A 262,028-nucleotide genomic window follows, 5' to 3' on the forward strand; every position below is an offset into this window, starting at 1 on the left:
AAAAAGAGATTCACGTTTAAAGTTTGAGTTCATCCTTCCTTTCAGAACTCAAACCCAGGTTTGTGGGGGGGGGGGGGGGGGGGGGGGGGGGGGGGGTGATGATGTTGTTGAAGAGACAAAGACATTAATGCGTCTGTGGACAAAACACACATCAGCCTTCAGATTATGACTCCTGACAGATGAGGTGAAGAAGACAGACAGGCAGCTGTGTTCCTGATGTCTGGGTCTGTTCCATTCTGACTCATATTTCATGTTGTGCTGGGCTGACTTCCTTTGACACTCTCCTCAGGTGAGTGTTTTGACCGCGCCCTCACGTCCGAACACGTGAGGCACCTGCTGGGTGCTGCTCCATGAATTGTTCTCAGACGTTTAATCCGGCATTTCTCACTTGTCTCTGGATTCCCCCGGTTGGACTTCCGGACAAGTTACTGCAGCTCAGTCTGTGGCCGACATTTAAACTGGTTCTACTGGTAAGGCGTCTGAATACACAGTGCATTGCAATTTGTTTAAACAGCAAAAACCCACAACCACTTCTTAATTTCTTAATCTATAATGAAGTGTGAAATCTGTGTGGGTAGTGTGGGTAGAGTTCCACATACTGTTATCACAGAGTGTAGTAGGACGCTCCTACAAAACACAAGCAATTAATCTCCTTAAACTGCTTTAAGTGTTAACAATTTGCTTTTCTCTTGTGTTGAATTAGGATTATTGTCAATCCCTGCTCAAACAGTCACAACAGAGGCAGTTTAAAATAAGATCAACTAAATCACACAATGACAAATTGCTTCTGGATTTAAGTCTTTATTGGCCTCAAGCTCTGACCTGCAGTAACCTTCATCATTCCAGAGAAACAGCAAAGATAAACAAATACAACGCCGGTTCAATCAAAGCACGCTGGAAAAGGTTTGAGTCAAAGTACGAGGGACACGTTCTTGGATTAATGACATGAGCACAGTAGGTCTTTAAACTCTAAATTTATATGAAGCAATTAGTCTTTTCTCTTTTCTATCTTATCCTCAGAGTCAGATTGAGCTCATATGAGATAAGAAGTATAATAACAATGTGTGGTTCCCTCTTCAACTAAAGTAAACCTTCAGCTACAGAACTCAAGCCTCCGGGGGAAATCCCAGATTACGTAATCACTCGTGCTTTTGTCACAGAGCTGCAGCCAGTTAAAATACTAAACATACTGTGTTAAAAGTGGCACGATGTAGTTGTGTCTTTACTGGCTGAAAGGGTTCGAACCACCTACTACAATATTTCATGTCACACTGCAGACAAACCAGATCTGTTCTCATGCGACGCGATGGGAAACTCCAGCGTCAACTTGTTGAACTTTGATAACCTTCCAGCACTGACCACAGATATTCTGAAGATATAATCTGACTCGGTTATCGTCTCGATCCCAAACTCCATGTTGTTTGAATATGTTTTTATGTCATAACTTTGTCTTAAACATATTTACATATGTACAACTCCATACAAATATGAATGCAGTTCGAGTATCTCCATCCGTGATGTGAAACAAAACCTCATTTCTATTCGTATTCTATACTTACAAGATATAAACTTACATGCACACCTTCACCCGGCTCAGATTACAGCCGGACAGGTCGGTGTTGCAGGGACGTTTTTGTTTTGGCCCGTGCTTCTGCACCACCGGAAATGTGTGTGACTCACTTCCTGTTGTGCTGCCATCACCTGATCTCCCCCTCCTTTACTGGCTCAGAAGAATCAGCAGATAGAAGAAGCCCTCCCTCGACATTCCCTCAAATCAACAACTCGTTTTCAAGCAGAATCATTTTAATGCTGATTAGAAAGGAAAAGTAATACAGAGTTTAAAACAAGCAGTTCCTAGGCGATATAGACATGATCTGCATGATTGCTCTGAAGTTGTCATTTCATAAGGCAGACATGTCATATTACATCATTCAAACCCCACATCCCAAATATATATCCAAGCAATATATACAGTATGTACATATAACATAAGTGCATAAAGAGGCATGTTGCCAGTATGTTCGTCATGTTGAGAACTTTAACTGATCACCAAAGGCCCTTTTAGACATCTTTACATTCAAAGATCATCCCAACCAGTTGAATTGAACCAATAAAGCAAACCTGTTTGGTTTATTGACTTGAGTTGGTCTCTTTTTTTTTTTTCTATCATGATTTCACATCAAGTTATTTATAATAGATTTATCATTCTATACATTACATGAGGCCGTAAAGGCAGCAGGTCACTGAAAGGTCCTGTTGAGCTCCACTGCGCACAGCTTCCACAGCTCTGATTCGCTTAAATGGTCCTTAAAGTGCTCCTGCTGGTATATTCTATTAGGTATCAATACATCTATTTTATTCTACAATACAGTGCATTCACACGGTCATTGGTGCGTTGCATAAATCCACAAAGGAGGGTAATAAACTATATAGTGATTCATCAAGCAGAATAGACTTAAGAAATGAATAATCATTATTGCAAATAATGGGTAAAAACAACATGTTTAGTGGAGGGTGGGGTGTACTGCGAGTTGTACTAACGTCTTTATAAAGTGGCTCGCGATGGTAACAGTTATTTCAAGAAGTGGACTCATGTTTTCTTCAGCAAACAAAATATAAAGTGTGACAGTAACGCACTGAATGATCCAGATAAAAAGCCGAATAGCTCCAAGTTAGGTCAAACATTAATGGAAGTTTGTGTTTAAAGCCAGAATGTTGTGATGGGAAGCACGCCACACTGAAGACGGATAGGTCGAGAGATCAAATCCCCTTGGTGGCTGGAATGTGTAATAAAATGAAATCAGTGCGGCGTGCCTGGCGTGGACTCTAGACCATGTTTGAGTTGCTGTTGACAGGCTTCCCAGGAGAGTAAATCCCTCCCATTTGGCAGCAGGATCCATTTCTAGAGAGAGTATTAATTAGAGCCGGACGGTTAGGAAGTGTGTGCGTGACTATTTTACATTTCCAGGAAAGTTAAAGAAGAAAATACCTGAACAAGTTCTTTTTCTTCACGGAAACAATCCCAGCGATGACGAGGACGATCAGGACGATCAGGACGACACCGACAGCGACGGGGACGGCGACATGGTTTGGATCAATGGCATAAATGGAGTTGCTGGGATTGTCTGAAAGAAGAGTTTCGGGAGAGTCAGACTACATTTCACTTTGGTTTTCATCGGGATTATTAGGAATATTTGTATTTCTGCTGAAAGTTTTCCTCTTGGTTTCCCCCTCATCCTGCACCCTGACTTTGGCAGCGACTCAGAAATAAACCAATTCTTATTGTTCAATGAGGCTGCGGGTGTGGTTCCGGAAAACGTGGAGTTGTAGTAGCAGTAGCAGTAGCAGTAGCAGTAGCAGTAGTAGTAGTAGTAGCAGTAGCAGTAGTAGTAGTAGTAGTAGTAGTAGTAGTAGTAGTAGTAGTGTACTACTGTAGTGCAGAGATTATGTGGGGCTCACTTGTAATTCATTCTTACCGTCGTCTGTGGGGAGTTTAGGATAATCACCGCAGGAGGCTGTAGAGAAAAGGAAGATGTGAGTTCAGCAACGTATATTTAAGCAGTTTAAAGAGTTATACCGCTTCAACTGTGTTAGAGTTCTTAAGACTTTATATAAAAATTACTCTCTATTGAGTAAATGTAGATTTAAAACAGGAATTTTCTCAGTTAAAATAATAATAAGTCTGCAAACGATCAAATGTTTGAATATTCAGTATCTATTAAAAATAGATACTGAATAATAATATAAGGTTTGAATATTAATTGAAACTTGTTGATGCGCTCGTGATTTTAAACAGAGATTCATGTTACGGGGTGAAAAATGGACTTAAGCATGAGTAATGTTCCACACCTGAACGTAAACTAAAAGTACCCAAGTACTGTGAGTATTAGTAATTACTGAGTGCAAATTACAAAATACTAACATTACTGTTATTTTACAGATACTTAAGTATAACTTCAGGTAATGAAACTTTTAAAAACTTAAGGCGATAGTTATTTATCAGAGTGTAACTTTCTAAATATTGTATGTATGTAAGTAACTGATACCTCAAGTAGTTTTTGAGAAAAGTAAGAACAATTCTAGTACTATGAATACAAATATTTTAGTCGTCTTTGACTTCAGAGTGAAGGAAATGAGAAAAAGATCATCGGAGTCAAAAGAGTCTGAGAGGAAAAGAAACTCACCGCTACAGTTTGCAGTGAACTCCTCTCCCTGAGGACAGAGTGAGACAGAATCAAACAAAGTGATTTTAAAGGTTCTTGTACGTCTAAAAACCTTGTTTCAGATTTTCTTAATGACTCACACCTCGTGGTTTCACAAGATATATATCAAAAGTGTCAACGTGCGGACCGTGTAATACCTCAGAGATGCAGTTGCGTTTCAAGAAAATGGCAGGATGGCATCCCTCAGTGGTCAGACTGTTGATGCTCCAGCTCTTCACCAAGGGCAATTTGGATTCCTGGTTCGCAAACACGGTGTCCTAAAATCAAAATGCAAACGTCAAAGGTCAGTCACATCAATGGGATTTTTTTTTTTTAAATGTCATTACACCAGTAAAGTATAAATTTTTTTATTTTTTGTGGGACGTTGAACTTACACTGATGTTATACCAGGAAAAGTCGCAGTCGTCCTCCGTGTCACTTGAATATATGTAATCCTCCTGGATTATGTACTTTGTAGTGGTTCCACTGGAAAGTGTGGAGCATTTCGGTTTCTCGGCACAGCAGAACTTCAGGATTCCAACTGCGATTTGAACAAAGAAACTTTGGTTATGTATCATGTAGCACCGCTGCTTTATTGCTCAAATCAGCACAAAGTAGGAAGATTTTTTGACCAACATGGCTGTCATGTTGATTAAACTTCCCCACATCTCCTGGGGGAAGCCCCACATTTACCCACCTTCTGATGTAATGTTTCTACTGCAAAGAAGGACTGTTTCCGGCTCCCAGTTGGTATCAAGATAACACCCTTTTATTAATCTGCCATTTTTATGAATGATTTTCTTCTTTTGTATTTATCAAGGGCTTTAATTTTAAATTGGTACTAAACAAGACAAGGTGCTTAAATCATACAGCAATGTAAAACTTTTCTTTATTTCTGGTCATTTCTAAGGATCCCATAGAGGTTATTTACAGGTGTCAAGTTGCTTTAACTCAGACAGAGTAAGCCTAATATGGTCAAACCTGGCCGAGGACTTCCTGCACTACTGTCTATTGCTGTGACTCACTTGTGATGCGTGTGTTATTGTGCAACAAGCAGCTTTCTCTAGCCAAGGGAAAACATTACATGGAGCAATATACAGTAGTTCTCTAAAGGGCTGCACGAATTACTGTTGTATCAAATGTTTCATGTATCTTCTTTATTCTTTTAATCTTTTAGAAAATATATGTAAATGTTGTGAAAATAAAATGATGGGTCGTAAGTGTGATGTCTTCTACTGGCAATAAATCTGCAAATGCTTCAAGAGCACAAAAAATAATACTGACTGTGACTTTATAGTCACGTGATTCTCCGAGAAGCGGAGTGAGCAGTCCGCTCACACGCGCGGGTGTTTGTGTAGGTGCGCGTGTCGTCTTTCATCAGAGGTATGCCCAGGGATCATCAGAAACCAGAAACCAACTCGCCCATTTTCGGTCGACTCCCTCGAAGTCATTCGACACTTTTTTTTTTTTTTTAATCAGATCCAGTTCATTCATTCATAGAAAGTCTTTCTTGGGTTTGCGTGACGCAACACAAACTTTGACTCACAACTTCTGCGGTGAGAAACAATCACACCGTGCACTCCTCTCTATTTCCGATGAAGCCCGTCCAGCTTCCAGATCAATCAGAGAGAAGAAAAGAAGAAGAGAAAAAAAAAAAAACCGCACTCACCTAAGAGGAGAAGCCGGCGGTACGTCCTTCCAGCAGCCATCCTTCTCGAGAATGAATGATGTGTAGGTGTAGGTACCAGATCTGTCCGGGCGGGGTTTGCGCATGCGCTCAGCCTACCAGATTGTCAGCGGCGGAGTTCGTCCGTGCGCCTCTCAATGACGTCACACACAATATGATCTACAGCAGTGGTTCTCAAACTTTTTACACCAAGTACCACCCAGAAAATACTTGGCTCTCCAAGTACCACCATAATGACCAACACTACACAGTAGCCTAGTAAGCCGAAGCATTCATCATAAACAAGGCAGAGGTTTTACTCCTAAAGAAGTATATTTAATATTGTCGGCCATTGTAACATTTTACACAGTTAGATTAGTAACACTACGCTTAAATATAGGAAAATAAAAGACTGTACTTAAATAATGATTCAATTAAAATATATTGCACAGAAAAGTTAAATAAACGTTGTATTTAAATAAATGAAAAACAAACGAACAAAAAACTGTTCTTAAAGATTAAATAGAACTGTACTGTACTTAAAAGTTAAGTAAAGAATGTACTGTACTTGATTAAAAAAAATCAAAACACGCTGCTGTATGGCTGCTTTCTGAAACAGAAACAGAAACACACACACACTGAATTTCTGCTCCTTTCACTTTATTTCTGGGTGTGTCTGAATCAAATGCTTCAACATTGGAGGTGTACAATGATGGAACGAAGCTCGAAAAACTGTTTCCAATAGCAACCTACGTAAACACGAAGAGAAAAGTTCTTTCACGTGAAGCGCCGTTAAAATGCTCATTTTATGCCCATAAAATCCACGCGTTCATTTACAGTGGTATGTAGTTGGTTTTTTAGTTGCTGATGAACCAAAAGTATTCATTATAAAGACGTTATGTGGTTATAAAATAATAGCGGAGCGGAGCAGCCTCATACTGCCTTGCTCAGCGGCTGCAGCGCCTCAGCCGGCGGTCAGGACGCGAAACAAGACCTGGACGTGACGTTAGTTATAATAATGTCACCATGAAAAGCGTGAACAATAAACGACAATGGAAAACTTGCTTCTAAATTATAGCCGACGTAGCTGGCTGACAGGTGGAGCTCTGCAGCATCTCGAGATTAAATAATCCCGTTCCCTCGTATTATTAACTTCTGGAAGCGATTTATTATATCGTTCCCAGGCGTATTTTGTATTTTTTTTTTCTCTATAACCACTCTGGGGCTCCGTGTTCGCTGTAGTTTTCAGAAAGCCGGTTCAGCCTCGCTTCCGCCTTGTAGGCAGCGATACCTCCAGAGATAACTCCGCCCCCAGCTGATGACGCGTCGGGTCCAAGTCGAGCTCCGCTCTGGCCCAGGGGCTTTCCCAACGGAAAGAACCAGGTGCCAAACAGGGGCTAAACTGCTGCTATGCTGGCCCCAGAAATGTGTTCAACAGATTTTTGTGCTTTTCTTTTCATAAAACGGGATTTGAACAGAATCGAGTTCAAAGTGAAGCTTGAACTGAAAAGTGGGTTGAGAAGCAGTAAAAACATCCCATCGCGTCACAGGAGGGAGCCAGTCTATCATTCAGTGTTTTAACCACAAGGGGGCAGCAGGGTTCAGGTGTCTTCTGGCTTGGAATTTTAAGAATGAGAAAAATATAAATAAAAACATACGCAAATTAGATTTTTTTGAAACTGAAATTTATGTAAATAATGCATTAAATTACTCATATATATATATATATATATATAAACAAATGCCGAAAATAACACTGGGATCCATCCCTGGAAAAAAATAAAGGTAAACTAGGAGTCAATGGTACATAATTTAACATATAGGGGTAGAGTGTTGATCCAACGCCTCTGTCCTCTTGTACCTTCTTGTGTTTGTATGAGTGAATCTAATAGTTAATGTGATCTGGGGACAAAAGGAGAAAAAAAACCTGTGACGATGAAGTCAAACGTTCTTGTTTGGTTAAAATATGTTGCTTCGTGCAGGTCTTTGCTGGTAAATCTTTGTCATCAGTGCATCAGTCAAGCTCAAATCAGTGGAACAGTTTGAGGACACAAGTGGACAGAGGCACCGTATACAAGTTTGAGGCTTATTGACATGAAATTCCCTTCTATGAAATGTGTGCTTTAAAAGACGAATGAATGCTGAGTGCAAAAATAGATTTTTGCATTTAAAAGGAGAGGGGGCAAAAAAAAAAATTTAAAAATAAGATTGTCACTTTGTCGTCATCCATATTTGTGTACACAAACACTCCTTTGACCAACACACATACACACTCATTTTAAAGCTTTTGCTGCCTCATGAAGAGGCTGGAGTCTTGAAGCTCTTAGGTAGTAACGTTTACCCCGGAGGAGATCTGGTACATCGCTTTCCCTCCAATCCAGTCGCATCTCTGTCGCTAAGAAAAGGATCAACAGCACCCTTATCGACCTTTGGCCTCACTATGAAGTGTTCTACTCGCATCAGACTCCTCGCATCCCTCCGACTACGTTTAGATACTGTACATCCACACACAGACATATTAAAAACGCAATGTACACAAGCACAAAGACCACCGACAGTCAACGGGTAAACAGACACAAAGAAAGGAGAAATACACCGACTGTAACAAACATTAAGAGACTGCATGTTCTCCGTAGAAAAAGGGATCCGTTGGTTTGTATTGCTTTGGCCTGTTCAGTGAGCATCCTGCTCGTGCGCTCCTCCCCCGGTCGGGTGGATGCGGGAGCATCCGAGAACCGCGCCGCCGTGCCGGCGAGAGGGCTCGGCGGCAGGAAGACGGTGGGGAAACCCTTACTGATGCCTCCGGCCGCTCATCATTCCCTGGTTTTCCCTTCTTGGCAGAGGCTTCACGTTAGAACCCAAAAGTGTCTTTTTGTGCAGTGAAGTCCATCTCCTCTTGGTCCCATTTGCCTGGGGACAGGCACTCGTCAGCGTTGAAGTCCTGAGGGTTTACCCCAATGTCCAGGACCTGGGGGTTAGTGCGAGACTCAGCGAGTCTGAAAAGGAGAAAACATCCTTATCAGTGACGGTGACGACGTCACGAGAGGCGACAGGAATATATATATATATATATGAGAATGAACAATGGCGTGTACAAACTTTAAGGACGTCTAAAAACAGTGACAAGGTCGTGACATTTTTTCCCAGAGTGATTTTTATCAGGACTATCTGAAATGAAACCTCCCTGTCGTACAGACACTATGTTAGACCTACATGTGCACACACAGCGACTTGTCTCAAAGCGAGAGGCCCCAACAACAGACAGACATGACGGCGACGTGGACACGGTGGAGGAAACGGCAGGTTTTGTGGCGAAGGCAATTTTCTTATGAATGTTAAGACAAAGAAATGGCGGAGAAAAGACCGTCTACCTTCTACGTGACCTTAAAGTGAATTAAATAAAAAGCCGTGGAGCTATGTTGATGGCGTGTGTCATTCAAACATAACGTAAAAACCACGTGTCTTCATTCCAGAGTGTGGCTGAACACGGATATCCACACAGATGAGCAGGTTTGAACAGTGGGTGGACTCGGGGGAGGGGGGGGGGGGGGGTGAGATGGACGTCACAACATCCAGTGAATGATGTCGTTACCTGAGTAGGATTCAAAGCTATCCAGACTGCGGCTGAGGGTTCAAAGGAAAGTTCACAAGTCAGGCAACATTGCAACTCGCAGCTCTTCTCAACTCCCTCGTCACAAAGTCAAAACTTCCCACAGATTTGTCATGGGAAGATTGAACCCCCCCCCCCCCCGTTTCATTTCCACAAGTATTCACACGTACAGCAAGCATCCAGCATCCTTCACTTGTGAGGTCCTGTTTACACGACGACCCTCAACTGGAAGTGACTTTGAGAATTTTCATCCTCACACAGCAACATCTTGAAAATCGGTTGTGAACACAGGAACCCCAGAAATGCTAAAACAAAAAAACCTGCTGTAGTTTACGTGTCAGGCCACTTGAGGGCGCTGTGAGGTTTGTGTCGTCGAGCCACACAGAATACCATGTTGTAAGCCATGGTCGGCGACATGGGAAATTAGCACGACTATTGAGGGCCAACTTGAATTTGACTCAATAAAAATGATCTTGATTAAAAAGTATTTCCATGTATATTTAGGAACTACTGCTGCTGTGCCACTTTGTCTTCAGTCTGTCTGGAAATTCTCGAAATTTCAAGTTCAGAAAATAAATTAAAACAATGCTTTCTCATTATCCATCCATTTCTTTTCCCACTGGGACACATAAAGTTGTCCAGTAACACAACCAATAATGTAATATTAACGTGAAAGATGTGAGCCTTTTAGAAAATAGTCAAGCCAATAACAATTTCCGTTTGATTGGGGATTTCCTTTAAAAAGTCTTTGTTCGTCTTCCAAGCCGAGTGGTGTAGTAAATGTACAAATGTTCAAAACACATTTTGTTCAGCAAACCGATAAAACTACTGAAACTAAGTTTGGACATTTAAATTATTCACTGTACTTGCACGGCTTTTCACGCTACATGAATAAATAATCCTTCATGTATTTGAATAATTTCAGGCACTTCCATAAGACGACAGCCTTGAATGTAAAACCAGTCTACAGTCAGAACCAGAGTTAACATTTATCCATTATGGATTGAATAATCAGAGTTTGAGATTCTCTTCAATGTCTTTTACTTCATCTAGAAGAACTGCTCTCTTGCTTCTGGATTTTGCCGTGTGCCCCTGTATTGAACCAAAACATAGAACTATTCGTAGTAGAGACGCCTACAACTTTGCATAATACAAACCACTAAGACTAAACCCAGGTGACAGTTTCACTTCTTTCACAACTTTTCAGCCTGACAAATTGAATTTCTAGTGAGAGTTTACACTTCATGGGTTGGATGCAATCAAAATGAACTTTGGTGTAATTTCTGTGTGTGTGTGTGTCATCCTTCATATGGAGTGTAAAAGCTGCCATATAAGTTCTGGTGCACAGTAAAAAAAATAAATAAATAAAAAGGAAACCGACTGAGTCATTAATAATTGTAGGGTTTCAGTAGACATTCAAATATACTCTTCAAATGATAATTGAACATCAGTTGAATCACAGCACAGCATGAAGTCTAAACAGACATAAGGCAGGAAGCGACAGCCTCCAGAGGCTCTTTGCAGCACATCGGAATTAATGTTCAAAAGAAAAAAAAACTAAAAAACTTTCTACCCACATTTTGACATTTATACATTTTTCATGAGTTCCTAGTTGGTAAAAAATAAATTCATAGTAAACACGCGAGGTCTTGGATATGGTATGTTAAAAAATATATGTACAGCAGCAGCAGTGATTCAACATGTGATCAGTTCATAATCAACTGTTCTGAGGATCAATGTTTTAATGCTCCCTAAAAAAAACAGGACTTTTATAGGTTTTATTATTCTACTTGGAACAATATATTGAAAATGGAGGTGTTTTTCTGGCTTTCCACCTTAAAAATGAACTTCAGAAAGCTTTAAGCTTTATTCTCAATTCAAACTTATAAATGAACACAACCAAACGCAGCCAGCAGATGGCAGTAAAGACTCAATAGTAGTGGAGATCTGCGACAATATGCTGGAGATAAATATTTAACTTTTTCTCTGGAGAGCAAAGTGAAGACACCAAAGCAATCTTGTCTATCTAAATAAAACATCAGAGTAGGAGTTGATGGCTTCAGTCTATTCATTACGTTTTGTATGATCTCCCCTCGCTCGCTGATCTACAGCATGTTTACAGCGATACGAGTCTCTGGTGCCTGTTAACTGTTTACGTATGCAGGATCATTTTAATTATGCATAATGTGTCATCGGAGATGCACAGAGAATCGTGGAGGAAGGCTTTCTCGGTCTTGCCGTGAAGAGCTGGTGTGTTAGTTCTTCCTCCCTCAGAAAAGTGCAGAAATAAAAATGCACATTAATCTGGCTCTTATTTGCACTCGCACATAAAACTGAATCCAAACATCAATATTTACTGATATCCCAATTCCTACTCTCACAAAGTCTGTCTAATTGTCTCGTCGGCCGCTCGCTTCCTCCTGACAGATACAGGCGTCCAGCAGGCTCCCACATCCTAGATTCTTCTTCATTTGCTGAAACGCTACAGACGGACACGTCCCTGCTCCGGCTGGTAGCGTCCTCATTAATCACAGAGCGGGAGACTAACGGCGTTGGGGTGTAATTACAGCGTGTGCAGACAAATAATCATCTGATAACAGGGCTAAAATGGCCTCTTGGTGCTTGATTATAGAGACTGTGGAGCCTGTTCTCACTCCGCTAAACGAGAGCCAGAGAATAAGTCCACTGTACGATTAGTGGAGGAAATGAAAAGCTGAACCAAAATGGAATAAATGCAGCCATTAAAGTTCTGGATGAGTTTTTGTGGCGGCTTAAAACAAAAAGCTGTAAATATTTGTCGCTGTGCATCCAGTTGTGCGACCACCACTGCTCCACTGAGCGTGCTGAGGACACGGGGAGTTAAAACATTCATCATGGTGGCCTCCCGCTACATACTGATTAGTTTGCTGATGGCACAGAGAGACATTCCCGGACCTCCAATCAGCACAGACGGTGAACTCTCAGACCTCATGTATGTACTGAATCTTTCTCCTGACACATTTATTCTGCCGGTGTGATAACACTGGGAAAAGTTTGAGATATAAATCCTGAGCAGCGTGTCCTCTCAGCAGCAGCCATTTGTAATCACAGGCTTCCTGACCTCGGATGAAATCAGCGTGTGGGCCTGAGATGATGGTAAACGGAGCCTACAAAAAGGCGGGCGTCGCCAGCGCCGCTGCCTGTAAACCTAGTCCCCTGACGGCGGGGAGTGCGCCGGGTGGAGTCGAGCACTGCGAGGCTGAGCTGTAGAAAAAATACTGCAGGAAGCTTTTCTCAAAGAGACGGCAAACTGTGGCCGTTTTAAGAGTTTTTCATAAAAACACAAATTCACATTTGGCCTCACCTGGAGAAAGCCTCGTCCAAACCGTCTTCCAATTCCTGCAAGAACACAGAGAGAAGTGAGCACTGCTGATTCAGGAGATGATAATACACTCATGTCACCTTTACACACAGTCGCGACCTCTGCTCTGGAGCTGTGGTAGTTCTGCTCAGCTATTTCCAGCCCCGCACCCTCTCAGTCTACGTGGCTTTTTGATAAGGCCAGTTGCTCAATGGGCCATTGTCTACCTCAACAGCGGCAGCAGCGCTGTGGACTCCACTTCTCTGAATACAGCAGGTACAGTCCATCAGCGGGTCAAATAATCAGTATTTCCTTCATGGCATTCTCCTCTTCCCATCTCATCAAGAATAAACACCTGAAACTGACTGACCAGCCTGCCTCTCCTCTTACCCATACAGTATTGTTGTTCTCTGTAGCGCCATTATGCACCGTAAAGGGATCCGATTCGGTCTGTTTGGTTCCTGAGTGGACCAGCGCCGCGTTGGCTCCCTCGGCCAAATCCAGGAGTTTCCCCGTGGCTACTTCTAAAAGTGAGAGGAAGACAAACACGAGCAGAGGTTCAGGCAAAAGTCATCAAAAAGCAGAATGACCAAACTCTGCTTAGTGTTACATGAGAACACGACAGCAACTTTCTACAAAGCCATGCATGCAGAAAAACCCAGAGGCGACCGAATTTGTTCATGTCCACTTGTCATCATTAGGCCTTAATGTAAGTCATCAGTTCAGCCGTCTGTGGATCGTCACTCTGCGATAAGTGAGCATGCAGCAATTTCCCCGACTCGCACGTCTAAACTCCAGTGACACCGCTGATCTGTAAAAGGACCGGCTTGTAATGGCCCGGCCTGATGATGAATGCATGTCAATAATGTGTGCCGACGCTTAATTTTTATCTCGTCTGCGGGCTAATGGCGCTCTCAGAGAGCAGTGAAACCCCAAAGACTCTTAACAACAGCTCGACTCGCCTAATGCTGCAGCGCTCCACTGTCCTCAAGTGATCTTTCTGACAGTTCGTATTCCTCAAAACGGAAGTGCACGTTCCTCTGAGTCAGCACGCAATAACATTTTCATTCTGCCTCTCCTCTCTGTCATCACTGCCTCAGAGGCATTTAGATGGTTCTGCTCTCATGAAGGAGACAATATCGTGGGACTCCAGGGGAGAAAAGAGAAGCGATGTCACCCCGAGCTTCGGGAAATGTTTTTGCTATTTTTATCGGAAGCAAAAAAAATTCCACACCCGAGTGACCAGAGTAACACTACTAAAACATCCTGTGGTTGACTGATAAAAGTACTGCTGATGGCTCCTCCTTAAAAAGGCTAACAACTGATGATTGTACTGTAACTGACTTTTAGGTCTTTTGTGAGTCTTTGACTGCCGTCATGTTCCAACCGATCATAATTAGTGTCTGTACTGCAGGACTTTATTAGATCCATTTAAAGAGACTCGGGCTAAAACGATTGTGAGGGCTGGTTGGGAGGGTCAAGGCGGGCGCTAAGAACTCGCTGTGATGCTTCAGCTGGTGCACAGGCGACACTCGTTGGGGCCGCAGTGGCCGAAGACAGACGTTACACATGAGCAGCCAGCATGTAGACCGACGTTATTGGGTTTTCTGATCATTTACTAGCAATTTTTTTAATTACTGCTGAGAAAATCTCAATGCTACTATAAATCAGTATGACCTGACAGTCTCTGACTCAATGAAGGAATTGGTCATATTTGTCATGTTTCACTGCACAAAATCCTCAATTATTTTTCAATAAATCTGAATATTCTCAAAAGGTTTTCAAAACAGATTTTAAAGTCAGCTTTGTTTAATGTTTGACAGTCTTATTAGAACAATTGTTATGTGACACTTCAGCCATCACCCAGGGACACAGTTTAAGTCAGACACATTGGTTTGGTTCCTTTACTCTTCTTTAAAATCTATTTTTTTTTTAATTTAGTCATTGTTGTTGTTGGAGACCAGCAGATTAAACCATCAACGTTAAAAACGCTCATCAGTTAAATGTCTGTTGGCATCAGTGAAAAGTTAAAGTCGGTGAAACAAAAGAGCAGCCAGACGTCCCCACACAATTAGGTTAACACGGGAAGTGGCGCTTCTATTTTGGAGTCGCCGTAAGAGGCCTGGCGCTGGGAGAGAGCTGAAGGTATCATGTCTCATGAATAAAGCTGACTCACCTCAGACAACGCCACTGATCCCCAGAGCGTCTCTGACACAGCGGCGTGTCATTTGATCAGCCAAAGAGCAGGGTACATAAACGTAACCTTCAGATGGCTCTAAAGCTCTGCCGTCCCCAATCACAGCTTTCGGGTCAGCGGTGGAAAACCTCTGGCAGGAGAGCGTTCGCTCGGCCCTTTTCAAAAAGGCACTCAGAAGCTTCCAGGGGACCAGATTTCACTCCGCTGTGCAATTACGCCAATTTGCCTCACAGAGATCCAGCTCACTGGCAGCTAAATGACCCACCAAATGGTCAGCGGGATAAAGTGGGTCCCAAAAAACTGCACGGCAAGCCTCAGAGGGTCCAAGCCCAGCTTTGCAGAGTCTTCCGACAGGACGGGGATCATCCTTAAAGCTGTGGCCGCCGTGAAATGCTACACATTCAGAGCCACAGACCCAAAAAGCAAAGTGTCAGAACAGATTTACAGAGCGATCGCTCTCTGGCTGAGGGCCATTCAACTGAGCAGGAGGGGGGGTGGGAGGAGCTGGGGAGTAAGCTGATGTTTTCACGTGTTCTCACTGAAATCTCTAAAAAAAAAATCTTTTTTTTTCTGATGCTTTTGGTATCAAACACAGCATGACAGGGAAGAAGGAATACACAAACACAAAGTGAAAAGAAAGCATTGTGAGCATGAGCAAAGCTTTTGTGCCACTGACAACAAAATGCTCCTCATTTCAATTTCTTCTTTGACAATACGTGGAAGTAAAAATGCCTTCGGGCTGCGTCGACGTCAACAACATGTTAAGGAGGCATGAGCCCCGTCTGAAACACTAGAATCTGACTGAACAATGGGGTCAAAGAAAACGTAGGCCTCTTTCTCAACACAAACAAGGATGCGATTGTGCTTCCACAGTCAGACAGAATACTGAAGACCGTTTGTCCATGGTATGATAACAGCTCTCTGTTATCATAAAATGTCATGGGAATTACAGAACAAAGCATTGTTTCACTGGACTCACAGAGCAGCTCGGAGTCTTCAATGTATTCACATTAAAAAGACCGTCATTACCATGATAGCTAATATAATTTGCTCTACGCTGCACTGCCGTCAGCTGACCTGTAGCCTCAATATAGGTCAGATTTGACAAGTGGCTGAGTATTCTTCCCTCCCCCGAGGCTACGGACGCTGCTCCGGAGACGGAGACAGGAAAAGACGTGATGATGGGTGACATGACTCACCTCCTCCCTTCAGGCTGCCCAGGCTGGCCGAGCTGTCCGACTGCGAGTTGCTGGCTCCTTCGCCATCGGAGCCCGACTTCGCTCGCTTCTCTTTCTCTGTGCACGACAAGCAATAGAAAACAAAACAAAAAGAACAGTCAGTAAAGACGAGCAACGTTTGAGTCAGGACACTGTGAGCACAGGGTCGGTGCCCCCGTCAAGCGGAGCAATACTAACTTTATTTTTCTTCCAAATAGACGGTTTCTCAAACCAAGCAGATGGTATGCGTAAACAAATTAGTGGAAGTGAAATGGCAGATAAGGTTAAGCCATATGCCAGCTACAACCTGCAGTGGAGGGCACGCCGGGGCTGTAAAGATTTTAACACTTCATAGAGCGTTTAAACAGAGGAGGCATGGCGTCTGGATCAGGTGGACCGGAGGCTCTGCTCTCTCCCGGTGAGAGGTGTTTTGCTCAAAGAGCAGGTCGGCAAGTGCAACTGAAAACAGCTTTCATTCGACGGTGCACAACAGAGCTCAGCAGAGCAGTGGCACAATCTGTATTTATTAGGCTTTTGAGTGCAGCTTCGAGAAGTGCACTCAGCATGAAGCTAAGCAATAAAGCTCCTCATTGAGAGAAGACCTAATTTAATAACATTAGATCCCCTTTGTAGCTCTCACAGTTACCTGGAAGTAGATTTGGGAAAAAAAGGAGTTTTGTTCCTTTTTCTGAGTTAAATATTCAGCTTATGCAGTTATGGAAGTGAGGATGATGCATTGTGGGAGCGTGAGAGAGGAATAGGACTAAGAATCGCCTCCAGAGATTATAGAGTATATATGATACTGCATGCAACATGTAAAGATCTGTGAACGTGGAGGCTGGTAGGAATTTAACGAGAAAAAATTTGTTTTTAATACTGAACATCTCAAAGAATTGGAAAAATCGAATAGGATTTTTTTTAACATATGCACAATGCTCTCAAAATGTCATATTTAGGCTCCCTTTTGGAAAATGACACATCATAGATCGAGCATTAATAGTCAGTATTGTATCAAATCTGGAAAAAGGAATGTAGGAACTTTGAAGAGATCTTCGGGGATTTTACTTTACATTTTTTTCCTGACATTCAAGAGCCACCAAAGTTTTGAGATGGACAATAACAGGGTTACATTTTCCAATTCCGTAGTATTTGGATAATTGCCCTATAAAAGGGTTAAAGAGCAGCATACACTATTCTTGACCTGAACTAAATCTCCTCCTCAGCCTTGACACACACATCAAGGATTCACAGAGACAAAACACAAGACGTTATGTGTTCCTGTAATAAATCCCTGAGGGGTCATGGGGCTGACCCACTGTTACTCCGGCTTTCAGTCCCGCTGCTGGAAAAGAAATGTGCTTTTCTGATGCTCCCACAGCAAGGAGACCGTTATATTTCATCAGCATCCTTGGTTCAAAAAAAGAAAGGAAAAAAAAATCCCATTTCCCATGAGCCTGGTAGCTTAGCAATGGCAGTGTTACAAAAATCCCCCGGGCACCTGTTCTCTCTCCTTGTGGACCTTTCCAGTGGGGAGCTTTCAGCGTGAAAACAGTATCAAGCTCTCACTAAGCACTCGGTGGACATACAGAAAAGACAGTTCACAGCTTGCTGTAGTATGCAGTGATTATTCTCTAAACACGGATGTATAGAGAGACATGGGAAGATGTAATGTAGGGAAAAATGTGGGTCAGGGATGTGTGGTGCACTGTGGATAGCCTCTGTAGGTGGCGGAGGAGAGTTTGAACATCAAAAATAAAGCAGACAGACCTACATTGGACCCCAGACCCCCACCATCCACCCCCCCCCCCCACACACACACTTCCTGCCATGATCCTCTGGGTCTTGTAACTTTAATGAAACAGACTCGAAACAATTTTTCCTCCTGATATCACCTTCTTCTTCATTGTCACAAGAGAACTCTTTTTCTTTTTCTTTTTTTTTTTTAACACTTGATCACCCCCTTCCAGAAAGAGGGGAAAACAGCTCATTAAATTAAAACGGGGCACTACGCCCACCCAGAAGATTTGAGAATGAGCAGAGGCGAGGACTTGTGAGAGACGGAAGGAGAGCTGGGTGGTGTGTACGGGAAATGAAAATGAAAATCCAAAGGATGTCTGCACTTAAGAGTTTTTAAATATTCAACTTTGGAATGCGGAGCGAAAACAAATGAAGAGGCGTGGGTAAAGAGTGCGGGGCCTTGATCTAGTGCAGGAGAAAAAAAAAAAAAAACCATAATCCCCAGAATGGAAATGTGCCCACATGCAAACGTTCCAAAGCAGAACGGAGAGAAGGACTGGGAGGGAATGTGGCATGAGAGAAAGAGGCGGGAGCAATTTTTATACAGTGTGCCAGTGTGCGTCTCTAAAGGACTGAATAAATAAGTGTGCCTTCACATGAGACAGATCAATGACAGTGACACTGAATCTATCAGAGGGGGCTGAGCCCCAACTGACACATGCACACAATCATTTTCCTTTCTCTCTCACACTTGCCATCCCTGAACCCCACCTCGCCCCGCCCTTCATGCTTTCTTGCCCACTATCTCTCTTCATCCCCCATCCCCCCTTCTGTTACTTTCCTCTTCACCGCTCTGTACAGTAAGCAGAAGCAAGTGGTGGGGTGAGGGTGAGGAGGGGAGCGAAAACAAGCCAACAGCATGCACTGGGGAGTGTGTGCGTGATTCAAGGTGGCAGGTGCACAACATCAGGCAGCAAAACATGAAAATTCAACACACCACCAACAACAGAGCACATGTAGCACATGCGTAGAGATGCTGGGTGGCGCTGTGGCAGAAACGGCTATTGAGTGGTGAGAATCACTCATTTACACTGGATTCATACATGCAGTATAAATCACATGCGTGTTCTGCTGAGCTGTACGAAAGAATGAGCTGCCCGTGTGCGACGGCGTCCTTACGCAGCACTTTTGATTGCCTGCTGTGTCCACGGTTGTGCCTGAATGGGCGCATTTCTTATCTCCTCGGTGCTCCCCCTATTAAAAATGCTCACATATTCATGGAGGATGAACAGTGAACTAGTCTTGCATGAAAGAGAACAAAACCTGACAGTGAAATTCCTGGAGAAACTCTCGTTACTTTCAACATTTTACATCTGTCTTTCGGAGCTGATATTTTAAATCTGCAGCAGCAGTGTGGCAGAGCAGAAATGTCTGTCAAAAAGCACAAAGGCTGGAGAAACCTGACTGAAGGCTATGATGATGGCAATGATGATGATGGGAGTCATCATTGCAGCCTCGAGTCTTTAGCTGAGGCAGAATGAATTGACTTGTGGCTGCAAAGTCTTCTTTTACAAAGTTGTGAGGACTCGCAGTCTGACAAACACCGATGCACAAATCTGTGCAATTTTCATGTTAATGCTTAAGAATCCGCCACAAAAAAAAGTCGGCATTCTGCAAAATGGTGATCTGAAAAACAGTCTGGACAGTGACACCACAAACGCCAAAGAAATGACTCTGAAACGTGAAACGGACTTCGCTTTCATCAAATCCACGCATTTGCAAACACACAAATGGTGACGGCTGCCGTACAAGGTGCTCAACTTCTACCGGGTTCCATCAGGTGAAGACGACTCAGCAGAGACTGTACTTCCACGGGAAGCTTGATCCAGCTTGTGTCCCCTATTGCATACTTATTAGATTCGCTGTCAACTTAATACCCGTTTTAATCGTTAAGAGTCCTAATCAAGCTTTTTACTGCAGTCAATTGCAAGTTTGATGCTACTTCTGGAGATAATGACAAGCACAACTGTTCATCACAACGAGGCCTTTAGAGCCTTCACTCACTCAGAGGCAGAATTCCCCAAGGATTGGACTGTGACCAACCAGCAGAGAACGTGAGCTGTGTTTCAGACGACTGTGCGACAGGTTAGTTTTATCCTGATGATGCGTTGATGCAACAGTAATCCTGCTCAGTACGAGAAGAGCCGCAGGTTCAGAAATTTGGCGTCTTTCTGCTGCCCTGCCGTCTGTGTGACGGTGCAGAGATAAAACAGCGGAACACCTTGTTATTCCTCTGCTACGCCTCCATGCCAGCTCTGAGGTACTATCAGAGGTGCAACAGGGGCTGGAGGGTTTCAGTGTGAACAGGCAAGCAAACGGCACGGCGAGTGCCATAGACACAAAGGAGCTGTGTGTGTTGGGGCGTCTGTCATATCCCCCCCCCCCCCCCCCCCCACACACACACACACACAAACGCGTCAACCAAACTATAGTTCCTGTGAATACCTTAACCCAGCAGAGCGATTGTAATTTGCCACGGTGCAGTTATAGTACTGTGGCAGGATTTCTGTTTGAAAAGGAAAAATGTGAGAAACCAAACAGAAATACACTCAATTTAGTTAGAAATCTGTGTATGTGTGTGTGTGTGTGTGTGTATGTGTGTGTGTGTGTGTATGTGTGTTAGCAGATATCGATTTAGTTTCACATTCAAAGACCATGACAAACCAAATAATGGAAAAAAAAAAAGACAAAAAAAAACAACAAATTTTGGCTTTTATTACTTTTCAAGTAATGATGTGAATTCCCCAAAAACGAACAGTGCAATTTTGAAAATATTTGCGTAAGCAAATGATTTATTGTCATTGAGTGAAGATCATTTCTTCTTTTTACTTGCCAGAAAAAAAGAGATTAAGGGAATGTTTCTTTTTCAAAATAAATAAAAGAATAGTTCGTCTTTTCATCAGGTTTAGGAAAAAATTAAAAGGTTTTCAAGGTCTGTAGACGGCTGATGCACATTACCCCAGTGCTGGCCTCTCTGCAGTGGCTACCTGTTCCAGAAAGTTCAGCCCACATAATATCAAGTTGCAGAGCACCATCGTCTCTATCCTTTCAACCATTTATGTGCCCACTCTTGCTTTGTGATTTCTCACTAAGTGTATGGACTTCACTTGTAGAGTACATTTTCACAGCTCCAGAAATCTCAAAGCTCTTCACGCCGTTAGTCTCATTCACCCAGTCACACACCGACAGCGGCTGCTACATTGCAAGATGCTCAGCCTCCATTGGGAACTATGTGGAGTGATTTGCTTTAAAGGGCAAGATGGGAGAGGCAACCATCAACCTTGGCGGACAAGCCACTTTGCTCTACAATCACAGGGTATAAATATTAAGTACAAAGAAGCAACAATTAGGAGAAATCCTCTGCTCTCAAAAAGGCAAGTCTGAAGGTCACTGTAAAGGCGTCCCACCTCTGCCTCAGGCTACTCTTTATTCCTCCATATGTCAACACATAGATGAGTCTTTAACTATGACCAAGTTGTCTTTAATGAAGAGGCGTCACTAAGCTGAAACAGGCCTCCCTGCTGTCAAGGTGATGATTTAACTACTGAGGAGGAATTAAGAGGGACATTCCTTTATGTGTTTGAGCACTTCATACAACCTCTGTAGAGCATGTCAAGGCCAAGATCAAGTGGACAGGGAAATTGATGTTATATTGGAAAGATGAGAGGAAAATTCACTGCAACAAGGAGGATGAAGAGTGTGTAGAGTAGAGAAATACTAAAGATGTAGAGGTAGGAGGAATCGGAGTCTGGCTGCAGTTGTGCTTACCTTCCTTGGCGGCCTGCCAGAATTCAAACGCCACTCTGAAGGCCTGAGCCACTGTTAGGGTTACTGCCTGAGCCTGGAGTAAAGAGAGAGAGATGGGTGGGGGTGGGGGTGAACAATACTCACAAGCATCTCATCAGGAAGGAAACTAGCAGGAAGCCGATGACTCCGACACAAACAGGAACTGACTCTAACAACAAGAAGACCTTTACTTCATAGATACTTGAAGGGAAAAAGGAAGAGAAACTCGTGGACTTGATGTCAAGTTGTTTACGTAACTGGGAGGATATCTGGCCTTTTGACCACAACTAAATTAGTGAGGGGAAGGAAGAGGAGGGAGTGGCTCACTCCTTCAGCGAACCTCCAGGGATGCAGAGAATGCCAAAAGAGGGATGACAGTCTCTGCACCCTTCATGCTCTCACTCATTTCTTTCTCCTGACTTCATATTTGGGCCTTTAGAAAAAGATTTTGGTTCTCAGGGCTCGGAAATATACAGCACGTTTCAAAGTGCTACCTTAAGCGAAGATCTGTTGCATAAAGGATCTGTAGCAACGGTCTCTGGCAAGACTTCATGATGCATTTATTTTCATATTATGAAATTAAAGGAATAGAACCCTTTTGGAGACATATTCTCGTTACCCAATTCCCCTGTAAAGCGTGCTCCTGGCTTTGTCTCTCCGAACACATTGTATGTTTACAATGATGCCATTTCCTGTCACACTGCTTTTCGTGACGACACTCAGCTCCTTCTCGCTACACTCTGACTAAGTCATTGAATCAATCAAGTGGAGTAAACAAATAAAGGTAGGGGGTGAAAAATATAATACAGTTTACTGAAAACCAATGGTTTATTTCATATTTATTTCATTTTGCATGATCTACTTGGTGTAGGAGGATTAAACCCCCTCAGCTTGTATTTTAAATCCTCTTCATTTCACTCAAGTTATATAGAAAATCTGAAAAGGCACCAGCCTGATGCTTTTGGTGTCCCTGATGTAAGATCCAGGAGCTGAAAATTAAGGTGGAAGACTGTGACATCTTCATTACAAGCATCGAGAGCTACCTTTTAGACATTGAGAGACCCACATTTTTGCCATTGTAAACCAAAGTAACTCCACCGCACTACCACTAAAATTACACATTGCCCCACATCTACTAGAGCTACAGATTACTGTTTAACAGTAAAAAAAAAAAGTGGTGGAAGTTGAGTCTTCTGCTGCTGAAAAGTCACAGTAGTCGGGAAGAGCCGCGACCATTTAACATTCATCTCGTGTCCAACAGTCATCGTGATGCTTCAGCTGACAGAGTCAGTTGATATTACATCCATAACACCGTTCCTGTAAATTCTTGTTACAGCTTGCAGGGATCTTTTTGAGGGGAAATCTGTGAGAAACATGGACACTGCCGTGTCCTGCCTTCAATTTAAAAGTGAGAAATAGAAAAGGCAGTAAATAATGTTTTGGGTTATTTAGATCCAGTTGGTATTAAACTGTTCTAGAGGCAGGAGTATCTTTAACAGATTTATGGGATTGCTGTGTATAAAACAATCTACTTATGCACAGTGGGGGGTCTCAGCTTGTGTCATGATGTTTCTTCATTTACTCACCATTTTTCTCTTGGAGCAGAGGAAGGCGTGACACTCTAAAGTCTCGTTATGTTGGCTCTGGACAATGTAGGCAAACACTTTATCGTGCATCTTGTCCGCAGTGCAATATGATATTCTGAAACACACAAACAAACGTTCATTTGTACAGAGTATAAACACTCTTTGTAGAATCATTGCAGATCGAGTGAGAGCCATTGGGAAACTTTATCTGCACTAAGCCTTTAAGCTAGTGCAGCAATCTGATTTAAACTGTTCAATCTAGCAATTCTGTTGCAGGAAAAAAAATCCCTTTCTTAAGGCCAGCTGTGTTTACAATCTCAGCCCTGTGCACATGATCACGTACATACCCCAGCTGTGTGCAGGTACACAGCTGAACAATGTCATGAATTTGAACAGAACACGTGTTTAGTGGACATCTGTGCTGTTTCGCGAAAGGCAGTTCTTTTTTGATTACCGCATCGCTCACGCACTGCGCCTGCATGAGACACACATGGTTTTAAATTGCAGCCTTTTAGACCGGGCCGTGCCCGTAAAGCACACGACAGGACCCGCTCAGGCAGAGGTGATTGTGTCTGTGTTTTTGTAGGGAAGACGGTCGTGCTGATGTGAGATTCCTTTGTCCTGCGTGTGACAGAGATATCAGTCTTGCTTGTCAGCATCAGGTGCAGGAAAGACTTTTAAATTGGGCCACAATGCTCCACAAATAGCTTCTTTACACCATTTGGTCATTATGCTATTACTTGAATACCAATACAATGGGCACATTGGATAGTCGAGGAGGGATACCCGAGAGGGCCACGGAAATCTAGAATGAACGAGTGTCATCTGTCCTTCTCTTCTCCTTCACAGATCAGCGCTCTGCACTTTACAGAGGGACAGTCACACGCTCAGTTTGATAACGGGGTGTGGATGGAGTAAACACACAATTACAAGTGAGGGAGCAAAAGTTTGAAGAAGAGAGGAAATCTTGGGAGGGGTCAGCCCAAAACCACTGACATTTACGGGACATTTTTGGGGCGGGTGTTGAGGAAATTTCATGTTTATAGACTGTTCAGCTTCTCAGCACCACAGCAGGTTACAAGACAACCAGCTGCATTACGTCGCCACGCCATCGCAAGGTCACAGCGAGCCTCGCCTCACACTGTCAGCGGTTTAACTGCTCCTCAGACTTTTTACTTCCTTAAAGCAGAGCATTTGTAATGACCGCAACATTTAACTGGTGATGCACTATGGAAACACACAGAAGTTTGGGTATTTTTTGCAAAGAGTAGACACAAAAGTCACTGGAGCTGAAACAAAAGGAAGAATCATGTTAGAGCTCCAGGAGAGAGTAGGAGCGAAGATGTGGGGAAAAGATACGGAGTGAGGAGGGGAAAAAAAAAAAGTGCTGGTGTTCGAGAAGCAACAGGAAATTAGCTTCTTGTGGTTTGCCCTTTCGATTGATTTGAATTTCTCCATCATCAGTCACTAATAGCAGACACACAGCCTATAGAAGCAGAGAAAAGTGGTACATGAGGAAAACCTTTTCTCTCAGATATCCTTCGAGTAAACATTCGAGATAAATAAAATCAGAGGAAAAGCCAGAGAATCGTGATGATTTTAATATTTTCTCAGGAAACAAGTAAGCCTTTGTTTACTGTGTATATGTATCAATGGATGCCATACAAACAGGAACTACTATTAGGGCCATCCGTATCGCTTTAATGCTGCCAATTTCTTAAAAGGAAAAAAAAACGGTCCCAAAAGAACAACAAACTTCAATAACTGTGGTTGTATGCCTTCCCCAACCAGCAAAACAATTGAGATTAATGCCTTTCTAGACTCACAATATATGTATGAGAGTCCAGGAAAGTAATAAAATATATTAAATCTAGGATTTCCTGAGGTAGAGAATGTACAGAAATGAGACAAAAGTAAGGGAAGAGGGAACTTGTTTCAAACTTTAGCCATCGAAACATAATTGCGGCATTCATGAGTAAGCCTTAAGATGTGGAGTTTAGCTGATATTCCATTAGAAAGACTGACAACATAATGCAACGAGCACCCGTTGTTGGGTGGAGGCATGAAAGCAGGGCTCAAGTCGTAGACCAGAGCATAATCCAATCAAACCAAAGTAATGTTATATTTCCTGTAAATATTGTTCAAATATTTTTTAGATTTGCTGCTCAGAAAAGAAACACATAAAGGTTTAGGGAGGAAGTATTTGGTCTGATGCTGATTGTAAAACGACCTCGCCCTTTCAAACAAACTGAAAATTAATTACAAAGCTGTTGATAACTTATAAATACCAAGAACAGCTGAGCAGTGTTACTCTGCTGACCTTCTCAATGTTTCCTGGTTACATAGAGCTTTCTATACAGTCCCACAGTCTCAAGAGTCCTCTGTGTTTCCTCACACGGATCTCTTGCCTCACTGGTTTGGCTCCAGCTATCATTGCTTCCATGCTTCGGTTCTGCCTGCCCCTCCTATATAATACGTCAGTCTCACAGCCATTCACAGCATTTGAGACGCAGAATTTTAAAGCCTTTGAACCAAATGTTAACAATCCCAAACACCTGTTGTGAGCACCACATGTTTCACTCAGTCAAGTGTCTACAAATTGTTTCTAGCATTGTATCTCAGGGCCCCCTGCTGTTTAGATGTTCGTCTACGCAAAAGTGGGAGCCGACGTCTGTGCCCCAAATATATAACAAACTCACTTTTTCATGCATATTCTCAAAGAAAAAAACTGCTACATCATTGAGTACTGTTATCCGACTGTCTGAAGATGAACTACTGAAAAGCTCTTACCGTGTTACAACAGCAATATCCGACTGAAATCAATTCAGTTTTATCATAATCTGGAACTGAGGTCTCTCACAGGTTTAGTCCAACAAAGAAACAACAGCCCAAAGGTGCAGTGACTAGATTTTTAATATAGATAAACTGTGTTTCGTGGAGAAATTAAAACCATCAGGTGGCAGCAATTGTGGGACAAGTGAAGGGATATTGCAAAGGTAGGAGGACTGAACCCTTCCTCTGAAATGACAGGAGGCCAACCTGGTCTTATCACTCAGTATCAGAGTGTGCAACTTGAAAAAAGTGTCAATAATTGAAACTTTGTTCTGAATCTGCCCGATTTTAGAGGGAATTTTTCCAACATAGGCTAGGTCATGCTTGGAGGAAGGAAATGATGGAAAATCCCATCTCTCCTTGATATGAAGAGTCATAAATGTGGAATTTTAGAGAAATGATTCAAGCTCAGCTCTTAAGCTCCAGGCCAATGGAGGCGAGGCCGCTTTGAGAGTGCAGGCTGTGGCAGGCATGCGAGATCTGAAGGCATTTACTGAAGACAAGCCTGTGGTGTGTGTGTGTGTGTGTGTGTGTGTGTGTGTGTGTGTGTGTGTGTGTGTGTGTGTGTGTGTGTGTATGTGTGTGTGTGTGTGTGTGTCTGTCAGTCAATGACACCTAAGGTAAAACCTTAGACATACAGATGTTGAAGTGCTCCTCAGAGAGCCAAGATTGATGAGACATGCTGCTGATAGACTGACTATCCTCCCTCCCTTCCTCTCACACATGCACACAAACTGGAACTCCACCGCGACCCTTCAGTGACAGATGATAGCAGGAAACACATGAATTTCTCTGCGAGTGACATCAACCAGCTTAGTGTAAAACTGTTTCCACATCTGGACAGCAACGGTTGGGAAATGCCAACGCCTGTTCTGAGGAGTTGCGTGAGGTAGACTTACCTGTAAATTGAGATATTTTCTATCATCTGCTTTGAGGCACTGTCGTAAAGGATGATCCCACGAGGGGACACTGTTAACGTGACTTTCTGGAGCTTTTTTCCACTGGCTTTGGCCTGGGGAGGAAAAAAAGAGGTGGAGGCCAGAGAGAGAAAAGAGGGCGTGTGAGAACAGAAGAAACAATATAAATACCTGACAATGAAAATCCACCGATGCCAGTGAACGATGTCGGCCAAAAATAGTTGTGTTCGCAAAGCCCGATTCCCTGTTGACAGGCTTAATCTGAGAGCGAGTCAAAGAATACTTTCTAAATACAGTGCAGAGCTGCTAGCAATGTGCAAAGTGGATTTCATAAAACTTGGATTGCAATGTTGCAATGCAGTGTCAGACATGCAGCAAGTGGGTCCAATCCAGTAGAGTGATTGTCTGACAACAATTTTTGACTCCAACCCCGATCCAATATCCTCAGATCCTGACACTTTCCCAATCCAATACATTTTCTCACATATGTACATAATCCAAGTACCTTTAGGAAATAAATACACAGAGCAATCCAAGAATTGAGCTGATGTTTTACTAGCATTTATCTATAAGGAGCTCGCTCAGAATGAACATAGAATGTCGACGTGGACCAACATTTTAACTCCCTAGGAAGCTGCAAACCAGAGTAGATCCTGTGTCACTTTGACCATCATGTCGTTTTCTGCTGCATTTCTATTGGTTGTTAGTAGCAATTGTAGCAATACTCACAAGATACACTGCAATTTCTGGTACTGTTAGACAATAATCTCAGGTTATCCGATGTCAAAAGTCTGACAACAGTTTGCGAATCGCTCTCGTTGTATGACATAAAACCAGATTTTCAGCCATTACCAAAAACATTGTTCATCTTTCTTCCTAGAGTCAAATCCAAAGTCTTTGTTTTGACAACCTATCAGAAAGCCATATATGAGAACAAACTAGATGACACTCAATCTTAATTTACCAAGTCTACAGAAAAAGACAGACCTTGAAAAAAAATCCCATTCATGAGCCCAGCTTCCCCCTTTCAGAGGGGCACTAACAGATTAGCCCAAATCAGAGCGCGGGCCTCCCTCGCCATACATCACGGTGTCGCGAGTCCCACCATTCTGCCACAGCTAACTTCATTATCCACTGAGCTGCCAGATCCAATAACATTAAGCCTTTTCTACCATGATAAAGCTGGCTCAGCCATACACTTAGCAACACTGTCCACTCTAATTGCATCCTCCTCTAAATGTCACCCGGGGCCTCGGGGAAGGGAGCAGGCAGCCAACCACTCACTTTTCACTGAGGTGTCAGTCTGATCGTTAAAAAAAAAGTGAAAACTACCGAATGATTTCGAAGTGGCAGAGGTGATGGTGTGGAGAAATTGTTATTTATGCTTGAGGGAAGCTCATTTTCTGGGAAGAGTTTTTGGAATTGAGGTGTATTAAAAAGAGATTTTGGGTGCCCCGCGTTTAAGCTACTTCAATTAGTGTGTGTTCTTGCTTACCGTGGCCACTATCCTCTTGACAGCTGCTGCAGACAGCTCCTCTCCTTTGGGCTGCTCAACCATCGTGACCCCCAGGTACTTGAGCTGGAACACCATGCCCTCCAGCAGGGTCTCTCTTGTGTCTGTCCAGTTCTCTGGAAGCTCTGGAAAGAGACACACACACACACACACACAGAAATTAGTGACACTGCAGTTCACTAACAACCCTGCTGTTGGTACTGTAAGGCAGGCCTCAAAATCCTCCGTCAGACACGTCAGGACATTGCAGTATTCCCTTCAGTCCACTGTTGGATGTCAGACTTGGTTACATTAGCGGTGATGGCAGCCAAACTCTGCCCTCATTATGGGCGTGTGGAACAAGTGCATGCTTTTTCCTAATTCTCCCCACACACAGGAATGTGCTCTACACAGAGTCATGTTTTACCTTCACACTTAAATCACAAAGTTAAGCACTCCTGTATTGAAAAACAGATATTCTTGTTGCTCTTTCAGCTGTTCCCTTCAGAGACCCAGCTGCAGACCATTGAGGAGGTGGGTGAAAGGAGGATACTGGCAAAGCTGGAATCCATCATGGACAACGCTTCTCATCCCCTCCACGACACTATGAGAGCATTAACCAGCTCCTTCAGTGGCAGACTGCTGCAGCCACCATCCAGGAAGGAGCTACCAGGTCATTCATACCTGCTCCCGTGAGTCAGTTTATTACTCACTTCCTGGTGTTGAACAATGTAAATACCACTGTCCTGGCACTGTTGCACTGTGAATATTAATACGAAGAGTATTTTTCCCCCTGTATTTCCATGTGTATATGCATATATATTTATGTAATTATCTATTTATATATACATAGTGTATTTTCTTGTGTGCGACTATACGGACTGTCTTTAAATACTTGTGCAATGTTGAGCTGCTGTATTGACTGAATTTCCCCATGTGGGATTAATAAAGTCTGATCTTATCTGATCATCTGCCTCCTATCCATCACATTCTATCTTGTAACATTCTCTTTAAAACACCCAGAAGAAACTGCTGTTTTGTGGGCTGTAAAACCTTCTAAATACTGCCTTTACTGCACGTGAGAGAAAGAGTTTTAACTTCCACTGAAAGCTGGGATTGCCCAGCAACGACAACAGCACAACCAAAACAAACATACCCGTATCTGCGTGTCTGATTTGTATATAGAAACTAATTTAATTTTCCCAAGTCACACAATTATTCCTTTGTTTTGTTTTATGACTAAAATGGGCTTTTCTGTGTAGAGTTTACATGTTTGCCTGAACGTACATGTTTTTATCTGGGTTTCCTTCTACAGTCTGAAAATATAATTTAGAAGGAAAAAAACCTTTGTGTGTAATCCAGGTAATCCCATGGTATTTGAGGTAGATTCTCAGTAGGGTCTCAGAAAATTAATTTTCAGTTCATTTGGTTTGGTTGGTGTAAAAGCAGTGTTCACTGCACCCTAATCAATAAATAGTGTGTTAATTATACATACTGTAAACCCATAGCTTCTTCTCATTCATCACAATTACATAGTCAACACACACTAACCCAATGACTTAGATACTATGCAAGCAAAGGCAATGAGCAAAGAATCCTCTGGAGTGATGTGTACGCCAACAATTACAAAATATGCACTGCAGGAAAGAAATTAAGCCCCTGGTTTCTTTTACACAACTCATAATTTATTGTAAATGTAAGCTGCTACTACAGTTGTTACACAGACAGACACTGCTGTTTTATTATAGATGTGAGCACAACAAATCACTGAGAACAATGTTGTTACTGAATTATGTGTGCCTAAGTTCAACATTCAGAAGCCTTCAAACAAACGCGAGTGGTTGGTGAATGTGGAAATTCACATTGTCGCTTCATCACTATTGAGCCATTTACTCCAATAATAAACAAGCCAACTTCTCCTTGAAACTCATAAAAGCTTTATGGAGTTGCTGCAAGTGTGTGTGTGTGTGTGTGTGTGTGTGTGTGTGTGTGTGTGTGTGTGTGTGTGTGTGTGTGTGTGTGTGTGTGTGTGTGTGTGTGTGTGTGTGTGTGTGTGTGTGTGTGTGTGTGTGTGACTAAGCGAAGAGCCGACCGAATTAATTTACCTCCTCAAAAAAACCATTTAAAACGTTACTACTGATAATACCATCCATCTTCCTGTGTGGTCTCCAACACATCCGTAATGTTAAAGGTGATCGAAATGGGACCCGTTGTTACTGGCGCCACGTTATTAGCTGATGTGCAGTCCTGCATAAACAGTACTAACTCTGTGTTGTCTGACCCTTTCATTAGTTTCAATAGCCGTGTTCGATTTCATCAAAAATACGAGCTTCCCCCCCGATAAACAGCCACGTATTCTTGTACACACTTTATACCACAGTCAGCAGGAGCCATGAAAAACTGATTACACTTGTCAGGAATTTGGGTTTTCCAATATGAAAAGGTAATATTTACTTATTTGTTTGTCAATGGGAACCTGAAGTGGTGGTGGCAGTGCTGCTCCAGTTGCTTTGTGATGTGGTGCGAGTGTAGTGTAAAAGCTGTCGCACCACAGTGCGTACCAATCACCTTGAATACACAAGTTCGAGGTAAAAATGTTCCCGTTGTCTTTTTGCTAAATGCCCACAGACATAATTTAATGACTTGTTTGTCCATATCTCTGTTTGATTAAGACTTAATGGTTGAGGAAGAACAATCTGCACTTCTGCCTGAATTCTGCTGATATCAGCATTTAGTGCCTGCAGTGCGTCAGCATATTTGTCTTGAACAACTTCCAGGTCATATTGTAAAAGTCCATCTTTTGTACTGACGTAAACATTGTGATCAGCATCATTACAACCTAGTGTAGTCTGTCTTCTTTGTCAACTTCTCTCAGTTCTTAGATAGGTGGCGAGAAATAGGAAGTTTATGGTGGCTAATGTCGCTCAAATAAACATTTTAAATTCACTTCAACATGATTTTTTTTTTTTTTTTTAAGTATATATTGGGTAAAAGTCCAAATTTAGCTCTGTGTGTAAAGGTCTCAGTGCACATAGGGTAGTGCATAGAGTCTATATGCAGTCCTTTCACCCCTAGAAGGCTGTATTTACCGTGACGTACGTAGTTCACTGCCATAACACTGGAGGCGTAGAAGGATCAATTGCAAAACCACATGAAACTAGTTGGGAAGTGATGCTGCGAATTCTAGCTTAGGGTGGAAGGCAACAGACTGTAGCGGCGAGCCACATGCTCGCTTCCTGCACGTGGTCGTCCATAATGTCTGAGGTGTACGAAGCGTTCTAGACGGCACTGCAACCACTATTTTTTGCCCGGCCTCTGGCCAGTGTGTGCTATTCACGCCCGAATTTAACAGTGATTCTCCAATAAAATGCATATTTACTCTACAATCATTTGGATCACGAGTTCCTTTACATGCTCTATGACGTAGTAGAGCGGATGAGTCACATCCTTCATGATCTGCATACTTCCAAAATTTAAAGGAATTCTTTGAAGGCGCTGCATGTATATGATGTTATAGGAAAGCAACTAAGAGGTCGCAGAACAAGTCGAGTCGGAAGCATAGTGCTAAGATTATGAAATATCATTTCCGGTAAAATCAAAATAAGGTAAAGATTACATGTTCCAGATTTGGCTCACATGTTCAGTAGCCAATTGTCCATAATGGGCATTTTACATTGCCATCAGTCTAACCTCCTGATCAAACCCAGCACAGACCACACACGCACGCACGCACGCACGCACTTCAGAAGCAGAATGCAAATGTTAAATTTATATATTTGCCACAGATTGAAAGATTCCTTTCATGGGGACTTGAGTGGATTAAGAGAACACACAGGCATATAATGTCTCTGATTTATGACTATCACAGCCCTTAATCTATAAACAGATTAAATGGTGAGGAAATCCTCTGAACAACAATTATTTTAATCTGTTGTAGAAAAAGTAACTAAATTTATTGACCCCATTATAGTTTGATCGGTTTAATTTCATTTCTGACTCCAGAGCTGCTACATATCTTTTTCACGTTAGTGCTTTCAGTTTTAATTGAGTAAATTCATTTAGTGCTTAACGAGTACAAATTATATAGTCATCGACCATTTTAATTGATTGGGGTTGAATAAGGAAAGGCATTTAGTCATTTAACAATTTAAAGAATATGCATCTAAATCCAATACTGTCTTTCCCATCACGAGACTATCAATGTCCACAGCTTTGCATGTGAACACCATTATTCAGTTTGAGGAACCATATCATTAGGGGAACACAATCCATCTGGAAATGGCAGCAAAGGCAAACCTATAATAATCCTTTCTTCTCCAGCCAAAAGGAGTCGACCGTGAGTGGTTACAGAGAATGGTTTTTAATGGTCTAAATACAGCCCCAGTCAAAGCTATACTTAAGTAATGGGTGAGTCCTGACAGTGAACACCCAGAGTAAGGTCAAGGTCTTTGAGCTCCTAAGTGTGGGGAACAGACTGGGCTGTCCTCTACTGCTGATCCTGCAGTTACATTAGTGCCTGGATAAGTAACACCTCGACTGTAATACAATCTGGTGGGAGGAATCACGAGCTGCTCGTGACCTGAATCAACTTGCCAAGTGGCCCAAGTGGATTATAAATGTCCATTACTGGGTGAAGCCACTTACACAAATATGATGGGGATAGTGCAAGCTCAACCTTGGCTCGTGTGACACCCCCAACATTTAGTGTTTGCTTGCATTTGGGAACCTCTGGACTGAAGGTTCACTGCCGCTTTTGCAATGTTTACAAAAGAAACACTGCTGACAGGTCTGCTTCGGGGCCAAAGTGACAGATGTGCTCAGAAAAACACAGTGATACAAGGCTTTGGGGAGATACCGGTCACATAATACAACAACCCGAAGCAGACTTCTTGATCTGGTCCAGCAGAGATTTCAAAAGCAAGCCCCTTTTTTTCAACTGCCCATACTAATGACTCCATGTGGGACGTCTCTGGGGACGATCAGCACAGACTTGGAAACACCCCGTCCCTAGAGAAATGGAGGATGGTATTGTGGGACCAGATTACACAGATCACAGGAGATCTGACACATTCTGCGTTTGTCCAGGCTGCTAAAAGAGCAATAAAACAACAGCTTTCTTGTATTAAAGAAAGAAAAAAATACACAAGGGTAGTTTATAAGCATGAACCACAGCTATTTTTAGACTGGTGCACAAATCCAGAGTGCCGCTTTGTATCCAATAATAATCCATTTTCAGACTGGTCACATTTGCATTCACACAACCAACCTCCCCCACCTACTATAACCACCGGCAGCGAGCAGCCCCCTCTGCGGCAGCTCGCTGCAGCTGTGCTGCTGATTAGAGCAAACTTCAAAGGCTTCTTGGCCACGCTGGAGCTGCGGATGGTCAGTGAGAGCTGCTCGTCTGGGCGACACTTGCCTGTAAATAAGCCGGAGAGAGCAAGCCCCAGTGTGTGATGACGGTTGATCAGGGGAAGGGGTTTGAACGGGTGGGGAAAAGATGTAGCGAGCCACATCTCCTCCCAGAGTCGGAAGGTTTGATCTTCAGAAGGGTGGTGCAGACAATAAACCTGGGCGGTAGGTTTGGACTCGTTCTGGCTCCTGCTTTGCAAGTCTGAACAGACCCTGATGTCTGCCACCAAACACCAGTTATCACACAAAGACTAACCAGTGAAATGTAACCATACAAGCGATATAACAGATATATGGCATTCCTGAACATGTAAAACATTCAAACGAAGGGGACTGAAAGGTATTAAATCGAAGATTGAAGGCTTGTTCTCATCACTGCACTTGTTCGTGAAGCCTCCTCTTTGTCAGATGTGTGGAAAGCAGAAGCTGATTTTTTTTTACAGCACCTAAGCTGCATGAAAACACACATACATTAGTGTTCCAACCAGGTTTTGGTCTCATTTCAGACAGGGTGAGCAGCAAGTTTAGCAGAGCAGCAAGTTTACGGCTTTAATAGTTTGCCTACACAAGAGACGTTCAGGTGCGGGGTTATGTGTACCCAACGATATTTTTAATTACATGACAATAACAAATTGCTGTCTTGCTGATTGTGGATGAAGAAACAAACTAAGTACTAAACTGATTACTAAGGTTCAACAATTTGAACAGTTAATACAAGTGCATTCACACAACCAACCAGCAGATACACATGTAATTTGCAATAATGTTAAGTATTCCAATCAGAAACCTTGAAGCTAATATCTATTGCTTTGGTCACTTATTTTTCTTAATCATATGTACTTGTGCAGTTCCCACCAGCATGATGTCAGAGATAAAAACAGTTGAGTAGGGTTGAGTTTTGCTCAAATGATGTGACAAGAACAATTTGCGAGAACTCCCAAACCAGTGCCAAAGGGAAAAGATTTTTTCTGAGCCCTCAGAAAAAAAAAGAAAACATATTTCTTTGTTCTTCCATGCATAGATTTTGAGCCCAAACTCATGAAACTGAGAAGCCTTGTAAAGCTCGACATAAAAAAAAACCCTCCAGAATGCAAATTATGCATCAATTGGTGTTTTATAAACAATGAAATAGAACAGGAAGTCAGAAAAAGTATTTGGTTTTTTGGTTTTCACAAGCCTGTGAAACAAAGCCTTCAGCCATCTATATCCACAACATGCAGGTTTGTTGAAATAAGTCCTGCAGTGGTATGTTATGCTCATAGGGAGACATTCACCATTCACTGCAGTAATCTCACACAGCCAACAGTAAAGTCCACTCTGCCTGCTCCTGCTCCTGCTCCTGCTCCAGGCAAGTCTCAACACTCCGCTGGCAACACGAGGAAAGACGTGAGGAGAGGAAGAAAACACATCCAGTTGCCTCCTCGCTGTGCTCGCTCCCTTATCTGGACTGAAGCCACAAGCTTTTAAAATTCTGAAATCAGACCTGAGATGAATTTGAAAAGCAGGAAGGTGTAACAGTGTAGAAAGGTCAAACTTTCGGGATCAAACGTACTTCTAAACGACTCTGATAACAGGTCATTACAGCAATTGTATTTCAGCACGCAGGCCGTCTCTGATGGCAGTTTCTGTTGCACAAGAATGTCAGATTGTGTTCTCCGCACGTTTCAAGTTCCTAAAAACTGATATTGCACAATATTTCAGTTTTGTCGTCACTCCTGTAAAGCAGTCTGCACTTTAAACAACTTCTCAAGTACTAAAGGAATTATTTAGGACCAGGCACATAGTACTAGCAATACCAGTAATATCATCGGCCGCAGGTACGCCTGTCTACTACCTACAATAAAATAAGGCAGGTTATTATACCCGGAGGGTTCAATGAAACGGTGAGCTCAAATCCAGACAGGCTTTCTGTGAGCTCTGACTGTCAGGCCAAGCTGCAACGTCTGATTACGCAAGAGTGTAGTAGAGGAGGAGGAGGATATACTGGAGATGTCATAGCTTCTCCGTGGAGATCCACACATTTGAGTCCATGCATGAGCTGGGACTTTCATGAAGTTTTAATGAAGCAAATGCTACAGAGAGAGCTGGGGTCTTTTGATGCAACCAGAGATTTGGAGAAGCAAGACAGCACAGAGGTCTCTTGGAATTATAATCAAAGGGATTTGCGCACCGAGCCTGTGCGGTGTTGGAGAAGGAAACGCTGGTGGATGTAATAGTGATGATGGGTGCTTCGGTCAACCCAACAAATAGGAAATGAAGCAGGCGGTTTGTACAAGGGAGGGTCAGAGAGGATCAGTATCGCTGTCATAGTCACCAGACGGCAACAGAGACGGTAATTAGGAAAGAATATCCGCTCTTCCTGGCCTCGCCTCCGCTTCAAGACGGGAAGAGAGCAGACGGACAGAGAGAGAAGGACCGTGCAGAAAAGAAAGACAGACGGAGGCACACAGACGAGCAGAAATAGCAAACTGAACTGCTGAAGAGAAAAAAAGAAATAACCGTGACACGCAGTCAAATGCCAGATAAAATATGCAAATGATGGCCACAAGTGAAGAATTCCCACCATAAATCCACACAAACACACACACCCTCTGCTCGACAAAAGTAATGGACAATTAGGGAGCTGCAACAGTTTAATCACCGTGGAAACAGCAGGAGCACTCCACCATGCAGCGAGCGCAGGCTAAATAATGTAGTTAACGCTCTGGCGCTGCGAGATACAGGCACAAAAACACAAATCACCAAGGCCATACAGACGGCTCGGGAGCTTTATCATTGCAATCTCCCTCGCTCCCAGCCAAGATTAATAGTATTTCTTTGCTTGTAAATGAATGGAAATGCTCCTATAAACACAAGACATGATTGGCCAACTGTTGAGAGGCGACAGGAGATAAATAGGACTAAATTACGCACGCTTCCTCAGTTAGTGACTCAGTTTTATCAGACTGAAACCGATTCAGAGGTGACAAAAGTAGAGCAAGTGCCACTCCTACTGAGAGTTTACACAATGATTCATCATCGCATTAGGCAGGAAAAGACAATGATCCAAGATTTAGAGGAAGAAAATAAAAACTGCAATAAACTTCTTATTGGCATTGTCTTGCAACATTTTCCTTCTTTTAAGGTCAGAAAAGAACGTCGTTGCTGCCACATTCTTGAAAATCATTTGTTTTTGTCTGCCTTGAGGTCTTATAATTTATAGTGGACTTCTTTATCCACCTGCAAACTCTACAACTGGCATACCGTTGTTCTGAAGGCCATTTTGGCTGTACTTCCTTTTATCATACATGGTTAAGGAATCCACAGGAGGTTATTATCTGCACACTGAAGATTTCCTCTAGACAGAACTCAGCCCCCAAAAAAGTGTTGGTATTTTTTCATGCTATTAAGGCCATTTAAAAAGACATGCATGTACAAGAGGTATCCGGATGTAAATTTTAAAAGTTCCAAGCCATTTCAGTTGTTTTGACTCTCTATGCTGTTTCCCTCCTTAGATTTCTATTTACAATCATACCATTAGTTATATTGTATGTTTTGAAACTGTCTGCTGTGCTGCTACTATTCCTTAGTAGAGGACTCTTCTTGAAACAAACTTACCTCAAGGCGATTTTACTGGGTAAAATGACAGTTCATAGCATTAATAAATTCTTAAAAGGTTGTACCATGTCAAAGGTGGCCCATACAGTGATTGCATAGTGGCCTCGTAATCTGATTGATGTACAGAATGCCGTCCTGTGCGTAACTCAAATTTAATCAATGACGATTGATGGAATTTGCTTGAGTAAATGTGTAATGTAAGAGAAAGCAAACATTTACAAAGTCTGTTGTAAATAAGATGTTATACAGGAGCTAAAAACTCTGTAAATCTGTTTCAATAAATAATTAAGCCCGTTGGGCGGATGGATCATTAAGGACTGGTATTTTCTGAAAAAAGCTTGCAAGCCAAAAAGCCACATGTGCCCCTGAAGTAAGTAATGTCAGTAAAGCTACAAGCACCTTGGTAAGAGCCATTAAACATTTAACCGAGTCCATCATTTTTGGGGATTGCAGTGACAGTTAAAGTCGCAGCAATCTGACACACAAACACAAAAGATTTTGAGGTCAACAGTCAAAGTGTCGACGATGTTTCAGAGCCCCGGTTGGCTCAACAAGTGAAGACTGCTGCATTAAGAGTTTCTCCCAAAATAAAGACCTGAGAGCAGCTTCAGGACAAGGAGAACTCTTTGCAGTAGAAAAACGGAAGAAAAAAGAATCCCAGTGCGTCGATCTGAGCGCTCTGGATCTCAAACTGTAAATAACACATTGTTTTTGCTGGACACACTCCTGCCCACCTGCATACTTTTTTTCTTCTTGTTGAGGATATGGAAATGAGAAAACTCTTGACCTGTGATTCTACTGGCTTAATACACATCTGCACAAACACCGACATCTGGCAAATAATAAGGTTGCACTCAATTCCTGATCTGGTTGGAGACATGCATCAGCAAGGGATATTGGGAAAAGCTGTGTTGACTAGAGATCTGGAGATCTGTGTTCAGTCAAAGGCAACACAACCTGCTCTGCGTGCAACCACTCTATGTGGCCAGCGGGTGCAACCTGAAGTTGGTCATCAACACAAAGTTGAATTTCAGGAAACATGCCGATGCCTCTCACATTCCAGCACAAGTAGTAGAGCAACAAGTTTTTTGAATCTGATGCAATTTATCTTTTTGTCAGCAACTTCAAAGAATAAATCAGCCATTGTAGGTCTGTTAGGCTGCGTCTTAGAAAAAAAGAAAAGAACAAAAATATTGCCATGAGAGGATTGTCAATCCAATATTTTCAAGAAATAATCTTAATATAAATAATAATCTAAATATTTCTTCACATTTCCTGTGTTTCAGCACAAATGCAGAAAGAAACACACCCCATACGTGAACTCTGTGTGTAAATTTCACCTTGGCTGTATGATGTACAATCACTGGCACCATCAAACAAATTTAAACATCCTCTGATGACAAAAAGATGGGCCTAAAAATCTTTTTTTAATCAATATTCCCAGCTACAATCATTCAGCTGTGGTTGTGTGTCCTCAGCTATTCAAGGCCTCGGCTGACCCTTGCCTGTGGTGATGCGACTTCCACTCGTCTCACAACAACAACGCAAGTACAAAAAAAAAAAAAAAAGAAAGGACCTATCCAAGCATTATTAGATTCCAATCAGGACACTTGGAGCTACTTTAGAAACTGCAGACTCAGATGAGGAAAGATGCCTGAAGGGCTTCACAGAGCACAAAGCTTGTTGAGAGAGATCCACACAACTTCCAGCGATGCCTCCAAAAAGTTAACTTCTGCATTTCTACTGCAGGACTGCGGCTGTAACCAGGTTATATGAAGAGTGTCTGTCTGCCTGTATGTTTTGTTCGCCCTAGTGATTTGAGCGCAAGTTGGAGTTGAGCACCATCATCACTAATTCCTAACAAAAGCCATTGTGGGGAAAGGCTGAGACAGAGCATTGTTAAACAGAGAAAGACTGAGCTTCAACTGAAAAGGGAAAAAGTGTGTTAGTCCACATGGGACAATTGTCACGGTCTGTTCCTGCCTGGTACAAAGAAAGATCCCGGACCAAAGCGCCAGCCCGCTCTTGACATCGCCTTCTGTAAAAAATGTTTTACATATTATTGGGAAAAACCGAGTCAAAGTCTCTCTGTGTGACATAGTATACAATTAAAGCAGTAGACACCAATGTCCACTGAGATACAACGTAGATTCTAGTTCACTAAAGAGACGATCGATACAAAGGGAGTCAAATGAACAGTCAGTAGTGATCAATCCACTGTGACATCTTTTTTTACTCGTTGAGCACCAGCATGCTTCTGTGCTTCAGTCTTCTTCACAAACTGGCATATGACATTTTTAAATATCAATGTTTCAGCATTCCAAACGACGCAGAGGATGGAGCCCTCCACTCTTCATTCAAGAACCATTAAAAACAATTTCACTTGGGAAGAGGAAAGGATTTGTTCAGGCTGAATGTCTTATAAGTTAAGTCCTGATATTGAGACGTGTCTGTCAGTGTTGTCGAAAAATCCACTCAAAGAAGGAAACTGACGAGAGGGAAGAGAAACGAGTGGCCATGCCAGTGAGGGATTACAGCTGATGACCTGCTGAGGCCAGAATGTACTCTCGACAACAATCTGGGTTATGAAACTGATCCGTAAAGCACCCTGCTCTCAGCTACATTAATAACAGCAACTGGATTTTAATGCAACTAATGACAGTCAGAAATAGTCAAAAAAAAAAAAAAATATATATATATATATATATCTCAGGAATAAATACATTTCAGCTTCTAAAATATGAATCACTCCTTTTTGGTTGAGGAATGCTGCTGGTACATGTAGTGAATCGGTGTTCTAGAGGACGATAGTGACACACCACCTTTCAGCCGCGAGGGAGGCATAACAACACACTGATCCAAGACCTTCAGCAACAGAATGGCAGCCTTTTTCAGACCCAATTAAAAGGAAAGAATATGGACGTCACTCTAGGCTAGAGTAACTCAGAACAGAAATGACCTACAGGGATCGAAACACAACGACAGTACCATTGGACAGCAGGAGTGGAAAATATAAATAAATAAACCTGGGCTTGTTTGAATCTCTGATGTCACATACTGCCTGAAGGACTGACACTGTTTGCCTGATTTAACCAGTCGTCAAAATATTGCAGAAATGCACCGTGTTTTTGTTTTTTTTACCCTCTTATAACTATTTTCAGCCCATACCGATTATATTTTATGACTAAAATTAGCAACGAAATCGTGACAACTTCGACCTCCTTGTCCGAAATAAGTGCAATTTTCATTATCTGACAGTTCGTTGCTTTTGATAAAGCGTCACAAAATAAACAGCCATTACAGAACACATTACTTTTCAGGTCATGACATAGTTTTATAAGATACTAGTACCATCTTTTCTCCTACATAGGGTTAGCATGCTCACTGGTATTGGATGAGGCTGGCGAGTGTAAGATATTTCATAATTTCTGCCTTGTGGTCAAACACCATTACAACTAGACAGACAGGTTATAGCAGAGATGTTTAAACCAGATGCACAATAATGCATCACCCGTGCTAAAAGGGCCTAAACAGTTCGGTCGACCAGCTTGTATTACTTAAACTAACAGAGGGAGAGCTAATTCCTGGGAACAGTCTGACTGCCTCTATCCACAGACTATATAAATATACTGTGTGTAATTAGTATTTATAGGTCTTCCTCTTAGTAGTGGTGTTTATTTAGTCAGCGAGCTGCCCTTGCGACAATGCCTTGTGACAAATGAACTGTGGACTACCACACTGACCATATGTCTAGACATATGGCTGGAGCAGATTACATCAATTATTTCTTACTTGGAAGGCAAACTGGTTAGACATTGAAGATCTTTTCAGCTTCACAGAAAGGCTTCTTCCCCTTTTAAAAACGAATTTTCCACTTTGAAAAACTCCTGTCTATTTATTTAAAAACATACCATTAATTTAAAAGAGAATCTCAGCGGGAGCTTGGTTTTTGCATTTCAACTAGATGTGTGTTTTTCTTTTTATCAATCTGTATAATTTCTTCTGGACTGAACTTATAGCACAAAAAAAGCAAATACAGTGTTTACTCTGAAAAAACACTTGGAAATAGATAACATAACAAAATACAATATAATATAATATGCAACTGTGTATAAATGGTACCGACAGATCAACCCTTTCTTCACCTCTGCATTTTGCTGTGACTAGACGCTCATGTGAGTGAGACAACACCAAAATAACAATTACCATATTTAAAGTGATCATATGTTTCCAGCCCAGTCAGCTGGAGCCAGAGAACACTAAACATCCATTTCTCCACAGAGGATTAAAATTGCCCTTCAGGAAAAACAGTGACAAAGCATGATTGCACAGCTCAGTCCACACATGACACTGCTCACTGAGTCTGCACAGAGAAGCAGCTTAAAGATATAGAAGATCTAACAGTGCTGTAAATCAGCAAGGACTTTACAACTGCATAAAGGTTTCCTGCAGGAAGCAATCTCCATTACAGCCTTGCAGCTGACTTTGTGCAGGGGACACTTAAACTGACCGGCCCAGAGCAAGACCGTAGATGTTGTGGTACCTGGCCGAAGCAGATAACGCCGTCGAGAGGGTGACTGATACTTAGTGGCAGGTTCAAAGTGCCAATAATAATAATATATAACACACTCTTACTGACAATCTGTTTAGTTTCACCAATTAAACTCAAATGAATGTGTTTGGACTGCGAGAGGAAACCCGACGACATGCAAACTCCACACTGAAATGCCCGGCCCGAACTGACACCACATTCTCTGAGATGAGACTGCCAACTACTAAACCCACAGCTCGTGTGGGTCGAGTGAACACTTCTTCTGATATCTAGCTGCTTCAATATTGACAACCTCACAGAAGACATTGTTTTGACCAGGAACGTGAGAGGGAGCTGTCTCTCTTCAGTGCAGACAGGGATTTTCTGCCTCTCACACTTTTGATATTTGGGGGGGGGGGGGGGGGGGGACACTATAACTTTCTTGACCTAAAAAGACATTTGACACTGCATATCACATACTATTTGAGTATTTAGTAACTGATCTGTTCAAAACCATGATGGAACAATGGACAGAGTCGGGGAAACGCTATGGTGCCAGAGTCGGTCTTCTTCAAACATTGACACACAGGGATCAGGAGAAAAGACCATAGTTTTATTAAAACAATAATGGAACCTGTTACGATCCAATGCTGACAAGGGGGGGAAGGAATGCAGTGGTGAGAGATGCCAAAGGCGTGAATAGGCTGCTTTGGCAAGGCAAGCCCACACACAGGCAGGGGAGACAATCTTGCTACAGACTTGTGGCGAAACCTTGCCTCTAATTATGGACCTGTCTAACCCTGGAAAGGTCTTATTTTAACACTGATAAAATCCAAGTGAGAAGGTACACTTTAAGTAATGGGTATATTTTTATTTTTCAACCTTGCGCAAAATACTGTATAGAGTTCACTGTGAAGCAGAAGCCAAATCAAGCAAGTTCCTTTTGACTCTGAAACTACATTTAGATTTGTGCAAAGAAAAAAAAAGGAAGGAAGAGAGTCCTTGATCATGAACAAAAAAGCAGGAACCTGCGATGAATAAGCAACGTAGGGGGAGAAATGTCACCACGTTACATGACTGACAGTATCTGTTTCTCCACTCTGCTCAATTGCTAAAGCAGCAGGGGTATAGAGGGGGGGATGTGACTTCTGCCACAATATGGAGTCATGGGTGAAGCTCAACATCAGTGGCAGCAGTTGATTGATTAGTAGCAGCAGTGGGGGTCACGGAGCCTGTGACCACTGCCTGGTCAGGTTGTGGAGGGACCCTGCTGATTGTGCACCATTAGAGAGAGGCGGGGACCAAAACAAAGCATTGATTGCACTGTCTGGCACGTGTATCAATGCATTGCCAACGGCCCCATTGTCCATGGAAGAAAAAAAAAACCAGCACAAGAGCAGGGGACATCCCTCCTCTTCTTTGTGTAAGCAAGCATAAAACATTGGGAAGCCATGCCTGCATGTGACAGCGGTGTGATGAAAATCAGCCATATAACAGAGGACATTGGGAGGATGATGAAGACAAATCACGTCCAAACAAAACCTGGTTGTCTGGCTGAGGTGATGAACCTCTTAATTCAAGCGAAGGGTTGGACGAGACACCACAGAGGGATTAAAAGTATCCGCAACCACTCCTTAAATACAGCCTCCCTCTCTTTTTGTTTCACTGTGTATCGCCTAGCAACAGAGCGTTGCTAGGCTCGTGCAGCCTCGCCTGGAAGACGACCGCTCGCCTCCCCGGTGTTATGCCGACTTCTGCACGACTCCCGAGAATTGCTTCACGTCGTTCCCACAGAGTCACAACCCTATAAAGTCAATGACGCACTCTAACTGGGTTCTGTTAAGAGTTAATGAGTTGCCATTAAAGTCTCGTATTTTAACTACACGCGCTCAACCGGAGTCGCTAAAGGAGTGGGGTGAGGGGGTGTCCTCGGCAGTCATGCAGAACTCTGCGTAACACCGGTGGCTTCTCCACTCCCGTGCCCGATCTCCGGTGCACACTCCGCCGGGTTTCAACCTCCGGCAAAGACGCTGCTGGTGTGAGTGAGTGACGTGGCAGACAAAGACAGCAGCATCTCACAGGGACTCCTCAATTAAAAAGAAAAAAATAACTTTCGTCGGCAGTGACATGTCTTTGCAGGAAGCGAGCACGAAGGAATCTGCGGGGAACCGGTTTGAGAGCTGAACTTGTTCCTCCCAGAAAGGCTTCAGTCGGGGTCAGTTTACGACCTGCTGCTACTTTGAGGATCAACTTCAAAAAGCACAACGGAGCATTTACTCGACACACCTGAATCCATCTAACACCCCGTCACTGTCAGCTATCCTGACCCCAGCAACTGTCGCCTGCGTCCGCGGAGCGACTTGTAAAGTGCCGCTTGTCATGGCAGCTACTTACCGAGACTAGCTTGTTGAGTTAGCCGTGCCCGAGGTAAATTATCTCGCCAATGTCTGCGCCTTAACAGCGTTTCTGCGCGACCGTGTTACTTACTTTTGTGTCTGCCCGAACCCCAGGACTGTTTGGCGATACTGGGGCTGCGTATAATTGCCCGTCCAGCGGATTTCAAAGCGTCCATATCGTAATCCGAAAGTGGGGCAAAAGAGCCCGACGAGCGCTCGCTTCCTCTCCGTCGAAACACTCCGCTCGGTTTTAAAACAGCCCTCTCACGTTTAAACTTTTTCTCGGTGGGTTTTTATTTTTTTTTTCCCCCTCTCTCCTCCTCGCGGCTGCTCCCCGACCGAGGCTGGATTATCATGCTCGTCCCCCTGGGCGGTGTTATGTATGTAAATGAAGCGGATAACGCTCGTGACGCCCGCTCGTGGAGCGAGAGAGGCGCGAGGTGGTTGCAGCTGCAGAGGTAGTCGCGCTGACAGCCCGGGCGGGCGGTGCTGCCGCTCTTCCTCTTTTACTACACGCTCGCAACGCGTATTCACTCCCCTCTGGCTGCGCCGTGTCATTTGGTAGTCACGTCACGGGCAGACCTGTTAAAGCCACCGTGTTTAATTGAGCCACCATACTTCTTCTTTCTGACCGTCAGTTAGTCACTGGAGACGCAACAAACGCCTCCTACTGTTGAGTGACGCCAAGCCTCAGCATGTGGACGTCAATCAGATCGTCTACTGAACACGTGCTGTCAGTGACGTGACGCTGTTTACTATTGTGACAGGCTGAGACCTTCATAAAGGATGTCACATATGACCTGATTTTATATGGAATGGACCAGACCTGTAAGAAGATATTAATCCTATCAATAATGACAACTCACAAGTTTTATATCGAAGTATGAGCCTGAAAATCCTCACATTCTACTTTGACAGAACCTGTATATTAATATTATTATTATCCACCCCTTCATCCCCTATGCCACTTGTTTCAGTTGGCACCAATCAGCTAACAAGAGGAGGAGGCAGGGCGTCACAAACACTCACCTTCAAACCTACAGGCACTCAGGGTCATCCATTTGGAGTAGGAGGAAATCAAACTTTCCAGAGAAAACCAACACATACACAGGGACAACATGCAAACTCTGCAAAGACCGGCCCCTAGTCTGGATTTGAGCCCACATCAACACAGCATGGAGGCGCTGGCGTAATCCTGTTTATGTTCTGGTCAGACTCCACGTAGACGTCACATCAGATTGCATCCCATTGTCAGAATGTCTGTTAACTAATGTCACAGTGCTTTCAGAGAAACGACAGAGGCAACTGATGGATGGAGGACACAACTCTGCCTCATCACACACAGAAAAGCTCTCCATGTTCGCCCTAATTGAATCCTAAATGAGGAGAACATTTGTTTGGTGTTATATTTGGTTACTATTTTGTCAATTTGATTTAATTCTTCAAGAGTGAGAAATCAGATTTCCCTGTTTAGATGAACCACGCGATCAGATTGATTACATTTTCTGAGAATATCATCTGATTGCTTTAATAGAGCTTTACATGATGATGTCGTCGCATATGATCCCACGTCCAGTTTGACCTGGACGTCCAACAGCATTAAAGACGAATCTGTTAGAAGTCAATCAATCGAATTTGTGTTTCTTTTGAAACTGCAACACTCAAAAACTTCCCGCTTGCTCAGAGTCTGAGCAGGGGGGGAAAAACAATGTATATTTAGTGTAGTAGGTCATCCTCGTAGGCCAGACTCAACCCTCATGCTGGAAAGTTTTGTCCCATGGCCCTTATGCTGGACATCTCTAATTTTTAACTCCTCAGGTGACTTGGTTACACCATTTTGAAGACTTTTTCCAAATCAATCTCAATTTAAAAAAAACTCTTAATAGAAGCCATGTATACAAAGGGATAATAAAGTCTGTTAGAACAATTAAAACATAGAGAGCCACTCTCCATCTAATATATTGTGCAATTGGCAACATAACCTTCCATAAACATGACGAGACACATTGTTTAAAACTGCATGCTCTGACTTGTAGTGCATATGATTTTCTTTCTATATGCTTCCCATTTCTGGATTAAAAGAGTCTATCAGACGAAAGCACAGGCTTTCGATGTTGAGAACAAGTGTTTAATCATGTTTTTTTGCGACTGTCATCAATTGACCGTTGTTAGTTTGGAAGAAACAAAAAAAGACAAGCTGAAGCAGCAGACGTGCAGGAAAAATAAATGCAATTCCTTATCTTTAATTAAACAATCCACAGGGGGGGGAAACATGGGTTTAAATTCTTCTTTCATTAAAATAACATTTACTGGTTCTAAATGTGATTTGAATGTCAAATTAATGTCTGGAAGTTAAAGGAATCCAGATAAGTGTTTCACCTTTTGAAGAAGGAGGAGAAGAAGAAATGTTTTTTTTTATGTGAACTATAAATCTGTGAAGTGGCTACTCGTTACTCATGCGTCATAATTCCCACAAAGTACAGTATGTTGAGAAGTTATATTTATCTCATCTATTTGCTGCCTGAACAGCCTCCAATCAATGCCTTCCCTTTCGAACATAAAGCTCCCTGACTGTGTTGATCGTACGTAACATGAAGGGCTTCCTGTGCACTCCTTGTAACCCTCGTCCCAGATTCAAGCCGAGCACCACGATCATAACAACAGCTGCAGGGCAGGAAGGATGGAGAGATTATTTCTTAGAAAAAAAAAAGACATGTATCAGTGAGTCGTTGTTCAGAATTAAAAGCCACCAAGATTCTTCCGGAAAGATTTTAGACTTAAAGATAGAAACTACATCACTATTAGGTAATTCACTATTGTCAAATTAAAGTAATGCGATTTCACACCTTATTGCATTGGATTGTTTATGTCTGAGCAGAGTTTTACAGAGTTTACATCAGTCTTTGAACACATGCCTCAGATGAATGGCTTGTTAAAAAAAAAAAAAAACTCTAGTAGTTCCAGCTTTCATTGAAAATGACAAGTGCAACAGGTTCGCACATCCCAGTGGACATATTAGGCAACACCACCGTTATCTTCAATCTCAGCTCCGTTTTTCAGGCTTTTCTCTGCTCAGAGAAAAAAAAACAACCCAAAAAAACAAATCCGAGAGAGAATTATCAGTGGATCAGTGGTGAAGCACCGGGAACCAAGCAATCCCTCTGTGGCCTGGCATTGCTTTTAAATCACTGCTGGCACCCATACCCACGTGTCGGAGGAAGAGGTGTGAGACAAGAGAGTGCACTTGGATGTAGATCTGACAGTTACTGAAGCATGGAGGACATTCCTGCACTGTCTGAGCGTGGGGAATACATTCAGAAAGGATTTGTGTGAGAGAAATATATATATATATATAGATTATTGTAGATGATCCAAACCACCCAAATACAGTTGACTTTCGGAGCAGAACCTAAACGCAGCGCCACGAATCCTGCACTCACATGGCATTTAAGACAAGAGATGGACAACTGGCAGCCTGAATCCTTATTCTCTCCAAAAATCAATAGACTATTGGTTTTCCTGGTGAATAAAGGAGGAAGCTCGTTTGAACTGGGTAACAATTGTTAATACTTTGTTAGTACTGTTTAAATAAGTTAACCTCGAGTGGGAAAATTACTCAAGTGATTAGAGTTTGACAGACGTTACACCCACACTGTACAGGACTTTGTCTCCAGAGGTGGACTGGGATTAATCATCCCAGGTCAGTGATGCTGGCAGGAGGAAGTTTACTAACAAAGTCAAGATTTCATCAGGAACTGTTGATTTGATTACTATTAAACCTATAATTTCGGTTTTTCACACATTACTTGTTTGTCTCACATCCATTTGCCCCGTGGTAGTGAGAATACATTTTTTTTGTGGCCAATACAATAATTTACAATCTGAGTCGTCATCCCTTCTTCCCCTACATCGCCCCTTCAAACCCCAGGAGCGTCCAACCTGATCCAGTGCTGAAAGCTCCTTTGAGTTACTCAACCGTCTGAGTAACTACGGTTATCAATGTGATCCATGTGGAAAAGGAGGAGAAAAATTCTTTTGGGCAGTGCGGAGAATCAGCCGAATTCACCTGGAAATCCTCACCAATTCCCCCTCAAACAAGAGGATGGTCTGCTGGCTGTGTGAGTCAACCCTCGCCAAAAAGAAAGGCGACCGCTGGAGGCGACCTATTATAATCTGCCAATTTCCACGTGCTTCTCGCTGCCAAAGAGCAAGCAGCCAAATTGGAACTGGGAGAGCAACATAATACGGAGGGCGGAGTGTAAAACAAAATTTATGCCTAACCGAGGCACCGCTTAATGCAGAGAAAATTGAGCAAGGAGCCGTTGCCCACACTTGTCTCTCTGCACAGGTTCATCAAGCGTGTTTCGGGAGGACAGAGTGCCAAGCAGAGGGCGTCGTTCATTCAGCAAAATTCAATGTCCTTGGCAGATGCACGTTGTTTTGTTTTTTTCTTTCCATTTTAATCTCCCTCACTCAATAGAAAACACCCCGACGGCATTAGAGGAATGATCACTCTAATCAGGAGGTGCTCGTCCCTCAGGCCTGGAGGTCAGCAGAGACTGAGTGGGACCATGCCCGGCTTTCAAATGCAGAGGACGTCTTGGAGGTAATCTGAAAGCTACCAAGGGAAAATCTTCTTGCTTTGTTCAACTGTGTTTGGACTGATCATGAAAATTGATGGGGATGTGATCACAGCTCATGAAATAGAATTCCAGTTCATGAGTTATGTGTTCTTTTAAATAGCATTAGGCTGATGGACACTGCCCCCTACTGGCCACAGCAAGGTGATACATTTTAGGAATCTCCCAAGCAAAATAGTGCAAAGTTTATTTTTTTTTACTTGAATGAGGGATAACCTTTTTTTTTTTTTTTTTTTACAAGAATAAAGTGGAAATGTGAAAAATCAAGTTAAAAATGGGAGATTTACAAAGTCAGGTAATCCTACCGATTTACTTTCAAATCATTTCCAGTATGAAGTCAAGATATTCTTTGTATTTTTGATATCTCAGCTTTATTTTTAGTGCCATGTCTGGACAATAGGATTTAGAGGAAACACTTTGATCAAGACATTTGGATTTCTTTCTACTCACAATGTAAACTCGGTCTCACAATAGTGGAACAATATTCCAATCTGGAGTTTTAAATGCTGCAAGAGAAAATGGGTCTCCTAAAAAGACAGTGATTATCACATCTGGATAGAAACAAAACATGTTGTGAACAACAGATGTGAGCATCATGACATCCCCAAAAATCTTGTCTGCGGCAATAAATGTTTTAAGAACTCACTAACGTTAAAGTGAAATATGTGGAGACGTGTTCAAGTCAAGTGTAACAGGGTGAATCATACAGGAATCTGTTGACTCGTCTTTACCTTTCATGTTTTTGCCTTAAGTTGATCAGGAACTGAACGATTGATGTTACATTTTGGGAGAAATGAGCACAAAGAGGCAGATCGTCTATTAACAATTTAGAATAATCAATTAGAATTTTTTATTTTTTTTTTAAAAAGGAGGGGTTTTGCTTTGTAAAAGAAACTGGAGGGCCTGGGAAACAACAACTCATGCACGCTCCGGAAGAACATGCAAGCAGACAGACATCCAGGCCGATCAGTGAAAATGTCTACCTGTAAAACACACCGGAGGAAAACCTGGTTATGCAAGTTAAAAAAAAAAGAAAAAAGAAAAAAGCAGAGGATAAGTCGGGGTGCAAGAAAAAAAAAAGTTTATTCCTTGTAAACCTCACAGAGCGAGAACGCAGCCAAGGTCAGACCGGGGTGGGGGGGTTGGGCAGAACAGTGACTGCGGGCATAGAAAACAAAACAAAACACTTCTCTACACTTCCAACAATCGGCTGACTGACCAACTGATTAAACTGTAAATTTTCACAACATTGTCCAGAAGCCAATGACAGCAAACTGAGCGAGAAAGAAGAAGAAAGAAAGAAAGAAGAAAAAAAAAAAGCTTCTGTTTACAGTGGGTGGAAACCACACGCCAATGATGATGGTGAATCCACATCAGACTCAAGCAAAGTTTCTCCTTGCAGAAAAAAGAACATTAAGAGCCAGAAAGAGGAGGAAGGAGAACCGATTTAAAAACGGAAGAAATAAAAAAAAAAAACAGCCATTTTGCCCGACTGTGCAAATACTGAAACATTCACGAAAAGAGATTTGACTTTCTACTCCATTACTTAGAAACTACAGTCTACTACAAACAGGTGAGCGCCCCCTCGACCTGCTGCACACAAGCTCCCACCAGGGGACCCTCCACCCTCCGCGGACATGTCGGCTAATGTATTCGCGGTACATTCGTTTGAACTCGTCCCCGTAGAGAAGCGGGTGCTCCTGCCTTGGCACACAAACTGAGCTGGAAGATTCCTTAAATAATTATTTTCTTTACTTTTTAAACTGCAACATTGAAAGTTGGCATTTTCCAAAGTCTGCGTTTACATTGCACTTTCCATCTTTTGCAGTTTTCTTCCCTTTTAAACAACATGTGTTTTTCCTACAGTGCAACTTCAGACTGGGGGGGGGGGGGGGGGTGTGATTTAAAGGATTTGGGCAGCTTCAGCAGCGATGAGCTTCTGACGTGTGATGAGCTGTGAACTTAAGTGACTGCTTCCTCAACGTGGTTAAATTAAAAGTGTGGACTTAGTTGCCGTCTTACGTATCAGGGATTTGGGTGTCGTGTCCAGGCTGACCTGAAGCACACGTCACCATCAGCTTCATAACAGGAAGTCCGGAAGAAATCAGAAAACACCCACCAGAACAAAGTCACGGGTGCAAATTTGCCTCATTTCTGACTCCCTTCAAACTGAACCACGTACATCACAACCGATTCAGATGGATTAGGTGGCATCTCATGTCAAAACTTCTGTCCTAAACTCAAGGCACTGAGATCATGAGTGAGGGATTCCAGAGTGCTGCTGGGAAGCTTCTTCAGGTTTGGACAAACTGAACTGTGTCTATTTACGCTCTGAGCTGCCTCCCGCTAGTTCTTGTGATTCACACTTCCAATTTGTTGAAATCGTGAACGGAAACTGTTGATGGAAACGGGTCAATCAGGTGTTTCAGTGTGGATTAAAAACAAATCCAACACGCTTCTCCGGGAGTCTAACCATCTGTCAAAACAAATTGGGGTGTCAGTTGGAGGAGTCTTCATTTCAAAAAGGAAAAAAGAAAGGCAGCAGCTCCTCCCCGGTACTGAGGACAAGAGACTGGTTGCAGGTGTTCGCAGTGGTGAAGGGGGAAACACCCTCCAGATGAACACACATACCCGATTCTGTGAGGTTTCACTAGACATTTAAGAGAAGAGAGAAAAATAAACAACTGTGGGGGCGGGGCTTCCTAGTGGATTTGAGATGTCCGCTTTAAATTATTCTTTTTTTTTTTGTCTTTTAACTACAACAGATACAGTCACACAATACAACATCCTTCTGACCTGGCAAGGAGAAAGAATAAAAAAAAAAAAAAAAAACTGAAAATAAAATCCAAGAAAGAATCCATCGTGCTCAGCTGCATCGTGGTGGGCCTGCATGAACGAAAGAATGATGGGAGGATGTGAGAGAGAGAGAGCGAGAGAGAGGGAGATGGGGCGATGTGTTCACTTTTTGAGTGGCTGGTAAACGGAGGCGTTGGGGTCCAGGCCGGAGGAATTGGTGTCCATGAACTTTGAGGAGTAGTGGGGGGCCACGGGGGTCATGCTGCTGGTGTCGGCTGTGTAGGAGATGCTGGGCATGACCGCCATCACCTCTGCTATCTTCTGCTTCAGATCTTTGATCTCCTGGTCCTTCTGCAGGATCTGACCTGAGAAAGGAGGTTAGGAGGGTGAGCACGGTACAGCACTGGAACAAGGAGAGCCAATGCCACATGCAGGAGGTGTAGTGGCGCTGCAGAAACACACACAGACCTTGTGCAATCTCCAGCTGTCTCTTGGCGTCTCCCAGAGCGGAGAAGAGGTCCAGTTTGATCCGGGTCTCTGCACTCAGGCTGTTCTCCAGGTGCTGGGTCTTGTCCTGCATGGCTGACAGCGCTGACATCAGCACCTCTGTGTCTTTTTCATTTTCCTTATATTTATGAATCTCCTGAAAGGTGGAGAAGAGATCACAGAGTTAGTCTGAAGTGACTAAATATTTTGAATCGATGAGGCGAGCACTGCAAGGGAAAGGCACTGTGTCATCCAGACCTGGATTAGAAGATGGAATTTGGAATAGCCAAAAAATTGAATGACACTACCAGTCAAAGCTTTTGACACACCTTTTTGTTCAATAGTTTATTTTTCTTACTGAATATTTACATTGTAGATTCTCACTGAAGGCATCAAAACATATTTTAGATTCCTAAAAATACCCCCCCCCTCTGCTTGGATTACTGCTTTACACACTCTTGGCCTCATCTGGATGAGCTTCATCAACACAGTAACACTTACCCCAACAATAATGTCAATAAATAAATAAAGTCATACCTGTACTTTTATTTCGAGCTCTCGGATCTGATCCTCTTTGAGCTTGATATCCATTGTTAATTTCTTGCATTCTGTTTCTAATTCCGTTATGCGCCGCCGCAGCGTGTCTGTGCACTCTCCTCTGGAAAAAATTAAAAATAAGAGGAGAAATGAATGACTGACAGATAGAAACCTCACCCACTACAATGGAAAAAAGCAGGGAGTAAATGAAGATTGCAGTCAGTACTCGGAGGTGCACCTACCTGGATGCTGCTGCTATTGCTACTGCTCTGGCTGCTGTGGCCTCCTCTAACTTCTTTCGCTTCTTTTCGTCTGCAAGCTGCTTCTCGGCAGTCGCTCGAGCCTCCTGTTCTGCTTTCAGCCTTTTCTCCAGCTGACCGACTGCCTGTTTGTCCTTTTGCTTTGCCTGCACGGCATTATGGAGCCTGGTACACACACACAAGCACACAAATATGACTTGGTATCTCATGAGTGTAACTCTACACTGAACATTTCATTCATAATTCACAATATGAAAATAACATAATTCAATATCTCCGGGTAGTAACGATCTGACAGCAGAGCGATGTCCACCAGCACCACTCACTTGTTCTGCAGCAGCTCGTTCTCCTGGCGCAGCTGGCCCAGCTCGGTGCGTAGGGAGCGCTCGGAGCTGCCCAGCGAGCTGATCTGGCTGCGTAGGTCCTGCTCCACCTGCCTGCTGGCCTGCAGGTCTGCCTTCAGCTTCTTAACATCCTGCTCCAATCTATCCCAGGTGGGAAAGTGAATAGAGAACAAATCAACATGCTGCCGAACAGATCCAGCCTTGCAGTCGAGGGCAGCGACGGAAACAGGACTTGTGAACTTTTCGCAATACCAGTGTGAGACACAATTCCCATGATATTCATTAAACTGTGGAGGCGTATAAACATGAGGTAGACTTGTTAACGGAACCTGGAACAGACACACAGACATCACTACGGATGATGTAGAAGCACACATCAGAGTTTAAAGGTCGAAAGTAGATCGAGCTACAGATCCGGATCCAGATGAAGATATGAATCAGAATTAGAATGTGAATATATCTGGATAGAGATCAGGTATAGATCCAGATTATAGATTAGGAATATATCCAGGTCGAGATTGACAGATCGGTTATTCAAGCAGGTCAAATCTGTTTTTTCCTTCTTCGGTTTATGTACATCAAACAAACAGCAGCCAGGAAAACAGTCCGAACTTGTTTTGCAGCATGAAATGCAAAAACCCAAATATGTTGGACTCTTGTTGGAAGAACAATTTCTACTGAGCTTTCAAAGTGAGAGATGAAAGGATTTTGAACATCAGTATGCTGCCACTGCAACAAATGAGGCAGTTTGAATCCCATCCAAACTTTACTGTTGCATCAAATCTTCCAGAGCTTACTAGTTCAGCTGGACTGAGTTATGATCAATTCAATGCTGATCTATTTTAAATATGCTCTATTAAGCCTCAGAAGTGCAGCTGAAGTTTGCATGGGCAAAACAAATTGACAATTTTCAGCTGAAAGAAGAAAACGATGACTGAATTGGTTGGATGACAAAAATATCACAGGATCTGCCATGGCTACACGCATAAATAGAGAAACGCTTCAATTTGTCCTCAAAGTTCACAGGATATGTTAACAGAATATTTGTCGTGAGTATGGTGTACCCCACCAGGTATGAAACGTATAACCTCGGCTGCTTTCAGGTTTCAGCATCATGAGTTTCTTCCGTCGTTAACGCAGCTCTTAGCAGAACTGAATCATAATGAAATCATTCTGACTGGTGATTTAATTGGATTTGCTCGTATCCTGTGTCTGATGGTTTGAAGGCCCAATGTGACTCTTTAAATCTACAGCAGATTGTGGACAAGCCAACTCTCCATCCAATCTCAAGTGTCCTGACAAGTCAAACTCTCCCATGTCTCCATACATATTCCTGTTTCCAGTATTGTAAATGATAAAAGTGTTAACTGTACTACTGACACAGTTAAATAGCACAAACTAAGACACATACTATCATCAAATGTTATATTCATATTTTGTGGATCAGGGTTTGATCTCTTTGCCCTAAACAAAAAAAATGCAGTTTGTTGATAAATCTTCTGATCCGTCCAGATTATTGCACAAGTACAATCTGGTTTGGGTGTCTGGACTGACCCTCAATCTGGTTGTATTTTAGACAACTGCAAAATACCTGCACAGATGCAATCAAGGAAAAGAGAAAGCTGAGCATTTTCTTGGAAAGAAAAAAATAATATCCGAGGACTCTACACACACACCATCACCTAAAAGTCCTCAATGTTCAACTGGTTGTTAATGAGCACTTTATTACCGCTGAGCTGCTGCTCAATAAACAAAACTAATTCCTCCATTTTCCTCGATGCCAGGTTATCGTCAGCCAATTATTCGGTTTGAAACACTCAATGAGACAGTCAGTAATGTCTTAGAAATAAATAACTCATTGTTTTAATCCATTTGTCTCATATTCCTCAATTTGTGAAGAAGTTGCAAGTGGACCTTTATATTCAGAAATACGTCACACATTTCTTTTACTGAAGAAGAAAAACTGCTACATACATGAGCCTGACTAACTGCGGTGATGTTTTATGTCCTCATCATCTCTGTAGTCATTGGATTCTGTTTACCATAAAGCTCTGAGCTTTATTAGAAACCTCAAGTTTCTAACTCCCCATTGTATGCCTGAATTAGTTGGCCTGCATTGTTTATCAGGAAAAATCTTATTCATATGAAAAATGGAAGCTTCAGTTCTCACTCTGTGATCCAATCTGAAGACCGACTGTTGCTTTTTGTCCCAAAAGTGCATCTTGATATGAGGAAAAAGTGTTTAGGCTACAGTGTTCCTGAAGGCTGGGCTCTGCTACGGGAATATTTAGGTCTGAGTGAGCTGAAGGAAGACGAACCCGTATGTGGATGTAAAAATCTGTCCAAAACGTTTGGTGTAATGCATCGATATTAAGGTTTTCCTTGCAGAGTTAAAAAGAAATATAAATGAATAAATAAAAGGGAGAAACCTTTTCAATTGTCTTTTTGTCCGACCGTGTGTTTCTTACCTAACAAGTGCTTCAGGTTTGCTCAGCTGGTTGTTGGGGATACAGTTGTCTGTTGGATCCCTGTGGGAGCCGCCAGACGTCCCCTTCCCCACCGAGAGCTTGTGCTTCTTCTCATTCTTCCCCGTGGAAGAGGAGGACGAGGATGTGGAGGATGGCACGCTGCCGTTTGTGGCGCTGTGGCCGCGGGGTGAGGAGTTGAGCATCGCAGCATTGCTGCTTGCGTTTTTGTAATTTTTGGAGGAGGATGAGGATGAGGAGGAACAGGAGGAATTGTTGTCCTCTTTAAGCAACAGGTTCTCTGTGCTGCCCAGCTCTGTGGTCAGTCTCTTGTTGTTCATATGGTTCTCCATGTACTCCATCTCCTGGAGTTTAGAGTCCACTGATGATGGCAGAATGCTGTTGCTGTTGTGTTGCTTTTTAGAATCCCCGCCACCTCGGCTCTCCTTCCCTTTTTCTCTATACTCTAGCTCCGGCAGTGGTGCCGATGTCTTTTTATTGGCTGGACCGCCATTCTGTGAAACTGGAGGTGTGTCCACTTCAGATATTCCTTTAGCTGCTGCTGCACAAATAAACAATTCCATTAGAGGGAGGCATGAAATAAATGACAGCATTTCAAGTGAGGTATAACGTGATGTTTAATTCTGTATATCTGCTATCAGCAACATGACTTAAGTGTTTTTTCTATAAAACATGGTTGCACATGTAACTCTACACAAGACTGCATCAGCAAGTACACTTTGTCTCATTCATACTGCCTGGCTCGTGTCGAAGCAAATAAATTTTTGCCTAATCAAATCCAAAGACTAGAGCCTTGCGAGATCATTGCGTTCATAGTGTTTGCTTAAACTGCTCAGCAGGTGCACCTTCAACCACATGCTTTGTGCAGAAATGGAAAAACATAAGCATGTGGGCGTCACGATGGCTTGTTTGACAAAGACTCGCAACAAGTGATCATGTAGTTGGTGGCAGCCTGGCTGCGATTGAAAAATAGTTTGGTCTTTAAGAAAATTACCCTGCATTGAATCAAGTATCTTGAAAAGATTAACAATATTTAGACAAAGATATAAATTACAATTTCAGAAAATTTGAGACCAACAGCTCTGTGTGTGTGTGTGTGTGTGTGTGTGTGTGTGTGTGTGTGTGTGTGTGTGTGTGTGTGTGTGTGTGTGTGTGTGTGTGTGAGGTTCAAAACACTGAGTTTGATTCTAATGTCTTGTTCTATAAGAAGCTGATGGTGCCGTTTCATGAGTGTATATATAATGGCGTGTGCTAAAATCGTACCTTCTTCTGCTTCTCGCTCTTGCCTCTGAAGCATCTGTTGTTCTGGAGGCAGAGCCTGCTGTAGAAGCTGCATGTAAAACTCGTTCTCCTTCTGCACCTCCTTCTGCTTTCGGAGGCGCATTCTATAGCTCACGTAGCTCTTGAAGCCAAAGCCCAACGTGACCACGGGGTACCCGATGCTACGAACGCACGGAAAATGTGTATTCATCAGTTCATTGATAGGTACTCATTCAAACGAAGGAACATTATGTCAAAACGCACTTAAGCTCTCAATAATTTATGATTTACTCGACAAGTTGCCACAAATGTCTTCAAACTGGATCGCAGCCTCTTAGAGAAAACGTGATTTCATTTTATTCATGATGAGATTACCATGTCACAGGGAGAAGATAACCAATTAAAATAATGGCCTGGCCTTTCCGTGTGACGTTTGCATGTTCTCTACATGTGTGCGCAGGTTTCCTCCCACGGTGCAAAAACATGCATGTGAGGTTAATTAGTGACTCTATAATTGCCTATAGGCATGAATGTGAGAGTGTGTGGAAGTCTGTCTGTGTGTTTGCCCTGTGACGGACTGGTGATCTGTCCAGGGTGTATCCTGCACTCGTTAACTTGTAATAGATTATTTTCCTAGACAGGATACAAACAGTATAGAAGATGAATAACATTCCAACAAAGACAAAACCATATACTCATGTGCTCATCCAGCTTCTCTAACTTAGCTCAGTGCAATTCAGGACATACTACGGATGCAGTACCAACTGTTGGTCAGAGGCCAGAGGATGGAACTGTGAGCGTTTGAATGTTGTGCATTTCATTTCCTCCACACTGCCAGTGTAAGGAAAGATTCTTTCAGTTAATTAAGTGTTGTGAAACCATAAAGAAAAGCTTTCAATGCATAATTCTCATTCCTTATTGCACAATGTAGAAAATACAAACATTCAATAAAAGGAAGAAAACCCAAGAAAAGCACAGTTTAAGCAGTAAAGTGACTTGGTGCAAACATAATGTGTGAACATTGAGGATTAGCAGTTAATAGGATATATGGTGCCTGTGCACCAAGACAGGGACGATGTTTCATTTCTCCTGGTTCAAAGAGAAGCTGCTCACCAGTGTGCTGCAAAGGGACGACACAAGTCCACGTGGAAGTTCTTCAGGTCTTTGAATCTGATGGCTGCCTCTATGTATACAAAGAGGATCCACAGAGATACGGTGGGTAGACAAACCCCTCTCTCTGGAAAAACAAAACAAGAAGATAGAAGCACCTCAGATGTTACAACTGGCCATTATCTGGAAAATCCAGAATTTCATCAAATACTTTTGTGGTTTGAGTGCAAATGGGAAAAAATCATCCACCAACATGTGTAATGAAAAGGATATTCTGACTTGTGTGACTCTCACAGCCTCGGTAAACCCTTGAGAGGCTGAACACAGGGGAGGAGGGGGACACCAGCCATTGTCTCAAGGCTGTAAATGGCTCAGACATTCACCACCAGGCTGCAGAGTGGTAGGAGATATTAATACTCCTGTGACACCCGCTGGTTCTGAATGTTGCCGCTGAGTAAAGTTGGGAGAGCTCCGAAAGCAACTGGGGGCCACTCCGCTTCTCCCTCCCCCAACGGAGCACTAGGATTTCAATCTGACACCTGGCTTTTGGTCAAGGCCAGGGGATGCCACTAAATCAGACTGACAACTAATCTGGAGAGCGCAGCTCACTTACACGCATCGTGCAAATTTCTAAGAAACAGGCCAACTATTTGTAAATAAGACTACACAATGTGCATGAGCTCTGCACAACTCTATTTACACCTGCTTTTCCCTGAAGCACAAAGTGGAAGTTGTTCTGAGAATTAGTAACATCTCATCAAAATAAAATAAAACAGTTGTAATTCAGGGGCTTCAAACCAATACAACCAGAACTGGGCCAGGATAGTAAAATGATTTCATAATAGCTTATAAAGCCACACAACTCAGAATCGTTTTAGTACAACACAAACGTCTACAGATATGAATATCTTTTCACTAATCTGTACAACTTGATTTCTTTTGAGAAAATGACTTGTAATTTGTTCTGCAGCAGAACATTTAGACTTCTTTTTGACACTACTTTGGTTGATCACGACAGAAAATAGAAGGATTCTTCCTTTGTTTTCTCTTTGCGCTACAAAACAATTTACCTGTTAAGACAAACTAAGAATATCTAAACAAAATAGGATGAACTCCAGTTAACCAAATGTAAAATGTAGGTTCACTACCATACACGCCAGCAAATGTAAAGGGTGGCAATTGCACACACAAAAAAAGCATTGGAAGTGGGGAATATCGAAACTTACAAAACAAAAGGACGGTCTTACCTGTGTGCCAAACATACTGCACCCACACATAGGTACTGGCAGCAAAGAATAGCCATTGCACTGGGATGAAGAGGAGGCAAATGATGTCCGAGGTAAACGCCACACACACAAAGAATACTGAAAAGGCCTGAGGAATAGAGGAAAGGTGGTGATGATCCACTGTGAGAAGCAGGTGGATGTTTGCCTTTCTGACAAATGACACCAAGCAAAAATTAACCTGGACTCCATCGGGAAAAACGGCTTACATGTTACAAGCCAGCTTAAGCTGTCTGAAAGCAGTTGACAGAGAAGTTATCTTAATTTCAAGGACTAAATAAACTCCACGGTTCCCTAATGAAAAATGATGCCTTGAAAACCATGTGAATATGACAACTCTGTTCCTCTTTTCTCTGAGCGACTCGCACACTGACACACACCTACACACGACATTCGAGAACAGGCTGTAAAGCAGCAATAATGAAATGATAATAAAGCATTGGTGAAGATGGGCATACTAATGAGCTGTAGGTTTTATCAAATCTGAAATCTGGATGTGAGATGTGTACTGTGATCAAGGCAAACAGGATCACATGCAATTTAGCCGAGTGCTTTAAAAAAAAACCAAAAAAACAACTTCCATTATGTGAACTTACATTCTCAAGATTTCTTAAGGATTGCACTGTATTTCTAACGTGAAATTTGTTGGCCATTGCACACCTGCTGCAGCACTCTGTCAGTTATATTTTTAGCTGCTCTTCCTATCCATCAGCTCTGCTTCGCCTCTCAGGTTCTCATGAAGTTTCTATTCTCTTGTCAGCATTGAATCAATGATTTAAATGTCATGGCTTACATTGTTTGACTCTACTCAACATCCTCAACACAGTCTGTTCATACACAAGAAATGAGACTGCTGGGATGAATCAGGTAAAGCACGATCACATTTTCTCATCAACCCTGACGTATTATAGAATTATTACTTTTACAAACAGATGAAGTATTTGGTATTACTGATAAAACAGGTTGGAAAATGTAATTTTTCGACTGTTCAATTGTGCAAACTTGTCAAGTATTCCCACATTTGATTTACTTTTTATGTTTAATACGAATTTAAAATTGGTAACTGTAATAGTTGGTATTTTGTTTTGTTTTTACATGTTGATGTAATACTTTCCTATGATGAAACCAGTACACAAGGAGTGCTGAGGATTCATTATCTGAATGTAAAATTCAAAAAAAAAAAAAAGCAGCATTCCAATAATGCAACATATTTATATCACTTTGAAATATTAAGTTATTGTTTAAGAGATCTACAAAGGAAATGTTATGCTTTATATAAGCAGCGTGCATAAACTTTTTTCCACTATGTGAATGGCTGTTTTACGCTTTCTATTAAAACATTTGCTGATGTTAATACCTACTTATGACCAAGCTTATAATCTACCTACAGACTAAAGGTTTAACTAACCAATCAGCCTGCTGCTAGACACACACCGTTTTACACGTAAAATGTAGTGGATCTGTGTGACTTCTGAGTAAACCTTTTGGTTCAGTTTCTCAAAAACTACACATTTCCTCAGAAAGACAGAGTCCGCTCTGTTGTCACCTTCAAGCAGGAATGATAAATGAATAAAGCTGTAAGTACTCACCAGCCCCTGGTATCTAAAGGAGTCGTACACACTCCGGATGAAGAGCCAGAAAGGCCAGAGGTACTCAAACCTGAACTCAAGTACAAAGTCTGCCAATAGCACCAAAGCCCACACCACAAGGAACTTCAGATAAAGGAAGGTACTAAAAGAAAAATAAGAAGAACAAATAAGAAAATATAATATTAACACTTCAACACAAAAACCCTGACTGGTGTATTTTCAATGTCTTAACAAGTACACTTGTTTAATTTAGTTGCATGACATATTGCTATTTACTGTGACTACGTGAGGAGAAAGTCTCCTGATAGTACCTGAAGTCTATAGATGCTGTTTGACTGATAAGATGCATGCATTGAACACATGTTGCCTGAGCCCCTTATATAATAAACCACATAATGAGATGTCTGAAGAGCTCTAAAATCAAGCAAGTTGTATTTTCTTGCTGGTTGTTTCATGGGATGGATCTACTTGACCAGAGCTGGTTTGCTTTTTTAGCAGCAGCACTGAGACCCAGAAAGTGACTTAGTGGGGGGTCTTCTCTGATCTCAAAGCATGGCTGTTTGGTGATAGAGGGGCACCTGTTCAATAATTCAATGACTGCCCCACATCCCCGGCTCTTCGTGTCACGTGTGTAACTGGTGGCCTTTACAGTTACTCTTGTCTGATATGAAAATAAGGGAGACAAGCGGTGCAACTTGTCAAGAGTACGATCACAGAAGTTAACTTTGTGTTTGAGCGCTCCAGGACTCATCCAGCTGCCCCTGACTGTGACGCTGTAAAAAGGATGTCTAACTGTGATCGTTAGTTAAGGCAATTAACACGGCTGTAGTATTAGTGAGTCTGACTCATGTGATGATGTTGGCAATGAGTTGCCATACTACTGACCTGGGTTACATTTGCTAACAGGGGAGCTGGCTACGCTTGACACAGCCAGCGGATGACAACTGAGACATGGTCGAGTCAATTCAATTCCTATCAGAAACAACGCGAGTGGACCGGCGGTGCTGTCACAAATGACACATTGTGATTAGGTGATCAAACCCCGCTGTTTTGGGGCCTAGCGCTCCAGTTAGCTCCACGGTTAGCGTTACCTGCTAGTGTCCAACGAAAACACACAGCTCGCCCGGAGGGAGCTCCCGCTAGCCGCGAGGCTAACTGGGTCAATGTGAGTGATATTGAAGCGCGGACGTTTCTGCTCCGTGCCGCGAGGAAGACCCCGCCGTCGGGCTCCATGAGAAGTTACCTGCCATATATACCCTCGGTGATTCGGTTCCGTTTTAACGGCCGTCGGAGTTTGCTGCAGTCCGCATTGCGCCGCTTCATCCTCCTCCCCTTGGCTTTGGCCTTCGAGCACCCACTGTAATCTTATCCAGTTTTCCAGTGTATCCGGACAAAGACAATAAATGAAGTACCTGCGGTATATGTCGCTGTTATTATTTTCCCCCCACTAGAAACAAAGAAATAAATAAAGGAGTCTATTCGGGAACCTCCTCTTTTTCTCTCAGCGCAGCCTCAATAAGCTCACACCGCGCTGGAGTTTACGTACGTTTGGTTGTCAAAAGGCAGTTGCGTCCAATCAATCTAACCGCGGCGGCCTCTCCTTATGACTGACACATAAATGAACCAATCACAGAGCAGTGTGGCCTTCTGGCGCACGCCTCCTCTGGTGAAGATAGCGAAGCGGGTCTGTGTGGAACATGTCTCCGCTCAGCCAATCACATCTTTGTGGACAAATCGAGCATCCGCCATTGACCAATCAGCTGATAACAGAGGCGGGACTTTTTCTAAGAGCCACCCCCCCTTTCGTTTATTATGAGAAGAAAATGTGCAGTCTTTGGGACAAAATTCTCTTTGTGCCTAATACAAAAACACCCATTCCAGCACACGGTAGTTATTTATATCGGGGCTTTTGTGTGTAGACAAACTTGCCCCAAGGCACGGAATGCCGTCTATGTTTTGTTAAAATTAGTGTACGGTGTACGCGCACGTGCGTGTATGACTAATAAATAGGAATGCGTGCGGGGTTTCTTTTTCTATCCTTAGAAAATAACTAGCTTCGTGTCATTATCCATTATGCTCAATGACGCTTATTATTCTGTTTACTAATCAGGTCTTTGTTTAGAAAGAAGTCACATTGAAGGGATCTATATATATATTCGAAATATATGCATCTGCATATTGCAATGGAATTTAAATCACCCGAATTAACCTTTAAATGATTGCTCGCGCAATCAACACGATCAAAAGTCTTGTCTGACATTTGTCTGCCCAGGAGCTGATTAAAAAAAACCGTCATCATGGGTTTGGGGTTGCGCCCATTTTCAAAGCTCAGAGGCAACTGTGCGTCTGTTTGCAGAGTGCGCAGCCAACATCTCCAATGGCTCCAAAATACGCACCAGGTCTACGCTCCCGTCTGGCACCGCTGTTGCTTTTTCTGCAGGCAGGATTTATTGTCATTTTTGCGTTATACACTGAAATTGATAGCAATGTTAAGGTAGATGGGAAAAACTTCAGGGACTTCTATCCAGGTGAGCATTTTGTAAGAGCTTGGGAGAGAGTTCGAAGATATGGACTTATGATGAGTTTCCTATGAAGCTGATTGAGTAAACATAGTTACAACATGTAATTGTATTCTGGAAAGTGTAATGGCATTTTCTATTCGTCAGTAAGTGTAGAGGACTGGTTTGAATCTGATCTTTTGCTTTTCCTCTTTTTGCAGAGTTCCAGGATGTAAATGTGATGGTGACTCTTGGTTTTGGCTTCCTATGCACTTTTCTTGTGAGGCATGGCTTCAGTGGCTCTGGGTTCAACCTCCTTGTGGCTGCCATGGCCACACAGTGGGCTGTCATACTCAATGGAATCGAGTCCTGGTATTACAGAGGAAAGATCAGAATAAACTTGAGAAGGTAGGTAGTCACATTTCATTTGACATTTGTCGGGGTAAAAAGACTTCAGATTAGGATATTGGTAAAGTTGGTAAATCCTGTTGCAATACAGAGGTTTAAGAGAAAACTCTTTTGGCGTTAAGTAAAAACAAATATCTGAAATAACTGGCAAATTATCCACATTCCATATCCATGAAGAATTACAGCTCATTCTTAGGCTTCACTGCACGTCAGGTTTTTTTAAGTTCTATTTTAAAATTGTGTTGGAGTTTTTTTCTACTCTATATTCAGTACTTTCTTCTTTTTATTCTATTTTGGCTGATATATGTCAACACCAATTCCACTGTGTGTCTTGTATATACAACAGAATTTACTTCAGAACACTTTGACTTCCATGCTGAAACAATGAGGCTCATTTCACATTTGGAAGCATCTCTATAACTCTTTCTCTTCGCTTGATTTTGTCATGATTTCCTTTCAAAAATTAGAAGAAAAAATATCTTGAAGTTCTGGGAAATCCTGACTCATATTTTTCCTGTTGCTGGGCCACTTTGAAACTCTTTGGCATCGCGAAAGCAAGCCTGTCCTCCATCTTGAAAACCACTGTCCTCATGCAAATGTTTGTTTTAAGAGAAGGTTTTCACCAGCAGTGTAGCTGAAAACAGTTGATCTGTTTATAACTGTTTGATACAGTTTGGTTGTTGCTGAGATGTGCACAGCTTCGGCTCTCATCTCAATTGGAACTGTGCTGGGGAAGACCAATCCTGTCCACCTCGTCCTTATCGCCCTGTTGGAGGTGACGGGCTTCGTCTTGAATGAATGGCTCCTCCAGACTCTCCTGGCAGTAAGCAGCGAATCCTGTGTTTCACATTAACATCACAGCAGTAAAACAAGTTTATTCACTTCACACACAAACTTGCACGCTTGATACTCAACACTGCCTTGCCGCTGCTTGTAATTTGTTGATCTTCACATTTCCTCTCTATAGGTGCGGATGCAGAACAGCATCATGCTGCTCCACGTCTTCGGCACCCTCTTCGGGCTCATGCTTACACGGCTCCTTTACAGGAAAGGCTCGGAGCAGCGCTTTGAAAAAGAGAAATTTGATCGCAAATCGGGATTGTTCTCCATGCTAGGTGACGAGTAGGCTGTACAATTTCAGATGTTTCTTATGACAAACATTTCAAGATATTCAATGTCAAACTCTACATCGGCGCAAATAGCTTTTCTTTCATCTGTCGTCTGTGTATCCAGGGACCCTGTTTTTGTGGATGTTTTGGCCCTCTTTTAACTCGGTCCTGGTGGACAGTCGTGCTCCCACGAGGAAGCTTGGAGCTGTATGTGGTACCTACCTGGCCCTGGCAGTTAGTGCTGTGACTGCAGCCGCTGTGTCGGTGCTCTCCAATCCCAAAGGAAAACTCAACCCAGTATGATTTGACATCTGATATGTGACCACAGTATCAAAACTCAGATTATTTAACAGATGATTCAAGTTGATTCTATGTCTTCTCCCCACCATTCAGATCCTCATGCAGTCCTGTATCCTGGCTGGTGGCGTTGCTGTGGGGGTGTCCATGTCAGTAATTCAGCAGCCCTGGGAGGCCATGATAATCGGTTTCTCTGCGGCCGCCATATCAACCATCGGATTCCAGTATCTTAAGGTTGTCACACCACTGCATGAACATTTTAGCCCTCCGTCAGATAATCTGTACAGCTACTAAACTCATGATTGCCTCTCATTTTCCAGATCCACATGCTACTTACGTTTCAGTGCCATGACACTTGTGCTATTTTAAGCACGCATGGACTCCCCGGCCTACTGGGATGGCTTGTGCATCTCCTCCTGCAGATCAAAGACTGTGATGACCACACAACGTAACATTACAACAAGCACACAGCATCAATTAAGGCACAGAAAAGGCTTGACAGCCTGTATAACCGGCTCTCTATCTTGTGGGGCTATCCGTTTTGCAGTATTTCACATTTGCACTCTCCTGATGACGATCACTGTCAGTTTGGTCACGGGATTCCTCACAGGTATGTCATACAGCTTGGTTTGACCACGAGAGTGGACAAACGACAACAATCTCTTAATTTACCATGTTTTAGTTATCTGTACGGCTATGTAGGAGTGGAGTGGTTCGCCCTCTTGCCTCACGGAGATTATGTCCCTGGTTCAACTCCGTTTGGTGGGTTTTCTATGTGGAGTTTGTATGTTCTCCCAAAGCATATTTTCTCCCATAGTCTAAAAGACATTGACTTAAGATTAATTGGCCACTACGAATTACACATAAGCTGTAAATGTGAGTGTCCTTGACGGACTGACAACTTGTCTAGAGTTCACCCTGCTTTCACTCGTCGTCAGCGCTGCTCCAGCATCATCCAACATTTTGTTACATAACGTCGTAGAGAAAAAGGATAGTTAAGTGTAATTCAAGAGTAACATTCAATTCTACTGTGCATAGCAAAGTGCAGCATGACAGCTATAGCTATAGATCAATACCAACAAACAAATATATAACAAACGGCAACAATACAGCACTGCAATTAGGTAGTATTTTTGGGGTACTTGTACTTTTGTCTGTATTTTGTCAAGTAGGTAATTCAACTCCTATGTACCTGCATTTTGCACTACTCTCAAAGATCATAATTCCCAATATTATTGACTTTTATTACATTTAGTATTTATCTTAGGATTTTTTATTTGTTTAGTCTTTAAACAGAGAAACTATCTGCTTTATATCTACGTGTGAGTACAAAAGTGTCATTTAAGAAATTGATTATTTGAGAGAGAAATTGGCTTTGGAAATGTTTGAACATGAAATGCAGTTAAAAAAAGATCAAAGATACTTTCAGTAATTAAGATTTTTAAGTGTTCAAGGAACTTATAATATAAGTGTAATCTAAGCAAAGAGCAGTATTATTTCTGTACAGTATATTCAGTGCTCTTTCCAACTATGATGTTTTTAGGATTGATAGTCAAGATGAAGTTCTGGAGACCACCTCAAAGCAGGAAATGCTTCGACGATCAAGCTTTCTGGGAGGTAAACCAACATCAACATGATTATCTGTCAACACTTACTGAGACTGTTGGTGAGCGTAATGGAAGCTGTTTATGGGTGTTTCCTGAGGGGGCTTCACATAAATGGGACAAAGATGAAACATTAATAACCATGACTTTCTGGCCACCAAGAATCTAATTGGGTGAATGCGTGGGCCAACGATGAATCAGTTCCAACAAGGCAAGTGGGAGTTATCGCAGCACCACATCACAAGCGATGCCTCATAACTGCAGCTGTCAGTGTGTGGACACATTAAAAAAAAAAAAAAAAAAAGCCTGTATGGGATCAAGCAATAATTCTATGCTGTTACGTACCAATCAGCTAAAACTGGATGACCACTGACGTGGAAGGTTAACAACGATTATCTCTGCTTGATGGTACCTGTCAGTGGGAGTGACATATTAGGTAACAAGTGCACTTTATGTGCTCGAAGTTGATGCACCGAAGCAGAAAAATAGGAACGATGAGTATGTGTGGTGTTCAGTCAGTATTTGTCAATAGTGATCCAATAAATTAAAAGTGATGAAATACTGACATAATAATAAAAAGCCAAGGAACACTGATGTATAGGGGGACTGACATTTGGCCCATGTGGTCCGATTCTGACAGAAAGGTGTCAGAATACACAATTTCAGTCATAACATTCTGTGTATATTCAAAACATTTAAATTTCACAACGATGTTCCATATGTTGCAGTTTCCAAATCTTGTGGTGCGCAAGTAAGAAGAAATAACCTGACCACATCTGATCCTGGAGGAATCTGCATGTATAGTCTGCTACAACGTTTTGGGGAAGTATGACGAGATGTTTAATGTGAGAAAAGAGACAAACCAAGGCCAAAATATAGAAAATAAACTCATTGACTGCCCAGTATTTTCATTATATATTTAATGTTGCCATGTCTCCCCCACCCCCCCCTCCCCAGAAATTGCCCTGCTCTTTGGTGGTTACAGAAGCAAATGAACACTTGTCACAATCAAATACAAATTTCCAGTAGTAAAACAACACCCTATAGTTGTGGAAAGTCTGATAACAAGCGAGCAATGTCAGCCAGTTAATATTCAACAATGAATGCGGTTAATTAAAATGTTCAGTCATTGAAATAACAAACATGGCCATATGATTACATTCAGTTAACACGCACGTGTGCACTGTTATGAAAAACTTGGTATCAGGGACTTTTTGTACCACAATAATCGAAACAATTCCCGCTCTTCCAAACTTTCAACATCAAATTGAAGGATGCCATCCAAAGCTCCCAAAAACCCCCCAAACAAAAACCCAGATCTCCGTCATACTCGCGTTGTAAACGACTTCTTACAACATGGCTGCACGGTCTGAGGGCAAATAAGCACAACGAAAAATGTGCCACGCTTGAAAATATTGAAACTCTCAAGAACTCTATGAAAAACTTGTGCTTAGTTATGATTTAGCTATTATACAGCAAAACTATATAAATTAAACATGTTAATTGGAAAGCTAAAAAAGTTCATATAAAGTGAATAACCACTGACGAAAATAGTCTTGTACAGTATAGAAAGCAGAATGCGTAACCGTGAGACAAAACGACGGCGTGCGTTACTGCCAGAGGTCCTCTGTACGTCCAAACTTGAAGACCAGACCCCTGAATCCCAAAAACACACAGAGAGGAGAAGTCAGACGTTTGAATTCACTGAATGATGCCAATGAGATGGAATGGCACTTTGAGAAGTCTGAACTCACCCAAAGAAAATGAACGCATTTTGGAAGAAAATTGCAATACCGGGGTACACAGCAGGTTTGTCTGCAGAAGACGACAGGTTTACAAAGGTTACAAGGTTAACGGAGCCTTTTCTTCTCATAAAGTAACCCAATATGCATATTCAGCCTTGACTATACAAGTGTAAAAACATGTTGTGAGTTGCTTCGTGGTTTAAATGGCCTCTCTCAGGGTCACGCCCCACAAGTGACTGTTGAGCAGTGCGCGCATGTTGCAATGTGCCGAGCAGATAAACGGGACTCACGAGGCACTACGAATCCCCCAAACAGAATCCACATGGAGGCAATGAGGGAGCCAAAAGCCAGCATGAAGCCGATGAATAGCCACACTCGGGCGCCTGCAGGAGGAGATAAGAGAGGGCGGGTTAGTAGTTAAATGTGATAGAAGGGCTTCTCGGCCGGTGTGGGCGTCACCGCGTGTGTGGCAGATTGTAATTGCAATGAAGGAAATCAGTCGGCCTATCGGGCAGGAAGCTGAGTGTACTCCATTTAGCCGACTCACGAAAGAAACCACAGAAGCCAATTTAGCCAATGTAGTGAAAACTAACTTTCAGAATTAGAACTTTCTCGGCAAGAAGATTGTGAAACGATTGCGATTCCATGTCTTTCACTTTCTAAAACATTGTATAACTGAGGGTAGTGATACGACTCGTCAAAAACATTTACCATCTTAAAGTTGAAGACAGATGAATCCCACTCATATCTTTGACCCAGAATTTTCAAAATAATTAGTTATTGTGTTAAAACAGAAGGTCAAACATTCATCCACATGGACTGACTTGACTTTTTTTCTTTCTCTTACCATCTGTCATAACTCAGTATTTCAAAATGATGATTTATCATCAAGTATTTCCGATTTAGTAAAGCAATAACTAAATAAATAAAAACTACAGGATTTATGAAAATCATGTTCCAAATCTGAATAATGGCTGAGTGTGACAAAAATTGCAAAACCGTATCACCCAATTGCTCAAAAAGAAAGACTTTGGCCTCGTTTATGTGGCAACGGTGCTCAGAGTGACTGAAAACGCAAATTTTAAAAACGACTCCCAAGTGCAATTAAATTTTTTTTAAACGCTCCAACTCCGTCTTCATGGAAACGGAGGAAAATGCAACTTTTCTGAAAAGCTGCTACTGTCCACGCGCATCGCGGCCATGATAAACAGTCCCTCTGCAGAAGCTCCAGTAGGTGGACAATAACAACAATGGCGGCCTCCAGGGTGTCATGACTCCTCGTCCACGTTCTCCTGGGAGTTGGTAGTTTTATAGTTGAGTCAGCTGTAATAGCAATCCAACCTGGTAGTCAGTCCATACGAATGTCTGTTTACGCCATTGTTGATGTTTATGGCATGCTGAAGAACAAACAGCACCCACTAGTGGCCTGGCAGGCTAGCTACATCATTTTCAACATTTCCACTGTTTCTGTGTAAACACACATAGTTTTCAAAACATTGGCATGTAAAAGCAAAACTTTTCTGAAACGAAACCATAAACTGGTGCGTAAAAAGAAGGAAAAATAAATATTTCTTACCATCTCAAAATACAGATTAAATATATTAACAAGAATAAATAAAGGAAAGTAGGAAATTGCAGTGTTTAAATATTTTATAATTTAAAAATAATATAGCAAATAAATCATCAACAATAATCCAATGATGATCTTCAAATAACATGTCAACATCTTAAAATAATATTTTCTTACAGTGAAATCATGACTTCCGTCACATATTTATGAGCAGCCTCCTCAGTATTTTGATTCGAACCATCAAAGACAAAGACTATTTCACTTTCTGGCATTGCTTTCACAAACATAGGTTTTGTTTGGCTTTGGAGCACTGCTATCACAATACTGAAAGCAAAAATAAAATAGATGACAGAAGAACAATCTAAGGTTGATGGAGCAGAAAGCTGTGGATAAAAGGGAGTTTTCAATACACACCAGTCTGCCCCATGCAGCCTTCGCTGTAGCTGTCTCCTCGCACTTGGCCATTTGAAACAGCATTGATCCTAGACGGGTTGAAGAGAACAGAAACATGGCAACGATTACAACGCGCGTTTCCTAATCTACCTGCTTGTATAAACAACGGTTTAAAAGATGGAGAAATTTGAAGATTTGAACCCTCGACTGTATTGTAAAAGAAAATGTGTGGGGGCTAATAAGTAGCAAAATGACTTGTGCTTGCAGGTGAACCTCCATTTGAGTGTGCATAATGAGATTTGTCTACACAGATTTAGCTCTACAAATACAATGTTTGCTTGTTTTGTGCATTTCGCATGTGAGCACTGAGACAAAATCTGCAAATGTGTCAAATTCCACCTGAAACCTGCCAGGAGTTTACTGCTCTCAAACCACTAAATTTGTCCAAAGTTGTATGTTTTCTTTGAGGTTCTGCCCAGGCCTTGTAATGTCATGTTTGCTATCGTGAACACAATTCTAGTTAAAGTTAGAAAGGCAGGGACACTCCAAACATATAACGGTTGCTCTGATTGTACTAGGCAAATATAATCAAATTACACTTGAGAACAATTTGTTAGGTTCATACAAATTTGTCCGCACACCAACAAATCTCGTTTTAAGATTTATGACATCCACAAACATCACACCACAAGTTAGCACATGATGAAAACCCTACACTCGGTCATGTGATAACTTCTCCATGACAATGAGGACATCTATGTGTTGATGGAGGCCCGAAGATCTGATTTGTAGAGCCGACAGTCTAATATTTACTCCGGCATATACACTTACATGAGAAAGGCCAGTGTGGCTATGACCCCACAGGTGTGATAGGCATGATGAAACTGTCCTTCATCGGGGTATTTTACTGCTGCGTCAATGATGATCCACCAACCAGTGAAGAACTGCAAAGACATGATTCACACTTCGTCTCAGGCGTTAAGAGACCATCTACTGACAACCGAGGTTGTGACCGTCCACTCGTTTATCATTAAAGGTCCCGTATCATACAGTTTTTCATTGCCCCCTAATTCAGCCTTGGTCCTGAATTTCAGCCAGTCTAAAAGCCCCTCTACTGAGCTCTACTGAAAACAGCAGTTTTTGTGTGTCTATGCTCACTCCAAGCCTTCTCCCTGGGAGAAGAGTTTTCCGGTGTTTCAGATTAACTGGTGTCCCTGTTAACTGGTGAACCTTTAGTGTCCCCAAGTGCTAATAACAGATATTAAAAACCCGACAGAAGTCCGTAGCAGTCCTGACAAATGCCGTTTAACATTATTTACAATGACAGTTCCAAGTGTTGAGACATTTTGTGAGTCTTATTTTAATATATGCTGTTACTGGCAGCAAGGATGGGCACTAAAGGAAGTCAGTAACCATTTAACAGGGAAACCAGTTAATCTGATACTATGGATTTATCACTATGAATTGGATAAACACAGTTGTTCAAACATAGACCAGCTTGACTCAGAATCTGACCCAGAAGGAGAGGCTCCTGAAGATGGTTAGTTAGAAATATTGTGTGTTTAACTATGGTCGTATGTGTTGTTACAGTTAATACCAAATAGCTTACGCTCGTTCCTAATAACTGTTATGGTTTTCATATTATACTGAATTTATTCAGTATATCAGAAAAGCAGAGCTCAGTGACCAGAGGGAGTGAATATTTCCCTGCATGATGTCATGAAAGGAAAATCTCTGAATCGTCTATATGAGAACAGATTTTAATAAAAGTGGAGCGAGCAAGTGAGGGAGATGACAGACTTTCTTTATTTCTGAGCCTCATACACAGGCTAACACTGTTACAAACCATTATAAAGTGTATTTTGTATAACATGGGGCCTTTAATGGAAAATCAAAGTTCTGTTCCGGTGTGGAGGAAACCTACCAGGACTCCAGCAGCTACAGATGCGATGGTGTTTCTTCTCTCCCCCCAGTCCACATTGCACTCACAGTCTCCACAGCGGATCCCGTCCAGAAACCCTGACATGACTCTGGGGGGGGGGGAGAAAGAGGCCAACAACCGATCATCGAAATACTTCACACAAAAGCGATCATTATATTACCAAATCATTTCCCAGCGAAGTGACATCTGGGAACAAACGACGCAGACGGTACTGCGCAGTCGCCCCACGGCGTGGATGCTGCTGTATATCCTGGATCGCACCGACATTTCTCTAAGTCCACATTCACACTCAGAAATAAAACAAGTGGTGCCGGCGTGTGTCTGCCCCACAACAACCCGGTGACCGTGTGGAGGCAGAAGTTGTGGAAACTACGAGTGTCTCCACACATTTCTTAGCAGCAGTGTGTCGTCGCATTCTTTTGTTCATCGCGAACATTTCCTTGAAGATTTCGTCTGTGCCACGAAGTTGCTGGGAATATTACCAGCACACGAAGAACGGGGCTGAGGAGGAACCGACACGCGCATGCCATCCTCGGAACCTGCTCGAAATGTCATTTTCAGAGGAATTCGTACCTTTTGATTCCGTTTCTTTTTCTGATGTGGACCTTTCGGATAAACCCTACTTTGCTTCCTACAGAGCTCCGTCACGCGCATGCGCATTCCGTCCACACCCTTTTGAAGCCAGAGCCTCTGATAGTGTTGCGTTCGCGTGTTGTCGTTTATATATAGATTTAAAAAAAATGTATTCGCTAAACTTACAAACACGTGAAGCATTGAATATGTTATTAACCTCAGATAAATAGATGGCAAATCTTTGATCAACACTTGCAAGGGTAAGGATCGTTTCAGAGTCTTTCAAGCGGGAGGCAACATATTGACTAAGCAACGCACCAAGTGCACGTCCTCTAAATCCTATTCAGTGTACAATTTAAACCACACCACGTAATATATATTTACTTCTAAGATGCCCACTCAATCTACTGTCTTTAAACTTTTTTACTTGATTGATTTCTTGAAAATGTTGGATTTCAGACACACGGACGGTTTTATAGGATTTCCATGGTGTTCTTGAAGGCCACACTGCTTAGTACTGCAGTGAATGCAGATTGTCTTACAAAACGCACCACTAAACACTACTCAAACACCCAAAATTAAATTTCATTGCAAAAAACAAACATAAAGAAATTAAACAGAAATGACACAATTCCATCCATGTTTATATTGATGAATTACACCTATTAATTTTAGTTTGTTGAAAGAGTATTAATAATAAAGATATACATTGTTTTAGTATTCCAATGGAATACTCCACAAAAGAAAAAGAGTGCATTAAATAGGTCCTATACAGTCTCTGAATTGCCAGTTGCTTTCTGGTTGAACAAATGGGAGATTTGCGCCTGAGATATCATGTGCTTGTCACATGATGGGGTGTGCAAAGCCTAAAAACCCTGAAAATAATTGATCAAGAAAGAATTCAGCATGAGTCACCATCTGCTTTATTGTTGATTACAGGGAGTGCGATCACAAAAATATATGAACATGTAGTTAGTGGCCTATAAAAATGAGTATAACATCACTGTTGAAAACTAGCATTTAAAGATTGTTCAGGGTTACATCAAAAATGCCATGCCAGTCATGCTAAGTATGCAAACTCTCCAGTGGCATGGACGAACATAAGATGACAATCATCTTAAAAAACTCCAAGCAACTGCAAGGCAACAGATATGGACAGGGCGATGACTCCAAGATAGCCAATGTAACCGTAGACCCCGTTCATTCTCTTTGCTGGATCTGAAACAACAACAAATTACAGATGGTCACTAAAACAGTATTGCATAACAACTTAGGATAAATGATGGCATAAATGGTTTATCTTAACACAATGCAAGGCGGTGCATTACTGGTAAAAAAAACCATATATATATATTTTTTTTTTTTACATTTGTTTGGTAACTATTACATAAGCTGTGTACTGTCTTTGGGGAAGTATTACACAATACTAGGTGAAGAGTGATACCAAGGCTGAAGAAATCACTGTCCCATGGTGTGTGAACTGTGGCTGTTATCACTTCAGAAATGCTAATTGTGTATTTATAGTGCTGATTTAGACTTAAAGCTTTGTGTTTTCACTTTTACATCGGTGAATCACAAAGATGAGTACTGGTATTGTGTTATCAACAATGTTGTGGCAGTTTATTTGCATATGGACGAATGATCAATGATCATTAGCAAGTATATCAACTTATTAGGGCTCATGAGGTATGCATGTTGCTGCAGAAACTCACCTCCTGTGTAGTAGCCCCAGGCGTAGGAGAACCTGCTGGTCACCCAAATAACTCCCAGCACAGACGCAGATAACTGGTCCATGAACACATGAACACACACACACACACACACACACACACACACACACACACACACACACACACACACACACACACACACACACACACACACACACACACACAGTCAAAGAATTTGAAACAGCTGGGGAAAACACAAGATTTGATTGAGAGAGAAAAATGCCTCATCATTGTGACACCATGTTCTTGATCCCGTCAGGAGATTTCATGGTTTCAAAGGTCATTAAGTCTTTTTCGCCTCCCACGTATGAATAATGTGGCAACACATGCATTATTTTCCAAAACCGAAGTAAATACGGTTGGGGTTGATTTGGGGGTGTTGTTTACCGGGTAAACCAGAGCTGCGATGGTCTGAAAGAGCAGCCACTGGGGGTACACCTCCAGGGTGTTCTGGTGCGCTCTCTGGATGCAGTTAAACACGGGCTCCTTGTCGCTGTACATGTTGGGATACTGCGAAATAAAGACACGATGCTCTATAAACCAGACAGCAACGCAAACACACAAAACATCCAATCCAGCTCAGGACTGTTTTTAGTCATTCACCTTAACGTCGTACTTCTTCCTGGCGCCCCCAACTCTCATGGCCAAGTAGGCGAGCATGATCCAGCTGTAGAGGTACGTGAATATGACATATCCGAACTCGGACGGAAGCACGGCGAGCATTTTCATCTCCAGTGGACTTTCTCTCTGTGGCAGAAGCTTAGCGGAGCACGACGCTGTGCACAGGACACAGCGACAGGCTTCACGTTGGAGCGAGCAGGAGGAAGGAAATGAAACACGTAAACAGAGCAAAGTCCGCGGGAAATATCGCGAGAACGTGTTTCTTCTCTTAAAAGGACACGCCACATTTTTCTCGTCCGGAAACATCGCCCCATAACCTACTTCCAAGGTATAAGTCATCAATCGGTCTCGGTCCTGTTGGAGTCCAAGACTCTCCTCTGTTCTTTGATTCTGTGCTCGGTACGAAAAAAAAAAATGCTAAAGCCTGATTTGAGATAATTTACCATTTATTAAAATAGTCAAATGCAACAGTCAGTATGAACCGGAATATGCCAAAATTGGTGAACATCTGATTTACTCCCTTCTTTATTTTCCTGACATGAAATCTGGCATTGACAGAAGTGAAAAAAAAAGAGTGTATGAAGCCATGTATAAAAAAGAGTGAGCTGTGTTCCTGCCTTTATCTCCTGGTTTTGTCTTGGTCAGTGGTGTTCAATTCTGGGCCTCCAGGACCGTGCTGAAGCTTGCAGAGACCTAAAACATGCAGGACACCGGCGCTCGAGGCCCGGAATTGAATACCCCTGGGCAAGATCCACCTTCTCACACTTTCTCACAACAGTTTCTGCAACTCAGCAATAATAAGTGTATATATGGTGATACCCTTCAGCCCCTTAAAGGCTTGGTCTAGGAATGTTCTGATCTTGGTCTTGACTCAGTCTGAGCCCCTTAAATGTATGTTTTTGCTGCTGTAAACACTATCTATTGTTTCTATTGTGCCTATTTATATTGCTTTTCTGTCCTATTTTATATTACTCTCTATTTTACTCTATTGTGTTCTTACTTATTCATATTTCGGCTTTGACAGGGCCTCCCTTACAGAATTTTGGACCATGTCACTTAACAGTGTACTGGTACGACCATGTAAGAAGGGATTGGAACAAACATGATATTACTGTTGATAGTTGAGATAAAAGGACATCATATGCACCGACTTTAGCACAGACACAAAAAGGACATCAAAACGTGCAGAATGTGGAATAGTGTCATTCAACTAACTGTTTCCAAATATATCCCCATAAACTGTGAAAAAGTGTCCCTTACAAATCGGATGGGAGAGGCACATCATAGAGTAGATTAAAGGAGGTGGAAGGAGATCAGCCTTTGTTGTCAGGCAGGCACACACAATTTAAAATGCAGAGGAAATGTGTATGGATACTGCTAGGCTTCACCTCACATGACATGAAATAAAATACAAAATTAGATCGAATTAAATGAATGAGATTGTAAAAAAATAAAAACGATAATTTCGTTTAGGGCAAGTCGAGATTCACGAGTTCATCATATCGAGCCGTAAAGTCCAGACGAGTTCAAATACTCGCCACGAACACCACGTGACGGGAGTTTTCCACAGCCTGCTTATAACGGCCGCGGCTCGCGCGCCACCTCATTCCACTGAGACGACGACGACGTGACGTTCAGCTCCAGTCAAGAGGCTGCCCTTCGAACACTTTCGGCTAAAAACCAAGCAAACTGAACTTCTTTTTTTGACTCGTATTTGTTGAATATACGAGTGATACATCATACAGTCGTTTTCTCGACATTTTTGTCCAGTTTTCCTCGACGTTTTCAAAACAAGCTTCGGACGGCCTGGTAAGTGACGCACCAGTTAGCATAGCTTTGTTCCGTTAAGACGGAATTATTTGCAGACATTAACATGTACTCGGCTGCTATATGTGGAGAAGGGTGTGTTATTTAATAGGTACTACAAATGCATGTATAACTTGTTCAAAGTATTTTATTATTTTACTTTAATGAGCGATTCCAGGCATTAGCTGCTGCTAGCTCGTGTTAGCCACGCCATGTTTAGCTCGTGTCCTTCCAGAGATTTCCAGTAGTCTCGAGCCGGACAGTTACGCAACGCTGCATTGCTCGGTAGGGGGCAGCATTCACAAGCACATCACAGCATTCAATAACAAGTTACGCAACAACCAGGCGTACACAATGTCTCTGATCAGTAAAGTCCTTGTACGGTATCAGAACAGGGCTTAATCACATAGGATGCCATTGATTTCACGACATCAGAGTAGATGTTCTGTTGCAGCTCATTAGTTTCACACATTAAGCTCAGTAAAGTACATTTTTTTGTCTTAACAAGGTTTCTGTAAATTATTTAGTTTTGTCATTGCTCCAGATGTGATTTGGTTTTTTTGTACACTCATCCAGAAATTGTTGATCCTTTTCAGCAAAGAGAATGATGGCCAAAGAAGCACACCTTCATTCAGACATGGCACACGCTCGTCAGAGCGAGGGCATCAACGTGATCTTCGATAAAAAGAGCCCCGTGTCGCGCAGCTCCCGGTCGAGAAGCAACAGTAGCAGCAAACGTTCATCGGACTCCAGCGGTCACAGGGGACGAGTGCACTACAGGAGACGTAATAGGTCCTCCTCTTCAAGCCGCTCATCCTCCCCTCGCTCCAGATCACGCTCTTACCCTCGCTGTCACAGGCCTTCCTCCAGCTGTCGGTGTGCTGATCATCGCAGAAATGGCCGTGGTCGCCATCACCGCTCCCCACCACGCCGCTACAGGGCGCACTCCAGAACCTATAGCCGTTCACCTTCTTATGACAGGTACTTGCACAAAAGCAACAAATCCCGTTCCAGGTCCTCCGGGCGCCGGAGTAGGAGACCTGAAAGCCATGTTAGACACAGAGCTTCACCCCACGGGAGCCGTTCAATGTCAAGAACTTCTGGGCAATCCGTCAGTCTGAGTGTGCATGGTAAGCTGAGCTGAATATAAGTGATGACGAGTGAAAATCACTAATTTTGCAATTGTTGAATCAGCAAAATTCACTTGTTTTTCGCAGATGAAAAGGAACTCCTGAAAGCTGCGAAAGACAATGCAGTGAAGATCCTCAGAGTGGAGAAGTCGGAGCTTCCGGAGAGTGTAGAACCGATGGTATCAGAGCAGACGACAGAATCGACACAACTGTCATCAGAACCAGTGGTGAGAGTGAGACCAAGCCCTAAAAAGACTTCGTCACAGGTGGGTGTCCGACTCTGGAAACTAGCTTCAGGTTGCACACAGCGACAGTCTACCAGTAATGCTTCCGTCTGAAATGACCAGTACACACACCAGGGAGTGATTTTAGGCACAGCCATGGTACTCCTCAATCAAAACCTGCAGAACTGTGCACTCATATTTTAGCATTTAGGACTTTTGAATTCAATAATTCGTCATTTAGTGTTCTAGATGTCACACATGTTTAACCAAACCCTCCATTGTGCTCTGATTATCTTGAGGCCTGTGTGTTGTTGATATTTTCCTGTGTCTTGTGTTAACATTTGCACTCTTGAGGGAACACACATTCTCTGTATTTATTCCTGTCTTCATAGATAACATGACAGTGGTCTCCTCCACTCATCGGCACCTGGGGGGAAAAAGGGCTGTCATGTGACGACAATAAGTGTTTGCGGGAAAGGTTAACATAAGTACTCTTGAAATGTTCACAATGTTTGACTCATCGATTTTTAGAGGTGAAGCAAAACACAGCTGCAGAATATCTCACTCACACTGAGCCACCATGTCCACACGATGCTAATGACACACATAGCTCTCCCACTGTTGCACCACACATCCAGATGCTGTTATTCATGACTTCACTTTGATAGGAAGTAGGATTGTGACAATACCACTGTATTTATGCTTGCAGTTGAAATGGGTCGTTGTTATTTATCAGAGTCTTCCACTCGCTGATGGAGCGCAGGCGTGTGGACTGCGTTATAGTGACTATTCCTGTCAAGAGAACTAAAAACAGATGAAGAACTCCTCCACGTATGCCAAAGATAAGTTGGTAAACAAAGCGTGTGCTGAGGGGCTGGGAATCCTGCGTCACCATCATTCTGCCACTAGACAGAGAAGACATCCTTTTTTTTTTTTTTTTACTTGATATTTTGTTTTACTGTTTTGAGACCTGTTGAAGCATTAGAGGGTTGGGGGAGGGGATGCATGAAAGCTGCAGTTTGAAAATAATGACTATCATACTTGCAGTAGAGTTTTTGTAACAATAGAATACATTTTTGTTATTCATCTATATGAAATGGGGGAAATGTTAAAGCTCAACGCTGCCAGCAGTTTTCCACTCATGACTAATGTTCCTCTATGTTCTTGTCTTTTTGAAACAGAGTGAGGAGGAGCCTGATGACATGTCCAGTCCATCCCTGTCCCCAAAATACAAGATGATCTCTTTTAGCATTAATGTAAGCCTTGTCATTTACTGCCAAGTTACTTTCCACTAAACTTATCAAGAGTTGGACTTATGTGTTTTTTGTCTTGTTTCAGAATTCTGTTGCCAAGCCCACAGTGGCAGCGCCATCTTGTGCTAAAGTAACTCCCCGAGTGGACAGCTTTGGGAGCAGGAAGCCCTACGGCCACTGGATCCCCGTCAGACGGGGCCAAACCTCCAGGGCTCGCAAACACAAGTCACAGTGACGTGGCTGAGTACATAAATAAATGGACAATGTAGATACTGTAAATGTTTGTAAATATCGCAATGTGTTCTTTCATGGTCAACTTTTTTTCAGATGTTAAGAGATGAAGGAATCGTTCAGGTGGGATTATTTCTTTCCCTTTTTCTGTAAATGTGAAGATCTAATAAAGATTTTTCATTAAAGTTCTGATTGTTGTTTGAGTGATTGCAGAAATATGCAACGTTGACCCAGACTTGAAAGATGTCCTGTACACACACGTCCACATTAATCTAATGTCCCACACATGGCAGTGGCTTCCGGGGGTCTTTAGTCTTCAGTGTCCTTCATGTGAACAAACGGATTGAAACAAACATTAGAATTCTACAACGACGCATTCAGCCAATTGATCCACAGTCAAGAATGTGAGTAAAAAGAAATGGGCTTGGATGAGTGGAGCCAGAAGGTTTCTTGTGACGGAGCAGTTCTAAATGCAGATTGTCGCCCGTGGTGATCAAATCAGGCCAAACTGGCCATAGCATTATACATATTACAAGAATTCACAAGATGTTAAGTCATTTCATTTCACATAAATGGACTTGTCAAAGGGCAGAGGTTACTTGCAGATGCTTTTATAAAAACTAGTGGGATGCATTGCTCAGATGGGATTCAGTCCTCTTTAGTTTGGATTCTCAGGTTTGATTCATTGGAGCAGCCTTTCTACAACTGGAGAGTTAGTCTGGCCATGTGTTATGGGAACATTGGATTGCTAAAATGTCCACAGATTTTCTTTCATTTGGAATTTCTTGCTCTCATTTTCTCATTTATCCTTCAGATATCTTGGTCTCGTTATGTTGAGGTTCTCCACAGGTGCTCTTTGGCTCTGGATGGTTCTTTTCACTCTGTCAGAGAAGACCACCTGGTCGAGCCTGGTTTTTAGCGTAATGATGTTCTTTCCACTTCCTGATTATGGGCCTTAAGTGCTCACTGGAACACTGGGAAGTCTGGAAATGTCTCTGGAACCAATGCCACCAGTGTGTTTTGCAACAATAAAGCTGTGGAGCTCGTTGCCTGTACCCGTCACGAGATGTTTCTTCTGTGAATCCTCACAAGTGAAACGTTATTTCAATATTTCCATTAGTCAGGACTGAACCAGCTGACCTCAATTTGCACAGACAAGGAGCAGGATTGCTAACTGATGACAATTATTTGCATGTGCTGAGCCGTCTGGTCTGAATTGAATGCCAGTAGCATCTTTTTAAGTGTATTTACAAAGGAAATACATGTTTTGTCATATAGTCCCAGACATATACTACCAGAGTGGAGCGAGTAATGCTGAACTCCTCACGACACCTGTTAGTTGGTGGGATATATTTGGCTGCAAGTGAGCATTTTGTCCCGACAGTCAACGTGTTGGAAATAGGAAAACTGGCAAGCCAACAGAGATTTGAATGAGTTTGACAGGACTTAAATTGTGAGGTGGCAGCACCAACGGGTGAGAACATTTCCAGCTCCGCAGGGATTTTTCCTGCTCCGAAGTGTTCAGTAACTATTAAAGATAATTTAACGCAGTGAACCAGACGGGGCAGGGACAGATACACGGCGGAGGAAAGGCTGGTGTGGTCTCATCCAACAGATGAAGTGAAAAGTGGTACTTAGAGAAATATGTCAGGATACACTGTGGAACAAAAACAGTTGCAGTACCGTGTGCGGCCGCGTGGTGTCAGCAGTGGCCTTCCTCTGCACGTCACTTGGGTGATCAGGGCTGGGTTTAAAGTCTTCTAATCTCTGCCCGCATCGTCGATCCGTTTTGTTATTCAGCTATGAAGGAAATGAGACAAAACGACCACTGTCCCACGCACCCACACATCGACCTTCACTGATACAATTAGCTACAGCGATCCTGTGAGAAAGGCCTAAAATAACTATGTCCACGATGATTAGAACTCAAAGGTTGCTGATTTCATTTTAACTTTTCCCCTAAACGGTAGTATTTGCTTTGTTTACTTCCTCTAAAAGCTCTTATGCAACACTTGAAAGCACCTTGGAGTGACACTTCTATTGTGACTGGCAGTCTGTTGTGTTGTACTAATTAAAAAACTCAATAGTTTTTTTTATAACGTCTTCTGTCTAGACTGCGTGTCTCCTGCTGCACAATGAGAAATAATTCCAAATTAATTACCAGGCGGGAGATGCCGTATGCAAATACATGACAGGACGTGTGCGGAACGATCAGGCGTTCCTTCCCGTGTGCAGAGATTAAAGAAAACAATCCCTCGATCCTTTTGTTTTACGCGGGAACTCTCAAACTGGCACTTGGCCGCGCAACAGTCAAAGGTGTCAGACTTGTGTGAGACAACAGTGATTTTCATCTGGCGTTGTTCTCGCACGTCGCCAGCCATCAGCCCCGGGGCTCGTCAAGACAGGTGGAACCCAAATAACCCCCCCCCATCATAAACCTGGGGACGAATCCGGAGTCGGTTATCGAACATCTCGCACAGCCTTCATCGGCGCGCCACAAACACAACATCTGAGGGCGTCGCGTAAATTTACTTTCTCGGGGGTTCAAAACCAGATTCCACTCACTGCAAGTGTGGAGCCGGCCGAGCGCTCCGGCCTGCAGAGGGCGCAGCGGAGCCGCCAGGCGCCCGGGACTAGAGACCCGCATGGGAACCTGTTAGCGTGTCTCCTCTCCAGCAGTCACAAGGTTTCCCTGCTCATGTCGCGGGCCCCGGGGCGGGTTCGCGCCGAGATGCGGGTGATAAATCAATAAATTGAATTACTCAATTGTTGCCGCTTATCTCTCTGTGCACTTACGCTGGAAACATTCGTCTGGCTCATGTCCTCCGCTGGAAACGCGCCCGCGAGCGTCTGGATGGTCGCTGGTGGTACTTCATTCTCATGCTTCAGGACGTCTCCGTCATGAGACCACACGCAGAAAAACCAACTGAAGAAAAAAAAAAAAAAAAAACCCGACAAGTGTGCGAGATAGCTATATAATTGGATGCGGTTTATTTAAAAATGAATAGCAGAGTTGTTTCACATCCTAAACGCTGTACAGAGAAACACTACACTTCTACAATGAACAGAATCCAACATCAGCACAAAAAAATCTCAGTGTGATGCATTAATGATTGGAAGAAAAGAAAGTGGGTCACAATGCAGACTTTATCTGTAAATGAAATACACAATAGGAGCAGTGGACCACAGGGACTCGCTACACAGCTGTGCCTCTCTCCAAGTTCTGTTTGATCTCCGCTGTGTATTTGCCGTAGAAACGCTCCGCCTTCTTGTTGAACTTGGCGTTCCTCTCATTGATGTAGTCGATGTCGGCGTCGTCGTTGTACGCCCTGCGCCGGCTGTACTTGGCCCGCTTCTCGATCCTGACAATCGCAAATAAAAGCAGCTTAGGGAGGATTTCATAAACCAGTATGGCCACTTTCCATGGCATATCCAATAACAATAATTGGCTCCAGGCAATAATTTGGGGGGTACGCATTTAAATTTGGCAAAGAGAGTGGCGATGGAACACACACACACACGCGCGCACACACACACAGAGGAAAATACTGTCAATTTGCGAGCTCCCAGTCTTGATTCACTATGTCTTCAAAGCATTGTTGTGCGTCACTCCCTGGCAGCTGAGCCCTTGCCTAATGCCCCACAGTTGCAACTCTGCCACAGGCCTCAGAACACAGAGCAGCTCAGGGAAAGAACAGACTAATCAAAGGTGAAAGATACTTCTGCCGCAAAGACAAAACTTGAAGACCCTTTGAGTTGAAAATGAGAGGGACAACCAAGGAGTTTAGTGCTTGAGGAGAGAAAAGCTCTGGTTCACACACTGAATCTGTCCTCCAGCCATATTCACACTGCTGTGCCAGTGGTGTAAAGACGTCTGACTGAAGCCTCAATGTATAGGGGGAAAAAATCCATCTTGTGTTGGGTGGATTGTCCAAAACAATCACCGTCACTGAGGCTGAGCCTCACCAGTGTTAAGAACCAACCCAGGGTTTACGTGGATTAAATCCTACCGCGAAGCCTTATACATGTGACCGGTGTCTCATATTGACCTCATTATTTTCCATCATTAGCTAAACGTGAGCTTCTTATGGTTCGTTTCTGGCAGAAGGACACCAGTCGGTCGAAACTTTGATATTAGCAGTCTGGTCAGGGAGTTAAAGGAGGCCTATTCCACTTTTATGTCATTTCTATGACATGTTTAATGGCACAGCGTTGGAGCTGTATGTTAAACAGCGCCAACAAACCAAAAGCGTTAACTGTAAATGTCAGGGGCTCGGAGGAGGAGAAACCTGTAACCACTGCTGTCAAATTACAAGCACTCAACGTCACAAGCAGAATAGGCTGAGTATTGTTGAAAGACCAACTGGAACTAAGTTTTAAAAAAAAGCACCAAAGCTCCTTTTGCAACAAATGATTAACTGAAGGTTTGAATAAAAAGAGCCAGAAGAAGATAAAACATGATTCAAACCACCAATCTCATCAATTGAAAAGCCTGATTTTACTTTCAAATAGTGTCACTTTTGAGTCATAGAGTCGAGTATGTGGGCTCCATCTGTGAAGAATTTGCCAAATGGTCTGTTGTGTTGAGGTCCTGGTGTCCGCGGGCTGCCAGCAGCCCCGACCTCAACCCCACGAAGAGACTTGTGGGATCACTTCGTTCGTGTCGGAGTGACCAACACAACCACTATTGCTGGATAGTAAAATGAGCTGCCGTCCCACAGCTGTGTGTGAGCAGCGTGAGGAGGAGGTGCCACGCTGTGGTGGCCGTACCGACTTCAGACTTCAGTCATCCAAACCAGCAAACAAGAGTTCACAGCAAAGGAAAGCTGCATGGAGCAATTTTCACATACTCAGTACTGCCACTTATCCCACAAATGCACACTCCTTACACATAATTTAACTGCACTTTAGAAAGTGTAGGATTTATGGTCAAGAAGCATTGAAAAAAATAAAATAATGTAATGTTTGTGCATAGTTAGTAAAACCTGGTTGGGAACACGACAGAGCCTCTTTAATGGTCGGACTGAGGCTTAGTTCAAATTATTTAAAAGGTCAGAGGAGGATACAGCTCCTCCTTTTAGCAGGGCTGAGTGGGACTTACTGTTTCTCAACATCCTCCACCATGCGGTCAATACCCTCCTTTGTCGGGACGTGGGTGCCGTGAATCAGAGTGTTGGACGTTGGGTAGAAGTCCTCACCGCTGTGGATCAGCCAAGGCATTAGTCATGCATAACCGCAGATAATCAGCATTTTAACATACTTAAAATGACTTTTCTATTCCATCACTGTGATTGCGAACATCCCGATGAGAGATGGTGTGGTTTCGGGGCAAATCATGACAGCGCATCCTTCACGGTCCAGCATGTGCGAGCACTGAAGTCTCCTTTAAGCTTGGCTTGTAAGCACTGCATTTACGTTTTTAAGTCCTCCAACTATTTATGGGCTGCGTGTCTACTATGCCCACGGGCAAACCAGGGCGTACATCGACATATGTATAGGAAATGCTTTGTGCACATGTGATGAGTGACTTCTAGGCCTGTAACGCAAAGCCAATTCATTTTACTTGACTAGACATTTCACAGACACGGATGCAAAGTTTTCATTGCCCTGTGAAGTGTTTTGAACCAAATGTTTGCAACGCCAGAGGGCACTTTTGGGTTTTCAGCCGTCGATCTATTTGGATAAAGTATTAAAAAACAAACTAACAGTAAAACTTGAGATGCTGGCGACTTACCTCTCCTCTCTCAGCTTCTCATAACTTTCCATATCTGGTCTGATTTGCTTGGTGAGCCCCTGGTACTGCCGGAACTGGGCCTCGGCATAGCCTGTAGTCCATTGTGTGTGTGTGTGTGTGTGTGTGTGTGTGTGTGTGTGTGTGTGTGTGTGTGTGTGTGTGTGTGTGTGTGTGTGAGTGTGAGTGAGTGAGTGAGTGAGAGAGAGAGAGAGAGCGAGAGACACGGAGAGAAGGGGAAAGAACAGGAGTTATAATTAGTGGAACAAACAGCAAGCAGGCACGAGGCTCAACAACACAACCTGCTGCTGGTTAAAGAGGGATGAAGAGGCAGCTCTCCCCCTCTTCCTCTCCTGAAGCCCCTCTGGTGATCATTTTCTCTCCAGAGGTTTTAATTCAGCAGAGGTTTTGATGCAACAGCTGGCAGCCATATTGAGGAGACATAGCAAGTCTTCTTGTAGCCCCCCCCCCCGAAACCAAGAGGTCCCAGCAGGTCACTAGGCATCACTACATATCAGTAAGGCCAGTCTTAAAGGAGTAATAACGGGTTCATCGCCAAGCTTAATATCTTCAAAGTCCAGTAAAAGCAGCTTTTCCAGACAATGTTTGGTTTTTAAATTCAGTTCCGTTAGCAGCACTGAGCCTGCACACAAACTTCATTTCACTTTTATGACTTAACTGTCCCTTTTTAGTATTTCCTATTTATTTTGTCATGATGTCTTAATAAATACTCCATTTGATTATCCTCTCTGACCTTTGAACATTTCAGTTTTTTTTTTTTTTTTTAACTACAGTGACTGGAATTGTTTGTGAGGATGTTGTGGAAGATACAATTGCACTTGAACTAGTAATTGGACACCAGCCTCAGCTATGTGAAGTCTTGTCACCTGACACAATAAGGCTATGAACAGTCAATGCAGACGAGTACAAAAGTCTTTCAATACTCATTTTTCACGACGTGATGAAGAAAAGAGAAGGTTTGTAATCACATGCTGCACCACAAAGCAAAAAGCTGTTCAGTATCATGGTGTCTCATTTTGATTAACGGCAAACTGTGTTTAATTACTGCCCCAAATGAATCAACACTGGCGTGACAGGAGGGCTCCCCATGAGGAAAATAAAACTATTGGATCAGATAAACAAACACCAGCTCAATAGTTGTGACTATAATAATGAATATAAAAAGGTACTTTATCAGAACAGCATATAAGACCTGGCTAAATAATCCAAAACTTACTGAATGAAACATTTAGTTTAAAGCTTGAAAAATAGCTGAATTAATTGAATGAAATACTGTTTACTGTCACAGGCTAAACAAAGGGCCCCCAGTTACAAAATACTAGTTTGTATCTCAAGATGGTGCAGTGAGTCACACTTACAGTCCAAAATCTACCAAAAGAAACAGCAGCAGATTCTGACACTGACAGATGGCAAGACAACAGTATGAGCTCTGGGCGACACAGGGTTAAATAACTCAAAACAAACTACCAAAGCTTAGAGCAGGGGTGTTAAACATAAGGCCCGTGGGCCAAAACTGGCCCGCAAGAGGCTCTAATCTGGCCAAACCAACAAGAAATTGGAAAACATCTCGAAGAAAACAAAGATTTTTTTAAAAACTGAACAAGTTCCATGCAAGAATATTAGAACTTTCATAGCACTTTATGCTGAGAAAAAGGTATGTGTGGGGTTAAAATATGTAAAGGAGTGGAGTTGAGCGATCCTGGCCATTAGTCAAATCATCTAATCGGCATCCTGTAAGATCACAGATTGTTTATACGGAATGAGTGCGTGTTAGGATTATATAATTACCAAGGCCTACTGGACGCCAAGTATTTTAGCTGTTTCAGTGTCACTCAGCTTGAAATTTGCCAGTAAAAACCTGGCCGTTGTCCGCGTTCAGCAGGTTGTCCGCTCATTACGGTGTGTTAACAGTTAAATGTGTCCGTGCACAGTGACGTGTCCGCCCAGTACAGGTTGTCCGCTCTTCAGAGGTTCTACTGTGTGTGTGTGTAATATATATATATATTAGTTAACATTGTAATTGTTATATTTCCATATATAATGCCAACTATTCTTTATACAGAAAGATAATTATTGAATATTGGAGAAGGAGTAGGATTTGATAAGTTCACTTCTTCCTACCCCTTTTCAGGCATGTTAATCACATATATGAGGTGTGTGTTTATATGTATGTGTGAGTATACTTGAACATAGAATTATATATTTTGTGTAACTATATTTTCATAAACTATAAATTTTTTATTATCATCAAATGGTGTATGTATTTTTGGATAGATGTGTGTGTATGCATATAGGTATATTGGTTATGTATATGATTGCACAAAATGTTTGAATGTCACATGAATATAATGAATGAATAAAAAATTAATTGTCTGAGATTTCATTACGACAGCGAGGTGCTCACTGAACCTACTTTGACAGTACAATGCACATTTGTTTATAAAACTCAACATTTAATATTCTGAAATATTTCTAAGCACAACTTGGGGGGGGGGGGTACCTGGTATTTGTGTCTTTTTACACAACAGACAGAAACATTTTGATAACGACAGCAGAACTATGTGTTTCAGAAGTTTATTTAAGTTGGGATTTCAGAAAATGTAACTTAGTAATGACGTCAGCTACAGTTTCTATTAGTTTGGCCATGTGGAATGTAACTAAATGAAACGAAATAACCTTCACATGTTCTGGTCACTTGGGTCGTAACAGAGTCACTGTTTTTCCAACTCTGCCAGACGAGTGTTGAACTGGAACATATACCCAGCTGTTGGTCAAATGCTTGCTAATATCAATAATGTATTAATTGTGTTATTGATGCTATATGTGATATGCTATATGTGTAGTATTTATCGGAATGTTTTGTCCCTGCACGGGGACTGTACCATCTTTTTCTTTAAGATGAATGCATTTTATACATAGTCCCTGACAAATAAACAAATAAATTAAACGCCTAGGGAGAGAAGCCTAAACCCTAATCTAATCCACTTCTTCCTGACATCCAGAGCAGTTCCAACGTTTGTGTTTTGTTCCACAATGTCGCTTGACAAAACCAAACACTTTGTAGGGAATACCAGAGTGATCCTAACACACTCTGGATCTCTGTTTGGGGGAAATCACCAACCTGCAAATCCTGTGTCCGGATTCTTCTTTTTCTTCTTCCTCTCCCATCTCGCTGCATCATCAGCTGTGATGTCCAGCAGCTTCACTCGGTTATAGTCCTCTCCTCGGGCGGCACATTCCTACAAGCAGTATGGTCATTTTAAGGGAACACAGGGCAGGACAGAAGCACTAACAGTTCGAGTCACGCGTGGTTATGAACGCCGCCAGATAAACCTTCATATTCTGACAGTACAGATGAAAATGTCACGTGGATATAGATATTTTGTAAAATATATAATTTGTAAATATTTACACGGTTATATTTGTAAATAAATGAATCATACTTTATGAAACCCCTTGAGGAAATTCCCTTATCTGCATTTACCCATCCTATTTCTAGGCGCTCAGGTGAAGTTGTTGGGGGTCAAGGGTGATGCTCAGGGAGCCATACTTGTGACCTATTCACCATGAGAATCAAACCTGCATACTCCTAATCCCAAATCCATTCCTCTAGCCTCTGGGTCACCACAGCATGTAAGCAAATTAACAATTGAAAATCCCACCTTTTTCTTTTCACTTTCTGTGAGTTCCCACTCCAGCCGGGCTTTCTTAGCCTCCCAGTTATTGGGCAGTTTCAGTCTCTTGTCCTCCTCGACAACCTCCTGGTGGTTCAGTTTACGCGCTTCATTCTGCAGGGATAAAAAACAAACAGAAATTCCTTTAATATAAGTTTGCAACTAGAAACACTCAAACAATCTGTCAGAGGTGATTTACTAAGGTTATCTCTGTGTGCACACACTGGAAATCAATGCAACGTCTTATTAAACCAAAAATGTCTCCTTGTGTGGATTATTTCAGTCACAGCGGCTCGTCAGTCAAGCTCAACACAACCACGGTGCTATCAAGCTGTATTGATTTCTAAAACACACAGTGTAATCTCTCAATCTGGAATTATCTTGACGTTTCGCTCACCCGTTTGAAATGAAGCTCTCTAAATTTCCGTAATCTCGCCTCTCTCTTCTCTGAAGCGGGAGACTCTGTTGCTTCTTCTTCGGTGGCTGCAGCGGGCACCTGTACATGAGTATACTCATTACTGTCCACGAATCAGTGCTTTTGTGTGGAAACCAGTATGTGTCGAACAAGAATCCTGAGAAAACACGACGCATTGCCTGATAGCTCGCAAGCTAACAGGTTAGCTTGGCATCATCACACGAGAACGTAAACAACGGGACTTGGACAAAAATTTACATAATTCGAACCAAAAACAAAACTACACTTTTAAATAGATTATATTTACCGACTGGAATGAGCAAAATTCTAAAAATGATAGTAATTTGCCATTAAAAACACTAGAAAACACACAAACCTTGAAAACAGACGCCATTGTTGTGCCGCGGATGGAGACCGGAAATGTGACGTTGACGGACGTGACGACGCATAAACGTCACTGAACGCAGACTCCGCCTAAAACAGACACGATAGTAATCACACAGAAAAAAGCATTTGTAAAATATGGCCATAGAAATGAGTTCCTCGAGTTGTCAGTGTTCCTCAAAACTTTTTTCTTGTTTCAAAATATTTTTTACTTTCTTTAAAAAAAAAAGAAAAAAAAAAAGCCAAATTCACAAGAAACACAAACCAACAGTGTGCATGCTGAGATACAACAGTCCTTCAGGTACAGGTTGACCACATTTGATCAACAGAGTGACATTACATGGTATATTAGTTATTGGCATCCAACAATCCCCTCATACTCATGACAAAAAGGAAGAGAATAAAAGAGCAGGTGTGAGGTTTCTTAGCAGGTAGCCTGTCAGCCTGTCTGCTGTACACAGCTCACTGCAGGACCTGTGCATCCCTCTGAATCAAAGTTCAGAATGTCTTGCATTCCAATAGGGTCTCACCCCGCTCTAAGTTAATAAGCTGGAATAAGTTATACTACTGTCTGGAACTACTGTCAGAAAAAGGAACAACCATCCAGGATGTTGATATCATTGATTCTGAGCACATACCACAGCAATGCACAAGTTTGTTATTGAGCTCTGTTATAGGGTGCGGATGGTGTAAAAGAGACCGCTGATCAAAGGAGATCAGCGTCTGTAGCCATGGAGATGCAGGGGCAAGAGGCAGCAGGCCATCTTTGGCATTCACACTTGCATTTTCTTCTGGAAATTCAAACCTCTAGTATTATTTTTGTTATTGTTTTACATACTTATTATTTATTGTTAATTTTGTTTCTTCTTTTGCTTCTCTTGCTGCTTCTCTTATCTAACTTTACAACATCCCCTGTTAAACATTAAAACCATCAAAAATAAGTTTTAATGGCACCAAAAACAAGCATGGAAGGTTACATATATGTCAATCTTTTTTTAGTAATATTGGTCAGGATATTGAAACTATATGAGATTAAACTCATGTTAAATGTCATGTGGAGATTTAACTCATGTTTTGCCATAACATCTTCTTGCACATTTAATGTCACATTGAGAAGTTTGCACTTGTGAGGCATCGGGAAAAGAGTTTCAGACACCCAAACACCACATACATAAAATATAAAGAGATTCATTAATCAGGCTGTGTGACTAAAAGTTAATCTCTGGTCAGATTGCACGAGGTCCAGCAAAGCTGAATAATTATTACAGTCTGTCTAGTTAGAAAGAAAGATAAACCCAACTGTAAATTGATTCATACATTTCATTCGATGCTTCTTCACTCAAAAAGCTGGAGGCTTTTACTTTGATTTCTCAATTCACCATATTCCCTTTAGGTGCTCCTCATCCCATTCTAAAGAGATGAATGGGCCTCCCACTGAAGTTTGTGTCATCAGAGTCAAGTTATTGGTCATACGCACAAACACGAATCTGTTGTACCACCACAAAAACTATTCATTATTTGCAGCAGAGTTGCATCACTTATGTGCATGTTAGCATTAGGTCATTTATTAAAGCACCATGGTAAAGTAATTGCAAGGCGTCTTGCCTATTTTACAGCAATGTCTTTGTGCATGATTTTAAACCGATGCCATCCGGCTTCCTTTTGAGGTTTAAAATCATTGAAAAATAATGCTAGACTAATGGAAACTGCTATGACACACACAGAGACAGTGGTTATGAATATGACTGGAGGCTATAAAGTGAGACGCATAAAAGGTCAAGCATAAAGTCTTCAGTGTACCACATAGACAGTCTGTTTAGACCCTCCTAAACTCAATTGTTATGGTAGTTTATGCTGCAAAAAAACAGAATGTCATATGTTCTACCAGTGCATTATACTTTTCAAACCCACAAAACAAGAGTACCATCCAAGGCTTTGACACTGAACCTCCAAATATGATTGTATGATGTGATCAGAAGACCAAAGTAAACACTTTCAGGAGCCATTTGAGCATGTTTGACTTGCCAAAATGGATGTGCTCCCCATTTGATTGCATTATACTAATAGAGCTCTTTTGGAGGATGTAATTAAGTGGAGTTTATAGTCCTAGATTAAAGCATCCTCCAGATCACAGGCAATGTTAATGGAGTGATGCATTTTCACTGGAAACCAGATGGGAGCCCATCACAACAGAACAAAACATCATTGGCTACAGCAGTAGGGCAGGGCCGCGCTATCGCCATACAGAAGAGAAAGTATCTTCAAAATGAACGACTCTCAAACGAGTAAGAGAGAAAAAGAGAACAGTTACTGGTAAGAAAAAAAAGGGATAATAAAGAAAAAGTGGAACATTTTCTTCTGTATTCATTTTGAATTTATACCCGGCACCATGCAGGGCAGTTGCAAAACAACAGGAGAAAATAATTTAATGTCGGTGTATATGACTTTCACCAGGCTCCAGCCCACGTGAGGCTTGCTCGGATAAAGCGGGCATACAAGATGGATGAATGGATGGATTGATGACTTTAACTTGACTACAAAACAAGCGTGAGAGCTTACAATAGGTCTCATGGGTGGGTTATCTTTCTTCAGTCTCTTTGTTGATGTCATCCGCAAATCATTCACGGTATTTGCAAATGTTAGCTTGGCTTCCCTCGGGGTACAATCACTCGCTTTGCTGGAAGTTTCAACATGTTGCTTTGTGAGCATCGGTCATGGAATGAAATGGACACGTCATTTTGCAGCAAGGACTAGAAGAAGCAACCTAAGGCGGAAATACACTGCGTGATTTTTTTTTTGTGTGTGTTGTTGTTGCCTGTTCCACAGTGAAAGATGAACAATTTTGACAACTGTGATGCTGTGGTCTTGTTTCATACAGTGGGACGATTCACTGCTGGTCGTTTTCAAAGTCTTGCGACCAAAGATAGCCTGGGATCATCTTCTGACCGTGTCACATCGCAGGGCCCCTGTCTTGCTTAGTCTCTCTGTGTGATTGCTCCTGCGCCATCGGGCAACTTACAAAGTGTAGAACTGCCGGAGAAAAATATTGCAACGTGACATTGGCGTTACACCCAAATACTGTAGTGTGAAGACTCCCATGGAGGTAAATTACTGGACCATGTCCAAGTTCTCTCTCTAAATTTACCCCAAGCTTTTTCCCATGTATGTGAATGCTACTCAAAACAAAGGCTCGATTCTTGGTCTGCTTCCTTAATTTCCTGAAGGCACCGGCATATGGAGGTGGCGTACAGTATGATGTTGTTATTGTTGCAGATTGACGTACATGGATGTGGTCGTCACCTCTGATTCACAGGAGGTCGACTTCGATAGTCAAACTCACTGTTGTACTACACACACACACACATATATATATGTATATATATATATATATATATATTATTATTATTATTTATTCATTTATTTATTTCTTTTTTGTTTGTGTTGGGCCTTGAGTCCTTTAACTACAGTGCTGATATGAAGCACAGACCAATATTCAGTGAGCACCTACAGTATGTGTGACCTGAGTATCACTCCAACTGTGTGACTGTGGCAGCATGACAATGGTCACCTCTTTTATGGATTAACAAAAATGTCTTCAACATATCTTGAATAGTTTGGCAAAGTTAAACTATTTATGTGCCGAATACTTTGAGCTACAATGGGACTATTCACCAACAGGGTGGGGTAGACTGAGAAATCCCCTTTGAAACTAAAATCTAACACATTTTACAGTTTACACTCAAAGCTTTTACTTTTCTATGCCAAAACATTGTAAATGTTCTTCCCAGTGTTGACCTCTAAGTCATAAAACTCACACTTATTTGTGTTTTGAGGCTGAGAGTGACAGAAATGGGAACAAAGAGGAAATTACCCATCACCTAATCTGACCCAAAATTCAAATTCTATGCTCTAGTAATATGAAGAATTAGTAATACACCACAAAAAGACATATAAAAACATGTGATTTTTGCGGATTATTTATTTGTTGTAACAACGATTTTTGGCAAAATAGAATCTTTTTTCTGTGTTGAAAAGCGTGTCCAGTTTGTATTTTAAGCGGTGACACATTTATAAGAAATACACATCTTTATCTGCTTTTCAAGAAATAAATTTTATAGTCACGGTGGTACAGCTTTGTTCTCGTAGTTACATGGTAACTCATTCAGCAACTACAACCATGTAAAATCTTCTACAGTGTGGGACTTGCAGGAGGGCATTAACCAAAGCTTTCCGGTTAAAGGTTATCTATTTATTCATTTTTAATATTTCCTGTTAACTGGATTAGGAGTGCCTCATTAATCCAACTCAGACCTCCTGATTACATCATGAAAGATGACTGTCGATAAGTACTGCATTAGCCTGTGAAGTACTTCAAAATAAACATCAGCTTATCTTTTCAGGCGCTGCTGTCTTGTTATTTTCTAATTTGTCGCTAATTTTCTATCACTATTTCTTAAATCTGTTAAAATAATTGGTTTATTACAGAGTTGCAATTAAGAATATTGGATCTTAATAGTGATTAATAAACTTAAACAGACCAAAATAATGTGTGTTCGCTGACTAACTTTATGTAACTTTGGCTGAACTCAATGCGTCATTAGACTGATCAGTCATTAGACTGATTCACCGTAGTACTGTGGGCACAGCAAGGTTTGGAAAAAGGGAAAAAAAGGATTTGCAGCAAAGAAATCCAAACGGAGCGCTTGACAGGCCACGCAACTCTCAGCAACGCTGTCACTGCTGTTTTAAAGGATACTGAAGTTCGGTGCGGCACGACGTGGATCTCACATGGGCCACCCAAATATGCTGAACAGCCACTCCTTAATATTAACTTTTCCAGTCAGGCAAATCAGGCCTGAAATAGAGTAACACTATATCTGCAAATAAATTGCACTTTGGGGGGAACGTTTATATACACAGAGCAGAGCTCGTGGTGCTTTATGACGGTCTCCAGCTAATCAAAACAGACGTGATTTCATTCCAGCTTGCTGCACGCTGTGAAGGAGATACTATATGTTTTTCTGTACACAGACAGACGTTTGACTGGCACTGGTATCTTGCTCTTAATAAGAGTTCTTGCAGATAGGGAGGCAGGGCCTCTTGCTGAGCAGGCAGCTGCTTCACATCTGGAACTTAATATAAACATCATGGCCAATAAAATCATTCCATTTCCTTAATTACTATTCCTGTCATTTCCGCACTAAATGAAAAGTTATTAATTCAGGGCCAACACAAACATGCTCCTCCAGAACGAGGAGCAGCTCCTGAAGCGTCGCCACCCTGACTACAGGCCGCTGTCATTGGACTGGAACCGCAAGCTCCTGCCTTGCTCTGGCGGCGTTTCTGGCGATAGTGTGAGTGTGGGGCATGTGTGGGGAACGGAGGCCGAGGCGCTGCACACATGAATGGAACACAAGATGGCGCCTCGTTTTTCTATCCCATCCAAAGGTTCGCACTGGTGCCAGCATGACGGCTCATCCTGTTTCATCTTCCACTCTCCTGCCAGTGAGATTTGGTTTCTCCGAGTGTTCGACACATGTTACCGCCGCCCTTTTCTCCACCCCAACCTCTCTGGCCCACCTCTTCCCCTTCATACCTCCCAGTGCAGTTAGCTGGACAGCAGCCTGTTCAATGTACCATGGAGCATAAAGATAAAGATCTTGGATTGTCCTTCAGTGTTGCCAGCGCAACTACAAATACTTCATTCAGCTTGGCGTCGACTCATTTGTAAATGTTCTTCCATAGAAACAAGAACCCATTCCTGGGAAATGTGCCATGTAATTACTATCCGTCATCGGTTTTTTTTTTTACATTTCTAGAAAGCAGTTTAAAAAAAATAAAATAAAAATACAACTGAATATTCTAAATATCGAAGGAAAACGCACATAAATATCTCAACCAAACACTTTGTGACCAAAGCTTCAGATCCAGTCACTGCGAAGAAGCAGCTTCTGACGCGTCTGCACCTGTCAGCAGGTAGTTCAGCTCACAGCTTCTGAACAAACTGCTCGACTTCTCTAATGTTCTAAGGGGCGCTTCGTCCGGACTGTTTACATTCTTTCCACCAAGATCTGAGAAGAGTCCGTGTATTTGTTTCAATATGCTCGAAGAAAACCCAAAGATTCAACACTGAACACATGATTTGGCACTAGGTAGAGTCGAGACCTTTGGATTTAATCGTTCCATGGCAGAACAATTCTGTGCCCAGTGCAGTGAAAGAGCATGACTCTCCCTCCTGTGTGTTTTACACAGAGCGTGGAGTTCCAGTCGGTGTGATGTTTGTTTGCTTTCCATGAACAAAGTGCTGACATGCCAAAAACCTCAAATTTGTCCCTCTTATCGAAGGACAATCTCCCCAAAGCACTGCGGCTTGTTGATAAGCATTTCAACAAATTCCATACGGGCTTTTCAAGGTTTTCTAGTAGTTCTCCTGGTTTTCTTCCAAAAAGCCCCATGCAGGAGGTAATCAATGTTTTATGTAGGTCACGATACTAAAAGGCTCATTATTTAAATCTGATTAGTGGATCCCATCCACCCATCCATCCATCCATCCATCCATCCATCCATCCATCCATCCATCCACCCACCCATCCATCCATCCATCCATCCATCCATCGCATTTCACTTTTTGAGGATAGGTCCTTGAGATTATTATCAGTGTCTTTTTTCATTGTTCCTTTGCAGAAAGTAATGAAAAGGACGACAATGACTAAAAGACAGAGGGCAGGACAGAGTGGGGTGCTTAAGTAATATCCACAAATACAGAAGTACCTATGGTGGGTAAACACTATGCGCACATGAGAGTGACCCAGCTCCTCTCGCAGAGGTCTAGAAGTGTCCCTAGAGAGGCTGCATGTGAGCATTCATTGAACAGACACGTGTTGGATGGACGTGCCAGTGAGCATTCAGAGCATCCAGTGGACAGACTTGCATGAGAGACTCAGTGAAGGTCTTCAGTCCCCAGTTAATGGTGCTTACTGGGAAGCAGCAGCCAGGAGCCAGAGACCCCGAAGTCAGCCTGATGCAAAAAAAAAACAGACCTAGTGTCAATGCAGTAGGACACGGTGGGACGCGTCCAACACCCACCCATGTTTTCTGAAAGCATGAATATATGTGCCATATCTGGGTCATGAGGGGCTGAAGCAGATCCCAGATGACTGTGGACAAACGGACAGTGACACATATTCACATTTATACCGATTTACAATTTAAAGTTAGCAATTAACCTTAACTTTTGGATTGTAAGAGACACTTGCTTTCATTCTTAACATTCTTCAGGAGCATGGAATTTTAAATTTTTTTTCCAGTCAGCAACAGCAAATTTGTACACTTCAGTACGTTTTATAAGCGAGTGTCTGCTATTCAACACACGGTCATATGTCGTCAAGCAAATTTACACCAGAGACATTCCTCCAGCACATCATGATGTGCCATACACTGCAGTCAAATGCATCCCATTGACAGCACAGCTTCGGGCACCATTAGACATATAACCAAGGGGCCCATGTGAATGGAGTGAATTAGGAGCCATTTAGAGCAGATTGTTTGGAAAGGCTCCCTTACCAAATGCTTCTTTGTGTTTGCACAAATGACAGTGTATGAGTCCCTTCACTGAGCTCGACTCACCAAGTTCCTTCTTTCCCTGTAGGCAAAATAATGCTAATAATATGTAGATCAAAATGTCTAGGGATTTGACACGCCATTGTAGCTGTTCTGACTCCGGCTGAGGCCGTTCACAGGCCAAGAGTGGAAGAGAATCTGGTGAGCAGCACATATACTTACACAAAAGCTGCATGTATGCACTCAAATACCACCAGTTTTGTAGTCAATGCTTTTGCTCCACCACACACAATTAAAGTCCCAATTAAAGCCCATTATGGGTTTTCCACTAGCAGCGACCACAGGGAGAGCAGCTCCACGGCCCGTACATTGCGGGCACACAGATGTCTCCTGTGTTGTCATCCAAAGGAACTCAGACTGATCCGCAAACTTTATGATCATAATTACTGATCAAAATTAAAGTGCAACAACATTATAAAATCAGAGGACGGTAATAAAAAAAAAGAAAAGTTTCAGCAATTCCAGTAAGTGGGGCCAAGAGGGACTATCAGTGTTTGTCAGATGTTCACCGTGAGGAGAGTATACCAAAGTGATGGCAATCAGATCAATGAGAACATGAAAAAAAACCCCACCTTTCTCCACATGAGGGCGCCATTTCCCTGGTGTTTTCCAAGAAGTGGCATTCATTTTTGAATCTCAGCGATAGCATCAAGCAAAAAGAAATGAAGACTTCTCACTCAGACCACTGTGTCCCTGTTTTCCCACAGCTGTAATCTCCATTACACTTTACAGTTCTCACCCCGGATTGAAGTGGCGGGTTCTATTCCTGCTGTGAAGCATCCATTCACAACCATACCCACACTCAAGTTCAATGCAAGTGTCTTCCCTTGAGGGCGGTCCAAAAGCATCATGGGTTTCCTCTTCTGTGTTCCCATCATCTTACCCATTGACCTTAATAAAAGAGTGAATTTCTCACTTGGCCAAACAATACTCTGTTGTGGAGCGCTGCGATAAGCACTGGCCAGCCAACAGCCTCTGGACATGCAGCTGTGAAGGAGAGACAGTCTCCTCTATCTGTCCCCGGTGTGACACGCAAAATCAGAAGCCAGATCAAATAACTTCACACAGATGCACACGCACGTGTCTGATTGCATGCGGCTGCACAAATACACGCACACCAAGAAGGCAAAAGTGAAACACATCCCCGCTTAATTTGCTTTTCTCCGAGAACTAACAATCTGTTTAGTACAGGAGGGATGAAAAAAACTGCAGTGGCTTCTTTCATCTCGAGGTTCAAGGCGCCAATGATCTAATTCTAAAATCTGATGATGAACAACCAGGGCCCGATAACTAAAACAAGTGTCAACAACAACACCACCACTGTCAGCTGCCGGGCTACTGACTGATAAATGGTTCCTTTCATTTGGGCATTCTCTGAAATATTTGGGGGCTTTCAAGGGATCTTTTATACTGGAGAACAAACTTATCTTGTGCAGCAGAAAATGTGAATTTAGGCATTTTCAAGGTGAAGGAAGTTTTCCCCTGGGAATAGGGTGCGAGTAGCATCTCCAAAGTGAGAGGTTTTGTATTTTAATAGAATTGTGTTATACAAGTTATAGAGAAACACACCATCAAGAGTTGTGCTCGGAAAAAATAATCATAGAAATTAATGGAAAAACCGCAGTCGGTGGATTTGCTGTGACGGTCAGCTCTGAAAATGGTACATCAGGTCATAAGTTATGTCATTGAAACTCCTTATTTCTTTTCGTGGAGAGTAACAATAAAAAACAATAGAGACAGAAAACTACCCAAACACGATCTTTCCAACACGGTTTAACTACTTTCATCAAAACAAGGCAAAAAAGGCCTTATTCATACTTCCATGGTTATTTTTTCCTCAAATCAAAGGGCAGAAAAAGATTAACTATCTTGAACTGTGGCATATTTATGTATTTACTTATTTATTTAGGCTACGTAATTCTCATCTATAAATGTTTTTAATTTTCCCCATTACAGTAGCTTCTTATGCCAGTTCTGATGCTCTTATTGCATCCGCCAACGACGTAATAAAATCATCGGCGTGTATTTGTGTGTCTGTCTATATTACTGTTAGCAGGATTACGTCAAAACCACTGCACAGATTTTGTCGAAATTCTCACCACAGATAGACATTATGCCAAGGAGGTGATCTGGAAACATTTTGTTCCTTTCTGAGTCCAGGTCAAACTTTGATTTAAAAAGACACTTTTCACTGAATCATTAACTCCCAGGAAGTGTCTTTTTCATCGGGGTTGTGCCTGCTGACGTATTTGCGAGTGCCTGTAATTTGACACCAGCCTCATTGTCTTCGGCGCCGACACTCGTATGACGAGTATGTGATGAGGTGATGTCGGGATGTTGAAAACCACAATGGGGATTTCCCTCGTTCTGGTCTCTGTCCTCCTGCTAAAGTGTTCTTTATTAGCAGAGGAAACAAAATCTTTTCTCCCATCATGAGGACAAATGTTACTTCATGCTACTTTCTGGACCACAAGCCCAGATATTTGTCATAACGTCACATAGCACAAACTGTTTCTTGTAGTATAAAATCTCTGCTGCTCGTTGGCCTGATAAATGATCATTGATTAACCTGAGTCAGCTTAAATCTGATTATTTCCCCCCCAAAAAATGCTACAGTGATTTTCCACAGCCTTGTGGTGTTTACTGCAATTATTATTATCATTTTTTATGATATCAACATTTTTAGAATTAATTTCACACTGTCATACTTTGGCTGTTGAGCAAATCCACAGTATATGCCAAAGTGGAGTAACACTACTGTTAATTACGCAAACATTTTTTAAAAAGTGTAAACAACCCATGGAAGGCCGTACACAAACAATGAACGAGGAGGGATTACCAAACACCCACTGAAAAGTCATTTTAAGTACAGATGAAACGCAGAACTATGACCAACAAATTCCGATTTAAAGGCAAGGCAAATTAATTTATAGAGCAGCATTCAGACGCGAGGAAATTCAGAGTGTTTTACAAAGGAATAAAAGAACTACATTAAAGTAACAGATTAATAATCTTAAACCTAAGCAATTAAGAGTATAAATTTCCTCTCACATTCTCTCTCATACACTGTCATCCCAACTTTACTTTGCGCTGGCGTCCCAAATTACCCACTAAGGGCCCTCTCGTTGGAGAACGCCATGCGTTCCGGGTATCTTCTCAAACAATGGACTCGCTCTACGCGTTTCTTTAACACATAAATGAAGATAAAATTTCCATATCAATTCAAAATGTGAAAATGGTAAAAAAGTGACCTGATTTTAAAGGTTGTCAAGTCGATAACACGTTGTCAATTGTACATATTTGAGAAATTACACCAAAAGTACTACTTCGTTACAGTGACGTGAGTATTTGCATTGCATTACACCCAGTAGTGACCGGCGGTGAGCAGATGAGAAACGGAGGAGCCGCGGCTACAGGGTTATTAAGCAAATATGTTTGAAATGAAGCTGTGAATGGGAGGTGAAAGCACGAGTGGAAAGAGAGGAGGGGACAGAACCGTGGCTGGCCACCAAACCATGACAACCAAACACAATTAATGACAGAAGCAATTGCCGCGGTTTTAACAGTCTGAGAAGATCCGATTTTTTAAAGTGTAAAAATTTCCAGTGTGGTATTGGCACCAGCTGCTGGGCCGGCTTATCGACGGGGCCTGCGAGCGACTCGCAGTCATTAAAGCCAGACGCACACGTGGGAGCTCTGGACAGGAGAGGGAAAACAATGACAGATATTCCGGAGTCAATGAACTGTCTGAGCCAGACGATGTCCAGTGATGTAGGGCAATGTGTGTGAATGAATGAGGTGTTTCCCCTAATGCAGTCTATAATCTGACCCTCCTGGGACGGAGAGGGGGAGGGGGGGAAGGGGAGGAAGGCCGTGGAAAAATATTCAGAGCAAATTCTGGACTGGAGGTCCCTTTACAAATCGTGTACATGCAAGACGACCGCCGTCGACCAAGAGCAAACAAACAAAAAAAAACCCAACTAAAAACGCAGGAATGCGGAGAGGTAAAGAAAAAAAGAAAAAGAAAAAAGGAAGCATTAGGCAGCACAAGGTTGAGCTGTGTGTAAACACACTGTATAGAAACCAGATAGGGGCCAATGCTAAAGGTAATATACAGAGAGAATGTGTTTAGCAGAGTCCATTACAGCCAAGAGTCTCTGAGGGAACGCTTCGAGTCAGACGGGGGACTCTGATGGAGATAGCCAAGACACTCTACCTCCAGGTTAGACGCTCACTCTGAGTAATGGACCAGGCTGCTTCCAGACTCCCCTGGCCCCTCGCCGGCCCCCGCTGAGCCCCTGTGATGAAGTTAGAGAGGGCAGAGCGGGCGAGAACGAGCTGCGTCCTTCTCCCGTTGCTGTTGAATGTAATTTCGGATCGTGTTGCAGCGGAAGCGCGACTGACAGAGGAGGAAACTATCGAATTCAGCTCAGACATCACAATAATATTGAGCCTTGTTTATAAACACACATTCGCGATGCTGCGGGAGTATCATCCATTTGAGTGCCCCAGTGCCCGGAGAGCAGAGCCTGAAATGGATGTGAATCTGTGCTTTTTGATAAGGTTACTGCCAAGTTGTACCGGGCTGAGAACGCCATTTCTCCTTCAGGTTTAGGGCAGAATCACCAGGGGGTGATGAGAAGCCAACTGAAGGGGCTGGATATTGTTTGTTGACAAACTAATCACAGGCTTTAAAATGCTGCATGTTGCTGCGATGATGGATGGAGCCAAACGTGACAAACAGGCTGGAGATGCTGGAGAATATAGGTTGTTTATAAAACACCTGAGGGCTTCAGAAAACATGTAATGTTAAGCATCCATGTGCATTCACATGTATCTCATTGCAATTATTCCAAAATGTGAGAAACAAATTGTTTCAACTGATGTGTTTCCAAAACGTTTCACAATAACAAGATTCATGTCTTCATAGAAGCAAGGTTCAGTCTGCAAAATCTTTTTCACAAATATAAGCTTGTTACAAGGGTGGAGTTTTAAAATCACCATTGTCTTATACTTGGACTGCTCGTTGAGTTCTACTGGACATTATATTTTCTAACATTTTCTTAAATTTCTATCGTCGTGGCCAGGGGTGTGGTCCAGTCATCTTCCTGGTGACAGTTTTATTGTCTTGACACATACTTCCTAAAGCAATAAAAAGCTTTTAATGCAGTTCAAATACCAGTTAGTCTACATATTTAGATTTGCTCAAAACGACACAGCAATCCTGCAAGGTGCCTTCGCTTCATATTCAGTAATGTTATTATGTCAACACACAGAGAACAGCACGCGATTCAAATTTCAAATGCGCGCTTGAATAGTTCATGTGGCTTCACTGTCGGTAAAAGGTCATCCTGTTTCACAAATAGAGTAAAAAAATTACAAATCTGGTTTTGGATTGCTGTTGCATAATTTGGCTGAATCGCGATTTAGTGGCCTCGCAGTGGGATATCTTAGAGCCGATTGTAGGACCGTCGTTCTGTTTGGAGGTTGCAGGTGGGTCTTTGACATGTGATAGACTGGTGACCTGTTAAAAAAACAGGGACATTTTTGCATGTGTGATCTTGTGTGTGTGTGTGTGTGTGTGTGTGTGTGTGTGTGTGTGTGTGTGTGTGTGTGTGTGTGTGTGTGTTTGTGTGTGTGTGTGTGACTTTAAATATCTGGATATTTAGTTTGCATGGTTGTTCCACTGCCTGGTGTTTTTTTCATTCTTCACAAGCCTCACTATACTAATGTGTAAAGTTAATAAAACCTAATTAGAAGAAAAGCCCCACCATGTATCCAATGTTTTGTCAATCTATTTTTGCGGGGACTTTTCTTTTTTTCTTTCCAGTGTCTATCCTGTTTCCTTCACCTGAAAAACAAGTACTTTTCCTTTCTTGTCATTCATTGCACCCCCATGTCTTTTCCTCAGCGGTTAACCATTTCTTGGCTCGTCCCTCCAGCGCGACGCCATCGCTATTATAACGCCATCATCCTCGCCTGCCAAGCCTTGCAGGATGATGTCACTTCCACCCTCGGTCATGGTGGTTTGGGTTTGGCCACCGGTACATGTGACAATTTGTGCCCTACTAGGAAGGCCCGAAGCTTCCAGCTTGGCAACCAGCCACGGCATCCACACCCACTCCCAGAGTCATAGTGAGACACCCACTGATGCCGCTGGATGTTTAAATATTTGACTTTACCCCTTGATCACTTTGCTACTGCCATTAAAAAAAAAAAAAAAAAGGAAAGAAAAAAAATCATCCCACTCCTCCTCCTCTTTTTCTTTCCTGTCACGCTGTGCATCGTCTCCACTCCTGTCACCCTGCCCACAGCTTTGTAGTCGTGTTGTGAGGCGGAAAGTGTCTGGGCAGGGCGCAGGCCCGGCGGTGGTGGGCTGATGTATTGCTCCAGAAGAGGAAACGCAGTGCAGGGCATGAGGGAAAGTGGAAACACACACGGAGGCACCATGCCCACCAAGCCCTGCCCACTCAGCGCTGTGTTTAGGGCCTGTGTTTCTTCTCGCGCCATGTAGGCGGGGGATGAAAGAGGGGCACTGTGGGGTAGGAGGGGGTGGACATTGGACCTGGATCAAACAGCAGGGAGGCAGCGGAGGGTGGTGACGATGGGAGTTGGTGGTTGAGTGAGGAATGGTGACTTGGCTGGATGATTTTGTTAATTCATATGTGGTTAATATGTGCACACATCATTCATGCAGAGCAGAGGGTGTTAATGAGGCTTTGCAGTGTTCCAGAATATTGCCGAGGCTATTAGTGACCCATTCAGTTAATTCTTTGAGGGTGCATTTCATTTCTCCTCTACAAAATGACACACAGCAGTCAACTTAAGAGACGATCTGCAGCGTCTGGTCTGCAGTCCAAGCGATTTTAAAAAACTACAGTCAATATTTATAGCGTCACTTAACTCCTGTTTTATTGGGACATGACAACTCGCAACTAGTTGGCGACAGAAAAACAGAATACAACAGAATTTGGATGAAGTGCTTTATCACTGTTAGTCATATTCACCCATCCACATGTACAACAGTGAGTATGGCTGTCACGCAAGGTGCTAAAATAAACCAGTCCTTCATTCGGAAGGACACAGAGGGTGGCATGGGAGATCAAACCATCAGTCTCACATTGAGAAGATGACTTGTTCTGCCAAGCAAGCCAAAGCCGTCACAAACTGAAATACAACTCTGGTGGGACATGAACCCACAACCTTTTAATTGGAAGTCCAACATACTGTCCATTGTTCATCAGAGGCACGATAGACAGCTACATGACAATCATGCAAAACAGTGGGGATTTGCTGCCCAGTTACTGTAAATACCATGTCTCTTCCCAGTTCATCAATCATTTTATCATGAGGCGTATCACTCTTAAAAGAAGTGCAGAAGCTGCTGGATGAAGACCAGACTAACATTTCTTGAAAGATAATTCATTGCATTGCATTTCACCGTCAATGTTTAGAACATGCTTGAATATCAAGTGACATGCATGAATGATTGAAGTAAAGCAGAGGCTTGACATTTTGACAATGAAAGCTACCTCTTTTCTTTCCTTGTACTTTTTTTGGTACTATGACCCACGTCTGTAATTTGCCAGTCGACAGCATCACTGTCCAAACTCTGATTCCGCATACTGTATTTGTGGTTGGGAATTTCACATACATCCTTGCTATGTGACTCAGCCAAGAGAGATGCCTTTGTTGTCCCTGTAGCGTCTCATTATCCGGGGCCGTTCCAGCTGAGGCGTGCGGGTTCCCAGCACAGAATCAGGGAGTGAAGTGGTGAGGATGGGACAAACCAACCACCGCTCACAGGCTCTGGTCGGATGGGGAAAGGGAAGAGGACGACACTCATCATTTGGAGGTTTTGGTGTCTGATTGCCTCCGCTCACTGAGGGACTGAACTGTCCTCACTGGAAGTTCAGTCCCTTTTTTATTTCTTTGCGTATACGCAGTCCTACAAAGTTACACAATGGGGTGAGGAACGAGGAAAAATAAGCCTTAATCATGACTACTTTTCAGAGACATACTCAACCAACTGATAGTTGTTGGGTTATATTAGTCCAGATAAACGATGATTCAAACGCTCAGATATGGTAAAACATGATAGCAGCAATTGCAGGATTTGAAGGTCAAGGTAAACTTGATTATCCCCTAGGGGCTATTTGTTAGACATACACAAAAAAGAACAGCATTCATATAATACAAGTACTGACCCACTTATTTACATTTATTGAGGAGATCAATGGCGCTTGGAACAAAGAAGTTCTTGTGTCTGGTGTATCTGCACGTGACCTGATAACCTGAAACAAGTGAAACTCTGAAAACAGAGGATTGGTCAGGATTGCTTGAGATTTTTTTCATGGTTTATATTCTGTAAAAATCTTTAAGGTTGATAGAAAAAAAAATAGATGAAATCGTAATGATAATTCCGACAAAGCTTGATGAACAACAGCCTACAATCTGGATGGATGTATGGATGTATGGATGGTTAGATGGATGTATGGATGTATGGATGTATGGATGTATGGATGTATGGATGGTTGGATGGATGTATGGATGGATGGATGTATGGATGGTTGGATGGATGTATGGATGGATGGACGGTTGACAGTTGACAGTGGAAATCCAAGTGGGAATGGCAGCCATTTGGCACAATGGCCGACTAGAGGAGGACAATGTCAGATCGTTTGACATGCTATGAGGGACTGTTGTTTATTGTGGCCTTCTGTGTGGCTGAACATTGTGGTGGCCTTTCCCTTAAGAAAAGGGAATAGACTAATTAACTAACTAAATTGAATTTATTCATGGAAATTGGCCACTAAAATTGGGAAAGGGCAGCAGTTGCCGGGTTGCCTATGTCTCCTCTAAACCACTGGGACCACAGGGAAATTCCCTGATGTTCAAACTCTTCTGTCTTGTTTGCACTGCGGGGCTGTGTTTGCTGCCCTTTGAGGATTCTTGATATTTTTTTCAACAGTTTTCTCAATGAAGTAAACCCAGTTTAATACCGTCTTTTAGAGCCGCGCGTTTTGTTCCAATCGCAGGTTTACTCTTCCAATCAAACTGTTTGAGGACTGAGGAGCTTTAAAGCCAAGCTTACACATTCACTACATGGCTTCAACTACAAATGAACTCTAATGTTTGTATGTAGTAACTACCACATGTGCAACTGCTAGCAAACAACAGGGCTGTCCGAAATATAGAAATAGCCAAAATATGTTCAAAGCTTGTATCTGTTGACGTGAAAAGCAAACAATTTATAATGTTCACCTTCCACCAAACATTCAGAGTAAAATACGTGTTGATATAGTGTTCTGGTAGGAATTATGCTATTGCATGACAGACATGTTGGTGTAAGTCGGTGATCGAAACCAGACATTGTTCGGTTGATTTTTGAGTATACGCCTGAAATTCAAGCGTGTTTGAAAGCCAGCCATATTTCATAGAGAAATCCATCCGTCTGAATACATAATCAATGTAATCTTCGTCTTACTCTGCTATGTTGCTCGTGCAGCCTTCCTGCCTGCTCGCTTCTCATTTACAGCTGAATGCAGTCGCTTTATTGGCTCAGTCATTCCTTGTTCTAAAACTAATCACTTCAATTTCCGTGTATCTTATTTCATTCGTTCACTTTAATCACAGTCTACAGGAGGCACCAATGATTCCCTGCGAGTGGCGTCTGCTAAAGAGAGCAGAACTTTAGAGCGGAGCGTTTTCAGCTGGCACCGAGGGCAGAGACATCCATACTACTGTATTTAATGACCGCGCTGGAGTTCAAGCGCTTAGGGCTCATCTTGGAGGAGCATGCAGGCCCTTTTGATCTTTGAATCCTGCAAATGAAGTCAAGGGGAGAGACAGAGACAAATCACCTGCGGTTTTGGAAATCATTTACAACGGAGCGGCTTCTCATACTGATAGGGGGTGAAAAAGGCTTGATCTTTGTTACAACTGCACTGCTTTAGATTCCCTATCTTCCCATTTCGACAAAGTGCGTGGGGGGTGGAAAAGAAAAAGAGGGATTGGGTTGAGTTTCTCTGACAACTAAGGCTCACAGAGTCAGGCTGAACAAAGGCCGCCGTGCACTCAAACAATGTAAGCATCAGAGCAGCGGCGTGTGCAGGACTGTGATCGCGGAACCGCCTGGCACTGTGGCAGCCCCGGGTCAGCCAAGAATTATGGCCTTCGTCTGCTCCATTAATTAACAGCCATTCAGACAGGAAACCAGAGCCAGCACTCCGGTCCTCTTTCATGTCTCATCCCATTTGCCAGCAGAAACCTAATTTTTCATTATTTACTGTATCACTTCCAGACTGAAGATCATCAATATTGTGTAAATGAAGGATGGGGGGAAGGGGGGGGGGGGGGGGGGGGGGGGGACAAAATCTTTTTGGAAAGAACATAACAGTTTGCTGTTGAAATATTGTTCACTAAGCCCTCTGCCGTCTGTCGCACGGTGACATTAAAAAGGCGGGCTTGTACTGCCACACATCCAGGCGCAGCAGTAATGAACCTTGGGGACGTTGAGAGCTTGACGGAAAGTGGACGCAAGTGTTTTATGATCTGGCAGCGCCGCGGACAAAGCAAATAATCGCCAGACACAGAGGAGCAGGTAGTTTCACTTAACCTCTGCTCGGGGCTGAGCGCCAACTTAACTGGAAGCACATGGCGGCGGAGCACATTAGATAGCACGAGGGAGACTGAGAGAGACTGATTGTTTTCACGAGTTGACCCAACAATTAAAACGTGCTTCATTGTTCAAAGGTGTAGCAGAGCAACAGACCTGATGACACTGTTCTTCAACAGTAGCTCACACCTTTGATACACATGCAAGCCGGCTACAGACAGTTACTAAAATTACCCCAGCCGCACAGCAAGTGGTAAATCACACGGAAGACTTGAGGAAAGTCACAGCTCCTGTCAGTGCACCTGAACGGTCAGACGGAGGAGAAGAGCATGCATCTGGTGGACTGTGGTCTGCTGTTTACTGGATGTCTGTGGCCTGTGGCTTTGTCTCCCTCCCATTAGTGTGTTTGGTGTTGTTCGCAGGCAGAATGGCCCTCCGGTAAATGCTCCTTATCGGCTGGCCACTCTTGAGGGCACTGCAGCCGCAGAAACCCCTAGGAGGGTGTAGGATGGATGAGGTGTGTACATGAGGGCAAGCGAGGGAAAGTGTACGTGTCTCGAGGTAAGGCTGTGAACGTATGTCTGTATATGTGTGCATGTGACGTATAGAGTGCTGGAGGTTGGGCATGTTTTTATAGGCCAAACCTAAATGTCAGCATCATCCTCAAACAGAAAGCCTTTGAGCTTTTAACAGTGTCTTTCTTTTTTTAATTTTTTTTTATAATTTAAGGCTTTATAGTCGGTAAACAGCTCACGTGTTTAGGGGAGCTATATTTTAAAGTTTAACGTGAGCTTTACAGGTTATAGATTTCAGAGCGATGGCCATATAATGACCTATAAATGATAATTTATTCAAATTTTCCAGTGCAAAAAAAAGCCTGTTGCTTGTCAGGCTGCAGAGGTTTTCTCATGTAATCGTAAAACCTCCGTCAATGTTGTGTCTGTTGATTTTACAAAAAACGGTCACACTCGGAAGTCTAAATTGAGAATGTTTGAATAATAACATGCAGTCATTGTCGCCTTTGTAATTTTTAAACTTAGAATGTCGTTAGTTGCACAGACCAACAAAGCTGTTTGTTTGACACCCCTGAGCTGGAAGTTAAACTCATAATATGTAATATACCTAAGGCATTTATCCCTCCATCCTCCATGCTTTATCCGCTGTAGAGTTTGTGGTGAAACGTCAAGCAAAACAGATATAGATAACGCAGAATTTAATTTTAGGGTGGACGTGTGGTTTAGTGATTAGCATTACTCCATCACAGCAGAAAAACTAAATATTCTATTGCAGGTCGAAGCCTCTTTGTGGGGCGAGCATGTTTTCCCCTGTGGGATTTCATGAGAACATGCACGTTTCTGTTCATTCTAAATACTGTGTTTTTCTCTTATTTTGTAAATCTGTGATAGATGGTGAGTTGTCCTGAGTATATCTCTGATTTTTCCCAGGCTTAGCTGTGATAGAGACAGAGATCGTGAATGAATGAATCCCTAAGTTGCTCCTAATGGCGTTAAAGCATCGTTGGTTTGAGTGAGTGATCATGTGCATGAATGGGAGGATTGTGCCAAAAAGCACTATATAGATGGAGTCCATTTACCATTATTAAAATAACAGGTATTATTATTTCAATATTGGGCATGGCTCACCACAGCCCAAGTGTAAGAATCTGAAGTGGTGAAATGGCACCTTATTTCAGAGTTTTGGGACTCCGTCTTGGTTCGACCTATTGAACGTGTTTGCTGAGGGTCAGGCCCGGCGGTGCCATTCATCTCACAAGTGAGGAGCCGCATGCCGCACTGCCCAGGTTAGTTTCTCCTTTGGCCGAGCGCCACTATCAAGTTCCCCCATGTGGTTCCACTTAGACCGCTGTGGGCTCCAGCTCCAGTCTGCAGACAGCCTCTCAGGCCACAGGGCGGGAGCAGCGCACAGGAAGGCCCCAGTGGCTGGATATGTAGCAGGCTCAATAAGCCACATCACAGCACACACCTCATTGCAAAACAACCCATGTGTCATGGTCTCTTTGGTGCCTGACTGCCGAGGAGCAAAAGTGTTACTGTCTCCTGATCATTACTGGCCTTCTCTGCTTGCTGCGAATGATAAGATAGGTCAGGATGGAGGTAGCGCAGCAAAGAAAAGTCTTTTATTTTTGTTGATAATTTTAGGAATAATGTATGACTCTAAGGGATGACTATGAGTACAGATGAAAAGAAGGAAACCAGCCACACGGTGCAAAAATAAGAATTCAGGAGACCCTTTGTTTGAGTTATGATTTATGAAGCCAATCTACAGTTTGGCTGTAAAATTACAGCTTTCTGAAGACACACCCTGCTCCCAGGTTTTTCTGCCTGAGCACACAGTCAAAGCCGGTCGCTCAGCCTCGGCAGCTCCCCTCCATCCCTCCCCGTGCCCCCTCCACCACTTACAGTCTATCACTGTATATTTTTATTGATGAGGCCTGACAGCGCCCCAATTCCAATTTAGCTTCAGACATTTGATACACACACCCCACCCTTTAAAAACTTTAAAAAAAGAGAGAAAGGAAAAATGTTCCTCGGCCTCCCTCTCTCCATCCAGAGACTGCGCTCCATAACAACGGGTCCTAATTTCTCTTTCCAGTCATGGAATATGATAATTTTCTTATTTGCAAGAAATATCAATTGCTCAAGGCGGACACATAATCATTGGGGAGGAAAGGAGAAGCTACCTGTGTAATGTGCTTAACAGGCTAACCCAGTTAGCCGCAGGCACTGTTTGAAAATGAGAAAGTGCTGATGGTCAAAATCAATTTTCCCTGTGTCCAAATTACTCCCTGCCCGGCTTAGAATTTCACCTAAATGGCCAAACCTTAAAACACTGATACTAATTCTATCATATTAGAGCCTGGTCATATAGTAGAAGTTATTGCTAATGCTATTTTGCCGTATTTATTGATGTAACGAGATGACTCGAAGCCCGGGGAGCTCAGTTGTGTTGCTGCCTTCGTGACTATGTGTTGATGCAGATCACTACAATGTCGCTGCGGCGGTTTTTTATTTTGTTTTTTGGTGCTGCGCCGTTGTAGATGCTCATAAATCGGAAGAGAAAAATTACATAAAAGAGTTTGAACATTTCTTGGAAAGTCATGTTTTCAGCTGTGCTTAGAGCAACACATTAAGATTCAAGAGTTTCTTTTAATTTCTCGGCATTTCACCAGAAGGAAGAATTTTTTTTTTGTGATTTACTACTTCCAGTATAAACAGAGCAGTGATAAATTCTCATCTAGATTATGCGATAAAGTAACTATTCTATATTCTCTCAGTACTAAATAACTATGAAATAATTGGATTATGTTTGGATTAAAATGTACACTACTTTATTCTCTGGGAAACTGGTTTCATAAGCGCTCGATTTGCCAAATTAGCTGCGGAGTGAGTTCAGTGCATCACCAGGCTGAATGAGGTCTTTGGGTCAGAAAGCAAGCGAAGTCAGTGTGGCAAACAAGAAGTTTGTCCTCCAGGGAGATACAGTGTTACCTAATAAAATGGTGATAAATCATGACGCAATAATGCTTAATTCCTTGAATGTTGCTGCCGAGAATCAAAAATCTAGTTCCTGAAAATGATGCTGGAGGAAGTGATATTTATCTCAGTTTAGAATTAATGCTATTAATAGGTTTAACAGGTAGTATCTGGTGAAATCACTGTATTAGTCGAAATAAAAGACATGCTTCTTTCTTCTTCTTGGAAATAGGTCCGAAAAAGTTTGGTAATCTTATATTCAAGCTTTTATTTTGCATCACAACAGCACAGAAACAAACAGAACATGCAGGAAGCAATCTGCAGACATCTGACTGAGCTGCTCCAAAGTTAAGCGGTTGAAAGGAACCATTACTTTGTAATTGTACCGGCCAGATAACACGTTTTTTTAAAATGTATTTAATGTTGCTAATAAGCTATTCGAAAGCTTTAAGATGCAGCATCTCAAGTGATCATTTTATAATCAGGGTGGTCTTTTATTTTGACTCTTCATGGGACACCATTATAACGTGGGTCGGTTTCACCAAAAAATAAAACGTTTTTCCTCATGTCACAACGTAATATTATCAGCCAGAAACTTTTTAAAATGTATTTTTGTTTAGAGGAGTAATAAATAAATATGAGATAGGAAACTTGCTGTCAGGACTCTGCTGTCAGGAGAAGCTGTGCCATTGAGCGTTTGCCACGAGGACTATAACCCTACATGGGATCCACTTAAGGACAAGAAACAGTCAGGAGAATTTTCAGGGCAATGGCTTGATTAATGCAGAGAGGGACAAAAGGGACTCAAAACATCCCTGTTTTCTAGCTTATTTTATGTTTTATTGTTTTATAAGAGATGATTTATCAACATATGGCAAAACTTTGACGTTTTAAATTCAAAATACATTATATATAAAATGTATTATTATCATTGTATTATTATCTCATTCATGTTTTCTTTTATTCAAAAACTTACACTTTAAATCATCACATTTGACAAACTAACCTCGACTAAAATGTCAACACATCTTCCTTTATGTGTTTTGGCATCAGTCACACTATTTCTGGTTTTGTTGCAGTGATTAAGAGCGTCACCATTTATCAACAGACACATGTGACTAGCTATCATTCCACGTGAATCACCATATTTGCTATAATAAGAATCGTGTTAAAAACTCGACACACTTTTCTTTTTCCAGCACCCAAACTGAAGTTCTGCATTTCTACAAACAATCTGTTTCTTCATACAACACCTTGGTGACCGCTGTGCAGACGGGACCGTCGTTTATGTCATTTGCTTTTTCTTGATGCCATGCGATGCTCACCCATTAGAAAGGTGCTGCAGCCAGTAAATCAACTTTCCAAGGGTTGCTCAGTCAGTGTGGTTTTTGGCCACCTCAGTTTTTCCAAACATGAGTTCGTCCTAACAGTTGTTTCCAGGAATCTATTTTGAGACATTAACAGTTTCTTATGAAGTCAATCAAACTAGCCCCTTTTATTTTCGTGTAACTAGGGCTACTATATAATTACAGGAGTTCTTTTTTAGTAAGTTAAATAAACTAACTTTGCTGAGGGTGCCAGGTTCAAAGTCAGGGAAATGCATTTTTGCTATATTAAACACACAATAATGACTCCAGGAAACCTCCTTTTAAATTAATAATTATATATAAATTGTGTTTCTTGAAATTACTAGGAAACGAAACCTGGAGACAAAACAGTAACCTGGAGTTGTTAAGTGTCAGTCTGAATGATGGTGACAGCAGTGTTCATGTCTTTATTTCGAGCGCATACATTCGAAAAGAAACACAATAATCTAGATTTACATATATGGATGTCTCTGCGTCTGTTTGAAATACCTTTTCTGTCTTTTTATAGCACTTTTTTTTTTTTAAATTTACAGAAATTATTATGAAATGGTAGACTTTTAGTGCATCGATGAGGTTATCCTAATAAAACCTTTACTGTGACTTCCAAGCAGAAAATGCATGCAGCTCGCAACAGCCTTCTCTTTGTCTCGTTAGAAACAAAACAGCTTCTTATGTGGAGATTAGGGAATTTGGATTTGGGTTTCCTTGAACCTCAATCTCAGGGGAATCAAAGCAAACCAAAAAAAATCTTCTGTCCAGTTGTAAACTATTGAGAGAAACACAGGAAAGAAAAGGACAGGATGACGGTCAGTTGCAGCCAGAGCTTCAACCGGGTCTTCTGGATACCTGTGCTCGGTGAGCAGAGTTAATGACATTTTCTCTGTGGAAGGTGTTTCTGAGCTTGTTTGTGAAATTGCTGAGACTAAATCCTAGTTTCTTTCTTAACCTGGCTAAAATCTTCTTTCATTTCCTTGAATGACCAAATTTTCTTATTCCAACTGGTTCACCTTCAAACCATTAGCTCACATTGTTGACTTTTTTTTTTTTTTTTATCCCATAAGCACCTTCAAGAGAAACATTAATTGTTTCACTCAAGACAGCATCATGGGGACTCAACTTGTGACGTCTTTTGCAGATTAGATCACATTTTGTGACCAATTCATGCAGGAAAGTAGAACATTTATCTGAAAGGACTCAGGCTATTTTATGGCTACTTATACGGAGAGGTTAGAGGTCAGGTGAATTAAAAAAAACTGACAACTCGTCAGCCAATCAGGTTATTATCTAAACATCAGCAAGCTGATAAAAAAAAAGTATGAATGAAGTAGGTTAGGAGCTGAGATGAGATCGAAGATATCTCTCAGGAGCTGAATTCAGGACGAATGGGAAAATGACTATAATTTGAATGTTTCTATTCCTTTACTTTGCAGTATGGCTGTAACAAAGCCTTCCCTTGGAATTTCTCCAAAGGAGCAGGGATTGTACTTGTCTCCTTTCATGAGGCGGGCCTCACTTGAATTCCCCCAAAACACCTCTGGTCAGGACTATAGATCTGTGGATTGGAGGTTAGGTCGACTTGTGGCCGTGGCCTGTCCACCTGGGCTAGCCACATCATAAACAACAGCGATGCGATGGCGCTGCCTATGTATCAACATCACCACACTGGCCACTGGCCTGAGCCACACGTAGGTATTATATCCGTGAGGCTTCCTGCAGCAGGACACCACAGCCGCTTGTCCAGAAAGTCAGCTTACCCCTCTCAGACGACGTTACAGGGTGGCAAACTGCAGGGAAATAAAGACTTTTAAGGGTGGTTTCGCTTGCAGTTTCACAATAATTAATGGACTTCAACATACCCCCTCACACTTTCACTCTAAGGGCGAATTCCCAGAGCTTGAGATTGGATATCTATCGCAGCTCTGATTTATCTATTTGGCCCTTTCCGCTCCTCAGAACGCAGGTCAGCTTAATAACCTTTGTCAGCTCTTTAGGCGTGAAGAAGGTGTATTGTAACCATTTGGGCAGAAACGGGCAGGCTTTCCCGATATTGACTCAAACACACAAAGGGGAGAAGGAGGGGAGGCGCGGCATAAAGTGACACTAATGGAACATTGATGACAAAACAAGGTGCGCACGGGGACCACTTTCTGGCGTTTTTAATTCTTAATGCCGTCGCCTCGGGTTTCAACATGTCCCGGACCGAGGCAGTGGCGTGCGCCCGGACGGATCTGGCACGAGGATTAGGATTTCTTTCGCGAGGAAATGGTCACGTGATTTACTGTTGCTGAAGAGGCGCTACAGGTGCCAGCGTGAGGAAGGAGGGGGGAGGGGGGATAAGATGACCGAGGAGCCGTCTCTTTGGAACCGCACCGCGCTCCTCGCCCCGCTCCGGATTCAGCTCTATCGTGACTCGGCTGAGAGGCCGGAGCGTCACCCTATACTTTGAAAACACACTTTGATGGCAATTAAATATTAATATGGGGGAATCATAGCCTGAGAGCTGTATCCGCATTACACGGAGCATGCAAATCACTGCAATCAGTGAGCCAACTGAAATAGCATCTGGAGAGTTGTATAAATAAGACTATGGTTATCTTTAATATCATTAATATGTCGTAAACCAACTGCGAAGGGAAAAAATAACATAAACCTGGAAAGCAATTACTGTAATTATCATTATTTTGCATGTGAACACGCAGGTGTCAGGCTGTTCGACTTGGTGTGTGCTTGTGTGGCCGATATTTGCAATTAAATGGGGAAAAAATTAAAAGGGTTTCCTTCATTGGTCTCAATTGTCAAGTTAAAAGCCAGTCAAATATGTGGGCTACAAAAAGGAAGGGTGTGGTCATGAGAGAAATATTTTTTTTTCTACATCCTCATCTGTATTCAGACAAACATTCAACTGCAGTCATCTGCCTTTTCTCTTGGTTTCTCCCACTCTCTTCCCTCCATAATCAGACCTGGTTTCCTCCCAATAGGAAAACATCTCTCTTTCCTCCGCGCCTGTGTCTGTCAGCGATTCTGTGTGGGCCTGGACTCAACTCAAGCTGCGGCCAAAAATATCCCCCCATGGCTCCTCTGAATGGGACAGGCCACGCAGACCACAGGCGCACAGCCCTAAAAATACAGAGGAGCTCAGCCACATCTCCCCTCGTTCATTCATTAGCAGTGGACGGAGGAACAGGCAGAGAGATGGTGCACCAACTTCTGCGATGTCGAAACATCTCGGAAGAGTCAGAAAACAAACAACGCCTTGAAGACAACTTCGTCCATTGCATGGGGGGGGGGGGGGGGGGGGGGGGGGGCGATTCCAGTTCAAACGCCAGCCCCTCAGATTTCAGCCTGGAGACAAAAACTTCTTCTGGCTGTGACTGAATGTCAAGCATTGGTGGTGGCGTGGGAGAAATTCATTAGGAGTCATAAAGCTGTCACGGCGAAATGATTGATAGCTGGCTCCCAGAGATAACCATCGTTTCATCACACAGTGCCACCCATTATCTCCTTGATCTGATGATAGAGAGAGCGAGACAGAAGGTGAGAAAAATTGCTGTAATTGTTCGATAAAGACAGTTTATTTGTCTGCATTCCTTTCCTGCCACTCAGTCTCCACACTTCCCCACTGTGTACGATGCCAACCCAAGTGCAGGGCGGCTGCTCGATGTGTGGGCACCATTTCTTACACATTCCCTTCTGTATGATGCCAACAGACAGGGACAGGCCCGGGCCAATCACGTGCAGGAAGCAAGCGAGTGTGTGTGTGTGTGTGTGTGTGTGTGTGTGTGTGTGTGTGTGTGTGTGTGTGTGTGTGTGTGTGTGTGTGTGTGTGTGTACTGTCTAAGCGGTGGCGTCTATTTGTGTGACTACATCTGCAAATATGAATATGATTTCATGGACGCCGAGTGTATATAGATGTGTATCTGTATCTTGGTGTTTGTCAGCATGAGAAGCAAGAAAGAAAAAAAAAAAGGCGGCTGCATATTTGTGTTTTTTAAGTATGTGGAAGCGTGTGTGTATACGTCTGAGTGTGTGTGTGCAAGTGTAAACAGCTGGCAAGCCTGCCTGTGGTGTAGTGTACACAGAAGTGAAGGTATTCTGGCTGAGGTTACGAGGTGGGTGGGTGGGGAGGGTGGGGTGGGGGTATGCCGGGCCTGAATGAGGCATTTAGTGCTGACAGTTAAAAATACTCCAAGCAGGACTAGAACCACCACTGCAGCTAATGCCGATCCATTTGTGCCACACACACACACACACGCACACACACACACACACACACACACACACACACACACACACACACACACACACACACACACACACACACACACACACACACACACACACACACACACACACACACACACACACACACACACACACACACACACACACACACACACACACACACACACACACACACACACTGGGTTGCGGCCGAGCATGCTAAACCTGATGTAAGATAATGGTTTACCAAAGGTATGAGAGCAGGGGCTGGGAGAGCCTCCCACACATGAAGGCATTTGGGCTTTTTTATTGGCACAAACCGAATCGTTTGATATTCAAAATCAAACAAGTATTTATCGTGATGCATGATGCTGCAATGAAATCACATCAATCTACACTCAACAATATTAGAGGCTGTCAAATGATTTATGGATGTGTAAGCAAATTGATGTGAACACTGGAGGCTCCATAAAATACATCTCATGGCACGTGTGTGGGTGTGTGTGTGTGTGTGTGTGTGTGTGTGTGTGTGTGTGTGTGTGTGTGTGTGTGTGTGTGTGTGTGTGTGAGGAGCTGTGAAACATGTTGTGGCGCAGATGTCTTAATTCACCAATTTTGTCAACTCTGATAAGATGAAAGCGTCGACCTATTAGGCCGAAATTAGCCCTGACCACCCAGATTTGCTGGTTGAAGCTGAAATGAGTGGTCATTGTGGTTTTTTATCAGTCTCACTGATACGGGGAAAGAGCCGATCTTCACCTCCTTGTTGGGTCATGTAGCTGTACCTTCATCTTCATGTTAAACATGCTGTGGCACATTTGTCCTTTTGGAACTTTTCGGCGCCAGAATAAATGTGTTATGTTTATAAAAAGACCTTTAGTCAGGGTTTTTGTTAGCTGCCGAGTCAATAGCACCGTGTGGTTAATGTTGTCAAACAGCTACTGATTTGTGAGGCTTTGGAGCAAGAGTTCTTTGGATATACGTATGGGAAAAAAATTATTTTGTTTCTATCCTGACTAACACACCTTGCTATACTTTATTCACTTATGTGGCCTAAAAATGTAAAATCAAACACTGATTTGGAACTAATGCTGTATTTTTGTTGGTTAATTGGAGTAGTTTTCAGTTTACTGGACAGAAACAAACAAAAACATGGGCACTTTCTGGGAAGTGGAACTTTCCCATCACCACTTTAGTCTTAGGACACATTTACACATTTACATTTTCAAGTTAAGACGCAAAACGTTTGTTGCGTTTTGGGGGTTCACCACTGAAATGGTTCGATTCCCTTCTTTGCCTGTTCACATGTCGGAGTGTCCTTGAGCTGAACACTGAACCCGAAGCTGCACACAGTGGATGGATTAGGCGCTTTGCCACTGTTTACCATGGACGTAGTAAATAGTTCTTCTGCACATGTACAAGTAGATGGACAATAACAACAATGGCGGCCTCCAGAGTGTCATGACTTCCAGTCCATAATCACCTGGGACTTGGTAGTTTTATAGTTGAAAATCACCGGACAAACAGTCCAACTTTGACGTCTGTCCATACGTCGGTGTACTCGCCATTGTTGATGTTTATAGCATATTGATCTGTGTGCACGTGTGTGTGTGGTTTCATTACAAAAACAAACTACAGTGCCAACTCGTAGCCTGGCATGCTAACAACATTGTTTTCAGCATTTCTGTAATTTCCATGAAAACAGACATTGTTTTCAAAACCTTTCTGTCCAAACGCGAGTCTTTTCTGAAACGAAAATACAAAAACGATACGTTTTCTCTTGAAACATTGTTGTAAATGGCAAGAATTTGACCAAATTTGTGAATACCTCAAATAAGTGACACATAGAAACCAGGCCTTATTTTCTTATTCATCTGAACTTCTGACCTGTTGGGTCCAACTCTCGCATAGCTTTATAATATAATATATAATATATAATACACAATTCTATTCTATTCTATTCTATTCTATTCTATTCTATGTGGCATGTGTAATGACACTACATTTTGTAAGTTCTGGGACTTCATCTGATTAATATCAATAAAAGTCTGCTATCAAATGAAACGTTATAGCCACCTGGAGGAACATCCTGTAAGTTCCCATTGGCTCAAGCTGCTTATACATTGTTCCTGAAACAGCAGCTTAATTTCACTGAGTCAATCTGGCCATTAAATCATTTTAGTCAGGAGGCAAATGGAAAGCTGTTTGCTGTTTATCTGGCTGAAAAGCTTCCTCTCGCTCATTTAATGATAGCATTACAGTAATATAGGTGTTTACGATAGGTGTGGGGCTTATTTAGAGTTATTAAAACATTCTCTTTCCTATGTAATGAAGGATGCTGTTTGACGTAAGTGCTTTTTGTTTGTTCTGTTTGGTCTCAAGTGTGAGGAGAGGACCATTAACTTGAGACAAACATTTTTACCAGTGGTTTGTGAAAGCCTTCTCTGAAATGTACAAGAGGAAAGGCAGGGTTGCGGGTGGTTTCTTGCTCATCTTTGCCCAACTCCAAAGCTGCAAGATAGTGCAAGTAATAAGATCTGCAAAAGTGAAATAAGGTCATGCGAATCCAAAAGTCACAAACACACAGTGGTGAAAGTTTTCTTTCTACTTCTTAGTTTGACAGCTGTTCGGTCAATCTTACAATGTCACTTTCGCAAGTGCGTTGTAAAACACTAAAAGAAAAAACAAATATACACCTCTGCATATCTGTTTACCAGAAAATCCAGAACAATGAACCGAAAAAGGTGTGTAAAATAGTCAATTACATAAAAAAGTTGGTAATATTCTAATTACGCATCTAAAATGGACAGTGAATTTACAAATATATATAATTATGGCTGAAGTTGATACCAGCTGACGATAGGCAAAGCCAGGACACATCACAGACAAGGCCGCACAGTCACATTCTTTCCTTGGCCAAGTTTTTGGACTGTGGGACGAAACTGGAGCGCTGAAGGAAAACCATGTATGCACAGATAGAACATGCAGATACCACATAGAAACGCGCTAACCACTGCAACACTATGTGTGCGCACATATGAAACATCAGTCGATCCATAAATCATAGTTAAAGAGTGAAACCTTAAAAAGGGTATTATAAAAAATCAATTAAAAAGAAAAAGAAAACTAGTTGAGCCATAAAAAGATTACATGACATCAAAACCAAACTAAAAAGGTGGGTGTGTAAATGAATGGACGGAAGCTTATGTAAGATGGTTGGATAATTTGTATAACAGCACTTTAGGGCCGGCTTGACATGATTCATCAACATGAGTCACACCAGCGTATTTTAGGGAACTTAAGCAAGTAAAATACAGTAGGTGGAGCTCTTGTTGAAAAAAAAAAACCCTAAAAAACATCTGTGTCCTTTTCTGAGTGGGGGGGCCAACTGGTAGAGTGGATATGGTTGACAAAATATAAAACAGAATGTGTGTTTTTGTGTTAAATTTGATAATGTTCCCCTCGGGTTTCCAGGAGCCCACGGGTCGGGCTGAGTGCAGAGCGCACGGCAGAGCTTCAAAAAGCAGCTATTTAAAAGTAGCAGTTAACAGGACCCTCCAAACAGCCAAACCGCTTCAAACGCCAGCCAAACAAGATCCACATTGTTCAATGGCATGCCCAAAGTGGCCATAACCCAAGCACGGGCCCATAAACAACTTCTAATTGGTTTAATTATCTTATAATTTTAAAAATATGTTTTAATATAGGGTCTATCCTTTTATTTACCCAGAGAGAAGTGGAAATAAGACTTGGGCTCGGTAACAAATTCAATATGGTCATTATATAAACACCTTAAAGAGCTGAAAGAGAGAGGGAGGACAGTGAAGTAGTCAAAATGTGGAGATTAAATGCAAGATTTTTCAATGAAGGCCTGAGTATATGCAATACGTCCTAAAGCCAAACCTTTGCTGCCTTGCAAGATAACCCAAACAAACTGATAGATGGAAGAAACTCAGTCCAAATCCACTTCTGACTGTTGCTGCTTTGCAGAGAGGGCTGACAGATGATGTGCAGAGGAAACTGGCCGAGTGTTTCACAACAACTGTTTCCTTCCTGGATGGATGTATGACTGGTGGAGAGGGATAAGAGAGCCGAACGGGTCAAAATCAACAAAGGGGCCGTTCAAGAAGATTTGTCAACTCCTCCCTTCAAATTGCAAGCTGCGGAGGAGAGTAAATAAACCTCCTGCAGACCGCTGACCCCTGATCAATACTGTCTCTCTGGAACCTGACCGTTGAGTCTTGACTCTCACGGGGCAATTCATACCAATGACATATCCCCAAAAACATGCGAGAGCACACTGCACCACAATCGCAACACACGGGAATGCTCAGCCTGTTTACTTGAAATGCCGCCGCATCGGCAGTCTGCCGCAGAATGTTTGCTTGGCACAGCAACAATAACACCATGCAAATGAGATGACAAAGCCCAACCTTGGCCATGTGTGCTCGGATCTTGGGAGCTGCGGTTTTACAATCATTGCCTGTATTACAGAAATACTACAGGGACGTCATGTCCGTAGGTGGCATGTTTCGTCACCATTGGCTACATCTCAGAGTAAACGGGGGGGGGGGGACACAACTTTTTCAATACGGCTCCCAAGTTAGAACTTTTTGAAAACGCTCCGACTCCGTCTCCATGTAAACGGGGGAAAGACACATTTTGTCTGAAACGCTGCTACTGCGCATACGCAAAGCTGCCATTGTAAGTGGTTGTTCTGCACATGTACCAGAAGATGGACAATAACAACAATGGCAACAATTTAGAAGTTTTATAGTTGCGAGTCACCAGGAATAACAATCCAACTCCATCGTCTGTCCATACAAATGATGGTGTTCTCGCCATTTTTAATGTTTATTATGTATTGTTCTCTCTGCAGATGTGTGTGGTTTCATTATAAAAAAACAACCAACAGCACCCACGAGTGTCCTAACATGAAAACGACATAGTTTTCAGCACGTCTGCTGTTTCTATGTAAACAGACATCATTTTCAGAAAGTGGCTGTACTACAAAAACCCACAATTGACTCTGACAGGTTGTCAGGCCACTGCAGGTTTAACATAATTCAAACAACATATCACACATGCCAACACCTCGATGCATATGGCCGGTTGCAAAGCAGCATAACATGCAAATACAAAGTGGAAGTACCTGCAAATTCCACAAAGACAGGCCTCCACAACCAGCGATTTGGAACCAGTAGACCTCCTACTGTGCAGAACACTTTCATCTATTGTGACTATGGAACGGTGAAAAAGTCACAGAACTTATTTTTGGCAAATGTCACATAGTTTCTTCTTATGTACAGCTAATACTAATTATATCTTGGAAAGTTCACGGTGAGTGCACTTGCGCCATTTATAGTTCATGTTAGGAGGCAGATACTTCTTATTTGGTGGTTGCATCACAATGTAACATATAAAATCATAACAAGGAGAGTTTGGAGGCGGTACTGTGGCTCCTCTGAGACCATATGTTATCATGCCAGATTTGTGGCCTCACAACAATCTAAGGCAGCGCCAGTATGAGGGATAAATTGCTTTGAGTCATCAGATTCCTATTAGGGAAAATGTTTGCGGAATGATTGGCAGCGATACCAGAACCACTTTTTAAAATGGTCAGAGTAGATGAAGGGGGAAAAGCGATTGAGGCATCAGGTCTATTCCAAGACTTAATCTGACTGTCAACAATGTTAGCTTGTGATCGGGCCCTCCAGAATGACACGCACACACACACACACACACACACACACACACACACACACACACACACACACACACACACACACACACACACACACACACACACACACACACACACACACACACACATTGCACGCCATGCTTTTAGGAGTGGAAATGGAGTAATAGCAGGAACTTGATAGTGTTTAGATGGTCAAGTCAGCCACTCAGCAGATCCAGAAATTTTCTGCTCAACTGCTGAGGAAGACAGAACCATTCTCACTGTGTTGCTTGGTATGCATGTGACTGGATGATTAAAGCAGATTGTTCTGTCAAGCCAGCAATTACAATGTGCTGTTCTGTTTTTATGGGATTACTGGGAACTAATCGTCACACCATGGAAAACAAATGTAAACACAAAGCAGCTTTATTTTGGAAACCCTGCACATCCTCTCCGGCGTTGTCTTGGGCGAGCTCTGAAATGTGCCTTTCATTTGCAACATTGACCCCGAGATCACGTCATAATCTTTCTTAAAAACCAGCTCGCTCCTCATTAGAAGTGAGAGAAGTGATGGAGAGACAGGGAGCAGAGAGGGAGAAACCGAGAAGAAATAAGGATAAATGGGAAAAGTGGGAAAGAGTGTTTTGGCTGATGTGAGCCAAATGACAGGCGTTGGGACACGAATGTGAAGACTTAATGGGTCTGGCCTCTGAAGTGGGCCTCCCCGGTAAAATGAAAAGCCTGTGGAGCTGGCTCTCGTGATGGATGAAGCGTTGCGCTCGCCCGGCTCTGACAGATTCTGGGAAAGTGCCTGAGCCGTCTCCGGTCCTGATAAAGAAATAAAAGGAGAGCCAGCACCGATCGTCTTGCTCCTGAGGTGACAGAGGAGTCTTAAAATTCCAGTCGTCTACAAAGCTGAAGAGTATTGATACGATTTGTGTGGTGCTCCTTTTTAATAACAAGATCAATACTTTCTCTATTAATCATCATAAACGTGCTCGACCTTGGTGGTAAAGGTGAAGACCCTGGCGATGCCTGACCTGGTGACTGTGCAGCACACTAGTGGTGCAGAGGCCCGCGACCGAACCTACGTCTCCCCCTGTTTTCGGGACATTTCTTCAATCTGGATTGTAATTGGTACCATCTCCTCCTGGAGTGACATCACTGGAGCCGTGCACAATGATGGGGACCAGATGATAAAGAAATGGTGACAAGCCATTTCTGAGTCTTCCATCTTTTTACCTTTCATCCTTATGGGTTTTTTTTTTTCTTTCTTCAGGTCTGTGCTTATCTATCTATCACGTCATTGGGTTTTTCCTTTGCTGCAGCCTTCAGATTGTGCGTTTTAAATTTTATATTGCCTTTGGCTTTCTGTTCAATGGCCAAATACCAGAGTCTTTCACGGTGGCCATGATTGATCGTACAGGATCGGCTATCTTCTCGAACAGCAGAAAGATTGATTTTGCCCTCAAAAGATTATCCTCTGATTTTAGTAAAGTGGCTTGTGGTGGTGCAATCCGTCTGCAGCTTTTGACCCTCTAATTAACACCCACCCCTCACATCACTTCCCAAAAGTGAGTCAACACAATGAGTGTTGGTGACCTGGGAAGGTCGAACATCTCCTGGCCTTCATGCTTACATACAGATGCACGCAGACAAAGACACACATTGATCCGAAGGGCCGGTGTTCATTTCAGATTCCTGTTAGGATCCATCCACCTCATTGATTTCACCATCTCCTCTGATTAGGCAATTGAGGTGAGTATACCGGCGTTCCGATGGGCCTGATCAGTGAGACTTGTCCCAAAGGAGAACTGATGAAAAGAGTAGAAAATGGTGCCAGAGACAGAGAGAAAGCTAAAACATGCCATTCGCCAGGCAGCCCGTAGTGACTGAGAAGATCTTTGTTCAGTTTTTTTTTTCTCACCTGTCACATACAGCATGTAAATTCGCCGACTTTACAGATACCAGGCTGCAGGGTCACAGTGTCAAAATCATAAAAAGAAGCTTGCACGTACTTAACCACAATATTTGGACTAGTGCAAAGTAATCCCGTTCAAAACATAGTCAATATAAGATCATTGATTGTCCTGAGGTTAACTGAGGCAAGTTTTGCGATGTTATCACAGTGTAGATTCACACATACCCAATTGGATGCTGAACAAATTATGTTTTTGAAGTCTTTCATCTCGTGACCAAAGAATTAGGATCTTATATTCCTTTGAGTTGAAAGGTTTACAAGAGTGTGACTCCGCACTCAGTGAGTTATTGTCATGTTCCCTCATTTACCCTCTTTTTGGCAACGATCTTAAAAGCTAAAAAGCTCAAGAAACTAATAAGTGGAGTGATTATTTAGGTGTTTTTCAATTGTATAGTATGGCAATTTGAGCAATTTAAGCAAAGATGACTAGACTTCACAATGGATTCACTAAGACACTGGATAAAATCATGCTAAATTCCATGTTCAAGTAAATAGATTGCACTTTCCATAGGTGTGCGATTTGTGGGTGAGCAGCTAACAATGACATCTTGGAGTGAAGGTTTTAGATTTTGTATATCCCACTGTGCATTTGTACATTCATCTGTTGGCATAGGTGTCTCCCAGTACTTTGCCCAATGTGTAACACGCAGCAACTGTGCTAAATTGGCTATATATGTAATTGTACACTTCTGAGTCCTGATTGTGTGTTTGTGTGCACAATCTCTTTTTTTTTTCTTTTCTTTTTTTTCTGTCAAGACACAATATCAAGTTTGCACTTGTTTATCTAAACAATCCTTTTGGAGATCAGGCCATTTAACAGCACCTCAGAAAAATACACAGCTGACTGTAACAAAACCTGTTCGTATATAAAACCAGTTGGTTGCTTGCTAACAGTCGCAACTTATGGTTGTACAGATAAAAACGCAAATTATTCTTATCTTTCTTCCTCTACTCCGGTGTTTTGAAGGAGAGATGCTTCATATCCAATAACCAATAGAGCAGTACAAACAATATTCATAGTTGCTATAGTTACAAAGAACTGCTGCACAGACAAGAGGTTAAGCAATAGTCAGCTTGTAAAAAACAATCTGAAAAGGGGTTCATTAGTAATGCATGAATGGCCAAACGGACTTGAACAATGATGCACAAAGCAGTCGGATGTGTTCAGCTCAGTGATTTCAGGCCTGGAGAACAGAGAGCAGACACAGAGCCTGTCTGGGCCACAATGCAGATCACATGCAACGACCTGAAACAGCTTCCAAACCGAGTCCAGACCACAGAAGTAGATCCAGTCGCAGCAAAAGAGGGAAGCTGTCCAGGCATTCTTCCCTATCTGTGTCAACAATGACACACCTCTGCTCCGACTCGTCCCCTCCCTTCCTCTAGCACTTCTTTAAAGCCCTGGCAGAGGGTGAAAGAGGAAAAACAGGCCCGTGTTAGACTGTGAAGCCAAAATCACCTACAGTTCAGGCTGCTTTTATTCACCACGCTTGACTGTCTTGTGCCGTCAGTAATCCTGGCTTCGCTTGGGGTCTGTCTGTCTCTTTTTCTCTCTTCTGGTCCCACTTGCCTTCTCTCTTCAGAGGGATAAAGCAGCAGTTGAAGAAGTAGCCCACCCTAGGGGTTGAAAGCTTGTATCCCATCCAGCCCCGAAAGCTGTTTTCACTCAAAACATTGTCAGCGTGCCCAAGCATGTCAAAGGAAGTTATTTGTAACAAGGGGGATAGGGAACTATCCTTTAGATCTGTCATCAGGATCTGGAGGCGAAGCTCGCTGCTCACTGGCCGCACACCTCCGCCAGCCAATCAGGCGACAGGAAAGGAAAATAAATAGCAGGCTGTATCCCTGAATGGGCAGCTCACACTGGTGGTTTCATCATCCAGGATGGCGACAAAGTTTCTGAGGATGTTTTCATGTTCTACTTTTCCGCTGCTGTTCCATTACCCTCATTTTTTCCAATGGTAACCACAGCGCACCACCAGTAACACAATCCTCCGGTCTGGTAAAAATGAAAAAAACAAAAACAAAACCCTACTGTACATTACATAATATAACATAACAGAGAGGAATAAAAATGCAGCAGACGTTAAACCATCCTGACATTTTTCTTCAGTATGAGCCAAACTACTGAATCATTTATCAATTAAAACATCAACATCTATATATAAAAAAAAAGTTAAATTTGAGTGTAGTTATGATGATGAAACATATTCTGGTGTGTATCTAAAACAGATATTTAAAAAAGCTGGAACATTTGGCAAAATACTAATAAGGCTAAGCTAGTTTAGCACCTGGACTCGATTATTAAAGAGCCATTATCTTTGGCCTTATTTTTTCTTAAATATACCAGACATTTCCTGAAAGACATGTCATGGCAACATTTGGATTAACCCTTTAGATTAACCCTTGAGGCAAGCAACCATGTTTGGATATTTGCATATTTCGTCTTGCCCGGTGACCAAATTATATTGTAGGATAGTCTGGCTTAGAAGTGTGTAGACAGCCTTTTAAAGAAATCCATTAATTTATATAAGCTTGAAATGTTGAAATGTTAAGGATTTTTGTCAGTGTTAGACTTTCTAGCAGATTTTCATTCGAATGAATTGCATGCAAAAACTCTCAAACTATACTTATACATCTTTCTACTGTCGAATATTCAAGTAGTCCAATTAGTTAAAAGGACCAAAGAACACTTTCGTTTGTTTGTTGATAAATGAGCCCAGGCCCAGAAAAGTCGGCAGTGTCATCTACATATTTGTAGAATATGTTTTTATGTATGCAAGGAGCAATTTGTTTAGATTGATGGAGAGATATATTTCCCCTCTGCTTAATATGTCTTCTCTTTTAGTTATCTTTTTTTATATCTAGTTAATCAATCAATGATGATATCCACTGAATTGATTGTGAACACACACACACACACACACACACACACACACACACACACACACACACACACACACACACAGGTAGGATCTGGCTTTCGTATATGTTTTTAGAACAAGTCCAACAACTGTGGGACCTTTAAACTCATTTTCTAATTGTAATTTGTCATAAATACCTTTACATTAAGCTCTAAAACATGTGTTCTAATCAGACATATCCCAGTTTGAACTTTTGTTTTATTATGAGCCTTCTTTAAAATGAGAAAGAACAAAGCCTGCGTGGAAATGTCGTAATCCCATGATCCTCTGAGCCATAAACATCTCCTGTTGCATTTCATTACAAAATTCAGTGTGTATCTGTGAATTGTGGTTTTCTTGTGCTGTCTTGTCCTGCTTTTATTTTTTTTTCCATATATTTGATATCAAATTCTAAATTATTTTAGAAATAAATCTAATTTCGAACATGTGACATGTTGTTGTATATTTGCCAGTAAATGATGAATGACTTTGTACTTACGGAGTTTAAATAATAGTATACCACTGTGCACTTTAGATCTGCTGCAAGATAAGATGACAACAACATAATAACATGCACGAGGCTTCTTACATACAACTATTTTGGACTGTGCTTATAATGATGAAGCAACATTCCTGCATTGCAGTGAATGCAACCAGTTCTTTGGCTGTGACAGTAATCATCGTGAAAAGATCGCAGGCACACAGGAAAGTAGAAGACATCAATCAAAGGTGGAATGGTGTGCATGACATCTCAGGAGGCGTAGTTGGAAAAGCATCACAGAAAATGACTCGTGCATTTCCTGATTTTGCTGCAGTTCCTCCAGCATCTTCTTCTCCTCCCATATCAGGAATGTCACAGCAATCAAAGAAAGCAGAATTTGCTGATTGTGAATAACGCGAGAACAATCGATACGAAGATGAACGCAAACAAATGTTGCGTCGTGGAAATGGTTTTACCAGCTGGCAAGCTGAAACGTGTAATAAATGACACACCGGTGTGCACACACGCAAGTTTAATTCATGAGCACAATCACTGAGGGGAATCCAGAGGCAACACATGCATATGCTCAGGAACACACAAGCACACATCCATAGAAACTCCCTTTAGGCAAGCTGTGCACAATCAATTGTAACCATTATTCAACATGTGTGGCTAATTTGTCCCTGGCAATTTCCATCATGGTCGGGTGATGGTCTACAGAGAGAGATAGAACAAAGCCAAGGCGGTCACATGACAAGTTCCGACCAAACCATGCTGGCCGCAAACACACAGGATAAATGTCAGCACTTTGACCAATCCAGCCTCCTTTTCTGTCCCTATCATCACAAATCAGCCTGATAAATATTAGCACGGATAATGGTCGAGCTTCAGAAAGCAGCACAGCAATGACGGAGGCTGGACTTGACGCTGAACGCCTTGGAGTTTGCCAGGTAACAAATGTGAAACGTCTGATGTTGTGCTGCAGTCAGTTAATGAAATTAACCCTGTTAAATAGGTTGGAGCCTGTGGTTGGCAGAACATAAAGAGAAGAGCCACCGCTCCATCCACACACAGTCATCGATGCAAGGCGGATTGAAAAGGCAGGAGTATGCTCGCTCATGCAGACACGCACGTGCACGCGTATGCACGCTTATGCACGCGTATGCACACACACACACACACACACACACACACACACACACACACACACACACACACACACACACACACACACACACACACACACACACACACACACACACACACACACACACACACACATACACACACACACACACACATACACACACACAAGCTTTGTGGGTAATAGCGCCTGCATGGGTGTTAGAGGGGCGCCACTGTGGTCTGACTGGGCTGTCTGCGAGCATAAAGTGGCCTTCTCATGGTTCCTCTCGTGCCTGGGTGGTCTGACTCTCGTGAGTGTGTGTGTGTGTGTGTGTGTGTGTGTGTGTGTGTGTGTGTGTGTGTGTGTGTGTGTGTGTGTGTGTGTGTGTGTGTGTGTGTGTGTGTGTGTGTGTGCGTGTGTGTGTGTTGACAGGGACGAATGGGGACGGCTTGTCCTGCAAAGGTGAGATGAGTGAATGTGTGTGGTGGCAAGAGAGTGGCAAAACAGCTATGGGAGTGGCCACATGTGGAGCACCACAAACCCCACTGACCATCCACACACACACACACACACACACACACACACACACACACACACACACACACACACACACACACACACACACACACACACACACACACACACACACACACACACACACACACACACACACACACACACACACACACACACAGCTCCCATGCATGTGGAACAAATATTTTGACAGAGACGGGCAGACGATGGGGCGTCTCCACTCCTTCGAACAGGGTTGGTTCTGCTGTAAGATCAAGACTCAGCCAAAGACGGTCCTGCCATGCCCAAACAGGACCCGGGGAAAACCTCAGCCACTTTTAGAGTCAATCAGTGCCCTCCCCACTAACAACACCCACTCCCCCTTTCCCCAGTCGGTCCTGTCCCAGCGACTCAAGAGGCAAACACTAACACTGGACCATCAGATGGAGGAATGAGGAGGACAGCAGATTCCTTCGGTTTCTAAGTTGTGGCCAAAAGGAAAAAAAATAAACATTTTCTCCTTCCAGTGAGATTTCAACAAGCAGATATACTGCCTGTCGCCCTTCCAGTTACATTAAGAAAAAAAAAGTGTCATTCTCTCTCTCTTTTTTTCTCTCTATCCCTCTCTTATAAGTGCCAGGCTATTTTGGTTTCCCAAAATATTTTCTAAAGCCTGAAGAGCTGCTTTTATATATCTGTCGCCCTTGCTTTTTGAAAGGCAGAGTGTCAGCTGAAAAGCACCATTCACTGACCAGAATCAAAGTGTTCTTACCAAGTGAAATGGCCCTCTATTGAGAGAGAAAGGCCACCTCAGTCCACAGAGGAAAAACTGGAGCTTCCCAGCATTCAAAGCTTGTTGCTGTAATCATAACTGATCACATATAAACTATCTGAACACTTGGATAGCTTTTGTGGAGATGAGTCATTCTTATGTGATTTTAGCCAGTGGTAACAAGGTCGTGAGTTTCAAAACTTGGGATCCCTGGAATGACTTATTTTCTTATTGCCACCGACCTCCTAAAACCATACTCTGAGATATCATACATATAAACACCAAAGATCATATAAGTACCAGCAGGAACAAGCTGCTTTGCAGATTGAAGTATCAATGACATACAGCCAATCAATACCAGACCGGTTTGACTGAATTCAAGTATCCCACTCTGTATAAAATCAGTCCAATGAGATCAGTTGTGCAGTGTGCACCACTATCAGGTCACAGTATGAGGATCAGTGCTTGAAGTTTCCGGTGAACTTGACATTCTTGTGCAAAGTTTGCACGTTGACCTTGTGCCTCAATGGGTACTCCAGCTGGTTTGGACACTCATATCTATCTTGTTCTATCAATTTGTGACGTTAAACTGTGTGTCGGTGTGTGTGTGTGTGTGTGTGTGTGTTTGCCCTGTGACTGGTGACTCTGTTACCACATGTACCAAAGTGGGCATCTTGCAGTGGTTGACATCTGCCTTTGTAGGATTTGCATGTTGTCCCTATGCATGCATGAGTTTTCAGGTTATTTGGTGACTCTAAATTGCCTGTAGGAAGGAATGATTAGTGCACTTGGATGTGTGTCTCAGTTTATGAGTGTATCGGGCCTTTGCACATTGTTGGCTTGAATCACCTCCAGATGGATAAAGCAGGTAAGAGGATGGATTAAAAAAAAGAAAGTCTATTGCTGTTGTTAAAAGAATAGTCAAGGAAATTTATTTTTTAAACTACTATTCAATTTAATTTACCTGTGTTTTTTTCACTTACAAAGTCATCAGACAAACTAATTACATAAATATGACAGTACAGTAATTTTGCAATCAACAAACAAAAAAGATATAGGCTATAAAAAAGGACTTTTTGACAGAAAAATAAAAGGTTTGAATGTTGATTCAAGTTGAGGATTCATCCAGCAAAAAATACAACAGTGAATGAGACTCTATGGTGTAAATTGCACTGAAACATGGGTGAATTACTTTCTTTGACAGATTGTGAAGATCTGTACTTACTTTCACCCCTAGTTCAACTGATCACACAAATACTTGAATATTTAGCTCTGTTTTATTCTCCCTTCTCCTCATGCGGCAGTGCTAAAAGACACCGTGGTATCCACGTATGTGTCGTTTGCTGATGAGCGGGTCGTGTACAGTGAGCTCGTCTCAAACAGCTGCCTCTCTGTGACTGGAAATGACACCAATGAGGGTACTGTCAATAACATTTCAGACTGTCAGATCAATAACTAAAAATGCTCCTTGGGGTTTACGACAACTGCAGAGTTGGGAGATAAAACTTGTGTTTTATCTCTGTTGATGTGTTAATAAAGACTATAGGATACAAAGAAAAATCAGTTCATGAACACATGTAAGCTTTACCATTACAGTTGAAAACAAGAGTTGTGAGGTGATTAACTATGCAGATTAGTGTTTTCTAGTACATTTCCCCCTCTGGGATGCTGTAAAAGTCTCTACATGAAATGCTGTACTGTTTACGTGTTATTTCCTTGCCTCCTTCATGCACACGGGCAGAGTTAAAAGAACACCATTCATTATTGATCAGACCATCTCCAAATGTCCTTATTGAGTAATAAACAGTCGTTCATAGACAGTTGGTGCATTAGTGTCAGCAGGAGCGCCAGGCGGACAGCTGAGGACTATCAGTCACCATCACTCTCAAAGTGACGAGACTGATTATAGGTTCTTATTAAGCTGTATTGATTCCTGCCAGGAGGAGCCAGAGTGCTGGAGAGAGACCGTTGAAGTGTGCAGACGGAGACTTTTACAGCTCCCTGCACTAAAAAAACTGCGTGCTGCAGTAATGTGCAGGATTGGACAGTTTAAAGCAGATACAAATGTAATTTACTATCATGCTTTGTTTAGCTGCTTCTTACATTGTTCACTGATTGCTTTCTACTCCGAGAAACTTGCCGTCAAATTCCATCAGTGGTTTTAAGCTTTTATCGTCACAATAATTACGGCCGTCCATTTATTGAGTAACGTTTTGAAGCGGTCGCCTGTGGGGATGCAAAGAGCTGCCCAAACACACCACTTTTGGGGGCAGCTTACAAGGCTTTGTGTGGGGAAACCCACTCTGCACCACTTTGTCCACACACACACACTGAGAAACGACAGCACACACCATCCTGACACACCAATTATTATACCCATCATGCCCACAGCTTGAGAGTCCTCAGGTCCACAGAACATACTTAGTTGTGGTTGAAGGAGCACTTAGATCCACTCAGCACGCAGCCATTCCCTGCCCAAGACGCTGCCGTTCTGGTGGGGGAGATCTTCTTTTACGAACTTCCTGCAATCATCCATCAGCCCGCTAAAAAGAAATGGGTGGGTACGGTGGCCGCAGTCTCTAACCTCAAGGAGAGGCTAATGCAAGGGGAGGGGGGCCTTTCTGGACCGGCTCGTCGGCCACCATCGCATAAGAAGTGGTGCCATCAATTATTCACGGTCCACTGGGTTTAATATTTAATGGTGGCGACATGTAATTTACACTTACACTCGAGAAATCACAGAGTACAGACCAAAATAAACAAGTGTATTTGTTCCAAAGAGTGCAGAGGGTGTAATAGGAATCTTATCCGGTGGGCTCTGATTTCACTCATAATCTGTACTGAAGACCTGCAGCTGTTGTGTTGGATTGGAATCAGTTTGGAAAAGCTTGGTACCAGTAAACTGTAAAGGACCATTTTATCACTTACCACTTCTGAGATGCTCCCAGCATGCATGGTGAAAATATTTCTTTTGACAAGTTTTTCTACAAAGAGCTTCTGATGAAGCATTTCCTGAAAACACGTTGTTCTAGAAAACATCAACTTGAATTTCAGCAAGTTTATGCCCAATACTGTGCATCCATTGCATGTGTCCTCTATATACCCCTGGACTACTGTGGAGTCAATCTACCACCAGCTTTTCATAGATTTCTCCTATTTCTACCCCCTTTCTGAAGTTTGATTTGTCAAAACATTACTGTTAAGCCAAATACTGACGCACACTCCCACTGTACCCGCATACAAAAGCAGGAGCCTTCCAAATAAAATCAAAAGGGAGTTTCCCAGGTCTGCTCTCGAGTCAACATTGTGTTTGATTTTGGTTTTCTTTGACATACACACACTGTATCTTTTTACAACAACCTTGAATCACCCGCCACCTCCCTCTCAACCCTGCGAGACATCAGATTGGGAACCACTGCTTTCTCCTAACATCCTGAGGTTTAATGAACTGAAGAAACCCCGCCGCCTGTCATAGGCAGTGGCATCAGCCAGCGAAGCCTCAACACCACACCTGGACCCCCTGCTGTATGTCAGTGACCCAGCTCGGGCCGAGCCGCACAGCGGGGATTTTAAAGGAGGTGGTGAACTTTGAGTTAACACCTTTTAGGGTTACAAATGACGTGAACATGTGTTGCGAATTTAGCAGAACTGCATGCTGCCTCGGGATCGGCTGAGTGACCTCTGACACGTGTAACACTTCCTAATTTGTTCTATGGAGAAGTTAACGAGGCATACCGGGGCGGGGATCATTAAAGTGGAGGGCAGCGGCAGGCCTGTTGACAAAGACCAGGAGGCAGCGAGTACATATGACGAGTCTGTAAAGTCCAGAGCGTCTTTAAAATACTTCTGTGGGTGATTTATGCTTATTCAAACGTTGGATAATTGTGTCAGCCATTAGTGATATACAGAGAGTGTGAAGGAGAGAAAATCTTGAGTCAGATACTGAAAAATGCAAGCAACACTTTTTTATTGTGGAGAGTGTCTTTTTTTAATGGTTCATGACAATATATAACAGTATTAAATGAAGTTTTTTAGGCTGTCAACTTGCTTAGATACTTCCACAGAAGGACAACGTGTTAATGTTATTTAATTCGCCTTCTACTATGCGTCTGTGAAGTCTCCCTTTTATTATTTCCATGCACTTCTCATCTGCAAGCCTTAAACAATGCAAATGTGTTATTTATTTGAGCTGCAACCCGGGTCCCTCACACTCAGCGTCAAGCTCGATAAGTCAACCGGAGTGACTGCGCTGCACATGTTGATGGAAAGCCCAAAGTCACTTATTAATCTCATATTATGCCAGCGCATATAAATATATATTGATCAACCATAACATTATGACCTAATATTACCAGTCCTCACCCGTGGAGACACGTACAACATTGGACTTCTGGAGGGGCGCTGTACCATCTGACACCAATATGTATACAGCAGATCCTTCAAGTATGAACTCACTGACAAAATTATCATGTTATTTACCAACTAAGCAAGCCTCAACTTGAGTTGGTTTATCTTCCACCATTGTTGGGAGGTTTACCTGATGAACCAGAAACACTAACCTCTCAGACCAGTTAAGGCATTATACTGATAATCCATCTGTCATTATCCAATCATGCATTCATTGTTGTCACAAATAATGTAGGTTGAAGAGTTTTACTAAGATTTTGTCAAATTTGAATTCGTTACACTGAATACCACAGTAAACTGTTTGTACACCGAGCAGAGTATTAAGTGTGTGTGCGCTGCTTGGATATTGGATAAATAGCTACGAGGGCCTGCGAGGATTAAATGTGTGGGAGGTAAAAGATAAAACGCGTCCCCTACTTTTCATTTGCTTTTCACACATTAACAAATAGATGGCATGAAGCAAAACCTACGACGAGAAACTCACATGTTCAACCATCCGTTAGGTCTCGTATGATCATAGGATTTTTCCTGGAGTTCACCTCTCGTGCACCCAGAGCAGTGAAACCACACCATATGCTTCCAGGGCAGCATGCTCACCACTGATAAACATTCCTCAGACTGTGGTGGAAACTGTTTTTTTTTCTTCCTCTTCTTTTTTTAAAGCTGCTGTGTGTGCCTTTGTCAGCCAGGAGTCCTTGACTACGACCGAGGTGGAGGAACGCATGTAAGGCCTTGTGGCTCGTGAAGGGGCCCCCATCCTTTTTTTTTTAAGCTGCTGCACCACTGGAGGGCACTGCTCTGTCTGCCTTCACACAGAGCGCCCTTTGTTGGCTGATACATTAGCCTCAGACACAAGGGGAATATTAAAGGGAATAAAGCCAGGCTATACTAACTATCTGACACATTCAGCATCATCTGTGATGTAACATTTGAATTTACCAATGCCGTGGCAGACCCATTATGACTGGTTCTAATTAATGTAACTAAGCTTCCTCAAATCTTCTGTATATGCATTCAAAGGGTCATGAGAAGAACAAGATGCACCCGTATTAGAGCGAACTGTTCTTTCCTCGGCAGGAAGAAAAACAACAGAAATGCCACACAGCGTGACACGCTCTCCACCACAACGCTCGCTGCCATGTTTCCCCTGCTTTTTCCTCCCCTTGTCTTGGGCAAACTGCAGGAGGGTTGCCTACAGGGGAAGGCTAACGGGTTTGAGTTGTTTCAGACAAAATATTTCGGTCTCAACACCTCCTCCCCTTTCCCCACAGTGTCAGAAACACTTACATCCCCGAAAGAAGGAGGAGGGAAAAGTGCACGGTGCAATGACGGTTGGCAGTTGATAAAATGAAGAAAAAAAACAACCCAAAATCGAACCGAAGAGGAGCAGCTGCAGTGCCACAGCAGATCTGCTGACTGAGCGGTCTGGACAGCTCGCACTAAATCCTACAAGTGCTACTTCAGCAACGGGCCTCGTTTGCAGGAGGACCGTGGATGTGGTTGATGTGGAAACTAAGAGGTCGAAACCTGTAAAACACAAGATGCGACGCCGATGACTGGAGAAGATCTGGCGTTCAGGGTGGTGAAGAAGTGACGAGGAAAGGAGGGGGTGGGGGGTAGGGAAAAAAGAGACAAGAGGAAAGGTCGGAAAATCCATCTGAGGCACAGTAGTGCTCAGCGTGACTGATAGGTCTTAATCAGAGGATACGATACATTGATGAAGCTCCAAACCACCATCGGTTCTGCACGCCAGTCCCGTGCGCGGTGCTGGAACTGACGCCTCGCAGAAGCTCCGACTTTATTGGAGGTGGGCAGATGTTCAAGTTTTTCTTTGACGCTCCACCCCTCAAGCCGCTTTTATGGGCCTGTTTACTAGCATGGGCTTCCAGAGATCTTTATCCAGGGCGCCTTTGATTTGCCAGAGCTCTCATCCCACATCCCATATGCAGCGGCGGAGACACAGGCCTTTCAAGACGCGCAAATAGGAATCTGGCAGTCATTTCGCAGTCAAAACTCTTCTTTTTTTTTTTTTGGGTCCCCCTCGGCCCACTCCTCTTTCTGTTCACCCCCTCATTCTATTCCTTTATAACCCCCCCTTTTCTTTCTCCACATCTTCAGATATAATTAGGAAGGCTCTTGGCAGATGTTCCTACTCTTTTTCTGATCCTAACTTCCAGATATGTGGAGTAGAAATCTGATTTTGAAGCAACATAAAGGACCCACACATTATTTATTCACTGCTGAAAGAAGAAGTTTCACACTGGACGTTTGAACTTTGTTTATATTTCAGGGAACAACTGAATGAAGTGATACCTGAATCATTAATTCCCTAAATTTATAAGTAATAGTAGGAAATGCCTTTTCTTGTGTGATATTTTAATTATTCATTCAAAACATTTGAGCAATTTAATCAATTGTATATGTTATGGAGATGAATGATGAGATCATCCTTCAGACGCAGAATGGAAAAAGTATTGAAGATATAACTGTAAGTCTTTTGTTTTGTCCAACTGTAATTTTGTCGACTGGGAATGTTCAAACTCGAGCACAAAGTTATATAAAATCATCTATCCGGCATGAGAAGAGTCAACAACAATATGTGAAATGTGGAAAAAGTTTAGCTTGCCACCACAAATATCACACATTATATTTAACAATTTAACGTGAAATGTTTTTTAACGACACTTTGGGAACTCAGAAAACCACTTGAATTTTAAATGTACTCTTTCCCTGTGTGCACATGACAGACATTTTGTTGCTCAACTGTTTCCAACCATAATTCTCCCCCGAATTTGTCTTGTTTTGCTTACGACTGCAGTTTGATCCTTTCTTACCGAAGAGCAAAGCTAATATATGTAGAGTGATTTGACATTGTATTGTTTTTAATGCAATGCTGCCAGATATTAAGAATAATATGAATTGTTTTGGTTTAGCCTCCCCCCCCCCGTGCACAGACTCCAATTCTTAATCTTTGGCAGCATCTTTTAATAATATCGCCCCTCTTCTCCAAAATAAGATGATACAGTGAGTGTCTACACAATTTTATGCGCTGTGATATTGCCTGAAAGTTTTAGTTCAAATATTTAACAAGACGATTCAGTTTCTTTTATATGTTTTTTTACTAACGGCTTTGCTGCACAATGCCTGTGCAGTTATTCTGAGCCTGTGTAGGATTTCCTTTCTGTCACAGTCATGCTTATGAACTGTTGCTGATTTTTGTTATCAGAAGTGAAATGTGTACTTTCTACGTACGGGATATACAACAGTTAGTTCAGGAAGAGAAACCTGATTGGATAAGAGACATAATGTGAGGACTGATATCCGGAATAACAGCACAGGGATATTTCATAGCCGTTTCAGATGTTGGTCTTTTGTGGAGATTGTACCGTAAAAAATATCCAAGATGAGACAAGTTTTGTATATTGTGATTTATTGGCTCTAAAGCTTTTTTTCTGGGTCAGACAATTTAAGAAATGAATCCGTTTTTTTTTAATTGCTGTGAACCAATAAAATATGTTCGTGTAACTGTTGTATTAAAGTAATGTCACACTCCAGTTTGTGATTATCAGCCTGGCTGAGAAATATCATGCATTCATAAATAAACAGGAAGTGGGATTAAAAGTAATGAAACTGGGAGTTGCTTATTTGGAAAAGGGAAGTTTTGAAGGACCTGAACTCAAAATGCCATTCGTTTAGGTGAAAGTTGATAAATGTATTTGCTTCTTGCCAAAATATTACCATCTAATCGTCGGTGATACTCACAGAGATGACCATAATCGATTTCACTACTTCTGCTTTGCGTGTAACTATTATGCTCAATGAGCTTTAATGACGTATGGGTAATTTGACAGCAAACAATTTGCATAAATGTAGCGTGAACATAAATTGTGCTTCCTGTCAATGTAATAAATTGAGAAATGGGACTTTCTAAACTGGTAAGTGATGCAGTTCCCGGCTGCATGACTGAACCACATCTACAGTGACAAAGCCTGTGCTATCAAGTACAGCAATATTCACTCTCATGTGATATTGCTTAGACAACTATTATGAAACTGCAGGCATAAATTTCAAATTAACACACTTTTTTAACGTTGTCTTTGTGAATTAACTGCAGGGTTGAAAATATTTGCTCGTCTTTGCCCGTCTGTTTTTACTCAAAACACAACTTTTCTGGAATCAGTAATCTCCACATAAACGGTAAATAAAAGAATGAATAGAAAAAGACAGGAAGCAACAGCTTACATAATGTTAATTGAATTTATCTTATATGCCAACTGCTGCATTACAAAGGCCTTAGAGGAAAAAAAACCCAGTGCAGCTGGAATGACTTGTGGGGCTTCTACTGTACCATGTAGGTGGTCAGGATGTTACTGTAAACTGTAGGAGACACAAAACACGGCGAAGAGACGGTTCTTGATCACTCTGCATGAATGAGAACTGTGTTCTGGGTGCATTTAAATCGTTCAAAGCAAGAAGATATCAACAGACGAAGCAGCTCGAAACCACTTCTATCCACTCGGAGCCTAAATCATAAAAACAAGAAAAAAAAAGACCCATCGGGAGCCAGAGAGAGGGGAAAAGAGAGCCAAATGTAACACACACACACACACACACACACACACACACACACACACACACACACACACACACACACACACACACACACACACACACACACACACACACACACACACACACACACACACACACACACACACACACACTTTATGAGTCTGGTCCAAGGATGACCATTGCACAGGGTGCAATTATCCTGCACTGACACAGAAGCACTAACATTCAGCCATTGTTAACACTGACCTTTGCGGGAAGGCGGACTCAGAGCCGAGCTGAGCACGGCCCCGCCCACCAGGGGAGAGAAACCAGACCTGATCGGACCAGACGGTGCCGGAACACCCCATCACGGACGACCGCAGCCGTTCCCGTCACATGACCGGGGTCAACAGGAAGATTCAGAGCGGGAGGAATAACACCGCGTTCGGCAGGTTTAGGACAACAGTGAGCAAAGTTTCTCCTCATATTCCCACTCTTATTTGATTTGCCATTCATCAAGGTGCCAGAAGCAGCGGCTGTCAGGCAGGTAAACCTCAGGTGTGCCAACTCAGCGACTTGGTGACAGCCGATCTCAAAAGTTGCCCGTTCTGATACAGAGAACCGTGAACCTCCCCCCCGCCCCCGGGGATAGAAGCAAGGAAGTGAGTCTGGGCTCAGACGCCTCTCTGTGGAGTAATTCAGCTCATTGCGAGAGGTGTGATGGAGCTCAGAGGTGGGTGAGGGGTTCCACATGGTAGACAGAGGCAGGAAGCCCTCGCTGGGGGAGAGAGGGTCAGCAAGTCTACCTAACGGTTTCTGAAAGAGAGAAAAGTTTAACTGAAACACAGAGACCCTTGCTTGTAATCCTCCTGTGGTTTCCTTCCTCAGTTCCACAGCCCCAAACCCCGACACATACAGCCCCCCCGCTTCCCCCATTTTTAATGCTGCCCTCTAAACCCTCAACCGCCCCCCTCAACCAAAAACCTCCCCCTCCTCTTTCTTTCTTTCTATTTTTCTTTCGTTCATTTTTTTTTTTGCGGTGTAGAAAAAGATGATGCCTATTCGGGTCTGACTGCGGCCCTGGCTCTGCTCCATGGGAGGAGATGTGGTTTCTCCAGCTGCAGTGAATCCTGCAGTGAAGGTCTGTGCATGAAGCCACGCTTCATTTGCATGGTCGAGGCCTCGCGTTGCCCCCGCCGCCACTTTGCTCCACCATGTTGCTCATTACTGCATATTTCCATCATCTATTTACCTTCATTTCTCACTTTCTCTCCTCGACAAACACACCTTGATGACCACGGGCTGTATAATGTTTCTGGATATTACATTTGAAGAAATAGTGGTTTTATAATAGACGGCTCTATTGATTTCGATACCTCAAACCGTTTCAAGAGTAAAGGGATCAGGGAAAGCTTTACCTGCAATATACCTTCGATCAAGGGTGGACAGAGCTAAACTAGTGCTTTAAGATGGAAGATTAGGTTAGGAAAGCTAAATTAATGCTAAACAATCGCACTATACAATGCTATGAGAGGCGATGAAAGCTAAAGGAGCACTATAGAACAATCACAAATCCGTCATTTGAAAAACTAAAGCCCCGTTTCCTGTACAAAGGCCATGTCGGCCCCGTTTACATGACAATGTTTTCAAGGGAAAGCAGAAAACATCCGTTGTGTTTTGGGTTTCCGTTTACACAACGGTGATTGGAGCCACTGAAAAGGCAACTTTTTGAAAACAGCTCCCACAGTGGAACTTTTCAAAAATGCTCCAACTTTGTCACCTCTTAAATGGGGACGACACAACTTTTCTGAAATGCTACCAAGCCGTAGTAAATAGTTTTGCACATGTGAGAGTATAAGGACAATAACAACAATGGTGGCCTACAGAGCTTCGTGACTCCCAGTCCATATTCTCCTGAGACTTGGTACTTTTATAGTAATAACAATCTAACTTTGTTGTCTGCCCATACGCATGTCTATGTACTCGCCATTGTTCATGTTTATAGTGTATTGTTCTCTGTGTGCATATGTGTGTGGCTTCATTCCTTAAACAGCCAACAACACCCACTGGTGTCCCAACATTAAAACTACATCATGTCCAAAACTATTCTGAAATGAAAATGAAAAAATTGTGAATTTGATCAAATTTGTAAGGACCTCAAACAAGTGATGTAGTTATAAAACCTTAGAAACTCAAGCAGTTTGATCTTTATTTGAGTTCCCTAATTTCAAAATATTACGTTTAGATGACAAAACAGAAATACCTGGTGTACTGCATAGTTCAGATTGAACCACCAAATGTGCATTTCTATCACTCACAACAAATTAAAACTGGGAAAATGCAATGATAAAAGTGGCATCCGATGAATGAGCTCATCTGTTCAAAGCAGCCAAAGGGTATTTTGTTGAGCGTTGCTCATCTTATTAGTTGGGCACAGAAAAACTTTAGATGCCAAGTACACCCAGTGCTTAGTTAAATTGACTCTGGAAAATGAGCTGATGTAGCTAAAATCCTAAATCCTCTAATCCCGTTTTACAGTTTACTGTACAGTTGCTAGGAAACGTCTGTGTAAATGTGCCGGGTTATTTAAAGGTAGCCCAGAGGCCGAACTATCATCAAAAAGCTCAGAATAACTTGTGTCACAAGGAGGAGGTCATAAAGTGTAAAAATAGAACTAGAAAAATGGATTCAACAACTGAAGTTTGTGAATTATCAACACAATTAACAGATATTTTTTATATCACTTCACCAAGAAAAATGGTCAGAGGAGACTCTTCTCAGGAATGGCCTGAAGGTAATTGAGAGTTATGGAGGCCCACATGTATTTTACAAAAATTAAACCACATAATGCTAAGTTAACAATCAGAAGCTATTAATAAAGAAAAACTGCAGACATGAGGACGTTGAGAAAATGCCATGGCCACATATTAGGCCTATTTACATCTCCCACACTGAACACTGCTTACTGTACTGATCAAAACATTACATAAGACTGGTGTGGTGGTAGGTTAGGAAGTCTGGCTGGGATCCAGTGGTTTTCTAGAGGCCCTGGCTTCTCTCTGTACATTAGCCAGGATATTAAAGGAAATGCTGCCCACCACAGGCTCCACTGCTGTGGTTTGCCATCAGCCGGAGCAAATCTGTGTGTTCCAGTGGCACACTCTCTGCCCAGTCCTGACATGAGGCCTGTGTGTGTGTGTGTGTGTGTGTGTGTGTATGTGTGTGTGTGTGTCTGTGTGTAGAGAACGGGGAGTAGGTAAGGACAACTGCGTGACCACTGTGTCCCTTTCTGTGTGGCCTGTCAGCAGCAGCAATACTCACTCATTACATAAAATAGCCAGAGACAAAGAGGTAGGGAGATGTAAAGGACACACGTGTGCTCATACACACATATACACACAATCACACACCCTGTCGTGTACAGACATTCTACGTGGGCCCCTGTGCGTTCACGGACCATTAGCGTAGCTGCAGTGTGAGCTAATCGTCTGTGGCAGAGCATTGCCAGGGACCGGCTGGGTGGGACAGGTAACATTCAATAACAGCAATGCCTGACTGACACTGGGAAGACATGCACGCACGCCCGCACGCACGCACACAAAAGAAGACAGGCAGCATTGCGTTACTAAGCAAGCACACGACACATGACACACTCTTTCCTTACGAGTCTGCACAGAAAAGACTCCCACCTCATTAACGTGCCATTTCATTTCGACGAATCCCAGTGAGATTGTTTAGGGACATGGCTCAACGTGTGTGAGTTCACAATTCTGCTGTTAAGTGTGTGTATCTGTGTGTGTGTGTGTGTGTGTGTGTGTGTGTGTGTGTGTGTGTGTGTGTGTGTGTGTGTGTGTGTGTGTGTGTGTGTGTGTGTGTGTGTGTGCGTGTCTGTGGGGGATTGTCTCTTAATATAGTTAAGCTGTGAAAAACCCCAAAGTCTTTGGCGAGGTCTCATACACACTTTTTCTCCTTCCTTCCTCTCAGCAGAACCATTTATCAGAGCAGAACAGGGGCAGCTTGCGTGTCGTAAGCCTCTTTGGAGCCACAAACAAATCAAGCGGGGCTCTCCATCAAATGAACTCCCCACTCGACTGGCGGTTACATAAAGGTTTACTCACTTGCTGTGTGAGAGCATGTTTCACTAGGAATGGCTTCTGATTGAACACATCCATGCTCACCATCGTGAGGGGAAGAAAAATGACTAAAACTCATAGCGAGTGGCAAGGAGTTTGATTGTCAGACTTTTTTCACTTCTCCATATGTCAACGGACTCAGTTTTTTTTTTCTTTTTTTTACAAGTGTGGCTGACTCCTTTATGTCAGTGCAGGTGCAGTAACGATGCCAGATTACTTTACAAGCCCGCTTTGTTAAACGTTTCTTCCGCTGACTTCAGAGGTGGGAAGTAATAAGGTAAAAATAGTTTGCTACTGTACGTAAGCAGATTTTTTACTTAAAGAAATTTTATTTTTTTACTAATACCCTCCTGATATATGCAGTGTATAATCATCACATTCCTGGAATTGGTCCTGGAGTTGTATGGAGGCCCCCTAAAGATTCCCACTTCACCAGCAATTCATTTGCACAACTTGAAATATGGTCACAGCCTTGTTGTTCCTTTGAAGTCACAGAAGTTTGCTATGAAGTCCATCCAATTCAATGTGTGTGTGTGTGTGTGTGTGTGTGTGTGTGTGTGTGTGTGTGTGTGTGTGTGTGTGTGTGTGTGTGTGTGTGTGTGTGTGTGTGTGTGTGTGTGTGTGTGTGTGTGTGTGTGTGTTAATGAAGACAAAAGTACTGGTATCCTTTACACCCTTTATATAGGCCACTCGCAGGAATACTTGGTAACAGAAACTTTCAACCTTGGAGTGTTATTAAAATATATTTTATATGTGAGTATAGAAGGAAGCAGATAAGCTCCATTATATGCTATTTATATATAATAAAGTCCATTGGAAATGGCAAAAGTACCAAAAACCACACAATTTTCATAATCTCTGGCTTAAGATTTTGTGGGAAGATTTTAAAAAAATGTATGGGATAAATGTTGTTGTATATAGGCTGGTGTTACTGGGTTGTGCTTATATTCAGTGTATTTCAATTCAGAAGTGCATTTTTATCCTATTTTGTATTTAAATTACAAAAATATTTAATACCTATGGGTTTCCTGCTCTTGGATGCAATTTCTTCTTGAAGTTTGCACTACTTAAGTGTATAAATCAACAAGCGTGGTTTAAACTAATGTATATATAAACAGCTGACAACTTGAATTTCTTCCAAGATCAATAAAGCATCCATCCATCCATCCATCCATCCATCCATGTTGTTGGGACATTAGAGGTTTATGATTTTTCAATTTGCAGACCATATATATACCACATTGCCATTTGTTTGAGAATACAAACAAAGAAGCAGTGAAGTGTCTCGTGTCCTGACCACAGCAGGAATCAAATCTGTGACCTGTGTGACGCGCTGACCACTGAACCACTGAGCCCACAGTGTTTTTAGCATGAAGGCCGATGTGTTGCATCACATTTTTTGGTTGACATGATTGACACAATGTAGATACAGTAATTGAAGTGAAACAATGTAATATTGGTGCGTTTAAATTTGTTTAAATATAGAGTTTTATTCTGAATAACATGGAGATAAGTTGATATTTCAACAATAACGTACTTTCAAAATATTCCACTTGGCGCTATTAAAGCCTGCTGTCCAAATAAAGAGACCTAGATATGCTACTGCAGTTTAATTAACATGTAAATGAGGGCATTATCTGATGGGGTTTTTGACATTGACATACAAAGCTTGTGTTTACAGGAAATCCATGAAGTTTATACAGTGAGTCACCGTCCCTGTGTTTGCAGGAATGTGTCTGTGAGCGGGCAGACACAAACACAGACTCCACCATGGCGACAGAGCAACAATACAGACAGCACACACAATACACTGGGACAAAAGACAGCAGGAACGGTAATGAGGAACGTTGTTTTTCAATTTATGGTTTAAAATGAAAGGCTTTGTTTGGGCATAAAACATATAAAGCCTGAAATGTTACCACCAGTGGTGCTGACATACTGACAGCAGAGAACTTTTAATGTGTCATGGCTACTGAGGATACAGTATAGTGTTAATGCTCCTTGACATCTTTCCTGTTGTTTTCAGGGGGCCCAAGATAATTTACGTTTGTATCCATGACACAGGAGTTTAGACAATTTAGAAAATGGGACCTCGGACAGAGCCCTGGGGGACACCGGAGTGGTACCACGATAACCCGCTACTTTACTGTACCATATAAGCTGCACCACAGGATGTTATTGGTGTTTGAAATATTTTGTTATTGAACTAGGAGATAACTAATCAATACCATCCTCATTCACTTTGTCCTGCTGCCAACCACCACCACCACAATCACTGCAGCTAACAGGAGAGGTCTTTGTTGGCTTGTGCCCCCCCACTCTCTCTTTGTTTCGCAATAACATGGTCACTGCTGACCGCAACCCAAGGGCCACAAGGAGTGGGTCATTGACAATCTGGGGGTCCACAGTCTGGACAAAAGCTCAGGTCAGGGCAAAATTCGCAAGCAGACGGAGCATGAGGTTGAGCCTTCTGCTCTGTGGTCGAGGTACAGCTGGGACAGTCACTCTGGAAACTTGACCTTCACCTCTGGAGCGAACTGTGGCTTTGGAGGACAGAGAAGTAGCCGTGCCCTGTTCTGACTCCTGTGACTCTATTGGTAATGGCATTGATTACTGCTCCTGGACTGCATGTGACTTTCTGTGTGTGTATATACGGTCATGATCTTGTGAAAGCATTGCTAACACATGAAACAAACGGAGGGCGTTGGATTATGGAGTCAAGATGGATGCTGTATGGCTCAGTTGAGTATTTTGAATGATTAATGGTGATGAGAAACATTTGCTACATCCCGGCGTAAAACACAAATTATACAGTCCCTTTGGTTCCTACACCCTCTCAGCTCCATCGCACACCTCTCCCCTGTGGAGGACAAAAGGGGCTTTTAGGGCCCTGATGAAGCTGCAGTCAGAGTCACGGGGTGATGAGCTCTGTCTATCTCATCTCAATTACTGCTGTCATTAAGGCAGAAAGGACTCAGCTAAGGGGGATAGACCAGAGTGACACTTACAGTACACTCAACCCTGGGGAGGAGAGACACTTTACTGCCAATTAAAAATTTGGATGAAATTTCAAATATAAGGAAAAAGTGTGAGATTTCAGTTTTGGTAGATCCTCTAATCACCATCAATTTATATGTATCATTGACTCATAAATTCATTAACACACAGTGGCATAACAATAAAACAATGATCTGTAAGTGTTTGTCTAAACAATAGGCTGTAATTTGAAATGAAGTGTATACTCATCTGTAGAGGGCCTGGTCTCTTAGGGCCACTAGCGAACATTAGAGAAGCCGGCAACTACACACTACACATCAATATTTAAGGACACACTGGGACTCTTCCATTTGACATCCCGGAGGGGGAGAAGCGGGTCCATATATCCTTCGCTCTGGTCTTGCTGCACTTTCTCCTAACCCTGACCTCTGTCACCCTTTTTGCACTACTTTCTTCTTTTTCCCCTCGCATATTTTTCCTGATCTTTCTTCTTTTCCTTTTCCTCAACGCCTCACTCACCACCAAACTCTGGTTTTCCTTATCCTCGTGTTCCACGCTTGCCGGCTGTCTCTTCTTTTTCTGTGGTTCCTCAGGGCCGTGAAGCCGCTTGGAGCAGATGAAGGGATGAGCACTTGTCTCTCCCCTCTCCTCCCGTTTCGCCCCCTCTCCGCCCTGCCCGGCGAGCAGGCTGCCAGCGCGTTGAGGAGATTGAGATGCGGCTGACGCTGCAGCATCTGGTTCTTTTTTGGCTTTAATCGCTCCCAGAGTGCGGACCATAGTTTGATTTGGTTTTTTACAGCCCGGCCTTATTTTTCACATCAGCGACATAAATGCCCCCTCCTTCCAACCCCCTCCCCTTACACTTTTGATGAAATTTGCACCATATGCCTTTGAAAGGAGATGAACCGACTGGCAGGCATGCTTCCCCTTAACTTCCCCTCCCTAGTGCAAGTGGTTTGATCAGCCCCCAGCCCTGATGGGGGCAAGCTCTCCAATCCAGAGACAGTATTATGTTCCCAAAATTGCCTGACTGCAGATAATGAAGGCCTATGATTTTTTTGGAGCGGCGATCACATCCAGAAAGAGGCGGAGGAGACAGGGACTTGACTAAGGATGTGCTCACCAGACCGTTACTACCAAATCAACTTCCAGTGGTAGAAATAGGCAGCTCGGAGCATCAAAGGAAAGGCTAAATACATCTAATCACTTCTAGTTTGATGTGTGTGCCTTTCTGCTTTGTGATTCTCTTTCAACATGACAGCCAATAGGATTAAAAGAGTTTTATTTCACCTTGAATTATCACTGCGAGCACTGTGTAGTGTAATCCATATTGAAAGACTTCTGGGAAGAGTTTGGTCACATGGAGGGAAAGAAAAAGCAGGAGGGAGGATGGCTGGCTGATTGCTGAAATGAATGCCGAGTTGCCCCCGTATCTTTGTCCCAATGAAATCCTTCCCTCCTTCAGAAGGACAGCCAATCAATGCCCTTATCAACTGTCTCATCAGCCCGAACGGGCAAATTAGCCTCAGGCAGTTCGCTGAGTGACGCACAGTTTGTGTAATCAAGGAGAAATCAACATCTAAGAAACGAGAGTATTCACTGGAAAAGGTAATCTGACAGAAACAGATGAAGACTATGATAAAGGTCCGAGTCAACCTATGGACCAAGAAAGGTAGTGAAAGATCTCCTAAAACCTAAAGGAGCCTTTACAGTGAGAAGAGCTAGAGCAGAAAGAAAAGCAGATGCTGATGAGCTTGAAAAGACTGAAATGACAGAAGCGATATTCAAACCACACACAGCTGATCCAGTGGCATTTCATAAACTCCAGACTAACTGGATGCTGAGAACATTCTCAAAAAAGTCAAGGGATGAGGCTGTGAATCTTGTTCCACACATGCCTGCATGAAACTAACGCATAATATTTAAAAAGTGTATAAAAGGTCAGCTGCACTAGCACGTCTTTCTTCATTCTCCGTCTCCTCCTCCTCCTCCTCCTCCTCCTCCTCCTCCTCCTCCTCCTCCTCCTCCTCCTCCTCCTCATTGTCAGTGGCACCCAGGATCTGGTTCTGCTTCTCCGCTGGCTGTCACAGAGATTTCCAAACAGCTGCAGAGGTTTAACGGCTGGAAAACAACAAGCTTGTGTCTTTTCTTCAGCTCACAGGCATGAGCGTCTTTTGGCTCAAGTGCTCGCAAAAGAAAAAAGCGAGGAGTTTAGGGGGCCTTAAGGGACAATCGGGCTACAATTACTTGCTCGAACAGTGAGCAGATGAAGAGGATAAATGTTTCTGTTAATCTGCGCCTCCCTGTGTTGTAGCACAATCCATCAATAGGTTTGTTTGCATGTTTATAACCTGGATCTAATTGATCTCTATCGAAAGAAAGCGTCCCACCCTGCTGTGTGGAGGCGTAGTTAAACATCAGCTAATGAGCTCCTTGACTGTCCTGTCTACAGCAGGGCAGGGAATCATTATTGAACAGTAATGAACAGCGCAGACATGCTGTAACACATGAGTGTTTTGAGTGTTGGTAAGTGTGTATATGTATGTGCGCAGAGAGCATCTTCAACATGCTGCATGCAGGATGTCTATCTGCAGGCCATCACTATTGATTTATTAATGCTAGAGAATGCTGCTGCGCTAATTGAATTGAGATCCAGGAAGTCAGTTAATGTAGCTGACAGCGATACAGGAATTTAATCTCCCCAGTGCACAGAATTATGACTCTTCCCTATCTGCGCTGTCAGAGGGATAAATAGTAAATCAATCTTTTCTACAATAGGCCCCACTCAGAGTTTGTGCCGAATGGATCATAACAACCTCTCCCAGTCTTAAACCATCAACAATTGCTACTCAAGCTATTCAATTGCCTTTCGGTCTCAAGATAAATCAAAGTTTCTTGAAAAAGGCTGCAACCAGAGGCAGATGTAATACTCAAAGCCCATAATCATAAAACCTGTCATTATAAAAAGACAATGTGTTCAGTAAAGCTGCCAAGGCACTTGTAACCCAATAGTTTATAGCTGCTTATGCAGTCCATGTTCAAGCAATCACATTTGTGCAGCATACTTCAAAAAATCAACTTCCTGAAGGTCCAGCACGGTCCAGCTGGGCCCGTGCCACCGCTCCCCACCAGCGAGCGCCCTTGAGAAAGTCAGCCGACATCAGCATTTTTTTCACGCGAGACCACCACCGCTACAACGACCACTACAACTTCTTAGAATATCAGAATTGCCGCCGCAGAGAGACTCCAACATAAAGTCATTAATACAAGGCCCGGTTTAATGTATACGTGTTTGTACAGCTGTTACTTAGCTGAAGGTAAAGGAAAGCTGAATAACTGGGCTCTCAATAGTGCTGCGAGGCAAACTGTCCAGAGGAGCTGAAGAACAGATGCCACCATGCCAGCCAGGCGGGGGCCTGGGGCCAAACCACGACAGTGTATTCAAAAGCACTCGCACCACCCACGCTGGTCAAGGTGTGTGGGCTCACAGGCATACATACATATATATATATATATATATATATATATATAGTGATAACAATGGCTGACAAAAGACAAAAGAAGCATGTTGATCACACAGTACGCCAGTACATGCATCACAAAAACATCACAAAAACTCCTGACCCGGAGAGGACGCATATAGTCTTTCACAATGAGAAGGTGCGGTACAGCTGAGAAGCTAAACAGAAAGATGAGGATGAATATATTTTACATTTATAATATAGACAAACTGGCAATTCAAGAGCAGAAAAGGAAAACATTTTTTTACTCTTTCTGTTTCTCTTCTCAGTGGTTAATGGACACATGAGTTATATACAGCACTTATTTTCATCCCTTTAATCATGAGCTTTTATCGTATGTTCTGCCAAGACCTTCCACCACTCACTGGTCCTGACTGCCAAGAGAAATGAATGAAAATGTAGAGAAACCAAATATTGCGGAGCCATGGCGCAGAAGCAAAGCCCATCCTTTTTTTTTCTTTCCTTTGAAGCTATAAAAGAAACACCTAACTGGGACCAGGTATTGTGTTCAGTAGTGAGTGGATGGGAGGAAAGGAAAAGCTCTTTAATCAGGTTTACTGATAGGGGAGGAATCTGGGGAGTTATTATTACCTGGCTAATGCTTGTGCAATATAAGCTCATATAAGCTCTGGAAAGACAAAACAAATGAGCACGTCAGCAATTTCTTCTTTCAACCTATGTGGCTTAAGAACAGAAGACGGCATCATTAATCATTTTTCAACATGCCTTGATATGTAGGAGGAAAGAATTTACAACTACACACAACATTTATGAATCAAAGAGAAAACCTGTCAGACAAACTCCTCAAACACTGGATCAGTAGTCAAATGAATGAAAAAAAAAAAAAAACACCCTCTTCTGTGGAGCAAATCTCCCCTGAGAGCAAATCCACGGCAATAATCATAGGTGTCGACATCATCCTTGTGTGTTCCTAATGGATGGAAAGCCTGGAGAGTGGATGAGAGTCTTTGGTCAGGTCTGATCCGAAGGCCGCTGCATTAGATGGGGCCAGGGCTGTGGCCACTGGAGCTCTTAGGGCCTGAAGAGTAGTACTTAATGCTCGGGTGGAGTGGAGGACCTTCCTGCCCACAACGTCCTACCCCATGCCCCCTGGAAAACCACAGCTGACCACCGGGGCACGGGGAAATGAAACCGAGGAAACCACGGGCCAGGCGAGAGCAGCACAGCGGCCGACACCAATGCGGAAAAAAACAAAGAGTCCAGCCTTTTGGCGGCTTGGTGGTTGGCGCTGATGGAGGTATTAAGATATTAATTGCTTTTTGACATGATTTTGTTAAGGGAGGAGGGCAGGCCTGCGGCTTCTCACACAATGGCTAGTCTAATGGTGGAGAAGCCTGACTGAGCAAAAAGAGGGCCCGGCTTGGAACTCCATGCTGGAGAGAAGAACTCACACAAGCGGGCTGTGTGTTTCAAATGCAACGCCTTCAAATAGACCACAATAACACTTCTGGTATTACTGGGATAGATGGCTCATATAATTTAAGGTTTTACAATGATTTACTTTAACAGTTTTGATTAGAGCAGAAATGGAAGGACAATAAAAAGACAGAATGCTTCTGAAACAAGGATGTGGGTCAAAGTCCGACTTTATGGAAAACAGTTGTTCCTCATTTGAATAGATAGTACTTCATCATTCACAGCAAAGGACAGTCAGTTTAGTTTTATCTGTTTTCAGGTAAGGCTGGGACTTTATTGCGCTACATTCAACTGATTCATTGTTAAAAAAAAAAAATCATTAACACGTTGAAGCATGCTTTAATGTTACACTCCAGCACTGAACGTTTCTTAGTGCACCTTTGAGTGGAAAATGGCTGAACACAGTAGCAGCCACACCCTTTTTATCTAACTGTTGATTTTAACTTATAACAAGTGGACCATGCCGGATCCAATACCAGGAAATATCTGTGCCTATATGGCTCAAGTGTAATTCATCTCTAGAGCTTAGGAATATCTCAACAGCTGCCGGCTTGAAGATGCTGAGATATTCCCCGAACTGGAAGTTTATTCAGTAAGCTATCTGCGAGAGATATTCAAAAGCCAAGTTAGTATTAGAATTGTCAGAGATGACAAATTTATACCTTAAGACTCGATAAACATTTAAAATGATGTGACAACATAAAGGAACAAAGGCATGGCCAGGGGCAAGGCTGATGACCACTTGCACCCTAACATTATTTATGCCAGGTGAAATGTTACCAGCAGTGCCTGTTCAAACTGAATTGTTCTGGCCTGTGGTACAATCATTTAGTTAATGCATTTTTTAATGAATAGATTGTTTATAATCAATTTCAAAAGCGGCTTGGTGAAGAGGCAGCATCTGCAAACCGTCCTGCCTCGTCCATGGAGCTCTACCCCTTTTTGATCAAGTTACTCTGCTAAGAAAACTACTGTAAGTTTTGCTCTCTGTTTCAATGAACCTGTAGGCCTGCACTACTCAGAGGGTCTATGAGTTTGCATCACTTGTCAAGCTACATTAAGAAACACGGGTAAAATATACTGGAATTGTCCATAATTATGTGATCAATGCACCTTATGGCCTTCATGATTTTGTATAAATGTACCAAAACCCACGCTGTCTGACTTCTCACACAGTTAAAGTTATAAAATTGTGCGCAAAGTCACGATGAATGAGCAGACAGTGCGGTGCAAATTGAGTCTGTCTTCCATTGTAGACTGGGTTAACCCCACCGAGGAGGTAGTGCGTCAGCTGGGGGTGCAGCCTGCGCACACGTCGGCAGACATAAACAGCAGAAAAGCAGCCCTGACGCAACGCCGCTGCCTCACACACACTCCCAGAGGAGCTACAGTTGCACCGGGAGAAGTGAATCACCAGCCCCCAGTGATTCAGGACACACAACCTATACTTAAGGGCTGCTGCGTTCTTGAAACTTAACCCCACCGTATGTGTGTGTGGGAGTGGTGTGCGTTCGATGCGTACGGGTACATTGCGCGGGCGGCTGCTAGGGGATGGGCAGGGAGCATTACCATCAGCATCTCTGAGGATCAAGGAGAAACCCCCAGTAATCCTGGCCTCTCTCCAGGCTCCCACACATCGCAATTAACATTAAGCCTCTCCTCCTCCCTGCAACCAGCAGAACAACAGGGAAGTGTGTGTGTGTGTGTGTGTGTGTGTGTGTGTGTGTGTGTGTGTGTGTTGCGGCTGTGGGGGGGGGGGGGGGGGGACAATTAGCCATCTTTGTATTTGGGGTAGAGAGTCTCCCCCTAAAACCACCAGTCGACCACTGGGCTGTGGGACTGTGGGTTCACACACAGACACACACACACACACACAACATACACACATGCACTTGAAATATTGAGGGAGGGTAACAAATCGACCAGAGTGGTGGCAATATAAACAACTGTTTGACCAGTGGCCACATAATTGGCTGTAAAGCAAAAAGAGTTCTCGCAATCTGTGGGGAGTTTCCTCCGTGGTCCTCGACCGCAGCAAGTCCCTCAAAGCAAATACTGTATTAGGCAGTGATCATTACTAAGTTTCAGTAGTCCACAGCTCTGTGTAAAACATAGTTTCCGTACGATCACGGGTGAAAATGACTTCACGTTAACAATAAGTGAACACTCCAACCTGTCGGTCAAATGGACCAAACATCACATTATTAGCAGTGCCGTTCTACAGCGATTACAATATAAACAATGTTGTTACAATCAGGGAAGTATAAGACGGCTCATTACTTTTGTCTTCAATGAAACCGTGGGAGAGCTGTTAACCACATTATTTGCAGCCTCTAAATTAGGGGCGTCAAACATAATGCCCGTGGGCCAAAAGTGGCCTGAAAGAGGCTCCAATCTGGGCCGCCAAGCCACCAAACAAATCGTTAAGATTTCAAAGCTGATTTCAGAGCTGAGACATCGATGCTTGTTGCTATCAAACTGGCCTCAAAACCAAATTATAGAAGAAGTTTTTCTGGGCATTTCACTGTATTTAGTGCCAGAAAATTGTCATTAAAATCAGCTTTATGTTGAGAGTGCAGTCAATTTAAGGGTTACTATGCCACTGTTTTACCGGTCCGGCCCTCTCAAAATGAAATTGGGCGGTTTGTGACCCCTGAATTGAAATGTGTTTGACACCCCTGCCTTAAACAAACATTAACTCACATTTATGAGGGTTTTCTGTTGCTGTATTTTTTTATTTGATTTAAACTGTTCAGATGTCTTCAGATCAATAACATGTTTCTTTCAAGAAAAAGGTGTAATGACAAGTTCTGCATAACAGCTGAAAATGGTTTTCCCCCTTGCAGTGGTGCACTTTTATTTGGACATTCAGGGTTTCAGTGATTAACTCAAACAGATCAAAATGAGATGTGTGTATTTGACTTCAAACTAACTGATGTCGCTTCAATTAACCACAAACGACTGACCCGCAGAGTCCTGACAGCTCAACTAATGTGTCAAAGCAACAATATTTCTACATTTATAGACAAAAAAAAAGTTCCTTTTCCTTTGGAGTAGTCAAGCATGAAGTCTAAATACGTACAGAAAAAATGAATAAAACATCTTTACATGTTTTGTTTACACAGCAATAACCACCGGTATCTACTTCAGGAGACTATCTGATGTTTTGTAATAGTGCTATTTTATCATTTCCCACTTTTAAGGTAAAGTTGCTTTCACCTATGAATAAAAAAATAAAAAAATCAACATGGTTTGATCACGTTTGTGTTTACTGAACGTCCATAAGACGGAATTATGAAAATTGGTTTCAGCCATTTTGGGGGGAGAAGTCTACCAGCTATTGAATTACTATGGCGGCATTTTTGCCCACAATGACATGGTACTGTACATAAAAGTGACCAAAGTGTTTACTGCAGTCCAACAGTCACATTTACGCATGAAATACAGCATCTCTGGATTGATTTTATGATAGGACGTGAAAAACAAACTCCTCACAGGAAAAATAAAGAACTTTCTCTAATTTGAGAGAGTGAATAAATGCTGTCATCCATGTTGCTTTTTAAAAAAAGATCATAATCTTTGGTTTTTCACGGGATTGTTAGAATTAGTTGAAGTAGTCTTTACCTGAAATACCTGTAAGTTTTTGCAATCATTTTTTTGAATAATTTTCAGCCGATTATGTGTCAGAAAAACTATAGTTTGTGCACCAGGAACGGTCTTACGATCGTTGTAGAATAAACACATTTGTCAATGCTGATTTTCAGGCTTCAAGTTAGTGTAATAACTATCAAACGGATTGCAAGTGGTTGATAATATAAAAGTGTTTAACTTTATATTCAAAATAATTCCTGCATAACTCCAGTAAAAATCATAACAGTTGTGATGAAGAGTTAAAAAGAGGTAAGAATCTTTTTTGAAAAGTTTGTATTTCTTTTGACTGCTTTCTGAATATGGCACTATGATTTGTCTATTATCATTATGTTTATGTTTGAAAAGGCACGTTGTAAGTTTTATATTGTAAATGAATGATTTATGTGGTGTTTTCAAACTTTATTTTTATATTTTCATCATAATTCAATCTTTAATCATGTTGTAAAAATGATCTATATTATGTTGTAAATCACTTCATTGACATTTTATTCTACATGCATATCTGTTTGTCATAGGTTTATGAGAGTACCTCCTTTTATTGTACGCCATTCATCCATTTTATATCCCTGCTATTATTGGCATGTTTTACATGACTGCTTTGGGCATGTGTTAGTCTCTACATATAATTACTTGGTGCATATCTTTCTGTGACTGTAGGCAAACATCCGTTTATTGTTTTGGGGGTTTTGCGGTTTTATATATATATTGTTTGGAAAAAATAATTGAGATCTTCAGGCACTATCATTAATTACACACACTCATGCACAAACAGTGTAGTTCAGTTAGAAAAATAGATGATGGGAGTAGAAATGTGCTAGATAACTGTGGCCTGTGGTTGCTACTGGTGCTTGTTTTCTTCTCCGGAGGTGGCAGGAGTGATTTGCCTGGTCAGCTGAACTCCGGTGTCAGCGGGCGTCCAGTAGAAGACGAGCAGGGTGGGGAGAAGTGTCAGGGTGGAGGGTCTGTAGCACATCAAACCTCAGAGTTCACGCCCTTACAAGTTTGCACCTAAGTTAACTAACCACTTCCGCTTCACATCGGAAGCAAATGCAAGCCTTTCCGCAATATGTGGAGACTGTTTTCACATGAACCCTCCTTGATCACCAATTAAGATAAATAAATACAACTTCCTCGGGAAACAGCTGCTTCATTTTTAACTGCAACCCTTAGAAGTCGTACAGTTATGGAATAAAATCCCTTGCCGTTTTTTCCCCCCTTGCCGTTTTTTCCCCCCTTGCAACCTATTATGGCATTTCCCTTGCAATGAAAAGTCAGGGAGTGCAAAATGTCCCCAACAGGCAGCTGCACGCTACAGCCAAAGCGTCAAAATCACTTCCAGACCGCTCAGCCACGGATCAAGGGGAAAGGAGAGGCACAGAGAGAGGAAACCAAGGCAAAATAAATTAATTGCAAATGTATCGCGGAGGGGGGCAAAGGGAACGATTGGGGCAATTTATCTGTGCTGATGGACGGGGACAGCGCCGATAAAGGGGAACAGCGTGAGGCAGCTGAAAAGCAACATGGGCGATGAGGTGCACAGTCAGCCAGGTGAAAGATGGGCAGAGGAGGGTGTTTGAGAGCATCTCCAAGCTTTAAGGCAGTCTGTTAAGGTTTAGGAAAGCTGCCCACTGAAGGGTTTACCCTGAATGTGTTGGGGTGAGGGGGGGGGGTCTTGAGTTGTGCCGTGGCCGTGACAATGATAAACGGCCCTGGGAAATAGGCTGCGAAGATCAGTCAAACACCTGCCCGGCCCTGCATGAGCTCCACTCAACTCAAACAAGATGCGGGAGCAGGAAGTGCAGTGTGCCAGCTCAGGAAGGAGAATGCTGCTCCTCCTGCCAACGCCACTTTTGCCTTTGTTGTTTCAAAACCACAAAATGTGAGCAGGTTTGTCAATGACAAACGGCTTCGAGCAACAAAAATGAAGTCGGCATTATGAGTTTCAAGGACAAACCATGATTGATGGTTCAGAATTAATGACCAAGTACGTTGTGGTATTTTCTTTTTAATGGTGTAACATGAATTGAGTTTACACTGGTGCACACTGCCTGGAGGAAATACCCATATACTAACACTTAACGGGCTGAACTAACAAAAGCAGCAGTTTGTAACCTCCTCGGCTTTAATAGGTTACTAAAATAAACAGCCAGGCGTTAAAAATAGAAGCGGATACACCCTGAAAAAGTCTTAAATGCACCCACAGTAAGCAGAGCAGGTGACTAACAAATGTACTTTGGCCTGGCACACTTATTGTCAAAGCAGAACACATGTAGTGACACCAACTCACTCACTCGTCAAGCCAACTTGAAAACTACTTAACATGTTCAAACATTGTAAATATATATATATTCATGATAAATATATTGGTGAATCTCTGCAGAGAATATATTTTTGGTGATCTATATAAAGGAACTCCATGTGTCCGACACATTTTAGAGAGATAAACCTGCCTTCTCTCATCAGGATTGTTCAAATTCAAGAGGTCTGTTTATCCAAAAAGGTTTCATTTTACGATGTCATCACAGCTACCTGCTGTGGCTTCATGTTTCACATTACACTTGTCGTGTGTTCTCAGCTGGTCGCACTTCCTGCACATGCAAATGAGCTCCGCTCTGACTGGTGCGCAGTGGGAAAACAGACACAAAACCACATTTGTGTCTTCAGATCTGTTTCTATTATGACACGCAGTCGGCTGAAAGTCGCCACACTAATAAACAACAGATTGTGTGAGAAGTCGAGCCTATGAATTGATCTTAAAGCAGACTAAATGCAACCAAATATCACTTTATATGAGAGTGAAACTGAGAATTATACAACCTGTTAAACACTGAATCCAAAATAAAAAAAAGATTAAAAAAATGTACATGCTGTTTGCAATAAAACTTGTTTGAAAAGTTTACACAAGTTTGCTTGGATTTGTTATATTGAAATATTACAATTTGAAACAACATAACCATAAAAACCTTACCAATGCCCAACAAGAGAATCTCCAAACCATTATCAGGAGATATATATTTATATTGAGCTAGAATTTATGGATCGGTACTCTAGAGTAGTCAGGTTTTCACGAGGCCAACTTGGAAAGTTTATTAGCTCACACCCAATCAAGTGTGTGACACTGAAAGCGTGGTTAGTAAGACAGAATATTAGATCTCAGTGGACGCTAATGATGTTTTCAACATATTTGTGGTTAAATTGTAGATGGAACATGCAAGAAAGGAAAGTGATATGAGAGAAGAGGTTTTTTTGGGGGGGGGGGGGGAATTTCAAAGGTTTTATGAGCAGCAAACAAATACTTTGAATCATTGAGCATCATGCCAGTGGTAGTGAATGTTGTAAACTTTGATCTGTCCCCCTCAAGGCCGCCCATCCATCTCTGTTTTTCTCCTCTGATGGAATAATTCAATAAAAGGCTGACAGCAAATATTATTCTGTTTGAGAAGGTTTTCTAAGCCGTCAATGGAATCAGGTCTGAGGGTTGCTCACACTGCTCCTCTCATGGGAGCGAGACAGGAAGGTAAATGGAGAGCATGAAAATATACAGCATGTAAGTGTGACTCCACAACAACAACGCTGTTCACAGCTCTGTTTGGAGTCTTGAGAGATACGTGTGAACCAGAAAACACACAACTTGACAGACACGATTGTCACGTTTGGCTTTAGAAAGCTGTTTACACACTCAGGCAGCATCCCATCTCCCCTCCGACATCCTCTGCTGCAGACAGACCCAACAGACCTGCCAAAGTGAATTTACCTAGTAAAGTGAATTACAGGGTGATAAACGATACTTTGGCAGCAAGGCGGTAAACTGCTGAGAGAAGCTAAATACTAATGTAATTTGTCAAGGAGTTTATAACCTGTAAGTGCTGCGATGAAATGACTGGCCCCATTGGAAGAGATAAACACGAGGGGAGAGTCTTTGTTTGCAGCCTGATCGACTACAGTGCAGCCCTGCAGAGTGGAACTGGTTAACACTTGTACACGGCGAAGCAATGTACTGCAAGGAACATCTTAAGATAGCTGCTGCTGAGGCATGGACTTCTCATGAATAAACATTTTCTGGTTTAACCTCTTCATTTCCATATGGGAGGTCTCCTACATCCCTGGAAGCCATAACCTAAAAATATCTCCCAAACTTTACCCGACCTACGTGAACGGACACAGGCGCGCACACACACACACTCTTACGCACTCGGTATCACTGTGGCTCTGCTGTGTTATGCTGCGGGAGGCTGAAGTGGCCTTTGTGGGCTGGGCTGAATATCTGTGTCCACTCTGGCAGGGCCTCAGAGCGCCGGCTGCCGCCTGCTGCCTCAGCCCTGGGCACGAGCTGCCAGCCGGGCCCCGGCCGACCGACTTCCCTGAACCCCGGCCAAGCGCCTGACGCCACCCTGGGTGGTCCCGCTTCATGCGGCTCTGGCAGGGTCCTGCTCAAATCCCCCCCCCCCCCCCACCCACCTTCCACCACTCCTTCTCCTTCCCGCCCCCCCACTCACCCCCGGCAGCCACAAACAACCACGCTATGTTCCCAATGTGGAGCTCCACTGAGATGTCAATGTTGCAAGTTATATTTTTATCATGAGGGAGGATGTGGATGTACTGTAGTTTTGAGGGGTTTCGAGAAGTGAAAAGTGAGAAAAGAATGTCTGTAAGCAGGATCGTTTATATTTAGTCTGCAAATGACTTTATGTTTATTTATTTGCATGCCATTTTTGAAAGTGTTTTTGACATTTTTTTTTTTTTTGCACTAACTGAAAGCAGGCAAAGACTTCTTATTTTACTCACTTCCACCAAATCTGTCTCTTTCCCCCCTCTTCAACAACCAACTGTCTGTTTCTGCTACCATATCTATCCCTCTGTCTCTCCCACATTCAATGAACCATGTCCTGAAAGTTGAAATCATCAAGATGGAGCACAGAAATCCTCCGCCGGGATGCTCGTTGCGCAGCGTTACAGTGATGAGTTGGAAACCGACTGTCAAATTACAAGATCAAGACTTGAGATTCTCCTGTTACAGATATCAGAACAGGCAGCCAACAAATCAAGCCGGCCTGAGCCAGAACGGCGCTCCCATTCCTCGTCTCCTGCTCCGGAGCTGGGAGTCATGTTCCCGAGGAGCTATGGAGGTAATTGTGCCAGGCTCCTACACTCCATATGACCACCCCTCTGTTGCCCCGCCAAAGAAAATGCACTCCCCTCTCTTTCGGTCTGTCTTTTTCTGTCTGTCTTGTCTCTCTGTCTCTGCTCCAGAGATTCATGACTCTTGCTCCTGATTGCAGATGATTAAAATCATTAGAGGTCGTTAGCGGGAGTCACTTACTGCTGAGCTCGCTGTGAAGGGTGGGTGGATGGGTGGGTGGAGTCGGGAGGAAAAAGGGGGCTCCGAGGGGTAATGTTGAAGGAGATTCTGGCAGTGGGAGGGACTAGGTGTTAAAAAAAAAAAAAAGGAGTCGCGGGGGGGGGGGGGGGGGGGGGGTGGATTCCATATCTTCTGAGCTGCCAGACCCCCAAATGTACAAATATTCATCCACCTCTCACAGTCACATATATACACAAAAAACCACCCAGACTGCCACTGATACCATCAGCAGAAAAAGTCTCCAAAGAAAAGCACCAATGTGCATATTAGCAGTGTGTATAATCACAAGGCCTTTGGGGACACTAATGGATTAGTACACTAACACTCTGTCAAATCTGGGCCCACACTTACACACAAAACTGCCAATGTTGTCAAATGACACAATCACTGCGCTGGAACAGTCCTAATTGCCCCTGTTAGACATCAACAGAGGACTTCATGATACTCAAATGAGTCATTCTTGTGCCCAATGTTTTGAGCCAGTTGATTAGGAAAAAGGACATTATACAAACAGCGTATTTACAAGAAGCGGCCATCATCATCAGGTTTATAAAAGTGTAGTTGCTGTCAAAAGTGCAAAGCCATTTATTTTTGAAGGCAGATTCGACACAGATGTGTGCGTCTTTGCAGGGTGCTGCGATCACTGCAGCTGGTTAAAAGTATATTAACTCAAATGTGCACGTTGGCGTTGGACTGATCCTGTCTGTCAGCCACTGGAGTGGCTGGACAGCTGCTGTAGCCGCTGGGTGCTGTGAGTGGATCACCGGGCCGAAGCCATGAATAATAGATGCTGTTTATGAGTGTATGTTTTCCATCTGACCCCTGGGTCTGCAGTGAAAACTGCAGCAGGCCTCTTAAGGGGCTTCTGGAAGAAGCAGGAGAGAGAGACAGAGAGAGTGGGACAGATGAAGCTCGCCCGGGGAAGCCAAAGGGTCATTTACTATCCAGGGAACCCCCCCATCAGCCATCAGTGACATGTTCAATCAGAGATCATAGTGTCTCTCTCTCACACACACACACACACACGCACACGCACACGCACACAGTCCTCTTCAGCTGCCGATATTAAACACTGAGCATTGCTTTAATAAAGAAAACTGCAAAGAGACAAGGCTTCATTTATGCTACAGATAGCAGCGTCGTGAAAGGACTCCTCTATCATACCCTAATGTGCAAACACATGTCTTTTCAACAGTTATTGCCCAAAATCTCAATCAATAATGACTTTTTAAAACAACTCTGACACCTTTTCAGCAGCAAAACAAAGAACATGTTCAGGAATCACGCCGAGGGAGGGGAGGCTGATAAATATTTGGGGTTTTCAATATAGATCTGTCATTATAAGCTGTGGTGGGTTACCCATGGTGAGCAGGTCAAAAAAAAAAAAACATTGCCTGAGTGCCGACTGTGGCCTATCTAATGCAAGTCAGGCAGGTTGAAACTCCCAGACAGCACAGTTAACCATGTTCTTATGATGCCTCGCAATTAGCTTGTGCAGCCCAGAGCTGCTTAAGAGGCTGCAGGCCCGAGTGAAAGCCTCACAATAACGTTATTGCTAATGACAAAGGGGGTCACAGAATAAGTGTGTGTGTGTGTGTGTGTGTGTGTTGTGTGTGTGTGTGTGTGTGTGTGTGTGTGTGTGTGTGTGTGTGTGTGTGTGTGTTTGCCCGCGTGAGTCATTCACAAAAGTGGTTATGGTCTGTGGGTTCTGACAGCATTTTCATACACTGGAAGGCTTTATGTTTTTGAGGATTAAGAGTTTTCGTCGTTAGAAAACTGATCAATCAAGTTGTAAACTCCAGTCTAGACTCTAAGCTACACTATCAACTCAGCAGCCAGTCAAATATATCTACCTTCAGTCTGAGTGAACTTTGTTGTGCTGTTTGATAGTGTGAGTCTACCCTGTGCTCAGATAGGCCTGAGGCTGGGGCCACCACTAGGTGGCATGGCCACTTTGAACACACACACACACACACACACACACACACACACACACACACACACACACACACACACACACACACACACACACACACACACACACACAAAGAAAACCAATGAAACATTTAAAAAAAAAAAAAAGACGCTCATGTGCGGGACACAGCAGTGTGATGGATCATCATTTCACAACATGATGAGTGAGATATTTGTTCTGCACGTGTGATTTGACAGAGCTGAGATAGCATGATATGTGCAGGAACAAAAAGCATCAGAACAGAAAGTGAAGTTCAGGAACATTATGTGAACATCAGCTGCTGACCAATGAGATGTTTTGAAAAATTGCATGGAGCTTAGCACTCTGACTATCTATAACTTTTGTTTCAAGGAGTGTGGTGCTGTCATCAAAAGGTTGTTTTGTCTCCGGTCGTGCAGCTCACCGTGTGATCATGACCTGCTGCGTGTTCAGCACTCAAGTCGACAGTTCTTCTAAAAAACTGTGCTGCCTTTATTTTGAAGATGTACAAAATCATCAGATGAGAGAATGACAAATAAGAAAGACAGAGGCTCCACTGTGTGTGCATGTGCGTGTGTACGTGTGTGTGTGTGTGTGTGTGTGTGTGTGTGTGTGTGTGTGTGTGTGTGTGTGTGTGTGGGTGTGTGTGTGATCACAGTTTTAGCCTGTTGAATAATTCAGTGTCCCCCCAGTGCGAACACTAACACTAACGGAGGGGAGCCATTAAAGATCCATGAGGAGATCATTACAGGGCCGCTGCCCGGCCCTCTCCTCTGCCGCCGGCCCCTCCACTTCCCTGGGGCCAACTACCTCTGCAAACAGTGGGGGCCTAACCCCTCAACATGAGCTCACTCCTCAGGCCCTGGAGCTGCTGGAGGGGAGGGTCAGAGGTTAGCCAAGCAAAGGCGTGACCCACAGCACTAATGCACTTGTAACACTTTAAAACACTTTGGCGAGAGTTAAACAGAACACGCTCTCAAGGAGGACCACACAGAGGGCCCGCTGGCTCCTCTCTCGCCTTCGCCCCCCCTCCTTTTTCCCCTCACTCACTACTTGGGCAGCGCTCACTGTTCCTTTGGCTGCTCTTCAGGCTGAGTTTGGAGGAAAAGTGAGCTTGTGTAGTCTTCCTTCCTTTTTTTCCCCCTCGTTTTTTGTTTTATTTGACAGCAAAACTGAACACTTGTGTTTTTCTGCAGTTTCACGCCCTGGGCAGGGGACGAAAAAGGTGCAGGAAAACAAGTGTGAAGCAATGTGTCCTCTGCTGCTGGTTCACTCACGTGATCAGCGACACGCGAGCCACCCTGCGATTGATAACCATCATTTCACATGTCTGCTGCACTCGCCACACCTCTGAGAGACCCACTCCGGAGACCCTGTCTGTTATCGCATAATATGAAACCATCACAGTGGGATGAAGGCATCCAGTCGACGATTAGCTCACATCTGAAGTCCCACCGGGCAGCAAATCAAATCAAATTAGAGTTATCGCTGGACATGAAGTCCCCTGTAAGCGCCACATAGGCCGGTGTTTCTCCTTCTGACTGCCTCTGAAAAACAACTAAAGCAGATTTAATGATTTAGGAATAACACACTTTAAAGTAATCTCTTTCCATAACTACTTACTTCTTAAATTCAATAACTAGTTTTTAACTGCAAAGCTCTTTAAGGTATTGAATGTATTTACTAATATTTACGCAGAACTTTACTAAAACATCTCAATTATGCTTGTTGCTGGTAAAAGATGAAATATAAGAACCTTCCTGCTCCTGTTATACAACTTATTTGTCTGGAAGTAAAGCTGTGAGACTTTTAAACACAAAAGAGATTTTTATGCAAGCGCCTCACATGTTTTGAAACAGATTTTTAGTAATTAGCACTTTTGATGTTATTTGCGGTTTTGTTCTCTTCTGTGTCTTTGACCTCTCAGAGCCTCAGTGCCACAGACGCATTCTTCGAGACGTCAAGGGTTCGTTCATAAAAGTATTAAAGGGGACAGAGAGGAAATATCTGCGTGAGGCGATCAGGCCAGCTTTATTCTTTAAAGACTTTTTGGGGTTTTACTTGAGCATTTATTGGTTCTACCTAGTTTTTGTTCCGTTTGCTTGCCTATAAACATTTATATTTCTTTTCTTCTGTTGCCTTGTGAAGAACTTGCTAAAGAGCTGCATAAATAAAGGTTATTATGGCAGTGAACCATGATTTCCTTGAATGCAATAATAGTTATTTGTTGTTACTGTAAAAAGCCTCTTAAGGAGGTCACGTCGGTGCCACTCCGTACTGATGGCCGGGGTCAGAGGGTCAGTCAGCCACCGGAGTGGCTGCTATCATTAAACTGGTGACCAGAGACCCCTCATACCACCAGGAAGAAGAGGTGTGTGTGTGTGTGTGTGTGTGTGTGTGTGTGTGTGTGTGTGTGTGTGTGTGTGTGTGTGTGTGTGTGTGTTTGTGTGTGTGTGTGTGTGTGTGTGTGTGTGTGTGTGTGTGTGCGCAGCAGGCTGTGAACCATGTGGTTCGCCGATGGGACAGCGGTGGGCGTAGAGTGGTCTGGCTCCGGCCACTGGCGAGCTCTCAGGCAGCAGTGGCAGGCCGGAGCCCTGACAGATAGCGGGCATTATCATTTGTTAAGTGCCCCCTTCGCCTCTGGTCAGGAACACTTAACATTGCCTGTGGTCACTCAATGCTTGCTGGACTGCCGGTAGCAAGGTAAAATATTCATTGTCGTGGAGTGGTGGTTTTCCTTTGCACCGACCCTAAAAGCCTGGCTTGGTTTTGTGTTTTTAACCAGGGCCCTAAAACCAGGCCACATAGAAGTAGCCTTTTACTGGACAATGTAATGGACTTCAATGGGATCTGCTTCCCTCGCCACAAAATCACAGGCGGTGCCGCAATTTGGAAAGAAGAGCTGTAAAATATGGAAAGAACTGCAAATTAAGAAAAATAACATTTCCAAAATAACTTTTTATGGTTTAGCAAATTCAATATGGCAAGCGGCATGATGAGGGAACATGAGTGGGCATGTTTGGCTCCTTGATGAAAGAATAGCTGTACTTTTTCAGAGGGGTTTTCAAACTCCACAAGTCCAAGAAAAAAAATAATCTATTTCTTATTGAGGTCAGCAACATTTATTTTTCCTTTTTATACTGAGAAAGTGATTCACCTCTCGCTTTTGGAAGCTCTTACAATGAAAAACCTTCATGAGAGCAGCCACATCTCTGACAGCGGGGGGACTTCCCAGAAGACCCTAGCGGCCCGTCCCTCCTCTAACCAAACCGCATGGCATTTAGAAGTGTGTCAACATGGCGAGAAAAAAAAACACAATCGTGTATACGCTCTTATTGCTGAGCAGTTGTTTTGCATGTGCTGTGACCGCTGCCTGCTGCATTGTTGGACATCACGTCCCAGAGTAGCTGAACAGGCCCTCCATTTTCCTTTTCTTTTTTTTTTAATGGGGTCGACAGAGGAGCTCCCACCTGTGGTGAGTCTGGCATTTAGCAGCCCATAAACTGTCCCCCTTGTTCTTCTTCTCTCCCTTTCACTCTCTCCCAGCCGGTGTGCACATAAAGGCCCTGCAGTAGGCATCAGGTGCTTGTTTCCATCTGATCTGTTTTGAGTGCTTGTTCTCAGCTCAGCTCTGGCACCGCAGGACCCCCCCCCCCCCCCCCCCCCCCCCCCCCCCCCGCCTCCCGACAGCCTCACACTCCCTCTCCTCTGACGCCTGGGGTGTTGTGGGGTTCTGGATGAGGGGAGCCCTCCCCCCCTGAGGGTGCTTGGTGGCATGCTCGGTCAACTTGGGCACAGCTCGCAGGAGGTTTGAGGCCGTGCAGAAGCCAGACTGTGGCAGGTGTGGCTGTGGGATACGAGAGCAAAGAGCCACATGCACAGCCACACAGCGCTCCTGCAAGATGAGACTTCTCCCGTGATCCTCATGTTAATACAGCCATACATTAAAATGGTTACCCAAACAACGTGGGTTACAGGATGTGGGGAAGCTGTCATTTGCTGCCATGTAAGTATGTGGAATCATCACTCAGATTAAATGAAATACCAGCAGCGGTTTGCACACAGAACCTAAATGCACCACAACAAACATTCACTAAGAAAGAGCTACAAGGAGGGAAAAGAACATATAAGCTTGAGCACAGCTCAGACTTTAAGATACATTCATCATGCTAAGAAAGTGTCCATACTCACCATAACATAATGTAAGCAGAGTAGTGGACACAGCCATCAAACTTTTTGAGGATTTTTATCTCTTAATGTAAGAACACATCCTATTAATTATTAATGAGTAAACATAGAAAAACATAGAAACATGGTGGTTACTCCTGCTACATTAGGCTCTATCATTTCTATGATGTACATAGAGGCATGAAAATATTTTACTTATATGTTAAATCAGCAGCATGCACTTTTGCAAAATAGTGTCCGAACCAAAAGCCTCTGGCGAGCAAACGTGATCGAAAAAGTTAGAAAATCTGTAAATGTCCCGAATGCAACTTGAATGAAAAATACAAAGTGGCAGGTAGAAATGTATTGTGATTTTAAATGACATTTTATATGGTAAAAAAAAAAAAGAAGGAAAAAAAGAAGGAAAATTTGGAAAGAAAAACATTGCAATTAACCAACATTAAAAAAAAAGATATTTTTCACATTTGAGACAAATATTCACAGAATCAAGCTCAGAAAATATTGCAGAGCGACAAGGTGACATCCTGGTAGCCAAGAACATTGACATTGATGCTAATATAAATCAAATCAGCCCAATAATAATGTATGAAAAACCTTTGTTAAAATGTTACCAGTGTTAGGAAATAGGATCAAGTGTTATAATTTGAGGTGATTTGATATTCTAAATATATAACCTATGTTTATAACCTTATGTTCACAAGATGCTTGTTGTGTCTATGTAAGAGGCAGAGGGAAACTGAACAATCTTCCTCCAAAGTAAAGTTTAAATTATCCTATTTCCCAAAATGAGGACACAAACTAAAGTTTTACTAAATTTAAAGAAAAGATTTTGCTTCAGCATTCTATTTTTTTCCCTCATCAAAAGTGATTTCAAAATCAGAATGGACTGAAAAACACAAAAAAGACAAATACTTAGTGTATTTTCATCTCATTTCTTAGCACAGAAAACCAAAATTCCTGCTAAATAATAACCTCCAATGACTTTACATAGAATACATTGAGGAGCATTTTCTTTTTTTCTTTACTTTTTCTGCAGCAAAGTAAGTTTATCTTCTTTATTTCAGCAGAATGTGTGAGTACATTATCTGAATCTTTGAACAATAGATGCATGTAAAGCATGTCTGCCTTCAGTGCGGTTAAAACTGCTTTAAACTGTAACAGAAAGCAAAGTGTATCTAATATCTAAGAGGAAAAAAAAGAGCGGAGGGTGAAATTTTATCTGTGTTGCAAGATTTTTCTCAGAGACATCAAGCAAAAGCCAGACAACCACAAGAAGCCACAGGACTGAGTGTTTAGCTACTCTGCGCTTATTAACTCAATATTTAAGAAGGATAATTTGTCATGAAGCGGGCTGCAAATGAGATAGTGAAAACTGACCATGAAAACCTCACGGAGGGTCTGAGTAAGAAGAGGTCAGGAGGCAGCGAGTCATCGCTGCAAGACTCGACACAAACCTCACTGGATAGGCCTCGCAGGTGGTTACAGACACCCGTGACTGTGCTTCTTCTGTGAATGTACAGGGTTCTGATGAATTTACGACGGAAAACTGTGGTTGATGGCTTGTGAATGCCACCACATTGCTGCAGGCAGGCAGACAGGCAGGCAGACAGACAGAGAGACAGACAGACTTTCTGTGCCTCACTGGGACGATACATCGACTTACATTAATTTCCTGTAGTCTCACTGTAAACTCAACTCCTTACTGAACTGTAACTCCTACTGTAACCTTTACCTAACCCTGATCATACTAGCCTGACCTACAAACATGCCTTCACGTAAAATTATTTTGATTCATCATGGTTTCTATTTTTGCTGGGTGTCTACGTATAAATACACGTATAAATATATGGATGAATATATGTAAACAGGTGTTGGTCAATGCAGGGTTGGGCCCCAGTTTACAGGCCCTGCTGCACTGAATTGAAGGTCCACAACATCTATGCTTCAGAAATAAAGATATTTATGCATTTATGTGCAGGTGAAAAAAAAAGGCTTGGTATAGAAGTAGATGGAGTATGGAGACCAGCGTCTGTGTGAATTTACAAACTATTGTTTAGCTGCAGAACCTTTGACCTTTTATTGCTCGCATCACAGCGGTCACACTGCAGTGGGGTGAAACAGCAGCGTTGAGTCGAATCTGTCAGGATATCATCAGTAGAAAGACTGAGGGGAAAAGGGACGCTGGAGACGGAGTGGTCAGACCGGAGCAGACCGCATGTTTTGGACTTTGACAAATTGCCACTAAGACAGTGTTGGGATTGAGGTTGTGGGGAGGCAACATGTTTCAAGAATTACACAGCAGAGATGATTTTTAGTAAAGATCCTCATGGTGGCAGATCAGAATGCAGTTACATGACAGCGGCTTCAGTGAAAACGTCCACCTGAAATCAATGGAGAAACATCAAAAATATTTATAGTAAAGAATGTAATAAATTTCCTGCTCAGGTTACAAAAATAACCCTTTTAGATCATCATATGATTATCATATGATTTACAACTGTGAAATAAAGTTGTTGTTTTTTTATTTTGCGAAGCATTCAGTGTAACAAATCAACTCAACACAAAACTGCTTTCTGTGAACCTTGTCACATTAAGACATAAGACCTTTGTTTTCAAGCCACAACAGAGGTCATAACAATAGCTCCTCTTTCTGTCAGACAGGCCGGAATTACACAATACAAGCATGCTTCATATAGCAACGTTAAAGAGACAGTGATGGCAGAGATGATGAGGCGGGTTTGAGAAGTATTCTGCTGAAATTATCAGATGATTCCAGACGGTTCTGCAGTTTCTAGAAAAAAAAAAGTCTTTTTTTGACGGATGCACATGACCGTGAGATACGTGCAGCTGTAGATTTATCAAGCGGCATGTCTGCTGCCTTCTGTCTGATCTGTTATGTCATTCGTCTTCATGCAAATTCCCATTTTGATTCCTCATGTCTGAGGATCAGACTACCAGACATGTCTGGTCATATTCACTGTGTCACTGTCATCATCACCTCGAAGATTACGTTCCCACGCCTGCTGACCGGCGACGCAGCACAAGGCACCGAGTCACAGTCTTTCTCATGAAACCACGTCGATGGCCATCAAAAAACCAACAACTTCCTCAGCGCGCCGGCTCACTTCCGCCTTCTGCATGTGGGGACCTGCCGTTGCCATGGTTCCCGGGCCGGCGTTTGCGTGCGAGCAACTTAGACAGCCGTCTGGGGTTTCTCGCACACACAACAGGAAGACGGTAGTCGCACATCTCAACCGTTTCTCACTTCTGCCTTCTTGATTTAGGAAAGGCCGAGGAGACGCACAGACAGAACGTGCAGCCGGTCTTCCCACAGTGACACTCCCCACACCGAACAGAAAAAGACAAAAAAAAATCTGTCTGCAAAAGATTGATATTAACGTTGATGCAGCGAGTATGATGTGCAATCGTGATGATTCACCCAAACTTTTGACCAAACTGAAAGTAACAGCTGTTTGCAAAGACGCAGCACGAATGCCTTAATATCTACAACTGAGAATTTATTTTAAGCAAAATTTTCCACAACAATGTGATTATTTAAATTTTTCACAATTGATAAAAGAGCACTGGTAAAATAGTTGCCTGATGGAAATCTAAATAAATTATATCATGCATAAAGAAAGCCTCCTCTATTCTTTGTAAATTAACTCCTCGCACTGCAAAACAAATCTCATACATTATTCTTTAGGACAAATAAAAACAAAAGCTGTGTAATAAATATGCCCCTAAACGTGTTGTATAATGAGCAGTGTGGAGCACTGTTTTATCGTTTATTCATTCATGGGTGTAACTATGGCCCAGGGCCTTCTACCGTCCCAAAAACATGCATCGGAGGTCCCTGAGCAAAAGCCTGCACCCCCACCAGCTCCCCCAGAGCTCTACTATGTGTGGCTGCTCCTGATGGGTCATTTAAACAAAAATGTTCATTTATTAATTATGGAAACAAATTTGCTTCGTTACTAATGTTCGCTCTCATTTAGTAAAATCTTCATAGTGTGCCCAGAGCTATAGTGCTGTGAAGAAAATGCTGTTTATCACTTTATTTCAGACCCATTTACACAATTTTCAAATGTAAGCAGAAAACTTCTGTTGTATTTTGGGGTCTGTTTACATGACAGTGATGTTCTGAGCCACAGAAAACTCAAGTTTTTGATTATGTCTCCGACTCCGTCTCTGTGTAGATAGAATAGAATAGAATAGAATAGAATAGAATAGAATAGAATAGAATAGAAAAACTTTTAGAAACCACTTCAACTCAGTCTTCACGTAAACACGTTAAAACTACGATTAATCAGATTAATCACAGGGTTGCTGTGGATTCATTTAGATTAATCATGATTAGGTATCATTCATTTTTAATCTATATTAATCGCATTTCATTTTGCACACTTCACGTGCTTAATAAACACCTTTAACAATTCAGGTCAACAAAAGAAACTTCTCTCTTTTTTTTCAAAACTAACATTTATCGATATTAATGTGGCCCTGTCACTCCTTTTTCACTGCAGTTCCCCACAACTAATTAGCATAAAATGCATGCATATGAGCTGAGAGCAGCATGCACTGTGGTGAGTTTCACATAGACAATGAATTGGATGAGAGAAACTGATGGATCCTGTGGACCCGTACCGTCATTCTACACTGCAGATTGGATAATTGCATTAAAAGATTTAATCAGATTAATCATGGTGATGGATTCATCCTCGTTAACTTGTTAATTTTGACAGCCCTAGTTAAAACGTAACTTTTCTGAAACGCTCCGACTGCTCATGCGCTCCAAGGCTGTAGAAAATAGTTTTCCTGCAGTAGATGAGTGGCGGCCCCCAGAGCCTCATGACTCCCAGTCCATATTCTCTTTGGACTTGGTAGTTTTATAGATGAGATTCACCTGTAATAACAATTCAATTTGTTTGTTTGTCCATACAAACGTCAGTGTACTCCCGTTGTTAATGTTTATAGCATATTGTTCTCCACGTGTCTGTGGTTTTATTACAAAAGCAAATAACGACGCTAGCTCGTGGCCTGGCATGAAAACTACATCAATGTCAGCGTGTAGGGGCCAGATAAAGTTAATCTTACTTGATCATATACTTTAATGTAGTTGATGAGCTGTTTTTATCCAGTCTTCCAGCACTCGGAAGAATTCTATTGTGTCACTTTTCACTCCATATCATTTTTCTTGTCGACTGCAGTCTTTTGTAATGACCCTGCAGCGGCATGAGGACGTGTCACAGAGATTTGATCTAATCACAGACGTGGGCTTGAAGCAGGTTTACTCCACTCAATAGCATAATGGAAACATCAAGCTGACGAGTGAAACGTTTTGATAACCACAAATGTGGATGAGGTGATTCATATCTGCTGCTCACTTGAAGGCTGTTGACCGTTAGTTTTGCATATAAAAACCATGAATCATAACATCATAGCTGCACTGCACTGAACTTTGCTACAGACTCTGTACTAAGACTAAAAGGGAACTGTCGGATTAACAGACACAAGCGTGCACAGGATGGACGATGCTGACATTTAGCCAGTCACTTTTAAGTCTCAGAACTGTGAGAGACAACCACAGAGCATTTTGTGGAACGGCACAGCAACACTCATTTTAAGAGGAAGGACTAAAAATTAAGCTGGTGCAATATCAGAGTGCCATGTAGGAGGCCAAGTGTAAATGTTAAGCAACCATAAGAGTAGACTGAGCCACTCAGCGGCTGTGGGAAAGTGCACAGCATGTCTGTCGCATGGTTAAGGCTCTCTCGGAGCACAGAGTTGTCAAGCCACAGAGAGGCAAACTATACTGTAAACTCATACCGGAACCCGTCTGCGGCCTGAGCTGAGCCAAGGCAAGTCTTCCCCGTGCCAACCTGTCTCTGATTTCACTCAACGTCAGCAGGCTGGGTCTGCTCTCTGCGCATAACAAACAAACCAGCACCAAAACACACTCACACACACTGAGGCCGTTCAGCAAACCTTAAAATCACTCGAGAAAAGAAAGTATATCCTTCAACATATTTCTCTTTTCTAAGCAGAAGGCTCCAGTTGTGAGTATTTTCTATTACGGATTATTTTGAAGCAGGGTTCTGGTTTCAAATGATGAATATCCCACTCAGACTGAAAAATGTTAATGCAAATGTCATTTTCCACCAAAGCTGAGTCTTTTTGATCTCAGTTTAAAACTACCTTTGCACGAAGCAAATGTATCAGCAGTGAGAACACATTGTGACACTTTAGACTGAACACAATAGAAGCAACCAGCAAAGAAAAAGGCAATAAAATATATTTTCTCACAATGTCAACCTTTGACTAATGGCAAGTTAAAAATGAAGACCCAGAGAGGAGGACCGGACATAACATCTATCAAATGTACAAAAAGTACTTTTCCATGTTATTTCACGTAAGCAGCCATGGAATCAAGCCATCATGAATAAAGGCAGGTAATATGGTAAACAATGTATGAAAATAAGCAATACTATAATAAAAGATAAAAAGTATAGTATTTAAAAACACATGCACAATACAGGAATATACAAAGTGTGGCCAAAGCAGCAGGGAAGATGATGAGTATATACAAATTTCTATTCAGTTCTAATCAAAAACCTAAACACATTATATAAAAACCGGGCTTAATTGATGAGTTTTAAGTTTCTGTTTATATATACTAAAACATTTAATAATATATTGTTGGTCTGTCTCAACCAGATTTCAGAAGAGCAACAGTTCCCCATACGTTAGCATTGTTTCATGAAAAATCTATTACACTTCAAAAAAAAGGTGTCCATTTTTTCATATTGTTGTAAATTCATGCACATACCAAAATCATTGTTGTGTTTGGGAAATTGTGGGAAATAAATAAATAAATGAAATGAATGGTCTCTCCACCTTACTGCACCGGTATACATTGCAAGTCTTTGTGACGCCTAAACCTCTGTTAGGGGCACCGATTTCCAACAGGTTGCAAGTTGGACCGAAAAGTACTTACATTACTAACCAAGATGAAAACCTGTTTGTAGGGAAATAGTGGGACGATGCTCGAGATGGGAATGTGTGGCAGTTTGCAAAAAGAGGTGTAGATACAGTAACGGTATTGTCATGGTGAGTGAAACGAGATGGACTTCTGGAGGAGCTGTGCAAATGAGAAGTGGTTCTCAATTGGTAAAATAAAGTAAAAAAAAAAAAAGAAAAGAAGAAGAAACGATTGAAATCATTCTCATTCCAAACATTTATTTAAGTATTTATCCTCACTGGAATAAAAATGTCAGTCTGAGCTTTCAATTGTAGTGTAATGCTGCATCTCGCAGTGTCTCTTGTGGAACGAAGGCTGATGATGCAACTGGACAAGTCATTCTAAAACACACATGAATCACAATGGCAACGTCTCACTGAGGCATCATGGGAAACAGGGTCCGAGTTGCAGTGGAAATGTTTGTTCGTGTGCGTGTATGTGGATGTGCATGTGAACGTGTGTAGACCATGTTCGTGTCAACCGAACATTTCCTCTGATTGACCTCATTTCTAAAAAACAAAACAAAGGGCTATTTGTTCGTCTCTTATTTTGACAGATCTCATCACATTAAAGAGGCAGAGCTTTTGCACAATACACTGCACTACTTATACACTATATATATATTTTTGCAACAGATTTTATTTTGTACTTGGGCCTCTTGATTGTTCTGACAGAAAACAAAGTGAAACGTTCCAACCAACTCACAAGCAGGTATGGTTAAATCAGGACAGTGACAACGACTAAATCTGTGTATTTAATGCATTTGTGTTCAGGTTCGATAGTCTCATCGCTGTGACTCAGTGCACAGTGGTTTGTGTGTGGGTGAGGCTGAAGCCTTTGCCTGTGTCGAGATGACTCAACTTAGCAGAAGCTATCCAGAGTTTCTGGGTAAGAAGTTTTGGCTAACCAACACCGTGAGAATGTGGCAACATATGTCCTTTTCTGTGGCGGCGTCAGCCTTGTTCTCTCGACACTAATACAGCATAGGTGCTGCGCTGTCGGAGCGGCTTCAAATGCGCAGGGATCAAAGTTGTCTTTTGCTTCATCGGAACTAATCCGCCTTAAGGAGTTGCAGTAAGAATGTAATTAGATGTTGTCCAGGGTGTGGCTGTGCATCACTCATGAGTGGAAAGACTAAATTTACCAGGGGATGAAAATAAAACCAGGGTGATTGCGATCGCAGGCAGACATCTCGTCCTCTCATCGGACACATGTGACTGGGAATCGGTCCTGATTAGCAGCTGAAAATAGCCACAATCAATATTATCTCATCAACTAATATGCTGTTTCACCACATAACAAAGGCAGCTACTTACTTGTTTGCCAAGCTCGCCACCATACTGCACAAATGTCATGTGCCCACAGATCCCATGTTGCCACTTTCAAGCCTATAGGCCACAACCATGCTGTCTGAGGGCATCAAGTGACACGTTACAACCACGGGTCCTCAACCAAGGCTGCGGGATTGCCTGAGTGCTATCTACTCCCACTCCAACCATTGCTCCCCTTTGTAGTGAGCCCGCAATCAGCTCCTGATGTGGGTTGGAACAGGGCCTCGTGTAAAGTCAGCGCAAGTAATTCTGTGATTTGTCACCTGCGGCCTCCAAAAGTGCCTGCTGGTGCCTTCTGAAAATGACAACCGGAGATTAACTCTGGAGTCTGTGCACAATAAAAAAGGACATATGATGTGGCTGCAGCTCGCGCTCTTGCAAAACACATCCACAGTTCAAACGAGATCAACAGAGCAGAAGAATAAAGACAAATGTTGACATGACATTCCAGCAAGCACGTACACGCGTTATTCAGCAGCACGGCAACGGAAACCAACACCCCCTACTCTTGTCACGAAGCAGTGAGCAATATAGAATGGGATCTATATTCACAATGTGCGCACATAGGAAGATAGAAATACAGAAAAAAAATATAGATAGTTCCTTCTCGGTTGTCTGCACAGCAAGCAAACCACCAACCACAACCACAAAGCCCCAGTATGTCAGCAAGCACCTGGCTGTACACCCGCTCCCAGACAGACAGCAGACGCACACACACACGCACGCACACACACGCACACGCACACACACACACACACACACACACACACACACACACACACACACACACACACACACACACACACACACACACACACACACACACACAGACACGCACACATGCACACACGCAACCAACCAACCAAAGATGCACACTTTGGCATTTCCTTGCCTTCCAAGGAAAAAGATGTAAAAAGCACCTGATTCTGTTCCTTTCAGTAGATTTGCTGTGTATAGGAGGAGCTCTGCACGGCTCTCAGGAATCACAGAGTGAGTTTTTGTCTGTTTGACAGATGAACCCTGCAGCCTCTAAAGCTATTTACAGCAATGAGCGTGGGAAACTACATCAGAAGAGTTGTCTTCAAAAGTGGGCAATCAAACTAAAGCACGACCATAGATTACTATTCAAAAAACACAAGACAGCAAGACACTATGTACATTTTTATTTTATAATGATACTACACATCTCTTGGTTGGAAATTTAAATGTGCGTAAATGCAGTACTGTGCAATGGCTTAAAGACAGTGGTGCAACAAGGTACAAAAATAGACATATAATGCTGAAGTTTGTATTTTTCACCATTATTTCCTGAAACATGTGCACAGTAATGTCATCATGTCAATAATCATACTCCCCAGCATGTCTCTTTATGTTGTTATTTGTACTGGCACATGCATTCTACAAGCTCCAAAGTTTCTATATTTCAGGATGTCAAATTCTGGCATTGTGCTGCACAAACAAGCAAAGACACAATAGTGACGTTTGCCAGAGAAATGACCCACAGTACAGAAAGCCACTAAACCAGCCTGTGACCAAAGGAGTCATTCTCAATAATCTCTGCACGTATCACCCAGTAGGTGTTATGATCGTACTGGAAAAGAAAAAACAAAAAGGTCTGCGTTTGACTGTAATACAGCTGCAACTCCAACTCAGCATGACGTTGTTCCTGATCACGGAGTACAGTTTGTATTCAAGGCCCCAAGTGTTAAAACCACATGGCAGGTGTGGATATTCAGCATATTATGTCAAAATATCTGAAGCAGTGAGATTGTACCAGAGATCTCGGTTGATTTTTAGTCATGTGCTTCACACCAAACATGAGACAATTTTTGTTTGGTAGATCATTCCTTTGTTGTTTACTTGCATATTTGTAATTGACCTTATACAAGAGTGTTTTAAGTGCCTTCGGTGGAGTTCTGGGCAACAACTTTGGCTTTTAATGACCTCCTCAGATTTTTGATGGGATTCGAGTGACATGACTTCAAGGCGTTCCCTTTTATTGTGAAAAGTCATGCAACGTCAAAGAAGTGACTACAAGACTGTAGCAAGAGCTGTTTTAAAGTTATTGTGAATCATAATCCTCTACAACATCTCAGAAACCAAACAGAAGCTTGTCTATACAGTATTAGAGATTTCTAAGTGGCATCCAAGTCAGACAAAAGTCAGACTTACTTCATTATTTTAGGGAAAAATGTTTTTCCCTGTACAGATATGGCTCAATAGTTGAATTTTCAAAAGTTTGTAAAGATAAACTATAAATGTTGGATTTTTGTTGGTAGCATTAATTCACTTTTGGTTTTCTTTTTGAGGGATTTTTCAGGACATTAAAAAGGACACAAATGTTGAGAATTTTTTGGCGTCAGATACAATTTTGAGGGGATATGGAACTTCCACAATATTTTTGTCATAAGTAAGGAGGACAGGCCGTTTAACTGGGAAATGTGTGACCATAAAACGGCACCAGGAAATATTTCTGTGAGTAAACTACAACCAGTCTGCAGTAATATTTCACACACACTGACTCAGTCGTGCAATAGGTGAATCAGATTCATGAGTGGATCGATGCGTTTGACAAGCATTTCCTCTTCTGTAAATGCCCGGGGTGATCCGTCCACATCAAAATTCATTAGAGGAGGCCTCAGGGTGCTCTTTGACACCACAGCCACTGTATAGCAAGTATAGCGGAGGAGAGTAGTTTACACAGTACATCCAAGTTGCTGTTGTGCACCCTTGAGCCCTACCCATCATCCATTCTGCCTGCCGGCCCGGGGGGGCCTGGGATGCATTAGAAGCCAGGAGGGAGGCCGACCTGAGTGGCCTTTATTAGGACCCCCTCCCCTCTCTGTCTTCATACATATATACACACACACACACACACACACACACACACACACACACACACACACACACACACACACACACACACACACACACACACACACACACACACACACACACACACACACACACACACAAAGGAAACTCTGTATGAATAGAAGCCAGTCCGGGATCATAGATCAGACATGTAGCGCTTGGATGTCGAATATCGAGGAGGCCTAACGCCACAGGATTCAGCCACACACACACACACACACACACACACACACACACACACACACACACACACACGCGCACGCAGAGACAGCATAAGGATGCATTGCATGGATGACAAAGAGCAATGAGCGAGGATATTAAAGAGCACAAAGGATGAACGAGGAGGCAAGGAGAGTCTGAGAATCTTTGTGTGTGTGTGTGTGTGTGTGTGTGTGTGTGTGTGTGGGGGGGGGGGGGGGGGGGGGGGGGGGGGGGGGGCAGCGTTATGGGGCCGTCAAGAGTGCCCCGTGTCACCATCACCCCATAAAGCATTCTAATGGACGTCGGCACTATTTGTCAAAGCGATAGACAAATGAAAGAGAGGGAAAAGTGAGGGAAAGGGGGAAAGAGAAAGTGAGAATGACATTTTGGAGAAAAATGGTGTGCACTATTATGTTACTGGCTTTCAAAAGACTATAAGAGGGCTTATGTACATATGCCTGCATTTACAGTTAGACAGACATGCGCACACACACACACACACACACACACGCGCGCGCGCACACACGGCTGTGGATTTCCTGAATCCTCTCTTCTTGTTCTAGGTCAGTAAAAACCATAGAGTTTCTGAAATGTGTGGGTGGTTGTATGAAACCAGGTCACTGCAACACACATGCACAGAAAATCAGTGAAGGGTAATACCTGAATGTTGCCCACTGCATCACTGAATTCTTGATAAAACACACATGGTCACAGTAGGAACATCTCAGCTGTTGCTCATAGAGTAGAAAGAAATGGCTAACAAAGCTTTACAGCCACATTGCAGTTTTTTTAATATGCTAAACAAGTAGGCTTGTACCATTAGAATGAATGACTCAGGCACTGTTCACACTTGTGGTGTTGTATCCTGGTCCGGACTACTTTATGCCAACAGTAGCATTTTAACCACCAGATCAAAAGATGTTAAAAAAAAAAAAAAAAAAAAAAAAACTGGAGAGCTGGTCTGAAAGTTGCAAAATGCTGCGCTAAACACACATGCTGGATTATTGTGGTGGGATTTTTTTTACCAGCTAAGAGCTCACAGATATCTTATAAAATGAATGCAGGCTGCAAAGCTGCTCCATGATTTACGATATTAGTCACAAGACTAAGACTACAACGCCGCAAAAGTCCATCACGTCTTGCGTTTGGGTAAGTGCTGCGTTCAGACGTCAAACACAGAGAGACAAACAACCATACTCACAATCACACTTAATGAACAATTTAGAGGCACCAATCAGCCACAAATCCAAATCCTATGCACACACAGATCAAACACAGATCAAACATGAAAACTCAAAAAGTCCAACAACCCAAACAAAGACTCAATCTACTTCACTATTACGCAGCTTCACATTTAATGTGGCACAATTAGGATCACTACACTGCAGATTTGTTCAAGGATGTGTGAAAATACAGTTTTATTATTTTATCTGCTATGAATGTATTTCTAATTGTTTTAATATTATATTGGACTGATCGGGTGGGATTTGACACTGAAAGCCTTTTTTCAAATATGCAAGTTATGCAACCGTCATATGTTTAAAGACTGTGGTGCGTCCCACACAGTGCTGTTAAGCCCAAAGCAGACGCTGTTGTATTTCATCACAACAAATATCAAAGGTGGTCATGGTGCAGCTGACCGATCAATAACATCAGTGTGTCCTGTTTTTATAGAAGTAATTAATATCATTTTATCTGTCATGAGGATAAAGACTCTTATTATAATTCAAACTTAATCATTGGTTCCATTACGTTTGTTTTGTGCTTCCAGCTCTGGAGTTATTATTGTCTGATTTATGCGGGTGTTTTTTTCAGGTGAATTGGCAAAAACAAAAAAATATCCTCTGGCTTAAATAGTCGATTTGTACTCCCATCGTAAGTACAAAGCATGCATTGGGTGTACGAAATGTCAGGGCTTGAGATTAGCTTCTGACCTCCATCCACTGAGATATACTCGTCATAAACTTACAATACGACGAACTGTACTGAGTCCCGCTGGAGTCATGTCATCCTCAAAACACAGTCAGACCTTTAAAAACAATTCAGCCGATGAAAAATGATTACCTTTATTTACGAACAAATACACAAACCACACTAAAATCATCACCTACATGATCAGTCATGTGTTATTATGCTGCAATCGCTCATATTATCGCTCACATGCTTCACCTCAGTGACACTTAATGAAAAACACACAATCAGATACAGGCTGCAAAACATGATTTATATTTAAATATGTCAACCGCAAGCAAATGAAGAACTCCATGCTTTAATGTCCGGTGAATTATTGCCTCATTCTTTGGTTACTGATCCCATTTAGACACAAAAACGCGTGATCATGTGATCAATCAATCAAACGGCAGTACAGAGTGTACTATCCCTCAATTGACTTTAAAATGCAGCTTAGTAATTAAAATGAATTTTTTTTTTTTTTTTTAATAATAGAAGTATAAATAAATAGAAATAGAAATAAAAATAGAGTATTAATAATAATACTCAGAAGAAGATAAAAAGGACGAATGCTTTGGACTTTTACATCTGACTTATTCTTTTTGTACATCACTTTGTTCCCTTGTGGTGTTTTTATAGTGCTTTATAAATGAAGTTGCTTAAGCATTTCAAATTCAGCCAAGAAGAAAACTTAGCCTGACTATTTAGATTGTTACAGTAAGGTGTCTGCACGCACTCTGTGCAGGGACACTCACACACACACACACACAGTGTCAAAGTAAACCACTGTGCATCTGCTCAAGAGGAACATCCTGCCTCACACAGACTCAGCATGCTTGCAACTCTGTCTCACATCCAAAACCCATGTCTGAACCACAGGAAATACATATGCGTGCACACGGGTACATACAGACACACGCATCCATACACGCACAGGTAATAAAATGGGGCGAGTGCATGCTCACTGCAGCTCTGCAGAGCGACAGTGTGCATTTCCATACGAGTTACATTTCAACCGTGACACACAAAAATGTCTTTTGTGCCTAAATTGATGCAGGATCACTTCGGCATTCCACCTGTGTGAGCGCAGAAGATCCTGATGATGGATTCAGGTCAACGGGATAAGTTGGGTTTGTGGCAAGACCATGCTCAACTCTATTCCGGTTGGAGATGTGCCTCTCTGCATGTGTGTGTTGAGCGTTGGGGCATTTGGGGTAACTGAGGTCTCGGGTTTACGGGTGCTTTTATGTGAGGCTGCAGTTCTTCACGGCTGCTCTGTAGCCGTGATGTGGTGCCTCTGTGCACCTCAGAGCCGAGCGTAAATTTACCACTCTGGTGAAGACACGTGGTTGACACAACACACAGGCACAGTGCGATATGGACTGAGAACCAAAAGATAATCGAGTAGAAAATAACTCGCCGAGTGTTTGGGTTGCTTTATTGCTCCTCTTCCCGATTTAATTTTCAGAGTTAGAGCAGCAGAGGAAGATGCACGTTTAACAGTCGGCATTGAATCTCCCCCAAAATTAGGAAGAAAATAAATGCTTACAGATTTAGGTAACAACAATTGACAATTATAACTTAACAACTGTATGACTTTTTTTTAATATGAGATAAACTATATTTGCTTGTGTTTAAATGATATCAATTTTGTTTTGAATCGCATGAACATATTTCTTTTGTTGAATGAGTCAACTTTTTTCTTTTAAGTGGCAGATAATGTATGTGAAAAGCACAGCACGTGCTTCATAAAGATTGTATTTCGCTTCCACATTAACCCTGAGCACGATGGCGGAGTGATTTCAAGGAAGAGTCAGTCTTTCCCTTTAAGAGCCAGGTTTCATCACTCACTTTCTTTTGACAAGCAAGGAAAGAAAAGAAGCCATTTCCTTGGGAGTAGACATCTTTACTCAGTCGCAAAGTGTGATGACAACTATTAACCGTGACTGTGAGGAAACTCGCACAAGAGCATCTTTTGTCAGATCCAGGCAGATTCCCTTTTCCTTTAGAGTGTCGCTCATGAATAAATAACGACGATACCTTAGTTCTGACACATGTTGGAGATGCACATAATGGTCCGGCTGTTGTATGAGGTAAGTGTTTGTTAAACTAAAGACAAACACAAAAGCACTTGGTAAAACCCTGTTCAAGGAGAAAATTGTATGAGGAGTTTTTTGTTTTTTTTTAATAACAAAATATTAGGAGTTTATATTGAAGTTGTGAGTCTTCCCGCTCCATAGGATAATTGATGATAGGTTATGGTTTTAGTTGATACATCATCGCTTCCTGCTGTCTAAACTTAACTATCCACCTCACAACACCTTCTTTTCGGTTCGACTTCATCCTGAGCACATCACAGCAACAACAATGGCTTTTCAAAGACCGCAGGGCAGGAAAAATAGCCGGCATGTAGAAAGATCAAAAATATGATGTTGAAAAGGCATTTTTGTTTGTTCAAGGAGCGTTAAGTTCAACAGAGCATCCCCTTCAATACCTCTTATGAATAGCACAGCTTAATCTTCCACTCCCGTCTAATTTGATTGTGTAGCTCTGTCTGCACACTTTGTACTCACAGGGATTAACTCTTCTTTTATTCCTCTCACTTTATGTCTCTATGTTGTCCACGCCCCCCCCCTTCATTCACTGAGGTGAAGCACTGCTTTCTTTTGTCCCTGGAGGGCTGGTGAAGTGAAGAGTTACACGCATGCATCGATGATGACCACTTGTTGCACTGAGACATGAGGTGGCGGGATGTAAAAATGTGAAAATGAGCCGTCTTGCAAAGAAATAAACTTTAAGAAGCTGGCATGATAGACATGCACAGCTTTTTGCAGGTATTAACCTCATCGAATCAGCACCTCAAACACATTCCTCTTAAATCTTTTAATCTGGACATTTGAACTGTTATCAGGCCACATTTGAAATAATATAATATAAATGCACATGGAGAACTGTTTAGCTGGAAGTAGTCAAATTACAACACAAGTCACGAGTTATATGAAGGTTTTAAAGCAACCTGCTCTAAAGGAAGCTGGATTCTTGTGTTCTATGCTGGCACACTTTGTGAATAACAGGAAGAGCTTGAGTGAAGGGGGTTGGATGTGAGTTTATTGCCTCTAAACATGGTAAGTTTTCCTCAAAGTGATGCGGCAGGTGCCAGAGGCACAAAACTGCACTTGAAGATGCTCAGCTCCAGTCTTCAGCAGGCAGCTGTCACCAAGCTGCACATCTAATCACAAACTTCCATCTTATCTGTCCTCACGCCGTTTCACTGAGAAGTACTTGTTAGTGACAGTGATCCGGAGAGCTGTCTGATCCTGCGGCCTCGGCCCATCACACACTTTTATCTTTCCTTAAAAAGCAGCCACAAGTTTCTGTATACATGCAGGCGCTCATTGACATCTCTGGGACACGGCCTGGCGTGGTGTGTGGCGACACGGCGCCCCCGCCCGCTCCCCTCCTCTCGCTGTGGTTAGCACAGTCTCCATGTCTGCTGGAGCCAATAAATAAATAATGGGCCCGGTGATCACTTCCAACGGTGATACTGCATGCTAAAACCACCGCATCTGGGAGTGCCTGCACGGACAACGAAAACAGCAACACACACACACACACACACACACACACACACACACACACACACACACACACACACACACACACACACACACACACACACACACACACACACACACACACACACACACACACACACACACACACACACACACACACACACACACACAAACACAAACACGGATAAATGCTGATCTGGTAACAAGTTTCCCTCACAACTTTATCTGTTTAGACTAACATGATCAACCACTTAGCAGCTGCTCTGTTCAAGACAAGTTGGTTTTTTTGTTGTTGTTTTTTTTTTTTTTTTATAAAACTTGCCAACTTCCTCTTTGGAGTACTAACACTTGAGAGTTTCCAGAAAATATCTGTTTTAAAAGTGTGTTGTATAAAGGAGTTATTTGAACTCTTTACAGAGTACTACTAATCTTCTTGTCTGATAATATACTTATTTTAGTTTGAATATTATGAATATATTATTATAGTAACCCCTATTGTTTTGTTTCACATGTTGCAGTTCTAGATTGAATATAGTATATTTGAAACTATATTAATAAGATATACTACATTAAAAAAAGAGTACTTTTTACCATTCCTACGTTAGTCAACTCAATGTATGGAATATACAGCATGTGCAGGTTTATAAGTGTGCTGAAATAATATTTGAAAGCCACCAGCTTGCTTATCATTTGAAGTTATCCACTTTTCAGCTCACACATGACATCTGTGCTATTCCACCAACCATAAAAGCAGATTTCTCCTCAGGGCTGGGAGTCAACAGCGGCACCGGCCAGTGAAATGAAGCCGTTTCATATAATTAGAAGAAAACTGGAGATACGAGGTGTGGGTGAGAAGTCAGAAGACGTTGGACCTGTGTACGCTGCCCAAAAAACAAGCTCCCAAAGCTGATCCCAGAGGCGAGCAGGACCGTGGTGTTTGATGCAATGACGGCCACTTCATTATAAAAGCCTCCTCAAGTCCCACGCCGCATTCCACGTTTATGGGGAACATATGGGGAAGCCTGCAATTTTTAGACCACAAAATAAGCCCCTTTGCAGCTGGACGCACGACCGCACTGGGTCCTTTTTGCCTCACGAGCCACACCCGAGAGGCGTAGGACCACTGACAGTGATTAAACCACCACAGTTTTCTCAGCAAAACAGGAGTTATATTAAGCTTAAATACAGGGGCTTGATAAACAAGGCCTGGGCAGGGGAAAAAAAGAATTGAGTGAAAGACGGCCACAATGATCTTCAGACTATTTTCCCCTCACGGTCATGGGCAGTGCAAAGCCATGAGATACATTTCAAAACATGAAGCAGATGTTTACCTAGACAAAGACGAAGAAAGAAAAAAAAAAACACAAGGGGACGGAGGAAAAGGCCTTGACTTCAGCTCTTTCTTCAAATGTCAAGTTTGGCCGACACTACAATGGAGCCAATTCCCGTTCTTGCACAACACTGTGGGATGGCCCTATATTTGTTTAGCTTTTCTCTATTCCTCATTGAAAATCCAGATGCAGTGAGTTTGTTTCCACAAGTGGACAAAAATAAGGAAATTGACAATAATCTGAAACAGTCAGCCCCTTGCGAAAACAACAGGCGGAGAACAATATTTCTCACTTTAATGAAATCTCAAAAACAAAACATGACTTATTACTAGCAGCATGTCTCACTTGCACAAATACATGCATGTAAAATGATGATAAACAAACAACGACCACAAGGCGCTGTGCTGTGAAAGCCGGATTCTCCACTGTGGAGCGTTCAAAGCAAACACAGATGAGACCGGAGCTCCAAGTGTAGCAGACCTGAGGTAAACACACAAAACACAAATGTTTGCAGTCTTATGTTTCTGTAAAGCTCAACAAAAGCGGAGGTTCAGGGAGCCATGTTTCCCCAGAGGCCCGAGCGACAGCAGGGAGACACAGAGCTGTAATCTGTCCCTGGGCTGGCAGGCCGGGGCCGAGGCCATGTCGGGAGGCAGCAGAGGTGTTAGAAGAGGAAGCCTCGCTGTGTGTGAGGTTAAGCCCGAGGCCTGTAGTGGCCGCGTGGACGGACTGATAAAAGCCCTGGGGCCGCGGCTGTGGCCTCAGCGTTCGGCCACACTCGCTGACACGCCGTGTCATTTAGCCTGCGCTGCCGCCTAACTCAACGGCAACTGCTCATTTACAGGGCAGTGCGGGCTACCAGGAAGGAGCGGCGAGCACTCTCTCTCCTTCACACACACACACACACACACACACACACACACACACACACACACACACACTCATAACGCGGTACTGTATATACACATACAAACACATGCTGTGGTCCGTGCAGCCGCTCGGTCCGGCAATTAGCAGAGGACGACGCAGGCTGATGACACAGAGCGGCGTGAAACACCGAAGCAGAACCGAAACGTGCGTACGCCGGACACGCAGGTTTCCAAGCAGAGGAGGCGGGTCACATGAGTGACCAGACGGTGGTTTGCGTCTGTTGTCCCGAGCCCAGACATGGTCAGCGTGTCACTAAGAAACAGGAGAAAGGAGAGAGGAAGTGTGGATACCACAGGTTTGCAAATGCCAGTGATTTGCGTGCTCACACAAAAACACATGTAAGTACAAGGAGATTGTAGACTTCACAGCACCACAGACAACAACTGGTCTCCCGGCACATTCGCCACTCCGCTCGCCCTTAATTTCTGCATGAACCCTGAGGGCAAAGTGGATCATTTCCTGTTTTTCCTCACAACAGCTTTTGAAAATAAAAAGCTTCAAATCTGCAGAAGATAAAGTCAATATTGGTATCACTACCCAAGGTTGATGCTGAGCGTGTAGTACAAGCCACCACATCAGTTAAAATCTTTCCGTTCTCGAAATTTAACCTAGAAAATGCTTAAGTGTGAAAGCCACAATCAGGTTAAATCGTTTCTGGCTTTTGGAGGGAGGATTACACGTCAATAGTCCAAAAATACTTTGAGAGGAATCTGACACATTCTTCAAAGAAGCTCAGGTAAACTCAAAAAGCCAACTGCAAACCCAAACATTCAGCTCCATCAGATTAAAATGGCACTTAAAAAGAGCAAAGCTCAGTTACAAAGTGTAATGAATCTGGCGTAAATTCTACAATCAGAATGGTAAAGGAGACTTGAGAGTCGAACCAGTGGCAGCTCCGCTTCTGATGAGACTCAGATTATGATACTATCAAGTGGTAAGTGAGGGTGGAGGTTTTGCAGGCCCAAAAACCACCGGTTCTTACAAACACAGATGTGCAGTGAGTCAGACAAACACAAAAAAAAGGAGCACAGGACATTCATACACAGACGAGAAACAACAAGCTGGCTCTGCAGTCACAGACGCAGAACTTTCCTGTCTCTTTTAGCCACAGCTACTTCGCCATTTCTCTTTTTCTTTGTCTGATTCGGTCTCGTCTTTCTCTCTCTGCCTTTCCTTTCTGTGTTTGTGTTGGGGCTTAATACATTTTAATGTCTCTCCAGCTCCTCTGCAGTGGTTTCAGCGCTCGCTGCAAACCTCAGTGAGCCACAGTGGCGCAGGGCCGCTCACGGCTGCCTGGTTTGAACTCAAAAGAAAATAGAATGTTTCCAAAAACTTGGGACGACCAATGAAAAGTGAGAGTTGAAGACGGCGAGTCAGAAGAAGAAGCACGGAAAGTACGGCGTGAAGGCAGAGGAACTAGAGAATTTTGAAAAGAAATAAAGCCGATAGGAGAAGGAGGCAGGGAGGGGAGGGAGGGAGAGACACCGGTGACCTCACGTGACGTGGGCTCCACCACTCACAGAGGGGAGTGTGTGTCTGTGTGGAGGATGGCGAGGAGGATGCAGATAGACTGTGGCTTTGAGCCTTTTTACTAGAACTGAGGCTTCCAGTCAGGCCACCGCCACTACCGAGGAAGAGAGAGACAGACCACGCTATCAGGCTAGCTGGCTAACCTCAGACCCTCGGCCTGCTGCATGACAGAGCGCCACAAACCCAGCACCTCCCCATCAGCCCGCTACACCCACCATCACCACCGCCACCACCGGCCGGGCTCCATTAGGTCGGCCTCCTCTCTTCTACAGCCCTGGTGAGTCCACTTCCACTACCTGGGGTTGCAAATGTTGCTGTTGCCTTTGTTTATTCTTTCACTCTCTCTCCAACCAGTCTCAGTTTCTTCAATCTCTTTCTCCCTCTGACCCCCTTCTCTCTCTCTCTCTCTCTCTCTCTCTCTCTCTCTCTCTCTCTCTCTCTCTCTCTCTCTCTCTCCCTCTCTCTCTCTCTGTCTGTCTCTCTGTCTGTCTCTCTCTCTCTCTCTCTCTGTGTCTCTCTCTCTCTCAAAAGTCTTCTGGTGCTGCTACTAACACATGCTGCTGCCGCTCTCGCTGCAAGCTTGTGGCTTGGGATTCCTGTGGTAGTCACAAACCATAGATTCTTGGTTGCAAACAGGCTCCGAGCTCAAGGAGTTTTGTCCTCTCCTGCTCTCCTTCCTTCGTTGGTGCCGTTCTCTTCTATATCTGCATTTCAGTCCTCCTGTTCTCTCCCTCTCTGGAGGTTGGTGGGTACCGACTGCAGCGAGGACTCCGTACCATTCCCCTGTCATGGCATCCAACAGCATCTTTGACTCCTTCTCCAACTTCAGCAGCAGTCTACTGAGAGGTGAGTGCTGATCCTCCCCCTCTCTGCTCCACTCTCCCCTTCTCCCTCCCAACAATAACCCCCCCCCCCCCTCTGTCCAGTCGTTTTCAATGTCTCGTCTTCTTAGACAACCTGTTTCTTCTGACTTCAACACCTTTGTGTGAGCCAGCAGCTTCTTCTCGCATCCAAACGCATTCATCTCTCTGTCCACACACGCGCACAGATTTTGTAAAAGCAGGATCTGCGCTGCACTGTAGCGCAGGTCTCAGTTGACTGATAAGGTCCATAAAGGCCTCCACTGCTCCTGTGTGTTCTGAAGGGCTTGATGGAGTAGCACCATAATGGGATTCTCACCACAGACATTCATTATAAAGAGAAACTGGGAGCTCTCACTCTGTGAGAATACGAGCTCAGAGGCTTCATGTGACCAGGCGCTTTACTGGAACATGGCAATACAATAAAAGAGCAAAGAGAGAGTGGGAAGAAAACCATATTAGTCTCTTGCTCACTCTGCCTTACTTCCAGGAGGTACTTTTGGTCTGTGTGGTGAGGTGAGTGCACTATACTCGGCGACGATCAACTCTTAGCCTCATTGAAGAAGCCATTTGTTGCTATGGCAATTCCAATCAGACAGCATTCTCTCACAAACTATTCAGCTATTGTGTGTTTGAGAAGAAAGTGCAAGCCTGAAACTGTTTTTTTTTGTTGTTTTTTTATGTGAAAAAGAAGTCAGTTGAGTTTATTCCTGTAAGTGATGACAAACACAAAAACAGTCACTGTTGACACCGAGGTTGTTAATCTGATGGTGGTCATGGGTGGGTGGGGGGGGGGGGGGGGGGGGGGGGTCAGTTGTTCCCACTGCTCCTCACACAACCACCAAAACAGCCACTGAAAGGCAAAAGGAATAAAAAAACGAAACCCCTATTCCAATTAAGACCTTGTTGCAGTGTTAATTAGAGACAGCCACAGGAGAAGCACTACCAGCTCATAATTGTTTGCAGAATATATCTTAAAATCTCTGGAGCCTCGACACATACAGTCAGACAGTCAAACACACACACACACACACACACACACACACACACACACACACACACACACACACACACACACACACACACACACACACACACACACACACACACACACACACACACACACACACACACACACACACACACACACACACACACACACACACACAGTCTCTGTACATCTGTGTCTCACATGAGAACAATCCTCTGAGATCCTCGGTGGAACCGCAGTGACAGGAGATGATGTTCCAGTGTTCTCACAGCTTCTACACACATTCAGGCTTTTATAGTTTCCTCATGACGAGGCTCAGGCCGCCTTTTCTTCTCGGCAAACCGCTGGATCTGCATCGCTTTATCTCCTCACTGTTTACAGATCCGTGTGTCACCAACTTCAGGCTTCACGCATGCCGTCAATCCTCAAGCGTTATGCGCTCTCGGGGAGACCTGCCTTTGATTTCAGAGCCCCGGTCAGAGCAATGAGGCGGGATGGGAGACGGCGGGTGAGGGGAGGAAAGGAGAGGCAAGCATTCAAAACTGTAATCATCCATTGGAAATCATTAGTGAATATGCAATATCCTTTTACAATTCGTTCTGTCAGGAGACTGAAACCGAACTGCAAGAGAACAAAGGCCAAGCGTCATTAAATCCTCCAGTTCAATCTGAAAGCATTTCAAATTGGGACTACCTCATGTAAGCAAAATACCCCGGCGGTTAGTTTAACAACTTGCGTTACACAGGCAAAGCAATTTGGCTGAGGTTCTCTTTTTTAGACTCAAATCAAACTGAAATTAAGAGGAACGGTTTCAGAAAATCAAGACGACTGTTAAATGTCTGGCTCTCCCGAGCTCTGACTTTAATACAGTGCGACGTGCCGTTTATGGAAACACTGTATTCACCTCTTTAGAAGTCAGGAAATACTGCACTTAGCAGCGTCTCATTCATTTGAGCAAATGCAGATTTCAATCTCGAACATGGTTTTTCATGTCATGCCTACTTGTAAGTTCAATACGCGAATGTTATCAGTCTGCTGGCTCTAAATCGGTAACTTAGATACGTTTGAACCTATCTCACAGTGTTCGACAGAGAACACATGTAAGCATGTGATGTGCAACATCAGATGCACTTCGCGTGAGAAGCGAAAGGATGCGTCAACTCAGAAACCTCAGACACACACACACACACACACACACACACACACACACACACACACACACACACACACACACACACACACACACACACACACACACACACACACACACACACACACACACACACACACACGTGCGCGCACACACGTTCTTGGTGTAAAAGCATGAGAAACGACTAATGCTAAAGATAAAACACAGAGAGCTGTGCATCAAAAAGTTGTTAATCTGATGCAGACTCACGAGGCTGCTGCAGCTCACCGATAATAACCACAATGAGGCTACACCTGCTAACCTCCACTCGGCAATACCGCTAATTTATCAGAAAGCAACACCACGGAAAGACTTTTTTTCTTTCTTTCTTTGAGCAACAGGTTCCAAAAACAGCCGACTTGTATAAACTTTACTGAGTTTGCCAGCGCGGGCACACTGCATCAGGTGGGGTACCTGGTTTATAGCAGCTGTGATTGAGCCTGCGCGGTGGGTCATACCCTTTGCTAACTTCCCGTCACCACATTTCCCTCCTCTTGGAAGGACCGCCGTGTTCCTTGGTGGCTGTTTTATATTCAATGGTCCGCTTTTTGTTTCTTTGCTTTCTTTCTTTCTTTTTTTTTTTTTTTTTTTTAAGAGTGTTACGCTCCTGGGAGCCTGCTCCCTTTTGTGGCACAGAAAAAGACCCAAGTTTATTAGGGTGGGAATGGTTTTATATGTTTGGCTTATTGCGCTGCATGAATGGAAGCGAGAGCTTGTGTGTGAGAAAGCCGCCATGCCTCGCCGCAGTTGTAGCGGGGTTATTTTGGAGGATTCTGGGAGGTGGTCTGGTTTGTTCTACAAGTGTTAGGGAGGGTAGAAAGCTTGAGCGCGCCATTCACATTGTGAGAATAGACACTTTATTTGCATCAGGTCTCGAGATGAAATCCTCCCCAAGAACTACTGACAAATAAAAAGGCACAAATACAGTAGCTGGAAAAAAAAGGAAAAAGGCTATAAATTTGACCAGAACACATGGCCAGCCGCTGCAGCATTTATTATTAGTCATATGGTGAAGATTTTTTTTCTCCTCTCTTAAATTAACGTGCTTGATTGGAGCCTGTTCAAGATCCTGCTGAGTGTGAGGCCTCCGAGTGACGCCAAAAACACAAATACCCGACCGAGCGGGGCTGAAAATCTGTAACCAGATATTAGGAGTTTCAATATTTTAAAGTGAAAGCAAATAATAGAAAACGCATGACAGCCGCAGAGCAGCGGAATCCTGTCTCCAATTTAGCCGACTATAATATCTATTTATAAAACTCTGAAGGCATACTGGATGGAAGGAAAATGCTCTGGACTTGATTAGGGCTGTAAACGTTTTTGGAGGTACTTATTTACTTTTTGCTCCGTCTCGCCGCTTTCACCGTCTGTCAACACGACTTTATGGAGAACACTTCCAGGGGCTGCCAGTAAGATGGCTTCCAGGTAGAACCCAGAGAGAGGGGGGGGGTGTCTCACCGATTATGTGGTTGACTAATCCCGAGCCTGCCTCCGCCCTCGCTCAATTTTAGATCAAAACACTGCACTCAAACCTGCGCCGGTCAAGGTTACAGTTGTGCTAAGTGCAGTAGTAAATATAATTTTCTGGTGGTCGGCAAGTAACCACAAGGGCAAAATTCTTTGCAGGCCAATCTGATAATATGGATTTGTGTTGTGAAGGTTTCTGTGACTTTAAGAAAAAATAAATAAAAAGGTGGTTTGAAAGATTGGGCAACGTCTTTCAACAAACATTCCCTGACGGAGACTGTGTGTGCGTAAGCAACCTGGAGGTGTGTGTCGACTCCAAAGTGGGAGATCATTGGTGAAGAAACCCGGGGGAGGGATGTTTTCATTACTTTTCCCAGCATGCCTTATTTCCCGTATTTTGCAATGAGTGACAAGAAATCCTGAACCAAAAGATAAAAGTTGAGTGTAAAACTAATATTTTTTTAATCAAAACACACATTCTTACAACTGAATGCAGGGAAGTCAAAAGTGAACTATTGAGAAAATCCATTGGCGCAACATGCATGATGGCTGCAGGTCTCTATAAAGACCACCCATCATATTTCACTTAGTTGCACAGTTAACAACAATGTGAAGTAGACGATAAGCCAAACATTGCACCATAGCATGAGAATATACATGAAACATGATGGTTATCTTAGAGGTTATAGTGTTTCACTGGGGGTTGCCAGCCCTGTTTCACTTGGATTTTAAATGACTTGATGTGTTTTGTCTGGTCTGTGGTGAAGTACCTTTAGTTATTAATCAGAGGACGTGTCGACAAGTTGACGAGGGGATCTCCTTCTCTACCCCACTAAGATATGATCGGAGTCACCCAGGGTTGGTCTGCATGTTAAACTGTGATCTGATGGTGAATGCCTGCTCTAGAATAATCTCAGCTCTGCTCAAATTGAGGTCTCTCTCAGTTAAAACAAAAAAAGAAAAAAGAAAAAGGAATGAGTGTGTCCTATTGTGTTGCATAATAATCAAAGAATGGCAGTGGATATAATGCGAGTGATGTAACAGGAATTAATAATGTCTAGACCTGCTCCTTTGACCTGCAACAACAAAAAAAATATATATGTCAGAGAGGAAAGCAGGCAGACTTTAAAGAAGCTTGTGTAATTGGATAACAAGGTGGAAATGATCACAATATAAAAATCCTTACCCCAGTTTCTAAAAACTGATGTCTATACCGGACGAGTCCCTTCAGTTTGCATGAGTCATTTCTTTATGGTTAATTTGCTTCACTTACGAGCCGATAATATTTCATACGAACCCTGACATTCAAATGATTAAATCCACATTATTAGACTCCTCGTGATCTCATGCGTCCGGCGTGGTGGACGACTAAATTAAGGAAAAGACTTGCTTGCAATTTTCTGATTCTTAATTCTGTTTTAAACCTACGCCCTAAACCACAAGCCAGCCCCAAAGCTCATTATATGGTAAGGCTTAGGCTTGGAGAAAAAAAAACCAGAAGCTTTATTGAAAGCTAATTTATACACTATTTAACCGAGATTTATACAACAGTCATGCAGGTATATGCAGTTTGTTTGCAATTTTCAGCGAGGATACATTTATATAGTTAGAGGTAAAAGCTGAAACTAGTTTTTTTTTTTTTTTTTTTATCACAGGTTGAGTTTGTTTTCAGACCTAAATCAGTGCTGCAATTATAGAGCTGTGACCTGAGGTTGACTCAGATGGAGAGGCCGTATTGTTTGGACCCCTCCCTGCTATCGTTAACCAGATGTTGTCAACAACATCCTTTGCTGCTGCAGTGAGGAGGAGAACCAGCAAAAAGAGCCTGTGACTAAGCACCGCGCCGATTGCAGTGCACTTTTGTTTTTAACATTACAGTTGCATTCGAACCCACAAATTACTTTAATGGGCGGGCATGGGTCTGCTCAGCAGCACATAAAATGAGTCAAGCTTATGGAGATCCCACATGTTCAGAAACATATCAAGAAGACAGCAACTTCTTTTTTTGTGTGTGCTTGGGCTTTACTTTATCATGTGTGAAGGTTTAGCAAAGATCTGAAGCCCAGAGGAACTCATTCTGTCACAATTGAAAGATTAAAAAGGAATGTTTTCCTCACAGACAAAAATCCTTCCTCCAGACTCTTCACTTCATTATGAGCAGCTTTAATCATGCTCAAAACATCCTTATAGCCTGTCCTTCTTCCCATAAGCAATAAAGAAAAAACTTAATTACGGTGGTGGAAAAATGCAGATAATGATAGGATGTGAGAGGCTGCAGGCTACAAAATGTTTTCTGATTCGCTATTTTCCCAGAATTTTTTTTTTTCTTTTTCTCTCAACTTGTTTACATACAGCTAATTGTCACTGCTGCAATAAAACATGTTTTTGGGTTGCTTCTTCCCTCCCTTCAAACGTAACTTTAACCACAGGGAATTGATTTTTGTGGAGGCAGCACTTTAAAAATTGGATTGCAGATTTCTTTTAGACTAGTCTTTGGGGGGAACAAAAAATCTGACTGGGATACAAACTGTAGCAGTAATGGGTCACCTAATTGTGCCCCCCCCCCCCCCTCTGCGCAATGGAGGGTGGATTCAAAACTGAACAATTCTACTTTTCAATTTGGAAAAATTTGTGAAACGTGCTTATGTTACTGACTTAATCCTATATATAAACTACTAATTTAAAACCACATCTAGCTTATTGTAGCTGAGCATACGGAGAGTAAAAGCTGTTTCAGCTATTCTGACGCTTCACTTAAAATCACTTATAAAAAATAAATGCATTTTAATGAACTTTCAATTAGAATGAAAAGTTTCCTCTCCATTAGCTGTTAGCTTGTCTCAAGAGGTATTTGTAGTTATATAACTAAGATTAACCCAGCCTAAATAATGAGTTAAACTATTTCAAAACACAAGCCTAACTTAGTTCAGCAGAGCTGCAACTGCCTTAAATAATAATGTATAATCATGTAAATATTTTAGCAATTAAGGATTGACAAGTCTCTCCTTGTGCATAAATGAAATATCTTGTTATATATTGACGAATTGTCCACAGACAAAATACGTTTAAGTTGCCATCACGGAGGACTAACATAACTAAAGCCAACAGATGTGAGATTTTGGTCATTTTAACCCATGACACTTCTACAGTTTAAGTACCTTATGAATCTAAAATTCTTCGTTTCTGTAGTCATTAATTGGTGTTACAGCAAAGAAGTTTGTGCAACATCAAATGCGTTGTTAGAGTCATGTCATTGAAAAAATACTTTCAATTTATATAATATATATTGAATATTTATTCATTTTTAGTTGTTATTTATGTTGGGGGGGGGGGTATCGCACAATGTTCAACTACTTTAAAAAGTGTAAAGCCGCTATGTTGTGTGAAAATCCACACTGTCCAAGTGTTTCTTCTTCTTCTTCTTTTGGGTTTAACGGCATTCTTTTAAGTGTTGCTTATATTCAGAGGTGTAAAACTTTAACTCGATCATCACTGATATAAAACTGTTTATAATTGTGTGGCTTCAATGTAGAAGTGGTAGTTTCTGTTCTCCAAGCTCATATTGAAATATTTCTTTTAACCTTTAAGTAACAACTAATAATTTGATTTAGCTGGTTTTCTACCTCTTCCTCAGGCTCATGTTCCCTTATTCACATACAGTGTATGCAGGAAGGAATACTGTCATTTCCTTTATGCAATAAAAAAATCCCATATCAAATACAAATTAATCAAGAAACCTGTAAGGAGTAAGAAAAAAAAAAGTAAATTTAAATGCTTCCGTCTGTATCGCGCAGCATCGTGAAGGGGGTGATCTAATATTCCTGTATCATAGCAGGTTCTGCCCTCAAGTAAACTTTGGAGAGTTCGTACTTTCTCTGCAGCTGCTCACTTCTGTATTGGCTCGGCAGGAAACACCGAGCCAGGGATTCCCCCTCAGCTGTGCAACAGAAGCGGGCCCCTCCATTCCTTCTCCATAGTCCGTCTGCAGTGAGGTCACTCCGTCTGCAGCACACGCCGCTCTCACGGGTGCAGACATCACGAGCACAACTGTATGGGGGAACGTTATGTTATACGCACACAGGCGCACGAAATGCTGTTTGTACGTATAGGCTGCATGCACACACGCGCACACACACACGCACACACACAAATGCACTGCCTGACTTTTCCTCATGCTGAGTCAGAGGAGCAGTGCATGTCAACATGATGACCGTGACGTTTTCTCTCTAAATGCTGTCTGACCTCACCATAATAGCCGGTCGGGACCAACATATGGTCTTCTGATGGCTGAGTCCAGCAGAATTACCCACATGGTGACTAATGGCAGAGGACTTCACTGTGAAATATCAGTGGTTATTCTCTTGATTTTATTAAGTGTCTCATGCTTTGAAAAATTCTTAATGACATTGCGGTTACTCTTGTACTGACTGTACTGAGCGGATCTCCCCAAAGAGGCACAACTTGGCTCAAACCTTTTCCGACTGTCCACAAAGAGTAAGTGTGAACTCGGAAAACACTCACAAATCTTTGGTTGTCAAAGAACATCAGATTCTCTCAGGGGCTCAACTTTTCTGCTCTCAAATAGCAAATGTCAGGATATAATATAGCTGTTGTAGCCATTTGGAAGATGATAGACCTACATATGGCCCTCGTGGGAAAAATAAGTTACACTTCAGTCACACAGAGAGCCATTCAGCTCTCTACTTTGTACTCCGACAGCTAGCTGTGCTAACACTGCCAGCCTGGCAGAGAGACGTTCGTGTCAGAAAGGCCCAAACAGAACTTTTCCCCTTTAATCAGCATGATGACATAAGAGGCAGACAGCGAGCCAGTCATTCAGTCAGTATAGAGTTTGATTAACCTAATCACCATGCAGCCAGACTCTGGGCTTCTGATTGGGTTTACAAACGCTCCTTGTCATCGTCATGTCATTAGCTTGTCGTTAGCAGTGGCCGCCTTGACGTGGAGCAGCGACATGTCGGCCCTAAACACAGCAATCAGGGGATTAGAGTGCAGTTACAGCAAAGCCTCAATGGACGCCTCGGGCTGTGAGTCAAAGGGGGGAAAGTCCAGCCTTACTATGCACACTCCACGTGGCCGTGGCGCTAACTGTACGCGGGCAAACGCCACTGTTGATTCGTGATGGAGATGATGAGAGGAAGCATTCAGTCTCTTCGGACACACGGGTGGTTCCCCAAAATTCCAACTGAACCAAGTCCTGAACTGAAGTAATGATCTGAATGGAGGCACAGCACTGAAAATAAGTTTCAGCCTCCCATTAGGTCTGCTTAATCTAAAACTGGGAGTGGAGCCCAAAAAAACAACACAGATGCAGAGTTGTATGCAACAAAGTGACGTACTGCAGCCACAGCGGAGCGCTTGAGTGACGTTCGCAAATGATTGTTTTACATTTCATTTGGGATCAATTGGAGTGATTGACAATAATCACTTACTGTGCAAAAGATTTGATTTATGAGGGATGACAAAAATATATGTTTAAGTGCTTTCCAGAGCTCTTTGGCTTGGAGGGCGAGTGACACCACACCCTTGTTTCCTCACGATGAAAAGCCCAGAGGGCCGCTCGCATACTTTCCAAGAAGTTGTCTCACGTCTGCAGAGGAAAGTGGCATGGACACTTGTCAGGAAACCAGCGCCGGAGTTCTGTTCAAATCTGGTCAAATGGTGCGGTGAGTCAGATGGAGCTCGAGAGGCTGACCCTCTGAAGAGGGAAATAAATGCAAATTCAATATTTGGGGTCTCTTTGAAGTCCGTTTGCACTTGAGCGAGTGCGACAGAACCTGGAATGACCCTGTTGAAAGAGAGCCTTATTAGCGCTGAAAGCAGCTAGAGGAGAAAAACACTGATGACAATGGTTGAGAAGTTGGAAGCGTGCGCACGCGACAGATTCGTGTGTGTTCTCATGAGGCTTTACATGTGAGATCAGTGATGACTGAGGGAGTCTGCTGCCTCAAAATCACTCGAACGCAAACACCCAGCTCAGCTAAAAACAATTGGCCCAGTGCCCTGTCGGTGGAGTCCTCTCTGACTTGTGGTCTTTGCCAGCGAGCCTTCATGCCATTCATGTCATACATTACATTACATACCTTACCATGTTGTTTCACAGTTCGAAGTAACAGGGACCTGGTTTGAAAAAAAAAAAAAAAAAAAAAGTTAAAACATGTGGCTTTTGTTGCAGAGAAGAATGAACAACAGCATTCCATGTGCGACCACATCAAAGGTCTTCCTCCACGGGGCTAAATGAGGGCAGACTGTCCTGTTCAACCCTCCTGGGACAACTGTCGCTAATTAGCCAAATTTTAATGGTGACACCAATTTTTCTTTCTCTTCACTGTAGGGTAAAAGTTTTTTGAACGCGTACGTCGCGTCTCGGACTTTCAGCAAGCGGGGACAGCCACACAACACGTACAAAGAGGCATTGTCTGCTGGTGAAAATGTGGTTTACAGGCTCTGCTATAATGGCTTGGTGGTTGCTGGAAGCCATGCGCACTTCCTAATATTCGGCTCACATGCGATTTCATTTTGAGAAAAAGACCGAGCTGTGGGGCTTTGCCTTTGTGTGAGAGGGGGGATGCCTCACAACTTATTTTCTGAGCTGACAGGCCTGGGCTGCTTTAGCGGCCCCCACCTCTCCGCTCCTCGCTCCCCTCTCTGGTGGCGCTACTATATTTGTGTGGGATCTCGAGCAATGGAAGAGCAGACGCAGGCTGCGTTGCCAGTCAAACGTGTTCGGCGCTGTCAGACTGAACGGCTTCCAGCGCTGCGATCTGTCTCCTCTCCTCGTCAATGAGAGCTGTTTGATCTGACAGAGAGACTCCATTAGAGACACAGTGGAGTTCAACTGCTGGGAGGTTGGATGGCTTCAGCAGTCAGAGTAGCAGCCCAGAGAGGAAAAGGTTTGCACACACAGTCTGGTTGCAATCTTGGTGTCTGTGCTGTGTATCTATAAATGTCTCTGAGCATTACTTGTCCTACTAGTAGGTGTGTGTGGCGCTGCTGCTCAACTGGGTTGACATATTTCGAGCTCTGATGGGCAAAAGGGGGTGATGACGCGGTGGGTAATGATGTCATGTATGTGTGGTGCTTTAATGACGAAAGCAGATTGACAGAGAGAGAGAGAGAGAGAGCGCGACAGAAAGAGGGAGTGAGAGATTATTTGCTCAGCAAGTAAAACACGGCGTCGTCTTCAACACATACCATAATTAGCCCTCAGACTCACAGTGGTGATGACCTCATAAACCCACGCCACCAGTCCAGCCGAGTCGAGTACACGCTGGTGTCGGAGTGATGAAACGGTAGATGATGGTTTGATAAATATGCATCAATGGTTCAGCCACAGACCGTCACTACACTCCTGTGATTCAATGCGGCTACATCTTCCACCAACACGGAGAGGAACTCTTGACAAGCGACTCGACTCTAGGAGACAGCATGGCAAGTAATATCAGAGGGTTAGGAGTTAGCCTCCTCACCTACCCACGCCGTGCGATGGCTGTTAAAAAGAAGGGAGAGTGAATTGATGTGGCTCCTGTGAAAGATCGGTGTGCTGATCTGTGTGTGGCAGCTGAGCTCTGGCAGGGCTCTGGCACTGGGGCTGCGTGGCAGTTAAACTGTCACTGGCAGGAACTGTAAATCTTTTGCAGGAGTTGAATGGAGCATGGCAGCACTGCAGGTGTGTGTGTGTGTGTGTGTGCGTGTGAGCACTTACCAGTTGGAGGATTGTCACAATGCTACACTTTCCGGTCTCTCGTTCTGTCTGTCCCGAGGAGCAAGCTACACAATTTCAGCAGTGCACACTTGGCAAAGTCAGAGTGAGTCAGTGTGTGTGTGTGTGTGTGTGTGTGTGTGTGTGTGTGTGTGTGTGTGTGTGTGTGTGTGTGTGTGTGTGTGTGTGTGTCAGTAGGGGGTGGGGGTGCTGTCACTTTGGCAATGCAACTGCACATATTGCAGCGATTACCACAGCGGAAAAATGTTTTTCTGCAACATGCAATTACTACAGATTACAGATTGCCGTCCTTGCATCAGAAGCTCTCGCCAGAAACGGAGAAACACTGTGCATTTGTGTGCACATGTGGATTTGTGTGTGTGTGTGTGTGTGTGTGTGTGTGTGTGTGTGTGTGTGTGTGTGTGTGTGTGTGTGTGTGTGTGTGTGTGTGTGTGTGTGTGTGTGTGTTACACACAAATAGACAGAGACAAAGAAAGATGAGAAATGATTATAGCTCGCACTAAAAACCACAACTGAAAAAAAAAATGGGGGAGTTGACGTATTTATGGGACTCATTTAGATTTAAAAGTTACAATGATTTTTAGAGGTAAATAAAAGAAGGAAAAAATACAATCTGTCCTTCAGTGAAATGAGGAAAAGTAGAGCAGGGGACGTTTTGTAGCCCTTTGTCCGTCATCATCAACATTATGAAAAGCACACACTGATGTACTCTTGCCGTATACAAGCCTGAATGCCACAAGTTACAACAATTTAGGACTTTTCATTTTGTTCCAGGTTACAAATCACTCTAAATATCAAAAAGCTTCCTTCAGGTCACAATAAACAATATGGCCCAAAAGTGGTGCCCCGCAGCAAGGCAGGGCCCTATTTACAAACCCACCAGATCAAAACTCAACCAAAGCGCTCCTATAATAGCACTGGGGCCTTTTGGTGAGCTTGCCATCCAATGCTACTTTTAGTGGGTTTCCAAAGAATAAACAGGCCTGCAAACCACATCACAGGCTGCTGACTGTCATCGTTGGGTGAGTGTACCCGACGGATGATGTGAGGGCGGAGCGACCATGACACAGAGGTTTACAACGATCCCCCCCCCCCCCCCCCCCCCACCCCACCACCACCTCCACTCCCCTATCTTCACCATACACCCAACCCACTCCGCCTCTTGTTGCCCCGGGTGTGGGGTGTGCCATTTGACTCCATCGCACTGTGCTTTTCATGACCTTTAACAAGCGGAAGGCAGAGATCAAATTAGACTGTTTTGTTTGTGAAAAATTCAAATATAAATAATATTATTACAGTGTTTTCCATTTGCTAAAACACAATTTTACAAACTCGGCTGGTTTTATCAAAATACTTAACACAATTCACAAAGCCACGCACTCAAACTGCAAAAAAACTCATATATACTGCAAAATAAAGCACTGCAACCAAAAACTACATACAACATTATCAAAATCAAACTTCTGTACACACTTCATTCACATTACCTGATTTTTGTCTAACCAACTACACACTGCGGGGCTTAATGTAAAACACTCTCACTGGGAAACCATGTTTCATGTACTGTACTTCAGTCAATATTGTACTTCCATCCACATGTGCTGGTCTGAGCTCTTTGTTTCTTTGAGAGTTTCTCTCAAATGTCACATTATAAAGTAGTTTCATTCTGATTTGATAGTGCGAGCCAATGCAGACAGACTGACTTGTTGAATGTTGCTGAATACGGTGTTGCCTTGGATGATGTGGCTTTGAATTTCTTGTAATCTGATTTCATTATTTTCCCAAACCAAATTTACAATGGCAGTTATACATATACAGTATGTACATATATGGTGTGTGTGTGTGTGTGTGTGTGTGTGTGTGTGTGTGTGTGTGTGTGTGTGTGTGTGTGTGTGTGTGTGTGTGTGTGTGACCAATGAGGTGTTAATATATTTTTGCCAATTGACTCATGTAGTGTCATTTTAAATGTTAATGTTTCCAAATGGTAAAACTGTGACGTTATGTCCGCTTGTGGTGTCTTATGTAGAGAACCGTGTTCAGTGCATTTAAAAAGTGCCATTTTGAATTGCAAAATGTGTGTAAAGCAGAAAATGTGTTTAGAGATTTGGAGACTTGAGAAGAGGCTTCGCTCTCTGCGTGTCATTTTAAATAATTGTGCTTTGCATATCATTTTAGCGTGTTAACAATTGGAAAAAAAACTGTAAAGTGCTAATTTACAGTGGTTTCTGTGGTTATGCACTCTCTTCATGGGGAGATCACTTTAATTCTGCACTTTGGGGCCTTTCTTTGTATCCAGTCTATCGTCCATTGAACAACCAGCAACTCCAAGTCGGAGAATTCACGATAGAAGACTGACGAATGGAAAGTGCTCATTTAAACCAATGTGCGCATGATCTGGAGAACAATTACCCGACTATTGAGTAACTTAAGTTAAGAAATGTCTGTTTGATCCAACACTGAGAGACAGCACGAAACGAATGAAAGAGACAGACAGCACGCATTTATAATGAAATGCTAGAAATCGTAATTCATCTTCATTGTTGCCGTGTTTGCTGACAAGTGTGCGATTCACTCTGGGAAACACAAATAAACCCAGGGAATAACCAGCCTTCGGGAAGAACAGTACATACACAAGAGGCCTGTTTTTTTTTTTTTGGTTTCTCTTTTTAGTGATCTTTGCTGCAACACGGCAGCATTGCAGCGATGTGCATTCACCACTGTAAGACACAGTATGCCACTGATAAAGCTGTAAGAATGGGAGTCACTTTTATTAGAAGTTTAACTATGTAAGTTAAGTAACATCAGAAGACACATCAGACAAGTAAATTCATTGTAGCCATATTCTCCAATGCCTCAACTAAGTTTTGCGATTTTTTCATCATGAAGTCAAATTTCCATCTGAATTAGTCGGCTTGTGTTATTTCGTATTTTAGTACCAGTACAAAGACGCTCCTTTGCCTTTTTCTCATTATGTTGAAGTTGAAGCTTGTATCACCTCGTGAGCGCTTCAGTATACAAGCGTGATGTATGTTTCCAGAATGCAGTTGGTTTTGAGGCCTGTGATCATCCATGCGCACAATTAGTCACTAAACACATGAGATGGAAGACAGGGAATCACAGAGCATCCAGTTCAGAAAGTAAAGGAGTCCGCAAACTATGCACCTCAAGAAGAAGAAGAAGAAAAACATTTGCCACATGAAAGCAGTTGTATCCCCGTTTGACCAAGTGTGAGCTTTGCTGCTTGAGTTACTGTAGATGAAGCCACTCGACAGGTTATGAGGGCAACTGAAGCAGATTAGTTTCAGGTGGTGACGGGGTTTTGTCTTCCAATCACAAGGTTAGTGGTTTTTAGTAAGTGAGTGTTTGTGTACTGCACAGATGTGACAGATCAACCAAAGCATTCCGAGGCAGCTGAGTTACCGAGAAAAGGTGAAGCACAACTACTGCTTTAGTGGAAGATATAAGAATGTATTGATTTAAAAAAAAAGAAAAGAAAAAAAAGTTAATCGTTTGATTTAAAAAGAAAAAAATATGGCTAAATGAAAACAAAAAAATATCGACCTCTGGCGTGCAGAAGTGGAATAAAAAAAAGCAACATCATAATGTTGTGATCAAGTGATGTTGAAGTACCACCTCGGGTTTAGAGGACTGAGGAATTCAATGTGGAAACTTATAATGTATTCGATATGAAAGGAAGCGTCGGAACAGCGAATATATCTTTCTCTGAAACAGCAAAGTCTTTAAGATGCCTCAGGCTTTAATAAGCCCTCGGCTCCGCTGTGCACCTCTTATAAAATGTAAGCAGTGGTATTAAAGATGCATGAGATGAATGTGCGCGTTGTCTCCTCCAGTAACTGCTGCACATCGGCTCATCGCACTCGCATGGTAACGAGCCACTGGTTTGGGAACGTCACTTTCTTTTCCATCAACGTCAGCATAGAGTACAGCCTTCACGGATCTGAAATTGGGGCCTGACACTTGTATGAGTTACTGGCTTCAGAAAATACAAAAATGGAGCACATGAAGAAGTTGAAGGGTCATTAAGAGCTAAAACAACCTTTGTGTACACAGATCCTGTCGTCTTTAAAAGTACCACAGACGACCCAGGCGGAGATGGAGTAACCTTCGAATTTATATGATCAGAAAAGTTCAATGTGTTTCTGATTTTCTTGTCTGAACATCAAAATGGACAAAAATGACCGCCAATTGTGATGTGCTGACACATTCTGTAATCAAAATTTGAGAAAGAATCAGCCATCAGAGCAGCAGAGCCCAAAACCCAAACAGTCTGTACCCACTCACTGTTGTTTAAAAGTTTCTCCATATACTTGTGTATATAAACACTCTGACGCTAGAATATGATTTGGCTTTGAGGGGACTGGCACAAATGGCTTTGGTGACTTACATCATGCTTGGAAGTCTAATCACAGACACTCTTGTCATATCAAGAACAAAAAGCCGATTTCTTAGCAAAGCTGCAGTTCATGAAAAAAAAAAAAAAGATCTTTAAAAAGAAAGAAAAAAAAAGGAGGGAAGGGTAAACAACCTCTGCATTCCACACAGCCACCACAGAATTCATCATTCATACAAAAAAATACCCCCAAGCCCCAAAGTAGAGCTAATTTAATCCGAGAGGAATAAAACTCCATTTCATAGAAGCCGTCCATTCAGAACACTCATATTTCCACTGAGCAGAAACCCCCGCCTGAAATCTGAGCAGACACTTTTCGGAAGGAATGCATTCGGTGGGTTGAGGGCCGAAGCTCGCCCTGTAATTTGTGAATGTAGAGAAATGTGTGATCGCCGCAGCTCCTCTAAAGATAGAAATCTTTGTCTTATGTCATCACCGAACCTCAAACTATTTCTAATTGCCCCCAAAGACCCCTTTTCCAAATGAATGGCTACCCATCCAAAGGCTTATGTGTGCATGTCTCAAAATAGCCCTGGACTTTACACACAGGCTAATAGATCATATTCATTAAATAAAGAAGAAAAACTTAAAAGGGATCCCCTTATATTCGAGACTGCTCCATCTTCAAAGTCACTTTTAAGTGGCGCTAAAAGCAGTGTGGGTGGCCTGTAAAGGCAGGTATACGTTTCCAAGACCCTAAAGGCTTCCATTAGCTTCTCTGCTAACAGGGAGCCCACTCCGATTAGTCTTTACCGTCTCATTACACATGACACCGAAGTAAGTGGGTTTTCACTGGTTTTATTCACACTTGAAGAGAAACTGATTCTCACGGACAGCAAAATACCTCTTTTATGTCTATTCATCAACGTCAGTTTAGTTATTCTGCTTGGACTGGCCTGAAGCTTGCTAAATGAGCGCTAAGGAACACTCCGTTCTTCATAGCTTGTAACAGTGGTGGTCATGATGGTGTTCAGGAAAGTGTCTTCGGAGTCACAAGTTTGGGGCTTTTTTTCAAATTGTTAAAAAAGGTTGGAAAATGGAGTACAGATAAAGTACTGAGGAAAAACAAACATTGACTCAGATATGTCACTATCTTATCACTATTATGGCTCATGGATAATATTCACAAAACAGCTGGATTATCCACATGCTTGTATTGTGTGCGTGTGCGCGCGTGGAATACCAATACTACTCAGGAACTCCAGGGGAGACGGCAGAGAAAGGTCAGCAGAGACACGACAGAGTACATGTGTGTAAATGAAAGGGCAGGGGATGGAAGTGTGATGATGTGGGGAGTATAGGGAGTGAAGGTGGATGAATTCAACCACCTGGGTGTAAGCATCCATCGCGTGAGGCAGGGAGGACACAAAAGAGACCAGACGGAGTGGATGGAGACGAGCGTCAGGAGTGAAGTGTGACAGGATAGACGTAGGAGTGAAAGGGAAGGTTCAAAAGACAGTAGGTCGCCCTGCTAGGATGTGTGGGTTTTGAGACAGTGGCACTGTGCTGATGAAGATTTGGGATCGAGAAAACGCAAGGTTGAGCAGTTTAGCGATGAAGCTGGAGGAGCCCGATTGACCTGGTTTGGACATGTGCTGAGATAAATACTGGTTAGTCAAAAGAATATACAAAGACCTTGGCAGAGATTCACGGCTGCCAGCTATTGGTTCCACCTTTCTTTTTACCTTTTGGTCCTGACAATACTTCTGCATTGGATCATGTCCTGCGATATTAAATGCTGGACTTCGGAGGACAGCAGAATGTGACAGATCTCGTTTGGGAAAACATCCAGAGCGTATATTTATAAATATAAATGCCTCTTTAGTGTGTTGGTGTACAGTACTGTGGGTGACGTGTGGCAGTGATAGCAGTGTGTTCAACCTCAAGTGCTTCCATTGGATTCTCTGCTAATGAAGATCGTAAATGAGTCTTTGCAAGCTGCTTCATTAAATATGACACAATAAATGGGCTCCACTCGTATTAAACCCATTAAAGATATGGTGTTTGTTTTCAGGGCCTCCAAATTAAGTATCTTGACTTGGTAAAGGTCCATTTTTAGTTATGTTTAAACTCCTCTAAAGACTCAATAAGCTCTTAATAAGCCACAAAGAAATGTCTTAATGGTGGTTTAAAAGATGTGATTTCCTTTCACAGAGATTCTTTTGATTCAGGTGTGTTCCAGCTGATTAATATTTGAAAGACTGTAACTTCTGAGAGAACTGTCTTCACTAAGCCAACTTCAGTAACTAATTGTGTGTCTTGTTTCCATTTATGTCTGAAGGAACCGCTTTCTTTTAATCCCCGAACAGCAGGAATCATATGTTGGGAGACCTTTTTGAGGTGGGTCCAGAGGTTTCACGTATCATCCAGGAGTTCAGTCTTGATTTCAGGCTCAACCCACTCAGATCATTAAAAACCGTTCAGGGCCAAGGCAGGCTCTGTCCTCAATGCCTGTGCGGCTGAAACTGTAGAAACTGCATGCTGAAATGCAGAGGTCTAAATGTGACAGGCGCCCGGAGCGCACATTACCGCCGAGCGCGGTATAGCTGGGGCGTGTGGTCACATATTAATAATGAACTAGGGCAGGGGGACGACTAAAATATCACTGGCCTCGTCATTGTCCCAGTCGGGCTGTACTCGAAATAGAGGCCGCTTGATAGGCGATCTGATCAGAGATGATTTCTTCCAGTTACACTTGTAAGGATTCAGCTGCTGCTGCTGCTGCACATGTAGGGACTTCAATCTGTACAATAAGCCGTGGGCTGGGGATCCCCTGTACTTTCATAAGAAACCAACGCACCTCCACTCAGGAGAGACACATAAATGCTGCCAACGGTCAATCAAAAAGTAATGGACATGGTTTTACCAATAAAATATAGTTAGCCTGTCATCAAGCAAGTGACTACATCTTCAACATTTCTTCCAAAAAACAGTAACAGTCAGACAATGCATAAAAAGAGAGCTGCTGACACCCAGTCTGTGCAATTAATTTACATTATAGATTTGATGATGGAGACTGTACACACACAACTAGTGTTACTGACTAAAATAGATTTTAAACATATGCATGATGTTTCATGTTCATGAATTTATCTTATATTAATGTAATTTAAAGTATAGTTTAAAATACAAATGATGGGATGTGATGTTTGGACAATTTTATGCTCGCCAACAATTTTCATAAAAATATAAATAGATCTGGTGATTATTTAGGAATATCAGGTGGGAAAGTTACAAAAGTAGTTTATTGATTTCACTTCAAAGGCTTAAAAAATATCTTATGTTCCATAATATTTGGTGCAAAAAAAATAGGAACATTTTACATCATTTTCTTGGTCAATCTTTTTAAATGTACCATCTTTACCACTGCCTATATTCACAAAAAAGAAAAAAAAACATGTTACTTTTTGTACAATTCAAAAGTTGAACGATAATTACATATTTAATAAAGTTATTGTTTATAATCAGAGGCACACAATTATAAGTTATGACTCTACAGGCTTTATTTCCCTAAATGTTTTTGCATGCTGCACCGACCTCACGAGTGACATTTGTGGTCACATAAACAGCTATGACGATATTAATTTTTATGTTTGATATTAGTCAAACACTTAAAATGTCTTCTCTTTTTTTTTTTTTTTTTTTAAACAAAACTCATGCACCCTCCTCTGTGACTGGAGCACTGATCAGTGCGTCAGAGGACATTAGGGGGGAAATCTGGAGCCATTCAGATGACTCCTTACAGCACTTAACCGCTCCTAATTTATTCTGGCAAGTAAACAACTTAAAAAAAAACAACACACACACACACACACCACACGCACACAAGGGGCACAACACATAAACATCAGCATCATTATTAAGATGAGACATGGTTAAAATTAATGCATCTTAAATGTGTTCCAATAAAACTCTTCAGAACAAAATCTGTTTTTTTATCGTCAGTGATGCTATAAAAATATGTTGATGTTAAAATGCGATCAAAGCTGCACGGAATTCTACGAGTTGTCTCTGCAGTAAACCAGAAATAATCTCAGTTTATTAATAATGAACTCTTTAATTACCAGTCAATGAATCTATATTTGAATTGTAATATTTTTCATTGATATTTCAAAGATGAGCTATTCATACAAGGGATTGAAGAAATCGATTTTTATATATATTTTAATAAAAAAAATACAGCGTTATTATTTATGGAATAGCTTCAGGTCACAGTAGAAAAACGAATAAAAGTCTTAACCTTCTTAGTGATCACATTTCCCTGAAACAATAAATAAAAAAACGTGATTCAAACAGAAAATATGAAATAACTCAAAATGTTTTGGGTTTTAAACAAGGAATCGCTTATAAATCGGATCGGAATCTCTTTAAAAAAAAAAAAGGTGCTGATTTAAGCCGAAAATAATTCAGATTTCCGACTATCTCCGAGCGGGGATAAAAGTTTCCTTTCCCCCCCTCGCAGATGTGAAATGTCTGCAGCAGACTGTCTGAGCTGACAGCCATTGAAAAGGCAAACGCGCCAACTAGTGTCAGTTTGGCGCACGGCGCAGGGACTCAGGGTGTGCCGACACTTGAGTTCAAGTTTCTGGTGAATCCAGCCGCTGGCACACACGCTCATTTACTCTGATGTGGAAAAATAGGAGGCGATTGTCTTGTTTGCTTTTAAAATGTTTTCATTCCGCTCAATTAAAGAGATGCGGACCTGAACCATCAAAGCCATCATCTTATTTTATGAGAAAAAAAATGTGCAAATGTGTAAAGATTAATCGAAATTTAACAATTGTATTTTCTTATCAAAAAATGAGTAAAAACCACAGGCGTGTGAAATCTCATTTTAAGATTAGTTAGAAGCAGCTTCAATTTAAAAAAATGAGCAAAACTTTCTTCCTCTTATATATTGTTATATAATCTAAACTGCTGCACACTGGACTAATAAATGCATAGAAGTTGATATTACATGTTAAAATGAGCCCAATTCAATTTATAACACATTTAAAGGCTGCATGTTCTCGCCAATAGTGTTAAGGTAATTTATAACCTAATAATGTACATTTAATTCGTTTTATATCAAATCAGAGGACATTTACGCTTAATTTATACTGCACTAATTCCTCTCTGCAGCATGTCTATAACATATAAAAGCAGAGAGAAGCGCACAGATATATATATTTATATATATATTTATATATATATATATTTATATATACACATCAATAATTCAGCTCATGTGTGACAACAAGCGCAGGGCTGCAGGAGGAGCGCGGGGATTTGATTGGTCTGATGAAAGCCCAACCCAGCAGATTCATTGGTGGAAATCATCTCCACACTCCCAACCACTAAACACTAAAATGACTAGGGTAAAATAATATCGCGGCACTCTGCAGTCCGTTCAGCCTGGCGGCTCCTTCCTGCGCCCTAAAGGATAACTTTTAAAGGAGATCCGACTTGGAGCGACGGGACTGCTCCTGCGTCGCTTTCTCTGTGGGGAAATCCAACGGGGATACGAACGCAACAACTTTTACGCACGTAAAGAGGGCAGACTTGCGCTCAAGTTCTCGTTTCACTTCAGCTCGCTGCGTTTGAGAACTTTTTTCTCCTTTCTTTTTTTTTTTTTTTTTTTAGCGTTGAAAGCGATTTTGTTGCGAGACTTTATTGATCTTTTGGTAAAATCTCCTGGTTTGCTCCAGTGTTTTAGAAAGTTTATCCGAGACGGCCACGCGGCTTGGGTTGTCTTACTTTTTACACGGCGGCTGGATTACCTAGTTACTTGCTACAGTTTGACACCGAGTGTGAAAAATTAGGAAGTTTATTCACTGTTTGGCGGTTTTCAAGTGTGCGCTTCAGTAGTTTGTGGCGCTGATATATTGTTTCCAGCGATAAGAGGGATGATATTAGACTAATTCAGTGCTGACAGAGACTCCGGAGCCCTTTCATTTTTGCTGAAGTTGAAGAAAAACAGAACAACCCTGATGTTCCTCAGACTGACTCATTTACAGATAATTTAACTGAAAAGTCATCAGAGCGCATTGTTTTGGTTGAGGTACCGAGTCTTTCTCTCTCTCTGCGCTCTCGTCTCCATCCTCTCTGCGCGCACGGTGGACTTTTGAGACCAGCGGCGTCCGGATAAAAAGAAGACGACAAAAAAAACTGCTTTCCTCCCCCCCCCCCCCCGAAGAGTTCTGCTCTTCTAATAGGATCCAGTCAGGTGGCACTGACCCAAGCTGTTGTGATGCATATTCCCGTAGAGCCGCCCACCACCAGACGGTTCACGCCGCCCTCCACGTCCTTCCCCTGCAGTAAGATTGGAGACGGCAACGGGGCCATGGCCACCCCGGGGCCCCTCAGGTCGAGACCGGACACCAGGAACGTGGTGGACGTCCTGGCGGACCACGCCGGCGAGCTCGTGCGCACAGACAGCCCCAACTTCCTCTGCTCCGTGCTGCCGTCTCACTGGAGGTGCAACAAGACGCTGCCGGTGGCTTTCAAGGCAAGGCACATGACTAATTCACATTTATTTTATTTCTCCCGTAATTGTGCGCAGTGACTTTAAGAAATGCATGAGTAAAATATAGATTTTTTTTTTTAAACGGGTGGAAGTTGGGAAGTGAGTCACAATTATTTCTCAATTCTGGAAGATGTGTCTGTTTGTTTCTGCATTTATATAAAAATCAAAGGTAGAAACGTGTTTTCTTTAAAGGCCCTTTTATATTGACAAAGAAACAACCGCTGAACACACACAAAGCGACCGGAATTACAATAAATTGAAACAAATGTTTTCATCATCAGGCCTAAATTTCAAGGAGACTTTACCATTTATCTTTTATATGAATTATTTGGAATTTGCTTATTTCACAGTGTTGTGAAATTAAAGCGTTTGGGTCGGTTCCGATGATAACATGCATACAGCAGGGAATGGGAATGGTTGTTTAAAAGTTATCTCTTTTTTGTATGTTTAAATAGTCGTCTTCAATGTTAGGATAAGCCCTGTAAGCAAAAATATATTACCAGTACAATTCGTACCATGGTTAATTGTTGACATTGTGGTGAAATTGCGCAGATATGTGCACTCAATATTACGGCAGTCGGGTGCGGTTTTAAGCGCGCCGCATGTGTACATTGGGTTTGGTGACCCAGAGTGACCACCAGTTCTCTCTCTTCCTGCGCGCAGGTCGTGGCTCTCGGGGATGTACCCGACGGGACTCTGGTTACCGTGATGGCCGGGAACGATGAGAACTATTCGGCCGAGCTGAGGAACGCCTCCGCGGTGATGAAGAACCAGGTGGCCCGATTCAACGACCTGCGCTTCGTGGGCAGGAGCGGACGAGGTGAGCGCAACCTCTGACACACACACACACACACACACACACACACACACACACACACACACACACACACACACACACACACACACACACACACACACACACACACACACACACACACACACACACACACACACACACTGACAGAGTGGCAAAGCCTCTGTTCATACAGTAATGTCATTTGCAGCAACATTTGGAAACGCACTTATAATAATGGCTCGTATTTCTTAGGTCTAAGTGGAATAACGACTGACATCTGACAGCATGTTATTATTTTTGAGTGAAAGTGAAAATTTATTAACCGTCTGGGTGACCAAATATGTTGCACAGACACACACGTAGGAAACATTGCTCTGTGATATTTATTATAATGCAAATGTCCTACAAGTGGTGCCAGTTCCGTGCTGATTTCTGTTGTCCATTACCACGATAAGTCTACAAAATGTGAACTCACTTACGTATGGTAAGACGAGTGCCCACACATTGCCAACTGACGTCCACGGGTGTCATCCCAAACATCTGGCATGCGTCACGGCGCACGGCTGAAATGTGGCTGTATAATTTCCCTAATCCACGGGAATACACAATAATTATCCTCCTGGTGTAAATCCGAGGGGTGGGTGAAAAAAAAAAAAAAAAAAAAAACCAAACAACCTCACAATTTATGCCCACGGGGCGCATTGTCAGTTAATCCCCGCCACTGTACAGGACGCACACAGTTCAGCGTCAATGTGCGGCATTTATAGAGGATGTTTCCTTTAATTGCCTAATAAAAAAAAATCCACACATCAACAGGCCTGTTTGCAGGATGTTGAGGTTGACGCAGAGGCCTGACGCCCGACATTGTTAGACCATGCTGTGTTGATCTAAAAGTGTCAATATGCAGGAGTGAATATCAAAAATAGTGGGATAATAATATTAGAAGCTCAACAAACAAAATAGATTGATCGTCTGCTGTTACGGGGCCTTTTTTATATTCACCATCTCATGTCAAATGGTGAATGGAAAATGGTCTCGTCACCGAATTAAAACAGAAACCCACACCTTTCGTTTCTGTACTCAATTACCCCATCCGAGGATTTTTTTTTTTCCCCTCCCCTGTCTTCCCACGCAGTCTCGTTTTAACAAGCGATGGTTTTCTCGCGCACCGGGGATCCGCTGCATGGCGCAGCCTGCCTCCCTCCTCTGCACGGACTTTGATGCAGATGGGAGCAAGATCCAGCCTTGTTGAACAATAAACTGTTGCTGTAAGCTCTTTGAGACAATCTGGAAGACATTCTCGGAATAACTTGAATCATATCCGCAACCAGACCGTCAAAAGAGGCTTCTCCTTTTTTTATTATCTTAATTTGAACCAAAGGCTTCAGCGAGACCAAAAGCCGATGATGCTTTGTGGGTGAACAAGCGAAGTATTGTTGCAAACAAAGAAGTGTGGGGGTGAAATCGCTCTACAGATCATTTTCATGAAGGTTTTTCATGCTCATCTGCAGGAAAGAGCTTCACTCTGACCATCACCGTGTTCACCGGACCACCGCAAGTGGCCACCTATCACCGCGCCATCAAAGTCACCGTGGACGGACCTCGGGAACCGCGCAGTAAGTACACGCGCGCGCGCGCACACACACACACACACACACGCGCGCACACACCAGCTGGTATTGTTAAGATGCATTGCTTCGTGACGCGCTGCAGAGCTGTGTTGCTGGAGACAGTACTGTGTGTCACTATCTCTGCTGAAAGACGCGCACGAGTTGAGCAATAGTGAGTGCATGCGTGGGTTCCTGCTGTGTGCTCATCACTTCTGTGGAGGAATCGTCTCTGTTCACATGATCACATGGGTCGAGATTAACAGTGTGTGTGTGTGTGTGTGTGTGTGTGTGTGTGTGTGTGTGTGTGTGTGTGTGTGTGTGTGTGTGTGTGTGTGTGTGTGTGTGTGTGTGTGTGTGTGTGTGTGGTGGGGCACAGGGACGAGCCCAGTCAGAGGAAACTGTAAAGGATATAAAGGCATAACCCAAGACCACTAAGCCGCAGGTGGCTCAGCTCAGTGGATGCCGGCACTGCTCCTGCCTTCTCCTTCTCCTTCTCCTCCTTCTCCTCCTCCTCCTCCTCCTCCTCCTCTTCACTCCTACCTTCCCCAGTACTGGTCAGAGAGGGGTCATACCTGCCTGACCACATAAGTGGCTGGTTGATTTAACACAGGGCAGACTCCAGCCATTGGCAGAGGAGTGGGGATGTACTAAAGCTGTTAGCGCCGCCGGTCAGTCACAGCTTCGGCTCTCATGTGGTTGAGTGCTGTTTGGCGTGAGGGATGCTGGAGAGCAGCCTAACCCAGATGACTCAGGTTCTGAGGGTCTGAGCTGCAACGATCGCACACTTTGTACAGGGAGGGATCCTGCTTGCGTGGGTGTTAAGAGATCACTGCACGGGAGGATAGCTGTGTCTCAGGCTCATGGATGTGGAGGTAGATATCTGGGACAGGGGTGGATTTAGCCCAGTCAAAACAGACCTCATGATTGGGGGGTGGGTGCCACATGAGAGTGGAATATGACTGGCACTTGGAGCTGACGGACACCCGGATAGGTTCATTAGCTCCCACCCTCCAAACCGGAGGCTATTTGCAGAGATATAAAAGCGAGAGGGGCCTGATAAAAATAACTATGTGTGTGTCTGTGCGGTTTCAATTCAACTGTCTTTTGTTTAAAGAAGAAAAAGGTTGCATGTCTGTGCAGAAATTCTTTCTGTCTCTCGCTGCCTCTCTCTCTCTCTCTCTCTCTCTCTCTCTCTCTCTCTCTCTCTCTCTATACTGTGCATGTGTGAATGCCCGGGCTTGAAATAACTGTGTACATTAAGGTTGTCTCCTGCCCGTCTGTCAGCATGTTACGGCTCAAGCTGAGGCGTCAGAGTGGCCGTGCTACTTTTACACCGTCACTCAGTGCTATAAAGTGACACTGTTTAATTTAGGGCAGGAGGAATTTAGGTCTTCATTAAACTCTGTTACACGGTACTGAGAGGGGAATTCACAGAATGATAGAAAATAAACACATGTGAAGGCCGCTTAAAGTAAAACGTATCCTGAAATGATTAAACATGTTACTTAATGCAACATTTTTAGGGGTGGTTCGGGTTAATTAATTCTAAAAGCTGCACAAATATGTGCTCTCAGTCCAATTCTCTGACAATGAAAATTTCAACATGCTTCAAGACCAAAAAAACTGTGTCAGTATGAACAAGTTTGCTCATTTCATGATGCCGTACAGTCCGTTTGTCAACATTCAAACATTGTTTTTTTTTATTTTGGGTATTTGGATTGTTCAATATATTGGTGTAAAAAGAGCTTTCAGTGCTACAGTTTTGTAGTTTTGGAGAACTCACAACCTCAAAATAGAAATCGCACGTGATGAAATAACAAACCTCCCATATACAAACAAGAAGCACATTCTAATTGTATAGTATGAGCCGTGTCTCGGTACAGTCCAAGAGAAGGAACACACGCTACTATTCAGACATTATTAGGACCATAAAAGTAATCAGATTTTTCTCTAACCACAAGGCACCACACTCCATCGGCTGTATGATGGTTTCGGCCAAAGAACAGGGCCAACAGCATTTTTTTTAGATTATTATTATAACTCATCTCTAGAGACAGTTATATATTCCAAGACTGCTTTGATCCAGCTTTTCTAGTTTTCACTGACAATGCCACACAATGTGGACTGAATGTACAGAGAGAGCTGAGCCACATCTTGGCTGGCACTGTAGTCACCTGTCTGCAGTGTTGGCATGCTGCAGGGGGAAGACGGAGGTGTGTGTGTGTGTGTGTGTGTGTGTGTGTGTGTGTGTGTGTGTGTGTGGAGGGGGGGCTGCACGAGGGGGGCTTTACAGCACTGTTTGTGCAGAGCAGAGCCCAGCATTTGCATGGCTGCCAGCTGAGCAGGAGCAGGGGCTGGCATGGAGGGAGGGCAGGAGGAGGTTTTTTATTAATGTTTACTGATTCAGTCAGGAGAACCTGACTGACAGGACTGCAGCGGCAGCGATGGTGGCTCGCCTGCGGCGGTGTAACAAAGAGCGCCATGCTTTCTGAAAACTCTCGTGCTGTGATAGAAACACACACCGTATGGGAACACTTGTGCGTCTACTGATGTCGTCCCACAAGCCCTGACGCGTAAATGCTTATAAACACACTGGCGTTATTCTGTCTCTCAAACGAAAGCATGATAAGCTGAGTATTTTTCCCTCGCTGCTGAATTCCTCATCACACATCCGGCATTCGTCATCGCACCCCTACACCCCACACCCCACACACTGTGATCTGTCCATCATATTTTATTATCAAACTTGTGTCGGACCCAAATTGGAAGCACAACGGTTGATGAAAGCTCTCCCTCCGGTTCAGTCCGAGAGGCAGCTTGTCACATCCAGCAACAAGAGAGGGCACGCCGAGCTTCAAAAGGAGAGAAATGAGAGAAAGACAGTCAAACAGATGAGTAGAGAGTGGAGCTTCACCTGTTTGTCGATGTACATAAGCTTTCACACTTAAGCAGGTGGTTATTCTCACTAATAATCTCTAGGCTATCTTTCTGTGGCCCTCACTTCTATGTTTCCCAACCAGGGGGAGAGACATTTGTGTTCAGAATCTCTTGACCTGAAATGAATCCGTCCGACAGAAGAAGTCAGAGATACAGAGAGGAAGAGAGCAAGAGAGAGAGAGAGCAAGAGAAAGATATTTTAAGTTTGTGAAGTAATGCTAATTTTTTGCGGCAGGGCAGCGTGAGTCATTATTTTTGAGCGTTACATTAAAAAAAAAAAAAAATCCATATGAAAATGTTTGTGTTAAAATGTACAAAAAAACCCTCACAGGAAGCCAAGTCTGAATTAATAAAAAAAAAAAAAAACATGAATATTATGGGAAAATGAAAATGCGTCAATTAAATGTGAGCGTGAACAAGTTCAAAATTGTTGTGAGAAGCAAAGCAGTTTTACTGAATATGTGAGGACAGATTTGAAGTCATTATCTTTGTGTGAAAATCAATGCTCAAAGGTCCAATATTTGAAACACTAAAGACACTATTAATCATCACAAAAAAGCTCCTATTCGAGGCTGTATTTGATCTGATTGGTCAGTTAGCAAGCAAAACGTTATAACTCGGTCTCAAGTGGAACAATGAGCACATTTTCACAGAAAAACATTAATTGAAAGAAAAAAAATAAAGATTCACAGAGAAACAACTACGTCGTTCTCCGACAATGTGTGTCCGTTCTCCGCAACCACGAAATCAAAGTAACAACTTGTCCCGTGTTTTAAACGTGATACACATGAAGACACCGTGACAAGCTAACAAAATAATACGGCATACATTCACATAGAGCTGACACACATATCCCCACTTCAGGGGCCACACATTCACCAAAATCACACAAGTACCGTCGTGTTTTGTTGCCTCTATTTACTCGGCTGGGTGTGTGCGCACGGCTCCAGCAGGAGAATGGCGGGCGTGGGGAGTTGGAGTCGGGTCAGCAGTGGGAAGGCGGGGTGGTGGTGGTGTGGGTGAAGGAGGGGGGGGTATTGCATGTTGGAGTTGGCGGGTTGATCCTATTTGCATTTGGCACACAGACTGTATGAAGTATGCAAATAGACAAACAATGACATTTGCTGTGTTATTTTTCCCTGTGATATTGCAGTCTCTCTGCAAAGTAAACAGAAAATGATAGCATGAAATGTTGTTGCCTATGTATTTGCGTGTGCGGGTGCTCGGCTTCGTGCACCTGCCAGGTGCATCTCTTTAAGTCGGCCCCCACACGGGCCACGCCCATGCTCCACAAATCACATGAAAGGCTCTCCCTTGGTGCGAATTGCTCTCTCAAAGCCAACTTTGATGTTTGAAAATGGAGATGGGTGTCTTTGAAAGAAGGGCCTACAGGTGTATCAGTGCCAGGGGAGGGGGAAAACAGTGGCATGTGTGACGTCGGGTGCTTTCCTGACTATTAATGGCCTGCCGTGACTCCCACATCCATGTCCCGGAGCCATCATAGCCTATGCACGCACATAATCAATCCTACATCCATAGACAAAAAGCGACTGAGCACAGAGTTTGTGATCTTGACTCGACACTGCTTACAGACAGATGCAATCAGATAATGAGCAGACTTTACATTGTCTTCTGATAACTGGCACTTTGTGACGTCAGCTGTGGCAATCTCCCTCTTCGGGGTCACTCCGGACGTGCAATACTTTCCTTTTGTGATCGCATAGGTAGAGCAAATATTGTTCAACTGATAATTCTACTGGAATGCAGCCGTTCATATCAAATATTTCTGCAATGTTTCAAGAGAGGAACTTGTATATGTGGGCCAAACAGATGAGGACAGTGTCCTCCAGCAGTCATGAGAAACCTCCTGGCACCACAGACAGTCAGTCACACACATTTGATAATTTTTTTTTGGGTGATGTCTTTACAGCAATGACAGCGCGGACATGAAAGAATCTTTATTGTCATCCACGTTGGTTGGGAGAAGGTGAAATACGATGTGGTGCGCCTTGACCTCTGGTGACACCGAAACTATGTTTGGAAGCTTCAAGGAAATTTTCCTTTCATTGCTACACACAACTTCCAAGTTCAAATTTTGTATTCAAATGATCCTGCGAGAGTGACGCTAAATAATCGAAATATGGCTAAACTGTAACACAAAGTCAGAAAGTAGAGGATTTACTTTATTACAGCAACATTTCTCCTCTGTTTTCTGTGTTGTTCTGGCATTGATAGAGAAAGAAAAAAAAAAAAAGAACATTGTCTTACTTTTTGAAAACTGCACGATACTTTGCCCCTCGGACCGGCTGATTAGTGCGAAGACACACGCACAATAGCTGCGGGGCGAAATGCTTTTTTCTTTTTCCACTCAGACAAAAAATTCCACTCAACATTTGCTGACGCCAGATAGAACAGCAGGATGCAGTCCAAATTACCAAATTATTTACAGAGGGCCCAGACAGCGCTTTTAATTCACGCTGATGATGCATGTTGAGGACATTTTCTTAGAATCCAAAAATTAAGCTCAGCTAGCATCTCTCCCTGTCTCCCCACCTACTCGCTCTCCTCTAAACTCACTGGCCAAGCGTCTTTCCTGTTTACTTACCTATGAGGGGAAGTAAAATGCCCACTCTGTATGTGCTCACTCTTCCTTATTTACACTGACCCATAGAGGAGGAGAGCCATTACGAACGTTCAGCTGTAATTCAATAAAAGTTCCGATCTGCATTTAGAAAAATAAATGGCCCATGAGTGGAGGAATATTTTTCTCTCCCACTGCATTATGACAATAAACTGTTTTCTGTGTTGGGGCAGCAGGGAACAGGGGGTGGAGAGAGAGGAAGGGGGGCGGTTTGTGGGAATAAGGCACCTGCTGGTTACTGGAAAAGACGCCGTGTACCACCACCCTGCGGTCTGGATATTTATTTCTTCAGGGCTTAATGGTTAGGAACAGCAAGCAAATAATAGGTGGAGGGTGAGATCTTTTCTCTTGCTTCCAGGAGAGGAGAGGGACGTATTCCTCTGGGTAAACACACCTCCTTAAAACTGGCAGGAATCATGACAGGAACCTCCCCTAATGTCCCCTAACATGTCGGATGACCTCGGAGTGGAGGACTGAAAGTGAAACGAACTCAGTGGAAGAGTCTCACATTTTAAAAGTTTACTGTGACTCACCTGGAATATCAGTCGTTATTCTGGGGAACGGTTTGTGTGTGCGTGTGTGTGTGTGTGTGTGTGTGTGTGTGTGTGTGTGTGTGTGTGTGTGTGTGTGTGTGTGTGTGTGTGTGTGTGTGTGTGTGTGTGTGTGTGTGTGTGTGTTTTCAGGGGAAAATGTATGCGTGTTGCACATTGTTGTGTGTGAGCTAGTATGCATGGAGGTGTGAATGCGAAGCCGTTTGACACTTCTGCTGGCGTTGCATTGATGTATGTGACAGAGGCAGCTTGCTTTCCTTTCCCACCGCTTTGCGAGGGGGCCCCCACCTTTCCCCCTGGTACGTCGCTCACAACAACCTCGCCAAAACGTACGCGCCAGCACGAGCACGCACACATGAAGCAGCGCACAACAACCCCCATTCACCATTAGAGCTAAAATAACAGTCAAAGCAGGTTATTGCTTTAATGTGATCTGTCACTCGAGCCAAATAGGCCTTCTGTGCTCGACAAGGCTAAAGCAACAGCAGCAGCAGCAGCGGGAAGTCTGCAAAGTCTGTCGGCAGGAAGCCAAAAGGCCTGAAAAACAGCTCATACCACCCCCCCCCCCCCCCCCCCCAACAAGCCTCAGCCGTGGACTAGACGACAGTTACACACATACAGCAAAGAAAGGGGAGACAAAAGAGGGATGATTGCGCTCAACATGCTACGGGCTTCGTTGTATTGTCTGAGAATCCGGGTGCATTGGCGCTTTTTTTTGGCACCCCTTCACTCCCCTCGCCTGCCTCAACCTGCCTCGCTTTAGGGGCCGTCCTTGTGTGGCACTGCTTCTGTTCCGCACACACAAACACACACATGCACACACAGACATACGCAAAGCACTCTATCCCCTTATCAGAAAAGGAAGGCTGCGCTCTTTGCTCAAACAGTCTCATGTAGCAACTTCCGCTGTGAGCGGCTTGTTTTCAGGCCTGCGAAGGGGATTTTCACACTGCTGTTGTCCCCAGAGACGGGCTGACGCATCTGCCTGAGAGACCAGACGATCCCCCCAGCTGTGGCCTAAGAGGTTTAACTAGAGATAAAAGCATACCAAAAACTTTTGGCGACCTCTTTCTGAAAGCCTAAATAATGTTTCCCCAAGAAAAATAACCTTGTCACTGCAGTCACTAATGACACAATTACAATGGACCTGAAATGCACACACAGTTGCCATCCCATAAACTCCTCAACGCATTCAGTTCATGAGGATTATATAGCCTTAAAACTGAATGTGTTCATAATGAAAGTGTCACAGGAGTACTATGTAAATGTCTTTAAAGCAGTGCAGTGTCTGAGTGCGGCTAACATCGACTCACTCAAACCCAGACGAGACAGCCGCAATCACCAGCCAAGGGTAAAACCCACATCCTTCAGGGTCAGCCTCAAAACAAGAAGTTTGATTCGCCCCACTTTAAATACCCAATAGTGTGATCGGTGGCCTTGGGTAGCGCAGTGCAAAGCACAGAGCTGCAGAGATGCTTTTTCGAGCCTGTGCTCACTATAGAACAAAAAGGGAAGTGTAAGAAAGGGTGGCGGATATTCACTGGGTGGGAACAAGTAAGCAAAGGGTTCGGGTCCGCTAGAGAATAGGAAGAGGAAGACAGGTGTACAAGGCTTTGCTCAACAGATGTTGAAACGTCCTCTGCGTCTGTTGAGAGCAAACGGAAGTTTGCTCTCAGAAAAGTAGGCCCCAACTGCAGCGTGCTCAACTGTCACCCCACATTGCACTGTGGGGTTTCAAAAGTTAGATAAGGCTGCAGCGCTTGTGTTTTTTCAGCAGCTAGTTTTCAAGACCGATGCAGCATGGGCTCTCCTAACCTACAAACAAACGACAGATTTGAAGCTGTGGTAGTAGTGAATTGATTCCTTCTATTGAAATGCCATTTTGGAACTTTGAAATACTACAAATGCTGCAAACACCTATTTGTATGTAATCCTATAACTTATGAGGACTTTAAAGTCCAAACATAGTTTTCTGTGTTAAGTGTCATACATGAGCTCTGCATTAATTTTAGTCTCTTATCTGGAGCCTATCAAGTCCATTTATACATCGAATACAAATATTTACACTTCAAATATATTCAGTACAGACTTGGGTTGGGGCCAAAGCACGTATTGCCCTTTGCCGTTCAGATAGAGTTTCACTTTGCCTCTGAAACAAGCACCGGGCTCTTTACTAAAAAGAGCCTGTGTTTTATGTGTCTCCCCTTGGACAGGAACATATGTTTCTTTCTTTCATTGGAGGCCGAGACAAACAGATAGAGAAAGAGGAAAAGTGCGGGTGACGAAAGGAAACGGGTCGCGTTGGGTGATCGTTGAACTGCGGCATGGTGTTGGCAGTCGCCTCACTGAGCAAACACCGCCTGCAAGGCTGATACGGCCTTTTGTGGAAGGGAAGCACTGGGTAACACTCGGAGGTGGTTGTTCATGTGGTCTGGTCACTTCTCGGGGAATCATGTGCGAGCCCATGGAAAAAGAAAAAGTTGACACTTTTCTTGCTCTTGAATTCACATCCAAGCACTTCAAAGCACAGGAGGCGCAAAGGAGCAGAGCAACATCTCAACTTATTCTGCAGCAAAGATAAAACACTACAGGAAATAAAAACACTCGCGAACACACACACACACACACACACACACACACACACACACACACACACACACACACACACACACACACACACACACACACACACACACACACACACACACACACACACACACACACACACACACACACACACACACACACACACACACACTCGCAAAACAAAGCCGGGCTGGGAACGGCACACCCATCCATTCAAAACACAGCAATCGCTTTGCAATACATCGTTAATACCAGACATTTTATATCAGCATTTTATTTGTTCTGCATAGACTACCGTAATGCTTTCAGATGATGCGACCACTACTCTGAGAGGAGGCTAGTAAATCTACAACCTTCAGCGTCCATTTTCAGCCCGGGATGCATATTGAGCACTGCTGTTTAGGCCTCATGTGTGCATTGGCTTCCATCTCCCAGCTCTATCTTGTGGTTATGATATCATAGAGAGAAAAACAAAGGCCTTCTCTCCTAAGTGCACCCTGACACATTAAATATTCATCTGACCACACAAACCCCTCTGAAATGGGGCCAGTGTGGAGCACCGGCACCCCTCTGGCCCCCAGCCCTGCAGAGTGGAAGTCAAATGTTTGGCGGTCAGCCCCGACACACTGCGGCTTCAGCCAGGGTCAACCGGCCAAAGAGCGCCTATTAACACCAAGCTTAACCTATGTTGTGATGATTTGGACAGGTATTTAAATTTGTCTTGTCGGCATGGCACACTTTTGTTTCAACAAGACACACCAGACATCTTTGAACCAGGAAAAGTGCTTAAATGAGGTCTGACACAAGATGTATAAGTAAAACTCAACTTAAATCACAAACAGTTAAGTTCGATGTTCAATACTCCGGTGAGAAGAGGATATTTCTCAAAATTGAAACGGGAGTGACCAATAATTTTAGCCCCTTTTATTTATTCAGTTTAGCAGATTTATTGACCCATTATGGACTGTTCATACACGACCTAGTTTATTTCAACAACACACTTTGAAATGGTTAAATACTCACATAAAAAAGTTAACTTGTGGGTTTTTTGTCTTCTTAACAGCTGCGGTTTAAATAACCTCTGTAAAGGAAGTATAACACATTTATTTTCATTAAAAAATAAACTCCCAACACGTCATGCAGTGTCTCAGTTCACTCAAGAGTGTTTTAGTTCTCTTCCCTCGGACTTCATGATCTTCTGATTTGGTTAACCTCTAAGAACTGATTGTTATCTGACACCAGCCAGCGTTACATTTATAGCTGCTGCACAGATATACTGCTAATCTAAAGATATCAATGATGGGATTACATGAGCAGAGTTCAGCATCATTACTCAACGCTTATAATAATATACAATAGTGATAAGACAAAGTCATCCATTGTAATATTTACAGAATGTATTCAAATATATGAACAGCACAGTAAGGCCCCCTTGAAATTGAATTAGAAGGAGACGTGTGTGAGTGAGCTGCTCTCCTTTTAGACGGAGTTGTTCTTTTTTCAACGTATCCAAGACAAGAGGGCAAAACAAAGAAAGGGGTGGAGGGAAAGTTCCAAGCAAGCCACCACCCAGTTGATTAGTGGTGTTAACAGCAGCAGTGGGCCTCACTCTAATGAACTCCAGGCCTTGTTCTTGTGATGCACCAGACCTCCTCCTCATCCTTCAAAAAAAAAAAAAAAGAAAATCCCCCTCTCACAGCCCACTAAACCCCCTACTGGAAGCTGTGAACACTGTGTCGCTAAATGCTAAGTGTCCATGCCAGCTGGAACCGGGCCACAGGATCCACAGCTTGTGTGTGTGTGTGTGTGTGTGTGTGTGTGTGTGTGTGTGTGTGTGCACGCATGTGTTTGTGTGTGTGTGTGTGTGTGTGTGTGCTTGTGGCCAGCTGAATGATCACTTTCATCCCTAAAGAGCCGGCCGATTCATCTCAGACCACCACTGGCCACAGAAAAACTGACCAATTATCAATTCCCCCTCCCTGTGCTGACTCTCTTTCTTTTCCAGCCAGAGAGCAGTGGGATGTATCATTTCCCTGACCTCAGCCGTTTGAGGTGGTGTAAATCTCTTAATAACTACACAAGGACACATATAGGGGCTATATTTGGAGAGCCGCTTCCCCCGGCCGCCCCTGCTCTGGCCTGGACCAGACAGTAGCCACAGTGTCTATGTGGCTGTTGAACCCTGGTGCAGGCACTGTGTGAGTGTGTGTCTGTGTGCATGTGGGCTTCCACTCCTTCCATCATAGTTTAAAGAAGAGGCAGACTGTCCTAATGTGTGTGAATGATGAAAAAAGTGACACACACACACACACACACACACACACACACACACACACACACACACACACACACACACACACACACACACACACACACACACACACACACACACACACACACACACACACACACACACACACACACACACACACACACACACACACACACACACACACACACACACACAGTATGAGACATCAACATAGAGCAAATGCTCTGCTGCTTTACCTGAACCTGGTAAATTTGTGTTTCTCATTAGTATTTCAGTTAAGGTAGTTGTGATAATTGGGATATCAAGAAAGTTTTGGTTTTGGCTTGTTACTGGTAATTTCAGCTTAATATAAATTATCGTATATCAATAAAGTTATAGGCAAATTCTAGGAATAAGACAAAATGTCCTTGTCAGGTATTTTTCTTTTTCTTGTTTTATGATGTACAGGGATATTTGCTTTACTTCATTATCCACTTTTGAATTTAATCATGTCTTAATGTCTTAACCCCAATCATTTACTTTGCACATGTTGTGATTTCGATTTGAAATTTTTGAAAAAATTGTTGCACTTCTGTGAAGACTGATTTCCATCTAATTGATTGAAACACTAATTCACACACAAAAAATTAACCCTTTGGAAAATCTAATATCGGCAAATGTCTTGCAGGACAGATTGATAAAATACCACAATAATGTCAGAGAGGACAGGCGAGAGGTAAAAGAGAAAAGGCCTATATTGAAAGTAATTTCTGTGACAGGGAGAACTAGTATCCACATGGACAGAAGTGAACAAGAAGACCATGAAGCAGATTGAGACCAGCTACACGGTTCTCAACTATGGCCTTACTTAGGAGAAGTATTGTGTGTCCAGAAATGTCAGGTAGAAAAAGAACGGTTTCAATCTATACTGCTTTATTCCCGAAGCCAGTAGCTTCATGTAAGTGTCTATAATTTTACTTTACAGGAAAATGTGTGCAGTTTGACCTCCACTGCTGAGTGTGAAATAAGAAACACTTAAATATTCTGCACTGTGGGGATTTGGATAATTTGAGAGCTTGCCTGGGTTCAGACATTGTGTCTGTGCATTGCTGCGTACCCCATATGTGTCTAAACGCCGGTGGTGGTGGTGGTGGTGGTGGTGGTGGGTGGGTTGGGGGGGGGGGGTCAGGGGACGTCAAAGCAAGATATTTCTATATTGTTCACAAAGAGAGGACGGAAAAGAGGCGGTGGGCACAAACAAATGGACAGAGCGGTAAACGAGAGGAAACTTTACCCATGGGTCAGCCTCAGAGGGAAGATATATTGCCCATGGGTCAGTGAAGAGAAAGGACGGGCAAAATCCATATTGGTCCGTCTGCCTTGCCCCCTTTATATAGTGATAAAATATTCAAATCCAGCCATTACTTCACATTAGGCTACTCTGTAGAGATGCCAGGGAGAAAACCACAGAATGTATACATGCCGGTTCGCACACAGTTTTGGTGCATTGATAGTTACATTAAAATCTCTTCCTCCCATTAGAGGCATAGCCCTCATCCGGACTTACGTCTGACATTTAAGGTGTGTTCACATGTATGTGGGGATGTGAATGTGCTCACACACACATGTGTGTTTGGACATGAGTGATGTCTACATAAAAGGCATGATCAGAGACTATTTCCCTGAAGGGGACATCAAAGTAATTGGGGCGCTAAGTGTGCTGGCCAGTTTTTGTAGGTCTGGGTATAAGAGAAGCAGCACTTCGCTTGTCAGAGTTCATTCTCACCTCCACACACACACACACACACACACACACACACACACACACACACATACACACACACACACAAACCTAAATGACTCTTTCTCTCTATTATGCTCAAGACTGATGACTATATGGTCTGGTAGCCTTGTCTGGGTGTTTCCTTCTGAGTAAGCGCTGTGTCAGGAAGACCTGAATTTGCGTTGGTGTAAGTGTATGTGTGAGAGGGGGGTGGTGTTATCAGGATGCAGACATACTCACTATTTCTTGTTATTTCTTTATATATTTTTTTAATAAGTTGGCTTGATAAAGATCGCCTAACTTCATCACTTTGCAGAACTGCCTAATGCTTAGCTCATTCAAAGCATATAGTTTCTTACACTTTCAAAGGAAAACAACATTCCTCCAGCAATTATTTTCGACCACTTACCGCTTTCGTTATCAGTGGATGATGTGGCAGCAGGTGCAGCTTGGTCAACATTTAGTGTCTAGCCAATGTATTTCAAGGTCTGCTGACATTTTAATAATATTTTTGCATTTGGGAGCTGAAAACACAGTGACGGTGCCTCTCCCTTTATATAAGTTGGCCTGCCAGTGTGTGTGTGTGTGTGTGTGTGTGTGTGTGTGTGTGTGTGTGTGTGTGTGTGTGTGTGCGTGCGTGCGTGCGTGCGTGCACGTGTGAATTACAATGAAGGATACTGACGGTCCTCACAGTCCAAGCCAGGTTCCCTCTAATTAGAGTTTAGATGGGCAACGAAAGGTTGTTTCCTAAGGATGTGTCAAACTGCTACGCTCGATTAAGACTTAGAAAGAAGAGGAAGTCTTTTAATAATTACCATTTTTGCACAACTCTGGAAAAAGACATTCAGTTTTGTGCCATTTTCCAAGTTGTGTGGGAGGTAAAACTGGCAAGCCCCTGACTTCTCTCCTGCTCGTGTGGTTCTTTTAGGGCACAGGGTGAAGTTAGAAGACCCTCAGAAGATGCAATTCTCGGACAGGCTGTCGGAGATTGAGCGCTACCAGCGGACAATGCGGATAGGCCCGGTGAACAACAATCCCCGCCCCATACATCAAACCCACCTCAGCACCACGCCAGGTGAGGACCAGTGACTGACAACCAATCAGAAACACCACATCTCATTTTCACTGCCATCATTCAGAAGTAGTCCTTTAGTAAGGCAAACATATCTTGATTTATTTGGCCAGAAGGTAAGTAATCTGTTCTACGTCAACGTTAAGTCTTGAGAGCTGTGTGTTGACCATTAAAGGGGTGAAGCTCATGTCAGTTCTGTCCCTGGATGCCCTTGCGTTGATGAGGTCCGCGGCCCCACAGCACGCAGGGGTAGAAACTGTGCGGCCAGGTGGCACAACGGGGTGCGCTGCCAGCCAGAGTTTTGGCCCGGGTCAGCCAAAGCTGGCCTCCGCACACACTCCAGCCTCAGGAATGTAACAGCCACCCGCTACCTTGGCAATCACGTCACTCTGAGACCGGGGGCTGAGACTCAGACTGAGGTGGTACGATCGAGGGCAGAGAGGGTGGGAGGCTGCCGGGGACAGCTGCGTGGGTGACGGCTGGACCGAGGATGAGTCTTGGTTCTCCGCCGTATGTCAGAGCCCCTTCAACAGGACTTGCCATGTCTGGAGGTCTGAAAACACACACTCCTCTCTCCCGCCCACTCTTTGGTTCACATGCTGGCTAATGAATCTCATTACCTTTGTATCAGCACGCTGCCGTGTACGGGAGGGTTTGTTTGGGAGCGCTGAGCCGTGTGTGGGTGGAACTGTATCGCTGTGTAACACAGCCGTACAGTGTTTGGCCTTGTGCTTTAGCTTAGCCAGTGCTGAGTCACCACTACAGGCCTATCTAACAGCTGACTGGCAGGGAAAACTGGGTTTTTAACCCCCCCTCCCCCCCCCCACGTCCTTAATCATGTCCATGTTGATATCAATTTTGTTTGTCCGCTCGGGCTGTACCGAGCTCAAAAGATGTCAGCCATTTTTTTTAAATGCTAAAAATAAACAGCTCATAGCTTTGACACAATACCGCCAGTGTGATGATCATTTTTGATGGTTTCAAACTTTGGCATGAGTGCACGAGGTTCTCTGCCAATAAAAAGCCCCCTGCAGCTAAGCTTCTATTGGGGGAGCGTCAAGTTCCTGAGGGAGATGGAGAGGTGTACAGACACAGTCCAGACAGCAGACGAAGAGCTTCGCTCTCGTCTGCCTCGCACGGGATTAGAGGAGGAATTAGAGCATCACAGACTCGCCGTGCTTCAAAGGGTTGCAAATGTTGCGACACGCACACATGTACAGTGCACACGCAGGGAGAGCAGACACAACACTGTTAACAGCAGTTGGAAGTGTCAGACGTTACAGGCCTTGAGATTCACATTACAGCTGCCGGTGAGTGGAGGCTGTCTACAAGAAGTGTGTGTCTGTGGGTGAGATGGGGGGGGGAGTTAAAAACCACACACCTTAATCTGTGGTATTACCGTCATGATGGCATACCGCAGGGCAAGAGCGGTAAAATAATTAAAATAACAGGGCAGAGGGCCTTTCTCCTTCCAACCTCAACTATCTGTTAGAGCAGGAGCATGAATATGTATGTTCACATCACAAGGAGTGCCCCGGTATGTGTAAAGGATCGTACACAGACAACCCTGCTGCAGTATTACAAGCAAAGCTCAAACAAAAATAGGCTTGTTGTAATAAATCCCATTCAGAGACACAGCGAAGTGTTTACATATCAACAGCACACACGTCTCTGCTCCTGACAGGCCCTGCCAGATGCTGTTGTACTTTGCAAATACTTTAAATCCCACGGCCTGTTTGTTTGAGAATTGCCGGGTGATAGATCGCCCATCAACACATTATAATTAAATGGATTCCCATCTTGCTGTTACAAAAGATGTTTTCCATTATCCAGAGGCTGAAGCCTCGTTTCACCCTTTGAAGATGGCTAAAAAAAAGAAAATACAGTGTCACCTCCTCCTCCTAAAGCTTCTCAACTTCATTTTGTTTTCTGAAATACTGTCTCAGTTTTGTTGTCAACAGCCTCCAGACATCTGCTCAACACTGCCCATGGATTTGAAAATCCTGCACACACACACACACGATTGCACCATAGGCACATTGAAAATAAAAAACACAGTTTCGTGCTAGTGTTGCAAGTCCTCCGCTAGTGCCCCAGACAGACAGGGTAATTAAGAGCTCATTACAGTGCATGCAGTAACAGGACTCCTGCACGCCGGCAGACGCTACACTCGCTGCTTGTTTTTCTTCTTCTGTGGCCACAGGTAAGCCTGCTAGACATGTGGAATGATTCTCAGCAAGGGTGGAGGGAGTGTGTGTGTGTGTGTGTGTGTGTGTGTGTGTGTGTGTGTGTGTGTGTGTGTGTGTGTGTGTGTGTGTGTGTGTGTGTGTGTGTGTGTGTGTGTGTGTGTGTGTGTGTGTGTGTGTGTGTGTGTGTGTGTGTGTGTGTGTGTGTGTGTGTGTGTGTGTGTGTGTGTGTGTGTGTGTGTGTGTGTGTGTGTGTGTGTGTGTGTGTGTGGTTGGTCATAAATGCGTGGTTCAGCTAGTCCAGTCAAGCAAATCCGACACTCAGACAATCAAGTACTAAATTGTTATTCTGGTTTTCAAAACCTCAAGTGAGCTACATGTGTATACTATATGTATCTGTGGGTGGCAGAGTGTAGTTCAGCGCCTCCAACATCTCACCGTGACATTGCATCTTTGAAAATAAATACGCGCGTATCTCCGGTCTCATGGAGAGCCAGCCGCCGAGTGAAAAGTAGATTTATGTCAAAGTTAAAGGTGGAAAACACGTTACACTTTTAGATTAATCCATTTGAAACACAAGACGGAACTCAACAAGAACCCTGGCAGAGCCTCTAACAGAAAAACCCCAAAGTAAAGTTCTCTTTCAACATGAATGTCTTTTAAGAGTGTGGAGAGAAAAAATAAAGTGCGGCATCAACTTAATCATCCAAAAAGGAAAGTCATGCCACTTTTGAGGTGGTATCATTTAACATGTTATTTGTTCTAACACCTGCGTGTTCCCCCTCTGAAGATGAATATCAAGATACGAGCATAACGTTCCACCATCATGTCAACTGCTTGGTGCTTTGATGAAGGGGTGTGTGTGTGTGTGTGTGTGTGTGTGTGTGTGTGTGTGTGTGTGTGTGTGTGTGTGTGTGTGTGTGTGTGTGCATCTGTGCTCTTGTAAAGCTGCCCACCCAAAATACTACAGCACAACTGTGTAGACATGATATATTACCCACTTACTCAGCTTCTTTCCATTAATGCCACTTCCACAAATGCTGGTACCTCTGGCCCGGTCCTGCAATACACATCTGCTGCAGCTGTGCTTTGGCACCATTCAGCATATCCAGGTTGTGGGCTCTCAACTGGACTTAACTCGAGAATGTCCCGTTTGAAGGAGTACCAACCCGACGCAGCCATGCCCCTCCCGCCTAGTCCACAGTGACCACACTGTTTACTCCGCATAAACAAGGTTGCCGGCCCCCCAAGGTTCGAGGCGGCGCTATGCCACCGCCGCAACCAAGAGGTCTCGGGCTAATTCACACGTCCAGAGTGACATGATCAGCCAATTAGAAGCGAGGGTGAGACAGGAAATTAGCGCCGTCAGGTAGCCGTGGTGTGGACTTTTGAGTTTAGCCGTCACGCTCGTGGGGTTTCATGCTGATTCCTGCCAAACGCAAGCAGGAAGCTGGCCCTCTGAAGCAAACACAAGTGAAACAAGCAGGGATGTGGACCAGTCCTTTAGACACTTTGTTTTACTTCTGCACTCCATTATTTACATAATATGTCAATGGCCACCACAGAGTTTATTTGTTATGGTGCCTGAAAGCTTCACTTGTGGTTACTCTCTTTATGTGACCCTGAGATGAATAATTCAAACTGAAAATGTTTCTTTTCTTCCCCAAAAAATCTTCTGAAGCCTCTTTCTCCTTGGAAAAAAAACAAAAAAAAAGACAAAGAAAAAGAGAAGTGAGAGCAAGTTGTTTCTTACCAGACTCAACTGTTTGTGTAAGTTATAATTTCACATCAGAGTCAGACTTGAGTTTTACATTTCAGCAATTACAGAAACTACATGAGAGCCATGAACAGTCTCTATTGAGTCTGGGGAGAGGGGAAGGGCGGGTGGACGGCGAGCTCTCAAACAGAACATAGGATTTTTCAGCCCGTGTGTTTGTTTTTGCTCACGTTATAAGTGAGGGCTCAAAAGACATATCAAATGTCCCACATAGCTGAGCCAAGGCCGTGTTCCTCCCCTCTCGAACACGCTCTCTTTCTCCCTCTTTCACTCGCTGGCGTCGCTCTTTCTGTCTTGCTCGCTCCCCTCACATTCTCTGCCTGTTGCGACGCCTGGGGCCTGAGCGAAACAGGAAGCCGGCACAAGGACTAGTATTCACTGTGTCTCAATGACACGCTTCATTACGGCGGGCGCGTTACATGTCTCAGAGGCGTTGCTGGGTCTGGAGTCACGAGGATGGACGCCATTTTGGCTCAAACGCCTCCTTGGCGACCCCCTTTCATCTACACGCGTGCTTCAAAAGCACCGCGCGTGTTTATTTGTGTCCTCCCCAAAACTACACTGGCACCACCCCAAGGTGACTTATTAGTGACGTGCCCACCGCTTCTTCCCATTTCAGCCCCTGCCTTCTCTGCCCCTCGGCTCCACCCAGGGGGTTGGTCCTCTTATTAACAGGGGTAATCTGTGCCTCTGGTATTGACGTTGTCTGCTGGCCAATCAAAATATTTGAAGGAAATGTTTATTTTCTTGAGCGAATCGCACCAGCTGCTTGCAAGCCTTTCTGAATAAGGCCATTTATGTGTAAGAATTTGCCATTGTGAGGCATAGTGTAGGTCCTCTCAGTGACTGAGTGCTGATTTGGGCCTTTGCAAAGGAAGTAGTGGAGCTCCAGGGAGAAGCACAGCTCTTACACATGCTGAGTCGAGTGTGGCTATAGGTGAACAGCACAGTGCCGGCGCCCCCACCTCTCCCCTGCCTCTGGCATCCTTCTCCATCCTAATTGCCGCTACAGGAGATTGGGAGTTTACTATATTGCGGTATTGCAACAGAGGAGGACAGAGCCAAAATGAGGCTTATTGTGGCTGTCATGATTAAATTAAAACACCACAAGAAAAATGTGGTTATATAATATGTGCTTTCCTGTCAAAGCAATGAAAATATATATATATGTTTATGAAAAATTTTAAAGAATAAAGGTCTGTGGACTGTACCTTTACCCTTCTAGTATGTGACCACACCAAAGGGGATATAAAAACTTTTCAGCCCCCATATCTCCATTTGGGGTGTGTTTTAGCTTCGGCTCTTTGTGGGATACTTTTCTTTTTCCGGAGTCTGTGTTACTGTAGGGTACTGTGATTGAATGAACATGTGTCCTTAAGGTGCCAGAGAAACTACAATAATTCAAATCCCATGCAAGGAGTAAAACCAGAATCTTGCAGCAGCAAACTCGGCAGGAGAACGGACTGAGAGGTGTCATTTTGCCTTTATGTCATAGCACATGTTTTTTTTTGATTGCTTAAAATGATACAAAAGCTAATAAAACCATTCTGTCCTCTAAACTGCCTGGTTCCACAACATGTAATATGGAATATTTGGTCAGAGGCGCGTAGACTAGACTACTGTACAACACAGGTGTTGTGACGTCTATGTCCAGGGAGCTCTGTGCAAGTTGTCTAGTAACAACTGCACTGTCTCAGACCGAGAGCAAACAACAGGCTGTTTGTGTCAGTCGTGCTGTGGTGTGACCAGTGAGTGTGAAGCAGGGTCCCACGCGTTGGGCCAGCAGGTCCCTGATCCTCCTCCGCTTCCTGACAGCTCGGCTGGACAGGCAAGCAGGTTTCTCTTCTGTCTATCCAGGGTCTCGACTGAACGACCCCAAAAATATCCCATAGGCACCCATCAAGCATGTTTTTCCAAGGCTGCTCTCACCCTGGTGTGAACAACCAGCCCTCCTCTTCCCAGTCATCGCTGCTCAGTCAGCAGAGGCCAACCTGTGACAGGAAGACACATCTCCAAACCGCCAAATGTCAAGACAGTTTTGACTAATCTGGCATGAGGGATTTTTTTGTTTTTTCAGGACAGTAGTTTAGCTTTCTACGACACAAGCAGTGACTCCCTCACATTGTGTACACATAAAACCCACACCTTTCTAGGTCTTGTGTTTGTTTTCACATTCTGCCCCCAAAACATTATCCAGAGTTTTCAAGAGGTCCAAAGTGTTCACCTATTGTTCATATTTTGTGTTCCAACAGCCCTGTGGCAGGATCAAATGGATACCCCAGCTCTGAAGACCTGCAAGGTGGAGGAGGACCTGAGACCATGGCCAGGTGCGACCACATTGCCCGTCGTCCTGTTTTAAGTTGTTTTTTTTGTGACTTTGGTGGTTCACTGTACAAAAGTATGGCCTTTGAGGCCATGATGGGTTTACCGATAACTGGAGAAAGTCAAGTCTGGGGAATATTTTCACCCATACTGTCACATTACAACCTGTGATTCAATCAGAAATTAAGATCATTTTTGGAAGGAAATCTGTTTTTAGCAACCAAATTTAGTTGAAACCCAGACTTCTAATCTTGGTGGTGATACTCAAATACTGGAGAGGCATCCAGCGTTAAAACAGGTCTGTGGTGCAAGTTACAATGACTTGCTGTGACAATGATTGTAGAAGGCAGCACATGAACAGCCACTCTCATTGCTTACGTTTCTTGTAAAACCAAACTGCAAACAATCCAAGCTGGTCCATGAATGAGCCATAAGTTGGATATCAGGTCTTTTTTGTATTTAAAGGATTTTCATTTGCGATTAAAGACACCCTAGTCTTGTTACTGTGACACAGTTTTGAAATGTTGATCTGAAGGATGCAGACCTAGAGAAGGAACCCAGCTAAAGGGTGTACAAATACTTTTCCTTTACTCACTCGACTCTCTTCATTTAAGTTGTTTTCATAAAGTGTTTGTTAGTTTCTGAGACGTAATCATAGTTTGAGACACGATCAACAAGCACCGGGAAGGATGAGGTCACTTCTAAGCAATGGCACTAATTACTAAGTGTGTAAAATACAGTGGAGATAATTGATGTGCCTTGTACTGCCAACGACAGATCACACCTTCCAAATTGTACATCTTTACAAATACATCAAAGCAAACTGAAAAGTTCCCAAATAATTTATTTTAATTAGTAAATTCTGAAAGCTTGTTCAATTCAAAGCGTAGTGAAGGCGATAGAAAGGCAGCCATAAGGAAGGGCGTGCCATTCGTTGCGACAATTTTGAAGTGCGTTTCATTTTGCCTTTCGGGGCATACTAGATCTCAGAACATTCCTAAAATGCCCCCACCCTGTCTTCTTCCTTCTCTCTTTTATGCTTTTCTTGTGCGATTTGGAACTGCGCTGCACTCTAATAGCCCACTCAGCCATCCATACGTCCCCCGTGTAGAAACCGCCACACCAGGCGTGCTGACTCATTCACTCGCACAGTCATGTGGACCGACAATTAAGAATTAAGAATTAAAAGAGATGTAGGCTTGCTGTGGTGATTTGAAATTTTTTTTTCATACAAGTTAATAAATGTCATATAAGTTGAAAACAGAGAGATGACGGCTGAATCACTGAGAATTATGTACTTACGCACATCACTGTTTGTGCAAGGCATTTTGTAGCTTCGGTGCAAGGTATTCACAGCTGTGTGCCAAATGTGATTGACAGGAATGGTGAGTGAAAGTATATGTTTGAGACCTTAAAGCCTGAGCTCCAAATGCCAGGACATCGAGTCGGAAAAGTGAAAATGACACGAACTCACATGGCACAGGTTTTACTTAACAAACAGACATGTTAATCATGTCACCATGTTTGTTAATGCATTAGGAAAATCTTGTGCGTTTTTGTCATCTCAGCCTTTCCTCTACACTGCACACATTGCATGTCACAAGATGAGAACATGCAAAATCCTTTCCATTCACATGATAGAGTGCGAAAATGGATGAGGCTTTGGTGGTGGTGGCCATGGTGCCACACTCCAGAGGTGATTATCATTTGCATCCGACATGATGCTCCGGCCTCAGAGCCATAGCACTTGAATAAACACCTGGAGATCATTTGAGTTCATTTGGTTTTATGCAGCAGCAGCAGCAGCAGCAGCAGCAGCAGCAGCAGCAGCAGCAGCAGCAGCAGCAGCAGCAGCTCTGCCATGTCAGCTCTGCCCTGGTATCAAATGTGACAGTTCATCTGAAAGCCATCGACTGTTAAAACCACCCAAACCAGTTAGCAAATCAAACACTCATGACTTCTTTAAAATTATTGGCTCTTTGCTATAATAAAAAACACAGGTCAGAAAAGTTTTATATTCAAAAGGGTGACTCCTTCTTCTGCGCAACACAGTGGGACTTTTCCACATCCCTGGGCGGGTTGTTCCTTTATCTCCATTTTACTTCCCTCCACTTATTTGCCTGAGACACCATTCCCTTGGTGCTGGCCGTCACAGTTTGCATCGAACCTGAGTAAACATTTCACAGGTGAGCGCCTGGATTTGCATCTCCCCATTGCCAGCCACCACATTCGGACACACACACATAAGCTGATGCACAAAGACGTGACCGCCTCAAACCTGCCCTCATGTTAACAACCAAAATCAGTTTCTCCTGTAGGCAAATGAGACAAACCTCCAGCCATACCTGGGTTACACGCTTGAGTGTGGACTAGTGGACTTCTTGAGCTAAACAGAAGGGAGGAGGACCCTGCTTATGGTGTGGCAGGATTAAAAGAAAAAAAAGTCCAAGCCACAAGGCTTTAAAGCAATAGGAGGAAAGAGAGACCGCCTGGAACACTCTGTTCTCTATAAAAGCCCCGATTCCAAGCTACCCCGCTTCACAGACTGGGAACATCACAGACAACAGCCTCTGCCAGCTAGCCCTCTGGGGTCCATCCCTTCTCCTGTCCCTGCAATTTAGTCAACACGTTTCAGATGAGCCTAATGGAGATCATGTGTGGTTTTGTGCCGCAGAGGTTACAGGCAGCTACTACTAGGCTAAGCTCCCCTCTGCCAAAGATACACCACTGTTACCACAGCCGCAGCAGCGAAAGCCTGTACTTATACTGGGTGGGGGATGCAGTAAGGTATGTAATGTAGTTAAGATGGAGAAAAGGCAGTCTGCAGAACGTTTGCTTCTCAATTACACATCGGCTTGTTTAGCCCTCTCCTCCAGAGGGAGCTACTGTACTGTGTGGAGAGTTTGGAGGTGTGTGGAGGTAGTGGACTCCTCCTGGCTCGCAGCCAAAACCCTGAGACTGCACAAGCCCATTAAGGTGTTGTGATAAGTGTCCAGTCCAGTTTCCTGTGACAGAACACAGGAGTCGATCCCCACCGCAGTTTAGACAACACGTTTCCACCAGCTCCAATTAAATGGAGATCATGTGTGGGGGTGGGCCCCGGCAGCAGCAGCCAGAGCCATCATGTCCCCCCGCGCCACAGATCCCCTCCCCTGCCTCACCCCCGGAGCCTAAATTTAGCACAGACAGGGAGAGATGAAGGGACAGACAGAGCAAAAGGAGAGAGAGCAAGCAGGAGGAAAAGAGGAGGGAGAGGGAGGAAAAGCTTTTTGGGAGTCCGGTAGGAATTAGCAGACTGACTCCACTTCACCCGAATCAACAGCAGCTGAAGGCTTGGATTTTCTTCGTGTGAAATCAGATATGGAGTCTGACTGCCGTGCCTGGTAAGAGTCTGGAAAAAGAAACAGGCCCCACTACACCAACGCCAACTTCCCTCATCCCAAAAAGAATAGGAAATTCAACTGCAGGAAAGTGTTGACGAGAAAAAACAAAGAGTATAGCAGGGACCATGGAAATTGCAAAAAGAACAGATATTTGCAGCTGAAAATGGACCCAGTTCTCTAGACATAGGGAAAAGACATTTCAACAAGACTGTGGCACGCAAGTTTGGCATTCTCCCCCCTCAGGGCTGTGGCGTGCAAGCGCTTGCTATTTCACAAATACAAGCTCTCTTTTCTCTGCCATCCAAATTCACATTTTACACTTGCAGTCATGTGGCCACGCTGGGCCCATGAAAGCCACATGCCGACAAACAAAAACTCAGAAAAAGTGTCTGAGTGTGTGTGAGTAGGTGTAGAGGCGGCAGGTGAAGACGGAAGCGGTGTGCAGGTTGACATCAGGTATGAGGAACTCTCCTGGCACGCCACCAGATTAAGGCGTTTACAGTTGCAGAGTAGTTCACCCTGGCAGTTGGCCACATTACCTCCTAAGCAAAAAATCCAAAGTGTCATGAGTACAATGAATCAACATGTTCAACTTGTCAGGCAAGACTTATATTTTCACACCTTTCCACGGGAATTATATCGACAGCTTTGAATCTATAACACCCACAATGGCAGTGTGTCACTCACCTGGTTTTACTGTGAAGTTGTATTTCCTGACTGGCTTTGTGCTCATAAATCAAAGCCTTGATTATCCGTTGAACTGAAAGGAACTTAATTAAAGTAAGTGTGGGATCCAAATATAACTTGAGCTGCAGAAGGCAGCCATCTCAATTCCCGAGACAACTGTGATTAGGTTCATAACCAGAGCTCGCTCTGTAAGATCGGCCAGTATGACTCTTATGTAACATAGTGTTTGAGTTTAACTTATTTGATCACACAGCATAGAGACCTAAAATCTATGAGACGCAACCCTTCATCTCCGACATTCACACAGCCTGTCTTCTCCCCATTTGTCAGCGGAATAAATTAGAAAGTGTCCGGTGAAACTGAAGTCCTAACAGCTGGGTTCAAACGTTACTTGCGAGATTACATGTCGCAGTAAACTCTGACAGCTCCTTTGACTGTGATACACGTTAGTTGAGAAATTCACGGTGGACAAGCCGTTGAACTCCCTCCCCTCTCATAGTCTCTCCATCGTCTTGTCACTGTCGCCTCAGTATGATTTACAGCGAGTGGTTCTACAATGCGACAAGCTGTCAGTGTTTACACAAAGCACCCCTCACTACGGACAATGTTTCTTTTCATTGCTCTGAGAAGGAAAACTATACATTGCTCTCCGTTTGGAGGAGTGGAAGGAGGGCTGTTGCGAGGGGGCCTCTTCAGAACTTTGGTCTTGTGCATGTGGCTGTGGGATGATGTGCTGTCAGTGCTTGATGACTGTTATTAAACCAAAAAATGTCTCAGTTCATTACTTTGAGCAAACATTTCCACGGACCGGTGTATCGCAAGAAATCTGAGCTCAGGATTGGAGGTTTGGGAGCGTTTGGTGGTCTGGAAATGTGGGTCGAATAGAATTTGTGAAATCTCAGAACCCCTCGTTTCATAATCACATGGCTCACAGTCTTTGGGGTTTTTCTTGAATCTTTTGTTTATTGTGTTTTTGTTGACAGGCACGACAGATCTCTTCCAGCAGAGGACCACCTTCCCGTCTCTGTCGCCGCTGACTGACCCTCGCTTCTCTGACCCCCGTATGCACTACCCCGGGGCCTTCCCCTACCCTACCAACACTTCCAGCACTGGCATCAGCGGTCTCAGCATGTCCGCCTCATCTAGATACCACACCTATCTGCCACCGCCTTACTCAAACAACCAGTCCCAAAACTTCCAGTCCAACTCTTACCTGTACTACGGCACAGGCTCCGGCTCCTACCAGTTCTCCATGGTGGCGCCCGGGAATGCCGGAGGCGAGCGCTCCCCAACCCGCCTGCTCTCTTGCTCGGGGGCCACGGGTGCGGGGGGGACCAACAGCCTGATGAATCCAGGCCTGAATGCCCAGAGCGAGGGCGTGGAGGCCGATGGCAGCCACAGCAACTCCCCCACCGCCATGAGTGCCTCGGGCCGCTTGGATGAGTCTGTGTGGAGGCCTTACTGACTGTCGGACAGCGCCGCTGTCAGATGAATGGGAGAGGACGAGGAGGAAGAAGAAGTGAGGAGGATGAACAAAATAAAGCTGAACACTGAAAGAAAACGACAAAAAAAACCAAAAACCAACAACCAAAAAAAAGAATAATGCTGCATGTATGTCTTTTATTTCTCCAGCACTCGCTTTGAAGACTTTTCTGCTTTCACCGACTCTCTTCAGACTTTCACGTGTTTTGTAAAATTGGAGCGAACTCCTGCACTGTGCTGACACATGTACGCTTAAAGAACGACAAAAGCCATAAGAGATGAGAAGTCTTTCGCCAGAGACTGTAAATAGAAGCGCGGGTAAAATACAGGGGAAGCCATTGTAATGTTTCGGGATCGTTTGTCCGGGGCAAACAGGTACTCATCAAAGACAAATGAACAAAAGGAAGGTACAGCTGATGAACTGAAACGCCACAGCAGACATTCATCAAACAGACGGACCCAACTCACTTGGGCCGGGAGGGGAAGAGAAGTCAGACGGGGTGTTTGCTCAGTGAATGACTGCTGACATCCTCACGGGGCACAGCTCCACTGCTGTAGCAATCGGTCCTTTTAAGCTTTAATATGTGTAAAAAATTGACATTGCAAAAAAAAAGACTTTGCCAGTTGTGAAAGCATCATCGGTTTCATCTATGTGCTCACAGTACTTGCTCAGTACTCCACCTTGTTGCCTAATTTATTATCCCGGTGGACACATCAGCCTTCGGTGCTACGATAAGCCATGGACGTTCAACACAGTCGCTGCATTATTGTGAGAAAAAGCATTTTGAACTGTCAGGACTCGTGCTTTAAGAAATGAATTCTCCTCTGCTGTGTCATCAGCGTATCACGTTTCGAAAAGGACAATGGCTTATATTTTGAGGAATGTAATAGACAAAAGCAGAGGGGGTTTATTGGTTTTTCATTTGGTTTTAGGAATGTTGGAGTCTTGCTGTCTCTGTCCTTTGTTTCATTTAAAGTTCGTATTCAAGCCATTTTCTAAGAAGAAAAAAAAAAAAGTCCTAGTCTGGTATTTTTGAACTGGATGACACAGTTTACTTTTGATATTTATTTGAGCCAAATTCTGAGGAAATGTATGCATATACCCCAAATCCTTAAGCATTTCTCTCGACTTTTCCTTTTTTTATATATATAAATACATATATATATATATACAGTATATATACCATGTTTTTGTTGTTAACTATAAATTTGGAATTTGTGTAATATATTGCTACTAAATTATGAAAAAAACAAAACCTTTAATGTAATTATTTTGCCTTCCAATGTAGCTTTGATGCACTAAAAACCTTTATTCCGAATGAACTATGCCCATCCGATTCTGTCAGTAAAAGAGAGCTGCAATCCTTTAACCAATTTCCAAACTGAGTTTCCTGCGCTAGAAAAAGCTTCATTTTTTTTGCACTATTAAACTTTGGCTTCTCTTCTTCTTTTTTTTTTTTTTTTTTTTTTTTTTTAGATATGTATTTACAAACACCTAAAATTGTCCAAAGCTAAATATGAAATATCCCTGCGAGAGTTAAACGACCCATTCAAAAGTTTTTCAACAAATAATGATTTCACTACTAAACCCCACAGGTGTGTGTGTGTGTGTGTGTGTGTGTGTGTGTGTGTGTGTGTGTGTGTGTGTGTGTGTGTGTGTGTGTGTGTGTGTGTGTGTGTGTGTGTGTGTGTGTGCCTGCGTGTGTGTGTGCGTGCGTGCCTGTGTGTGTGTGTGTGTGTGTGTGTGTGTGTGTGCGTGCGTGTGTGTGTGTGTGCATGCGTGCGTGTAAACATTCTCTTCAGGCATAAGGGCCTCGTTCCCCTAAACATGTGATCCTATTATCCCCAAAGAGAAGGAGGAGTGACGAAGGGATAGAAGGAGGAGGTGTGGTCAGAGTGGTGTCTGCTTACCAAAACCAAGGCAGTTATGCAAAAAGAAAAGAAGAAAGAAAAGAAAAAAAACTTGTCTTGTTGTGCACAGGCCCTTTGTTCTGAATAATCAGCGCTTTGAACCCTTTATGGCCCTAATTCTGTCTTTTCTTGTGTAATGCCCTCACTGTCAGCGCCAGGGGCTCACAGCTCTGCCAGTGGTTCATGTCTGCACAGAGGTACTTGGTACGAGTGGTGTTGGGAGTATTTACAATAACTTTCAGGTATCTAATATTCACTAAGCAAGTCCGTCACAACAATTGTGACTCTAAGGTAGGAATATAGATGCTACACAAGCAGGGATTTCATGTCAAACTGAAATGTGATCAAAGAAGCTTTTGCAGCTCTGGTTGGGAAAACAAAATAAATAAAAAAAAATCATATGCAAGATACTTTCTCAACCTTTTTTGCCTTATTCCTTAGACAATCGTTGCTACAGTCTCATTCCTATCTCCCTTTACTTCAGAGGACGAGTTCCCTCCTTTTTGAACCTGACTTTATTATGGGCAAAAATCATGCAGCTAGAGAAACCACATGCGTACTGTGATTTGTGTGGTTCCTTCAAAAAAACCAAAGATTTTCACAACTGCCTGTAATACTGTTTGGATGTTGAAGAAGTGTGGCAGGTCAATCGTGTCTTGATTGATGTTCAGTATCATTGTTTGTACAAAACTAGGTAGCCAAAATGTACAAGTGAACTGTGTTTGATTGTGTATTATTTGATTAAAGAGCACAATGTTACATTTAATGTTCTTTTTGAAAGAATCCCTCTCTGGTTTCCATATACCAAAATGTTACTTCTTCTTGCTCTCCTCATTTCTTTCTATGCTCAAAGCATGTACATCTGAAAGTGATATGTTAATTTAAGAATCTCAGCTATGTATGTCATGATATCATAAATGCTTCCATACTGAGTGCTTGTAAAGTTTGCGGATAATGTAGTTTTTAAATCATTTTAATTAAAAAACATTTGTTTCACATTTGCCTTCCAAACTTCATTCTTTCATGAAGAGTAGTGAATAATTTGGTCTTTTCCAAGAAGGGAACCAAATAAAGACATGCAACATTTTTATTTTTTTTCAAAGCTGAAAAGGTGTCACGTTTGAAGATATGACTCCACTGGAGGGAAATAATGCCAGTGAATCTGCTATGAGGGATTGTGCTTTGACCATTTCATGAAATTCGACACTGATCAAACTTTGAGCAACAATTACCCATGAGCCATTGGCTGGATTAGCTCACTCTGTGGTAACCAGGAGTCCTAACCCACCCAGTCATCCAGTTTAACCAAACGTTCTTCATCCATGAAGCTCGAGATCATCTCAGCTTTGAGCGGGGGTCCCTTCAGGAGAGGCTGGCTTGTCTTTATACACAATCCCACACTCATACACACACTTACACCCATGAGCGCATGTTGTTGGATGTAAGACAGAAAGCTGTAGTATTCAGGAATTACTATCGTAACTACTTGGTCTGTTTGAGTAAATCATTACCCTTTACGGGTAAAGTCTTTAAAGGACATAACTTGTTCAACTCTTCATGTTTCCTTCTAAACGAACCTGGAGAAAATACTACAATATAGAAACAAATAGTGTAATTATTAAGACATAGTCATACAATTTGTATTTCTTATACTAGCCTGAATAAGATAGTATTTGACCATTGTGCTTGAGCAAAGCGTTTCATATCCCCAGTTAGAGCAGCTGATATGAAAAACTGCTTGAACAGAAGAGCCATCCACAGAGAGCCACTGCAAGTGACAGCATCTATTTTTAAACATACACCTCAAACATCCACTTTGGGATACTTTATTGTATTGAAGGGAAGTAGTACTCAATTTAAAACAACATTTCAGAAGAAGCTAAAGTCCATTTAGGGAGTTTTCTCATCCAGACACGGTGAAATACATGATCATGCTCAGTTGAGATACTGTCATGCAGAGCCTGGCATCACAGTCGAAGTAAACAAATTAAATAACAATAAGGATGATGCCCAACCTAACCCTTGGTGAAACTGCCAACAGCGCCAGACAGCTTAGACTTTACACTTGTGAATCTTTGTGTGTCATTGTGTCAATGTTAATAATGACTGAAACAAATGTTGTGATGTGCGAGTTTGATCGCCAATATGCAAATTTTGACTGAACACAATGCAAGGGCCCAAATACATGATTGATTACTTGCTGGCAGACAGTAAATCACGGGATTGATAAAGTATTTCTATTCTATTCTGTTGGATAGACTGCTATACCGCAAACAACTGTTTGTTCCGATCTGTCTAACTGCACTTTGGGAAGCAATTCCTAAACACTGCGTATGAATTTGAGACATGACATTTTCCACAAAGGCGTCAGTAGACATGGAAATGCAAATCATTTTGTCTCGTTAAGTGTGGTCATGTTTGAGGTTTCATGTTTCATGTCTTGAATTAGTTTTGGTAAAGTGTTTAATTTCATGTACTTCCTTGTACCTTCCTTTTGTTGTTACCTCATGTTCCTCCTCACCTCATAAATAGTCTGTGTCTCCCTTTGTCACATACAAGGTTTAAATGTTTTTCAAGCTTGTGATCATTTTCTGATCCTGTGAGCACTGTTTTGGTTATTTGACTTCTTCGACACTCGTTGCCTTTTGTCATTTGTATTTTTGTAAACTCTGAGACAAAATAAGAGACTTTTTGGTAAAAGGCTGCAGGTTTTGAGTTGTGCATTTGAGTCCACTAGTTCTGTGTCCGAGGTTTCAACCAAATCACCAATGAGGACTATATTATGCCAGTTACTTGGCATTAATTAATTAACATTCTTGGCTCACCACATCCATCAGTCAGATGTTATTTTTGATTTTTCAATTTTATTTTACCAGACAAGTTGCCTGCGATCAAATTATGTCTTTTATGATAGCATGAAAACAAAATACGAGACAGGAGCTCATAGAAAAGAAAAACAAACCCCCCCAAAGAAATGACAGCCAAAGATGTTACATAATCCAGTGAGGGGTGTGTGTGTGTGTGTGTGTGTGTGTGTGTGTGGGGGGGGGGGGGGGGGGGGGGGATGATGAAGTCTGTAATACAGAGGGAGCAGAGTGGCCTGGCCGGAGGATTTATGGAGTGCACTCTCTGATGAGACATGAGAAGTGTACACATGATCCGACTCAGTTTAAAGCACATTAATCCTAAATGTTCACGATGCATGCGTGATCAAGCTATAACAACCATATGTTTCGGTCATGCAAGCCTCTGAGTCGCTGAGGGGCACAAACTTTAGAGGCCATATTGTATTTTATACAACACCTGCGGAAGAAGAACAATATGTGACTCTACAGGCAAATGTCATTGCTTTTTTTAACCTTGACGGCACAGAGACAAATTCTTTTACAGTGGAAGTCAGCGACACCGACCTCATTTAAACGCCGGGTTAGGGAGGGGCTGCCACTGGAGACATGGCAGTAGCAAGCAAATACAAAAATTCATTGACACCTGGACTGCCTTTGACTAGTAATTCAAAAATGTATTGCAAACACAACAACCTCACATAGAATGGCCAGCTGGATTTGGTTGGCTGAATAAGGGTGCCATGCCTTCCATACTGAAATCAGGTTTTATTTTTTAACTCAATGTATTGTATACTAAGGCCGTGTTTACACGTACCCGGGTTTTTACACAAAATTATAGAACTCTGAAAGAATCCTGAAAAAAAAAAAAACAGAATTGTGGCGTAAATCTCCGCCTACCTCTCTTTAGATGCAAACGGAGACTTAAGAGTTTTTCTAAATCTCCACTGTGGCCGGAGTTTTCAGAAATCATCATTTGTGGTGACTCGTAGCTGCACTTATGTGTAAATGTGAGGCCCAAAGGAGGATTTTTATTTGTTCATGTTTGTATGTTAATAAAAGATTTTTTTAAAGTTATTTCAAAAGAAATAGTCTTTAGGCATTCATATGCAGCACATCGCCCTAGTCTAATGGAATAAATTATAGCAGCAACAAGTCTCTTCTTCGAAATGAAAGAAAATGAAGATTTATTGTGGAAGTAAATCAAAATCAAAATTTCTTTGTTTTCAATATGGGGTTTAAATGACAAAACTGTCCTCAAGGATGATACCGAGGGATTCGAAGGTTAATTCATACTCTGATTCAGATGAATTATTCACGGTTATATTCCTCAAACTGATTAGCCTCATTGTAAAAACAATACCCTATTTGGATGTTCCATAATTTTGAAATTTAATGCCTGAAAGTCTGGTTTGAGAGGTATTTTAAAGGTTAAAAGGGGAGGTGTTGAGGGTGAACACATAAAAAAATAGTGGTACGGTATATAAATCACTTCAAGAGACAGCCATCAGCAGAGAAATGAATGAGTAAAAACCCTACAAAGATACGTGGGACCGGATTTCATGCCAGCACATTCTGAGCGTTTGTCTTTGGCCTCATATAGAAAATGCCACGCATGCCTCTGCCTCATAACTCCCAACAGTTCATTTGTAGTTTGTTCCCAATAACCTAATAATCATCTGATTTTCTCCCATTAGTGGAACTCTCGCTGGCAATTACCCACACCTCTCAAAGGCCCGACAACGCCTCAGCTGTCAACACGCTGGTACCCAGAGCGTAAATAAAGCACGGCTCAGGAATCCAACACCGCCCCGCCAGGCTCCATGTTAGCGCACGTCGGCAAGTTGTCACTTGTTAAAAACAATACAGGAGAAGTTTGGTATGTCTGCTGCTTATTTTTTTTCTTTTGTAACAGCTCTGTGCTCGTTAATTGACGGCATCTGCTTGACTCATTGGAAGCCGCCGGATTAAGCACTTGAGATGCTACCTTAAGGGGAGTCTGATTACAGACGTGGTTAACCTGAAATACAATATCCACTGTTCCTCCCTCTCAAACTAATGCCACCTGTTGATGTGTCATGAAAGGGCTTTTACATATAAACGCTTTGTTATAGTCAAATTTTTCGTTCCATTATTTTCCTTGTTTAGGCTCCTTTTTTTGTCTCTTTTATCTTTTCTTCTCATTCAGACGTCTCCTTTCTTTCTGCTGGCGGTGTGTGTGTGTGTTTGTGTGTGTGTATGTGTGGGTGTCTGGGTGTGTGTGCGTCAGGCCTTCTGTGGGGCCAGCATTGGCAGGACAACAAAGCCTCAGGATGCACACACACACACACACACACACACACACACACACACACACACACACACACACACACACACACAGCCTTCACACACACTGTATTCAATTAACTCTGCACACTCAAAGCAATTCCACACACACACACACACACACACACACACACACACACACACACACACACACACACACACACACACACACACACACACACACACACACACACACACCCACACACACACACGCACACAATCTCCTGCTGACAGATCTCACACCAGCCTCCACCCAGACCGTCTGAGCTCCACACTACAGCGGACTGGATGACAGTATTCCTTCAGGTCTCCCCCCCCCCCCCCACACACACACACACACAGCAAAGGAAGCACAAAGAGAAGATGATAAGCTTTCAATTAGGTCAGGCTCGGGGGAATATTCCAGCTGTCTTCACACACTCCGAGAGACCCGACTTTCTCGTCCACATGTGGGGAGCAGAGGTGCTCTCATCTGGCTCTGGCTCTGTGCTCCCGCTTCCCGCTCTGCTTCTTCCGAAAATTGTAGCTCTTGAGGAAAAAGGTTAAACGTTTGCCCGGGTGAGACTTCTGGTCTGGATGCAATTGTAGTCGGGGGGGGGCATGATGAATTGGTTTACAAGACGATGCAAAATTGGTTTTTAAGTGGATGAACTCTAAAGCGAACTGGAGGCATGAAAGCCCACGTCTTTCAAAGAAAAAACCCGAAAACAATAAGAATCATTGAGGAGAAAATCCTTTATTCCAGTGAACTCCACGAAGTCTTGATATTTTAACAAAATGGAGCATTGTCTCTCGCTGAGTTTTATCTTTAATCATCAGGACGGTTGAGAAAGATTAAAGCTGAATTTAGAAATTCAAATGAGAGCGAGAAACGGCCAGACAGTGAGAAAGGCAGGGCGGGAGGAGGGAGAGAGTTTTTGGAAGGAGCACAGAATCGTTAAAACCCTCTCATTTCTCATGAACACAGTATCCCGTGTCGCTTCTGCGGTACCTGCATACGAAACCCATTAAGGCCTCCTCCCCTGCAGCCACTGACCTCCTCTCCCCCCACGAACCCGTGAGAAGGAGCGGGGCTAGAACCGGCTTGGTTTGGGTGCCTGGTACATGACCAGAAGTCTATTTTCTAACCAGCCTGGTGGTGGGAACAGAGGCTACCGTCCAAAATCAGGGTTCCCACAGATTGACCGAGAAACACAGAGGCCAGGGGCTAAGAAACCGCGAGAGCTGTGATGCAACCGTTCTCACACAGCGATGACTCGCTGACATGGAGGGGGAGATGAAGAAACAGGGCTCTCCCGGATCGCAGGGATCCCGGGGAAGGTGGTTTCTCATCCACGGCGGGTCTACAGAGACCACTCAGTGTTACGATACAGCAAGCAGCTCCCGGTTCCCACAGTGGAGCTCCTCTCCACGGGCCAGTAGGAGCCGAGAGGGTCTCACCATCAGATCGATCCACAAAGCCAAATCATTTCTGGAACATAGACTTTGTGACCCATAATTCAGAAGTATCTTCAAGCTGATCCGTTATTGCTGCTCTCTTATTCTAAGTGAAATACAGATATGCTAAAGCCAAACAGGTTCTATAGAAAAGATGCGACAGTGTTTGAGCAGTTGGTTAAACAAGACACTTTTGTAAACCACATTACAACAATCTTGCCTTTTTTAGACTGAGAGGCCCCCGGTGATGAAACATTATAGTTCTTTTAAACAGCTCGTGAATGGAGAGCACTTATTAAGACTATTTTATAAACATACTTGGAAACGAATACAAGCAGAAGCTTCATTAGTCGCTTTTAGATAATAAATGTGTTTTGGGGCTGGTTTACTTGAAATGATAGTTAGTCTGAGTTTTTTGAGCTCTTCGATTTTCAGTCATTAATAAACACATTTCTGTTTGTGTGCATTTAAAAATAACCATACTTGAGAAAGTTGAACCTGACCCGCAGCTTTTCAGCCAAATTTCTTCTTTCAACCGGTAAATTAGAAGAGATGTGACGGTTGATAATCAGTCTTCATCTCAACATCTCGTAAAAAGGGAACGAGAACAAACCAGCGCTGACGTTAAGCCAATCACGAGCCAGGGGCGATTTACAAAGCACCCCAAGTGTCGACATGAAATGACGCCGATTGGTTTAATTCTATGTCAGTCACTCTTGTGTTGATCAGTAATTGGTGAGATCGCTACTAAGCCCCGCCTCCTCAGGGCGGCTTTCCTCATCGCCCCAGGCTGCTCACACACACGCACACACACACACACACACATTACTAAAGACAGAAATCAAGAAATTCTCTCTTTGCCCAGTTCTGGGCACATTTTTAGTTTGTTGGCAAAACTGACGAGCTGCCACTGCCAATCACGTAGTCTTGAGCAGTCTCGCGGACTCATGTCATCACACGGCAAACGTCATGTCGTGGCTTACTTTACGTCATACAGTGTGGTCATACAATGGGAGCTCCTCTCACTGAAACAGCAGTTCGTTTCATTAACATACAGTAACTGCCGCTGACGTCTTGTAATGTTCACACTTTGCGAGGTCTGCCAGCAATCTGGGTTGGACCCTCTTGTGGGCCAGTTTGTGTTTGACGCCTCTGCTTTCGTATTTCATTCAAGACCGATGAGAAATGATGAAGAAATGATGTAAGTCGTAAATGAATGGAACAGAAAGGAGAAGTATACTTGTCCTCAGAGGACGTAAGAGGAGCCTACTGGTTGTGATCGTCTGTGATTATCTGTGAAATGAAGAACCAGAAGCAATGTGGTCAGTGCAGCTACACATTACTCATTATCTACTTTTTAAGAAGTCTTTCAAGTTGCAGGCTCAAAGTTGTTAACCTTTTTTTTTTTAAATCGTGCGTGTACATGTCATAACCTGTACTTATATTTAGATTCTGAGTTCAATAATTCTGTTACGTGTTTTCTTGTTGCTACTTATTAGAAGAAAATACACACTTTGGCCATTTCTGATAATCACTATTCAAGTGTATCTAACTTAGAACTGCCAACCCACATTACAGAAATGTTGAGAATTTCCCACTTTAATTCAAAGAATTTATCTTCTTGTTTACCAAGTAACCCAAAGATAACACTGACAAGAGGCCCTTCACATTATACAACTTCATAACTAAACTTAGACTGAGTCGTATTTCCACACTCATCTCGTCAGCGGAAACCAAGACATAAAAATGAGTCATAACCAGAAGACGGCGTTTAGAGACGGCCGGCACACAGCAGTATGGTGGACCTGTGGCCTGATCATGGTTAGAGGGTATTCTGGCGAAAGCCACAGCAGCAAACCTTCGTTGTGATGTCCTAATGGTTGGGGTTTAGAGTCCTCTCGTTGCACAATGACCACAGCAGCCTGCGTCTAACTGATCAGCCCTTAATTTGATTACTTCGTTAAGGGAGTGAAGTAAAACGGTTATAATAGCTTCAAGTGTTTTAGCATTTATCGTTGACTGGAATAATGAAATGACACGGTTTTCAAAGTTTGATTTCAGATATTGCTTTCGCAGTTTAGCAGTGAACCACAATATGTTTTTAGTAAGAGAGCAGAGCCGCTTCCCAGAAACAATGTTTCCCATAACGATTCATGAGAATTGACACAATGTTTTTGTTTTTTTCCTCTTTCTGCCTTTTTTTTGTTTTTTTCTCACAGAAAACTGAAAATCTGAATAACGATCTGTACATGTGAACACAGCTTCCTCTATAAAACAGGAAATCAGCACACACACACACACACACACACACACACACACGCACGCACGCACGCACGCACACACACACACACACGCACACGCACGCAACAGACTGCAGCGCTCTGCTTAGGCATCGTAGTGGCGGGGCAGCAAGGAGGCGAGAAGGGGAAGCAGGGATCCCAGTGGGGGCAGGTCTCTGTTCGCCTCAGCAGGGGAACTCGCTAAATTGGCAGTTCACATACACACTTTCTATCTCTCTGCCTTTTTTCAAGCATGTCCGCGAGCAGAGAGAAAAATAAGGATGATTGCTCAAGTCTGTTTTGGATCACGTGGGAACACAAATGATCATAAAAAGCAGGGTGGCTTTTTTTTCCTTTTCTCTTTCTTTTTTTTTTTTTTTCCCCCTACTGTCTTCTTCAGAGGCTTCCAAGTCAGATGGCCACAACTGTTTGCTCAGATTTCTTGGACTCCGTCACAGAGAAAGTAAATCAAACTCCAAAACTGACCACAGATCTACATGACTAACTCCCCGTCGCCAGAGCTTGTGTAGCTGCAAAGATAGCAATGAAAACCACTGAAGCACAACTGCAGCCTCTTAAAATTCATAAAAGCTACCAGCCAAGGCAATAACATCCAAGTATATTAAAGAGACCTCCGAGTTTAGCAAACAAAACCTGGAAATCACTCAAGATGTTCCTGATCTATTGACAGAACAGAGTAAATTGGAACACACGGGGAAGCTGTGGTAACTCTGAACTTGAGCCATCAAAATTTAATAAAATCATTATTATGCGAGACATGTGTGCCAGATTTAAACACATGGGGAATAATGAGAATGGGACATAGGGCCAGACAACTACTAAAACCTCTACCTGCTGCCAAAAGAAATACAAAGTATACCTTAATTTGGATAACTGGGAGTCTGATCTTCGAGTTTCATGTTTTGACAGATGAATCAAATTTGTTATATGACTTTATTTGCAACTGCCAGTGAATCTGAAACAATTAAGAATATCTTATTCATGAGGTATTATTAAAAGAAAACTAGAAAACTCAAATATGCCCAGAGGGAAAACAGAGGAAAATGAGACCAGTTTCTGGAGTTTAGGAGAGAAATCATCTTGTTTTTTTCATGATGCATCAAATGTGTTCTATTGGAAAAAGGTCTGGAGTGGCCGGATTCTCAATATCTGCAAATTAGATCTCTTACTTCTAACATCTATTATGTTGTCCACGTTCTACTGTGGAATAAATGGGCTGGTAAAGTTGACAAGATGTATATATTTGGTAATGGGTTTGGATATTTCACAGGTTCTAAAAGTGTAGCAGGATTACTTTCCTCTCACAGAACTTAAATCACGTTGGATCCATATTCTGCAAGCGTGGTTGCATTTATGGTTTTGCACCAAATCTTTTTTATACTTTTTTTTTCTTTATTACATTTAAAGAAATCTTCAGGAAAACAATGTTTCTTTCAGGAAATTAATTAATAGATGTAGCCTTTATTTTTCGTCCTAATGTAAAACTTAAAAGTGGAAAAATGATCTGCAGCCTATGACAATTAGATTTATTTATCTTGCTGTTGCTAACGAGTACTAACCACATCTCACTCTCATCCTCGGAATTTCAAAACATAGGTTTCTGTTTTTGGTGAAAAAGTCAGGATATGAAAAGCTCAAAGGACTTAGTAATAACTTTGGAGTTTTAATCAAACACAAATGTCCTTTTCAAAGTTTTAATGTGACACGGAATCAAACAAATGGCATTTTAGGACCGACCACATATACATGACTAATACCCTTTTCATCCTGATTTGGTTGTAAAGAAATCAGTGAAAACCACTAAGGAACCACAATCAACAGCTTCCTCTAATCCATAAACAGCTACCAGTCAGAGCGACAACTCTGAAGCATCTTTTCTTCATGAAACAGTTTCACAATCCGAACTCTGTTGAAGGGTTCTTATGTCATGAATGTGTTGTTGAATCGGATTACTGCTGTGTGAGTTATTCTCCTTGCTTGACAGGTCGCGTCCCTCTGTGTGTCTGTCTGTCTGTAGCCGGTGTGTGTTTGTGAGTGTGTGTGTTTGGGGGGGTGGGGGTGGGGGGGCAGTGTTACACACCCCCGTGTCTGACCGCCGCTGCCCTGCAGGCCTCTCCAAACCAGTTCCCATGGTTCCACAGTCCCACTATAGTGACTGTGCACTTCCTCAGGGGACACCTCCCACTCACTGGTTTGTTTTCATCCTTAATGGTAGATCGTCTTACACACTTTACAGTCCGTGCATGTGAAGTAAACACTTTTTTGCGTGCAGTTTACTGTTTTTCTTTGCGTGCATCAACGTGTGGAAGAGGGCCCATTGTCAAGCAGAAGGGCATCTGTGCATGTGGGAAGTTTACACATATACATTGGATAAGAAAATGCATGTGTGTTCGCCTGCAGACACCAGACACCTTAATTTCTGGCCCTTTTTGTTTTTGCCCATGAGGCAAAGGGAAAAGATGAAGGAGGAAAAATATCTTTCAAGTATCTGGAGAAGTTAGAAAGCGTTCCGATTTAAGGGAATAATTGCTGAGATATAACAGCCAAATGGGCCGTGGAACAAAGGAGGATTGTGGGGTGATGGAAAATGAAGCATTTACATTTGGGGCCTGGTAATGACGGGGTTTTCCTGAGAGATGACAGTGAGGAGGAGGAGGATCAGAGGGAGACGGGAAGGACAGAGAGAGAGAGAGAGAGAGAGGTAAAGCAGAGAGAATACATCAGATCAGGAGGTGGCAATTACACAGCTGATCCACACAAGACTTTTTGGCTGTAATAACGGCTTCAGACTGTGACACACTCCGACCAAAGGATTGTGCATTCGTGCATCTGTGGGCCTTGCTTCCTTCTTAAAGCCTGCAGGTGTTTGTGCTTTATGGCAGAATGTGTACTGCACCTCAGCGGGGGGCCGCGGCAGCAGAGCGAAGCCAAAAGGATTTAGGCTTTGGGACGTCTTTGCAGATTCATCCATGTTATCAGGTGCTGCCTTCAGGCCGGGCCGCTCACAGCGGGGCATGGCAGACCTGAACGTAAACACAGACCGTTCTTAAAAACCATCCATCACAAGGATCCACCTGGGAGCAAAACCCATCAATCTCTCTCACCGAGATGGACACAGAAAAGGATTACTGAAGACAACCCAAAAAATTTGTTGGCACGTGTTTGGCTGCTGTGGCGGACGCCTCGGTCGGTTTGACATAAAGAAGACATTCATTGCTTATACAACCGAGCACCACACAATGGATTTCTCCTGGAGTTTACTGAATTTCACTCCGCTCTGGGCATTTTGTATTTTGCCAACAAACGTCTCTGCAGTTTTGCTTTTGTGGTTTATGGAAATGCCCCCACTTTTCCGGCCCTGCTCCAGTTTTCTTTAAATACAACCGTAATTGGTTTGATTTCCTACCTCCGGCTTGGTGGTGGAGCGAGTGGGGATGACAAGTAGTGGTGGTAGCCAGTGAGGGCCAAGTCAAAGGGAACGCAGCCTACAGTAGGCGCGCTGCACGCTTGGCTGGCGACACAGTTTGACTGGCCCTCATTTAAAGGCTGTTTATGGGTCTCTCCTGAAATTCCATCAGCTGAAACTGGCATCAATCAGCAGAGAAAAACACTGAGGAGCTGTTGACACCTGGATGTGTCTAAATTTGCGAGCCTCTCCTTCATAGCCTTTCTTCCTTATACAACTCACGATCACAACACTGAAAACAAGTTCTGCGACAGTATCGCAAAAGAATTCCAGCCTCCAAATCAAAAGCAGCAAGCTACAAAAAAGTCCTTTCTTTGCGATTCCTCTCGGGCAGACAACAGAGGACTGTGAGTGTGGTGCTCATCAAGCAGGCGTGAGTAATCAAAAAGGAAACAAGACGTAGTGTCTGGGACAAGTCAAGGAAGCCCCTACTGATGTGCAGCCAGCTCATTGTTCTCGACTCCTATTGTTTCCCGCTTGGTTGGCAGACCAGAAAGTGGTCTGCCAAAGAAGAAGGCCAGACTGGATGTGTCCTTGAATTGGAGTTCCGCCGACATGCCCCCTCAGGTGGCATTTATTCTGCATGTGGAATCCTGGAAAAATGACATCGAAAAAGTTGCAAGGAGATATTGCTGGCAACCTTTGGCAGAAGGTCTTGGGAAATAAATCCAAGCTAACCAAAATAGTGAAATCTGAATATTTAATGCCAGGTTTAATGACAACCGACGATACTGATTTAGGTTTTACTCTGGGTAATCATGAGTCAAAATGTTCAGCTGCTCAATTCAAAACATATGACATACTTGTGTTTACCGTCGAATGTCCACATGACCTAAATAAGCCGGTAAGTGGTGGTTAATGTGCATAAAGTGGGTTCTTGTTTCCTTTTTTTTTTTTTTTAACAGTGGCCCAAAATTTTATCTGCTTCAAGAGCATAAAACAAAAGTTAAAACACCAATCCAAGAGCCTCCAAGAAACTAATCAAACACCTTGAAATCCTTATTTCAACAGTAGGATTTCTTGTCATCAACAAGTTTCACGGTCCAAAAAAGATTGCAAAGATTACAAACACCACGACAGATGTCTAAAAAGCTCCAGGCTGAGCTGGAGCAATCCAGACCACTGCTTTCATCCTGTACCACAAATACTAAACCGAGCAAGACTCCATGGGCCAAGGCCATGGAAGACACGACGACTGAAGGAAAGGGACAAAGTAAACAAAAGTAACTGCTACAATAACAGTCACAGATAAGCCACTGTAGTTCTCTGATCGTGTTCTGAGGACTGATGAAATCAAAGTGGAGCTCTCTGGGAATGCAATACATTGATTTGTTTAGAGCAAATGAAGCTGAGAAAAAAAGTGAAGTCATGAAGCTTTGCGTCCTCTGGTACTCGGGGCGTTAAGTATATCAGATATATACCATGAAATCTGACCTGAGAGCCAAAAGCTTCGTATGATGTAAAAAAAAAAAAAAAAACATCTTGAGGGAGGGAGGGTGTTCTTTTACCAGAAAAAGTATTTAAAGCAGACCCCGGGCAGCACAGAGAAATGGTTGAAAAGAAAAATAGCTCCAAAATTACCACACAGGTGCAAGAACCATCTGGATTTATCTGGAGTGATGGCCGTCGTTGCTGCCAAAGGGTTCATGATATGAATGCAAATAACTAAACAACTCAACTCTTTTTATGTTAGACTTTTTTTTGTAGTTCACCATAGATTTGTGGAGTGTGAAATTATAATGGGTCCACCAACCGCTGACTTACACCTAAGGCCAAAAGATTTCAAGCCAATTAACTGCCCTCGGAGGTTCCAGTTAAAGGTCCTCACGGGCGATATACAAACAGACAACCCCCGATGACTGAGAAGGCCAAGTGCACGACGGGGGAAACTGGATCTGCACGTTGAAAAGTCTCAGTCCGGGTTAGGAAAGGTGTTGATTTTTACTGTAACCAGCAGCAGCCGGGAGAGGGCCTGTTCTGGGGAGTCCAGGGCCAAACAAAGCCTTTTAATATAGGATGGAGGACAGCGGGGGGGTGGGGGGGTTGTCTTCTTTACGATGGCTGGAAAAAACAACAGGCACATTTCCAACCAAAGCAGGACTCTTGGATAATGCGGTTCGGCCACAGAAGAAATGGACCCGGGAGGCTTCCGTAGCCGGGACGCTGGTGTGGAGAGAACACAGCGGCTTGTCCAAAAATGGCACAAGAGCGTGCACACACATACACAGGAATGTGCAGCCTTCCCGGCAAGCAAAAGTCATCCTTGGTGGAAAAATATGGTAACCGATGCATTAAAGGCCAAGGACTTTGAGGGTTTGCAGGGACACGGCGGCATGAAAGACAGTAGACCACAGAGTAAAACAAACCACACAATAACCAAGCAGAGGTGGGCTTTGTTGGGACGGATGGGTCAAGGGAGGAGCATATATATATATATATATGATATTGTTTGGTGGTGTACGAGCTTGTATTTCATTGTATTTCCAAATGTGTGTCAATCCTCTCCACATATCATGATGGAAGTTTGTGCACCACCAAAGCCAGACCTACCCAATAATTACTGTGATCTGAAACAGTGTAGGCCACAGTGCCTTTTTCTGCACATCGAAGGACCTCGCTCCCAATAAACAACTTTTATAAAAACAAGATGGCTTTAAAAGCAGAACCAGAAAACAGCTCAGCAACACACAGAAAAGCTTGCATAAACCCAACCCGCTTTGCCTTTCATGCTCGCTGAGCCTTGTGGGTCTGTTGCCTTCCAAACAATGCATTTCTAACCGTGCTCCTATTGAGGCCCATTCAAAGTATCCAGCCACGGGTCTCTCCTCATTAACTGAACCGTACAAATGTTTTGAGCTGCTGGCACGTCTTCATGTTTGTCAGAGTGAGACATGGCTTTAACTGCACACAATCCAGGACACTGTTAGTTTACAGGGTGAGTGAGGCACAGACTTTACAGCTGAATCGAACAAATTCCCAAAAGCCTAAAAGTCGATCCAACTGAAAGTTTACCAGGACCGGCATCGCCAGAGACACGCTGGAGACAACAACAGTAAACCAGCCTTTTAGCAGTGTGAGCTCCACTTGTGCGATCCTGATGAGCTGGCAGGCCGGACAAGTAACACCAACTGTCTTATTAATGCTTAAAGCATTCTGACAGAGCCTTTTGTTACTTACTTAAACCACACTGCCTCCAACGACCTAATGGAAGTCTAAAAGCCATTAGGCCAGGGGGGCTTAGCCAATACAAACCACGCACAGAGGCTATGAAAGAGCAGCTAAGGGCAATCAATATATCTCCCCTCATCCTTCTCCTTCTGCCGCTTTCCTCTTCCACTGTTAATGCTAAATGTCATAGCATCCTCTATGGCTGCTGGCAAGTAAAGGAGACGCTCTGAATTAGATCAGAGAGAAACGGGGGAGAGGGAGCCATGCAGCACCTGCAGCGTGGGCAGATCATATACAGCAATTAGTTGGTTGCAGGTTATTGCCTTTTGCCCCGGGCTTCAGTTGAGTCTACTGTACTCTCATGTCTATCATCTTGGTTCAGCTGCTTCTACCAGCTGTCCTTTTAAAAGACAGCACAGACAGAAGAAAAAAAAAATCCAAACAGAGAGGAGCTTTACAGTCAGTGAGGGGCAGTATAGTCTGTTGTCATTTTACCATGGAGACATGGCAGGGAGGAGCCAGCTGGAGCGTTGCTCTTTAAAGGCCTGTGCAGTGGCTGGCATGAAAAGAAAAACCAGCGAGCTGGAGACGGATGACAGAAGCAAAACTTCAAAGACCCCCGTCTCCTCTTCTCTTTCCCCAGTAGATGTTCTTAGATACCAGCCTGGGAGGGAAACCAGCAATGGCACTACAAACACACCTGGGAGTATTATCAAGATGCCCAACAGAGGTTCCCCGATTCTTAAAAGAGAGGAACACTGAGAGCATTATAAAAATACACTCATACATACACAACCACAAAGACAGAGCAATAAATCACAGACAGATATAAGCCCCCGGCTGTGACACAGTAACGAGCACAGACTGCAAGGTGAATCCTGCTCGGTGTGGATCTAAGGTTGGGGTGTGGCTGCTGACAGGGCAAAGCCTTTTAGGCCTAATAGTTTTTCCCGTCAGACTAAATAAAACAGGTCACCATTGTTGCCTTATAAAGAGACTAAACAATCCGGACAAAGGCGGCAGCAGGCATGAAACCTGACGTCACACAAGGTGTCTTTCAAGTACACAGCTGACAAGCGCTCACCCCTCCCCCCCCCCCCCCCCCCCCCCCCCCCCCCATATCTCTCTTTACTCGCTTTAAGATCCCCCCCACTCCCACGTTTCCTCGCAGACACAAACACACCACCTCGTGCTTCCTGCGAAAAAGTGCTGACCATGTAGAAGAGATAAGAACAAAAACCCCTGGAGAAGAGTCCCTGCCAGCTTGGAGAAGGCCCTTTCCTTTAGACTACTGTAGCTGACTCCCCTCTAGTGGTCAACAAGGTGAACAGCACTTCTGCTTTGGAAATTTGCATCCTTGAACCCTCACTGCACCTCTTTACCCGCCAACAGCTGCAGTCAACCGCAGCTCCACCACAGGGTGTGACTGCAGGACACAGATGGGGTGAGCTGCAAGCGAACGAGGGGGGGGAAGAGGGTGAGGCAGGGTTGTTGTTTTTTTTATTTTTTTTTATTTCATTTTGTGGGCCGCCCAAGGGGGTCCACCACAGTCCCCTATCTCCCCACCACAGTAGCCACCGAGCCCCGGAGAGAGAAAGCCAAACTACCACATTTTAATGAGGGCTAAAATAAACAATGTGAACACACAAAATCCACCCCGACCAGTTGACTGCAGGCAGTGTAGCGGCGCAGATAAGCCGGGCTGTTACTCAGTGGTCTGGGAGCTGATGGGGTGCCTGATGGCACAAGGAACTGCTCTATGATCTCAACCGTCTGCCAACATTAGACTGATAATAAGTGACAGTGCTTGTTGCAGACTCAGTGTGCTCCACTTTAAGTCTAGCAGTTGGGGTTTTTTTTCGTGACATGGTAGTACCTGTAGCCGTCAGGTGGAGCGGTTCAGTCTGAGGTGGTCTTTGGCCACACGTCCCAGGATTTCTGCTCCTAAACCGAAACAAAGAAGAATTGAATTTTAAAGATCTGAATTACACTCAAGCAAAAAATGAGCTTTGAAAATCCGATGAGACGTGACCCCAAACTATACAAAACACTGAATATAGACTTCACATGGATCAGCTCATCAATAATGATCATTGAGTGGCCTTTTGGTCCCGAGTACTGTACTGTCAGAGATTTCTTTCTTTTTCCAATGTAATATTTTGGGGTGGAATTTGGCTTCTTGGCATCAGGAACATTCCTAAAAGGTGTTAATCAGTAACTCTTAAAGGAAAAATAGTACTTCTTTAAATACACAATCGGTCCATGGATGTTGAAATAGTTTTATCCTGCTAGAATTTGATTGAATCTAGAATTTGGTGGGCCGGCTTTCTGTTTGGAGTTTGCATGTTGTCCCTGTGCATGTATGGGTTTTCCTCCCACAATCTAAAGACCTGTGTGTGAGGATCTCTAAGTTTCCAAAGGAAGAGTGATTCTCTGGTGATGGACTGCTGAGCCTGTCCAGGGTGTACCCTGCCAACACAATTTGATAAAGATAATGAGGGAATGGAAGTGGTTGCACTGTGAACATAGTATATAAAAATTACAATTAATAAAAAAAAAAAACAACTCGGACCTGCTGATTTAATATTCTAAATGTATTTAGATCGACCGTTAATCTGCCGCCTTCGGGTAAAATGATAGTTAACAGTGACACCTGGAGCATATTTGAGGAAATATGTCAGTTGTGTTACTCAAACCTCACAAATTCACATCCTGTATCGTCATGAGGACCGTTCCAAAATATCTCAAACGTTGTCATTGTGTTGCATTTGAACGCATAATATGAGGATTATTCCCGAGTTTGGCTCTGTCGTCCCGTGTGCCACTCTGCGTCTTTGGAATGTTTACATGTTTTGGCAGGATTATCCGAGGACATTGAGACATGTGAGTAACCAGCCAAAGAAAAAATAAGATTCACTGGAAAAGTTCCAAATATCAAATAAATGTAATTTCAATAAAGTATCGTATTTACCTGTCACGTGTTACGAGTGAAACGCACCTGGTTTAATCCAGATTACAGGATATCCGGTATTTTCATTGGCGAGAGATAATTATTTTTCTCTTTTCAAATTGGTCAAACCGAAAAGCTGCAAATAGGTTTTATGATAGGTAAGATCCTGATATTTAACTTTATCATTAAATATCCAATTGAAGACTTTCAATCAATCAAATGAAATACATTGACAGTAAACGTACCCATATCTTTCTCTTCTCTTCCTCTGGCTTTCTAAAACATCTTGTGCTTCTTTATCTACTTCTACAATAACTTTACCTTCTTCTGCAGCTGCTCTTGCTGGTTCTTTTAGATCAGACCTTAAAACACTATTATTTGCTCAGACTTTCAATTAAACGATATATATTGCTTATTTGATAACCTTTATCTTCATAAAACTTTTATTTATATACTATGCCTTTCTTAATCAGTTTTGTTTTTACTGTATTTCTTTACTTTCTTCATAAAGCTCTGTGAATTGCCTTGTTCCTGAATGGTGCGGTATAGATACATTTGTTTTGCCTTGCCTTATAGAGGGATCGTTTGAGGGAACTAAAAGCATCTTGCACATTAATTCTGCATGCACTGCATAAATCATCATCATCATCATCATCATCATGATGTTTAACCCATTAGTGATTGGTTAACCATAAAGTTGTAGAACTTTCCAGCGAGTATGAAAAAGGGTTTTGTTGTCTTGCCAATGGAGCACCAGAGCTATTAACAATAACATTGTATAATATCAAAAACATTTTAAAGTCCAACAATCAACCTGAAGTCACCGCGCAGTGTGTGAGGTGAGAGAATTTGGGGGTTCTGGGTTGTTGAAGCTCAATGAGGGGGAACTCATGTTCACACACTTCAAGGATCCTTTGTCTAGATCAGAAGGGTCAAACATAAGGCCCGTGGGCCAACGCTGGTCCGCAAGAAGCTCCAAACCCACAAAACGAATTGTACAAGAGTCAAAGAAAACATCGATTTTCGACAAGTTTCTTAAGAGTAGTAGACGCAACACAATATACTGGTGATGCGGCCATGAAACATACTGTCGTTTGAGCGACTCATCTTACAACATAAGGTATTCTAAAATGTCCACCCGAAGCGTCCTCCGCAGGCCTGTGTGCTGTCAATCAGCAGGCTAAATCCAATACGAGCAGAATCACAGCCACATCAAATGTCAGGTGCCCAGAGTCTATTTGCAAAAGAAGCTTTTTCACACATTGTAAGTCGAAAACCCAGCAGGGATATCAGTGTGTACCCTTGAGTGAGCTACTTTACCAGTGTAAATATTTAGTCAGCTGTATAAATGGGTGTTGTGTAAAAACCTGCAAACTGAACTGGCAGCGCACAGAAAGAGCGGGTGCCAAAGAGGGATGACTCCACTGAGCTATTGAGCGTTGGGAGAAAAAAACAACACGCACAGTGAAAGGCGTGAGGGCAGAGAAAAGGTTTTATTACGATACCAGAAATTCCACTGAGGCACATTGGGGTTTTTTCTTTTTTCTTAAAGCAATATAGAAAAGATCCCAAAACACCAAATGTAAACGTAACCAGGGAGGGTGTCTTCATGGCTGACTTGTTGGCTCCCTCTGATGGTGCATGTTAAAGCTGTGTTTTACCACAAAGACACCCACACTCTCCTAACCTAACCTCCTCACCTCCTCACCTCCTCACCTCCTACCCTCCACCTTCATTCCAACTTCTCCTCTGAAACGGAGCCTGAACTCTCAGATCAGGCCCTTTGAACCTTCATTCATAAGTCAGAACGATGTTTAAAAGGCCTTTAGGAACTCAGACTGACAGACAGACAGACAGTAACACACACTCCATGTGTCAGAGAAGTAACTCATGGCCACACCTTCATTACTCAATTACATTAATACTCCCCTAATGATGGTGTGGTCTGA

General features: G+C 43.0%; 9 protein-coding genes across 20 annotated transcripts; 3 read left to right on the forward strand and 6 right to left on the reverse strand.

The window, feature by feature from the left end:
- Window positions 1–787: 787 nt before the first annotated feature.
- On the reverse strand, window positions 788–5,922 carry LOC308119425 (uncharacterized protein). Its single transcript, XM_080479428.1, has 7 exons — window positions 5,872–5,922; window positions 4,598–4,743; window positions 4,361–4,480; window positions 4,185–4,212; window positions 3,477–3,515; window positions 2,990–3,125; window positions 788–2,902 (listed from the first exon to the last, which is right to left on the reverse strand). The coding sequence occupies exons 1-7, from the start codon at window positions 5,909–5,911 to the stop codon at window positions 2,827–2,829; spliced, it is 585 nt and encodes a 194-aa protein (XP_080335554.1). The 5' UTR covers window positions 5,912–5,922; the 3' UTR covers window positions 788–2,826.
- Window positions 5,923–7,543: 1,621 nt separating this feature from the next.
- Window positions 7,544–44,953, reverse strand: ldlrap1b (low density lipoprotein receptor adaptor protein 1b). 4 transcript variants are annotated; one of them, XM_080480674.1, is made up of 10 exons: window positions 44,670–44,938; window positions 28,646–28,788; window positions 27,133–27,245; window positions 23,402–23,516; window positions 21,798–21,870; window positions 16,215–16,310; window positions 13,248–13,342; window positions 12,822–12,856; window positions 9,461–9,492; window positions 8,676–8,864 (listed from the first exon to the last, which is right to left on the reverse strand). In XM_080480674.1, exons 1-10 carry the CDS (start codon window positions 44,752–44,754, stop codon window positions 8,818–8,820), a joined length of 834 nt encoding a protein of 277 aa, XP_080336800.1. In that variant the 5' UTR covers window positions 44,755–44,938; the 3' UTR covers window positions 8,676–8,817. The 4 variants fall into 4 exon arrangements, with proteins under 4 accessions (XP_080336797.1, XP_080336798.1, XP_080336800.1 ...); XM_080480673.1 differs by having other exon boundaries at window positions 13,209–13,342; XM_080480671.1 differs by lacking the exon at window positions 9,461–9,492 and having other exon boundaries at window positions 7,544–8,864; window positions 13,209–13,342; window positions 44,670–44,953.
- A 5,330-nt stretch (window positions 44,954–50,283) lies between these two features.
- Window positions 50,284–62,902, reverse strand: maco1b (macoilin 1b). Of its 2 annotated transcripts, none has more exons than XM_080479569.1 (11): window positions 62,613–62,902; window positions 61,370–61,511; window positions 59,745–59,871; window positions 58,501–58,624; window positions 57,391–57,569; window positions 56,110–56,665; window positions 53,624–53,782; window positions 53,280–53,462; window positions 53,038–53,158; window positions 52,483–52,657; window positions 50,284–52,379 (listed from the first exon to the last, which is right to left on the reverse strand). In XM_080479569.1, exons 1-11 carry the CDS (start codon window positions 62,690–62,692, stop codon window positions 52,177–52,179), a joined length of 2,049 nt encoding a protein of 682 aa, XP_080335695.1. In that variant the 5' UTR covers window positions 62,693–62,902; the 3' UTR covers window positions 50,284–52,176. The 2 variants fall into 2 exon arrangements, with proteins under 2 accessions (XP_080335695.1, XP_080335694.1); XM_080479568.1 differs by having other exon boundaries at window positions 56,110–56,668.
- A 786-nt stretch (window positions 62,903–63,688) lies between these two features.
- rhd (Rh blood group, D antigen) lies at window positions 63,689–68,189 on the forward strand. Of its 3 annotated transcripts, none has more exons than XM_080480476.1 (10): window positions 63,689–63,897; window positions 64,089–64,275; window positions 64,948–65,098; window positions 65,243–65,390; window positions 65,509–65,681; window positions 65,778–65,915; window positions 66,002–66,129; window positions 66,212–66,291; window positions 67,225–67,298; window positions 68,014–68,189. In XM_080480476.1, the coding sequence occupies exons 1-10, from the start codon at window positions 63,747–63,749 to the stop codon at window positions 68,038–68,040; spliced, it is 1,257 nt and encodes a 418-aa protein (XP_080336602.1). In that variant the 5' UTR covers window positions 63,689–63,746; the 3' UTR covers window positions 68,041–68,189. The 3 variants fall into 3 exon arrangements, with proteins under 3 accessions (XP_080336602.1, XP_080336601.1, XP_080336603.1); XM_080480475.1 differs by having other exon boundaries at window positions 66,229–66,291; XM_080480477.1 differs by having other exon boundaries at window positions 66,002–66,113; window positions 66,229–66,291.
- On the reverse strand, window positions 68,106–73,591 carry tmem50a (transmembrane protein 50A). Its single transcript, XM_080480478.1, has 7 exons — window positions 73,509–73,591; window positions 72,918–73,023; window positions 71,825–71,937; window positions 71,015–71,082; window positions 69,321–69,413; window positions 69,040–69,100; window positions 68,106–68,941 (listed from the first exon to the last, which is right to left on the reverse strand). The coding sequence occupies exons 2-7, from the start codon at window positions 73,017–73,019 to the stop codon at window positions 68,896–68,898; spliced, it is 483 nt and encodes a 160-aa protein (XP_080336604.1). The 5' UTR covers window positions 73,020–73,023; window positions 73,509–73,591; the 3' UTR covers window positions 68,106–68,895.
- An 817-nt stretch (window positions 73,592–74,408) lies between these two features.
- On the reverse strand, window positions 74,409–76,089 carry mgst3b (microsomal glutathione S-transferase 3b). Its single transcript, XM_080479322.1, has 4 exons — window positions 75,842–76,089; window positions 75,626–75,748; window positions 75,221–75,293; window positions 74,409–74,726 (listed from the first exon to the last, which is right to left on the reverse strand). Exons 1-4 carry the CDS (start codon window positions 75,965–75,967, stop codon window positions 74,626–74,628), a joined length of 423 nt encoding a protein of 140 aa, XP_080335448.1. The 5' UTR covers window positions 75,968–76,089; the 3' UTR covers window positions 74,409–74,625.
- A 1,375-nt stretch (window positions 76,090–77,464) lies between these two features.
- Window positions 77,465–80,688, forward strand: rsrp1 (arginine/serine-rich protein 1). The gene is made up of 5 exons (XM_080479534.1): window positions 77,465–77,668; window positions 78,262–78,795; window positions 78,883–79,061; window positions 80,201–80,275; window positions 80,358–80,688. The coding sequence occupies exons 2-5, from the start codon at window positions 78,270–78,272 to the stop codon at window positions 80,505–80,507; spliced, it is 930 nt and encodes a 309-aa protein (XP_080335660.1). The 5' UTR covers window positions 77,465–77,668; window positions 78,262–78,269; the 3' UTR covers window positions 80,508–80,688.
- Window positions 80,689–83,466: 2,778 nt separating this feature from the next.
- On the reverse strand, window positions 83,467–200,812 carry syf2 (SYF2 pre-mRNA-splicing factor). Of its 2 annotated transcripts, XM_080479985.1 has the most exons (10): window positions 200,682–200,812; window positions 200,171–200,392; window positions 199,060–199,096; window positions 90,721–90,818; window positions 90,327–90,425; window positions 89,918–90,043; window positions 89,377–89,494; window positions 86,238–86,328; window positions 85,605–85,703; window positions 83,467–83,865 (listed from the first exon to the last, which is right to left on the reverse strand). In XM_080479985.1, the coding sequence occupies exons 4-10, from the start codon at window positions 90,736–90,738 to the stop codon at window positions 83,700–83,702; spliced, it is 717 nt and encodes a 238-aa protein (XP_080336111.1). In that variant the 5' UTR covers window positions 90,739–90,818; window positions 199,060–199,096; window positions 200,171–200,392; window positions 200,682–200,812; the 3' UTR covers window positions 83,467–83,699. The 2 variants fall into 2 exon arrangements, with proteins under 2 accessions (XP_080336111.1, XP_080336110.1); XM_080479984.1 differs by lacking the exon at window positions 200,682–200,812 and having other exon boundaries at window positions 200,171–200,554.
- On the forward strand, window positions 188,328–240,734 carry runx3 (RUNX family transcription factor 3). 5 transcript variants are annotated; one of them, XM_080479980.1, is made up of 8 exons: window positions 188,437–188,725; window positions 189,211–189,294; window positions 211,356–211,597; window positions 212,279–212,435; window positions 213,923–214,027; window positions 227,699–227,845; window positions 234,058–234,132; window positions 239,181–240,734. In XM_080479980.1, the coding sequence occupies exons 2-8, from the start codon at window positions 189,237–189,239 to the stop codon at window positions 239,660–239,662; spliced, it is 1,266 nt and encodes a 421-aa protein (XP_080336106.1). In that variant the 5' UTR covers window positions 188,437–188,725; window positions 189,211–189,236; the 3' UTR covers window positions 239,663–240,734. The 5 variants fall into 5 exon arrangements, with proteins under 5 accessions (XP_080336107.1, XP_080336106.1, XP_080336104.1 ...); XM_080479978.1 differs by having other exon boundaries at window positions 188,457–188,725; window positions 189,190–189,294; XM_080479981.1 differs by lacking the exon at window positions 227,699–227,845 and having other exon boundaries at window positions 188,328–188,725; window positions 189,190–189,294.
- Window positions 240,735–262,028: the final 21,294 nt, after the last annotated feature.

Source organism: Lipophrys pholis (genome assembly GCF_963383615.2).
Source record: "Lipophrys pholis genome assembly, chromosome: 14".
In the NCBI taxonomy this organism is placed as follows: domain Eukaryota; kingdom Metazoa; phylum Chordata; class Actinopteri; order Blenniiformes; family Blenniidae; genus Lipophrys; species Lipophrys pholis.

Coding starts and splice junctions, on each gene's coding strand:
- ldlrap1b (XM_080480671.1), bottom strand. CDS start 44,754: ATGGACGCTTTGAAATCCGCTGGACGGGCAATTATACGCAGCCCCAGT. Junction 27,246..28,645: donor TCAAGAGGATAGTGGCCACG/GTAAGCAAGAAC, acceptor TTTCCTCCCCAG/GCCAAAGCCAGTGGAAAAAA. Junction 13,343..16,214: donor GGGCAGCCTGAAGGGAGGAG/GTGAGTCATGTC, acceptor TCTCACTTTTAG/AAGTAGCCACGGGGAAACTC.
- mgst3b (XM_080479322.1), bottom strand. CDS start 75,967: ATGAAAATGCTCGCCGTGCTTCCGTCCGAGTTCGGATATGTCATATTC. Junction 75,294..75,625: donor TCGCAGCTCTGGTTTACCCG/GTAAACAACACC, acceptor TTCATGGACCAG/TTATCTGCGTCTGTGCTGGG. Junction 74,727..75,220: donor CTGGGGCTACTACACAGGAG/GTGAGTTTCTGC, acceptor TTGTTGTTTCAG/ATCCAGCAAAGAGAATGAAC.
- rhd (XM_080480475.1), top strand. CDS start 63,747: ATGGCTCCAAAATACGCACCAGGTCTACGCTCCCGTCTGGCACCGCTG. Junction 65,682..65,777: donor CCAAAGGAAAACTCAACCCA/GTATGATTTGAC, acceptor CCCACCATTCAG/ATCCTCATGCAGTCCTGTAT. Junction 67,299..68,013: donor ACGATCAAGCTTTCTGGGAG/GTAAACCAACAT, acceptor CATATGTTGCAG/TTTCCAAATCTTGTGGTGCG.
- LOC308119425 (XM_080479428.1), bottom strand. CDS start 5,911: ATGGCTGCTGGAAGGACGTACCGCCGGCTTCTCCTCTTAG. Junction 4,481..4,597: donor TTTCCTGGTATAACATCAGT/GTAAGTTCAACG, acceptor TTTTGATTTTAG/GACACCGTGTTTGCGAACCA. Junction 3,126..3,476: donor TAAACTCCCCACAGACGACG/GTAAGAATGAAT, acceptor CTCTTCTTTCAG/ACAATCCCAGCAACTCCATT.
- tmem50a (XM_080480478.1), bottom strand. CDS start 73,019: ATGTCAGGGTTTCTGGACGGGATCCGCTGTGGAGACTGTGAGTGCAAT. Junction 71,938..72,917: donor CTGTAGCTGCTGGAGTCCTG/GTAGGTTTCCTC, acceptor ATGTCTTTGCAG/TTCTTCACTGGTTGGTGGAT. Junction 69,414..71,014: donor AGGCTGCATGGGGCAGACTG/GTGTGTATTGAA, acceptor CTCCTCCTGCAG/GCGCCCGAGTGTGGCTATTC.
- syf2 (XM_080479985.1), bottom strand. Junction 90,044..90,326: donor GAGAGCTTCATTTCAAACGG/GTGAGCGAAACG, acceptor TTATCCCTGCAG/AATGAAGCGCGTAAACTGAA. Junction 86,329..89,376: donor TCCGGACACAGGATTTGCAG/GTTGGTGATTTC, acceptor AATGGACTACAG/GCTATGCCGAGGCCCAGTTC.
- maco1b (XM_080479568.1), bottom strand. CDS start 62,692: ATGAAGCGGCGCAATGCGGACTGCAGCAAACTCCGACGGCCGTTAAAA. Junction 53,159..53,279: donor GCAATAGCAGCAGCATCCAG/GTAGGTGCACCT, acceptor AATTTTTTCCAG/AGGAGAGTGCACAGACACGC. Junction 52,658..53,037: donor AGCTCGAAATAAAAGTACAG/GTATGACTTTAT, acceptor TCCACCTTTCAG/GAGATTCATAAATATAAGGA.
- runx3 (XM_080479980.1), top strand. CDS start 189,237: ATGGCATCCAACAGCATCTTTGACTCCTTCTCCAACTTCAGCAGCAGT. Junction 211,598..212,278: donor CGCTGCCGGTGGCTTTCAAG/GCAAGGCACATG, acceptor TCCTGCGCGCAG/GTCGTGGCTCTCGGGGATGT. Junction 227,846..234,057: donor CCACCTCAGCACCACGCCAG/GTGAGGACCAGT, acceptor GTGTTCCAACAG/CCCTGTGGCAGGATCAAATG.
- rsrp1 (XM_080479534.1), top strand. CDS start 78,270: ATGATGGCCAAAGAAGCACACCTTCATTCAGACATGGCACACGCTCGT. Junction 79,062..80,200: donor CTAAAAAGACTTCGTCACAG/GTGGGTGTCCGA, acceptor TTTTTGAAACAG/AGTGAGGAGGAGCCTGATGA. Junction 80,276..80,357: donor TGATCTCTTTTAGCATTAAT/GTAAGCCTTGTC, acceptor GTCTTGTTTCAG/AATTCTGTTGCCAAGCCCAC.